The sequence below is a fragment of the Lissotriton vulgaris genome, chromosome 12 (genome assembly GCF_964263255.1).
Source record: "Lissotriton vulgaris chromosome 12, aLisVul1.2, whole genome shotgun sequence".
NCBI classification, from domain to species: Eukaryota; Metazoa; Chordata; class Amphibia; order Caudata; family Salamandridae; genus Lissotriton; species Lissotriton vulgaris.
In genome coordinates, this window is record NC_141700.1 from 571,647,605 (window position 1) to 571,935,962 (window position 288,358).

Below are 288,358 nucleotides of genomic sequence, written 5' to 3' on the forward strand. Positions count from 1 at the left end.
AAGTCCCAAACTAGGGAGGAGAACTTTCTGGCACTGCTGGATGTGCCACTTTCAATACCAGATGAACTGGAGGATGTGCTTGGAATGTGACTCTGTGCAGCTACACTGTGACTTTCACTACTACTTGTCAGGCTCCGACACACGTCTCCTCTGGGCTGTGTTGAAAGACCTATACGCGCACTTACGCAACCAACCCGTGACCTGGCATAAATCACAGACCAGTAGGAGGGTTCCGCAATCGCGGGAAAGGAAGGGGACAGCGGGGAGGGAGATCTGAAATGACAAAGACAAGGGATTCAGGTTCACACCCCTCCCTATCTACCCTAGGATACAGAATCACCCTATAGGTGAATGGGACTCTTTTCACACTAGTAGTCATGCATACCTGAAAAGGAAAACTCAATTTCTTTAAATGCAGGAGAGGGAGGGAAGGTCCTATCAGTGGTAACAATCTGGTAAGGAAGGAACAAAGGAGTGCACATGAAATATACAACAGTTTCACCATGTACTATAGGTTTCTTAATACACCTCACATACCAATTCCTGACAATGTTCTGCCTTGTTCCACTCTTCTGTTATAACTAGGTACCCCCCTGGTTCCTCTCCTGCAGTGTAAAATAAAACACAAACAAGTTGTCGAAAGAAACAGAGAACAAACGATAGGCGGAAGGTTAACTGCACCTTGGAAATGTTTCTTCCCGCAATCAAAATATAAACTGTATTATCGGTAGTGTAACTTGCACTTGTCCGTAATTAGTAGTCCTGTAACACTCACTTCACTGTGAGCTTTGTTGATATTCCCCCAAAGTACAACATTAAATAGCTAGTCCAGAATTGTTCTCTCCGATTTGTATAATGTTTATCCAGAGGATTTCCCCCATGCGAGAAAACGCAGCCGCGATTCTCTTTCACTCGGGAAAACCAACACAAGTACTTCAAAGGAGGCAAAAGGGGGAAACGGACGAACACAGCCGTGTCCGTCTTCTCCTGAAATACACACCACGCAAGTTCAACTGGTTTCTGAATCCGTGTGTTCCCAGCCGGAAAACACACCGTAACTCCTACTCACGATTATCACCAAGAATGCACGACCTCTCTTCTCTCCGGCTCACCTCAATTATCGGCTCCGATTTCACTGTAAGTCTGGCTTATGTTTCCTGGGCTGCGCGGCTAACGTCTCGCGCAGCTTCACCCTTGGCCCTCTGGGATTTGTGGTTCAAGGAATCGAGACATTCAAACCCCACGCATTGCGCGGACAGCGGCCCATACAGACCAATTCTGACAGTACATCCCCCTTTACAAGGGGCGCTGGCCAGGAGACGGTTTATCCGGAAAGCGTCTGTGAAACCGAGACACCAACCGAGGAGCATGCACAGACCCTGCAGGTTCCCATGAATTCTCCTCGGGCCCATAACCCTTCCAAGATAGCAGGTACTGTAGTCTCCCCCTCACCCATCTGGAGTCCAACACTCGCAACACCTCGTATTCAGACTCATTCTGCACCCATACTGGTACTGGAGGACGATGGACAGGGCTTCGTGAAGGCTTCAGAAGGGACACGTGAAACACAGGGTGAATGTGTAAATGAGCAGGCAACCGTAACTTCACCGCCACTGGATTAACCATTCTCACCACCCGATAAGGCCCAATGAATTTAGGGTTGAACACGCTATACCCTTGGAATTTAATGTGCTTAGTGGATAACCACACCAAATCCCCTTTTTTATATACAGGACTCGGTCTACGATGTTTATCAGCCTGAGTCTTGTATCTCCCCTTGGCCTGAACAAGTTTTTTGCGCGTCGCCAGGAGAATCCTGCGAATGCGCAACAATCGTGCCTTGACATCTGGCAATCGAACAGCGGTTCTGGGGAGGATTAAAGGAGTAACCCTAGGGTGGTGACCATAATTACTAAAGAAAGGAGAGTGACCTGTCGAAGAGTGTTGTGTGCTGTTAAAGGCCAGCTCCGCCACCCACAACCAATCCACCCAGGAATCAGTGTCTGCCTGAACATAGTAGCGGAGGTACTGTTTTAATGACTGATTCAGTCTCTCGGTTTGGCCATTGTACTGCGGATGGAAACTGGTTGATAAAGAAGATGAAATCTGCAGCTCAGCACACCACACTTTCCAGAACCCTGCAGTGAATTGGGCCCCCCTGTCCGACACTATCACTTTCGGAAGACCATGCAATCTAACTATTTGGTCAACAAGAGAATCACCTTCCGCCTCCTTACCCACGCACACAAAGCTCTCCACGACCAAGGCCCGAGCTACCTCAACAACCGAATCAACTTCTACGCTCCCAAACGCCACCTCCGATCCGCCAGCCACACCCTCGCCGCCGTCCCACGCATCCGCAGAGCCACCACAGGAGGAAGGTCCTTCTCCTACCTGGCCGCCAAGACCTGGAAATCCCTCCCGGCCGACCTGCGCCTGACCCAAGACCACCTCTCCTTCAGGAAGAAGCTCAAGACCTGGCTGTTCGAGCAGTAGCGGCACCCCCCCCCCCCCAAGCGCCTCGAGACCCTACGGGTAGGTAGTGCGCTCTATAAATGTCTTTGATTGATTGATTGATTGAACAAGAGATGAGCTAAATGACCCAAAGTAGGCACTTTGTCACAAGCGATAAAATGGCCCATCTTAGTAAGGAAGTCCACTACTACGATGATGGCCGTTTTCCCTTGGTCTTTTGGCAAACCCACTATGAAGTCTACAGAAATGCTTTCCCAAGGCATTTCGGGGGTTGGTAAGGGTAGCAGAAGACCTTGAGGTTGTTGTCGGTTTGCTTTCATTCTAGCACATTGCATGCACTGGTTTCCCCATCGTTTCAAATCTAGACGAATGGAGGGCCACCAAAACTGTCTTAATGCCTTTTCCAGTGTTTTGACATATCCCATATGTCCTGCGCTAGGCATTTCATGGCACCATTGAAACACGATACGTTGTAAGGCTTTAGTGGGCACTAGCGCTTGTTTCCCTTTCATGGCCACTCCTTGTCTCAACTGCCATTCTGGATGATGCCGAAGCCAGGTCCTCCAAACACATGATTGTATCCCGGAACACAGGGATTGTACAAAATCGCTGGTTTGAGTCACACACACCACTTTAGATGGATCTATGATTGATCTATTCAGGGTTTGAGTATGTAACACCGGATGTTCCTGCCGGGTCAGTGCGTCTGCTTTTTTGTTCATCGCTCCGGGTCTGTAGGTGACTATGAACTGATATTCCTCAAAGAATAGCATCCAGCGTAATTGCCTGGGCGTCAAGTGATGGGCTGCTCTTATGAATTGTAGGTTGTGATGGTCAGTATAAACTGTTACTTGATGAACAGCTCCTAATAGCCAATGCCTCCACTCCACAAATGAAAAGACAAGGGGGGGGTTTGGCCCTGTAGGGAAGAGGGTAGGTAGGGCCTATTACTGCCAAAAGGGAGAAATTTACCTATGCCTCTGTGTGCACAATTACCACCATTAATGAGTGAAAAGACACAACCACACTGTTAGTTGTCTCAGACACTTGATTTATGTCTATTATTTTTGAAAAATTCAGAAATTGTACATTATTTAAGACAGAAAAGAATACATAGTCAACTTCACATAAAACCCACTACAAACATTTTTTGTAAGGGAAAAAGCGCAAAAGACAAGTGTATAAACAATTGTGTAAATGATAATCAACAAATCAAAATAATGTGCATATCAATTGTACACAGTGATGAACAATTATCTTGAAAAACAGTAAACGACAGACTTTCATGCAGTCAAATCGGATAATGAACATTTGGGGGGTACGTTTTATTCAATACCAGCCCTCCTTCCTGTAGTGCTATTTGTTATATTATCGTGATTGTGTAAATACAGGAAATAACCAAGCCACTAGTTTAGGGCGAGAACATAGATGCTTAATGCCAACGCGTTTCGAATGCCAATGTGTGATTCATCGGATTCTCATCAGGGCGTGGAGTTTATCCAAGGGTACTGTTTTGGGAGAAAGAACATGGAATTGGATTTAGTTTGGAGCACATATACAAACGGAGCTTTTTCCAATTGAGTGCATCGTCCGATGCAGCATACCTTATGTGACCAATGGGTTGTGGTCACTTGAGTCTTTTAAGAAAGTAGTCATCATATGTCATCAAATGCCGTGGGCGTCAACCTGCAATGTGGTGACATTGGCAAGGTAAGTTTATGTGGTAAAAAGTAGGCTGGCACTACAGCAGTACGTTTATATGGCCAGAAAAGATTACCTCTCTGAGGAGCAGCCGCTCCGGGGTCGAGGCCTGGAGGAAACGGATCTCAGTTCGACAATGCCCCCTTTGGGAAATTCTACAAATACAAAAATGAATTTTTGTGGTCATGGCGAGGAAGGATGGAATTATCAGAACCCCAAAGGAGAAAAGTTAACTTGCTTACTTTTTTCAGGGTTGGTTGTTTCTTAAACGTGTCCTGTGAAAAAGAAGACAGGCGGGAAGTTCAAAAAGCCCTGTCAGTGTATATTAAAACAATCGGAAAAGAATTCGGTTGCACGCCGAGAGGCGTCTTACCGTGACTTATGACCCTCAGGGTTTCGGGTCTCCCGCGTGCTCGAGGGCGGGGGTCTTGGTAGGGAGTAAATCCTGTAATTAAAAATTACCCAGGCAAGTTACAACCCGGTAGCGCCCGTGTGTGAGCGCGTGTGTGCGCAAAACGCAAAGCGGGTCTTACCTCTAGTCAAAGAATGACAGCGTTGTATTTTGGATTCAGGGAGGACACAACAGCTCGCCGCTGCGAGTGAACCAAGCTAAGTTGTGTTTGGTAGTCACATGGTACAGTGAACCAATCAGCGCAGGGGCCCTCTCGCCAGGAATTGTGGGACTTGTAGTTGTGGAATAGCAGGGTGCAAAGGGGAAGTTAGATTCTAGTAACTTCGCTGAGTACATTTAGCCCGTTATTGACAGTGTTAAATTTCATAATGAGATACGCCTCCTTTCTTAGTAGTGTCGCCTCCATGTCATGTGCATACTGTTTAGGATCTGCCCATGTGAGGACCGTCCATTTAAAATCATTTTCGCCATGGTTGTGATTTGTAAAATGTTCAACCATGGGTGCAGAGCACACCTTTTTCTTTATTCGGGATCGATGTTGTGTGATGCGAGAGTTGACAGATTGACTGGTTTTGCCTATGTACACCTTGTCACAGGGACACACCACGGCATAGATGACATTTTTTGTACGACAATTTGTGAACATGTCGTGTTTCCATGTGACCCCGTCATGGTCAAACGTATTACCTTCTAAGGTGGAGGAACACGATATACAGTTGCCACACTTGTGGTGCCCGCTTATTGGTTTTAGGTTCCATTGTGAAATCAAATCACTTTTGGGTTTAGGAATGTAGCTGTCCGCTCGAATCAATTGTTGGCCAATGCTTCAGAGAGGTAATCTTTTCTGGCCATATAAACGTACTGCTGTAGTGCCAGCCTACTTTTTACCACATAAACTTACCTTGCCAATGTCACCACATTGCAGGTTGACGCCCACGGCATTTGATGACATATGATGACTACTTTCTTAAAAGACTCAAGTGACCACAACCCATTGGTCACATAAGGTATGCTGCATCGGACGATGCACTCAATTGGAAAAAGCTCCGTTTGTATATGTGCTCCAAACTAAATCCGATTCCATGTTCTTTCTCCCAAAACAGTACCCTTGGATAAACTCCACGCCCTGATGAGAATCCGATGAATCACACATTGGCATTCGAAACGCGTTGGCATTAAGCATCTATGTTCTCGCCCTAAACTAGTGGCTTGGTTATTTCCTGTATTTACACAATCACGATAATATAACAAATAGCACTACAGGAAGGAGGGCTGGTATTGAATAAAACGTACCCCCCAAATGTTCATTATCCGATTTGACTGCATGAAAGTCTGTCGTTTACTGTTTTTCGAGATAATTGTTCATCACTGTGTACAATTGATATGCACATTATTTTGATTTGTTGATTATCATTTACACAATTGTTTATACACTTGTCTTTTGCGCTTTTTCCCTTACAAAAAATGTTTGTAGTGGGTTTTATGTGAAGTTGACTATGTATTCTTTTCTGTCTTAAATAATGTACAATTTCTGAATTTTTCAAAAATAATAGACATAAATCAAGTGTCTGAGACAACTAACAGTGTGGTTGTGTCTTTTCACTCATTAATGGTGGTAATTATGCACACAGAGGCATAGGTAAATTTCTCCACTCCACAAAGGCATCTCTTATAGCCAATAACTCCTTTTCGGCTATCGTGTAATTGATTTCCGCCGGGTTGAGTTTTCTGGACATAAAGGCGATAGGATGCAACATGCCTGTGTCTTCTTGTCGTTGTGATAGAACCGCCCCCAAGGCGACTTCGGACGCATCAGCTTCTACAATAAATGGCAAGGCGGGGTTGGCATGCGTTAGTACAGGAGCACTAATGAATGCGTCTTTCAACCCATCAAACGCTTGTTGTGCCTCAGCATTCCAATGAAACGGAACATTCTTCCTCGTCAGACGGGTCAAGGGGGTTACCAGGGCAGAGAATCCACAGATGAACCTCCTGTAAAAGTTCGCAAACCCCAATAAACATTGTACGTCTTTGACTGTGCATGGACGAGGCCATTCTTTTATGGCTTGCACTTTTCTTTCAGCCATGACCTGGCCTGAAGGTGCAAGCATCACTCCCAAAAACTCGACGGTGGTTACATGAAATTCGCATTTCGTGATCTTACAATAGAGATGATGTTTCATCAGGGCACCCAACACCTGTTTCACATGAAATTGATATTCACTCGTCTTGGTGGAGTATACCAGGATATCGTCGATGTATACGACAACAAAGAGGTCTAGGAACTCCCTCAACACCTCGTTTAAAAAGAATTGAAACGCGGCGGGGGCGTTGAACAGTCCAAAGGGCATCACTAGATACTCGAAGAGCCCATACCGCGTCTTGAAGGCCGTCTTCCATTCATCGCCCCTTCTTATGCGGACTAGGTGGTAGGCTCCTCGCAAATCCAACTTCGTGTAAATGGTGGCCGTTCTGACTTGTTCTAACAAGACAGGAATCAGAGGTAAAGGATATTGGTTTTTTACCGTGATGGTGTTCAAGGCACGATAATCTATGCAACACCTCTTATCCCCGTTGGCTTTCGGTATAAAAAATAAGGGTGAAGATGCAGGCGACCGAGAGGGGCGTATATATCCTAAAGCCAAATACTTGTCCAGATATGTTCTCAGATATTCATTTTCCGGTACAGTAAGAGCGTAAAGCCTGCCGTTCGGTATTACTGCTCATGGAACCAGGTCGATGCGACAATCGAATGGTCTGTGGGGCGGGAGTGCCTCCGCCTGCTCTTCACTGAATACCTTTGCGTACTCGGCATAACACGACGGGAGTTGTACTTCTTTCTCGGCCGCTGTGGCGATGTTGTAAATTCTTGCCAAAGTCTGAGAAGGACTCACATTAGGAACCAAACACTGTTCCTTACAAAACTCTGAGACGAATTTGATCGTCCTCGAGGACCAATGGATCTAGGGTTCATGTTTTTGAAGCCAAGGGAGCCCCAAAATGATGCCATACTACGGTGCTTGGATAATGTTAAAGGAAATGGTCTCTTGATGCAGTTCATTACTGATGCACCGATATTCCGGCGTGTGGTATCTTATGGGTCCTGCAATCAGTTCACTACCATCCACCGCATATACTGGTTCAGGTTGTTTCTTTTCAATGAGCGGTATACCCAGCCTTTCTGCCTCTGAATAATCCATAAAACACCCAGTGGCTCCGGAATCCACCATAGCCTTTACACCTTGTTCTCCAGTTTCCATCACCAGTAACATAGACAGGAAGACATGATTCTTTTCTTGTTCGCAACAGGCCATAATTGAAGGGATAGTGGTTCGGCTTGAGGGTTCCCCTCCATTCACTCTCAAGCTTTGGAGTTTTCCGATTTCTCCTCCATTGTTCCAGCTGCGGCTTGACCAGTCCTGAACCTTCCGGGTTTTGGTTTCACTGGACACTCCCTTAGGTAATGCCCCTTTTTTCCGCAATATAAACAAAGTCCGTTTTTTCTGCGGTGTTCTTTCTCGCTAAAGGACAAGGAAGCCCGAACAGCCCCAATCTCCATAGCCTCTTGAGCGGACGTAGGTTTTTCACTGTTCCCTCCTCCTCTCTCATGTACCATTACTACAGGCTCTTTCTTTCGTAGTTCACCTTTGCGCTCCCTTATGCGGTGGTCCAAACGAAGAGCGAGTTCTATGAGCGCAGAGCATGTACGTGGTTGAGGGTCTATGTGTGCCAACACGTCCTTCATTTCGTCATTTAATCCTTGGTAGAATAAAGCAGACTGTTTGACCTCGGGCCAATCTGTTTCAGCAACCAGGCGACGAAAGTTGTTCAGATAAGAGACCAGATCGGAAGTGCCTTGTTTAAGAACTAATAGCTCACGGTCTGCTGAAAACGTTTCAGCTCTACGGTCGAAGGTCTTTTCGAACTCCAACCGGAATTCATCCCAATCGTGTAGTAGGGGATCATCTCTCCTGACTATGGGAACCGCCCACTGAGCTGCCTCCCCACCCAGGTAAGAGATCAAAAAGGCCACTCGGGCTTGATTTGTCGTAAACATCTTTGGTTTACACATGAAATGTAGGTGTACTTGCGTCATGAAAACCTGTACCTTTTTGTTATCCCCATAAAACCTCTCGGGGGGAGCTAGCGGAATTTGTGTGGGCATTTCTACTACTAGGGACGGAGGAGTAGAAGTGCTAGCCCCTGCACTAAATGGATTTACTTGTATGCTATCCAAACGGGCCTTTATCTGAGCGTTTTCCGCTCTGGAAGCAGCGACCTCTCTATTGGAGGCAGCTAGTTCCGTTTGGACTAAAGCTAGGGCAGCCAGAACGTCGTCCATAGTGGCCATTTTCTTTCAACACAGCCAAGAGGAGGATCGTTTCCTTGGGCCGATAATTCTGTCAGGCTCCGACACACGTCTCCTCGGGGCTGTGTTGAAAGTCCTATACCCGCTCTCACGCAACCAACCCGTGACCTGGCATAAATCACAGACCAGTAGGAGGGTTCCGCAATCGCGGGAAAGGAAGGGGACAGCGGGGAGGGAGATCTGAAATGACAAAGACAAGGGATTTAGTTTCACACCCCTCCCTATCTACCCTAGGATACAGAATCACCCTATAGGTGAATGGGACTCTTTTCACACTAGTAGTCATGCATACCTGAAAAGGAAAACTCAATTTCTTTAAATGCAGGAGAGGGAGGGAAGGTCCTATCAGTGGTAACAATCTGGTAAGGAAGGAACAAAGGAGTGCACATGAAATATACAACAGTTTCACCATGTACTATAGGTTTCTTAATACACCTCACATACCAATTCCTGACAATGTTCTGCCTTGTTCCACTCTTCTGTTATAACTAGGTACCCCCCTGGTTCCTCTCCTGCAGTGTAAAATAAAACACAAACAAGTTGTCGAAAGAAACAGAGAACAAACGATAGGCGGAAGGTTAACTGCACCTTGGAAATGTTTCTTCCCGCAATCAAAATATAAACTGTATTATCGGTAGTGTAACTTGCACTTGTCCGTAATTAGTAGTCCTGTAACACTCACTTCACTGTGAGCTTTGTTGATATTCCCCCAAAGTACAACATTAAATAGCTAGTCCAGAATTGTTCTCTCCGATTTGTATAATGTTTATCCAGAGGATTTCCCCCATGCGAGAAAACGCAGCCGCGATTCTCTTTCACTCGGGAAAACCAACACAAGTACTTCAAAGGAGGCAAAAGGGGGAAACGGACGAACACAGCCGTGTCCGTCTTCTCCTGAAATACACACCACGCAAGTTCAACTGGTTTCTGAATCCGTGTGTTCCCAGCCGGAAAACACACCGTAACTCCTACTCACGATTATCACCAAGAATGCACGACCTCTCTTCTCTCCGGCTCACCTCAATTATCGGCTCCGATTTTACTGTAAGTCTGGCTTATGTTTCCTGGGCTGCACGGCTAACGTCTCGCGCAGCTTCACCCTTGGCCCTCTGGGATTTGTGGTTCAAGGAATCGAGACATTCAAACCCCACGCATTGCGCGGACAGCGGCCCATACAGACCAATTCTGACACTACTACCTTCTGAGATGGTTGAGCTGGATATAGGTCCCTGCCGGGCCTTGGAAAATATGGCAGCTGGAGGTCGTGGTGGTGTAACCTGCGTTGGTGGTATCTGTGCTACATCCCGCTCAGTAGCAGCCTTTCTGGATAGGGTTAGAATGTTGGTCTCCATCCCCTTTGGGGCGGGAGTGATGTGCGTGATGACTGGCTCGTCTTCTTCATCAACATCACCCCCCTCTTCTACATCTACCTCCATAACTGTAAGTTTTTCGGGAACCTTCCTTTTCAGAAGCATTGTCTTGTGGCATGCATCACTCTCAGACTGAGCTGGTGGCTGGCAAGTGGCATCAAGGTCATCAGAAGCGGGGCTTGAAGAAGAAGATGATGGACTAAGCCTCCTTTTCCTTGCTGGTGGTCTGGAAGACAATAGATCTACCAAAAAAATGGTTTACTCCACTTTGTCTGCAGGAAGCTCGATTGCCTGAAATGCCCCAACTTCAGGAGCAATAACTACTATTGTGGGATGTTCTTGTGGCTGCTGCTGTTGTTCTTGCGGCTGCTGCTGTTGTTGTTCTTGCAGCTGTTGCTGCTGTTGTTCTTGCGGCTGCTGCTGCTGTTGTTCTTGCGGCTGCTGCAGTTGTTCTTGCGGCTGCTGCTGTTGTTGTGGCTGCTGCTGTTGTTCTTGCGGCCGCTGCTGTTGTTGCTGTTGCACACTTATCTGCTGAGTTGCCTGTGTTGATTGTGTACTACTTTGCGATGATGACATTTCAACATCGCTGCTCGTTAGTAGACTGGCTACCTCTGCGACACTCAAGGGCTTGGGCCTAGGTTGGTGGGGTTGGACCGCTGGTGCCGAGGTGCTGCTCCCAGCTTGGTTCCCGGACAACGCTGCTGCAGGTGTAACTTTTTTGCTCCCCAAAAAAACATTGGCCAACACACCAGTCGTGGTTAATGGCACTTCCTTTTTCTGTTCCTTCTTCTCACCAGCAACTTTCTTGGTACTGGACCTGGTACTTTTCTTTGGGGCCATCTTCTTCAGATTTCAGGCAGGACGCAGATACACAACAAGTTGTGTTCACACATGGACGTGATGCACAGCAGGACGTCTGTCTGGCTGGCAGTACAAACGGTGATGATGATGACACCTCCTCCTCTGGCTTTTTGTGCACCTAAAAGCAAATAAGCCAGGAGAATAACATCAGTGAAATGTTGCATTTGTTGTTGTGTGGTTCAGTTACTTACTACTGTACAAAAGATATAGTCTAGCCATTTCTGATACTTTGTCAATAAGGGCTATGTTATACTACTGTGTATACACACACTACACTCTCAGGAAGGAGAGGAAAGAGAATAAGAACCACCAAATTAAAAATCTAATGGAAGGGGGGTGGACCCTATTTGCCATTAAATTATTAGAGCATCACATCATTCATGGAGCTGCTGCTGGCAAAGGGGGTGGATGGATGGAAGCAGTAAGCCAATAGAAAAACCATGCAGGCCTATATGCCAAAAACAGGACACTACTACCTCCCAACACAAAGAAAAGCCACCTGCCACATGGCCAGGCCCAACAACATCAGAAAGCCCACCCCAGAAAAACACACTTCCCACCTCAATCCAGTGCCATCCATGCCCCAAATGATGTCTAAATTCAACAGACCACACACAGAAACACTTGATTAATAAAGCTGTGGCTACCTGCTCTGAGCCTACTGGGTGAAAGCAGGCACACTTGATTAATAAAGCTGTGGCTACCTGCTCTGAGCCTACTGGATGAAAGCTGGCCTGTTGGCAGACAAGGCCAGACAAGCTTGCAGGTCTAGGCTTCAAAATGGCCATCAGCCACATGGCCAGGCCCAACAACATCAGAAAGCCCACCCCCCAAAATAAACACACTTCCCAACTCAATCCAGTGCCATCCATGCCCTAAATGATGTCTAAATTCAACAGACCACACACAGAAACACTTGATTAATAAAGCTGTGGCTACCTGCTCTGAGCCTACTGGATGAAAGCAGGCCTGTTGGCAGACAAGGCCAGACAAGCTTGCAGGCCTAGGATTCAAAACGGCCACCAGCCACATGGCCAGGCCCAACAACATCAGAAAGCCCACCCCAAAAAAACACACTTCCCAACTCAATCCAGTGCCATCCATGCCCTAAATGATATTTAAATTTAACAGACCACACACGGAAACACTTGATTAATAAAGCTGTGGCTACCTACTCTGAGCCTACTGGATGAAAGCAGGCCTGTTGGCAGACAAGGACAGACAAGCTTGCAGGCCTAGGCTTCAAAATAGCCACCAGCCACATGGCCAGGCCTAACAACATCAGAAAGCCCACCCCAAAAAACACACTTCCCAACTCAATCCAGTGCCATCAATGCTCTAAATGATGTCTAAATTCAACAGACAACACACAGAAACACTTGATTAATAAAGCTGTGGCTACCTGCTCTGAGCCTACTGGATGAAAGCAGGCCTGTTGGCAGACAAGGACAGACAAGCTTGCAGGTCTAGGCTTCAAAATGGCCACCTGCCACATGGCCAGGCCCAACAACATCAGAAAGCCCACCACCAAAAAACACACTTCCCAACTCAATCCAGTGCCATCCATGCCCTAAATGATGCCTAAATCCAACAGACCCCACACAGGAACACTTGATTAATAAAGCTGTGGCTACCTGCTCTGAGCCTACTGGATGAAAGCAGGCCTGTTGGCAGACAAGGACAGACAAGATGGCAGGCCTAGGCTTCAAAATGACCACCAGCCACATGGCCAGGCCCAACAACATCAGAAAGCCCACCCCAAAAAAACACACTTCCCAACTCAATCCAGTGCCATCCATGCCCTAAATTATATTTAAATTTAACAGACCACACACGGAAACACTTGATTAATAAAGCTGTGGCTACCTACTCTGAGCCTACTGGATGAAAGCAGGCCTGTTGGCAGACAAGGACAGACAAGCTTGCAGGCCTAGGCTTCAAAATGGCCACCATCCACATGACCAGGCCCAACAACATCAGAAATCCCACCACCAAAAAAACACACTTCCCAACTCAATCCAATGCCATCCATGACCTAAATGATGTCTAAATTCAACAGATCACACAGAAACACTTGATTGATAAAGCTGTGGCTACCTGCTCTGAGCCTACTGGATGAAAGCAGGCCTGTTGGCAGGCAAGTCCAGACAAGCTTGCAGGCCTAGGCTTCTAAATGGCCACCAGCTACAAGGCCACGCCCAACAACAGAAAGTCCACCCCAAAAAAACACATTCCCCAACTCAATCCAATGCCATACAGGCCCTAAATCATGCTTGAAAATGAAATACATTCAAAAAACACCAAAGGAACAGTTGCTTCATCATGCACACACCCATGAGGCCATGACTAGCTCTGGCCTACTACTGACTACTACTACCCACAACATTTATTAAAAAAAAGGAATGATAGTTACCAAAATTAAATTGTAGTTGCAACACCTGCAATGCCCCCAATCAGATGCAGCAACCACTTACTTGTAAAATATCCAATTAAAAAATCCTCAAATCCAATTACAATGATGCAGAAGACAAAAAGATTGATCTTTCCAGCTCAAAATCCAAAGGCAGAATGACCAGGAGATGGACAAAGCACTGGGAGGAGCCTGCTGGACACGAAAAGGAAGTTGGAGATTCTGTGGCACTTCCTCCCTCTCCCCACCTTTTTAAAAAAGGACTCCTTGCACAAAAAAGAACAGCCAAATGTCAATCTGGGGAGTTTTTTTCATCCAAATCATTTCCAGACGGTTCCATGCTGCTAGAGCTGATATTCTTCTCCAAATTGAAAATTTCACATGTTCGAGTTCTCGAGCTTCACTTTACTTCCGCCGGCGTGATCAAAATGACTTGATCGCGTTCTCTCGCTCCCTACCGCGTTGGATATGATGTGTTCGGGTTCTCTCGCTCCTTGTCGCGTTCGATATGACGTGTCCACGTCCTCACGCTCTCGCTCGCGGTGGAGAATGACGTGTTTGAGAACTCAATCATCTCATACTCTCGCGGTGCATGATCGCAAGAAGAAAGACGTGATCGCGTGACGAATTACGTGATCGCATGACAAATGACGTTAATCCGGGCGCGAACTCTCGAGAGATAGCGCAAAATGGCTACCACAATCCAGCATCTCGTGGGGAACGCGACCGGATCGGGAAAACTTGCCGGCGAACGCGGGGATTCAGGTAAGTCGATCGCGCGCGCGCGAGAATGTATTTTTTACAGCGTGACAAAGACAAAAATTTCCGGTAAGATGCGGATTGCGGGAATTTTGACATTTTTGTGCTCTCCGCGAAACGCGAAAAATGTCAAAATATTGCAATTTCCGCGAGTGGAACGGAATTTGAGGCCCAGGCCAAATTTTAATGATCCAGTTGATTTTTTCCAACATGAAGAGCATGCTTTGTATTCCAGGAAGAAGGTAGGCCTGGAAGTGCGGGACCCCCATCCCAGGACTCCGGGGGGGGCCCCGGGGGTCGCGTCCCACAGATTAAAGACATTTGAATTAAATACTGATGTTATTTAGAATTGCATTTCATTTTGACATGTCATACCTAACTTTTCCATGAGAGGGTGCTAATGTCCTGTTCATTCATACTCGTACCAAATTCGCCAGTAATCCATCTAATCAAGAGTACTGAGAATTATCCTTTACTGTTGCAGGATGAGCAAATAACATGGACTCAAATGAATCTTCTAATCCCGAGGCATATTATAAAAACTGAGCACTGGTGCAAAAAAAAAGTGGCAAATCCAGTTACTGTCTTTTTTTCGGCCACGAATGTAGTAAACTACTTTTGACAGGACAAATGTAAAACAAACTAGTTTCCCACTATTTTACAATGTTTACATAACAAGTACACTAAATAATGTGTTCCACTTTTGGGCATCATTGGGTCTAAATATTACTTTTAACATTCTTTATTGTGTAAATATCGAAATATTGCAAAAGAAATTTGGGGGCAGATTTTCAAGAACTGATGCATCTCTGCATATCAGCAGAGACGCGTCAGTTAATTTGCGTCACACAAAAAAACCCTTGCGCCACCGTGGATGTGTCGCATTTACAATGCACCGCACAGTGGCGCAAGGATTGACAGATGTGCGACGCATCTGTTAGCGTAAAATCAAGGCATTGCTGGAGTCGTGTCACAAGCACAACGCAACTCAAGTAATGCTCTGGAATGCCTATTCCTATTATGCTGCGTTACTCTTATGCCTGCTTCAAGCAGGCATAGGGTTTTGACGCAGGAGTGTCGTAGAAGTGACGCAGTAAAATCTTGCAGATTTCACGGTATCACTTTTATGAGGCTTTCTTATGACGGAACGCCCACCCTGCATTCATTATACCTGACGCAGGTATAATGTAGCGCAGGGCTTTACAACGTGATACATCTCCCTAGATGTGTCACATTGTAAATGTGTCACAATGTGGCACATTGTTTAGGACGCGGCTCTGTCACAAAAGTGACGCAACGGCGACGTAAAAGTGTCGCAAGTGGCTTGTAAATCTGCCCCATGGTCTTTATTTTTTTAAATATGCAATTAAGGGACGATGTTATATTTGTTAAATAAAGTCTGCATTGCTTATATAAAAAATATACGTCTAACATATGTTTGTTTCCATAACCTGTTTCCTCTCCCATGCACTATTGCAGAACATGTTCTGTTATATGGACTGAAATAAAGTTTGTTTGCCCTACTTCTTTTAAACAGGTAAAAGAAAAACGGTGCAAATTGTCCTGCAAAGGGGTTTGCACCAGTGATAAGTTTCTGCTGGATAGTCCCACGTGGTTGATTTAGAAGCATATTTTGATGCATTTATTATAATTATTGAAGCATTGGAGGATCCTTAAAATTGTCATTGGTTGTTGGCTCCCTTGCATTAGCATAAACATCAGTGTGATGGTGTTAGCACGCATTGCAAATAAACCAGTCAAGTGACAGGCAGAACATTTTAGCAGTCACAGACATGGTCGCTGCTATGGATGAGCTCAAGGCTTTTCGGAAACCATTAAAATAAAATTGATCCATGTGGGTTCTCTCTTTTCCCTAGCAGGAAAGGCTTTTTAAAATCATGTGTAGTAGTATGGCGCCATTTTGAGTCCATCTTATGTGAATCAGGAAGACAGTGGCCTGCAGTGACCTTGGTATGTTATGTATGAGCATAAACACCTAAACAACTGCCTTTCACTCCTCTTGGACTCACTCCATGCTGAAGCACAGTTACAAGTTTGCTGCGACACACTTAGCAACTCCCCTCTGCATTTCACGCCTGACACCATTTTTAGGTCGTGCCTAGTGCAGCGTGCAAGCGATGCTCTATGAGAGGGCCTATTGGAATCACTCCAGACTTCTCTGTGTGGGTCGGCCTCCTCCCACACATTCCATTGGCCTTTTCATGTGGCTTTCAATAATGAAAGCACGCAAATGGCCAAAGACTGGTGCATGTCCCGCCTTTCCTCTAAACTTTCACTCCCATGGCTTAGGGGTCTCGGGAGCGAGCAGCAGTGCGCATTGTGCCACCTGCATTCTTCCCTTATCGTTATCTTGGCTCATGTTACTAATTAAACAAAGCACGGTCGCTTTCGCAGCCACACTTGTACAAACTTTGTTTTTCTCCCTCTTTAATGCTTAAAGCTCCTCCCAGTTCAAAAGGCCCCTTTAAAAAAAATAGCAGTATGTACACACTATTAAGGGTTTGGGGTCTGAAATGAGAATCCCAACATGGGCTTGTGGTTAATGTGGACAAAACAAAGTGTATGGTCTTTTACCATCACAAGATCAGCCACAGTACTGTCCATATGAACAATGTCCCTCTGGAGCAGACAGAGGCCTTTGCATACCTGGGGATCACCTCGGGTAAGAAACTTAGCTGGAAACTTCACATTGACCTTCTAGCTCTGAAACACGCTCAGTTGGCAGGGGCCCTGGTTAAAGAACACAAACTCTCATTCACCAAGCCCATATACAATACTAAGGTTATTACCTCAATCATGTATGGAGCAGAAATGAAATGAAATGAAATGAATGAAACTTATATAGCGCACGACTTACCCTGGGGCATCTCAGCGCTTGCTTAGGGAACCCGTCCTGGTATTCCCCTGTGAGATAACCCTGGCAGGGTATCCACAAGGTGAAAGCCAGGCATCCCACCGCGAGGGGCCGTTGTGGAGATTAAGCAAGCTATTGCCCAGAGTCGCAGAGTGTGAACCCGTGAGTCGAGAAGGCACCGGAGCGAGAATTAACGAGTCCGTGGAATTTTGAGCCCAAGACCCGCCGAGGCGGGGAATTGAATCCAGAACTATGGGGGTTCGAGAACATCTCCTCTTTGGCACAAGCCCAAAATAAATTTGTTAGATTGATTACGGGCCTTCCACAATCTACCCCATTACTGCCCCTTTTTCTGGATTTGGGTTGCCTTCGAATTGAGTACCTAGCCCGTTGTAGGCCAATAGCCTTTTGGCGGCAACTCTGGGTCACCCCTGAGCTCTCCCATTATGCGAAATCTCTTATTGATTTCAGGGGAACTGGCTGTATGGGAAAGATCAAATTGGTACAGGATGTAAAAAATACCTTGTGTGGGATGGAGATGAGTGGTCTGTGGGAGCACCCCGAGGTAAATCCATTTCCATCTAAAAGGGTGCTCAAGGCCGCCTACTGGGATATGGTCAAGAGCAATTATTTCTCTTCCACTATTAGGCCTTCTCTATCTACGGCCTACCTGTCGCTAAAGCAGGACTTTGTGTTCGAACAATATTGGGACATTATTTCCAGACTGGTGGATAGGAAACTCTACCACCAGTTTAGGGTTGGCACCCTCCCAGTCAACGCCTTTACTTGTAAATGGTGGCTGAACGGGATCGAGCACTGTCCTATTTGCCAAGCTCCGATGGAATCCATACCCCATTTTCTGTTGCCATGCCCAGCTTACAAATCCCCTAGGCATAAGTGGCTGAAACCAATTTGCACAAACATGGGCACCAGATTGGCTGTGGTGGCATTAAGGATCTTGCGGACATCAACAGATGCTCCCATAGTTGTAGCCATGGCAAAATTCCTGAGCAGCACATGGCTCATTCGTTGTAAAAAATTAAGAGAACTTCAAGCCTAGCTACAGTCACATTAATGCCATGTAATTCCAGTGTGGTATAATGAATTATCGAACTTCAAGTAGCAATGATTGTCTGGTTTTATACTGTATTTAAGAATTTATTGGTTTTAGCTGTTCTTTGTTGTTGAGTATTTTTACTTGAAATATACATTGTATTGATCATCGACTGCCTCACTTTTTAGTCTGTGTATATGGCACTGTGTTTTTTATTCAAAAACTTTTTATCTATTGTTGTATGTATTGTCTTTCATGATTATTTTAATCAAAATAAAAACATAATGAAATGAAATGAGAATCCCAGCGCCAATTTTTGTAGCCAATTTTTGTAATTATGTTTTTGCATTAGTGGAAAGGCCGCCTTTAATTAATATTACAGGAGACAATTTACAATGCTTAATTAATTTAGACCTCTGATTGTGATTAACGCTACAGTAGGCATGCTTTAATTTACACGCCACATCATTACACTCTACTCAATGCAACACAAAACACTCCATATGATGCCCCTCAGTGCCACATAATTACACTCTAATCAATGCAACACAAACACACTCCACATACCATTTAGTGCCACATAATTACTCTACTCAATGCAACATAAAAACACTCCACATAATACCACTCAGTGCTACATAATTACACGCCATATAATTACACTCTACTCAATGCAACATAAATACACTCCACATATTATCACTCAGTGCTACATAGTTACACGCCACATAATTACACTCTACATAATAAAACCCACATACCACTCAGTACCACATAATTAAAAACGACATAATTACACTCTACTCAATGCAAAATAAATACACTACAAATAATACCACTCAGAGCCACATAATTATATTGCACATATTTACACCATACTAAATGCAAAATGAATACACTCCATATAATACCACTCAGTGCCACATAATTATACACCACATATTTACACTCTACTCAATGCAACATAAATGCACTCAACATAATACCACTCATTACCACATAATTACACGTCACAAAATGACACTCTACTCAATGCAACATAAATACACTCCACATAATACCACTGTGCCCCATAATTACACACTACTCAATGCAACATAAATACACTCACCAAAATACCACTCAATGTGACATAGTTACATGCCACATAATTACACTCTACTCAATGCAACATGAATACACTCCACATACAACTCAGTACCACATAAATACACGCCACATAATTGAACTCTACTCAATGCAACATAAATACACTCCACATAATACCACTCAGTACCACATAATTACATGTCACATAATTACACTCTATTCAATGCAACATAAATTCACTCCACATAACAACACTGTACCACTTAATTACACGCCACATAATTACATTCTACTCAAAGCAACATAAATACACTCCACATAATACCACTCAGTGTGACATAGTTACACTCCACATAATTACACTCTACTCAATGCAACATAAATACACCCCACATACCACTCAGTACCACATAATTACAAGCCACATAATTACAATCTACTCAATACAACATTAATAGACTCCACATAATACCACTCAGCGCTACATAATTACATGCCACATAACCACACTCTACTCAATGCAACATAAATACACTCCATATAATACCACTCAGTGCCACATAATTACACGCCACATATTTACACTCTACTTAATGCAACATAAATACACTCAACATAATACCACTCAGTGCCACATAATTACGTGCCACATCATTACACTCTAATCAATACAACACAAAAACACTACACATACCGTTCAGTGCCACATGATTACTCTACTCAATGCAACATAAAAATGCTCCACATAATAAAACTCAGTGCCACATGATTACACATCATATAATTTCACAAAATTCAATGCAATATAAATACACTCCACATAATACCCCTCAGTGCCACATAATTATATTCCACATAATTACAGTGCACTCAATGCAACATGCACTCCACATAATAATAATTACACATCACACATAATTACACTCTACTAACTGCAACATAAAAACATTCCACATAATACCACTCAGTGCCACATAATTACACTCTAGTAAATGCAACATAAATACACTCCACACAATACCACTTAGTGCCACATAATTATATGCTATATAATTACACTGCACTCAATGCAAAATAAATTCCAAATAATACCACACAGTGCCACATAATTACACACCACGTAATTTCACTCTACTCAATGCAACATAAATACACTTGACATAATACCACTCAGTACCACATAATTATACCACGTAATTACACTCTATTCAATGCAACATAAAACACTCCACATGATGCCAGTCAGTGCCACATAATTACGTGCCACATCATTACACTGTACTCAATGCAACACAAAACACTCCACATGATGCCAGTCAGTGCCACATAATTACACTCTAATCAGTGCAGCACCAAAGCACTCCACATACCATTCAGTGCCACATAATTACACACCACATAATTACACTCTACTGAATACAACATACACTCCGCATATTACCACTCAGTGCCACATAATTGCAAGCCACATAATGACGATCTACTCAATGCAACACAAATACACTCCACATAATACCATTCAGTGTCACATAATGACACACCACATATTTACACTCTTTTCAATGCAATATAATAGACTCCACATAATACCACTCAGTACCACATAATTACACACCATGTAATTACACTCTACTCAAAACAACATAAATACACTCCACATAATACCACTCAGTACCACATAATCACATGTCACAATTAAACTCTACTCAATGCAACATGAATACACTCCATATAATACCACTCAGTGCCACATAATTACACTCTACTCAATGCAACATAAATACACCCCACATACCACTCAGTACCACTTAATTACAAGCCACATAATTACAATCTACTCAATGCAACATTATTAGACTCTACATAATACCACTCAGTGCCACATAATTACATGCCACATAACTACACTCTACTCAATGCAACATAAATACACTTCATATAATACCACTCAGTGCCACATAATTACACGCCACATATTTACACTCTACTCAATGCAACATAAATACACTCAACATAATACCACTCAGTGCCACATAATTACGTGCCCCATTATTACACTCTACTCAATGCAACACAAAACACTCCACATGATATAACTCAGTGCCACATCATAACACTCTAATCAATACAACACAAAAACACTACACATACCATTCAGTGCCACATGATTACTCTACTCAATGCAACATGAAAACGCTCCACATAATACCACTCAGTGCCACATGTTTACACATCATATAATTTCACTCTACTCAATGCAATATAAATACACTCCACATAATACCCCTCAGTGCCACATAATTATATTCTACATAATTACAGTGCACTCAATGCAACATGCACTCCACATAATAATAATCCGTGCCACATAATTACACACCACATAATTACACTCTACTAACTGCAACATAAAAACATTCCACATAATACCACTCAGTACCACATAATTACACTCCTCATAATTACACTCTACTAAATGCAACATAAATACACTCCACACAATACCACTTAGTGCCACATAATTATATGCTACATAATTACATTGCACTCAATGCAACATAAATTCTAAATAATATCACACAGTGCCACATAATTACACACCACGTACTTTCACTCTACTCAATGCAACATAAATACACTTGACATAATACCACTCAGTACCACATAATTACACCACGTAATTACACTCTATTCAATGCAACATAAAACACTCCACATGATGCCAGTCAGTGCCACATAATTACGTGCCACATCATTACACTGTACTCAATGCAACACAAAACACTCCACATGATACCAGTCAGTGCCACATAATTACACTCTAATCAGTGCAGCACCAAAGCACTCCACATACCATTCAGTGCCACATAATTACACTCTACTGATAACAACATACACTCCGCATATTACCACTCAGTTCCACAATATTACAAGCCACATAATGACAATCTACTCAATGCAACATAAATACACTCTACATAATACAATTCAGTGTCACATAACACACCACATATTTACACTCTACTCAATACAATATAAATACACTCCACATAATACCACTCAGTACCACATGATTACACACCTTGTAATTACACTCTACTCAAAGCAACATAAATACACTCCACATAATACCACTCAGTACAACACAATCACATGTCACAATTACACTCTACTCAATGCAACATGAATACACTCCATATAATACCACTCAGTGCCACATAATTACACTCTATCAATGCAACATAAATACACTCCACGTAATACCACTCAGTGCCACATACTAACATGCCACATGTTTACGCTCTACTTAATGCGATATAAATACACTCCACATAATACCACTCCGTACCACATAATTACACACCATGTAATTTCACTCTACTCAATGCAACATGAATACACTCGACATAATACCACTCAGCACCACATTATTACACACCATGTAATTACACTCTACTCAAAACAACATAAATACACTCCACATAATACCACTCAGTACCACATAATCACATGTCACAATTAAACTCTACTCAATGCAACATGAATACACTCCATATAATACCACTCAGTGCCACATAATTACACTCTATCAATGCAACATAAATACACTCCACGTAATACCACTCAGTGCCACATACTAATATGCCACATGTTTACGCTCTACTTAATGCGATATAAATACACTCCACATAATACCACTCCGTACCACATAATTACACACCATGTAATTTCACTCTACTCAATGCAACATGAATACACTCGACATAATACCACTCAGCACCACATTATTACACACGACGTAATTACACTCTACTCAATGCAACATAAAACACTCCACATGATGCCAGTCAGTGCCACATAATTACGTGCCACATCATTACACTGTATTCAATGCAACACAAACACTCCACATGATGCCAGTCAGTGCCACATAATTACACTCTAATCAGTACAGCACCAAAGCACTCCACATACCATTCAGTGCCACATAATTACACACCGCATAAGTACACTCTACACAATGCAACACAAATGCACTCCACATAATACCACTCAGTACCAAATAATTACAGGTTACATGATTACACTCGATTCAATGCAACATAAATACACGCCACATAATAACACTCTGCCCCATAATTACATGCCACATAATTACACTCTACTCAATGCAACATAAATACACTCCACATAATGCCACTCAGTGCCACATAATTACACACCACATATTTACACTCTTCTCAATGCAACATAAATACACTTCACATAATACAACTAAGTGCCACATAATTACTCTCTATTCAATGCAACACAAATACACTCAACATAATGCCAATCAGTACCACATAATTACACATCACATAATTACACTCTATTTAATGTTAAATAAATACACTCCACATAATACCACTGTGCCACATAATTACACTCTATTCAATGCAACATAAATACACTCATACAATACCACTCAATGCTACATAATTACATGCCACATATTTACACTCTACTCAATGCAACATAAATACACTCAATAAAATACCACTCAGTGTCACATAAAATATGCGCCACATCATTACACTCTACTCAATGCAACACAAAGCACTCCACATGATGCCACACAGTGCCACATAATTACACTCTAATCAATGCAACCCAAAAACACTCCACATAACAATCAGCGGCACATAATTACTCTACTCAATGCAACATAAAACATTCCTTTTAATACCACTCAGTGTCACATAATTACATGCCAAATAATTACACTCTACTCAATGCAACATAAATGCACTCCACATAATACCAATCAGTGCCACATAATTACAAGCCACATATTTATACTCTACTAAATGCAACATAAATACATTCCACATAATACCACTCAGTGCCACATAATTGCACACTACATAATTACACTCTACTAAATGCAACATAAATACACTCCACATAATACCACTCAGTGCCACATAATTATATGCTACATAATCACACTGCGCTAAATGCAACATACACTCCAAATTACACTCAGTTCCACATAATAACACACCACATAATTACACTCTACTTAATGCAACATACACTCCACATAATACCACTCAGTGCCACATAAGTACATGCCACTTAATTACACTCTACTCAATGTAACATAAATACACTGCACATAATACCACGCATTGCCACATAATAATATGCCACATACTTACACTCTACTCAATGCAATATAAATACACTCCACATATTACCACTCTGTACCACATAATAACACACCACTAATTACAATCTACTCAATGCAACATAAATACACTCCACATAATACCACTCAGTATGACATAATCACACGTCACAATTACACTCAATTCAATGCAACATAAATACACTCCACATAACACTCAGTGTGACATAGCATAACACTCAGTGTGGCATAGTTACACGGCACATATTTACACTCTACTCAGTGCAACATAAATACACCCCACATACCACTCAGTACCACATAATTATAAGCCACATAATTACACTCTACTCAATGCAACATAAAACACTGCACATAATTCTCCTCCATCTTGTGAGTTGCAGCCTACCTGAACCCCAGATTGCAGTGAGCAGAGTCCAGGAAGTGGTAAGGAGGCATACTAGTGCTGTCTCTTCCCCAAAACAAAAGTTTAAAAAAAAACGATTTTCCCTTTCTGCGATTACTCTCTTTGCCTGTGGTTGTTACAGTTTAAAATTGTAGTTGTAACCTGCCTGTGATTGCATAGTTTATCACCTGTTTTGTGTTTTAAACCTGTGGTTTTTCCTGCCCATTATTGCTTCCCTTTAATGTGTTGAATTGTGGGATTTGCAGTCCAAACTCTATAGTTTTTCCCTCTCATTCCTGGTGACTATTCAATTTTCCCTCCAAATTTCTCCTTTGCTCTGTGCTAAAATCTGTATGTTAAAACAGTGCACCCCCAGCCACCATTTTGTGTTGACAAGCCAGTGAAACCAGCCCCCCTGCCTCCTCCCCCAGCAACAGGGATATTCTACATCAGAGGTTGCTTCTGTGAGCTGTTTAAACTGTGTTTACTAGGGACTGTGCACTTCAGTTTTTTGGCCAGGAGAGGGAGTTAAGTTTTATTCAAACAGTATTGTTAGATTTCAAGTTAGTGAGGCCTTTACCTGCAGAAGTCCAAAGTGTGGATTGAGCCTATCTGTCTCCTAGGAGATTCTGAACAGGAGAAGCAGCTTCCAACTCCCTGGCCATCAAACCATGTCTGAGGTCGCTAGGACCTTATATGGTCTGCTAGTGGTTGGTACATGTATACACTGTTTGGTGGCTTTATCTGATGTTTCTATTGGATTAGGGTTAGTGTCCTCATTGGTTGGGTATTTGAGTGTTTTGATTGGTTTCTAGGTCTGTGGTTCAATCAATGTAGGGTTGGGGCTAGGGCTAGGGTTAGGATTAGGATTTAGGGTTTTAGGGTTAGGATTTCTATTGGAAGTAGGGAATAGGGTTTGCTGTGCTATTGGTTGTTGGGACCTCTTTGCAGCGTTCGACACTGTCTGCCACCGCACCCTAGTTCAACGCCTCAGCAACATCGGTATCCAAGAGAAGGCGCTGGAGTGGATCATCTCGTTCCTCACCGGAAGAACACAGAGAGTCCGCCTCCCCCTGTTTCGCTCCGAAGCCACCGAAGTCATCTGCGGCGTACCGCAGGGATCATCACTCAGCCCCACCCTCTTCAACATTAACATGAGACCTCTTGCAGCCATCGCACGCCAGCACAACCTCAACATCATCTCCTACGCCGACAACACCCAACTGATCCTCTCCCTCACCAGAGACCCCGCCACCGCTAGAACGAGCCTACACGAAGGGATGAAAGACGTCGCCGAGTGGATGAAGAACAGCCGCCTGAAGCTGAACTCAGACAAGACGGAAGTCCTCGTCCTGGGACCATCGCCTCCGCCTGGTACGACTCCTGGTGGCCCCCCGACCTGGGCGCCACTCCCAAGCCAACAGACCATACATGCAACCTTGGCTTCATCCTGGACTCCTCCCTCTCGATGACCAGACAAGTCAACGCCGTCTCCTCATCACGCTTCAACACCCTACGCATGCTCCGCAAGATCTTCCGATGGATCCCGACCGAAACCAGGAAGACGGTCACCCAGGCACTCGTCACCAGCCGACTGGACTACAGAAACACCCTCTACGCCGGAACCACAGCCAAGCTACAGAAAAGACTCCAACGCATCCAGAACGCCTCCGCCCTACTCATCCTGGACATCCCCCGACGCAAGTGGTCTACATGAGACCTCTTGCTGCCATCGCACGCCAACACAACCTCAACATCACACTCTACTCAATGCAACATAAATACACTCTATATTATACCACTCAGTGTCACATAATTACACGCCACATAATTACACTCTATTCAGTGCAACATAAATACACTCCACATACCACTCAGTGCCACATAATTACACGCCACATAATTACACTCTTTTCAATGCAACATAAATACACTCCACAATACCACTCAGTTCCACATGATTGAACGCCACATAATAACACTCTACTCAATGCAACATAAATACACTCCATAATAATACCAATCAGTGCCACATCATTATATGCTACACAACTACACTGCACTCAATGCATCATACACACCAAATAATACCACTCAAAGCCACATAATTACACTCTCCTAAATGCAAAATACACTCCACATAATACCACTCAGTGCCACATAATTACACGCCACATATTTACACTCTACTCAATGCAAAATAAATACACTCCACATAATACCACTCAGTAGCACATAATCACACTTCATAATTACGCTCTATTCAATGCAACATAAATACACTCAACATAATACCACTCAGTGAAACATAATTACACTCTACTCAATGCAATATAAATACACTCCAAATAATTCCACTCAGTGCCATGTAATAACACACCACATAATTACACTCTACTTAATGCACTATAAGTACACTCCACATAATACCACTCAGTACCACATAATCACATGTCATAATTACACTCTATTCAATGCAACATAAATACACTCCACAGAAGTCCACTCAGTGCCACATGATTACACACCACATAATTAAACTCTACTCAACGCAACATAAATATACTCCACTTAATACCACTCAGTACCACATAATTACACGCCACATAATTACACTCTATTCAATGGAACATAAATACACTCCGCAAAATAAACCTGTGCCACATAATTACACACCACATAATTACAGTCTACTCAATGCAACATAAATACACTCCACATAATACCACTCACTGTGACATAGTTACACGCCCCATAATTTCACTCAACTCAATGCAACATAAATGCCCCCAATACCACTCAGTACCACATAATTATAAGCCAAATAATTACACTCTACTCAATGCAACATAAATACACTCCACATAATGCCACTCAGTGCCACATAATTACGCGTCACATAGATACACTCTACTGAATGCAATATAAATACACTCCATATAATACCACTCAGTGCCACATAATTACACGCCACATATTTACACTCTACTCAATGCAATATAAACACACTCAATATATTACCACTCAGTACCACATAATTACATGCCACATCATTACAATCTACTCAATGCAACACAAAGCACTCCTGATGATGCCACTCAGTGCCACATAATTATACTCTGATCAATGCAACACAAAACACTCAACATATCATTCAGTGGCAAATAATCACTCTACTCAAAGCAACATAAAAACACTCCACATAATATCACTGTGTGCCACATAATTACACACACAATTACACTCTACTCAATGCAACATGCACTTCACATAATCCCAATCAGTGCCACATAATTATGCACCACATAATTGCACTTGACTCAATGCAACATAATTACACTCCACATAATACCACTCAGTGCCACATAATTATATGCTACATGATTACACTGCACTCAATGCAACATACACTTCAAATAATATCACTCAGTGCCACATAATTACACATCACACAATTACACTGTACTGAATGCAACATACACTCCACATAATACCACTAAGTGCCACATAAATACACTCTACTCAATGTAACATAATTACACTCCACATAATACCACTCAGTGCCACATAATTACACTCTACTCAATGCAATATAAATACACTCCACATAATACCCCTCAGTACCACATAATTACACACCACATATTACACTCTACTCAATGCATAATAAATACACTCCACATAATACCACTGTGCCACATTACACTCCACATAATTACACTATACTCAATGCAACATAAATACACTCCACATAATACCACTCAATGTGACATATTTACATGCCTCATAATTACACTCTACTCAGTGCAACATAAATATACCCCACATACCACTCAGTACTACATAATTACAAGCCACATAATTACACTTTACTCATTGTAACCAAAATACACTCCACATAATACCATTAAGTGCCACATAATTACACGTCACATAATTACACTCTACTCAATGCAACATAAATACACTCAACATAATGCCACTTAGTACCACATAATTACACGTCACATAATTACACTCAATTCAATGCAACATAAATACACTCCACATAAAACAACTGTTCCACATTACACACCACTTAATTACACTCTACTCAATGCAACATAAATGCACTTTGCATAATACCACTCAGTGCCACATAATTACATGCCACATAATTACACTCTACTCAATGCAACATACACTCCACATAATACCACTCTGTGCCACATAGTTATACGTTACATACGTATACTGCACTCAATGCAACATACACACCAAAAAATACCAATCAGACCCACATAATTACACACCACATAATTACACTCTCCTGAATGCAACATACACACTACATAATACCACTCACTGCCACATAATTACACGCCACATAATTACAATCTACTCAATGCAATATAAATACACTCCACATAATACAACTCAGTACCACATAATAACACACCCGTAATTTCACTCACCTCAATGCAACTTAAATACACTCCACAAAATACCATTCAGTGCTAAATAGTTACACGCCACATAATTACACTCTACTCAATGCAACATAAATACTCTCCATATACCATCAGTACCACATAATTACATGCCACATAATTATACACTACTCAATGCAACATAAATACACTCCACATAATACCACTCAGGGCCACATAATTACACATCACATAATTGAACTCTACCCAATGTAACATAAATACACTCCACATAAATGCACTCTATACCACACACCACAAATCAACATGAATGCACTCCACACCATGACACAGTTACACTGAGCATAATTTCACTCAACACTACAGTTCCAGGCCACACAATTCAACTCCACACATTTCCAATACACTCCACATAATTACACACCAAACAACATTTTTCAACTCAACAATCCACAACATACCTCCAATCCACACCATATAGTGGCACCACCTGAGCACCAAGCACCATTCACCACCACCACTTTGCATCAGCGCACCATCTAAGCATCACCTAAGCATTACCTAAACATCACCTAATTATCACTTCAGTCTGCCCTCTGAATCTGGCATCTGTTGATTCTCCTTTAGTGTCCATCCGCTGCTCGTGTTCTAATTAAATTACAGCTTTCCAATCTCAACTCTCCCGTTATTTATGTCCTGCTCCCCCATAACAATTTTTTTTATAACAAACAAGCATGAGAACAGGCAGGAATAAGTTGCTGGCAGTGCAAGTACAAAAAACTAGAAGACATTTTTTATGTTAAAATCTTTTTTTAATCAGGTTGTTCAGTTGTATATAATGTTGTCTTGGTTTGTATAAAGGTAACAAAAATGATTAACAGTTTTTATTATAACTTTTCAACATGATGCACAGCAGCCACAATGCTCTACAACATTGCCACACGTTCTGGTTAAACACATAAGGTGCCAAAGGCGAGACCTATTGGCTATGCCGATGCTTGTTAATCTTGACAGAAAGACCACACAGCAACCCACACACGCTAGCAACTTTGATGGCTTTAGTCTGGCACATGGTGTCTATCTGACCCGGAAACCGCACCTTGTACATCTGCTGGTATGGCATGGCCAGGGGCTATATAACAAAGGGGCTAAGACCGCACGTGGCCTTTAGCCCATAGTCTGTGTCACAGTTTCTGGTGTGCACTGCGACAAAGCCCCTAGAACACCCACACACACAGGACCCGCCTCCCATCACAGCAACCAAGTGCAACGAACAGAGGAGCATGCTGCTAGTCTACTGAGAAGCACTTTAGGGGGGTTGGTGGAATTGGGTGGAACAGCACTGTCTGCCTGTTTCTATGAGATTCCTTTGATGCAAGCATTTATGCTTTTTCATTTGAGGAACTTTGTTTCAGTAAAATGAAAAAAACCATGTAAAACGTGATCACACTTTCTTCATTTTTTGAGCTGCTATTTCTCACTAAGTCTCGGCACCAACAATACTGCAATGATCAGAAGCTGAAGTGCATAAAAAAGTATGAGAACTGTTATCCTGAAAGGCGGAGCTAGTCAGTACACCACAAGGCCGGCATTCATCATTCAAGAACAGTTGTTTTCTGACAAAAAGTAGGGGAACTTTATTTAGAAATCTTGCCGACTTCAACCAAGGAGACGACCCGGAATAAAAGGTCTAAACCACAAAATAAGTCTCCAGTCAGGCCAACTGTGACAAGTGTTGACATTAATCAGGAGACCAGTGATTCTAGCAATCAAAGTCTAGATTCATTATGTATGGCAGTTAAATCTCTTGAACAATTTGTGAAAGACATCTTAGAATCTATAAATACTGGTTTAAAAAATTTGGAAAGTAGGAATGCACTGGATTTATTGAATATTGAACCACCATGTGATATTACAGCTAAAGCTAACACGCATACAAGTAGCACAAAGAATCAACCAAAACAAATAAAACAAAAATGTCACCACAGTACGCAGGAAATAACGGCTACCATTCATCCTGAAAGAGGAATAATTGTTGGTAAGAATACAAGCAATGCCATGTTATCACCAATCAACACTAGATTTTCATTAGCCCTCCTGAGTCAGACAATTGACTTTATAGATCTCACAACGGCAGCCACCCCTTATGTAATTATCCTGGAAAATATTCCCACTTTACCTCTGCAGACCATGGAATCCTGGATCTCCCTCAGAAATAAGGCCTTAAATTGGCTAGGTTGTTAGATCAGGCTTTACCAAGGCCTTGTTTGAGGATATAAAAATGGTAAGACGTGTTAAATGGGTGAGCAGGTCGCAGAAAATGTTCAAAGGAACTGTGTTGTCCGCTCTTTTAAAATGTTAAGTTTGGTGGAGACTGTTCTGAGCAGTACCAGGACTGCACATGTTTCTGCAACTACTGTTTCTCCCCCCCCCATTAGGCTATTTTTACCAACCCAGTTTGACACAGGATTTTAACCGACCAACAGATCCCTATGTTTCGATACCACCAAGTCATTCAATTTATAATGTTCCAATATACAACCGGTTCCATAATCTATTAAATCTCAATGGGCTCGATTGACATGGTGAGGGGTACTCTGGGGTTCTGTGAGAGGCTCAGAGATTGTTACTTCCCTGCAAAATCCTGAAAATAGGAAATCCACCCAGGAATCTAGGGGGGCAAATACTCCACAATCTGTTACACAGCTAACTACCAGTTCTACTCTAGTTGTCCCACTAATCAACAGTGTAGCAAGTCCTCCTAAAACTTGCCCTGAATCGATTGTTTTTTTTTTCTGGAAAGTGGCAGGTCTCCGGAGCAAGATTAACAATCGAGAATGGTGAGAATTTATTGAGGACTTGACTTTATCTGTCTCCAAGAGACGTGGCTCATGGAGCCACTGCATATAAACATTTTATGTTCCTGCCTCCCCTACATCACATGGAAGACCAAAAGGTGGGTTATGTACCTTTGTTTCTAAAAATCTACAATTTATCAAAATAACGAAGAGGTAGATCATTCATATTATCAGGTAATAGTTTGTGACGGTACTGACCCATCACAGCTAGCAGTGATTAATTTCTATAACAATGCAGTTATAGGCAATATAATAGCAAATTTGAGACTACCGGATGAAGATTTGGAACAACTTGGTAAATCTACTAGTAAGAATCTGTTAGCCCTATGGTTTGCGGGTCAATTTCAACATCAGTATATGTAGCCTACCCTCTGAAAAAACATGCGGTCTGACCAATCTAGATGATGTAGGCCAAACACATTTTATTCATAATCGATATGGGGATAAGCTAAATGAATTTTTGTGCGAATTTGATTTGGCGTTTACCAATGAAATTTCATCCCCATACGCCCCATTCAGGAGTACTTTTAACGGGTAAAATGCTGACAGTACCATTGACTATATTATAACATCTAATTATTGTGCCCCATATGCTTCTAATTTTAAAACTCATTAAGTGATCATTTTCCACCGTCTGTCCAAATTTTACACTTGCTACTACCTAAAAAGCAGAGTAAGTATCCTATGGTTGAGACTGGAGAGCCAGAGCTAGCAACTCTCAATGGCTATTCCCTGCGGTGGAAACAAATTATCCCTCACGTTTTTTTTTTATAACAGTCCATATCTAAACAAGGGGAAGCCTTTGAGACTTGTCTAGACAAAAGCGCACACCCAAAAGCTATAATTTATGCCTTTTCCGCAATAACAAAGGGGGTGGAGGAGAGTCTCCTTGTTACCAGAAAATTAAAAAAACGAAAAACAGATGGTTTGATTTAGTATGTACCATGGCAAGCAAGAGCCTAACAGATGCAATACACATAACCCCTAGATGTAGATCTAAGGTCTAGGCCTGTGGACTAGCGTATATACAGGCATTGAAACATAGGAAACTACGGCTAAGAGAAGAAGCATGGGAAGACCGGCATCAAGTAAGCGTTAATAATGATAACAACACATTTTGGAGAGTAGTTAATTCTGCACCCCTGAGAGCAGATAATAGCCCTGGGATTGTGGTTGCTATACTGGATGATGACTAGATAAAACATTTCTCTGGTACCTATTCCCTTTTAACCCCTATATCTGAATATGACCAGGTCCACAAACATAATGACATTTTAGCTTTAATCCAATCTCCCCAATCCTTCCATTCACTTTGGAGGAAGTCAACAGGGCAATTTCTGCTAGTAAAGGTGGAAAAGCACCTGTCTCTGATGCAATCCCAGTGGACCTGTATAAAGCTAATATTGCTTTATAGGGACCCTTATTACTGCTATATTTAGGGCCTGCTGTAGTATAGGCTTTCTCCCGACATGAGCGTAATCAATAGAAAAAAAGGGTGACCGACATAATCCTGCATGCTTCAAGCCGATCTCCTTGCTACAGGCCGATCTCCTTGCTCGACTCTTTAGTTAAGATAGCGGGCAGTATTATTCTGAACAGGCTACAGGAGTGGGCGGAATCATAGGATCTTTTTTCAGACACTCAAAATGGGTTCTGTAGTGGGGTGGGGACAATCAAACAGGGCCTCAATTTAAGCATGTTAATAGAAAAATATACCAAGATAAAGGGTGGGAATGTATTCCTGGGTATTGTCGATCTTTTCTCTGCATTTGACTGTGTTAACCAGTCTAAGTTTTTGACAATCATAAGTAATATGGGAGTGGAGACACCAATCATTAACTTTCTCAGAGACCTTTACACAGGATCTAAAGCAAGGGTTAGATACAGCATTAAGGGAGAATGCACCTAGCCCTTTAGTGTGGAGAGAGGGGTAAGACCGGGTTGAGTTTTAGCACCCCTTCATTTCTTCTTACGTATAAATAATGTAGGTGCAGCACAGATTTCACAAATTTAAGAACTGCCACAGGTAGGCCACCGTCCAGTGCTGGCCCTTCTTTAAGCGGACGCCGTCGTCCTTATGGTCCGCACACCCCTTGCCTTGCAGTCTTTACTCAACACTTTTGTTGAATTTATGCAGGATCACGACTTGCTAGGTAATCAATCTAAAACATTTATAATGAAGTGTGGCAGAAAAACCGCCATCTGTTGAGATATAAAAATCAGAGACACCAACATAGATTACAGCTTCTCATATTTAGATGTCCTGTTTGACAAGGAAGGCACATGGTTTTGTGCTATATCTATGATGGTGTTATTATTTAAAAAAGCTAGCGTAGCTCTACAAAACTTTGCAAGTAGGCTGGGTACAAAATCCCCAGTGGAGATGATCATGATTTACAAGTCTAAATTTATTAGTATAGCACTATATGGGCGGGGATATGGGGGCATACAAAATGTACAGCACTGCAAGTGACAGAGAATATCTTTCTGAGGTATCTGCTTACAGCCCCCAAAAGAGCCTCTACATAAGTCTGTCACCCTGATTTGGGGGTCACGTTTTTTACTGATTTAATCAAAATCCAACCCATATTATTATGGCATAAAGTATTGACCTCTGGATATACTGCCCTAGATCGAGCTATTATTGGGGATTGTTTAAAATCAACCCGGTCTACTCGCATTCCCTGGTTGACATATATTCAGCGTTTTTGACAAGACATGGGGCATCCAGACTATTTTGAGAACCCAAATTCCATGGTAGCTATTAGTATAATAGCATTAAAAAACAAATGCACTGCACACTGAAAGAATCTCAGAGTGACCGCCAAATTATTAAAACCCTCTGTATTAAATATTCAACTTATTTTAACTATGACATGCAGTTATATCTGAAAGAAGTATCCAACTCAAGGCATAGATTTGTCTTGACTCATTTCAGAATGGATATTTTCCGTTAGCTGGTCAGTTCAATAAATCCAATGATTGGTCATTATACTTAAATAACTGCTCTTGTGATGGCAAGATGCCTCAGAGCACCATGCATGTTGTACTCTTTTGTAAATTTGATAACAAACGGAGAAACGTTATATTCTACCTTTTTTAAGGTCGCTACAGTTTACACAATGTTGTACTGCATATCTCTTCATGCAATCACTGTCTACTCTTGAGCTCTGCTGCGGAATGTCAAGTTTTCTGTGGGCTGTCTTTTATGTTAGAAAGAACATCATATATACGCCATGTTTTCAACATTAATCCTGTGAGGGATTTTGTATACGTTATATTGGGTGCACTAGAGCCGCAGTTACCAAACACACATGATCGCCAACTTTTGGACTTAATGCTAACGCTGGTGTGTAAGGTGATTCTATGCAAGTGGAAAAACACATCAGAAGCCAACTTTAAAATCTGGCAAGAATGGCTCTCCTTCCTGAGAGGAGCAGATAATCCGGCGTTACAATCTGCTATCTGGCGACCCTCCAATAAGAGACTTTGGAAAGCACTCGATATATCGTCCTTCCACTTTGACCCCTCGTGACGGAACACTTTATGCTGTATACGGCCGTTACTGGTCCTTCGGCTGCGGTGCCCTGCACCTGACCTTATTGCTAATAGCTTGAAGTACTAATGGCTTGGATTGTCATGTGTCTGTACACTCTTTTATTTTTATTTCCATTTCAGTTTTGTGTAAGTTTCGTCTAACAACGCATTTGAGTCAACCTATGTAATTGAAGCCTTATTGTACTGTATTCTTTTTTTTTCTTGTTTTCCTTATTTCCTCAATAAAAATGATTTGAAATAAAAAAATAAAGAACATCATATAGATGATATGATTAATTTTGTTGTATATTCATAGATGATTAATTAATATATGATCTTATATTAATATGAATTTATAATCAGTTTATAAATATATTATAAACCATGAGTTCCAATCAATTTTTAAAATTGATATATGTAATAGAACAGAGGACTATCTGAAAACAGTTAGGCAGTAATGCATAGTGGACCCTTAGGTGAGGTTTTTACACTTCTTCTTCCTTACTTTTCCTGTGTGTTACAGTAACCATGTAATAACAATGTATGGATGTTGCAAATTAAGGATATCAGGGTTTAATGATTATATATATATGAAATGATTTTACAATGCATTTCTCAATTATGTGAGATCTTAATTGTATTTTTATGTATCTTTTTTATGTACTTCATGGTCTAATTTATTTAGACCATATAAAGTTAATACTGACTGACTGAGTTTTGAAATGTGGTGTTGGCAATATTAATGTACTGCATATTTTTTTTTAATTGTTGTTAAAAAAATAAATAATTGTACATTTTTGTGTGAAAGAGAAAGAGTACCAGTTTCATTTGTAGTAATTATCACGATGCCTTTCTAAAATTAGAAATCTACACAAGCAATGAAGTGCAAACCAAATTAAAAGGAAATATGCCATCTATTCCATTTTGTGCTTAGTTGCATTATACAATAATTTTCTTTTTAAGCAGTGCGCCTACCATTCCTAAGAAAGCAAATATTTTGTAACAGATATTTTTTGAACTGGGATAGATGGAAGGCTGAGTCAGACCTTCCTGGGCTTCAATGGGTGCCCTGCTGGTTACCAGAGCTGGCGAATAATTCACCAAGCCATCCCTAAAAGAAATGTATGCATAATGATAGCCATCAGTCTTGCTATGTAATATCCTGCGGACCATATGTACTGCATATAACATTTCCTAACCCATATCTTAGCAGTTGCATTCAGAGAACAAAGTATCACTTTGTTTTGCAAACCGAGTTCCATTGCATACTCGTGAAAGCTGTAGTAATTTGTATTACCATTTTCAGTCTTTGTACCTATCTTTTCATAGATAGTTATACCTTTAATTATTCCACACTACTACTTGTTAGGCTTTGATTCTTGTTGTTTCGCGTGAGCTCATGCAGAGTTGGTGTGCATGGAATCAGTGATATGTTTTGAGCAAAGATGACAAAATATACAAGCACTTGCAAAGCTGGTTGGCGAGGCTTCCATTTTGAGTCCTGGCTACATATTTTTTTATGTGGCTCTAGTTTAAAAAACCCAGAAAATAAATATTTGCTTTCAGGATACAATGCACCTAGGAGATAAAAATGTAGTATGTGATGATTCAGTGTCCATAGGAGGCCAAATGATAGACGAGATTGGAATATCACCAAGTGAGAGGGTAATGCTATTGTGGGGTGGAGCTAAAATCTACTCTATGTAGATGTTAAACAAATGCTAACAGCAGTTTGCACATTCTCTCTCTTTGGTGCCTTTCAACTACTCAGACAACTATTTGTGGAAGACGCTCGTCGCCGCTACTTGCCTGCTTGGCCTATAAATAGAAACGACCCTCACTCAACCACATATGTTCTCCCTCATGTGACCATGCCAACTTCCAACTTAAGCCACATGTACAATACTTTTCTCTTACTAGTGTGTGGTATTAGCATGACCCAAGAAATAAAACAAGCATTTGGCAAGACCAATAAGTCTGCCTTTCATTGAAATTGCCCAATGTGTCTTGCAATTAATAAACCAAAAAAAGATCGTTTTTTCTGCCAAGTTATTTGGAAATCTAGATCTTAATATGAAAAAGGTGAAGTGAATGAGGGTGCTTTTCAGGCCTAAAATAAACCTCATGCCTTCCAATGGAACATTTTCTAGGAGGCAGAATGATCAGCTAACTAGCTAATAGCATGATGGTAAACTAAAATGCTCCCCTTGGCTCATCCTGTATGCTAATGAGAAAGTATCAAGCCAGTGCCTCACTCAAGCAAAGCAGTGGTTTGAAGGGGCTTCTCCAAATGACATTTAGGGCTTAGTTTACAATGATTTGGCATACAGCAGAGATTGTGCTGTGCTGGCCTATGCCACATAGAAAGGCCAGGAATGCACCGTATTTACGAGATACATTGCATTCCTGTTCTTTCAGCCAGCGCTGGTGCACTATATGGTGCCTAGCACCAATGCAATGTTTAAATGGAGTGGGAACCCAATATACCCTTGCAGGTTTGGGCAATAAAGTTTTCCAAGAAGGGGAGGTTTACCTACAAGGGATTTTGTTTCTCTAAAGCTTTTGCACTTATTTACACAAAATATTTCTGATCTCGCCCTCAAGAGTGGTGGGAAATAGGATAAATCAAAGAAGAGATTCAATATAATCACAATTTATCAATTAAAAGATGAATCATGAATCATACACGGGGCAACAAAATATCTTTCAAAAAAACATTCATATATTTAATATATATGTATTTTAAAATTTGTCAAGGGAAAAGCAACAAAACATAGCATGTAAGGTGACGTCAAATAACCTATACAAAAAACTATGTTGACATCTTCTCTATGTCATTAAAACAATCAATGTTATACAGAGATAGATGTTTTAGTCGACGTTTGGGTCTGTCTAAGGAATGAAACCATCAGACCATCTCCAGGACAGAATGTTGACTGTAGCTCCCTGTATAATACACTGTAAAATAAAAATATTGTAACACTGTACACGAACAATGAATTTAAAAAGGCACCCATGTGACAAATGAAGGAAAAAGTGATTCAACTTAAGCCGTCACCTAAAGACAAAGCTCTGCATAGTTAATGTAGGAGAAATCTTTGTTTATGTTACTTACACAAAGGTTTTGAGCTGTACTGAAACCTGTTCTATCTATTTGGCAGGTGTAGTTATTCAGAGAATTTCAATACAGCTGGAAATTAAAGAAAACAAATCTTACTATCCAGCTTGGGACTTTTAAAGGTCTTTTGAGTATTGTAATTGAGGAGGTGATTATCAACTTACACCAGGGATAGATCAAGTACTGTCGCAGTTCGTCGAACAGATTTTGAGTGTAGGTCCAGCTATCTGTTGGCAGCACCACTATAAAGTGAAGAATAATTGTGTGGAATTAATCAGTACTTTTTAAACAAACTCAACGTTAAACATTCGATTGGACTGTCTGTAGGGGTCGAGTTATTCTTGTTGTCCAATGAGTAATAAATCAAATAGCGATATGTCCCTCACTTTGATGCTTAATGCCGTTGTTTTTATCAAAAGAGAGGTTAAAACCTTTTGTTTCATTAAATTTAACTAGAATTCTAAAACAGCCTGGCTTCTATTTCGCATATGGCGCACTTAAAATGGTGTGAGCTCAGGGATTTAATATATATTGTTATTCTACCTGTTGCCCAACATGAGGCATATATATTAGAGTGGTTCGGTACTGTTTTTATAAACGAAGTAACACAGTTGAAGCGTGATACAAATAGTGACCTGCCGACCCATGAAAGGCTTAGTGAGCAATGTTTAACGTTGAGTTTGTTTAAAAAGTACTGATTCATTCCACACAATTATTCTTCACTTGATAGTGGTGCTGCCAACAGACAGCTGGAACTACACTCAAAATCTGTTCGAAGAACTGCGACAGTACTTGATCTATCCCTGGTGTAAGTTGATAATCACCTCCTCCATTACAATACTCAAAAGACCTTTAAAAGTCCCAAGCTGGATAGTAAGATTTGTTTTCTTTAATTTCCAGCTGTATTGAAATTCTCTGAATAACTACACCTGCCAAATAGATAGAACAGGGTTCAGTTCAGCTCAAAACCTTTGTGTACGTAACATAAACAAAGATTTCTCCTACATTAACTATGCAGAGCTTTGTCTTTCGGTGACGGCTTAAGTTGAATCACTTTTTCCTTCATTTTTCACACGGGTGCCTTTTTAAATTCATTGTTCGTATACAGTGTTACAATATTTTTATTTTACATTGTATTATAGAGGGAGCTACGGTCAACATTCTGTCCTGAAGACTTTCTGATGGATTCATTCCTTAGATAGACCGAAACGTCGTCTAAAACATCTATCTCTGTATAACATTGATTGTTTTAATGACATAGAGAAGATGTCAACATAGTTTTTTGTATAGGTTATTTGACGTCACCTTACATGCTATGTTTTGTTGCTTTTCCCTTGACAAATTTTAAAATACATATATATTAAATATATGAATGTTTTTTGAAAGATATTTTGTTGCCCCGTGTATGATTCATGATTCATCTTTCAATTGATAAATTGTGATTAGATTGAATCTCTTCTTTGATTTACTCTATTTCCCACCACTCTTGAGGGTGAGATCAGAAATATTTTGTGTAAATAAGTGCAAAAGCTTTAGAGAAACAAAATCCCTTGTAGGTAAACGTCCCCTTCTTGGATAGCACCAATGCAGGCACCCCTGCAAGGGTGTCTGCACTGTTGGCAGGATTGGTTTTGCACAGGAACGGACAACTTCCAGAACAAAAACAATCCATGGCAGTATTTTCCTCTTTCTATGGGTGCTGCAGAATGCAGCACACATAGAAAGAGGAAAAAAACAAGGAGAAATAAACATATTTCTCTTCGTTATGCCTGATCCGGGGAGGCATACAGTTTTGATGTATTCGTATGTATACAGGTCCTTGTAAATCTGGAATGCATCAAAACCCATGTGTGTTGCCTGGGAACACCCAGCGCAAGCCCATGGTATGCCTCCCTTATGCAGAGTAAGGCAAAGCAGCGACTTGCGCTGCATTGCCCTACACCATATCTACGATGCCATAAAAAGCCATGCGAAGTGGCTTCGCATTGCCTCGTAGACATGGGTCTGCTCTCTGCGCCACTGGAGTGTCATAAAACGTGATGCACCTTCAGCGCAAGGGGTCTGTAAATAAGTCCCTTAGTGTGTACTGAACACAAGAGTTTGAGTTGACCAAGCCTGAAGATAAGCAGAGGGACTATTTAAAATACATAGGCAATGGTGACACATAGAATTAGAGCGCAGGAATCAATGTCACAGGAAATGATGTCACAATTCAAAAGTGATGTCCTGACTTGCCTTTGTGGCCTATCCTGCCTCAACTACACCTATTCTCTATCTCTGCAAACCTGCCAGCTGCCAACACTAGCAACAATTTCATAACATTTTGTTACACTTCAACCCCTTGTTTGTTGGTTGTAGCTGGGCACAAGTCCTAAAAAAATAAGTGGGGGATGTGTCTGGGAATTAATTTAGGCAATGTGCAATAAATCCATGAGGAATTTCTGAACCATGCATTAACTTTAATTGATTGTAAATTAAAAACAGGAATACAGCACTCTGACTTTAATAACTAAAGCATGCAGTTAAAAATATGTAATCACTTACAATCCATGTACACACTAGATTTATATTTACACTTATATTAAGGAATTCAGAGTTTGATTAAAAAAGCTGAGCATCCCTAAACCGTTATCATTTATGCTTCAAACTCATCTAGTTGATGGAAGAAATGACATGTTAAGTCAAAAACAATTATTTTAGTTGAGGAACATAATGTACAGTTTTGAATTAACGCTATCAAGTGGCCTATTTACCATTTGAATAAATAGAAAATATAGTTACAAAAGTAATTTGAAAGGAGCTGTCTGAAGGTAACAACTTCTGCAATGACACAACTTGCACTCTTTTTAAAAACCACAGGGGATAAAAATATGGCGTGAGGCTGCTTGGCAAGTGTATGCAAGTGTACCACAGCTTTCACCAGTTACACAAAGGCACATCCTTTGCACTGGGTCACAAAGATATTTTTGTCCACCCTCAAAGCTTCCTGCACAAAAACAATCCATGAAGGCATTTTCCTCTTTATCTGTCCACATTGATAAATAATGGATGGATGCAGGCCACTCGTGGACACCCCAAATTGTGCCTAGGATATAGGGATCCCTGCATCAGTACCACCCCATTCTTCATGGAGTCATTACTTCCAGACATTTCATTCATCATAAACTGACCCAATGTCAACCCTGCAAAGCCAGCATTCATTTGTGAATGCCAATCATATTTAATAACGTTTTGATATGTTGATCATTTGACAAAAACATAATTTTCACATTACAACTTGTGTGCAACGGATTGCAAATTTGCAAAATTACATACATTTCACTTGTGAAAACCAATGCTACACTAAACATTTAACACATTCTCTACTTTCCCACAGGTGCTTCCCAGTCTGATTGTCTGAAGATTAATATGGCTGCGTCCCTGGTTTTAATACCCCTCTCAGTTCTGGTCGGCTTTATTGAATTATAAAGATTGCGTAGATAAGCTGGGCCCAAGTCTCCATTGTAATTTTCGATCTAGAGATGACATTTGATTCCCTGGATTGGGAGTATCTGTTCATCGTGTTGGCCTGCTTTGGTTTTGGAATGCATGCCATAAAATTAGTTCAGCAATTCTATTCCGGCCTCACCATCAGACATCAGAGTCTTTTCCGGGGGACTGACATCTTCAGCATTAGATGGGGCACCAGTTGGTAGGGGCAGCACGCAGGGATGCCACCTTTCGCTACTTCGATTTGCATTACCGATAGAACATGTGGCAGCTGGCATGCACCTGTGTAGGAGGGACTAGGGAACCCCCTTACCAGATATGACCCTGGCAATCTCACTTTATGCAAATGACATGCTGTTCTACATCCAAGATATGCATGACATCCTTTCCAATATTTCCAAACTTCTAACAACCTATGGAAGGAGCAACTCCTATCTTTACCCCTTGACCCCCCTCTATGGGGCTGGTGTAATTGTACCTGGAGAGGGCCAGGTGAGGTGGGAAGTTATGTCCTTCCAGTATTTGAGGGTTCAAATATTTCCCACTGATCAGGATTTCCTCAATGGTAATCATACCACAGAGGTGACATTTCTACGGGTCCAGGTTACCTTCTGCAGTCAATCCCTCTGTCCATCCTGGGCCGCATCACTGTTTGAAGATGGTGATGCTTTCATAATTTCTGTTCCACTATGCCAATCTTCCAATATTGCCCTTTCAAAAGTTCTTCTGGGACCTTGACAAACTGCTTGAGGAGCTCATTTGGCATAGTTCCCGTTGTGAGGTGACCCTGTCAAAGCTGCCGCTCCCTCCGGACCAGGGATGCAGATTGCTCCAAACTTTGAGTTGTGCTAATTAGCGGCCCAATTGCAATGGTTGTCCTGCTGTCTATCAGCACATTGTCTAGGGCACACAAGCAACCTTGGTTCCCAGTGGGACTGTGCTGCTATCCTGGCCCTGAGGACCCCGGTAGCATGACACTGCGATAGCATCTCTCACCTCCTACAGGTGGCTTTGAAGTGTCAAGCCAAGGGATATTGGAAACCAGGAGTCTCCTACCTTACCTATCTCAGGTCTCCCCACGTATCAGGGACACCTGACCTGGCTGGAGTTGGGGTGTTGAGACCAAGTGGGAATCACCACCCTGGGAGATCTGTTCCAGGACTCTCAGCTCCTGCCTTTTGCAGACCTAATGCAAACATTTGATCACTAGGAAGGGCAATTCCTTACATATGTTCTTAATCGGCACACTCTGTGCAATGCCTGCACACTGGGAGATTCTGAGCCTGCCACCAACTAACTCATAAGTACTCTACATACGATGAGTAAAGGGCAAGCTTATTGCATGGCTGTACAGAATCCTTGTTGTAAATGCTAAATTCTTACTACAGCCCTGGAGGAATACCTGGTATAATAGGCTTTGGAAGAGCCTTGCATGACAAGCAGTAGTAGGGAGCTTTGGCATACCCTGGAAGATCTCCCACAATGCTTGTCTAAAGTTAATCCAGTTGTACATATTACACTGGTGTTACCTCTTCTCCAAATGGATATGCAGGATGTTTTCTAATTCTCCATATACATTCACCAGATACAGTACTCCTGTGGGACACTTCAGGCATACGCTGTGGGACTAACTGAGTCTATACTTGGCCACGGTGACACAGAAAATCTAAGCAATCATGGGCATTTAGGCGGTGGAGGCTGATGTTCCGGTTATCCACAAATGATAGAAAAAACAAAATGGCCAAACGCTTCCTCGATTTAGCCCTGATCCTTCCGTAATGCTTTGATACCATGAAGTGCAACAACCTGGTAGCCCATCTTGCGAGATATGGAGATGGGCTTTGGATCTTTGGGTTTCAAAAATAGAGGGAGAGGCCCAAATGTTCAAGGGACAGGGTGCCAACACACCAAGTGTGAAATCAGGAATTCCCTTGGATCAATATAAATCACAGTCACCTATAGTACAAACCCATCAATGTCACATCCACACTAGTATCACAGTCAAGAAACCCCACAGTTATGACGATAAACACACCACAGTAGGAACTTTTACAAATTATATAAAAAGATGATCCTTCCAACTGATTATACCCTCTCTCTCTGGTCGTAGTTATATTCTTGCACAGAAAGATAATAATGCAAGGTCTGGCAGATTTCAAATTTAAAAAGATGGGGAGATATCCTCCAACTATAGGCGTCCCTTTCACTCGCCGGTCTAATGGCCTAGTGGTCACAGGATACTGCGGTGATCTGAATAAATATGTCAGGTGCCCCATTGTGTCACTCTTCGGTGATATGGTAATAGGAGCGTGGTAAATTCAGGCTCCTTATAATGCTTTTTCAAAAACGACACCACACCAATGTGGTTTCCATGTACGGCAAACCTTCGTATTGGTGAAAATCAAAGTGTCACGCAGACCCGGGATGCCACAAGATCTTTGGGCCAGGGCAGAAGTCATAGCTTTGAATTGGGATGCAGCTAAGGGCCTATGCCGCTGCCCAATAGCCCATAAATAGGAATGGTTGATCTCTAAGTTATCGGAAACACACAGTCTGTCCACCTCACTCTCTAGAGCCCCCATGGGTTTCTCTTTAGCCTTCTTCTGCTCACAGTATAAAGTTAGCTGTGGAAGGCTCGAGCTCAGGGACCCACACATGCACCGCTCATATTAATTGTGGTAGGCCCCTCTCTAGTTTCCTATGGGGTGACTCACAGTGGCGGCTGGCATGACTCGCTGGTGGGGGGGTGCAGGGTCGCGCAGGGATGGGGAGTTGACTTAATAAAAAATATTAAAAAATAGAGATAATTAAACTTATCTGGCCGGGTCCCACATCTTCTCTGCTCTCCTGCTCTACAGGAACAGGAAGCAGAAGCAGCCAACCAGGCTTCCCCCCTCCCCTAAGCCAATCACAATGCTGCGCAAGCAGCGTTGTGATTGGTAGGAACGCCGACCAGCCAGGGGCTAATAGAGAGGCCTTTTTCTCCATGTAGGCTGCATTCAGCCTACATGGAGAAAAGGCAGAGTGCGCATGACTGGTTTGGGCACACCAGTCCCCCCCTTCCCTGCTCTCATGGCAGCCCCACCCACCCGCAACCAAACATAAAATGGTAATAACAAAAGATATTACCATTATATGTTTCCTCGCACTGTGAGAAGCAGTGGGGCGATGCCCCTCCGCTCTGGTGGAGGAGCCGGTCCTGGTGACTCATCCCTAATTCCATTCCTTAATATTGGGACCTTTCCCTCCATCAACAAGCCCCTCAGTTTAGTTACTGTTTCTAAGTTTTGTCCTACACTTCCCTGGCCCGTCTCCTTAATCCAGCACCCCAAATTCTTAGTTCCTACTCCATTTGCCGGTGTGTTCTTCCACCTTCCACTCCTCCATCCACCCAGTTTGCCAAAGTCAAGCCAACTTTTACACAGGCTTATAGTTTTACATATACACAAATGTTCCTCCAAATAGTTCTACAGATTTTGTACTTGCTTTGAAATCCCATGTTTCTCAAATTTGATCTCAATGTATACTTATGGTATAGTTACAACAGGAATGGTGGCTGGGATTTAGCGGCGGGCCCTAAACACTAATCACCAAACTTAAAGTTACAGTCCATCAAGCGTGTCCAGGTTCATAAGTGTCTGGTGCTGCCAGGAGGAGGAAAAAGCCACCTGATCTTCCTCTATTGGACTGATTCCAAATGTGGTGAGGGTTTCTCCGCGCACTCAGGAAAGTGATAGTTGAGGATGCTGTTTCAACAAGTGCACTTTTTACCATCTTATGATTTTATTTATTTATTTATTTGAAAAGTTTTATATAGCTCTGGCTAGACCCGGAGGTATCAGAGCACTTTACATGAGTTACAGCGAGTTACAAGTTACATAGTTACATCACTTAAATCAAGGAGTCACTGGGGAGGAGGGGGAGGGAGGGAATACACAACGGGAAAAATGAGGAAAACAATGTCAGATGTCCGGCTGGGTAGGTGACGGCTGAGGGGGTGAACCCAGGGCCAGACTCCTCTTTAGCTGCATATGATACTTTGCAAAGTTTATGCTTGCATTTATTGTCATGGCCTTGCACACTGAAAACTAAAAATCAATAAAAAATGATTTAAGAAAAAAACTCTCTATTAACCGTACACATTTGTACATTAGCAAACAACAGACTCAACCAATTGATGGACTCCCAGACATGCAGAATAGTGCAGTAAGATTGAAGCTTCCCTGCATTGCCTTGCGAAAAACATTCAGCTGTTAATTCCCTATATTAAGGACTGTTTGATGTGCAATTTATACTTTTGAATGTACATGTACATTTTGCAGAAACTTATAACAATAACCTAAGACCTGATTGCTAACGCCTTTTCTATCAGTAGTTGTTTCCTATTATAGATTTAGGTGTGAGTAATTCCTAAAATTCTAGAAGCAAACCATACTTTCTCTTGCACAACATCTTTGTGAATTAGGCAACTCAACAGTAGAACAGGTGGAAGAATTTGAAGGAGTTGTGGGATAAACTCTGAGAAGAAAATAGAATCTAAAATTCTGTGTTAGGTGAAAAGGGAAGTGTGGGTGGGGATGGGCATTACTAAGTATGCTGTAGTCACAACAAACAAGCTAGAATTCGTGTTACTGGCATTCAAGGCAAAAACAGGAGTCAAAATGTAGAGCATATGACCCTGGAACATTAGGTGGCAATTATCTGCTCTTCACAATATGCAGTCGCTTCAACTCAAGCTTTCTATGTCATCATTATCATCATCTAATAATTGATTGGAGGGATATCATGAGCACAACCATGATCAACGTTTTTAATAAATTAAAACTCACATTCAAGCATTGAATGCATACAAAAGAGTAAGAACAAGTTTTAAACCACAATCTAATCTCAGGGAAATGAATTAAATGACCATTCGGAAATTAGATTATTAATGTTTGAACCCAAATTATAATTGGACTGAGCATTTGCTAATTGAATAAAAGTAGCGTAGTATTGTATAAAGAAACCCCTGTAGATTATTTCTTAAACTTTTTAAAGAAAGACAAGTCTACTACTAGTAAAACAATGGGCATATAAATACATTTGCTCAATAAGGATTGTAGACTGGTTGTCAGTTTATTTCCCAATGGCCCATAATGGATCCAAATTGAAATTAACTTTATTTGATACTTAACTTGAAGCTTAATTCTCTTGTATTTTAGATTAATTACAAATCCGATGTGTGAAAATTGTGACGCAAGTGGCACACTCAGTAGCGGCTAGTGTTTGTGACGAGTGGTTGCGTGGCTGGGCGGGCGGTTGGGGGGGTTGTGAAAGGGGGCACAGAGGTCTTGAAGGGAGGGGGCAAAATAAAAATAAAAAATAATAAATAAAAACTTATCTTCAGCCGGCCGTGTCGTACACCTCTTCTTCGGCAGAGGCTCCCAGAATGCCCTACGGCCAATCCTGAAGTTGCTCTCACATGAGAGCAGCTTCAGGATTGGCCTGAGCACCCTTGATTAGCGCTCCAGGACAGACTGGGAGTCTGTGCCTGCCTTCTCCAACCCCAGAAATGCAGCCAGGATGGGGGAGAGCTTCACTGCGCATGACGGTTTGGCCGGCCTGAGATGGCCGGCCAAACCTTTTTGTGTAGTGAAGGGATTGCACTGCCACTCCCCTCAGTGCTGTCACCCCCCCAGGCCCTGCCCCCACGACTCGACAGGAAAGGCGAAACAAAACGAGTGCTGTTTTAGTTTTTCCCTTCCTGATGTTTTGGGGGCGGGGTGACGCTCCTCCGCCATAGCGATCCAGGGAGGTTTATTTAGGGAGCACAGCATTCCCCCTGTATAGCACTAGTGATGGATGAAGTTTTACTTCTCCGGGCTGAATAGAGAACAATGCAACACGTTTTTTCTGGAAATAAATTCCTTTAAAAATAATTTGCTAAAACATTCTTCAAAATCTCTAGTGTTTACCTTTCTCTTTTTTAATGTATACTTTCTGAACTTCAAGTGTGCAAAAAGGTTTGCCAATAAAGATCCTTGAAACTTTGCCAAATCTGGCCTTCAAGCTACCAGCTGGCGTGTCCAAACACAGTAACTTTGGAAAGCAAGTGCCCATTTTATCATGTTCAGTAGAATCGTCTTACCCCATACCATTTATACAATTACATTTGCTTAAAAACGGTCGTATTTTAGCACTTCTTGGGGAACTGTCTCTCGCTCCTGCTTCTGGAGAAAAAAATTATTTCTTAGAAATATTTTGTTAGGTTGCACTTTTTCATCATGATATGAAGTTAGTCTGTGAAGTTGAAGTCATGAATGGTAACTCTCAACTCTGTTCTGCATTCTTTTTTCTAAAACACTTTTCAAAAAAATACGTTTAACTGTCGTAACAGGTTAATTTCTGGGTCCAACTGACCGAAACAACTTGCAACTAAGGAACAATGACATTGATTATTGACATTTCTATAAGTCATCTCCAATTTACGGATAACTCTTTCTTCACAACTAAATTCACTACAAGTAATTAATTTGTTTTGATAAATGTCTCTAATGACCAAATTTCACTGATTTCATAAATGTTTTCCCGCCAGTGTCTCTGAAGTAGCTGAATTTAATTTCCTGCCCTCTTCATCAGGATTCCTCTCTTGTAAGATTGCTCTCCTCTTTTTGTAACCAGATGTTTAAACCCACTCAAGAAAAGTAGAGAAAATGCTATTGTTATAAATTTCCTTGCAAGTTACATAAACCACCATGAAACTATTAGTTCTGAAAATGAATAAAACCTTAAAATGATGACTCATGGAAATGCTGAACAGTATTCAATCAATTCGTATAAGTAGCCAAATGTTCCTTATTGAGATACTGATATTTGTAACAAAATAGTTCAATCATCTATTAATGGCATGTGAACACAATAGTTTATTCCTAATTTTTGGAAACTGTCCCAAATTATCTCATGTCAGATGTAAATCCTGTGTTTTTAGGCCTTGCCTTAGATGGTACAAGTGCTGTCACTTGCAAGATCTTTTCTTAATTAAGTTAACTTAATTGGGGCTTAGAGCACGCCTATTACTTACTATTGTTTGGCTCATCGTCACCCTCATTCCCTTACATCTCATTTGTCACTGCATTAAAGTTTCACTTTCTATTTGTTTGTTTGGCCCTTCCCTGGAGCATGGGCCTAGCACTGATTTATTTTTTTCTAATGGTGTCCTTCTGCTGCTCATGCTTGGGTTGAGGTACCTATTTTTTTATTGTTGATTCCTCCATCGCTGTTGCTGCTTAACTATTGTTGTTGCTTGCCTGTCTCCCCTCCCCTTCCTGTGTTGTTGCTTGTCCATTGTTAGTGCACCCCTCCTCTGTGCTTGGCTGTTGTTGTTGGTTGCTCTGTCCCTCGATCCCACCCAGGTCATTGCTTGCCTGTTCTTACTGACCCACTCCCCATCCCTTTTGTTTAAAAGCTTAACTTTTTTTCAGGATGGATTGCAGGAACGTTATCTTATTTAACCCTTTGCAGCCGTCCGATGACAAGGTGGTAGTCTGCGAAGACGGCCGCGGGGCGTCCGAACCACACCACGGCGGAATTCATGCCGCGGTCAACGAGTTAAAACTAACCCTGGGCGAAGAACTACGCTCCGTTCGCGGAGTTTGCGGAGTTTCGGCAACTCCGCGCTCCACGGAGAACGCGAAGTTGTCGAATACTCCGCAAACTGCTGCGTAGCGTAGTTCTCGCGCGCTCAATAGCATTTTCGCGTGCGCGAGGATGCTTGTCGGTAAGATCGAGTTGCCGAACACGCAGAAACTGCAATCTGGCACAGAATAACTCGCGAACACGTAGTGACCGGAAATAAGGGGACGCGAGCGGGCGGGACAAACCTCATGGGTAACTTCGCGAGCTACACATCCCGAGCATGCAGGCAATCAATCAATCAATCAATCAGGATATTTGTATAGCACGCTACTCACCCAGAGGCTCTCAAGGCGCTTGGGGGAGGGGGGTCCGCTACTGCTCGAACAGCCATGTCTTGAGTTGCTTACTGAAGCAGAGGTGGTCTTGGGTCAGGCGGAGGTGGATGGGGAGGGAGTTCCAAGTCTTGGCTGTCAGGTAGGAGAAGGATCTTCCTGCCATGGTGGATCTTCGGATGCGTGGCACGGCAGCGAGGGCGTGGCTGGTCGATCGTAGCTGGCGGGTGGGAGTGTAGAAGGTCAGGCGGTTGTTGAGGTACCTGGGGCCCAGGTCGTTGAGGGCCTTGTGTGCGCGGTTGAGGAGTTGGAACGTGATTCTCTTGCTGACGGGGAGCCAGTGAAGGTCTCTCAGGTGTCCGGAGACGTGGCTGTGTCGGGGGATGTCCAAGATGAGTCGTGCGGAGGCGTTCTGGATGCGTTGGAGTCTTTTCTGGAGTTTGGCTGTGGTTCCGGTATAGAGGGTGTTCCGAAGTCCAGTAGGCTGGTAACGAGTGCCTGTGTGACCATCTTCCTTGGTTTCGGTGGGGAGCCATCGGAAGATCTTTCGGAGCATGCGTAGGATGTTGAAGCATGATGATGAGACGGCGTTGACTTGTCTGGTCATCGAGAGGGAGGAGACCAGGATGAAGCCCAGGTTGCGTGCGTGGTCCGTTGGTTTCGGTGCGCTGCCCAGGGCAGGGGGCCACCAGGAGTTGTCCCAGGCGGAGGGTGATGATCCAAGGATGAGGACTTCCGTTCCGTCTTGTCTGAGTTCAGTTTCAGGCGGCTGTTCCTCATCCACTCGGCTACGTCTTTCATCCCTTCGTGTAGGTTGGTTTTGGCGATGGCTGGGTCATTGGTGAGGAAGAGGATCAGCTGGGTGTCATCGGCGTAGGAGATGATGTTGAGGTTGTGTTGGCGTACGATGGCTGCGAGGGGGCTCATGCAGATGTTGAAGAGGGTGGGGCTGAGTGATGATCCTTGTGGTACGCCGCAGATGACTTCGGTGGCCTTGGATCTGTACGGGGGAGACGGACTCTCTGGGTTCTTCCGGTGAGGAACGAGATGATCCACTACAGTGCCTTCTCTTGGATTCCGATGTTGCTGAGGCGCTGCACTAGGGTGCGGTGGCAGACAGTATTGAATGCTGCGGAGAGGTCCAGTAGGATGAGGGCCGCTGTTTCCCCGTTGTCGAGCAGGGCTCGGATGTCGTCAGTGGCTGCTATGAGGGCAGTCTCGGTGCTGTGGTGGGCGCGGATGCTGGACTGCGAGTGGTCGAGGGATCTGTTTGTCTCGAGGAAGGCAGCAAGCTGTCTGCTAACGGTCTTCTCGATGACTTTGGCAGGAAAGGGGAGGAGCGAGATGGGGCGGTAGTTCTTGAGGTCGGCAGGGTCCGCTGATGGTTTCTTCAGGAGGGCGCTGAGTTCGGCATGCTTCCAGCTCTCCGGGAAGGTGGCGGTGCTGAAGGAGCAGTTGATGATGTCCCGGAGTTGGGGTGCGATGACGGAGTCGGCCTTGTTGAAGACGTGGTGGGGGCATGGGTCGGTTGGTGATCCGGAGTGGATGGTGTTCATCGTGTGGATGGTGTCTTCGGTGCTGACCGGATCCAGTCGCGGAGGGTGGTCGTGGGGGGTGTCGGTTCGGTGGTCTTGCGAGGGAGTGATGTCGTTTTTTCCGGCGCTGGGGTTGGAGAGCTCTTTGACGATGCTGAAGAGTTTCTTGCTGTTGTGTGCGTTGTTGTCGAGACGTTCCTTGAATGCTGTCTTCTTGGTGGTGTGGATCAGCTGGTGGTGTTAGCGGGTGGCGTGCTTGAGGGCGGTCATGTTCTCTCTAGTTAGGTTTTTTCGCCAGGCTTTCTCGAGGGTATGGCAGTTCTTGGAGTTCTTGAGGTCGTCGTTGAACCAGGAGGCTTTCTTGCTGCCGGGCCTGCTGGGATGGTTTTTCAGAAGTGCAAGGTCATCAGCGCAGTTGGTGATCCACTGTGTGAGGTTGTTGGCTGTTTGGTTGGGGTCCGTTGAGCTGGCGGGAGGGTTCTGGCTCAGTGAAGTGGTGAGCTGGTCGGTGGTGATCTTGTTCCAGCTCCTGCTGGGAACCTGTTGCGGGTGGTGGTGAGTCGTGGTCTTTCTGAAGCTGAAGTGGACGCAGCTGAAGTCTGTCCAGTGGAGTCCGGTGGAGTGGCTGAAGGAGATGTACTTGCTGGAGGAGAAGACTGGGTCAAGCGTGTGTCCGACGTAGTGGGTGGGGGTGTTCCCCAGTTGCTTGAGTCCGTGGTTGGCGAGGTTGTCCAGCAGGGTGGTGCTGTTGTTGTCGTTGTTGTTCTCCAGGTGGAAGTTGAGGTCCCCTAGGAGGATGTAGTCAGCGGAGGCGAGGGTGTGCGGGCTGATGAAGTCTGCGATGTCTTCGCTGAATTGTGTGTGAGGTCCTGGGGGTCTGTAGATGAGGGTGCCTCTGAGTGTGGTCTTGGGGTCAGTGTGTATCTGGAAGTGAAGATGTTCGGCGGCTGTGAGGGTGTTGTCTGAGTTGGTCGTGATGCGGATGGTGTTCTTGTGGACGATGGCGATGCCTCCTCCTGTCTGGTTGACACGGTCTCTCCGGGTGATCTTGTATCTGTCCGGGATGGCGACGGCGATGTCGGGCGCTGAGGAGGCATTCATCCATGTTTCCTTGAGGAAGGCGACGTCTGGAGATGTGGTGTCGAGCAGGTTCCAGAGTTCCACGGCGCTCCCGAAGATGAAAAACGGCTTGCGAACAGGTCAAGCAAGCTACTACGCATGTTCGCGGAGTTATGCGTAGTTCGCGGAGTGCAAGTGCATCTTCGCGTAGCTCCGCGGAGTGCGGCTACGCGAACTACGCCCAGGGTTAGTTAAAACAGTGAATGAAAGGATTTCTAGTGCCTACGTGGAACACGTGGCACTTACCTACATCGTGTCCATTCGATATATTTGTGTGTTTTCATTTGAACTTCCACAGCAGTAATATGCAAGACCGTTTGCTATTTTATTTTTTTATGTTTCCAAAATATGATGCCCCTGAGATACAATGAGGCAGTAGGTGCTGCAAAAGCAATGTAGGGTGTAAGAACCTGTGTGGAAGGATACCATGGACATATTTGTACGCTGCCCGGGAAACATTGTTAGCAGGGGGCTCAGATATTGTGCAAGCCAGACTGGTGTCAATGTGAGCTTCTAGAGTTCATTTCTGCTGCTGTTTGTGTTATGTTATTTTATGTTATCTGTATTTTTAAAGCATTCTAATAACCCATGAGGGTATTCCAGCGCCTGGTGGGCTTGCTCAAAATGCTAGGTGTTCAGCTTACTTCACAAGTCAAGAAGAGAGGCGCGGGCTCTGATGTGTTGTGAGAGGTTGTTCCAGGCTTTAGGAGCCAGGTATAAAAAGGCGTAACCCCCTGCCCTGTTTTTGTGCAGGTGTGCGGTGTGTGATAGTGAGAGCCCAGCAGAGGGGAGTTTTCCCGAGTGTGCACTCTTTAAAAATAAAACAATATCAAAAAACAATTTCCCTTCAAATCCGAAATAATTTCTCATGATTCTTTTAACTGAAAAAACCAACAGCAAAAAAGGCTGAAATGTTCCAACCACTGCTTCCTGTCTCTCTGTGAACTGTGGTCGTGTTGGTCACTCAGTGATGTTTCCATGACAGCCTGAAGATGGCCTGCCTCTAGACTGCTGGTTGTAGAGAAACTAAAACCACAGACAGCAGTGGCCAAACAAGAACTCGACCTCAGATACAAGAAACCCTATTTTAGCTTTACAAGTCAAACCCTAAAGTTGCATTAAAGAAACAGCTTGTCAGATCAAGTAGACTGATTGAAGGCAGAGAGACACCGGCTGGGCCGGAAGTAATCTCTAGATATTACAGGTTTCTGTCCATCAGATTGTCGGTGAGTGATGTCCTTCCCCACCTTAAGGATCAGAGTAAATACTGCCCAGGTCTAAATCATATCCTTACACCTTCACTTATGTTATTTGTAGTGGCATGCCTTAACTTTGTTTTGCACTATATTGTAGCAAAGAGGAGGATCCAAGGAGCACAAGACCTCTGTTCCTTAGGCAAAGTCAACATCTACCCTATGGTTTGGACGTGAATGCTTATCGACCCAAACATTGGTGTTGAGGTTGCGTAAGTCATGCACCGGTGCAAGAAGCCACTCAGGTTCCTTGCCAACACATTAAAGACACGCCATTGTGAACTATGTTTTTCCACAACATTCCTCTCCTATGCACACTGGTATACTTCCCTTTCCTTACAATTAGACAATGTTTCAAAGTGGCATAGTCCTTTGTTGGTGCTCATAGAAAAGAAATCTGACCATAGCAAAGTAAACTGTCAATACATAAAACACACATTTAATTTATGCAACAACAGCACTGACATTATATATCTACTTAATGGCTAAAACCACAAATTAAGTACAAAAACTGTTTCTCTGCACACTTAATGTGCAGTAACACATAGGGCACATATAAGTAGCCTGTTCAAGAACCATAAACCAAACATGTTTATCATGACAGAGACATGATTACGATGTTGGTGGGTCAGACACTGACGACATCTCCCCCAGTGGTGTGCCCGCTGCATTACGATGCAGCGGGCTAAGGTATCTGGTGGAGGAGCCCGTCGGTGTGTCAGAGGGTCAGTAATCCCTACAACAAGGGCGGTGCCTGCTCAGGCACTGCCGTAGGGATTACAATGTCCCTTTCTGCCTGCCCTCTTTAATGGTGGATCACCCGCCTTGAAAAAGCATGTGGAAAGTGATTTTGGGGGCCCCTAGCAGGGCCCCCTCCCCCCTGGCACTCTGCTATGGGGCCTAGTGGGCCTAAACATCCCTGAACCATGTGGCAGGCATCTCATTTTGCCTGCCACATAATGCTGGGATGTTTTTAATGTGTTTATTTTCTTCTGGGCCGTGTGCTGCAGCCCGCAGCACACGCACCAATAGAACATATACACATTGCGACTGCCGTGAAGGCAGCCGCATCTTAGTCAGAGCAGCGGGACCGCAGACTTCTATATGGGCAGTCCTGCTTCCACTATGGACCACATCACACCCATCTTATCCACCCTCCGTTGGCTTCCCATCGAGGCAAGATCTATCTACAAGACTGCCTGTATCACCCACAAAGCCTTGCACTCCTCCTCTCCTCGCTACCTGGCGAATAAACTGAAACTCTCTGGAGGCTCTAGACCATCACGTAATGCAGAAAATCTATTGCTTGAACCTCCCACTTTCAAGAAGGAAAGATTGATGGCTCAATCCTTTTCAGGCAACGTGGTGAGAATCTGGAACTCACTTCCGCCTCAGCTCCGGACCAGCACCTCTTCCCAGGCCTTCAAAACTGACCTCAAAGCTCTCCTCCTTCAAAGACACTTCTAAATTTAATTCACACCCTCTTTATTATCTGAAGGAAGTCCTTCCATTATAGGAAATTCTGTTCTACATGACTATAAGAAGTGCCTTCCCAGTGTGTTCTTGTGGTTTGAGTGTCTGCCATTTATTGTAGTATTATACTTCTACTTGTATTGTGTAACTTGTATTGTGTCTTTTGTAACATGCACACGTCACTTCTAGTCTTGTAATGTATCATTTGCTACCTCTTGTATTTTTTTTGCTTTTGATACATTCACAATTGCCAACATTGCCTCATGTAACGTAACTTTTGTTCATGTGTGTTGAGTATCTGCCATTTAGTGCAGTATTATACCTCTACTAGTACTTTGTACGCTTTTGTAACATACACACATGACACTTTTTTCCTCTAGTAACGTATCGTTTGCTACCTCTTGTATTTTGTTTGCTCTTGATACTTGTACAATTGTCACTATTGCCTCATGTAACGTAACGTTTGCTTTTGTACCATGCTCACTTGTAATGTTCTCCTCATGTATCACTACTGTTCCTATTGTGAAGCGCTCTGGCACCCTCAGGTAAAGTCCGCGCTATATAAAAATGCATAAAATAAAATAAAAAAAATCAAATAAAATGGTGTCGGTCAGATGAGAGTCCGACCGGCATTGTAATCAGGCCCAAAGTTCTGTGACACAGGCATCTCAACTAATATGTTTCTTACTCAAAAACATGATATTTACATTGGGGATAGGCATTTACATCTCATATCTTGTTTTCCATATATATTTTCTATGGTATCTGAGATAAAAAGCAATATTGCACTTTAGTGCTGATTTCATCAATTTACTACTTTTAAATGTAACAGCTTTGGGAGTGTCAAACACTATAAGCCCAATTTACATGGTGGCGGAGAGTGTACTCTGACAACGGCAACAATGTTCACTCCCTGCCAACATAGAAATATGCCCGCCAGATTTAATTGTGGGTGGACCTTAATATTGGCCATGCCAGTGACTACCCCATCACTGCTGTGGCAAAATTCCAACAACCCAATGGAGTAAGGGCCATCAGAGAAATGTCTATATATGTCCATCTACCAAATTAGGATGGTTTGGCTGTTTTTTACTGTCCGTCACCGTCAGGCAACCCTGGCTGTAAAGGGCAGTACAGATCAAAAAATGCCCCCCTCGCCATGGCAAAGCACTACCTTTGTGAAGGAGGGAATTACCTTTTTTATTTTCAAAAAGAAAATACCGCTTCAGGATGAAGAAAACAGTTTGACGGAGCCCTGCACCTAACTGGAAAAAGCATTATGTCACGGCTGTTCTTGGCAATGCTTTAGAAATTATCACCAGCTTGGCTGGCATTTCTAAATGAAGGGGACAGCATCTCCATCAGGGTGATGGAGTAACTTTCTTGTCACCCTGGCTGCATGCCTAGATATAAATCAGGCCATAAGTTCACCACGCATCAGCTCTCTCCTCACTGAGACTTCTCTATGTAGTGTGGCAAGGGACCTGCTTCATTTCATTACAATTCCATTCCTGTGCATAACATTGCATCATGACCAAATCTTGGAATACCTTACATTTCAAGTGAAATTTATTTTCCCCTTTACTTAAATCTTCGATTTTAAACTTTTCTCCCAAACTCTCACCCTAAATTTAAGACAGGTGTTGCTGTTCGCTGTATTAATACCAAACAATTAATTCCCTTAGGAAATAAAATCTATTTCCCTACTCACAGAACAGTCACTTTCAATTATAAACTGATTTCATACATCTCATTACAAGTTGGCTGGAATTGTATCCCTTTAGAGGGATATCAACACAACTAATTCTGTGTGCATGGTAGTCTTGTGCCAAGAATGACCAGTTGTGGGCATACCAGACCTGGGTATACTAGGTGCAGAAATGTACCCATTATATCTCCTGGGTGTCCAAGCAAACAAAGGAAAAATAGGCTCCGTCCTACCCTCACCTGACTCCTGCCCATATAATGTGGAAATAGCCCTCCCACATCCACAATAGCATACGCATTGTCCGCACACTCCCTCTGAATGCCTGTGATTGCCATAGCCCCCTTGCTTTGATTTACCACCTGTTTATGGCAGGTGGTAAATCTGGGTGGAAAAGACCACAGGATTACGGATAGCTTGGGATAATGGACCTGGGATATTAACAGTTACGGGACAAAAACTTGCAATGGCCTAAGTTTAGATGGGGAGTTACCAACTAGAATTGTTAATGTTTGCGGCTCTAAACTCGAGGCAACTCATAATGAGGTGAAAACCTGAGTACTATGGCCCATAGAAAGGCAAGCACTTTCTTATTTCCTGCTCTTTTATCTGATTCAATACTAGTTTCAGGAAGATCTCTCTGTTAGTCTTCATTTAAAGCAGACTCCTCATCCACACTAGGTGTCATTCTTCATCCTTGGAGATTTGTATTTTTGTATTTTGTATTTTCATTTATAGCGCACAATTATCACCAGCAGGACAACGCACTCCGTGTGGGTTGTCGGCTTTCATCTGGACCCCTCAGATATCTGAACATTTGCACAATCCCATATGCTTAGCCTACTGCACATGTGTTTTAGGTTCTGGGTCAGAATAGGATCTTTACACTGGTTTCAATTAGTTCTCTTCAAATTCTCAGGGGAAATATTTACTTTGTAGATTTCATTATGACAGCATCACAACACAACAATTGAAATGACATTATCCTATATAATGGGGCTTTATTTATATCGTGTAGGCTCACAGTTGCCTGATGTTGGCAAATTTAGTGCTATCTTGGCCACACTCCCATAATTATCACCTACTTTGTAAATTACTTCTGCTTAGATTAATTGTGTAAATGTATCGCATATGGAGAACCTGAAACTTTGTCATGGATCAACAACCACTTACTAACCATTTGTGTCCTAAATTACAATAGAATGTGGATATTTGTAACACGACACACTAGTGTGATACAACAAAGAGAACAATAAGGCTGAACTAAAAATCAACAACCTTAATGAAGACATTCTTACTACAAGTAGTTTGCGCTAGTTTGCTTTATTGACATTTAACCTCTGAGGCCTGTACCTGGTTGCATCAAAATAAAGCTGTGCGAATTCCCCTTGACTGATTTTTGGCTTTTAGAGGTTTCACTGATGTCTAGTAGCTTCTGCTGGTGCATTTATTTAAACAGTAACATTTACTTTTTTTCTATGATTTAAATAGAACATATATTTTTAGAAATACCATGAGCCACAATTGGATCCAGTAGACACCATCATTAATTGGTGAACTGGTAAGTTTACATATTGTCCATGGGAAAAAGATGGCATTTCGTTTGAAGCATTTTACATCATGCATGGCTTACCAGCCATAAAGCATTAAAATCACAAATAAATCACAAACAAAACATGTAAATGTGTAGGTAACATTGCAGTCTCCATATTGTTGGGAAGAAGATTTTATTTATAAAATATTTCAAGGAAAGAAATAGAAATTAACAACATATATATATATGCCAAGCTCATTAACCACAGAATTTGCCGTTTACAACGCAAAATTTCTTATCATTGCCTAGCACCAAGTAAGCAATGTATTCTTGATCGTGTGGCCACTTGCAGTAAAGCAGAATAAGGATAAATGATACTGAGCTTCTACTTCTGTTAAAATCCATGAACAATGAGAGACCTAACACTTGTGGCTAGAAACTATTTTTGCGTACTCTAGAACTTTAATGCTTAAAATGGATCCTTTTTATGTACAGTCCTCAAGGGCACAGAAAAATAATCCAGAATTGAATATCAATTTAGACTAGCAGCCTACTGCTCAAAGTAGAAAAGCGCAATAAAATAAAAATAATTATAGAGATGAAGCATTGCCTCGACGTGCATTCTCTTTAAAAATTTCATTTTTTACAGGATTGCTTTTTTTTCCCTCACATCTTGACTAATACATCCATCTTCTTAGTCCAGAGTGGTATAGAATAGGCATTTGGCAAAGCTGTCAGTTGCTTTTCAGACATAGTGGCTATTATATCTGATAAATTACTGCCCGCTTAGTATCCTACAAAGAAATGCTGACTTTGTGCAGAAGATTGAAACATGGCATAGCTTTTCCTTCATGATCTCTTCAACAACAGATCTAACTAGACAACATAATCAGACCTTATTATCCGAAAAAAAGAAAAAAATTAATTGAGGCTTTTATACAGGAGGGTAATCTACCAGGATGTTGTGGAGTAATTATCATATAATAAAAATATTGTGTCCCAAATATTGTTTACAACCATATTGACCTTTTTACGGTAATAATATAATATCATGGGACAGTATTTATGTTAGGGATATTTAGGAAACAATCTTTATGACGAATGACATTTTATTGACAGTTTTGAGACAAATAACCAAACAAGTTTAAAAATGATTTGCTTACTCCATCAAAGTCTCCTCAATAAGACATTTACTAAATCCTTTTAATATTCATAGTAATATAATTAAGAACCTTTACAATAACCTTAGCAAGGATTTTACTTGGAATTATTGACAAGCAGAATTCTCACGCTACAATATTAAAATAAAGAAATCCAAAAAATGAAACATAAAATAAATTGAAAGTGTAAAATAAAGCATTGTTTCTAGGAGATATAATTTGGGGGAATAAGAATTGGAGAGTAGGTTTAAATGAGCAAACCTCGGCTACCCATTTGTATGAGTGAATAGATTTCAAATATTGAAACTTACTGTGTTCAATTGACATCAGAACATTTGTCTGAGATTCACACTTTAAATCAAACGCACCATTGAAGATGTTGATCAACAATTACTCAATGACTTTGACTCTGTCAGCTGTCTCATTCTATACTAGGCACCTACATTGGACAGAAGATCTTCAGCAAACGTTTATGGAGGCAATTACAGAAAATGAATGGCTACACTAACAAATCTAAATGCCTTGCTAACAATAAATAATGGCCTCTGGCTCTCCAAATGTCCAGGCTAGACTTATTCATTGATATACTCTAATTAAGTATTTCTGAAACTTCTTGGCTAAATATTAAAAGGTTTACAGTATACAGCAAGTTAAACCTAGAAGCCCCAAAGACCCATGATACAGTGTAGAATAAGCAACTCTTGAGTGGTGCAGTTTGTGAAATCTGTAATCTAGTTGGGCTTCGCATGCATCTGGAGGGTTTCATAGGTGTCTGGCTTCTGAGGTTGCAGACCCTGGTGGGAAAAGAAATTGAAAGTCAGGTGTTGAATACTTTGTTGCTATGCCCATGACAATAGACATACCCTGTATAATATGACGTATTTCATCATCATCTTCCCTTAGTGACTGATTAGTCTATTGTAAAATTGTTGCTATACAAAATATGGGAAAATAGCAATGCGATCTGAAGATGGTGTTAGTGAATAAAAGTTGAGCATCTGTTGTTGTACCAAGACTAGCTTTCACTGTATTGTTCACAATTAACTTATGTATAATCCTTTACATTACTTCAATACAGAAGTTCCTTAACAAAGAGCACCTTGCCAATATGGGTCAGAATTTATCCATGGTTGAACATCTAAAACACTGCTTGCTCACAGCCGATTGTTAAAGTCTCAATTTTGGTCTGTAAATAATGGAGTTGACTAGTAAGTTGTATACAGTAAAACATGAGTTGAGTGAGAAATGTTCTATAACATATGTCCAAGTTGTATCAATTAAAGTTTTTAGACAAAAATTTATGGACATGATTGTACCACAACACCCCAGTGTGATGCAACAAAGAGAACAGTGATTCTGCACTTGTTGGATTGGAAAATAATCAACCTTAATGAAGATATGCTCGTTACAAATAGTTTGCGGTAGGTTGCTTTCATATAACGCCTGGGGCCTATACCTGGTTCCATCAAAATAAAGGTGAGCTAATTTCCTTGACTTATTTTTGGTTTCCAGAGGTTTCACTGATGTCTAGGGGCTTCTGCTGGTGTATTTATTTAGACAGTGAAATTTGCTTTTTTTCTATGGTTACATATAACATACATTTTTAAAAACATGATGTGCCAGAACTGGATCTTGTAGACACCATCTTTAATTGGCGAACTGGAATGTTTACAAAATATGCATGGTGAGAAGATGGCATTTTATCTGGAGCATTTTACATCATGCATGGCATACCAGCCATAAATCACAAAAATCACAAATAAATCACAAACAAAACATGTAACAAGTAATTGTTTCGGTCACATTGCAGAGTTTGGCAGATGCGGGACATCCAGACAAAAGCGTTAGAAGTGCTGTCTGTCCTATTTAGATGTCATAGACATGTACACATTCTAAATGGGTGGGCGGGACTCCACCAATTTTTGGCGGATGTCCTGCATCAACCCCCCCTTAAATCAGGCTAATTTTCTTTAAAAATGTTTAAACAAATGATACATCATTTTATATTATGTTTATTTTCACAGAACCTTAGAAATTTCCCAGGTCAAGCCCTACAATTTATTTGAGACAGGGTCGTGAATAATGTTGATGATTCAATAGGCAAAGGGCAGCAACAAGTTTGAATTGAATTAAGCACCCAATTTAATGTGATAACCCATCTGATAGATTCTGCTATCTGAAGGAAGTGGCCTCTTATGCTGATCTGTGGTTCAATGCATGATAATCAATTATTTAGACTCTATGATCTGCAGTCTACTGCTCCATGAAATAATTCACATCAGAAAATATCTCTACAGAATATTGTAAAAAAATACAGGCCCATAAAATGACACCTCTGAATATGACTATCAGAGTACTCTTTAATGAACTAATGAAAATCAGAGTTGTGTTACATAGAATAATGCACCCCCAAATCCATACTGGTTATATTAGCTCCATTGAGAATTAAAATATGCTATCAGAGTAATTTCACCTGCAACAATACCAATCGGGATACTTTTCGGTGGAGTAATAACACCCTGGAAATTGTGGTTGTTTTGAAGAATATCTCCCTCATCAAAAGCATCTTGCTAGACCCACTCAAGATTGGATGACTCCTGACACTGTAGAAGAAGGCTGCCCAGGAAAATAAGCTGCAACTCTAAATATCCATGGTTATGCACCTTCCCTTTCTTGGCAAGATCATGAAGATGGCACCTCTACCCACTTAGACAAGCTGATCACTTGGCGGCCTGCCTACAGCATTATCAGTCACTTTTCTTGTCATAGAGCAATATTGAGACAGCCACCATTCACGTGGTTGACAATGCCCATCTTATCACCTGTAATGACTATTCAATTTTCCTCATCCTCCTATTTCTGTCCTTACACTCAAGACTCTTAACCAATAAGCTTTCATTAACACTATTGCCTCATGAATGCAATTCAGTTGCTGTGTATAGCTTCCTAGACAGCCAACAAACTGGAACTCCCGAATGATCACCTCAATGGAAGTCATGGTTTACACCATGACATGCACCATTATCTGGCACTTGAGCCTGTCATTGGTCATCTTCATCCTTATCAAGAAACCTCATGTTGTACTCCTGCCCACCAATAATATCAACGTGGATCAACTGGGGAGCAATTGACAGTTCTCTTTCAAGGTATATTCTGGTAGTGATATCTGGTAGGACTGACTTTCTAGCACTCAAACTAGGATATTGATGTGATGTCCGGAATTCCACCACCTGAAAATGAAGTTCCTCCTGATTGCCATGTAGCGCAGTATCTCTCACATTCAAAAACAGCCTCGAGAAATGCAGCTCTAAGAAGTACCAGACTATTTGGCACATGCTGTCTCTCTTCTTCAAAGTCAGAACTCAGGATTCCTGTTCAGACATTGATCCTCTCCCAAATAACGTAGGATGCAATTCACTACTTGCAGATATCTCAAACACTTGGCCACACTAAGAAAGTACAACCAAAGATCTCCCTGCCACATCACAGATAAGATCTGTGGTATTACTTTAAAGGTATACATTTCCACCATACTGAGCCTTCCTAGTAGGCAAGCTCTTGTTGTCCAAAGCAACACACATAACAAAAGAAGAAGACTAGAAGACAAGCTACCTCTTTCCATACATGAAGGCTCTGGAGCTCCATCCCAATACAAATAATACCAATTTTCTTCTATTCCTTTAGGGAGGTAATGACACACTTCATCAAGGTATTCTTCATGCACAAGTAACTATGGCTACGACACCTGTTTATGGAGTTTCTATTAAGAATGACTCCACTAATTATGAATGTAACTGAGGAATCAACTTTTCAAGAAACATATTTCCTGCAAATAACTAAAGTCATTATATCCTCATAGTTACTAAATGAAAAATGATCTGGTACCCAGACACGCATTATAATTGCTTCTCTACTTTCATCTCAGAATGTCATCAAATGCAGTCACCATTATTAAATGGATGCCAAATATATACTCATACCAGGATGTCCACCAATAATTAACACTGTTTTACTATTTTCTTTTCTGCTACCAGCCCCTTCCTATCAGGTGGTCCTGTTCTATTACTTAATAAAGGTCCTCTTATTTCTTCTTTTCATTTATTGTATCCTTTCAGAAGGGTGGCCCTCAACTATATTTTGTCTTTTCCTCATTTACTGCTGATCCTCATGACACTATTTCTAAATTCTCACCAACGTTGATGCCGGACTGTTCTCTCACTGTTTGCACTATATCATCGTAATCTTCATCTTTTTAAAACAAAGGTTCTCTTTTTCTACTGCGCTTTCAGTCCATGGTTGTCTCTTTTTTCCACAATTTACCTTCTTCCCATCTGCACATCTTCACTAATCTCTTACAGTTAAAAGCCTTGGAGTAATTTTGACTCCTCATTCTCACAACATATTTTTTCCATGTCCAATTGTGAATTCCATCTTCAGAAATTCCTCAAAATATGTGTCAATGTCACTTAAAGACATATTCTTTCTTAGACTTTTTCTTATCTTATCTAATGTTCTTCCTTACTTACTAGTCTAAAGCCTTTTGATTCTATTTTTAATTATTCTATACAGCTCCTGTGATTGTTCTTTTTGTACATGCCAATCTGATTTCTATCGTTTACGTTAAAAGTGTCATCTAATTTTCCAATATGTTATCAATGAATGTATGGCATGTCACTCTTTAGCTATCCTCCCTTATCCCAATGTATGTACCCTTGCCTCAAGGCCACTTCTCTCTCATTCCCAAAGTATTTTTATCCAGTTTTCCCCTCCAGGTGACTCATCCCATTTCAAGAATATTTTGTTCTTTCCTTCACACTTTGGCAGTAACTCGCTTTTGTTATATAGTCTTCCACTACCGTTTCTACTTTTCACATATCTCTGGCACTCTTGCTCTTGTATAAAGGCTGTCTGTTTTTCGTCTATTTGATAGACTACTAAACATTCCTACATGTCACATCATTTGATATTGTACAGTTTCTGTATGGTAATACCTTCCACTGTACACTGTGCTAAGATATCAATGAACAATTCACACTCTGCACAAACTGCTTGAACTTGTGGTTGAGCTAGCTATTCATATTAGACATGTTGTGAATCAAATCTGTTATAGTATGTAGGATCATTCCACTTGACTACTTACTTAACTGGCTGCCTACTCCAGTGCAGCTGTGTCGTTATTTACTAACTAGCAATTAATATTGTATACCTGCCTGGAGACATGCTGTCCAGTAAAAGTGGCTGATTCCACCACCAATGCCCTAACTTCGCATGGCTTCCTTCTGTGTCATTGAGGAAGCTCCCATAAAAAAGCACTAGGTAAACCATAGAGGGTAATGAGCAATAGAGTAACCACACACACCACAGTGAAACTCAACAACCTAATAAAGTGAATGTTTAATCACTTACTGTGTAGAGACTTTCTTCTTTCTGAAAACCAAAAAGAAAAAAAGTTGTAAAATCAATAAGAAATAAGATAGTTCTTAGAGATATGTTGGCACACAAAATTACCTCACTTCACTGTTCAATTATAATTTATTTACACTTCAGGAAAAATACATCCAACTCAGATTTCAAAAGTTAAAAAAAAGGTTTAAAATGTAAAAATGTCATCATAAACTTTTCAAAAACTCTTTCCTATTTGTATTTACATAAGCAAATATCACTAACAGATATGGGTTCCTTAGCTTTTTCATAATTACATTTTCATGGTGCAACTCTACCAAAGCAACACCCAATAACATGCTTGATCATGACTGTTTCAGCTTCTAAACCGCGTTACCAACAGCAGCTCCCCCCCTTCACTTGGCCATACCATTGCCGAGTGTCAACTGGGACCTCATTCTAATTTAGCTGTGTCTTAATATTCATGGGCCAGCCCTTTAGCCATGAAGATCCCAAAGCATCTCACCTTATGTCACAGCAGGGAGAATTTCATCTTTACCTGTAGTGATGATCTCTGTTCTAATTGTATAGCATAAATATCAAACTTTTGTTCTGTTTATAAAGCCTTTTCCACCTTGTTCTTCTGAGACCCATTCTGTATTTACAGTATCTGTGGGGAGCGCCAGCAAGGTTCTCCCAATATCATGTTTACAGTCCCTATGAGCTTTCACAGTTCCTTCTAGAAGCAATCTATTTGGAAGTTAGATAACAGACCACACCCAACTAAGAACCAAACAAACTGCCTTTCGCAAAGCTCAGACCTAATGCCATCCAAATGGTTAGTGAGGTCTGTGCAATATCAAATCAAATGACAAACTAATTTTGTGTTTGAGAGTAATTCTGAGCAAGCAACTGTTTCTGAGAATTTGTTCTAACATTACATAATATATTGGGATTCATTTCCATACAACACTGGGAAGGAAGTTTTGACAAAACTAGGAGAAAATCGAGGATTAATGGCTGGAATTTGTATGAGACACTGGTACTGAGTGTTCTGTGTTTATTTGAGTTTATTTTATGTTATCTTGAAGGGTATGCTTTTTAGGTCAGCTTAGGGACAGTTTTAGTTGTCTCACTATCCACACCTAGTTAAAGAAAATCATAAATAAAAGATTAATATATAAATGCATATGAGAGGCTTTGGGTCAGCTCCCTTCATCCAATGGTCTCTTCAGCAGCCATTTGTGTTCTGCTTCCACCCAGCACAACAAAGAGCATGGACCAATCAGTCAGCCAACTTCAGACATTGGAACTGTTGCACTGGGAGTGACAGCATTTTACTGATCACATGTACACATGTCTAAAAAGATGTGCTTTTCAGCATCAGGGTTGGTAGGCCAAAACGTCACTTTGCCAGTGCTATTATCTTTCTATTGTTTATCCTTTATTATTCTTAGTCATCCTTGTGTATTTAAACTACATTCTCAGGTTACAGTAAATCATAGCCAATGGTACACTTGCACCAATAAAAACAGTGTTGTCCCCAGAAATGCATCAAAACTGAAAACAGTTCTATTCCTTTTCTAGGTAAACCTATGCCAATCTTTTATACATTCATGTCAAAAGTGTATTCATATCACTATGTATCCAATGCTTATCAAACAGTAGCCTTTATTTAAATATTAGCTAAATACTCACATCGCAATATTAGTATAGCTGTATCTAAATGTAAGCATTAAAACAGCGCCTTTTTCATGTGTTAATTGTTTTTTAGCTTTACCACCATCTAAATATTATCTACATTTTAATATGAAACAGATAGTACCTACATGTAAATATTAGTTTGATATTACCTTTGACTCAATATTTTTTCAATAGCACTGCCAACTCAAGATTAGACCAATAGGGCTCAATGTCGATATTAATTTAATTGAGTCTCACTCTCAATATTAACATTGTACTCCATCCAGATCAGTATTAATTCCATATTCATCTGTTTCAATGGGAATTCTAATGGTGCTTCAGTTATACTTTTAGGGCAACAGTACCTCATTTTCATTTTGATTCAATTGAGTCATCTTCTCAATTATATTGGATCACTGTTGCAATTTAAACTTAATAAAATTATATCTCATCACAGTATTAGCCTGCCTCGTGTCAATATTGATCCCGTAACAACCCACTTTAAGAACGTGACACTTTTAATAACATGGACCTCTGTTAATACCATATTATGTGTAACCAATAATACTCATGTCTTTCCCGCTTTTGAAGTGAACCTCGGATCTGCTTCTGAAGATCTGCAAAGGTATAAAGAAACTAGTAATTGGATGTGCCCTGGCTGGTAGACAGTGGATTTTGAATACTTGTTCAAAGGTAAGAAATGGTGACCACTACGGGCCTCATTTACAGTTTGGCAGATGGGATACTTCGTCACAAATGTGAAGTTTTCCAGTCTGCCATTTTACAAGTGCCAATGGAGATAATACCTTTGTAACAGAGCAGACGAGAGAACAGTCACAGTTGAGAGGGTATATCCCAGCTGCTAAACTCTACATTAGGCTCTAACAGTCTTTGGTGCAGTAGAAGGGGCGTTAAGTAGATTACATGTTTTAATATGCAAGGATTTTTTAAGGCAGCAAAAGCTTTTAAATTGGACTCCTGGGATCATCGTAATCCATGGAGGGACCAATGGGATGTAGAGTATTAAAGTCATAAAGTGAAAAGACACGCATCATCTGTGTTTTTTTGAAGAAGACTGATTGAAGAAAGTACTAGATATACATAGACATAAGTAGCATAGTTAAGCTCAGACTTGACTAAAGCTCTTTTTATTATTGGCAGAAAATCTTGATGAATGGAATGAAGACTAGTTTGTGTTTGATTGAAAATAAATGGCATGGGTGATAGCTTTTACTTCTTACAGATGATTACATTAGAAATCAAATATTAAGACAGAATACAGACATTGGGGAGAAATGGGACATAAAATAAGGAAATTATATGGGTAATGGGAGATTGAAAAATATTTAGTAAGGTCCTGGCTCTAAATATTGACCAAAACTTTAGTCTTATTCTCATTGAGTTGAAGAAAATATATGTTATACATGAGAGACAATAATGACGTAAACTATTAATATTGATCCAGAATCCCAAAAGGTTGGATGTAGATTCTCGGACTGACAAGAAGTCTGACTGATTTTTACCATGGATTTAGCAATACAGATAGGAATATCAAAACTAGGCTGACTGGTTGGGCAAAATGTGGACTATGTTTGCATTTGTGATAACTGTGCTGTTTCTTGGAAGAATAGAGAAATTCGAGGACACCTGGCTTTCCTTTGAAATATTTATGAAGTGAGACATACTGTTGGAATTAGACTCTAGTCGGTTCCTGGACTTGATTTGGAAGTCTGGGCTCCACATAATGAAGTCCACCTTCAGCATGGCCCTAATTCTCACAGCATAGCTTCTATGTGTTGTTTAATGTATTGTGTATGTATTGGCCTGCAGTGATTGTGAGATATGCCAAAAAGTGTAAACCAAAGTTCTTGGTACTGACGATTATTGTTTGTTTTTTTCTTTTGAAAATCAAAATAAAGTGGTAAAATTTGTGCAATTTCCTCTGCGGAAATTACACAAAATGCCCCAAAATTACATAAATTTATGTGAAATGCTGATATGGCATTTTGATAATTTTTTTATGGGAAATACATCCCTTTGTCTATTTTGGACAGAAGGGCCCTTTTAGGGCAAGACAATTGAGAGTGAAATGGGGCTCTTACGTTGGTGAACTGCAGATTATTATTTTTCTTTTGTCCTCTGCTCTAGGTCTCCGTCCAAAATTTCCTGTTCATAACTATACATGCTGTGAAGCGCTCTGATACCCTCGGGTCCAGCTAGCGCTATACAAAACTTCAATAAAAAAAAGTGTTATGAAAACAAATCTCTCTTTCTGTTCATTTGCATTGTACACATGCTCCTGCCATAGGATTTTTACCCAAAATGAAATCTCAATTATGCGAAATGGCATAATAGCGTAATGACAGGTATTTAGCGTAACAAATGTAACTTGAAAAGTCAGAGTATCAAACTCTCAACCAAGACTAATTAAACCATTATTTAGAGACATAAATAGCTGAGAAAAGAAAGAAACAGTAATGGTTCCACAATGAAATGTCTCCAGTTCTAATGAATTAGTGTGAATTAGATTACCTACAGCTATAGGTGTAGATGATGCTTAACTAGGTTAGTTATGTACACAGAAATGTTTTGCAATCAGGGCTAGACTGACCGTAGGAGGCACTGGGCATTTTCCCGGTGGGCTGGAAGGGTGAAGATGGGTCTTTGGCCCGTGGAGGCCGGTTTTGTTACTGGGAGCCAGTTTTATAGCAGTGTTGCAATATCGGCACCCTGTAACATAAGCGGCAGCGGTGCTTGTGCTTGACACTAGCAACCCGGGCCGGAGCATCTTGGTAGCACCCCCCTGCCCCTTCCTCCTCCGGGGCCGATTGTGCGAACTGCCATGGCTGGTTTCGGTTCCCAGTCCTGCTGTGTTTGCAATGGCTTGCATTAGTAGGTATTTTAGAAGGTTTTTTTGATTCACTCTTCTTCTAGGCATGTGCTTGAGTGCATTGTTTCATCTTACAAAGGGGTTTGCACTATATTTGCATTGCTCTAAATATATAAGATGCAGGTCTAGTTTTAAGTAGGTTTTCAGAGTTTAAATCATCATTTTATTATTGTTAATGCATTACTTCCTTTATAAGGTTTGCTGCTTCACTTTACAGAAATGTTTACGCTTTGCTTCACAATTTTACAATTTCTTAACTTGTGTTTATTTTTTGGCACATCAAAATACATATCCATTTGGTCCTTTTGCCATAATATTCACCATAGAAACGAAGTAGACAAGATTAAAGATCTGTCCAAAATTTAACAAAGCCTCATTCCATTCCTTACATAAACACCTGCAATTATCCACCCAGTTGATATCTTTGGCACATAGAAAAATGGTCTACTAGTGACAAAAATAATTTTGTATAAAATAAATATAGATGTATAGTTTCTCGAAATGTTATGAAATGTTGACATGCTTCAAATGATCATTTCTCAAATCATTGTTTTGCATAACAGAAATATGCCTTTCATAAACTTACATATTGTTTTGAGTCAGTCACTAAACACTAATGACAGTTTACCAGATATATAACAGCTGAGGCTATAGACATATATTTTCTTAGAAACATAAACACATGTGCACAAGATCTGTTGAGGAAGTATTATTTAGAGGAAGTTGTCTCAATAACCAAGCTGTGGTCTGCATGTTTGACTATTACTGTTCTTTCCAATGTTTGTGCATTATTTCTGTAAGCTGTGCAATGTCATGTAATATTCTAAAATTGAGTTGTGGTTGAAAAAACATATTCCAGAATAAAACATTTTTTTATTTCCTGTATTATAAAGGAAGAGATGGTACAGCAATTGATGACCTACTGATTAATTTTAATAAACTGCAAACAACCGCAATTTGCATTGTAAAATTAATCTTTATGGATCAAAATAACAAACATAAATGTGATAATTAAAAATATCTTTACCCAATGTGCACACTACCACTTATACTGTTTGCCTGTTGCCCCAAATACATAAATACAAATGGTTTGTGTTGTAGTTAATAGCATCACATGGGGAATGAACACACTGAAGAATACAGTTAAAATATTAAAACCTTTAACAAAACACATGTATTTAAAAAGAAGGAAACAAGAAACCATGACACCAGCTGGGATTAGAACTTAAATAAAATTATCTAAATATTCAGGATTTTCCACTAACAATACAATAGCCTGTATCGGTGGTGTGAGTGGCTAATTAGAGGCAATCCCTTTAAAAATAAACATGTTTATAATATTCCTGTGAATTCTGAATAAACAGTGTGTGCCTGCTTGTGTTTGCACATACAAATATCCTGCTTGTATCTGGTTACCCTGGTTTCTGTTGTCTAGGTTGTGCAGGCTGAAATGACCCAATAGGGAATATTTACACTATACTCATGTCTACATTGTCTACTTCATATTTTCATCAATGTGTAACAGCATGAAACATTTAAAGTAGAATGAATGCCAACACTGAAGTTTGCCAAAGTTATCAGAAGTGCTAAATCTAAATGGGCAATGAGAACCTATTTTTGCCTGATGTTGAGCATATGGCACACTGTAAGTACCATGGTCATACTTCATCCAGAAGCCCATTGTTTTCTTAGTATTACCTCTCACCTGAAATTCATAACCAAACCCTGACTGATAAGTGACACCGGCAATTGACAGCGATCACCAAGGTATTCTGGAAAGTGTTTTTAGCATACTTTGATCTCCAGTTATAAAAATTGGACTCATGTTAAATGGTCATAAACAATATTTGTTTATTAGTTCTATTTGCTGAAGGAATTTGCAAAATGTCCATTGTCAAGCTAGCATAACTAACTGCCTTTGCAATGTAGTACACAATCACGCCTTTTTTAATAAGTACTAATATTGCATATTTATTGCATTGAGTAAAATATGTCAGTGTGGGCATAGTATATATGATACATTTTAAAATTAAGTTAAAAAAAACGTTCACCCCTGCTGACTACTGTGTGTACTCACACTTCCTCCAGCACCTCTAATGTGAGGGATGTCAATGGCCCTGCAGTTGTACAAGAACATAAGTTAGTGTGTAAATGCACTTGCAAATTTTTATAAAGACCCACCAATTTACTCCTAGATTGCATGGCATTTTGCCATTTCGCTGACACCAATGGGATCAGTCACAAATTATGTTTACGAAAAAATGTATTACAGAGACGTAAACTCTGTGCTCAGGTATCACCCTGTGTCTAAAACATTTGTAAATATGGTTATGCAAGTGTACAATACTCCTATTTACTGGTGTATGTCTCAATCAAATGTTTTGATATAAGACCCTCAGTGCATTCAGGGATACAAACTACGTTTGAAACAGATCTAGTGAAACCCCACTATTTTATACAAATCAGCATACATAATTATAAACTCATTAAAAATGTAAACTCGTTTCAATAAACTTGATTATTGAAAGTGCCTAATGATGTCTAGGTTTGATTCCTAATGTACATTTCAGTATTTATTTCTTCGCTGTTGGATGTTACCTTGGTGATGCTATTTGTGTATGATGTCTTCTGGTGATCATTTTCAACTCTATAAAATCTTTAATAAAAATATTCAAACAAAAAAAAAGGATTGATTGTGTGTATAGCTTTTTCTCTTACAAAGGACCACTGCCACCTCCTTTGCCTTCCCAAACGGCCCACACGGAGTACAGCAGATAATGCCGATCCTTCCTCTCCCACAGCTGCAACCCACTATCACCCATCATCTGTGTATTTAATGAAACCATCCCAATGCCTCTAGAACTAACTAAGTCTAAACATACATAGTTATGTCATCAAAACAGTAGATATACCCTTCAACATTATATTCATAGTATGTTGGAAATAACATATCACTTATAAACATTTAAATTCTTAGATGAAGGATAATCAACCATGTCGTAGGTTTTGGATAACTGTAATGGCTGTCACATACATAAAATCATGTAAACAGTAGTTCACAGTCCAGTTGATTACTAGATAATATGTTTTTGAACAGCACTTTAAATTAACTCCCTAAAAGCATTTAGAGGATTTGTAACTTGCACTACTTGAAATGGTAATGAGTAAAAATTGGTAAACTGCTGTGATATCAGGACTATTTTGGAGATTACATCAGCTACATTCTGGAATTTTTATTTCATCATCAATTATGTACAATAATTCAGATATCAGTACTTATGATGCAGGCAACCCTCCTAGTGTCTGATAACCGAATAAAATTCTGAGGTGAAGATGGCCAATCAGGTACTTGCAGTGTCCATGTGGTTGATGCTTAGTCAGCTGAAATTCCTTTACCGTTTATACTGTAGCCCAATTTGACTGGCCAAAAAGAGGGAGGACCTTAACCACCACTGTCTTAGATACAGGACAGAGACGGGCACCTTGTAACATACCTTGTGGGGGTGTCATATAAATAATCCATCACTGGTCACACATACATCCTACCATGCCCAAGATCGTGGGTGAACCAACCATGCCTGACCCAAAGATTGTACTAGTTTGCTTAATGGATGAGTAGGTGGTCGAAAGGTTACTATGGTGCTGATGTTCATGGACCTTTTAATTGCTAAAGGAAACTTTGCAAGTCATTGGCAATCCAACAGAGCTCTCTCTATATAGGAATGGACTCATGGTATGGACTGGTGTGTAATACGGAGGAATATGTATATAAATCATGAGGGTGTCCCCAAAAATATAAGCAGTGTATGGTGGACTTATAATAATGTGTATTCGAGATAAACTATCAAATGAAAATGTGTTTAAGAATGAGTTGCATGATGATTAAGTATGCAGTTTCCAAAGGTTTAAAAGAAATAAAAAAGAATTGACAACAATTTATATGATCCCAGTGAGGTTAGCAAGTACCTTTCCTGATCCTGGGGACACTTTTAAAATAACTTCCAATGTCTACAAGTTAGTGTGCAATTGAATTGAACCTCAACGTTGGATGACATGTTATGAGACTACCCTAATATTTTGGGGGGCACACCAGAGTTGATTTTCCAGTTCTCAAAAGGAAACTGTGACCTTTGTAGAGAAAAAGAAAACAGACAGGTGCTTATTCTCACTCTGGTATATGCGTACATGGTTAGCCAGGATTGAAATATAACAAATTCAATGGCGGTCAGCACGGATCAGGGGTTGGGGAAAGGGGGACATTGAGGAAGTGGGTGTAAAAAAGTAAGAAAGAGAAAATTACTTACCTTCTCGCTGCTTCCTTGCCGCATCTCTCCTCCATAGTCCTTTGCTACGGCTGGAACAGGAAGCACACCCAGACTCCCAGTAAGCCAATCACAACGCTGCTATGTAGCATTGTGATTGGTTTGAGCGCTGTGTTTCGGCACTCAGGCACTGATTGGGAGCCTGGGCATGTTCTCCACGGAGGCTGTAATGCAACCTGTGTGGAGAACATGCAAAGTGTGCATGAATGCTTGGCCGGCCCGAGACAGCTGGCCAAACATTAGCGCACTTACAATGTGATCACCACTCCCGCCTGCTCCTGTTGTGAGAGCAATCCCACCCCACAAAGCAGCCCAACATCAGGACAAAAGAAAATGATAATAACACAAGTGTTTATCATTTTATTTTTCCTTAACTTTACTGCTAAAAAATAGTGGTGCAACACTCCTCCGACTTAGAGGAGTAGCCACACACTGAACAAACAGTCTTCAGCTCTTCCTGGTGAAAGGTAGGAGACCCAGACAATGAAACAACATACTTACTGTGCCCACAAACTTTAGTATTTCATAATGATCTGTATTTGTAATATGCATTTACAAAGTACATGAGTCTGAATTCTCATAATAAACAGGAATACATCAGCGATTAAAAATAGTAAAAGAGAGAATACTAGCTAAAACTGACTTGTTGTCATCACACATATCTGTCCTATTAGTTTAAAACAGTTAGTTGCCTTGCACACTGTACTTATAATTTCTATGTTATTTGCTATGCAATATAAACTACCTTGGATACCTGTAAGGCAGAAAGGCGCAAAATCGGTGTCCCATTTGGCAGCATTCCTCACGGCAACCAGTCATTTTCTCTGCTCCACCCAAAGCTTTACCAGGGGTAAACCAGGTGATTTTATACATGTATTTCCTTGTGTATTTCATGGAGCAGGTGTGGCTGTTTAGGTTAGAACCCACATTTGCAATATATAACTGAAAATGATGCCTCTATTATAAATATTAAATCAATATTAAAAGCACAGATGAAATAGCCTTGTTTCCTTTGAATTTGACCAGTAGTGTCTGAGGGTCTCTAGAAGGTCAATATGGAGAAGCCTCTTTCTTACAACCACCATAAACATTCTGCTGACAAAAAGAAAACACCCGCTTAACTGAAGAAATTTGAGCAGAAAAATATAATTTTGCACACACACACTTGAACCAAAAAAAGGCAGTTAACCATGTTAACCGACGCCTACAATTCAGACCTAGCACACTTATGTGGACCCTTCACTAAGTTCAGGCCAGTGCACAAATATGGACTACGTTAACTAGCATTACGGGCTCTAATGCATGCCATCATTATCAGATATATATAGAAATGTGTGCCCACACACGACAGAACATATATCTGCTGTCACCAAGATGCTGCAATGTTGATTAAAATCACAAATTGTTCATTTTTTCAAAAACTTCATATTCACAGATGGTGCCATTTAAACTATAACTCACTTAAAATCTTAATCTGGAGAGCATAAAATCTATTTTGACCTTGCCAATAAATGATTTTATGGCAGTATCCTCCTGCTCATTGGGACTTGGGGGGCAGCCAACTACAGGGAGGTACGTCTCCTGGGGTTTTTGGGGGACCTGGTGCAGTCCATAGGACTGCACGAGGCTTTGGGCTATCTTTGGGCTACGCCGATAGCCCAACAAATATAGGGACTGTGATTTTTGGAACCAGCCACCATTTTAACATGGTAGCAGGGTGGCTGGAGTGGGTACCGACCTCGGCGCCAGGTAAGAAGCTGAATTATGAGGTGCCCATTTTCAGCTGGAGGCAGAAAGGGGAACAAATAAAAGGAGCAACAAAATGGGGAGAGACCCGCAATACATGGGTGTCTGTAGGGGTCGGGGCAACAGAGCCTATGGACAGTGGGGAGGACCACTCACAAATTGTAATTGTGGGAATTGCGACTGAGGATGCTCAAGATAGCAGGGAGGCCCACTTATGGAAGGAGCGACATGTGCGGGACACTGATGTTGATACGGAGGGCCACCCGGTGCGCACATACAAAGACGGATCAGTGTATAAAGGGAGCGATACAGAAAAGAAAGACGTAGGCTTGACCGAGGTAGGAAAAGTGGTGACTGATGGGACAACAGAGGAAGGTCTAGAGAAGGTTACAGTAAGCAATGCGACTTCGAGCACAGTTGACAAATTAGAGAGCAAGGAGGTGAAATTCAAGAAATTGCCTTACATGGACACTTCAAAACCATTGCGGGTCATCTTATATAGTCGACCAAGAAAAAGATTTGGAAGAGAGAATATTTTGAGATGTTGAAACTCTTGCAGAGGGAACTGAGGTCAAAAGAGATCTTAAAGAGAAGGAGTTTGAACTGTGTAAGGATCTGAGGGTGCCTGTGGCAATTGAGAATTGGACAGCTGCTTTCCTCATTTATGCAAGCGTCTATTGCGAAACCTTCTCAGAGAGGTCAGTGGCGCTTTTCAAATATATAGATGTAATTAGGAAGGTGCAGTTTAATTACGGGGGTTATGCTTGGGCCCAGTATGACAAGGAGTTTAGTGAAAGGTTAGCAGTGGACCAAGATGCACAATGAGGGGAGTTAGACATGGATCTGTGGCAGCACAGGCGGTCTGCCTATTGCGTAAAAGCCCTTTCAAGAGTGCCCCATCCAGGGCGGGGTTAGGGGGACTTCAAAATGCCAGAGGAACCAGGGTGGGGCAGGCAGGAACTACCACAAGGGTCAACCCACTAGGTAGCTGTGCAAGGTATGACACAAATGCTCGAAATGTGCAGGCAGGCACCCATTGGTTGCCTGCTTCAGCGCAGGGGGAAACAGCTCTTCCACAGGGTACGGGCAGCAGTACGGGGCATCTGGTAGTCAGTCAGGGTCAGGTCAGGAAAACCAGTTTGGGTAGGCAAGGGGGATTTAGGGCTGGAAAAGGGACACCGGGACCTGGAGGGAAGGGCTTACATGCACATTAAACTGGATAGACTCACATTCTGGCTTCGTTGGTATGACAAGACTGATGCTGCTGAGTTACTGTTGCGAGTCTTCACTGGCGGTTTTAGACTAGGTAACAAAGGTCCGAGGATGCGCCGTTCAGCTTCCAATTTTAAATCTGCATCTCAGCATGCACAGGTGGCCAGGGAGAAGTTACACAAGGAAATTCAAGAAGGCAGAATGGCGTGTCCTATTGATGACTCCACGGTGGAGCATCTCATTGTATCTCCAATTGGGGTGGTACTGAAGAAATAACCGGGTCAGTTATGTTATGTTATGTTATAGGTTGTTTTGTAGCGCGCTCTGCTACTGGGGAGTATCCTGGCGCGTTGCGGAGGTGACCAAACATAACACAGAGAGACAGCCTAGAGCTAACATATGTTATGTTATAGGTCAGTATTGCCTGATACAACACCTCTCATGGCCAGAAGGTCAGTCTATGAATGAATTTATTCAAGCAGGGCAAGTCTCAGTAACGTTTTCTTCAGTGGACGTGGCCCTAGCCTTGGTGGAGAAGGTGAGACAGGGGGCACTGTATTCTACGTGTGACATTAAGTCTGCCTTCCGTATGCTGCCGGTACACCCTGTTGACTTCCATTTGCTAGGCGTACATTTTGAGGGCCAGTGGTTCGTGGACAAGGCACTTCCCATTGGATGTTTCATCTCCTGTGCATTGTTTGAATGTTTCAGCATGTTTCTTCAGTGGTTGTTCATTTGGTACACAGGATAGGAAGGGATGACTCACTACCTGGATGGCTTCTTTTTTATAGGGGCCTAGGGTTCTTGAGACTGTCAGCGGTTGCTGTATCTTTCAGGATTTGATGACTGACGTAGGTGTTCTCCTGGCCCCAGAGAAGACGACTAGTCATGTTACAGTTCTGTCTTTTTTGGGCATTGAGATCGATTCCATAGCAATGGAGGCTCGACTGCCAGAGGAGAAAAAGTGTGGCATGCTGCTCTGTTAAGTAAATTGCTGGGAAAACAGAAAGTGGCAGTAAAGCGGGGCAGGGTATTGCTGGGCCATTTGAATTTTGCCTGTAGAGTGGTGAGAGCAGGGAGCACTTTCTGTAGACGGTTGGGATTTCGATGTTAGGTCTGCCTTTACCTCAATATCATGTCAGACTGTCTGCAGGGGTAAAAGAGGATCTCAGGATGTGGAAGGCTTTCTTACAATCATTTAACGGGATTCCATTGATTTCCTTAACAGACTTTAAATGGGATGCATGGATATTTTCTGATATAGCTGGAGGTTGCGGCATTGGCATATATTGGCAAGGCCACTGGTGCGCTGAGGAGTGTCCAGAACCATGGAGGGCGGGGAAGCACTGCATCTCCTTTTTGGAATTCTTCCCTCTGGTAGTGACCGTTTTGCTCTGAAGGCAGCAGCTGGTGCACAAGAGAGTTCTTTTCCGTGTTGATAATATGTCAGTAGTACAGGTGGTCAACAGGAAGCCCACCAGGGAGGCCAAATTGTGGCATCTGCTGCGGATATTTGTACTAAACTGTTTGAGATTTGACATAACCTTTAGAGCCCAATACATCCCCAGTATGCACAATTACATTGCTGATGCTCTGTCTTGTTCACAGTGGGTGAGGTTCCATGGGCTGGCCACGAAGGCTGATCAGGAGAAGACATACATGCCGTAGGAACTGCGGTTGTTAGGAGAGAGAGAATGCTACAGTTGGTAGCCAGTTCTATAGCCCTTTCTACAAGGTGGGCTTACCTGTAAGCCTGGGCAAAGTTCTTAGAGTGGGGTGCTAAGAAAACCCATGAGGATTGGCAGAGGGTGGAAGATGTCACACTATTCATGTTAGCCCTACTAGGAAGAAGCCAGTCTAGGGTGACCATTGTGGGGAAGTTGTAATAATTGCCTTCACGGGTTAGATGTTATGGGGATATGCCCCCTCTGACGGGGAATTGGGAAGAGAATGCTGGAGGGATTGGCAAGAGAATCTGGGCCTGGGAGGAGGGTACACCAACCATTGACATAGGAGATATTGGCAAAAATCACACTCTCCCTCCAGATAGTCTGCATGAGACATGAGAAATCAGTTCTGTTTTTAATCATCATGACCTGGATGTTTTTTGGGGCTGTCCAAGTCTCAGAACTGTTAGGTGTAAATGGAGTAGGGGACTGTTTTGGGACGATGTGCTTTTCAAAGAGGATGGGTACATGTGTGGCTGCATAATTCCAAGATAGACCAAAGGAGAGAGGGGAAAAAATGTGCATTTGCGGTACTATCCGTCAGTGGACCTTTGTCTGGTCAGATGGGTTGAGACTTTGCGGGTGGACATGGGGGGGAGGGTGTTCAAACACAATGATGGCAATCAGGTGACTGCTTTCCAGCTACTATCTGTTTTACGTAAGGCATTGGGCCTGGATCCGAACACATTTGGGACTCATTCTTTTAGGATCAGAGCAGCAATGGAAGCAGGTAGGCAGCGTTGGGCTCCCAGGACAATCATGGAGAGGAGTAGATGGTCTTTAGGTTGCTTTCGTAGTTACCTCAGGGGGGAGGTAGATGGAGGCGAGTAAGGTATGGGTTGTCAACTTTGTTTCTTTTGCAGGTTCTGGCTCTGGGCCACAGTTGGCAGGGATGAAGATATGTATTGTGGGCCACTCCTTCGTGAAGTGGGCCTAGCAACAAGCTAAGGGCAAGCAGTCATGGGTTGAATTTGGGTTTTAATAAAGACTTATATTCTATCTCTTGGGTAGGGAAAGGGTGGATGTGTTGGAAAGAGCTCATTCCATATTTAAATAAACTCTTAGTGGGATAGAGATGCCCGGATGTGCTTTCCATTCATTTAGGAGACAATGATTGGGTGGTGCAGAAAGGCTTGGCACTTATCAAGAGCAGGAAGGAGGACCTAAATGAGATACACAGGCGTTGGGCAGGTGCCACTTAATGAGGATGGAATGTATTCCCAGGGGGGTATGACGCATAGCGGTAAAAACGTCTGCCATTGAAAAAGCTAAGGAGAAATTAAATAAGCAAATGCGAGTGCTCTGCAGGGACAATGGATTGGATAGGATCGATCATCCTGATCTGTTGTATGAGGACTTTGAATTTTTTATAGGGGATGGGGTACATCTGTTGTTCATGGGGATTGAACTATACTTACTCCAGATGAAGTTGGTGTTGGCCAAAACATTTGGCGTTGAATGATCCAGGACATTTCACAACAGGCATACCGAAACCGGGGGGCGGGGTAGATAAAGAAGGGGGTGGGGGTGTCCCCTTTCCCGTCTTCCTCTGGGTGGTGGTGGGCTGAGAAGTTGCCATGATTTACAAAAGTTTATTGTTTGTCAGCAGCAGTTCAGGCGGAAGGGGAACGGGTACGACATAGGACAGTCATGGGTAGATAGGAAGTTCAATGAGGTTCAAAGGGTAGTTGAGGTAGGATAAGGGAATGTATTTTAAAGGTCCCACTTACAGTTGAGCAACACTGGTGCAAGTATATGATTGAGGTTTGAACTTGTTATGAGGGAGGGTTAATTTAGGGGTGGGGTAGTTTATTTTAGATGATTAAAGATGTATAGTGAAGTGATAGTTTTACAAGGCAAATGCCCAGGTTATGTTGTAATATGCACCTGTTTCAATAAAGCGGCCTTTTTCACAAAATCATGGTGTCAGTGTTCTGTGCTGCCCCTCTTCCCCAAATTGGCTTTGAAACATAAACCCTTCTCTTTTACACTGTGATGCTGTTCCGTGGAAAAGAATATAGCATCTTGAAAGTGCACTAACTTAAAATGAATGTTGGGTCCCATATGACTTTTGACCTTCACCATACAGCTTAGGCTCAAAACACATTATGTACTGCTAACACAGCGGAAACGGGGGCACTTAGGTATGCTTCCCAGCAACTGCAGAATTACTTAAATTGAGATCGTTTTATTTTTAATAATGCAGTTTATGTAAACAGTTTAAGTATTCGTATAGCTTTTTATAATTATTACTTTTGAGTCAACAAAGCCAAATATGTTAATTTTGCCCTTTAAAGGTGTATTACTTCACGTAGCTGTCTGAACAGTTTGTCCTACAGACGTTTCAAAGCAACTATCATTTTGCAAAAACAAACAAAGAGGAAATGGTATAGCCCGTAGGTGTGTTACAAATTCATGAAAATGTATTTTTCATAATAGGAGAACATTACCAGAAAATTACGTCAAACAAGATTGTCCCTGTCTCACATGAAAATTGGACTCAAAGACATCTAATGTACAATTTTTATGCAAGATCATGGCGAGGAATATTTCTGGTTGGAGGAAAAGGTATATTTTATGGCCTAAATGAAGTGAAGTTTCATATTACATAAAATGCTGAAATACTGCACGTTTTGCATAATGTACAAATTTCAAATTATCAGCTTAAAGATGCCACCTCAGCAAATGCATGACACAAGAGCCTCTACCACTCAACACGTATGAATTCAAATATGTCAGTGGAAGTGACAAGTGCTTTTGCAATCTCTTGACCAAGTTGAACCCACAGTCTTCAGGAGAGCTAGGAAAATATCCCTCTTCTTACCCCAAAGTGTTCAAAAGCAGAATAGACAACAGTGTAATAAAAATCCCCTTGGCAACCAATTAGATATAACAGAATAGGAAAATATAGGCCAAAAAGAACATGTAAATAGAACTAAATATTTAAATTATATTCACAGGTAATATAAAAGTCAAATGTTATCCCTTATGTATATAGGGTATAAAGACCACAAAATTATTTTATGAAATTGTCTTACAGCACGTCTACAATATATTGAAAAAGGAAATCAATGTTTCAAGTTAAAAAACAATATAAAAAACACAATTTAAACAAGTGAAATAGACCAAAACAGACTAAATCGAATACAATATACATAAAAGTCATACAATATGTACAAGTTAAGACTAAGGTTGTGGCTAAATTCATCATTCATTGGTAATAATAATCATCTGTCTCTTAATTCATCATTCGCTGATATTCATAGTCATCTCTCTTTTGAGAAATATTTAGTTCCATTGACATGTTCATTTTCATATTGTGTTATCTAATTGGTTGCCGAGGGTATTTTCACTGCACTGTTGAATTTCCCAGGGGGTCCTTTTCTCTTCACAACAAAAGTAGAATATAGACATGAGGCCGTAAACTGTACAAACAACTCTAGCTAGAATTCACTTTGTGTAAATAAAAAACATCTATAGCTATATAGACTATGGACATTCATGTTGACATTTTCAGACTTACGGTAGTTAAGGTTGAAAAACTTTCTTTTGCCTTCTAAACAATTTAATGCACCAGCAAACAATATCATTTTAAAAAATGACTGCAAGGAGAACCTACCTTGTCAATTCCCAGATCATCCATCTTTGGAATTTCACTGTAAATTTGCTTGTCGACAGACTGCAGTGGCTGCAGAGATACAATAGTCATTGTGACCAATGAGTTTGATAGGATTGGGATCACACAATATTTTCTGTTTAGAAGCTCTTGGGATTTCTAAGCAGGAGGCACAAAGGAAAAAGTAAGAGAAGCCTCAGGATTGACAAGGTTTCAAGGCTTGCAAAAGTCATAGAAGATGGCCACCCCCTTAGCTATCTAATGTGATTGGGCCAAACGAGAGCGCCTTGAAATGGTGGGGCTCCTCTACAGGCTGTAAGGGCCGTCATAATGGCGTACTCCTTCGGTAGACTTCATATTGCCCCTTTAATATGTAAAGTTCAGTCCTGAATCTTCAGGCTAATGATGACTGTTCAAGTAGTTGGTTGGCACTTCTCCTTGGATTTTTTTGTATTATGGTCACTTTGAATCTTGCAAGAGCAAAGAGTTTTTCTTAGTATCTTTGGATACATTTGCTTTGAGTTATTAAACCCAGAAGATGAAATTGACTTCTGGAGGTGAAGAAAAGCTATGTGCTATGTAGAATTATCTTGTTTTAGCTTAAGAAATAATGAACCACAATTTCTAAATATTTGCAAGCATTAGGTTGTTCGATCAGGCATTAGAAGAGATGGACTCCAAAGTCTTACGCTACAAAGCCTAGAAGAATCAGTTGATGCAAATGGAGCTAAGGAAGAATGTAATTATATGTGAAACAAAAGAGTAAACATAGATCAGAAGAGATGAGAAGGAGTCCATGGAAATCAGAGGAGCACCCTCAGATGTTAATGTACACAGTCAATCTATGGCAAGCATGGATATGATAGTGGACTATGAATAAATATATACAAAAGGGATCAGAATACCAGATAGTTCTGGCAGGAGTTTGGCAAAGCGAAATCACAAATGATAAAAGACACCACACCGCAGAGTGACTCTGGGGAATTCATGCCAAACATGTACAAAATTGAAGTATTTAGGCACAGGGACTTACAAAGTGAAAATCGCATGGATTGATAACATGAGTTACTAAAGACCAAGCAGAGAAGGAGCACACTGCATATTTAATGGGGTTCGTAGGCCAGGGCAAAATTTCCATTATGCTGGGGTAATATTGTGTTCTTTCGGGAAATATTCATTTAGCTAGTCGTGTGAAATTTTGCTATTATGCCACATTGTGTAATCATGTGCCATTCTGGGGCAAATAGGAAAAGCGAACTGGAACATCATAAATGACCAGAGCGCTGTTTGTGCTATTCGTTTAGGGACACATGTGTTCTAGTGTCTGAAATGAACTTGAGGGTGCACTTTGATGATGCATGTAGAGCACTGAATGACGTGTTTACATTTAGGGAAAGTTTGCATATTTTTCAGACGTTTTGCTTAATTATGCAAAAAAATCACACTATGTGAATCTTACACTCCCCTAGAGGTTCGAGATGCGTAAGACAAGAGTAAAATAGACAAGGAACTGAGGGATTAGAAGATGCATGCCATTAGGAAACATACTGCCTTAAGACATTTGTTAATTTGAGAGAGAACATAGATGAATCAGAGGAAAAACGTGACGTATTCTGAGATATGGTAAACCACACTGATATTTATAGGTGTTAAGACAGACCTTTGAGACAGGTCAAAAAAGCCTATAGGAAACAGAGAATAAAAGACCAGGAACACTACATTTTCCATGAATACAAAGTCTAGAAAAATCACAGTGGCTGAAAGTATACTAAATGGACATCATTGTGATGGACTAAAACAAATCAACTGCAAATGTAGCAGATTTGGTGGATTCACACATCGCTGGATAGTCAATGACAGGGAAAAAATTACATTAGTAGAAAGTGCCATATATTTAAAAGTGATATGTAACCGTACATACACGTCTACTCAACCACTGGGATATTGCACTGCATGTGAATCTAGAATGTTTGAAGTGTTGAAGAATTCATTAATTAGTATTAATTATTAGAAGAGGAGCGAAGCAGGGAAGCAAAAACAGAAATTGAAGTTAGCCAAACTGTCCATCAAGTGAGGACCTGAAACAGACATGCGATCATTTGGGAGAAAATGCCAATAGGAAAGGCAACTTTGGCTTCTATATGAAGAGAACAATCACATTAGTAAATTATTTGCTTCCATGGGAAAAGATTGATTTATTAGTAAATTATCAGCTTCCATAGGAAAAGATTGATTTAATTAGAAAATAATCGGCTTCCGTAGGAAAAGATTGATTTCATTAGTAAATTATCGGCTTCCAGAGGAAAAGATTGATTTCATTAGTAAATTATCGGCTTCCCTAGGAAAAGATTGATTTCATTAGTAAATTATCGGCTTCCATAGGAAAAGATTGATTTAATTAGTAATTCATTGGCTTCCATAGGAACAGATTGATTTGATTAGTAAATTATCGGCTTCCATAGGAAAAGATTGATTTCATTAGTAAATTATCAGCTTCCCTAGGAAAAGATTGATTTCATTAGTAAATTATTGGCTCCCATAGGAAAAAGACTGATTTGAGTACTACATTGCAATCAGTGGCCTCCAAACCTAAAGAAAAAAATATATTTAATTGCTTGAGATATCCATGAATTAAAGACTCTGGAGTCTCAGTTTATCTTTCCATCCTTTTGCTTGTACAGTATTGATGAAGTGAATACCATTAAGTTGCTTAGAAAGATGGAACTTTATTTCTGTGTTCATTAACTGCACCCAGTTTTTGCGATAGCTTCCCACAAATTGATGGAGAATGGCGATGACACAACGTGGGATCTTACATGGTTCTTTTTCAACAGGAAGACCTTGTCCCACATGGGTCCATCATGCCGTAATCCAGAAACTGTTCAGTCTTGGTGGTGGTGGTCTTTGAAAAATTCATAGTTCTTCCAACATCAGTTACAATCTTTGTATCCAACCATATCTTTGCATAGGTGCTACAGACTGTAAAAAATGTATTATAACAAAAGGAATAAAAGTTGGTTTGGTACCTGAGAGAGAACCTGGAAAAAAGAAAACCTGGAAAGCAAAGGTTGTTAGAATCTAAATAGCAAAAAAATGGTAGATAATCTATAATGTGTGTCGCCTGAAAGTTGCAATTTAGTGCCTGATTTTGATGCGGTTTGGCAAGCTTCCAGACCGAATGGGTCTGGAAATGGTTTCCAACCCACTCGGATCGGGAGAGTCCGACCGACGAATTACGATGCATCCGGATGCTTCCAGATATGATTTCGTTGGACTCCCATTGACTTCAATGGGAGCATATGTTCCTAACAGCATCATAATTGGGCCCTGGGTCGGGAAGACACTGATTTGATATCAGCAAATGCCATTAGGAGGCCTTCCTAATCGCATCAGAATCAGGCCCTTGGTGGGGATGCTTTCCTAACCGCATCAGAATCAGGCCCTAAGTGTAGACTTCATCTTTGATGGCAGGCGTCCCACTGAGCTGGATACAAATAACACCCATTGGCACCGTGATCTGAAGGCATAGATTGACTCAGCCAATAGGAAAGCTTAAACCAAACACCATTCACAACTCCTTACAAGCATTCTAGGCACAGGGGTAGAGACATGAAGCAGACAGAGCTGGTGTGTTTTTGTCAGTCTTGAATGAAATTAAGGCGACCAATAACCCTTTACAAAAGGCCGGTTGAGCCATAACGGCTATAGGTTTTCCTTCTCCTTGTTAGGGACTCTCATCTTTGGTTCAGGGCAATAATTGTACGGAGGCAAATTAAAAGCATTAACTACTCTTAATATCCTCAGCCGAGGGCAATAAATCTTTCTTTTGTTTATGTCTTTGGCCTACACTTTCTTTCAATTCACAGAGACCCTGGTAATGTGCAGCATGCTCGAACGTCATACACTGTCGCCACCTTCATTCCACCTCAAGCATATAAGGTACTTGGGGCCAGATGTAGGTGGCCATTTATCGGCTGGTAATGGCCAATTCCTGCCGTTACTGACCGGTAAATGGGTTTTTGGGATGTAGGGGGTCCAATTTTACGGAATCTGTAAATTTACCGAATCGGTAAATTTACCTATTCGGTAAAATACTGAATCAGTATTTTTACCGATTCGGTAACTTCTAGATGTAGATGGGACTCTTCTGAGTCCCAAAGGCCTTTCAGACTCTGTATTTTACCACCCAATCCAATTGGGTGGTAAAATACCGAATCCAGGTGTGCATGCACATGTGTGCATGCACACCTATGCCATGTGACAGACAGACATGCCCTTAGGGATTCGGTAATGCCCATTGATTCCTACGGGCTTCAATGCCCATAGGAATCAATGGGCATTACCAAATCGGTATTTACAGAATCGGTAAATACCGAATCTTAACGATTCGGTATTTACCGATTCTGTAATACCTACATCCCCCCCCCCCCCCCTCTATTTTACCACTTCTTAAATACCGAATCGGTAAAATTCGGTATTTAAGAAGTGGTAAAATAAAATTACCTACATCTAGGCCTAGATTTTTACTGCTATGTCAGTGACAACAAGACACGGGGTACGATATTTATTGCGTCCAATATATTCCAATACCATAGAGATCAGAATATATCATGTGTAATCAACAAATAGCACCCAGTTACAATTACTGCCCTCATAATGGGGCAAGAATTCCAGATTCTGTTGCTGACTCACCAAAATGTGCACATCGCGTTATTTATTACGCATGCTTTACCTGGTAGGTTTTACTTATCAACATTTATGATGCAGATGCAGCTTTTGTCCATAATATGGCTCCTCAGAGCATCCTTCACAGCTGCTTCACATTTCAGTAACCACCAACCAAATCTGCATGAGAGTGCTTCATCCATCAATACAGCTTCCCAACTGAACAACTACAGATCACCTTAAAATACTAGCAGAAGGAAATTGTACAAACCTACCAACAAACCATAATTCATTATCCCAGAATCTAAGGTCTGACAAATGACTCGGCATAAACATGGACCACCATCTGAGCAAACATTTCTAGACTTCCTCTTTTCACCTTGCATCTCATGTGAGCACCTTTGACCAAGCCATGTCCTACCCACCAGCTTAATGAGAATCTGTTCATCCTATTACAAAGAATGAAAAACAGCTCAGCCAGGCTCAGCAGACAAAGAAGAAAAATGGTCCCCAATGCCCCAGGTCTTGGGCAAATGCAGTGACTCCAAGTAGCAACTCATTATAACTCTACTCTTCTTTCATCATCTACAAATTTACAGATTCACAACATACAATATCAAAGTTTGTGTATCCCTGACAGCCCAAACAAATATCCTAGCCACCCCTCGAAAGTTTCCTCGCATCTCCAGATCCATTTTAATTAGCGTGCCCATGCAACCACAGTTAATTCCCTTGCAAAAGACACTTACAAACCCCCCAGTTCCATGTAATGTCAGTGAGAAGAAGATGTATAGCACCTAATACATGTCTCTAAAGGTGAGTAACTTTTTTGAGTTTCTTCTAGGATATTTCGAGTTTAAACTGTGATTTAATTACCATGGGGAGCTTGTGACAAGATTACTACCAAAATCAAATTCAATCAATTTAATTAATGTGGTTAATAAAGTCATTTTCAAAATTTAAAAAAGACAAGGATATCAAATAGATAATAAGATCAAATTGGCACATAGGAATACATCAAGCTTAAAATCGTTAAAAAGCCAGAGCCAGCTTTATTCTCGTCAATGCCCTTTCATAAACGTAAATGAAAAAGGTGATTTTGGTGGTGAACCAAAGATTTGGTTTAGTTTGTGTGGAATGCAGATGAGGAAGTGACTGAAAGAGAAGGTGATTGAGCTTACACTGTGCTATTGCAATGTCTGTAACCTGCACACTTCCATGAAGAATGATGTCACTTCCTTCAGCTGGATTGTGGTCTCAGAAGAGACACTCCTTTGAGTAGCCTTAAAAAAGCAACATGCACAACAGGGCCTGGGTGCTAGACTCTCAAATGCTATTTGGTAGACACTGATTCAAGTCTACAGATGTATATGGAATAACCACAGTCGCCAGCATAGCGGATGCACGGGGTGAAAAGGGGTACGCTTAAGCAGTCATTCTACACCTCCTCCTACAACATCTAATATCACAATAGTGCAGTGACGACCTTCTCTTCTCTGGGAAGGTCAGGAGCACCTTCTTCCTCCCTTGTGTTATAACACACAGAAGTGTTTTACACCTACTCTGGGAGGAAAGCCGAATAAGCAGTGAGACACCATGTCCATCAAGCTCACCACTTTCAGGCCAACCCTTCAATGCTCCTCTTGGTTCCACAGCGTGGCGGGCTAAACGTGAGATCTCGGTCATAGAAATGCAAGGTGAATTGTAAGAGCAGTGATTCAAAGTCTTTGAGACAACTCCGGTTTTCTTTCTGAGAAAGTAGAATAGCTACTAATTGTGTTGTGAAACTGACCAACTGGGTCTATAGCCCATAATTGTGATTCAATGTATCGTAGGGCCCGCCTCGTTTTACCATGCGTCCATATAAATCTATTTGACATCTGCTGTAATATAGTGTACCACCTTGCCTCAAATGTCCACGGGATTGCCCTAAATATGTATGAGAACTTTGGCAGCAGGATCATTTTTATAACGTTGGCCCGACCTACTATAGAAAGGTGAAGTTTGTGGAGTCTGTCAAGATCTTTTTTTGCCTTATTGATTATTGGCTCTATGTTTCTAGCTACTACATTATCCAAGTCTACTGATACTTCAATACCAAGATATGTTCCTGAATCAACTACCCGGCTATCAGAGCAGGCCACTTTATTGTTTTTGATTATTTGTGTTTTAGGGCCGTTAAGGGCGTATCCAGAGACTAGGCCAAACTCCGCAGCCTCCCCTTCAATTTCCCTAATGGAGCTGGAGTGATGACCGCCACGTCATCAACGTACGCAAGTACTTTACAGCCGCCTCCCACGGTCTTTACAGGCAAGATGGTCCTGTTTGCTTCAAGCCTCCGAAGCAGGGGGTCCATATACATGCAAAGAGTAGAGGTGAGCATGGACACCCCTGCCTCATCCCTCGCTTGACTTCTAACGTCTTCGTGTACTCCATATTTGCACGGACACACGCTCTAGGTTCTATATATAGCGCCTGGATAGCCTGTATAAACCCATTACCGATACCTGCCCATCTTATTGCGGCCCAAAGATAGTCCCAGGAGACCCGGTCAAACGCTTTCTCAGCATTCAGCAACATGACCGACATCGGGTCTCCTGAGACCTCTGTGGCGTCGAATAAGGTGATAACCCTGCGGATGTGCTGGGTCGTCCCTCTTCCAGGCACAAATCTGTGCTGTATTTTGCTAACCAATGTGCCTATCACCTTTGAGTGTCTAGAGGCCAAGACTTTAGAAAAGATCTTTGCATCTGCGTTCATTAATGTTATTGGCCTATAAGATCCAGGGTCTGTCGGAGATTTCCCCTTTTTGAGTATAATAACTATCTCAGCTCCAGCCCAGGTCTTTGGAATAAAACAACCCCTTCGGGACTGTTTCAATGTTTCAATCAAATCCTTAGCAATTTCTGCCTGAAAAGTTTTATAGAACTCCATAGGGATCTGGTCCGGTCCTGCGGCTTTACCTACTGGCAAGCCCGCCAAGGCGGCCATGATTTCTTCCTTGACCAGAGACGAGTCCAGCTCTTCTCTGTGCTCGGTTGTATGACATTACAACACAGCCTTTTACCCCGCGTGCCATTACGACGCTGTTTTTACAACGCAAGTCGTTACAACGACTTGCGATGTAAGCGCTGGATAGTGGAATAGTTTCATTTTCTATTCCAACTCCAGCCCACGTTACAGTAGGGAAGGTGTTGGAATAGAAAATTAAACTATTCCTTTTCCAACAGCGCCCTCCAGTGCAAGTCATTGAAACGACTTGCGTTGTAAAAGCAGTGTTGTAATGGTAGCGCGTGGTAATGCCCGCGTTGTGATGGCTGCTCACCCTGTGCTCTTGCAATAGAGAAGGAATGCCTGCCAGATAAGCCTGAATTTCCAAAGGGTCCTTTATTTGCTCTTCGTTGTATAGCTTAGTGTAAAATTGTCTAAACACCTCACAGATCCCACTCGTATCCGTTATCAGGTGGCCAGAGCTATCCATAATCCCCTTGATCTCCCCAAGTGCCGATTTTTGCCTTGTTCGGACTGCTAAGGTGTGTCCCACCAGTTCGCTGCATTCAGAACAGTGCTCCTTCCTTGCTGCGTACGTGGCTGCCACCTTGCTAGCAATACTTTCCTCGGCCGCTGCCTTCGCCCTCACCACCTTGACCAAAATTTCTTCTATAGGGACACCTGCAGAAGAAAGTAGCGCCAGCTCCGCTTCAGCCTCCACCAAAGTCTTAGTCAACTCAATTGTTTTTGCCTGCTCCTGAATTCGTCTAAATAGGCTAAAACTCAAGGTTTCGCCACGGACTCCTGCCTTGAAGGCGTCCCAGGTGAACCCTGTGGCCGTGCTGCCCCTGTTGATATCCCAGTATTCTTTAATCCAATTTTTCATGTGCAGCACATAGCTACTGTCTTTTAAAATCCCACACTCGAATGTCCACTTGCTCGTAGGCCTGGTTCTTATTGCGTCATCTAAGGAGAAGACTAAGGGATTGTGGTCTGATATGATGCGCGGCAATTTTTCAATCTGGGATTTTGCTACCAAAGTATTAGAAACCAAAAAGTAATCTAACCTAACGCAAACTTTATTAGGAGCAAAATAGTATGTTGTCCCCTCCTCTCTGGGCTTAAGTTTAGACCACGCATCTACTAGTGCATTGTTTCTAGCCAGGATTAAGATTGCCCGGCATACCTTCTTCTTACGCCCCTGATATCTATCTGTTGGCTCCAGACCAAGTTCTCCTACACCGTTAATGTTAAAGTCCCCCCCAAGGATCACGTAGGGGGCCCATGCTGCTAGCTCTACATCTAGAAAAGAAAAAATCTCTGGATCATCCTCCGTAGAGCCATAGATTAAGCCTAGGGTAACCCATCCACCGTTGATCCTGCACTCTACTAAAGCCCACCTTTCCCATTGATCCTCGAGTTTACTCCTAACTGGGACATCCTTGTGTTTGGACAGTATTGCGACACCTCTGGTTTTGGCCCCCTGCTTTGAATAAGCCAGCACTTAGATAATCTAATTGCTCCAACAAAAACCTCTTTTTTCCTTCATTGTGAGTCTCCTGTAGGAGAATATAGTCCGCCTTTGAGGCTCTAAGAATTGCTGCGACTCGCTGCCTTTTAAGCCGTTCATTCCAACCACACACGTTAATAGTAATTATTCATGTATGCATCAGGTTGCGTCTAATGGAAATCCTGACCAGTCATCTCTACCAATAAATGGATTTCTACTATTGTGTTCAAAGCCTACAATGTCCCCTGCTACCCCTCTGTTCTGTGTGTGTGTTCCTTAGTGTGTAGTGTCTATGTAACCAAGAGTCTCCTACTATGCTGTGCCCTGCCCCCCTCTCCCCCACCCCCCCTGCTCCCCCCACCCTCAGAACCCCTCCCTCAGATCATCCCCCCTTACGGGCAAATAGGTCAGTCATGACCTATATGCAGCTACTGTGTGCCCACAGGGTAGTGCACCGCCTTCCCCTCCTTATTATATTCCACCTTAGTGCCTTTGTGCTGATGACCTTTGCTTGTAACTAATACACCACTTTGCTGAATTTCGAGATCTGGACCCCTGGCCTAACATAAGTGCTTCTTTTAGGTTAACTACTATGTTCCATCAGTAGCCCACTTGTTTAGATCCTTCCTTTCCTTTAACTCCGTCAAGTATGCCTGGGCCTTTATCTCTGAAGAAAATATCCTTGCTTGTCCGTTCACAAGCACTTTCAAGCGAGACGGAAATAGCAAGAAAACCTTGTGGCCCAAAGATCGAAAAGCCGGGATTATTTGCCTCAGACGCCACTTTCTCTCTACTGTTGCGTGGCAGAAGTCTGGGCGGGCAAATAATGTTATACCCTCAGCCGACCTCTTTGCCTCTGGTCTTGCCCTGTCCATAATCTCCTGCCTAAGGAGGTAATTCCCTATATAGACAAGAATCGCTCTTGGTTTGATATTTGATACTGCTTCATAAACCTTCCTCTGGGTCAGAGGGAATCTATGCACCCGTTGAACCTCACTCTCCCAACTCCATGCTGATAACTCAGGAAAGGCACCCTTAAGTAAGGAAACCACAAAAGAGCGGATATCTTGCCCCACTGCCCCCTCAGCGACCCCCAAGATCTTAACGTTATTGCACCTTTGGCGATTCTCGAAATCCTCGAGCTTCCATTGCAGATCTTCCGCCAGTTTTTCCTGCGTCTCCTTGAACACCTGCCATTTGGAGACGTCATCCTCAAGTTTCCCAGTCCGTTCTTCCACCTGAGTGACTCTGCCTGCCATGTCCATATACATTTTGTTCATCTTTCTTAGCGATCCTTGTATTTTTTTAGACGCTTCTCTGGCCCTTCTTGTTTCTGTCCTGGCCTCCCCTTGCATTTGATTAGGAGTGCTGAACAATAGGTCTATGGTTGGAGGTTGCTGTGTGACCACAGAATGCTGCTGCCCCTCTGAGCTTCCGCTTTCCTGATACAATTGAGATGTTGCGGAGTAATCCCAGTTGAGTTTTTTGACTACCTCCCCCTGAGATGGGTTACCTCTCGAATTTTGTTTGGCCCAGGTGGTTTCCCTCTGCTGCCTTGCTACCTTGGTACCAGTTGCCTTCTGGACTGAGATTCTTTCCTCAGTAGAGGGATCAGAGTCGGAGTCAAGGTCCGAATCACCTGTCAAGCTCTCCCCACTTGATGGTGAAGAGCCAGTATCGTCGTTGAGGGAGAAAAAGCACTCATCGCTGGGGGAACCAGGAACTATGTGTGGGATAGCAGCCTTCTGTAGTTGCTTAGATCTATTGAGCCCAGCCGCATCTACTAAAGCCAAAGATGCCTTAATCCCATCCCTCCTGGCGTGATTTAAACTGTCTGTGAGGCTTACGTTCTTCCCCTCTCCTTTTACAATGTCTGAACCTGCCATAGGTATTCCAATTCCCTGCCCAGATCCTAAGTGGACCTTCTGGATAATGTCAAGAGCTCTCAGAGTTTGTCCCATCTCGCATTCCATCATCTGCAATCCTACCTGGGCAGCCGACATTGCTAAAGGTGGGGCCGGGAGCTGCTGGCTAATGTCGACATCAGTGACATCTGTGAATGCGAGTAAATCATCCTCCGTGCCCGCTTCTGGGGCCTCTGGGGTCTCTGCCTCTTTCCGCTGACTGCCGCTGCTGACCAGAGAGGATGCGTCCTCTGGCTCTGGCGCGGGGGTTCCTTTCCCTCCGCCCCTCCGCTCAGCTTCTTCATCCGCATCCTGGATCTCCTGGACTGAACACCCGACTTCGCTCGCCTCCTCCACCCTCGGCTTGTTCTACCTTACCGAAGAATCAATGCTGCAGGGAGTCTGCTCAGGTGCTGTAGGTCGTCCAGTTTCGTCTGTGTTCCCCTTCCTCACTTGAAAGGATGACGCTACGGATGCAGCGAGAAAAACTTCGTAAAGGGTAGGTTGCCGTAGCACAGAGTCTTTGTCTTTATCCTTGCCTTTCACGCCACCAGCCTGACGACTCTTGATACTCTTTTTTTCTGCATCACTGCTCTCTCTTTCACTCACACAATGCCTGGTCTGCTCTTCCACAGTCCCCGAGTTTTTGGCAGCTGCTGCTAACTTCTTTGCTAGGGCTGCGCCGCGTAGGTTTGGGGCAGCTGCAGTCACGGGTGTTACCGCTGCTGCAGACGCTGCTGTTTGCCATCTTTCAATTCCTTTTCCTTAGGCTCCTTGGGTGTTACCGCTGCTGCCGACGCTGCTGTTTGCCATCTTTCAATTCCTTTTCCTTAGGCTCCTTGGGTTTCGCTCCTCTCGGGGCCATTCTGGACATCAGGTAGCCCTTGCACTGGAAGAGGTGAGCCTTCAAAATTCTCGCCACAGTAATCCGTCGTGGGGTCTCGCTAGTTTGGTGCTGAGCCTGTCTCCATCTGGTCGGTCTGTTCAGCAATCATAGGAACTAGTCAGAAACGGCCAGCATGGGAGGAGCCAAGCTAGCAACCGAGATGGCCGCATAGACGCTCGGCTCCGTGAGCCCTCTCACCCCGCACATACATCCTGACAATTATCCTGAGCCGTGACGGCATATTTAAGTAGGTGAAGAAAAACTTTCACTGACCGTTTGCTCCTGGGGCTTCTACGTGCGGCAGACCCGAAGAAATGTCCCCGACTGTTTTGCGGCCCTCACGGAGCTGTGACCGAAGTGTCGAGTGAGGAGAGCAGCCGGCCGCGACTGTGACAACAGCGGCCACTGGTGGAGGTGCGGAGTCGGCCGGAGGGCGCCGGAGGTTTGATGGGCCGATGGCGACAGTGACGACTCAGTCCATCTCGCGGAGTGCCTCGTGGAGATGCGTGGCAAAGCAGGACCGAGGGGAGTTCATGATAATTGGCCCCCTTTCCAGTTTTGTGTCCGGGCATAACTAAGGACTTCCCCCGGAATCGGCGGGCGGCTCCCGGGGAGCGGCAGCGATTTTGTTTAGCCCTTTGGTGACTCTTCACTGGGAAGCCTGCCTTGACTTTCTGGGTCCGCGCTGTGACTCCTGTTGCGCCCTGGTGTGGGGCCCGGTCCCGAGGTGAGGTGCAGAAGGATGAGGCCGGATCAGCTAAGATGGCGGCTGGCACCCTCTTACGCAGACCACATCTGGATAGAAAAGCTGCCGTGCGGGAGTGTTCAGGGGTCTGGCGGCACGAGAAAGAGCCCACGTCCAAAGATATATTGGCTGCTCTAATGACCCTGCATGCAACCCTGATCCGTAACACCCGGGACCTGGGAAGAAGGATGGCCGCCATTGTTGTCCCTCCGTTCCACACGGGCACAGTTCGATCTCAAGGAAGCGCCGACGTTTCCGCCTCTATGTCAATGAAGAGTGCTCCAGCTACGCCTAGGTTTGTGGAGACGCCGGAAGACCCGGCTCATGAGATCGCCTTGGACAGATCTGTAGTACATGTGAGTGACTCGTCGCGGCACATACCTAATCAGCGGCTGGGGAAACAACGCCGATCTATGTCTTGGGCTGCCCCGGTGACGTCTCAGCGCTTGCCGTATGGTGTGACTCTCTCTCCTTGGATGGTGAGACTGTGTTCGGACTCGAGGATGTATTCGGTGTCGATACCGACACAGATGGATTTCCGCCATACATATTCGGCTGGGTTTTGGTTTCTGAAGTCCCATGGAGTAATAACACGGCCCGGTCCGCCCGGATCGCTGGACCCTCCACGCCGCTCTGTATGCCGACTGATAAGTGGACGTATGTTGGTACTACTGATAGAAAAGGCCAGGGGTGATACCGCCTAGGATCCAGTGGACTTATTGATGGCTGACGGTGATTTGGGGGACACTCGGCGGGGATTTTATTGATGGTGCTATTGGTGATTACTGTTTTTCATGGCTATTCTGATCTTGCTTTTAGGATGTTTACCGTGCGCGGGGTGGGAGGGGCCGGGTGGCAAGATCGAGGGCCCTTCTCCACTTTTTTCTTCTTTTCTTCTTTTTCTATATTTCGGGTCTCTTATTTAGGGCGACAGGCACGCTGCTGGAGGGGGGTAGGCCGTGGCTTTCTGCAGGCGTGCAGGATGGGGGGTAGGGGGATGGGGTTTGTTAATTTGTCCGTTATTTCTTTCTATGGCCCTTTTGTCTTTCTTCCTTTTTGGTGTCGTCGTTTTTCATGTTTCCTACAGTATGTCTCGTTTTGAAGGGGGGGGGGTGCAGCTTTGCTACGGAACGGGTTGGTGTTCACATTTATCCTGACTCGTATACCTTACCCCCAATATTTCAAATGTATTTCCATTATTTGCGGATTTCCTGATTCATGCTTGTTATTGTAGGACCATGTATGACTGTACGGCATTGATCCTTAGTTTTTTTTTATTGTAAAATGAACCTTCATGAATCCTGAATTTCGGCCAGTACGCTTGAATGCAAGTCATATCCTGGACACTTGTTAGACCCCGGTTTTCGGGCTGCTATAATTTCCCACATTGATTTGCTGTACTCACGACTTGACTAGCGGCCGGCCGGATGGTTGTAGGCCCATACTTGTATTTGCTTGAAGTAATAATAAAGGTTCCCAAAAAAAAAAAAAAAAAGAAACGGCCAGCATACTCGGCACACTTCGGCATCAGCTTCTGTAATTATATCATGGAGGAGAGAGGCAGCGCGACTACTCTCCTACGGTCTGCCAGCGGCCATCTTGCCCCAACAGTTGCCCAAATGTTAAGGTTTGTATGTTTGTTGTAGTGGAGATGGATTTGTTTAATCTAACTCCATACGTGAAACATACCTCATGATCCTGTCCCCACCTCACAGTCCTCCTTGGCTCTTTGTCAAGAAATGTAACTCTCAGAATAAAGGAAAAACCTTTCCCAGGGAAATGTCACTTATTAGCTTCATGAATTCCCAACAAAGGGCTCGATTAGGATGGCGGTGAATCCGCATCCTCCGGGCCGGTGGAAGCCACCACCGGCGCGGAGGATGCAGATTCACCGCCGCAGTCCCTGTGAACACCACCCGCCAGATCAGGATGGCGGTAGGATCAGCGGCGAACAGCAGGTCCATCTGCCGCTGATCCGCGGGGTGTAGCCTGCTATTTAGTGGCTAAATTAGGAAGCATGTGTAAACATGCTTTTCCGCTGCAGTTTTTCCGCCGTGGAAAAGCATGTGGACCTTTGCTTGTGGGAGGCCCTTGTGGGCCCCCAGGGTGAAGGGGGGGTGGGGGTGCACATGGGGGGTACCTATGGTACCCCCATGCATTTGCATGCACAAAGCAGCAGGCACTGCACGGTGCCTGCCGCTTTGTGCATGAAAATGCAATGCATGCATTTTTAACATTGCGGCGGGTGCTGCTTGAAGCAGCACCCGCCGCAATGTTAATGATACAGGTTGTGACCGCCAGGGTGGCGGTCTCATCCTAATTGGCATGGAGACACCGCCACTGCCCTTGCGGACGGTCCCTCACCCTCGGGGGTCCGCCATACTAATGACCCCCAAAGTTACCACCAATGAGTGACCAGTCACAAAGATCTCCAGATTCCTGAGAATCCTGACATGTTCCGTTTACATGACCATTTTGGTCACTACTCATCATACGATTTGGAAACATTCTGTCATTGTTCCTGATTTCCCATGTGATGCCGTTACTCGCCCACCTGTGTCCTCACAGCATCTTAAGTTTTTGTCTCATCTCTGTCCCAAAGACTACTGGCTGCCATCTCCCTCTGGGGTGGAATCCATGTGCCTGCATCGTGACCCAGTGCCACTGTGCAGCTCTTCATCTACCTGCGAATTGAGAGGTGTCAGGGCAAGCAGCCTAGACCCTACCTACCTGAGACTCTCAGGGTTTCACTAACTTCCTCAAGAGCTCCAACTTGTGCACCAACAGGCTTAGACATGTGGGTTGGAGTTCACATTTGGGTATGACTCCTATATGTGGCCCTCATAAACATGCTGCCTGCTACCTAACAACTCTTTCCTTAAGTAAAGGGAATGAGGAAACATGTATTTATATTTCCTGTTCTGTAAGGTCTCTGTGCTACTGAAGTATTGCTTATGTATACTATAATATGTCTGATTCTTCTGTGGCAGGCAGCATGCCATCTGTTTTCTATTCTCTAGGCCTCACAGAGGTCCACATCCCAATTTGAGGCCTATTTATTCTAAAGTCATCAAACGCCTTGGGGTGCTTACAAAAACTTACATGGAGGCACATAGCGAAACTTCTATCTTTTTTATACCCCGCTTCCCCTACCCGTCACAGATGTAATTATTCCCAGTGAGAACAAGGAACTGTACCGCTTGTCAACATGTCAAGATTCCTACCCAACCGCCAAAGCCTATAAGGAATTTTCTTATGCAGAGGTTTGAAACGGATGGCTCGTGTATTACTGCCTGAATGTAGAGCAAGAAAGAAGAACAAAAAAATATGGCCAGGTCTCCACATCCTCCTCCATGGCCAAACAGAAACTGTCAAACAGCAGATTATGACCTTTCAAAGATCAGCGCCTCACATTACTAAAGTTGTCACCACAGTGTGCATGAGGGTGATTCTACTTTGGGTCTGGTACAGGAAATAGATATGAAGTGGGTAGTATACATTTCTCAGATGATGAAACAACCTCCATCAAGTGTCAGTGTTTCTACCAGTGCTGAAGCAGTGCAGGGAATACTGAAACACTGTTTTGCAACAAATTATAAAACATGAATTTGTTACAACTTCTAATGAGGAGGTTGAACTCTTTTGCCAGAAAGATATGATACTTTGTATATGTATTGCATTTATGCTTTGCGATGCAGATGGTATTTGGGACAGTGCAGTAACAATGCATGAAATATATTCATTACACATGTTTGTGTATGGGCAAAACAAATGTTACATTTTGTCAATGAGCAGATTAGAGGACTGGATACTCACCTTGTTCCTTAAGTTTGCCTATGTGTGCTTTGAAGACAAGTTTGTAGTTCACAGCCAGTGAGTAGAGCTCTCCTGTGAGGACCTCACAGTTGGAGAGACGTGGAGGGTGCATTGGGGACAAAGTGGTTAAGGGTGAATGAAGTTCTCTGTGATCTGTGTCTAACAGATACCCAGCAGATCTGGTGAGATATTGGCTTGTTGGTGTGTAAGTGGTTAGGTTGTACAATCTTATCCTTTTGTTGAGGGTTGAGAAGACATCTTACAGTAGTATGACTTGGCACTTCCTGGGTTCACAAACAGTCTCAAGCAAAGGGTATTGATCAGAGAGAACGTAAATCAAAATTTCAAAGATCTGTTTTTCGACCAGCACAATTATTGAATCTACTACATCAAATAATGGTATATCATCAAAGTAAGTATACGTAGGGAAGTATATACTTTTTATTCTTATCTTCACATCTACTTCTAGGTGATGTTATGGATGCAATATTGCTGCAGGTACCTGCTTCAAACAGAATATAGTGATCCCACAGATCTAGAAAGATGTAGGAGGAAATTGTACAAATGTTTAGTTTAATGGGTAACTTTTAATTATATTCTTTCACTCTTTCTAATTTTAAGAGCTACTGTTAGCCCATTGTGCTCCCTCACGCCAAAATTCAACATGCCAGGAACAGGTTCTCATTGCCCATGGTCCTAAAATAAAAAAATACTAACTAAGCAGGGTCCTGCATGGTGTCATTTATTGCGCTATTCAACACCCCTAAATGAAGAAGTAAGTCCATGATTAGTTACCTAATCTCTTACGTAAATTGCAGTTCGTTCAGACAAAGAAGTGATACCCGTCAAACACAAATGTGTGAGATTGTTCGGATAAAGGGGAAAGGATACATCAACAAATTGTTTTTTTAGACATAATTGTGATTCTTGTCTTTGAGCAACTAATATTATGGGTGATATTGTATTTTATCCTACAGCAATGGCTTTTATGTTTTTTAAACAAGCGTTGGCAAAGGCAATGCGTCTGGCTTTTTTGTTAGGGAACATCTTTAATTAAACTTGGGTGCAGCTATGTATGTTGGCCCCGGTTGTCCTAGAAAGAAAATCTAATAAGAAAGCAACATCTTTGGCTAAACCAAAATGGAAGTTGGAACTAGGGCTTTTTTGCTCAGCGGAATGAATGAAACTTGTAAAAAAATGAAGTTTGTATTGATTAACATAAAGGGCTTGCAAAACAAAATATTGAATAGTAGAGAGCTTCTGACAAAAGGACAGTATTTTATTGCATCTTCCAGAAATTGTATGTGCATTCACATTTACTTTGTGAACAAAAAAATCTGTAAATACATGTTATCCAGAGAGTAGAGTGGACAAAATGAAGAAGAAGGGTGATTCGTGAGTACACGTCTCTTTATGAATGGTTAAAGAATTGAAATAGTATCCACTTTCCAAACAAAAAAAAATCGATATATCAGCAGTTAAAATGTAATTGTCTTAGCAAAATAAATACATCAAAGAATACAGACTAGAGGCCTTATTACGATGAGGCTTGGAAAGCCTCTAAACACAGTTCGGAGGCTTTCCAAGCCCTATCGTGGTTTCAAACCTGACAGCCTCATTACAATGGAGGCTGTCGGTTTTAAAACCAGCCAGACATTCCGGCTGGCTTCCAACAGGATCAATGAACTGGTGTGCCATTCAGAAGGGGTACGTAATCCCTATGGACGGTGATTTACGCCACCCAGATTACAATGCTTGGTTTCTGACACGCTTTCCATGCCGGGCTTCCCGACATGGAAAGCCTGTCGGAAAGCGAGTTTGGGGGCCCCTAGCAGGCCCCCCCCCTTCTTCCTGCGTTCTATGGTTAGGGTCCAAAGCGTCACCTATAGTGCTTCCCTGTTGATGCCTGCACCATGTGGCAGGCACATTGAGGTGCCTGCCACACTGTGCAGGGATGAACACAAACTCCCTTTTCTGTATGGGTTTCTGACTGCAGCACCATCTCCCATACAGAAAAGGGAGCTTGCAACCGCACCTGGGGGTATCTTTACAATGTAAGTGGCAGAGCGCAGCGTTCCCCTCCTTGGCTTTACGCCGAGCTAAGCTACTTCTGAAATGCAGGGCTGCACCATATTTACAACAATATTTACAACAAAATGTAGCTGCCTAGCGCAAATGCAGGCACCCTTGCACCATAGTGTAACGATGTCTGCATTGCAGAGGAAGATTGTTTATGTACAGGAAGGTGTGCCTTCCTGCACAAAAACAATCTTTAAATGGTGTTTTGTAACTTCTATGTGTGCTGCTCATAGAATTTGCAAAACGTAATTTTTTTCATGATTGTTTATGCGCAGGAAGGGACGCCTTCCTGCACATAAACAATCAATGGTGTTTTGCTGTTTCCATGTGTGCTGCACGTTTTCCCTGGTCTTAATTTTGGCGCTGCCCCATATTTATGCCACGCTTGTAAATATAGGGCAGCATCAACATCAATGGGTGTTGGCCGCAACACCCATTGCCCTCCACTTTCATGCTAAGTATAGCATGAAAAGATGCCTTATTCAAAAGGCAGCATTAAGGCACTTGCTGCTTTGTAAATAAGGTAAAGCTTTCATCGCCACAATATCGTCCAAAAAAGTGACATTGTGGTGGCGAAAGGGGCTTGAAAATATGCTCCCATGTGCGGTTGCATCAACATTCAGCAGTTCGGACCGCCAACCAGAGGTCGCTTGGACCTGTATCCGCAACGGTGTAACCGCCCTACATCGTAATAAGGCCCTAGGTCTCACTTACAAGCTACACTTCAAGTTGCATCTGCCTCTAACAGAAGGACCACTTAATACCCCATCAGTAAAACCTACAAATGTGATAATGTACCCATGCACCAGTTGCCTAGGCATTGATGGGCAGCCTATCTATCCATGAACTGCCCAACCATGAAAAACACATGAAGGCCGATGGTTGAAGAGGGCTGAATGTAAGTCCATTCTTTTTCTGTAGCTCTTCTTATTCTGATATTTTAATGACATGAGGCCATACTAGGATGACCAGATGCCCCACATTTCGTGGACACTCCTGGTTTTCAGCGGACTGTCCCAATTCTTTTCCTAATTTTCGATGAATGTCCCAGTTTTTGTCACAAAGATAAGGTCATTCTGAGAAGTAGAAATGAAAATATGCTATCCTTTCAAGAGACGCCTTAAAGTGATTTAAATTATTATCTGTTTTTTTCAGGCTGCACAGGAAGAGGTCAGCTGTGTGCTTGCAGCAGAGGAAGGACAGAGTGGGATGAAGGCAAAGGGGCCCAGAGTGGAGGTCCTGACACACATAATTTTATATTTCATAGCGTTGTAAATTCATGTGCATATATATATATACACACACACACACACAAACGCATTTTTACACATGCATTTACCTGGCAATGTAAAAAGAGGGACAGGCGAGACATAAAAGTAGCATGAAAAACTGTAGTCCTACTTTTATGTCTGACCTGTCCTGGTTTTTGCTTCTCAAAATCTGGTTACCCTAGACCATGGGTACCCACAAACTTTCTCTCAGGGGCCAAATTTACAGTGTGGTTTGTGTCCGAGGGCCGCACAGGTGGGGGCGGGGTCAGTGGGGAAGGGGGCGGGGTCAGTGGGGAAGGGGGCGGGGCTAGATCAACAAAAAAAACTGCGACCATGAGGTTGATCACAGGTCCGTGCAGCGGACGCCTTCGTCCACTGAGCCACCAGACCCGGCATACACACATCTCTCTCTCTGTCTCCCTCCCTCTCTCACTCTCCCTCCCTCTCTCTCTCTCTCTCTCCCTCCCTCTCTCTCCCTCTGCCTCCCTCTCCCTCTCTCTCTCTCTCGGACTGTCTCAGTCCCTCACTCTGTTTCCCTCTCGCTCACTCTGTTTCCCTCTCGCTCACTCTGTTTCCCTCTCGCTCACTCTGTTTCCCTCTCCCTCACTCTGTTTCCCTCTCCCTCACTCTATTTATCTCTCCCTCACTCTATTTCTCTCTCCCTCACACTGTCTCCCTCCCTCCCCCTCCCTTTACCTCCCACTCCCTCCCTCCCTCTCCCACTGCCTCCCTCTCCCTCCTCCCTCTGTCTCCGTGCCTTTCCCTCCCTCAGTCTCCCTCCCATTCCCACTCACCCTTGCTCTCCCTCCCTATCCCTGCCTTTCCCTCCCTCTTTCTCGTTCTCCCTCCCTTTGACTCCCTCCCTCCGTCTGCCTCCCTTTCCCTTCCTCCCTCTTCTTCACTTCATATGGTCTTGGTACTCTGGGGTGCCTTGCAATATCCTTTTAATACAAATCACAGGGTACTTTATTTCTTTTAATATATGGTGACTCCATCCCCCTTCCCACACACTGCTTAAAGTCCTTGGGTTGTTGCACTTTCATATGAAATCGATAGAATGTTTGCTGACCTGATGAATAAAAGTCGGACCTGTACCACAAAATTAAACACACCAAAGGGCAGTAAGACTTTTTTGCAAAAAGATATTGGAATCAGTTTGATACATGTCAGATTTTTTAAAAATGTTGTAGTGCAGAAGCAATATGCATGGACAGAAACAGAGATGATATATTTTTCCATCATTTCCTAATGCATGCATGCAAAAAAAATATATATATATATTGCCATAAATGTCTCCGTTCTACAGATCATCGTTCATTCAGAAAATGCGAGGTTTTGTTTTTGCATGTTTAAATTGCAGCTTTAATAATGCTCCATGTCCTCCCTTTCACCTTTGCCGCTGGCTCGGGCAGCAGCGTGATGATGTCAGAGCTCAGCTGTAATAAGGCATTACAGTTGATCAGCTATGTCAGTTCTTTTTCACAGGCGACTAGAGATGTCACAAGTCGCCTACCATATCGAAATCAGAGACACGCTTTAATAAAGGGATTCCAGTCTCTCCTATTTTATGAACGCCCTTTTAATGTTATACTAATGTTGGACAAAATGAGCGTGCGCATTAAAATCCACCCCTGCCCCTCCCATCTTCCCCCTGAAATCTGCTCATCATAAATAAAGTGCAGGTTCTGAAATGCGGCTGGTGAGTTATTATTCAACATTAAGGGGGTAATTACGATTGCGGTTTTTCCGCATCCTCGGGGCCGGCGGAAGCCACCGCCGGCCCCGAGGATGCGGAAAAACCGCAGCGGACTGACCACAGACCCACCGCCACATTAGGATGGCTGGTGGGTCCTGGTTTCCGTCCGCAGCTTTTCCGCCGCGGTCGGATTACAACCGCGGCGGAAAAGCTCTAATATGGTGACGGTGTCTTACAGACACCGTCCACCATATTAGGATGGCCCGTGAGTTATGCTTTTCCGCGGCGGGATTTCCGCCGTGGAAAAGCATACGGAACTTCACTGCGGGGGCCCGTTGCGGGCCCCCTAGGTGAAGGGGGGGTGGGGGGTGCACATGGGGGGTACCTATGGTACCCCCCTGCATTTGCATGCAGAAAGCGTCAGGCACCGCACGGTGCCTGCCTCTTTCTGCATGCAAATGCAATGCGTGCATTTTTAACAATGCCGCGGGTGCAGCTTGAAGCTGCACCCGCCCCAATGTTAAAAATAGAGGATGTGACCGCCAGGGTGGCGGTCACATCCTAATTGCACAGGAGGGAACTCCGCATGCCATGCAGAGGTTCCCTCCTGCTCTGGGGTCGCGGACGTACGGAAGTCCGTCCGCGATCCTAATCGACCCCTAAATGTGCTCGTCAAAATGCTGCCTGATGGGATCGGAAAGTGGGCCCTGTCACAAAGATAGCACCAAGTAAAACCACTGACCTTTTGCAGGAATACACTCACTTCTTTGTAGGGTACTGCAGTGGGTCTACATTAGCCAGTGCACAGAGGGTGCACAACTTCAGCCAATAGTGAGTGGGGTTGCGTTACGGCTGGCAGGCTGAGGTACTTCCATTTGTATGAGAGAAAATCTATTTGCGTACCTAAACCCCAATTTTGTGGGTTATAGACGTGGCTGAACGCTAGTCAAAAAGGTTACTTTGCTTGTAAGCTGAATTTAAATGCTAAAACATCCTTAAGGATCAGATTAGTCAAGCACTAGTTAACGAACTGGTGGTTGAGTATAATGCAAAAATACCCAAGGGCAACAACAGTACTCTCTCGCTCCAACAGATGTTTCAACAACTGCTCTTATTTTTCAGGAGTAAGGTTCAGAGCTTCATCTCTGCGAACAGCTCTCCCCACGAATTCAAGAGGAATGAATTGTAATTACACCAAACGCAAAGGGCGAGCTGTCCCCATAGACAGCCATCCATCCCACCGCAGATTCCCCCAGGGACACAGAGGTCAATCATTGGTCACGGGCCTTACTCTGTCCCAGGTGGGACAGTGGCACCACATTACTGAAAATGCTGAAATAGCATTGGGCAGGGTCGGCTTTAGCGTTAGTAGCCTCCCAGTGCGAGAGCCTTTGTTGCCCCCCTTCCCGCCTTCTCTAAGGATGCCTTCACTATTTCCTTTCAGTGCTTCCCCTCATTTCTTTATAGCCACCCTCTCGCAATAAATTGTTATTATTGCGATGCCCATTTTAATGTAAGAGAGCGCTTTACATAAAACGCACATTATTCAGAGTCAATGAATCCTACAAGAGAGTAAATGCTTCTCCCTCCCTTTCCCTCCCACTCGCTCTCCCTCCCTGTGTCTGCCTCCCTTTCTCTCCCGCCCTCCCTCCCCCTGTCTCCTCACCCTCGCTGTGAGTGCCCAGGCTGTGACAGCTTCCAGGCGCAGGCCCGACACACACACAGCCGCACCCGAGCTCTTGACACATCTTTAATAGACTATTGGCATGTTAAGGAGGCCTTGATCACCTTTCAGCGCCCCTGCAGCCCCACTCGGACTACGGCGGGAATCGCCCGGCCCCCACAGAGCAGCAGAGTTGCCGAGTGGCGCTCTGGTTGCAGACACACTTTAAAAAAAATCAAAAGAAAAACTCGGGTTCGATATTTACAAGGTCCGTGGGCCGCCAGGGAAGGCTTGCCGGGCCGTATTATGAGTACCCCTGCCCTAGACCATACAGAAGCTAAGCTAGCTGTAACTAGTGAAGTTTGCTTGATACCGTAGGACCATGGAGGGGAAGCTTCATCTACCCCTCCAGCAGGTGTCCCATGGTACTGCTCGAGTTGGCTGTGCTGGGTTCTGCAGGAGCAAAGCAGTACCCGCAGCTCCTCCCTACGAATTTCTTTTTTTTAATTTGGCTCCAGGTGTCATTCCTCTGGGTCCCACCCACAAGTACCAGAGGATTAGGATGTCCCTACTCTGATCCCATGTACTCATTTTTTGAAACTTTCTTTTACGACAGAAGGACTAAGTCAATGAGTCTTGTAATGGCAGCGGCAACATTTTCTTCAGACTTGTGGTTAGCCAATCATATTGCTCAGTACAGAGAGACCGGAACCAGACCAGTGGTACCGAAATGGCCGACGGGTGAAAAAGCTCCTTTGGTCATCCAGAAGGCCCTATTTTTTAATTTTCAGTTCTGAGAGACTCCAGTCGGATGAAACATCAAGATATAGCTAAGTTTTTATCTATAGATATATTTATATTTATGTGTGTGTGACTGGCTTATCACATCATAACATACTTTATGAATAATCCACGCCATTAAAGGTAGGCAAACGTTCACCCACCTAATTGGGCTTAAAGACTCAAGCAAAATCTGGGATATCTAAGTTTTAAAATGTTTTCCTATTTTGTGAACATGAATCGTATGGTATATCTGTTAAACAAAACCATTTGGCGGTCAGGTACACGAAAAAGAAAACCAGAACAAATTTGTTACGCTGTAAAGGAAACAGGGTCTTAATATCCACTGGAAAATGACAACCTTATGGGAGGAGAAAAGATTATCATGCACCTGAAACAAAGAATTTTTTATGTTTTAGGGAGATACCGATTTTCAAAGGAAGAAATTAAGTTGTGTTTCATCACACCTTATATGCCAGTCCATGTTTGACCTCCTTGTTCTGTAAAATGAAAGCTGGAATCAAGATATTTAGCTATAAACAGTTCCTATATTGGATTACTCCTTTATAAGCAGAACAAAGATTCCACTTAGTTACACTGGTGTTCAATGTGGATAGATAGATAGATAGAGCACCGACTACTATGGATAAATAATAAAACATGTACAAGAGTTGAGATATACAGTACGATCTCACTATCAAGAAGTTAACTATAGCACTTATTTGTGGTAACTAAAATAAAGTTTATGCACACTTTTGTCCATATCTTGATTCAGTAATCAACCAGGAGTATTCCAAGGGCATAATTCCTACAGTTGTTTAAGGGTGACCTTTGAAAAGTACCATAATAGTTTACTTGAACCTGTATATGAATGTTGGAATCTGCACAGCCATTCAAAAAAGCTTCCTGAGCAGGTGATAGTTACTCTCAAAGGGTGCACAGACAGAATGTCGAGTTTTAAATATCAACATACACAAATATTGAGTTGGAAATATCGTGATACAGGAATATCGACAGCAAGAATATCATGGTAAAGAATATCGACTTTAAGGTAAGAAATATTGTTTTTGAAAATATTGAAGTTAGTAATATTGTTTTCAAAAATATAGTTGTTTAAAATATCGATTTTAAAATTACTGTTAAGTAATTTTGCATGTATTTAAAAAGTATGTAATCTATTGTTTTGTATAAGTATTGCTTTTGTTTTTTAATATATGTGTTACATTTTTAGTAATGATTATTTTTATGTTAATTACATTTTGCGTTTTTTAGTTCTGTAGTGGGTGGTGTGTTTATAGGGCAATAGGGTGGGAAGTAATTTAATTATAATAAATTAATTAATATGTTTTATTTATTAGTAATTATTTAATTTAGATGTTATAGTATTAATTGTGGGAATTAATTATTATGAATTAAATAATAATTGGTTGTTAATTTTTAATAATTAATTAATTGGTAATTATGTTAATTGTGTTTTTTTAGGAGCGGGTTGTGGCTTTTTAGGGGAATAGGGTGGGAAGTAATTTAATTATAATAAATTATTTAATATTTTTTATTTATTAGTATTTATTTTAAATTGTATAGTATTAACTGTGGGAATTCATTCATTATTAATTATTAATTTGTTGTTAAATATTATTAACTAATAGGTAATTAGGCTAATTGTGTCCTTTTTGTAGGAGCGGGTTGTGGCTTTATAGGGGAATAGGTTGGGATGTAATTTAATTGTAATAATTGTAATAATAATTTGTATATATTAATATTTACTTCATTTATAATTTATAGTGTTACTTTATTAATACTTATTTATCAATTGTGTGTTAATTAGGATTAATTAATTGGTAATTATTGATGTTAAATATATCATTTTTTACAATGGGCTGTGGGGTTTATATGGGGAATAGGGTGGAAAGTAATTTATTTAAAATTAATTAATAATTAATTGTTAATTATTGGAAATTAATTCTTTAAAATGGAATATGGCAATTATGTAATTAATTTGAGATGTGAGTTGTGGGGTTAATAATGGTAAAGGGTGGCAAGTAAATTATTTCCAATTAATAATAGGTTGTTGTTAATTGATAATGTAATGATTTAAAATTAGTTATGGAAATTGTGTAATGATTTTTAGGTGTGTGTTGTGGTGTTTATTGGGGTAGATGGTGGAAAGTATTTTAGGTTTTATTAATTAATAATTAGTTGCTTATTATTATTCATTCATCAATTGATAAATATTTATGGTACTTGTTTACTTTTATTTTGTGTGTGGATTTTCGTTTTATAGGGGTAATGTTTGGTGAGTAAATTAATTTTTATCTGTTTTAATTTTTTTAAAATTAATAATATTTGTTTATTTGATAATTAGTTATGTTACTTTCGGAGGTACACTTTTTTTTTTAGAAATTTAGATGTGTGTTGTGAATTTTGTGGTGTTAGAGGCTAAGGAAATAAAAAATACTAATTTTATGTTACAATTAATGTTTTTGATTATAATTAATTTCTATTAAATATAGTTATTTTTAATTTATTTATAAAATAACATTTGTAGGTCATTTTTAGATTTTTTTCAACATAATATTATGTTTCTATCTTATGTAATTTTTGTTATTTTTATATATGTTTTCTTTTTTTGTTTTTAACATATTTTGCATTGTAGTTGATATTTTGTTTGTTTTTAATTTTGAATTGTCTTCAGTGGGAATATTAATGTTTACCCTTCCGCTATGCAACACTTTCCCTACTGTTGCAGTAATTGGAGGGGGAATAGTAATTTTTACCCCTCCGCTATCTAACACTTTCCCTACTGTTGCATTCACCGAAGTGGGAATAGTAATTTTTTCCCCTCTACTATCCAACACTTTCCCTACTGCTGCACTCGCTGGAGTGGGAATAGTAATTTTAACCTCTCCACTATCCAACACTTCCCCTACTGTTGCACTTCCTGGAGTGGGAATAGTAATAATTTCCCCTCCGCTATCCAACACTTTCTCTACTGTTGCAGTATTTGAAGTGGAAAAAGTAATTTTATCCCTCTGCTATGCAACACTTTCCCTACTGTTGCACTCACTGCAGTTTGAATAGTAATTTTTACCCCTCCGCTATCCAACAATTTCCCTACTGGTGCACTCACTGGAGTGGGAATAGTAATTTTTACCCCTCCGCTATCCAACACTTTCCCTACTGTTGCAGTAATTGGAGTGGGAATAGTAGTTTTTACCCCCACACTATCCAACACTTTCCCTATTGTTGCACTAACTGGAGTGGGAATAGTCATTTTTACCCCTCCGCTAATCAACACTTTCCCTACTGTTGCAGAAACCGGAGTGGGAATAGTAATTTTCACCTCGCCGCTATCCAAGATTTTCTCTACTGTTGCACTATTTGGAGTGGAAATAGTAATTTCTACTGATCTGGTATCCAACACTTTCCCTACTGTTGCATTCACTGGACTGGGAATAGTAATTTTTCCCCTCAACTGTCCAACACCTTCACTACTGTTGCCCTCACTGGAGTGGGAATAGTAATGTTTACCCCTCCGCTAGCCATCACTTTCTCTACTGTTGCAATAATTGGAGTGGGTATAGTAATTTTTACCCCTAAGCTATCCAACACTTTCCCTACTGTTGCATTCACCGGAGTGGGAATAGTAATTTTTACCCCTCCACTATCCAACACTTTCCCTACTGCTGCACTCACTGGAGTGGGAATAGTAATTTTAACCTCTCCACTATCCAACACTTCCCCTACTGTTGCACTTCCTGGAGTGGGAATAGTAATAATTTCCCCTCCGCTATCCAACACTTTCTCTACTGTTGCAGTATTTGAAGTGGAAATAGTAATTTTATCCCTCTGCTATGCAACACTTTCCCTACTGTTGCACTCAATGCAGTTTGAATAGTAATTTTTACCCCTCCGCTACCCAACATTTTCTTCACTGTTGCAGTCATTGAAGTGGGAATAGTAATTTTTACCGATCCGCTATCCAACACTTTCCCAACTGTTGCACTCAATGGAGTGCAAAATGTAAGTTTAAAAATTATTAAATATTTTAATGTTTTAAATTTTTAATATAATGTTTTTTAATTAGATTTTATGTTATAGGTGTATGTGTGTATATTTATTTGTAAATTTTTATATATTTATAACATTTTAAAATAAATTAAAACTATTAGTTTATTAATTGTTTTAAGGTAAATATACATTTATATATTACATTTTATATATGTATTGTTGGACTTTGCCCTTTTGGCAGGTTCACACCGAAACTTTTTTCATTTACCTAGCCTGTTTCTGTACCCTGATTTTAGGCCTCTGCGCACTTTTCCCTGTGGTCCAGTGTAAGGTGCGTGCGCTCTCTGTGTATATGTGGTGAGAGTGCCCTGCCCTCTCATAGGAATGCATGGGGAATATGTTTGACCATGGTAGTTCCTCATGTGTGGGGAGTGCAGGGGACAAGTTTGGTATGTGCCAACTCGTGAGATTAAATGCTGCGCAATGATGTGCGCGAATTTAATGTGTCTAGTGTGGAAGTGCCACTTCTAGAAGTTGGCATGTCTGTGCAGTAAATGTGAATTGACTGTCTGGCTTGTGATTGGCTGGAGTTGGATGGTGTGTCTGGCTCCAGGAGTCAGGATGCGTCTGCCCCGGTGGTGAATGGAGAGATCTGCATGTTGATAGGAGAGAGGAGTGCACCTGGGACCTGAATAGGGCTGGGCCTTCCCTCCACAATGCTGGCTCCACCCCCTGTGGTGTGTCTGATGTCACTGACCCACCCTGTGAATAGGCAGAGGGGCTGAGCAAAACAAAGTGCTCAAGAACCAGTTGCATCTGGTTCGCCCCTTGCCTGAACCTTTGGAAACAAAGGAAATGGTGTTTAAAAGAGGGGCTGTGACCCCATGAAAATGTTCTTGTCCTGTACTCGAATCTACCAGGGGCGTGCTGCTGCTGGGGCCCAGGGTAAGGCTTGCCTCCCGGGGCCCTGCCCAGCCCCTGGATGCTGGAGGAATTTCCTTGTTGGGAGCTGCTTGCTCCATCTTTGCTGTCCAGGACTTCTTGGCACCCTGGTTGCTCCAGCTGCTCTTTTCAACTGAGTGTCCTTTACCTTTAGCGCCTGGGAGTGCTTTATCTTAATTATCCCCTTATCTTGAAGGAGTCTACCCCTCAGCACATCATTTATCCTGGCATTGCGGGTGCCTACCCCGCTTATTTTCGTACTCTATGGCAGGTGCTCACCCTGCTCTATATTTTAAACTCATGCAGGTGCCCACCCGCTTATTTGTGTGCCTTAGCGGGTGCCCACCCTGCATGTCCGTGTATTTTTAATTTCGAGGGAGCCCACCCCTCATTCGCCCCGGAAAATCACCGCCATGGCCCCGAGGCCGAGTCGGTCCCGAGGAACCAGACACCGACGTCATCACGGTGCCGCGCTCGGATTGGTCCCAGCCGGTAGAGACTCCCGAGGCATCGCAGGCGTGAAGCACAGGGATTGGCCCATCCTTGAGGGCTTCCCCATGCTTGGAGCCCGAGCTGAAGAGGCCAGCGCCATGAGAGGACGATGTGGGGCTCCCAGACTGTAGGGAGAGCCCCGCAGGCGCCGCCGAGAAGCGCGAGAACCCCCCACCTGTGCGGGAGCCCGGTAAGTGAGGGCTACGGAGGGGGAGCATGGCCGCATTAGTTCTAGAGCGGCCCCCGCCTGATAGGGGGCTGCTCCAAAGAATGGGGCAGCCTTGCCTAGAGGGGCCTGTGCCCCGTGACATACCCAGGCCCCATAGTGGAGTCAGTTTCCCGAGCGGCCCCGGATAGCAGTGAGCAGCTCCAACATTCCGCATATTTGTTCCCAGAGCCCAGATGGTTCCAACGAGGCCCCTAGTCATTTTTAGAGTCCCCATGAGGGACTGGGGACACATTTAATTTAGAGCCCGTTTTGGCTCCAACCTGTACCGTTCAAGAGCCAGATGGCTCCAGTGGTTTGCTAATTATTTACTGAGCATCGTGTGGCTCCCATACTTGGCCCATGTTTGCTTTCAGAGCCTAGAAGACTCAAACGTTGGGCGCAATTGTTTCTGAGGGCCAGTGGGAGCCCATGCCGCAGTTTACAGATCCCAGCTGCCCAGCAAATAGTGGGCAGCTACACCGTTTAGGGGTTTATTTCAGGGGACATGTGATTTTGGGACTCAGGAGTGGGACGCACTCCTTCGCCCCTACTTTGGCCTTTCACAGCTGCGAAGCACTTAGTGCCAGCTGCAACGTTTAGGCCCCAGTCCTGGTTTTCAGTTGCCCAGCAAGTAGTGGGCAGCTGCAAGGTTTAGATTTGCGCAGATGGCGCACCCCTGACTGGTGCTGCATTGGCAGCGCGCCCTGAAATTCTGGACGCAGGGCATTTGAGCCCCTTCTTGATGGCCAGTTGGCTAGGGGGCTGGTATGTGGATAGGGCGCAAGGCCCTAATGTGATTAATGTGTTCTAAATGTGGTGCTAGGAAATGTAATGCCTTTAGTGTATTTTACGCACCCTGTGTTTGATACCTCTAGAGATGGTTTTACCTATGGAGGTTTGTGTTAGTGAGATTGTACTTCACTGTGATTTACGCTCCTAAATGTGAGTTATACCTAGGAGGTAGGGTCTAATGTGTTTAGACTAGTGAGAAGAGTACATAATGTAATTTATGTTATAGGTTGAGGTGGAGTACCAGTAGTTATTGGTTGTAGGTTTATGATCTATTTTTTTACTTGTACCAATTTCTGCTAAGTGTTGATTCTGACAGTGGCCCACCTGGCCCTATCCTGTGTAAATAATCCCTTGTGAATATTGCCCGTGCCAGTTGGCACAATGTATTTTGTGTGATTACTATCTGATGTGTTATGAGAATGCAAAGGCTATTTTTATATAACCTTGTGTGGAGTTCCTTTTGTAGTGTGCCTGAGATGTTGTTGCTGTGTGCGTGCGCAAATGCTTTACACATGGCTTCCGGAATAAGCCTGACTGCTCGTGCCAAGCTACCAAGGGGGTGAGCAGGGGTTATCTTTGGCATGTAACTCCCTTGCCCTGACTAGAGTGGTGGTTTCTGCCTGGCTTTGGCGCAAGCCTTAGCCAACCAGAAATCCCAGTTCTAACATGTATGTTTACATTTGTTAAATTAAATGTACTTATTATATTTGTTAAAATGCACATTACATCTAAATAACTTTTTAAAAGTCTATTTTATTATTTAATTAATTTAACATTATTTTTTATGTATAAAAAACGATATTTTTAAGTCAATATTTTGTACATCTATATTATTTTTTGATATTTTCGTACTTTACGTTATAAAGATAGAATGTCGATACTTTTGACATCGATATTTATGTGTTGCTATTTGTGTATGGGATACTTTGGTAATCGATATTATTTTAGTGATCGACTCTCAAAGAGCTAGGTATGAGCATTCTGAGACATTCACCTTTCTGTGTGAACTTCTGCTACTCTTATCTTGTGCTGCTGCATTCATATCACCTGACTCTCTGTTTTTGGTCTTTTCACAGGAGATTGGGCTCATTTTCTCCCATCAGCGAGGGTTGGAGCAATAACTCCATGACACCATGTCTGGTGAGAACTTGGCCACGTCAAGTTTTCCATTAATTTTGGCTTTTGTTCCCCTCAGTTTCCCTTCACTTGAGCCTTTGGGGTCTACCCATGGTGGAGGGCTATGTCTCGATCACATTCACAACTCCAAAATCTCTGGCTGAGGCATGCGATCGTAGACAACTCCTGTGCACCAGGCATACCAACCATGTCCCACTAAACAAAGGTTGGGGGCACATTATCACCCCTAGCTGTGAGTAAAAATCAATATAAATCATATGCCCCATCTCCAGAGAACATCTCCACCCGCTCCTTCTCATTACTGCAGTAATCGTTAATTAGCAGTCATTGTTGCCTGTTGCTGTGGGCGATAATGCATAACTGTTGGCCTCTAAAGTAATCGCTGTTTTGAAAGCATTTAGTTTTCAAAAGGAGGTAAAATATTTTAATTATAATATCAATATTCTAGCCATCAGTAAATTAACATTTGCTATCTAGCCTGTCTAGAGAGTGCTGTATGAGGTTCCAGCTGATTGATCAGTGTAGTGACTAAAGGTTTCCAAAACACAGTAAATTAACATTTGCTATCTAGCCTGTCTAGAGAGTGCTGTAGGAGGTTCCAGATGATTGATAAGTGTAGTGAATAAAGGTTTCCAAAGCAGATGTGGCTATAAAATGGAGTACCTCATAAATTGCTCGCTGGTCCCCATGTTTCAGCTGGTGTTGTTGTTTCCTCATCTTCATCTGAAAGGGGCAAAAATGAAGCAGAATTTTATTCTGTGTATAGAGAAGTAAATGATGCAGTCTGAAGCTGCATTTTTGAGTCATGTAGCATCTACAAAACGTCAGATATAAGCACAAATATATATGACAATCAGCAAAACTCAGCAGGCCGCAGAGTACCTAAGACCCAGACACTAGCAATCCCAGAGCATTATTTTTTTTAAACAAATTTTATTAGTTTTTTGCACAAATTACACAAGTCTTTAATAATCACTATCCCCGTACATCAAACCTTCCCATATTCCTTCCCAATTTAAGACCTAAGGGCCATGCAATAGCATGTCAATTCACCACATTAGCGCTCAAATCATTCCCAGAGCATTATTTGTTATGTAAGAACTAGTGTCACAAATATATAGTTTCAATTGTATTTTATCTACTGCATTTGGCAATGGGAAACTTGCCCAAAGACCAACAGCCCATTACACAAAAATAAATCTTAACATATGCCACCATAAAAACTAACCAACCAACCAGGTAGAGTTTATTCTTTACTAACTTTTTGTGGAGCTTAGAAGGGGTTGTGCCTGGAAGTACTGGTGAAAGAGTTAATTCTGAGCCCAAAGTATGGAGATTAGAATCTTTTAGGAAGATGAAGGTAGTTAGTCATAGAATATCTCAAGATGGGAATGGGATAAATTATTCACGACGGGACAATCACATAGATCAATGGTTTAAATGTAGAGAATCTTGAAGGACAGGCTTCCATAGAAACAAAGAAGAAGATGGGCTTTTGCTGAAAGGAGCTGCTAGAGGTTATAAACACATTGGAGCCCCTCATTGCAAGGGCACCTCTGACCCTTCAGGAACCCCCTAGCCCTTAAGCATGGTCAAGGGCCCCTATTCAGCCCAAAGTCAATGAATGTCTATGAGATATGAGAGAATCAGGCTCCTCTTCACATTCTGTAGGCGGGCATTCTTTTTTGTTATGCCACTGGCCTATTCACCAGTAAAGTCTTACAAATATGGATGGAGATCTAAGCCTCGGCCTGCACATATTAGTCGGACTTTATGATATTCACAAATATTGCAAAGAATATGACTGAAAAGCTGTCAAAGCCCATTTCCACACCCCCATGCCTAGGATTTATGGAGGGAAAGAATTCTGCACTTAAGGTGGAGATCTCCACAAATGTAAATGGGCTAACACCTGCAAAGAATCCCTTAGTAAATTCCTGGCAGGAGGCAAAAAGGTCAATTCAATTGTAAACTTGTGGTTACTTCAGAAACTGACTGGGGGTCAGAATTCATGACTTAACCCTCTTTGTGCTGCTATCTGAGGTGATTACTTTTTTTGCACATATTGTTTCACACCCAGTGTATAATTATTTGTTTACACTGCATTGGGACGCCTCCATTAGAAAAACTGATCAGTAAACACTAGGGATGTAACACAATTTTGGTATTTCCTCTGAGATCTACTGTGAGACTTCCTTTAGGTCAAGTGTACTTCAGATATAGACTGCTAGTCTTTATTTGGGATTTAGTATATGTATGGAAAGTTTAATGGAGGCAAGGCATCTATCAGGATTTGCTTCAAGGTACATAGAGCAGAAGAAGCAAACCACCCTGGACAACTCAATGACATAAGCTTGGTCATCTTGAATACTTGATATAGGTTCTTAAAGGGGCATTCATTTATGATGGCATATTGCAGGTAGTCGGCTTCTATGCCACAAAGCATGAACATAAACAGTAATAGTACTAAGCACTGCCAGGTATATTATTGACTGCTCACCTTCAGATGACAATACAGAACAGTAAGGACAATCCCATAGACAAACAAGACGGCATCAAGAATGTAGCAGATCTCTGGCTCCTTCAGTGCCTCTGGAAAACATTAGAGTGGGTATTCAGGTGGGTTATGTGTTTTACATTGTCTGTCAATTTTCCATATAAAGGCATCATTATTTTCAACAAATATCATCAGGACACATACAATATCTTCCAATCCTCATTCATGGTGCTACATCCTCTACACAAGGTCTTTTATTTTACTACTAGGGAAGACGGTTTTAAATAGTTGCCATCAATGATGGAGTGTGCACGTCTCCCATTTTCTCATGTGACACAGCATCCCTTTGTACTTAAGAGTCCTGTTGCTCTGAACAGTTCTACTACAACATCTAGTGCAGAGTATCAAACTGCAACAATACCTAATGCACCATATTGTCTACCCCTACATCATCCACGTAAGTATATATAATTAAGTGTAAATCTGCTATTATTGGCTCCACATCTATGTACCTTTACAATACCTATATCAACAGATATGTTGTCATCTTAAGGCTGGGTGTGGTTGAATGTATTGATTTCGAATGACAAAATATTGACCTGCGACAACAGCAAGTGCAGAATCTTGGCTACCAATACATCACAAATGCAGCATTTTTATCTTGCTAAAATATATATGGGTCTTGGGTCTGTGAATAGGTATTTGAGATTTAAGTGCTTACATGGATATATATACATATACATTTATATATACATATGTTACCTACTGGCGGTCGCCAGTAGGTATATATAGTTAGGACCTAGTTACCATAGGAAATTCCGACCATTCTATTGGGAATAACTTTGGCGCCGATTGAGGGATCTGCCTGTAATTTTCCTTACATTTGCCTCACTGCGCTCCGCTCCTTCCCTGAAAGTTTCGGGGGGATTCGTCAAGGGGGGGCCGAGAAAAAAGGGGGGGTCCAAAACATGTTTTCCCCATGTTAATTTCCATAGGGACATTCTGACAAGGCTACAGCTCGAACGGCTGAACGGAATTACACCAGATTTGGCAAAATGGTAGGGACTGGTATACAGCAGTGCCTTTTGTATGTTTGGTGTAAATCCCTCCAGTAGTTTTTGAAAAAATTGAATGTGAAATGTAGCCCAATGCAATTTTCCATAGGACCTTTAGACACGGCTACAGCCCGAACGGCTGAATGGAATTACACCAAACTTGGCAAAATGGTAGGGACTGGTATGCAGTAGTGCCTTTTTTATATTTGGTGAAAATCGCTCCAGTAGTTGTTGAGAAAATTGAATTTTCCCAAATTATATATCTATGGGTGGGACACCGTGAGTACACGTAAGCTTACCGTACTCTGTACCTTCCCGAGTATGAGCTGCATGCTGATTGGCTGCCACTGTCTGTCAACACTCCAAAACAGAAATTGTTGGCAGCCATCTTGTGCCTCGGTAGACTGAGGCACAGGAAAGCAGAAAAACAAACGTGTAGAACTCAAAAAGGGGGCAGGGTAGAAGCACCCTGACCCTCTAGGCCTGCTCAGGGGGTCCCACAAGGCCCCCCCAGGCCCAATAAATCGCAGGGGTACGCATACCGTACAGAGTACAGTAAGCTTACAGTAAGCTTACTGTACTCTGTACGGTGCGCGTACCCCCGTGATTTTCCCCCCAAAAAATTTTTGGGGGGCCTTGTGGGACCCCCTGAGCAGGCCTAGGGGGTCAGGGTGCTTCTACCCTGCCCCCTTTGCGTGTTGTGCACCTTTGTTTCACTGCTTTCTTGTGCCTTGGTTCAACCGAGACACAAGATGGCTGCCAACACTTCCTGGTTTGGAGTGTTGACAGACAGTGGCAGCCAATCAGCATGCCTTTCACAAGAAAGCAGCATGCTCATTGGCTGTCAACACTTCTAACCAGGAAGTGTTGGCATTCATCTTGTGCTAGGTAGACCGAGGCACAAAAGAAGCACAAAAAAAACGTGTAGAATGCAAAAAGGGGGCAGGGTAGAAACACCCTAACCCCCTAGGGCTGCTCAGGTGGTCCCACAAGGATATTAACATATGTAAACGTTATCCGCTAATAGAATTAGCATTTAAAAAACCTTGCAAATTCACTGAAAAAACCATAGGTTTCAGGCCTTATATAGTTAGGAATTTGCATATAAAAAACCTTTGAAATTCACTTAAAAAACATATGTAAACGTTATCCGCTAATAGAATTAGAATTTAAAAAACCTTGCAAATTCACTGAAAAAACATAGGTTTCAGGCCTTATATAGTTAGGAATTATCATATAAAAAAACCTTTGAAATTCACTTAAAAAACCATAGGTTTCAGGCCTTATATAGTTAGGAATTAGCATTTAAAAAAACATTGAAATTGCTCCTATATAGTTAGTTGTACTAACTATATTTCGCGCACCCGCAATCCACTGCTGATGATGTCACATATTACATCATTCGTGACATGATTAGAATAGGCACTGAAGCGAGAATTATCAGGTCCGAGGAAATTGAGCCCAAGACCCGCCGAGACGGGAATTGAACCCTGGTCCTGGGCCAGACCTCTGCATCAGGGTCTGCCACTCTAACCATTGAGCCACACTTCTCAAGGATGAGCTGACACTAGAAGGGGATGTCATAGTAAAAGGAAACAAATTTGCACCAGGTTGAAGCTGCTTTCTTGTATAGGAGCTCTGTCTCATAAGAAGCAAATGGAAAGGTGAAATACCAATGGAGAGCAATGTTGAGATTTTGTGTCTATCAGTGAATGATGGTCAGATGGAAATATACGTTTCTGAATCTATAGAGCCAAAAAGTGTTGCTGTATAGTGTACCACTTTCATATCGGCATGATTCTACTACGAGGACCTTAATGGTGGATGCCCATAGACATAACAAATAATTTTTTGCCAGAAAGGCAAACATGTTTGGTTGATTATATGTGGAACTGGCAATGGTGTATTGTACTACAAGTGCTGCAACATTAGCAATAAAGTACTAAAATAGTTTTTCAAACTACAGGCTGATTTGAATATAAAGTCTTTGCTATGGAATTCATTTTGTATGGAAAGACATTAAGAGGTTTTATAAAGTCAGCAAACTCAACCACCAAAGAGTGGATTATACCACCCACAAGTTAAAGGGAAGGTCGAGACTGAACAGAGTGGTTATAAAGTTGACCAGATGTTGATGCGTAAAGGTCAACATTGAATGACCATAGAATGATGCCCCACACCATGATGAGAACAATCCACTTGGATTGTTAAGGGGCAGGGTTTTTCTTGGGAGTGCTCTTGTCCACAAAAGGTTGTAGGATGGAAGCGCGAGCGGTTGTAAGGTTGGGAAGTAGTATAATCAATTGATAAACTGAGTGGGGGTATATCAGGATCACAACTGAAGCTTTGTCTATTGGAAAATATGGCCAAAACAATGCATGGTGAGTTCAGGTCCCTGAATTCCAATTCACAAACCAATTAGGGTTTGAAATCATAGTGCAGTGTGGCGAGGTGCTTCGAGGTTAAGTGTGTGTTGAGGAATTCTGTGAAGGTGAAGTTTTGAATTTGCAAAGTTTTGGATATGGGAAATTTGGGATATGGGAAGGCTAGTGATGTGAAATGGTGGAAAACATTTTGGGAAGAATGTTCGTGCCATGAAGAATTCCCAGAAGGCGGCAGTTGAGTTTCAGAAGGAGAGATGACTACAGATAGCACCCGCACTGGCGTAGAGTGAGCCATGATCAGCATGGCTAGTGGTGGAATATTCAGTAGCACTGAATATATTTGCCTTCCCTCGCCCATTGCTTATGACAATGTGGTTAGTAAGGTATGGGGAGAAACCGTCTTGTCAGTCTGCCTATTATTACATGGAGTAACTCAGGGTTTTTTTGTTTCCAAGAGACAATTTGGAGATGTAGGACGCTATGGAAGATGGCAATGCTCATTTATATTAAACAAAGATATTATAGCATGTAATGTCTTTGTATCTGCTCCTGGAACCTCTTCAACAACGTTTTCGCTAAATGATGTTCCAGACATTTTTTTTTATCTAAGACAAATCTTTTTTAGTTTTCTATCATGGGGAGTTTTTCAAGTACCGCAAGCCAGTGATTGGGGACTGAAAGATACATGCACTAGAGGAAGTGAGTAGATTCCTAGCCAACAGTGACTGCCAACAACTTCTTTCTGTCGGGAACAACATCAGAGGGTTCCATAAGAAATATAGAACGGGATTTGCAAAAATAGGTCTGTTAATTGTAGATCATTTACAATGTAGCTAAACTAATAGTAATTCAACATCTATATGTGGCAGACACAGTGCATGCACGCACATGCACAAACCCATGTCTACTTATTTAAGTACATGGGTTGAGCACTAACACCAACAGGCAACCATGACAGAGCACTTAGGGACAGACATGGTGGAGGAGATAAAACAGTACAAGAAGTCACTATCTGTGTTTAGTCCTTCTAACCCTGATAACCCGAGCAGAACAGTATAATCTACAGAACCCACCTTAATTTAAATCAGTGTGTTTCCAGCCCAAGATGTTGCAAAGGTGAGCTCCATGGGGAAGATCTTAGGTAGTGAAGAACCTCAATCCTCTGCTCGAAAGATAGGATTGGAGAGAGTCTGCAGGGTATTGGAGTACAGATCCATAGAACGTTTGTAGGTAACGCATGCCCACTTGATGCCCATGCGCTTCATTATCGATTGCCAGAGCAAGGGATGATATATTCTGTGTACATTGTGGAACAAATCCACAGATGATGACCTGCAACTATGAGCTGATTTTGAAAGTTTAGGCAGCTTTGTAGGATTTAAATGAACTTCAAGAGGTACTGCGCCTAGACTCCCTTGGGTATTAGCTGCGCATTAAAAATCATATAAATAAATAAATATATTTCCATAAACATAAATGACGGGGGACAAGAAAATGAGTAAATATGGTATTTCAATGTTGGTTAAAATTTGGAATTTGTGTCTAAGTTTATTAGAGTATGGCATCCTGGGAACAAGTATGTGGTCTAAAGAAGGGAAGTATGTGCGAACATGTGTAGAGAGCAGGCTTCGCCTGAAAAGTGTTTATCACATAATAAATATTTTCTTATGTGTTGGAATTTCAGAGAATGGAGCTTCTCCTCAATACCGTCAACTCCAATCTACTCGATGTATCACCCATCATCTTTCACAAATCCAGCATAGATGGTTATTTGCTAAGATTATATGTCAGAATATCGAGGTGAAAAATATAGACCTTCACATATAATGTTTCCACAATATCAGCTAGATAATCAAGGTACATGTGATTTACCATGCTAAACTCCACATTAAAGTAACTTGAAGATTTATGTATCACCTATTTAGTAGATCTGGAGTTAGGAATGGTCAATCTATAGATATGTATATGTACACATTGACCATATAGTGGTAGTAGATATTGGGAGTCATTATTGTTTAAGGTCAATAGTATTGTTGCACCCCACACTGGCCAGTTCAGATTTACTCTGTAGTCATCCAATGTGCAGTCTCTATGCTGATAGAGAAAATTGTAGTAGCATGACCAACTTACTCCAAGTGAGTAGGGCCACGGATTCTAGTCCGGAACTTTTCAAATGCAAATCATTGATTCCTGGTGTAACACGGGTCTAGAAACACCCAGCATGCACTAGGCTATCTCCCAAAAGTCCTAGCTTGGACACAGTGCCCATAATGACTTGGTGGGAGGAAGTCTCCCTAAATTGTTGTTGTGTTTTATGGATGGGTCGAACACCTTGCTTTTGACAATTACTTTAATGCCACTACAAACAGCAAGGTTTTCATTTGGAAATCTTATTTTAAATTAGGACTAAGAGTTGGACAACTTGTTTGCCTCTTCCAATGGCCACTGGGTCCACCTGGTGAGATGTGGGGCTACAGCAGGAAGTACAAGTGTATTCCACCTGTAAATTGTACACAGTGTTGTTTTTTGCACTGCAATATTCAGTTTCCAGCTAATTTAAGATTTTTGATACAAGTGGAAATTCCATTTAAACACCAGAAAACAGAACAGTTTCTGATGGGTCCTGGTGCGGTCTATGGATTTTTAGACATTGGACTCAATGTGTGAAGAAGAGCAAAATTGAAGTTTTACTCCCTAGAAAATAATAAGTGAAACCAATGATCACCAACAAACAGATCCGAGATTCAATAGAAATGAATTGGGGCAACATTTTACATCATGTATCTTCCTTGCACACAAGTGCTTCATTTGTAATAATACGGGCTGTGCCAAAAGTTTTTCTCAGAAGCCAACAGCTGACGCTGATGAATATCAGAATGGCCAAATACCAGGACTGTAGAGTGTGGATTCCACCCCATGCCTCTTTCTTTAATAATTATAATAATAGTAATAATTCCACATTTGTAAAGCGCAAACTTATCACCCCTAAGGATATCAAGCGCTGGGGGGGCAACGGGAAGATTAAGTGAGCTATTGCCCCAAGTCACATGATGCCATGCTGAGCTGTTGCCGGCGATTGACCCGTGAGTCCTGCGCGCCAAAGTCAGCCACTCTGGCCGCTGCGCCACACCTCTCACCACCAGACACACCCTGTTTTTTTATTTCACCCTTGAAGGTTCCTTCCCTCCCTGTTTTCCTCTTTTGTAACTGTTTTTCAGACTTTCTCTTCCTCCCATCCTTTGTTGCATTTTTCTCTCTCTTGATCTGGGTCATAGTCTGAGGAGGAACAGTAATTGTTGGTGCCCAAAAAGGAGTACCAGTAGGTCCCTCTTGCAACCACCGGCTTAAGTCAATGGGGAGCAGACTCTGGTAGGCATGGACTTCACAGCTCCCCTGTTTAATTAAAGGTGATTTGTGTAACCAGCTCAACAAGGCTGTGCCCTATTTTGTATTCTCCAAGCTTGCAGTGTGGCGTGACACCAGCACCGCAGGATGAGGGCACAGATAAAGCACACACGGAAGGCAGGCTGCACTGAGTCATGCCACAGACAATCTCTGTGTTTGTGGCATGCCTGTGTTTGATTTCGTTAGCAAGTTAACCCCTTCCATGCTGGTGACGAACCCCAGCCGTCACGCTCTGCGGCGCTCGTGTGCTGATGACGGCTGGGGTACGTCACGGCCCCGCCCTGTTCTTTTGTTTACCGCACAGCGGCGGAAACGGCCCAGCATGGAAGGGGTTAAAGCCATGTTTTGGGCTTTGCATAATGCATGTTTGGAGGGTGAGAGGTCATTAGGTTGCAGTTAATGGCTGTTGTTTACAGTACGTTCATGCAGCAAGACTGTGGCAGCAAGTGAAATAAAATAAGTTGTTCTGCCATTTCCCCTTCACAGAGGCCCAATTCGGGTTATTTTTAGTCATTGAGGAACGTACTGCATGAAGCACAGACATGTGGAAAGTGCTGTCTCTGCCAGAAATTTAGCAAAAGGCACAGAATTTGTTTCTGATTTCTCTTTAGCATAGAAACAACACACTGCTGTGTCTTGAAATCCCTTCTGACGAAAGAAAGACCCAGGTAGTTGCTAAACTGTCTCGAACATGTCCTTCTCATTTCCTTTTGTATCACTTTCCGGGGAAGGTGTTTGCTTATCACCATCCGGTTCCCTTGTGGTTCCCCGTATGTAATGTTCTTCCTGCCAAAGCTCTTCGCAGTTCCTTGCATGTATAGCTCATCCAATCAAATTCTGTTTAGCATTAGGGGACTTTTAGTCCTGCTTTTGTAATTCAGGACTATAAATACTGCAATAGCAAGTGCTTGTTGAATACTGGGACTTGTAGTCCTAATTTTATAGGGGGTAAAACAGGACAATAAATCCTAGAAAAAACAACCAGGACTAGATGAGATATATTTGCTCCTGGACTGAGAAAGGTTGAGCGCTCTGTTTTGTTCATGCAGCAGCAGAAGAGTAAAGTGGGAAGCGCTGAGCGCATATTTGAGCGGAATACGAAGGTATGAAATACTCGTCTGTTTAAACTTTGAGCAATGGCAGTGTTTATCGTTGTATATTTCACAGGGCAGTGACTCTTTTTATAAACTTCCCAAAGCGATAGTGTAGATCAGTTTTTTTGGTAGCACATGTTAAAAGCGTTATTTTACGTTGTTCATTTTAATGAGGTCGCAGAACACTAATGACAATTCTTTTGATTAACATTTTCAGAAAAGAACCTCTGACGAAGGGCCGACATGGCCCGAAATCCATTGGGTTAAGCTTTTCATGATTGTTAAAGTAACTGGGAATTTCGACATGCTGCATAAAAGGCGATTGGGCATTATGCACGTATTTGAAAATTGGAATTCTCCTCATTCTACAACCCCAGTTAACAAACAATAAAATTATGGAATAACGATTAAATATGGTTTACGATTATTTTTTCATCCGACAAAGTGCGAAGCATCCTGGGTCTGATATCGTTCATATCAGCGGCTGTTTCATTGTTCATTTGGCGCTGTAGGATGCAGCGCAAACCAGGATTGCTCCTCTCTAAGGACTATCATTGAATAAAAAGAACAGACACAAGGAGTGCGGGCCTAAGACTTTTTCTTACAGTTGATACTTGCTCCACTACCATATTAGTACAAATAGAACAAGCATTTTCAATGCAATAGGTCTCGTGTTTTTCGAGCGTTTAATCGATTGGCATTGTAAATGACAATAGCTTTTATTTACGGTTTTTAAAACCAACACATATATAAAAGGCATTGTTATTTTTAATGCCAATAGCTCAAACTCTCGCAAATGGGAGAGCACTTTAATGTTGGCCGCGCCCCTTTCTTTAGACGCTGCTCACCATATTCAGGTTACAGTGAGCAGCGTCTAAACAAAGGGGCACAGACAATATTAAAGTGAAAGCGCATATGGTATAATAATTTAGAAACGTTTCGCGAGGCCGCTGAAGTGAAAGCGGTTCGCGCTATTAATTAATTAAATAAATAAGCGTGGCCGCTAATGTGAAAGTGCCACATGTAAAATAATTAAATAAGCTTGGTCGCTAAACTGAAAGCGGACTGCGCCGTAAATAAAATAATTGAATATGTGAGGCCTCTATAGTTAAAGCGGACCACATAATAATTTGAATAAGTACAGTAGTCAAAGCCTGGGGCGTGCTGCGATGTCGTGGGTGAAATAGGGTAGGAGCATTAACGAAAATAGTGCTCACCAACTTATGTTGCAGACCATGTAACAACACCAGTAAAAGATCCAGTCGTTATGGGAGGTAACAAATGCAGACAAGGCGGTACCAAGAAGGGACTAACAACCCTACTAACGACTCGGAAGCCAGCGTTTACGAAAGACAATGACACAAGCCAATTAAAAATATGGACGGAGAATGGACGGGGCTTCAAAGCCATTCTCCACTACTACATGCCTCGCAGCAGTCTATTTAATTACCACCAAAAACTATTATACGATAATGCTGAATAAAAATAAGCATTTGCAATGCAATAGGTCTCGCATTCATGAGAGCTTGAGCTATTGGGTTGTACATGATTTTGCCTTTTATTTATGTGTTTAAAAAAACGGAAAGCGGTGCGTTAACACTGCTTGCAGGTTTTGTAAACGCATAAATAAAAGGCAATGCCATTTACAATGCCAATAGCTCAAACTTCGCAAATATGAGACCTTTGTGGCACTCCCACTTTAACTTTCAACATTGTAACCTAAAACACTGGTGCCACAATAGCTTCAGAGTAAATAAAATGTAAAATCTTTGGGGCACCCGTGCCAGTCAGTCAGTCAGTCAATAAGCTTTATTCGGTTGAGACAAAGCAACCATAAAAGCACAGTGCAAGATTAAAATACATTCATATCTATACATTAAAAGGGAATACCATTCCAAAGAGTAAATATGTACATACATACAATAAATTTACAAAAATATAACAGACAATTTTTAAATTATACGAAATAAGTGCAAAGTGCGTTGAGAAAGAGATTCATTCATATGGAAAGGGGGATACAACCCTCACTCAATCTGCATTTAACCGGTCTAGACGTAACATCCTTCCCCCACTTAGAGCCGCCTCCTCTGCAGTTCTGGGCAGCCCCAGGCATCAGAGATTTATTATCAGACCGTTCAGGCTCGAATTTCCAGATCAATGCGAAAAATGATGCCAAGTGGGTAGCTTGTAGTTGCTGAGTGTATTGTTGCCCCTAAAGTAATTTCCTGTCTTAAATCTTACATGGGGCATATATGCGGCTCTGGGGTAAAAATCTCTCAATTCCCTTACAACTATTGGGCCGTCCCCCCTTTGTGGCTGCCAGCCCAGAAGAAAATGGACAACCCGAGGATCCCTAAAGTTTACAAGAATCAGATCTCCCGCTATATCTTTGGTTAGAGGACCCAGCCATTTCACCCTTCTGACATTCAGTATTTTCCCATGTAAATTTGGTGGAAGGGGCCTATTCGTTGTTAACCAAGATGATACCTTGTTAGCCAGCTCGGTTTGACCCTCGATATTTCCATTGCTTAATTCAGGCACGCCTGATAGGATGCAAACAAATGGAGCAGCCTCCGGCGGTAGGTCAATTTGATTACTTTTTCTATGCTTGTAATCATTTTTTGAGAGAGTCCCCACTAAGGGCATTGGATGTTTAGATGACCCTACTCCGTTATCAGAGTTCAAAGGTATTACCTTTTTTGAACTACATCTGTTAGGTGTGGTCTGCCGGGTATTAGATGGTAATGACTTTTCGGATTTATTAGGTGCAGAAGGCTGGGTTGGGGGAGTACTGCTTTGTGACATATCGGCAGTGGCTGTGAGTTCACCTTTGTTAGCTCTAACCAGACTTTCTAAGAGGATAGCGTTGGCCTTCGTTGTTTCTTCTATAAAGGTAACTTTTTCCCCGATGACCATGATTTTTTTAACCAAAGGGGATATTAAAGTTTTAATGATGTGTTCAATCAGGGTCAAAGGATCAATTGGTGTTGAAAGTAGGGGAGAATAAGAGGTAGAACGTGCCCTAAATGATTGCGGGGAAATAGTACAGACCGAAGGGAGACTAGCATCCCGCTTTCTTTTGGTGGTGGGTGTCTGAGGGTTTGAAACTAAGGAGTGGTTTCCCTGGTGGGTTACTTGGGGGGTAGGTGGTTTGTTAGGACTAGGACTTAAATTTAGTGGGGCACCAGTTGATTCATTACCCTCTTGAAACAGGATGTAGTTAGTTTTACAAAGCGCATTAAGTTCATCCAATAGTGATAACGGTTGGCAGTAATTGGTTGTTACTAAAGGGGATTGACGGCAGACATTTAAGTTATCCAAACTCCCGTTTCCAATCCCCCCACGGGAGTTAGTATTATTTAAGACCCCTGTGCCATCCATAATGCTGAAAGGTTTCGTATATAGCAGCAATATGGTAACAACGACAAACACCAGTACTGGACCAGTGTACAATGTCATAAGCCCAAATCTGTTAAGGCGGGAAGGGTATCAAGGCAGTCACTGTTATGAGTCAATATAATTTACCTCCTGTGTCCAGTGGATGGTAGGACAATATAAAGTAAAAACTGTACCACCTCCTTCGTAGTAGCCAAGGGGGGTGGCCCGTCCCGTCCTCTGTGTGCCTCTGAGGGCCACAGAGGGCCCGCCCTTTGCCCGGGCTTAGCCCGGCGGCGCCCGCGCGCGCGTCCCGCGACGCGGGGGCTCTGGCTGGAGTTATGAGCACCTCCGGGGGCGGGACAGGGCGTGCGCGACTTCCGGTCGCGTGGGGCGGTGGGGAGTGTAGTCCTGGTGATTGTCACCCCTCGCAAACAGCGCAGGAAGGCTGTGGCGCTTCAAGGACCCTCCGGGACTCCTGGGTCAGTTCTGTGTGTCCCCCGCTCCCCCGGGGCTCTGGCTGGAGTTATGAGCACCTCCGGGGGCGGGACAGGGCGTGCGCGACTTCCGGTCGCGTGGGGCGGTGGGGAGTGTAGTCCTGGTGATTGTCACCCCTCGCAAACAGCGCAGGAAGGCTGTGGCGCTTCAAGGACCCTCCGGGACTCCTGGGTCAGTTCTGTGTGTCCCCCGCTCCCCCGGGGCTCTGGCTGGAGTTATGAGCACCTCCGGGGGCGGGACAGGGCGTGCGCGACTTCCGGTCGCGTGGGGCGGTGGGGAGTGTAGTCCTGGTGATTGTCACCCCTCGCAAACAGCGCAGGAAGGCTGTGGCGCTTCAAGGACCCTCCGGGACTCCTGGGTCAGTTCTGTGTGTCCCCCGCTCCCCCGAGGCTCTGGCTGGAGTTATGAGCACCTCCGGGGGCGGGACAGGGCGTGCGCGACTTCCGGTCGCGTGGGGCGGTGGGGAGTGTAGTCCTGGTGATTGTCACCCCTCGCAAACAGCGCAGGAAGGCTGTGGCGCTTCAAGGACCCTCCGGGACTCCTGGGTCAGTTCTGTGTGTCCCCCGCTCCCCCGGGGCTCTGGCTGGAGTTATGAGCACCTCCGGGGGCGGGACAGGGCGTGCGCGACTTCCGGTCGCGTGGGGCGGTGGGGAGTGTAGTCCTGGTGATTGTCACCCCTCGCAAACAGCGCAGGAAGGCTGTGGCGCTTCAAGGACCCTCCGGGACTCCTGGGTCAGTTCTGTGTGTCCCACCCGTGCTTTTGCTTAAGATGTTTAAAGCTAAACCGCTTGTGCCGGCACTTTAAAAAAAAACATAAATAAACATAAAAATAAAGGCAGGGACCGCGTTCGGCCAGCAAATAACAAAAGACAAAACACTGGAGCCATTGTTTTGCTGAGGTGTGCTGTGCAGAATAAATGGGGGGAAAAAGCATTGAGGGTGAGCATGTCCTTCCTGCAACAGCAGGCACGACAAAGCTATTTAAGAAAACAGTGCTCGACGGGTGTAATTAAAGTGTACTGAGTAACAACACGTGTAACAGGGGGTGCCCTCATGGGGGGTTACCAGAAGAGAAACAGTGGTACTAAGGAGGGACTACTAAGCCTATTGAACAATGAAAAGCCACCATTTATAAAAGACAGGGAACGGAGTCAATTAAAAAGATGGGCGGAAAGTGGGTAGAGATTCATTCCCTATACTGAATACAGAATGTCAGGAAGAGACAGCGCAAGTGCTACCTAGGCGAGACATAAAAAACGATACAATAAAAATATATACCATCGACAAAGGTGCAATGTGCAGGATTGATAAAAATAACCATGCAGCCTATGTGCAACACCGTCCTTCTTGACACCAAGTTTCCCTGTAGCTACAGCAAAAGGGGCACAACAGAGAACCAGCACAACAGAATACAGTACCATAACAACATACTAAAAACCATGTGCAGACAGGGAGCTCATGCAACAAATGGATGTCAGTGAAAATTTCATGCCAGACTGCAAAATTAACAGTGGTATTCAGGACAGCTAAAACATTTGTGTTTGCCTACACTGAAGAGCATGTTTAAGAAAAGCAACCACACCTCAGGTGGGGAAACCATCTGCAAAAAGAAAAGTGCAGAAATAGGTCTGGTGACAGAAACGCCTCTAAGAAGTGGATTAAAAACATTCTGTTGTTGCTACGATAAAACCTGCAAATAAAAACAAAGTGCGCCAGTGTTTGCAGGGAGTGCTCATCACAAGGGCAAACCAGCATAAATTTGGGATCGACCTGCCCCAGTGGAAAGGAGAGCGGGTGCCTGATCTGGCCCAGACTGAATCTAGTCAATAATACCCTGTCCCAGCTTTTGGCACCATCAGCAGATATGTTCCATCCCTAGTGTAGTTCGAACCAGCAGGTGCTCTCTGTTGACAGGCTCACCACATCTTCAACAAAGCAGACTCCATCATAGCACCGCACCTCCGAGACGTCATCAACTGCTCCCTCAACTCCGTCACCTTCCCGGAGAGCTGGAAACACGCTGAACTCAGCGCCCTTCTGAAAAAACCCACAGCGGACCCCACCGAACTCAAAAACTACCGTCCCATTTCGCTCCTTCCATTCCCGGCCAAAGTCATCGAGAAAGCTGTCAACAACCAGCTCGCCGCCTTCCTCGAAGCCAACAACTCCCTCGACTCCTCACAGTCCGGCTTCCGAGTCAAACACAGCACTGAAACCGCCCTCATCGCAGCAACAGACGACATTCGAACTCTACTGGACAATGGAGACACAGTCGCCCTCATCCTCCTCGACCTCTCCGCAGCCTTCGACACAGTCTGCCATAGCACCCTTCTACAGCGCCTCAGAAACATTGGAATCCAAGGAAAAGCACTAGAATGGATCACCTCGTTCCTCACCGGAAGAACCCAGAGAGTCCGCCTTCCACCATTCAAGTCAGAGGCCACTGAAGTCATCTGCGGCGTGCCACAAGGATCTTCACTCAGCCCCACCCTTTTCAACGTATACATGACCCCCCTCACGACCATCGCACGCCAACACAACCTCAACATCATCTCCTACGCGGATGACACTCAACTGATCCTATCACTCACCAATGACCCTAGCACCGCCAAAACTAACCTACACGAAGGAATGAAAGAAGTAGCCGAATGGATGAAACATAGCCGTCTGAAACTGAACTCAGATAAAACAGAAGTCCTTATCTTAGGTACCTCCCCCTCTGCATGGGACGATTCTTGGTGGCCAGAAGCCCTTGGAAAAGCACCCATCCCGACAGACCATGCACGGAACCTGGGCGTCATCCTGGATTCCTCACTTTCGATGAACAAACAAGTCAACGCCGTCTCTTCATCCTGCTTCAACATTCTTCGCATGCTCAAAAAAACATTTCGTTGGATCCCCACCGAAACTAGGAAAACGGTCACCCACGCCCTGGTCACGAGCCGACTGGACTATGGAAACACCCTCTACGCCAGTACTACCGCTAAACTCCAGAAAAAACTCCAACGAATCCAAAACGCCTCAGCCAGGCTCATATTAGACATCCCCCGTAAAGAACATATCTCTGGTCACCTGAAAAACCTCCACTGGCTTCCTGTCAATAAGAGGATCACCTTCCGGCTCCTAACCCACGCACACAAAGCACTCTACGAAATCGGACCAGAATGCATCAACACACGACTGTCCTTCTACTCCCCCTCCCGCCAGCTCCGATCATCCAACCAAGCCCTTGCCACTGTACCTCGCATCAACAAAACCACCATGGGAGGTAGATCCTTCTCCTACCTGGCAGCTAAAACCTGGAACTCCCTTCCCACTTACCTTCGCCTTACTCAGAATCACCTAGCATTCAGAAAGCAACTTAAAATGTGCATATTTGACAAGTAATTCCCCACCCTTCCTGAAGCGCCTTGAGACCCTCTGGGTATGTAGAGCGCTATATAAATTCTTTGACTTGACTTGGCTTGACTTCCTCAAATCAGAGTTCCCCTTCCCCTCTTCTATATTCTCTAAAGCTGGATTTAACCCAGCTTTTATCCCTCGTTGTAATATTGGCTGGCGTTGTGAAGATGTCAGGAGGGTGTCGCTTATTGCAAGTGCCCTTGATAAACTTTAACCAGGGGATATAGAGACCCTTGTCACATAGGAGGTAGCCCCTAATGATTTCCCTATCCATGAAGGCATAAGGATTATACTGATATATCCCTATACTCTTGAGATAATGCCCTGATCATTTGCAATTCAGGAAGCTGCTCAAGACTACTCTTTTCTGTTCTTGATCCAGCTGTATCTGCATTACATCCATGCTGCCCGTCCAAAACACAGAGATACCCCTTCGGGGGTCGATTCAGGCGCTATATAAATAAATAAATAAATGATGCTACATGGAGCACCATAATATTAGCGGATCTAAGTTAATGTCATCGACTACATACAGTAATCCTAGTTCCTCATGGACAGAATATGTCTGTGACCGTGGTGAAACTCTGAGGATACACCTGCATACTCTGTTTTCCTTATCCTGCAGATGTTTGGCCGCTTTATACCCCCAGAAACTAGAAACAGGTGTGCACTTCCTTTTGTAAATCTCGGCAAGGGAGGCTACGGGTTTATTTCCAGTTTTGGAGGCCAGAGTGAAGAGATAACCAATCGGGTTAAAAAACTTAAGTCTTCTAAGTTTCAGGCAGGGGGCTCAGGTCCCCTCAGAGTCAAGTTTGACCACAGGTATGGCAATTCTTGAGTTCTTGCAATAAGGGTTTCCCAGAAGCGCAAGACATCATGACTTCAGATTTTTTGGGCCACATGGCCACAACAAAAGTTTGGGCTAAATTCGTCTCCAGGCCCAGGCCATCCATAAAGCTAACAAAGGCATCTAACAGTAACTGAAGACCGTTAGGTGTTCTTGATATTAAAACAACATCATCTGCGAAAGAAGGACTGAGTCGCTCTGGCCATTGCGTTTACCAGCTAGGGTAGAATCCAATGAATTAGTATACAAAAGAAACAAGATTGATGCCAGAAGGCATCTCTGTCGGACACTTTAACCCAGGCCGAAGCTCTTGGTACCTTCACTGTTCGACCCAAATCTAATGGAGGCGTTGAGATCTAGATGGATGGTAAGTAGGAAAGGCCGCAGTCCAGAGTCAAGCCCCATTGATTCTATCACTTCCCATAGTTTGGATCTAACCACACTATCAAAAGCGCAGGCCAGAACCATAAAGGCTAGATGGGCGGAGCCACATTTTGCTGAAGTATATTTATTAATTTATAGATCTAAGTTGAGACACTGTTCTTGGGTGTCCAAACCGGCTCTAAAACCATATTGGACATCAGACATTATATGATTGTCAGTAACCCACAACATTATTATTTTGAGGATGACCCAGCTGATAACTTTCACTGAGGAGTCCAATAGGGAGACAGACCTGTAAAAACAGGGAGATGCCCTGTTCCCTTTTTGGAAAATAGGGACAATAATAGCAGGCTGGTCTTACTTGCTGTATTGGGGTTTTATGCATAGGGCTTTCACGGATGGCTTCAGCTATTACTCCAACTGTAAATTCGATACCCAGTGGAAAACTAGGCACACCAGTATCGGAATCCGCAATGAGTATGTCAGATGTCTGATACACTTGTCTAAAGGATCCACCCAGGCATCTGCACTAATATTAACACAAATCGAGCTAACATCAGTTTTAACACCATGCGCGCGGGCCGTTTTAGCACTGTGCGCGGAACTTTTAAAAAACCCGCGGTTCATGACGAGCTCAGCTCATCATGAGCGTACGACAGGCGTAACTCATGACGAGCTGAGCTCGTCATGAGCGTCGAAGGGGTTAAGGAGTTTGTTGTTATAGACAGAATGGCAAAACATATCTGTATTTCTAGACCAATAGGAGGGAACCAGGGTGATCCATGCTCCCTCTCTGAGTTCTGCCTTCCTATCACTGATGGCCAATTTATATGACCTTTTGCAGGAGGCGACAACCACCAAATCCCTAGAGTAGCCCTTAAGGGGCTGTGCATGAACCTGTTGGCCTCCCTGCATTCCTTATCAAACCAGGAATGGACGGCCGTCTTGGTGCATGCTAATGGCTTCAATTGGTTTGTTTTAATGGGGTGACCTAGGGCAACAAAAAGTCCATGCTATATGTAAAACTATTAGTCAGTCTTAAGCAGTCATAGAGCATACTCAAAAGATCTGCACAAAGACTGCACTGGATGTCTTTCCAGTTAGCAGTCTTCCACACTAGCCTAAGTCTATCACTCCTCGGAAGGCCATTCGTGACCCCCTCAGCAATGACTTGGGAGCTAAGTTTGGAACATGCCAAAGTAATAGAAAGTGGGTTGTGATCACTATGGGTGCTAGGAATAACCTAATCATCTACAACATGTTCAAGGAAGTTCGCACTGGCAAAAATATAGTCAATTATGGACGTTCCAGCCCCTCTGATAAATGTGGGCATCGAAAGACACTGTGGCGCTATCCATTAAAGCGTGTTACAGAGGTCACATTTATTTACTGGGGGAATAACATCGACCCTCTGCAATCCCTAAAACCAACAGGAGCTACCAATGAATGGGGTTTGGAAATGTTTGATTCAGAACTTTGCAAACCTTGCACCTCAAAACCAGGTTTTGCATTGAAGTCCCTAACAAAAATGATATTCGTACCATTGTCTGCATAGGTAAAACTGTATTCCAGGTCACTAATAAAATCAAAAAGAGAGGCGCAATTTGGTTGTCATTGTTTGAAAATGTATCCCTACAGAAATGAATGAGAAAAAAGGACCAATTGACTTGGAATGCCACGATTAACCTACTGTTTGTAGAGATAGACGAGATGGCACAATCAAGGGTGGTTTTAAACCACTCAGCTAACCAAGTGCGCGCCCTTCCCATCCCAGAGGATATAGCAGAAATAGAAAAACAGATAAACATCTCAGAATAAGTCCTCAAGGACTCATGTTTCCTATAAGATAACACTATTGTAAGATGAGATAAAATCCGCCCAAGTCTTCATTCAGACTTTAGCAGCAAGTCCAGCTATATTCCAACTCATCAACTTGGCCATTTTACTGGTGCAAGATACTATGAATGGGGACTCGATAGTGGGTCTGTGAACAATTTCCCTGATCAAGTCAATAACAGGTAGCGTGGTGGACACTTTATTGGGTACGTTAACGTCAGTGTCCCAGTCGGCGTTAGGCAGCGGAGGGGGGCTTTAGAGTCAGACGAAGCCACACTCCGCAGACAAAACAGAGAAGCAATTTTTGGTGCGTAGAGAGTAGAGTACGCTCTGTGGCAACTCAGGGCTACTCTTTTCCCTCAGGATACCCTCTCTCAGTCCCAAATCTCTAGAGAAATACCCCAATGGCAATACATTCACATCACTTTGTCGAACATAGCAAATGGATTGGCAAAATTAACAATAATACAATCCCCCTCATATTCTTTACCCATGGAGTCCACTCATGCCACTCTACTAGTAACAAAAAATCTGGAAACAACCTGACCTTACAATGAACATGAGAGTAAAGCCAATGAGTGGCCTTGTTCATTAACTGTTTTGTGCTCTCGGTCACCTGTGGTTCAAGTCCTGGTACGTTGGCTAAGGCCACAACATAGAGACAGGAAGCAGCGGGTAGATGAAATGCTAGTGAACTGACCAAGGCTAGTTTAGTTTGGCAGGCAGCCAAAGAAACTGGATGTTGAAGGTACTCTGGGAGGTGATGAGTTGAGGGGGCCTCAGATAAAGTTCCAAATGGCATTTGGCAAGAAGACATACGTGAATGGGAGGGGGCTTTATTCATGTATGTAGGGACTGTGGTTTGTGTAGCCGTAGTTTCAAAAGTGGGGTTACATTTCTCCCTGTTGCATTGCTCATCTCCCAACCCCATGACCTCGACCAGCTTACTTTCAATGGCAGAGAAGAGAGCAATTACTGGAGAAAAGCTGGTGGATAAAATTGAGTTGAAGGAGTCAGATAGCCGGGTAAGGAGGTCATTAATGTCCAAGACCATTGGGGAAGGATTGGAAGATTGAGGAGGGTCACAAGAATGCAAATTCAGAGAATCAGCTGTGATGACCCTTGGTCTGGGTTTTTAGCCTTGCTTATTTTGCTTTGCCGGAGAGGCAGCAAGGGGTAAAATCGTTGTTGATGAAGAGGAGCATGCTGGGGGGATTTGGCAGTAAGTTATTGAGCCTCCTGAACCACAGTCTTGGGCCCTTCCTGTAAGAACAGAAGGAATCGCATACGTAGTAAATTAGGACAAGTCGACGATGTCAGCAACAAGTGACAGCCACCATTCCGCAAGCATAATTTCCTTATCGATGACACCCATCACCCTCACAATGAACGCATCCAGAGTGGAATTTTTAGTTTTGGCAGGATTAGGTACCCCCAGCTTGCATTTGCCCATATTGCGGCTTAGATCCCAGTCCTGCGATGAACCAGTCAGGAAACCAATCTCACCTTGCTTTCGGGAGCATAGCGGCACGGCAGCATGATGATCCATGCATTGCTTTAATGTACAAAACAAATGACAATTCCGACGTGTGATAACAGTGGCCAAACGCTGGCTCAGCTCCTGGTGCGACATCTCTTCCTCCTTCAGCCTCACATGCATTTCCCTCAAAGGATGCCCAGTCAGATGCTGAGCCGGTTGCTCCCTCCTCACCTCGAACAAAGCCAGTGGAGGTGCCACTTCCAGCTCAGGAGGAGCAGCGGCAGAGCCAGGGTATACTCAAGGCTGGAGTGTCCTCACCACTCAGCACACCCTGGCATCACTTTGCAGCTTTTAGTCTGTGGGTACTAAGGCAAACAGCTCTCTCTAGAAAGAAGGAGAGGGCGCACCATGCAGACACCCAGGGGTGCTGATTGAAAGGCGGAAGCAAACCAGGAGATCCGGATCCTGGGAACCGGGACTGCTGTGAAATCCATCTCCGGGCCCTGCAAGTACAAACCAGCCAGCAGACCATAAAACAGGCCCACAAACAGCCAGCCCACACACTGACCTGTCACACCTACCAATCGGGTACTGCCCGATTGACCTACAGAAAAAGAAAAAACAACAATGGGTCTGGCTCTAATCAGTAATGCTGAGCCCTTTAACATAAAAACACCCACAAATGCCTATAATGATATTTAGTTGTCCCTACTTAGCAAGGCGAAAAAGCGTTGAGTCAGTATCCACCTGTCTTACTTAATAAAGTTTTTTTATTTTGTACAACCTACTTCTTTTTTCAAAGAGTGAATAAATAAGCAACACATTTCCCATTCAATATAGAAAAATAGAACAAACACTACGTCAAATGATTCAAAGAACAATATATAATTAAAGAAAGAATAAACCTATATGCACAAGAACCTACCCATCCTAAAAGGTGTAAATATTGTGACACCTTTTAGGATGGGTAGGGTCTTGTGCACAAAGGTGTATTCTTTCTTTAATTATATATTGTTCTTAGAATCATTTGACGTAGTGCTTGTTCTATTTTTCTTGCCAGGGTGGTGTCCAAATAAGATGATCTCTGACCTCCCAGGAATACATTTCAGTTGATTGCACTGAAAACAGGAGAACACTTTTGCCAAGCAACTGTTAATCCTGTCTCCATTGAAGTCTGTATCTTTGTTGCAGGTGAATAACAGCTGCGTATTATCCGTGTATGATACAATTTTGGCTCCATGTTCCTCTGCCAGAGTTGCTAAGGGTGTCATATATATATTAAAAAGAGTTGGGCTCAAAATAGAGCCCTGAGGTACACCCACCCCTAAAGGAGGAACAGGGTCAGCAGGGGGGGGTGCGGGGGGGGGGAGGGGGGAGACACTATTTGCTGGCAGTCTTTTAAAAAGGAGGCAAACCAATTAAACACTGTGTCCCCAAACCTGCACTCCCGGAGTCTCAATAGGAGTTGGTCATGGGGGACGGTGTCAAAGGCCGTGGATAGATCTACCAATATGAGTATGGCTCTGCCGCCTCTGTCCATAATCTCCTTTATGGCCTCAGAGACTTCCATCAGTGCTGTTTCGGTGCTGAAATTAGCCCTAAATCCAGACTGGCTCGGGTGAAATAGTGAGTTGGACTCGACAAAAGCGGTAGTGGCGCTATTCACTGCTTTTTCGTTCGCTTTCGAGAAAAAGGGGAGCATAGATATCGACCTGTAATTAGAGGCTAGCTCTGGGTCCAGTGTGGGTTTTTTCAATAGGGGTAAAATGCTGGCTCTTTTCCACCTGTCTGGAACCTGCCCCGACTCTAAAGAGAGATTTAGAACCTGATTGACCACTGGATTAATAATTTCCGCAGTCAAGGCCAGAATCGGGGCGTGGCAAGGGACAGAGGGAGAACCGGATTTGAGGCCTTTCATAATGTCTAAAGACTGTTCCATTGAGATCCTCGGAAACTCTTCGAAAAAGGGAACTTTAGCTTGTGTGAGTGAAGAGCCAGGCATAACACTGTCTCTACACATCGCCACTGTTGTCAAAAAGGACTCCTGGATGTCTTTGATCTTGTCGTAGAAATAGGCGGCCATACGACCAGTCCATTCCTCCGTAGGGGAAGTGAAGTCTCTGACTATTTTAAAAATGTCTTAACTTTTATTCAATGCCAGTTCTATTCTAGCCGAGAAAAAAGTTTTTTTAGCCTCTATGACTTGTTTATATTAAGCTTTCAGAGCCTGTTTATAAATTATTCTGTTGTTGGGTCGAAAAATGTATGCCAGATTCTAGAACGGATAAACGCTGTGCTTATGTCCGGTGTTCAAAATAGTTAGATAGCACCATCATTTGGTGAACTGTCATAAACAACTGCCTATTTTAAAAATGAAATACCTGTGTCGAGCACCGGAAAATACAGGCACAAATTAAGCACTGGGAGAGCAGGTTTCCAGCTAATTGTTTGGAAGCTCTGCACAGCCCATGCCCATTAGGATGTATGAAACCGCCCCAGGAAATGGGCAACAGCCTCAGAATCTTTGTATTTTGATGCTAGAGCAGGGAAAACAGTCAATATAAAGAGCCTCAGCCTGTGCTCGGCACAAAACCCTACATCCTGAAAGGCCACATCCCTCCCCTCACACAGTGAACATGTTTCACAAGTTGGCAAGTCTGGTACAGTGGGAAAGAGGCTCTCCACAGGCAGGGTTGGATTGGAGGAGTGGGCAGACAGGCACTTGGCCGGTTCCCAAGAGTGACATTTGGTACATTTTTAAGGGTGTCTGTTTCCTCAGCCGGAAAGATCATCGCATCTCAGGAAATGGTGGCCGGGGGAGCGGCTAGTCTGAGAATCGGCCTCGCAGAAGGCCAGGTGTTGCTTTGGTTGTTGGGCCTTTCTCACCTTGAACCTTTGGCCAGCCCAGAAGCAGTGTCTTTCCCCTGGGCCGGGGAAGGCGGGGTATGCTGGGGCCTCACTGAGGAGCCAGGTGCGTTTGTGGCCATGGACATCTACACCTCTGCCACCCTGGGGCAGCAGCATCTCTGTGCTTTTTCTTGTCCCCTTCCCTGCGAGGCCATCGCCTGAGGCTAAGGTGGACGAAGGAGGGGCTGAGTAAGATAAGCAGTATGGCCTCACTGGGGGCCAGGTGTGTTTACCCTGGCACCAATGTCTTCAGACCTTTTGTATTTGCATAGGTCTCACTTTGAGGCCATCTCACCCAGCCAAAACGATAGAGAGGATGAGAATTTATGGCCAAAGTTTCTGACTTTAGAATTGGGGAACTAGGGTCCCTGTCTCGGGTGAACATCCTATGATTCTGGGAAAATCATTTAACCTACCAAGGCCTCTAGTAAAAATTAATTTGATCTTCTGTATTGTAACTGGTGCTCATGTAAATCACTCCGACGCCCTATGACCCAGTGCACCATATAATTAGTATTAAGGACTAAGGGGCAGAGTCAGCAGAGAATTAAGGGCAGACTTAATTGCTAATCCCCTCGATGGCACCAAGGAAGAATAAAAGCGCGTTGGGACAGGCTAAGACTTCTAAAGCCCCCCCAATGGATGAAAACACTCTGGAGGGAAGCCCCAGTGACCAGGGACCAAAACCAAGGGCCAAACGCACTCTAAAGAAAAAGGAGAAAATCCTCAAGGAGACATCGCAAATAGGAAGTAAGGGGGGCATAGCATCAAATTCCCTGAAAGACTTTGTGGGAAAACACTTTAAAAAGGTCTTCTCACCAGCTAAGCCCCCTGCGATGGACATGGAGACAACCGGAGAGGAATCCTGGAAGGAAGGCACCTCCGTCATATTTGAGGAACATTTGGGGGACCCGGAAAACTTAACCAACCAATCTCTACAGTCCCTAAGTGTTCATAATGGTTCCATAATGCTACCCCGACTATCCTCGTCACCAAAACTGTCCTTGTTACTTGACTCAAAGGGATCAAATAGAGAAAATCAAGAACATGAAGAGGACGACACCTCGGTCCGGAATGGAAACTCAAAGGGTCTTGAGGCGTATGAGGAGCACACAACAGGGTCCAGGGGAACTAAAGACTGTAACCAATCGCTACAGCTTAACCCAGAAATTTCAACAAACCCGGCCTCCTCAATGCTGGATCTGATTTTAATGTTGCAAAAAACACTCCAGGGAATTTTGGAAGTGACAATGTTAAATCATGACATCTTAAAAACTCAGAACTCGCACCTTTCAAAAATTCAGGGTGAACTACAAGGAATTAGAGGGCAAATGCCTTCAATGATAAGATCAGTTCCCGACCTCGAGCAAACATCAGCTACAGGGGGGGGGGGGGGGGGAGGTTGGGAATATAGAACCCACAGCCGTAAACCATGAAGTTTACATCTCAAAATGGCCTATGCTTGTAAAAAGAAGGGGCGAGTATAAGAGTCATACTCTATTAAGACAGGGGAGACCCATTAGAAAAAGAGTGCAGAGAAAGGGTAAAAGCAGAGTAGTGGGAAAAGTAAGAGAGTTGGAGGAATCAATAACCCTAACGGAACATGTGTTAAAATCAAAGTCCCCCAAAAATATGAGCGAGAGAGCGAGTAGAGTAAGAAAAGGAAGTATAGAGAACCTGGCAAGGAAGCAAGTAACAAAAGGCATGGGAAAGAGAGAACAAAATAATAAGGGGAAGCAAAACAACGAGAATGCTATAGAAGTTAAAACTAACACACAACAACTTCATAGGGGGCCAAAATCAAAAGGAATGGAGCTAAGAGGAAACCAATGGCTGTATTTTGAGCAAGTAAAAATGGGAAGGGGCGGGAAAAAAATGAAGAAGAGCTCCTACTTAAATAGATCACTTCTTCTTAATTCATTCGCCCACTGCCCTAACTTGAAAGGGATCGGCACAAAAGATCTTCGCCAGGTGGGCTTTCAAACAATGCCCGATGGAAAAGAGTTTACCAAGGTTCAAGTCTACTCTGACTTGGTAAAAAACGCTATTGAGAGAGCAGAAAGTGAGATACTAAAAGCAGGGATTCGGTTAGTACCGATTAAAGAAATAGGGGCAGAAGAAAGGTTAACGCAAGGCAAAGCTTTTTTAAAGCACCATGCAGGGCTAGGTAAACGCCAAGTAAGATTGTTAGAAAGAGGAGCAGGGCTAAGCTCGGGAAACCTTAATATTATAATAAATAACTCTGCTACTGAGGACTCTTGGAAGAATTGGAGCCTTAACACTAGCCCCCCAGGACCTTCCAAGCAGTACTTAGAGGACTCAAATAGGTACGGACCCCTTAGCGATGTGGAATAGGTAATTGGGCAGCCATGTGGCCTAAAGGCAGTCTCCTGGAATATAAATGGGTTAGGAAATCAGATAAAACTTGAACGGTTAAAAGAACTAGCAAAAAATAATATGATTATTTGTATCCAGGAGACCTGGCTATGTGGTGAGCCCCCCATAGTGGAAGGGTTCCGTCAAGTTTACCGACCGGCTGTAAAATCTAGTTCAGGACGCCCGGCGGGGGGTCTATTGACGCTAATATCTACAAAATTGGTGAAAAAGGTGTCCAAGCTCACTGTAACATGTAAATGGCTACTCTGCTGTAGAATAACCCTATCCGCTGCAGGTAACAAGTATGAAAATGTGTTGCTTTTCAATGTGTACATGCAATGGGGTACCCAGGTTGAATATGGGGTTGAAATGGGAAAATTTAAGAATGACTTAGATCTATTGTATGAAAAGTACGATTCAGATTTGATTTTGTTGTTAGGAGATTTTAATCATAAACTTAACCCTAAGCGGCTTGATCTCATGTATCGGGAAATTTTAGAATCAAACGATATAATGGAAGCAAAGTTCCCCGAAAATTCATGCTCTTTGAATGATGTAAACTTGGGGAACTATCTGGCGACCAAGTGCCTTTTCTGTTTGAATGGTAGGTTCCCACCAGACCGCCCGGCTAAGAAAACCTTTAAACAAGGGTCACAATATTGCCCCATAGATTATGCGTTCATGCCAGCATGGAATTTCAATTTAATAAAGGGGTTCAGGGTCAACCATACAGAAGATAGCGACCACAACACCTTGGAATTGGTGCTGGCCTATCTTAACGAAACTGTCACCGAGAAGGTAATTATACAACAGATGGATTATCCTAGGCGAATCTCAACACGGCTAACTGAAGAATATATAGAAAAGTTAACCAGGCTCCAACAAAAGATACCCCTAGGATGTGCAGCTGGTTTAGACTTGGGCCGGTATGTTGATAAGATAAATCAAGTGGTGCAAAGCATTAAGGTTAAACTTAGAACAGATGTAAAGGCCGGCAAGAGCAGTCAAATCATACAGGTTAAGAAAGGCAATTGGTTTAATATGGAATGTCTAAATAAGAAAAGAGAAATAAGGAGGGAACAACGCAGTCTGCGTAAAAAATATGATAAGGCTAGAGCAGAAAGCCTCGCCAAATTAAAGAAAGATTATATAATGCTTCTTAATAGTACAAGAAGAGTTCATAAAGATACCTGTTGGGGGAAACTTCTGGAGGCAATAGAATCCAAGAACATACGGCAGTTCTGGAAACTAGTCCGTTCAGTATCAGAGGCCTCAGCTGCTTCAATGATCTGTGTGGTAGAAGAGGGTGCTTGGGAGGTTTACCTGAAAGAACTATATCCAGCGGGTAGAGAAATTGAAGAGGAACTGCAGGGGAACTGGAGAGGTCAAGTAGACGATCTAAAACCTGACTTCTCAGTAGAAAATGTACTGAAGACGATAAAGACCCTTAACTTAACAAGAGCTGCTGGTCCAGACAACTTGCCAGCACTGATAATTAAGTCACGAACATCATGGTGGGCGGAATTTTTCTCTAACATGTTTTCAGTAATTCTAAAATCAGGAATAATACCTAGTACTTGGAAGGGTGCGATAATTAGGCCGATCCATAAAAAAGGGGACGTTAATGCACCAAAGAACTATAGATTAATTAATCTACTCGATATTGGAGAGAAAATTTTTGCTAAGATAATATTGGGTAGAATAAAGATTTAGGCAGAAGAGAGAGCAATTATCCCAGTGGAACAAGGTGGGTTTAAAGAAGGCCACTCTACAATAGATCACTGCTTCGCCCTATGGGCCCTGGCCCGGAAATCGATAGAACAAAATGGGAAGTTACATTGTTGTTTTGTCGATTTTAGGGCAGCGTTCGACTCTGTGGATCGAAATAAACTTTGGGAAGATATGTCAAAGTATGGATTACCGGTTGGCTTGTTGATGATCTTAAAAGAGCTTCACAGTGGAAACTGGGCCCAGGTAATTAGAGATACGCAGGGGGCACTAACTCACAAGATACTAGTAGGGAACGGACTTAGACAGGGGTGCGTCTTGGCACCCCTGTTATTTTCAATCTTTTTGGCAGATCTCCCCGCTGCCCTTGAAGTAGAAAGAAGTGCAAGCCCAAAAATGAATGGCCATAAAGTCCCTTGCCTTCTTTATGCTGATGACTTAGTGATCATGGATCAAACTGAAATAGGACTTCAAAGGAAATTAACCGCTTTTAAAAACTATTGTGATAGGAAAATACTGACTGTAAATAGGGAGAAAACTAAGGTTTTATGTTTTGGGAAGAGTAAGAAGAATTTCAATTGGTTTTTGGGTGATGACAAACTAGAGACAGTTAATGAATATAGATATTTAGGCCTCTGGTTTGACAGTGCACTAAAATGGCGCACCCATTTGGAGGCTCAAAAGGCAAAAGCATTCTCATCCACCTGTGGGCTAAAAAAGTTTAATAAAGAATATGGAGACATGACACACAAACCAATGATAAAGGCATTTGAAGCAATGATCCCCCCCCCAAGTATTGTATGGGGCAGAAGTGTTATACTTGAGCGGTAAACATACGTGGGAACAGGAAGAGGGAAAAATTTTAAAAATGTTATTGTCTTTACCAAATTGTACAATGGTTCAAGCAATCAGAATGGAACTAGGGCTGATTTCCTGGAGTGTACAATCTCAAATGGCCCTAGCAAGATTCTGGAAGCGCCAAGACCCAGGAGTGACACCTAAGGTCTCACAATGGTGTGGAGAGGAAATCCTGACAAGCAATCTTGGCTGGGCAAAGGAGGTGAGAAAGACTCTCCAGAAAGTATCAGGGCGTCTTAAATTGAGTCCTGCCCATAACACCCTGATAGGCCACTTTACAAAGAAAACACTTAGGGAACAAGGCCAGTCGCTCTCAAGGTCACAGGACCTAAATTACATGCAGGAGAAAAAGTCAGTACAGTGGTTAAAGATCTCATGGGTAAATGAAGGCTGGTTCCCTTATCTGGAAATATTGCCTAACCAAGGGTTACGACATGAAATATTAAGGACCCGGGTTGGGATCAACCCCTGGAAGATAGACGGGAAATTAAAATCTGTACTGATTGCTCCAGAAGGTAATTGTAAGTGTGGGCGGCGGCATTGCTATAATTTACAGAGAGTCTATGAAATTAGACATCCTAGATAGACAATGTTGCAGAGATATGGAAACAATGGTTTTCAGAATTATCCTCCCCAATAGAAAGACCATCAAAGGTGCACTTGTTTACCGTCCTCCTCTTCCATGCCCCAGCTTTTCCACATCTCTTTTAGAGATACTTGGCCCTTATATGCGGGCCAATGAGGATTTTCTTCTCCTTGGAGATTTTAACATCCATACCGACCAATGTGACTCTATAGGGACAAAAACTTTGTCGACTGATATGACTACTATTGGTCTAACACAAAAGAATCAGGATCCCACCCACGAAGGTGGTCATTGTATCGATTTGATATTTACCAACTTCGATAACATTCGGTGCCACAAACCTATTCAAGTCCGCTGGTCAGACCATTTTTTAATGCAGTTCAGCATTTTTAAAGTTAATAAAGGTCCCCCACAGAAACCCCTCCCATTCACTACACGCAGACAGTGGCACAAACTCACACTGGATGCGCTAGAAAAGGCGTGGAAAAAACCCGAGATCAGAGATACTGACGAAGTAGAGCAAAAGCTAACCGTGCTTCAGCAAACTCTGACGGTAGCCATCGACAAAATTGCCCCTATGAAAACATTCAGACAGCTTCCGGTGGCCAAACAGGAAAAATGGTACACCGAGGCCCTAAGAAAAGAGAAGCAAGAATGTAGAAGGATAGAGAAAATATGGAGGAAAACACATTCTGAGGATAATAAAAAAGCACATCGTGCAGCCCAAGCTAATTATTACAAACACATCAAGGCTGCCCGCAAAAACAACATCGCTCAACAGCTCATGGAAGCCGATAACTCTCCTAGAGAATTGTATAGGATTCTTGACACTTTTGTAAAACCCACGGCATGTATATGCCCAGACGACTTCTCACTAAGTCTATGTGAAGAAGTGTCATCTTATTTTGAAAATAAAATAGAATCCATTTATGGCAAAATCCTAGGATCCCAACCCAATAGCGACTCCCATAAGGCCTCCTCATTCAATCTGAATACAAACTCTACCTTAACCACATTCCCTCCCATAAATATCGAAGAGCTTGACACAATAATGACTCAAGTCAAATCTGGATCTCCGGACGATCTTATTCCCGCTAAAATCCTAACCCCACTTCGTACCCTGTTAGCCCCTTACATTCAAGATATCATCAACCAGTCCCTTAAAGAGGGAAAAGTACCAACTGAATGGAAGAGAGCAGTGGTGAACCCAATCCGCAAGAATGCGGCCCTTCCTTGGACGGAGCTCCCCAACCTCCGTCCTATCTCGCTCCTACCCTATTACAGCAAGATGGCCGAGAAGCATGTTAATGCACACCTGTCCAACTACATCGAGGCAGCGGGCGGCCTAGACCACTCACAATCTGGGTTTAGGCCCAACCATAGCACCGAATCAGCCCTTCTGTCAGTGACAGATAACATCAGAATGTTACTTGACAGAGGGAGCTCAGTGATTCTGGTGCTATTGGATTTGTCCGCTGCCTTCGACACGGTGTCGCATGAAGTTCTTCTCGGCCGTCTGAAGGGAGCAGGAGTAGAAGGGACCGCCCTTGCGTGGCTGAAGAGCTTCCTCGGAGACAGACAACAAGGTGTCAAATTAGGCTCCTATAAATCTGTCTGCAGGAAGCTTACCAAGGGGGTGCCACAGGGCTCATGTCTAAGCCCCACGTTATTCAACGTATATGTGGCCCCCCTGGCAGAGATCATTAGATCTCACGGGTTTTCACCAATCTCTTATGCTGACGACACTCAGCTGCTTTTCCCCTTTCAAACCATTACACCTGCAGTCATGCAGTCTTTCCAAGACGGTATGAGAGCGGTGGCAGGTTGGATGGCCCAGAATTTCCTCCAATGCAACGTGACCAAAACTGAGGTCATGTTGTTTGGAGGGGCATCCCTGCTCTGGTCCCCGGTATGGTGGCCAATGGAGCTCGGTCCTGTCCCAGCGCCCAAGCAAACCATCAAAAACTTGGGGGTACGCCTGGACCAATCCCTGATTATGAAAGATCACGTCAGTCAGGTTGCGGGAACGTGCTTCCGCACAATTGGTCTTTTACGGCGTATCTTCCCCCTCCTACCAAACACCCATAGGAAGACGCTGGTTCAGGCACTAGTCCTTGGACGAGTGGACTACTGCAATAGTCTACTCATTTCTGCCAACCAGGAACAACTTCGCAGACTGCAGGTAGTACAGAACACCGCGGCAAGACTTATCATGAATGCTCCGCCCCGCACCCCCTCCCGCCCTCTCCTCTCCCATCTTCACTGGCTCCCGGTGCAACAGCGTATTCATTTTAAGCTGTGCTGCATTATGCATAAATGTATCTACGGCTCTGGTCCCAAATATCTGAAAGATATCTTTCTTCCTTACTCTCCTGGACGTACCCTACGCTCCAGCAACACTATGTTGCTATACGTACCTAAAATAAATAGAGCAAGACAGGGTGGTCGTGCCCCCTCCCTTAAAGGTCCAATGCTGTGGAACTCACTCCCTCCCCAGCTAAGACAAATTCCTCACCTTCTGAACTTTAGGAAGAAACTAAAGACCTACTTATTTACACAGGACTAATCTAGCCTCCCCTTTGCGCTTTCCGACTTATAGTTTTGCATTACTCATTCAGAAGCCACGCGCGGAGATACCCCTTCGGGGCTGATTCAAGCGCGATACAAGACTATAAATAAATAAATAAATAAGAAACGATATGTTGCACATTTTGCTTGATTGCACATTTGTACAGGATTTAAGGAAATTGTTTTTACGTCCTATATTCCTATCACATAAGACATTTACACGTGCCCATGCGATAGGCTTACTAACAGAGATGCATTCGCTAGAAATTGCAATCGCATTGGGCAAATTCCTGAAGGCCGTAAAAGATTTTGGTAGGGAGATATCGAAGGATGGGCACTGATTTTAAGTTCCTTTAAGCCTTTTATAAAGTTTAAATCTGTCTTTTTATTCTTCCAGATATGTGAAAACTTCGGTAAAATTTGGGTTTAATGAATTGTGTATCAGGAGGTGTTACCCTCTTTTAACCTTCTCTTTTTTTCTTTTTAACAAATATGAATTTTAACTAATTATGACGTAGGAATATTTTGTCTGCTCGTACTTTGTCCGATTCTGTTTGCATTTTGTTTGTATTGTTTAAAAGACTATGGTCTAAATAAACAAGTTTCTCTCTCTCTCTCTCTCTCTCTCAGTGCACCATATATAAAACTGCAAAAAAACAGCCATTTTTTCATGTTTTAAGATTCTGCAATGGCGTGCACGATAATTAAAGAGGACTCTTTAAAAGAAATGTCCATATTCTTTTTTAACATGGCTTGTCTGCCTCTGCTTAGTTTTATTATCAGTCACAGATTAATAAGGCAGCTTTCGTGCACATTTCAAACTACTTTTGCCTTATGTTTACTCTTTAAACTGATTGGAGGATAAAATCCTGGCTTTGGGGGATTTAAAACCCAGCCAGCTGGCAACTCAGGTGCTGTGGCCCTTGGACCATTTTATTTCACCACCAATGTTACTGGTTCTATAGGAGTTGAAATGCTTACATTTCCAAACATCTAAAAAATGAGTCATATGAAACTGCATGATCCAGGAATGTGAGCCACTACTTTTGGGAGTGTAGGACACTTTTTTAGGTTTAGCCTCGTCGAAAGCTGCGCACTGCGCAGCTTTTCGGCGCAGGAGAAATCTAATGTTAGAACAGTGTGGCCTTCGTTCCGCCTCTCTCTTCCATTGGCTCGCTCCATAAATGGAGGCTAGCCATTGGAAGAGAGAACTGTCTGTCATTTCCCGAGGCGATTGGTGAGCGTTCCACCGATTCTTTCCCTCTCCGCAACGTCATGAAGACGTGGCCACTGTGGGCATGTACTTTTTTTTTTTTTTTACTTGATGTTGGTGTTCATTGTTCGTCTTGTTCCCTGTCCCGCTGCTGTTTCATGACCACCCTCCCGCTGTCCGAGTGCCTGCCCGCTCCCCCTCCCGCTGTCCCAGTTCCTGCCCGCTCCCCCTCCCGCTGTCCGTGTGCCCGCCCTCCTCCCGCAGTCCATGTGCCTGCCCGCCCCCCTCCCGCTGTCAGTGTGCCCGCCCCCCTCCCGCTGTCTGTGAGCCCTATAGTACAAGATAAAATACATACATAACAAGCCCGTCCCCCCTCCCGCTGTCCGTGTGCATGTGCTTCTTGTTTTATTTGGTGCTGTCTTAAGTCCTGGGCTGTAGCATGTCTTACCCTACTTTATTTGCTATAGCTATTGGACATGGCAGGAGTGTTTATTTTGTCAGAACATAACTTTCTGTGCTGTTGTTTCTGGGTGGCGTGCTGGCTCCCTGCGATGCTCGCCGGAAGAGACACCTTCAGACTGGTTGAGCACGGGCAGCCTTTACTGTCAACAAACATTCACCAATCCAAATTTCCCAGCGGGGCAGGCAGTGGACAGTAGACGCATCCACTGGAGCTCGGGGGTTGCAGCCACCTCCCCCTGCTCGTGGCAGGAGTGGGGAGAAGGGTCGGTCCTCAGTCAGCAACCGGAACCCTGGACTCATCCTGGAGGAAAAGTTCACCAGAGTGCAGCGTCGTGCTCTGCAGGAAGTGCTGCGAAACCGCTGAGTCTGCAGCGCCAGGAGCGAGGGAGCGGAGCCGGGAGAAGGGAAGCAGGAAGGATACGGGCCGCCCGGGGACCGCACCTGACGGGGGAGGCGAATCCGGCTTGAAGAGAGGGGCAGCCAGGTGAGGGTGTCTGAATAATGGGGCTGTAAAAAGGGCTGGGGGGGGGGGGGGTCGCGGGAAGAGTGGGCGATGCAGGACATCAGAAAACGATATTAAATAGAGAACACATCGGACGTGTACCCAAATTAAGGGCGGGCGCGACCCGCGTCCCTGTTTGAGGGTACCTTCCTCATTTTGAACTTTGACAGGCATCTGAGAGGGATGTTGTATTAAACTTTTCGCCCATGCAGACCGTCTTGTTTTAAGTTTAGAGAGCTTTATTGCGTATAATAGGCATAGTAAAACATAATTACAGAAACAATGGCAGTAATAAGAATTTGCAAGAATATTGAAGAATTCCCATATTTGCAAATCAATCCCGAAAAGGGATATAGAAACTATACCAAGAAAAATAGCTTTTTAAAGGTATTTTGTTTTACTATGACCATCTTACATCATACTGGAATATCCTGACGATAAAATGCCCTGTGGGGAATCCCTTCCCGTCGTAAATGAGTCACACCGGGAAGATGGCTCAGCGAGTTGTACGGCTCCAAATCTCGAGTCCCGGCAATGTCAGTCCAGCCTCTCATCCTTCCGCGGGTTCCTCTAAACGAGACTACTGTAAAGCCTTAATGTTATGGTTTGAAAAGAAAAAATGGGTGGCCGTGAGCAAGAAACCTATGTGATGTGTTTATGTGGCCTCGCTGTACGGGGCGCCGACGGCAGCTGGGGCTGCGCTTCTATTGAGTGGGTCTGAAGCGTGTCTCTTTATTCCACCCTCTGCCGTTTCCTCTCTCCGCCTTTCATTTCCCTGAAGTCCCCCCATGTTTTGTGTTCTAAAGTGCCCAGCCCCTTTGTTTTTTGGCACTTTCCTAAAATCGCATTTACTTTACGCTCACGTGTTTTTATCCTGGTTTCTCCTATGCTAAAGTAGATAGCATCATGAGTGACTTTCCCTAGGCTGTATAAATGAAAACTCCACTTTGCGCGTTCTGGAACCTTTCTAGAAAGGTCCGCCTGAAGAGAGTTCCCTTCATCCCTTGTTCAATTCTTCCATTTTTCTTTTCAATCTTTCTTTCTTTTGTTACGTGCTTTTTCTTCCTTTGTTTCGCCCTTATCCAATTTTCCTCGCACACATGTTTAACTTGCTTTGCAAATGTTAGCATTTCTCGGTCTCTAATCAGGTTTGTTTTCTTTGCCACCCCACTTACCCCCACCCGGAAGCACTGCCATTGTTTCTTCTTTCTTGCTGTATTATTCATCAGCTCTTGTGTGGTGTGTGTGTGGGCCTCGTGTGTTTGTGGGTGGCTCTTGTGTGTGTGTTGGGCTCTTGTGTGGGTGTGTGTGTGCAAATGCAATACGTCTCGCATTTGCGACAGAGTAAGCTATTGGCATTGTAAATGACAATGCCATTTATTTATCTGTTTTCAAAACCAACACATAAATAAATGTTTGTCATTTACAATGCCAATAGCTCTAACTTTTCCGAAGGCGAAACCGTTGCATTGTAAATGCTTGTTTTGCAAGTGCAGCTGCCTAATGTGATTACAATAGGACTCTGCCTAGGGGTTCTCTAATCCTGCACCACCAATGACGTGGGACGCTATTAATCCTTCCACGAGGTGACAGAAGTTTCATCACACACCTCGGGCAACCCCTTTGGGACCCAGTCACAGTATTCATCTCTGCTATTGGTGGGGCGGAGGTGGGAGGCGCCCCTCCAAACATAAGCAGCTCTGCCAGTAGTGAAAAATGTGGCCGTAAAATGAGACCCACATCACTCTCATTCTCTGCTCTCTCTTACTTACTTCTTGCATTAAAAAATATAAACAGCATAGTTTTATTTTCTCAATGTCAGTGGTAGTGCACGTACAGAAGCAGGCTGTTTCGGAGCGCTAATAAAAATATACATTTTTCACACTTTTCATATACCATGTAACACGTGCTTTTTTGTTTGAAATCTGTTTTGTTTTCTAAAACAAAAATAAAAGGAATAAAGGGCCATGCACACACAGCGTTAAGCCTACAACCCATTCTGGGCCGGCCGCGTTCGTTTGTGATTATTGCATATCGGAGAAAAGAAACTGCGACGTGCTTTTTAACATGTCACTGACTAAATTAGTTTGAACTCAGATTATTTATGTGAATAACTGTTTTTAATGCATGCTATATCCTTTAATGAGTGTCAGTGTATTGCCCCTGTGTATTGCCTCAAACATTCAACAAGAACATGATATTAGATTAATGTGTGGCGTATGTACAAAAAAATACAGCATTCCCTTGCGACTGTGTTCACGCCACGTAAAACGACATATATGTGCATGCATCCACTGATGTATGCATTTTTGCAAAGGCCACTAATCGATTTATTTTTACAAGACTACATAAAAAATGTAACCTATATACCTCCACCATGGCCATTTTCTATTATCTTCCCACGAATTATACCATCAATTTAAAGCATGTAAATAAAAGCTCAGCTAGGACCGAAAGTTTAATATCAGAGCAGAGAGCCTCAATACAACTTTGAGCGGTGGGTTGAGTGAGGCGGCGCAGTGATGGGGAATGGAGAGGAAGTGGGGAAGTGACGTATGTGGTGTGTTGGTCCACTGACGTGGTGGTTTAACTAGTAGCATAGCAGGGTGATAGTTAGCCAGTGTGCTAAAATGCTTACATGTAATGAGTTATGATTCTTGCATCTTGCTGCATACATCATTGCGAACGTTCCTAATTAGGGTAATGTCTTTTTTTAAGTTTTATATAACGTAAATTTTGCCCAGGATCACAGGATGTTGGACCAAAGCTGGGATTCGAACCTGGGCCCACATGTATAGAATTAGGAGTATCAATTTCCTAATTGTGATTCTCTGCAAAGTGCAAATATGAAATCGCAATCCCTAATGTATGAAACACTTTGGGTTTCATTTAGCTATTCATGGGGGGTCGCAAATTGACCTACCCATGAATCTTAATGAGGTAGGTTGCAGTTTGTGACCTAGTGGAAAAAACGGCCTTCAAAGTGATGGTGGCCTGCTTGGATCAGCAGACCTAAATGTCTGTAATTGCGTTATAAAAAAGCATATTAAAAATATATATATAGCCTATTTCCTTAAAGGAAAACGGGATGCGTTTCAAAAAATAAAATGAAATGTTACAGTTTCATTTACCACTGCCCGCTCTTAGAAAATAAAATCAACATTCACAAAGGGGAAGGGGGTCCCATGAATGGATATTAACTCCTCTGAGGTGTCAGTAAAATGTGAATGTTTTGCGACTGTGATTCGGTCGCAAAACATTCATACATAGCACTGCTATTCAGAATTATGAAGGGAAGCCCTAAACACGCCCCTTTCAAATACTGGATCACTAAACCAAATTGCGATTCAGTAACAGGTTACCGACTGACAATTTGGCTTCTGTACATTTTAAAAACCTTTATTGCAGTCCCAAACAGCCCGATTCCATAAATCGGACATTTTGCGATCGCAATAAAGGTTTTGTACATATGCCTCCTGGTTCCATAGTGGCAGAGGCGGCTGTTAGGCCACAACTTCCCCTCCTTTATGCCTGTTAGCATATGTGAGTGGGTGGGTGTCCTTGTGTGTTTGTGCATGTGTGTGCGCACACACATTGATGGGGATGTGTGAACCAGCATATTTGGACTTTTATATCCAGTGTCACAAAAATTCTACAGCTGGTCCTGTCCCTGAAAAACCTGTTTGGTACCTCTGGCACTGCCCTCCATGCTTTGATTTCTAGAGCCTTGAATGCTGTGGCAGAAAAAGAAAGTAAACAGCAAACATCCTAATATTCGAGAGCAGATAGGAGGTAGATTTAAAAAAAAATCAAGGGACATTTCTGCATTTGCTTTCTTTGAAAGAGGAAGCTTGTTTACGTGGAAAAGGGCAACATTACAGACATTTCCATTTAAAATATAAGTAGTCTCCGCAAAAATAAGAATTTTGGCATGCATGAAACAAGTCTGTATCAGCCTGTTTCGTTTCTGCAATTGTCTTTCTTTTAAACTTCCCCCTAGCACACAGCAGCTCAGAGCAGGCCAGTGAGAGGATCCCAGAAGGACAAGAGGCCAACTTAGTGATGTCAGTGGTCAGAGGGCACATGATGTCACTTCCACTTCAGCTAAAGCCAGTTATACTCGCGTCCTATGGGGTCCATGTTTGACTGTGGCTTTCACCAATGCAAGGATGGCTACTGAGACGCGCTACCACACAGGCACGCCACTGACTATCTCCACTGACATCACAGCCGCAAAGAGATGTGTTTCTCTACTCATCAGCAGAAATCCTCTAATCTCCAGCTACCCATCTTGCTTACTTATTCCTTTCAAGATACAAATCGAGTGATAAGCGGGCATACTGCATTTGTGTTGTTGGTTTACACGGGATTGTAATCAGTGAATAATCCAGATGATTTTTTCCCCCACAAAACCCATACAGTTAAAAAAAATATATATTTAGTTGTGAATTGTGTATTTTGACAATTTGTTCAGGTATTATAACGCAGGTTTAGGGCTATGGTGAAGTACCCGCGGTTCAGACACTGTGAATGATGGATTTATGTATCTTGCACTGGTGTGTGCAATCTTGTAACAAAAGGCATACCTGTCTGCTATAATATGTATGAACTGGTCGCTTTTATATTGCCTACAGTAGACAGGAGGGTACTTCTGAGGGCTAATAAAACATGACATGATCACACATTTCATACACCATGAAATACATTTCTGATAATATATCCTTGATATCAACTTAATGTATTTTAAATGCACGTGATTTAAAAAGGAGTGCATGGCTTCTTAAAGCCCTCTTGTATTAATGTCTGCTTCAATAATATATGCACATGTTCATTGTTGGATGCGAAGTACATTGTTTAAAATTGCATGCAGTATTCTTCAAGTGCACAATGGAATGCTTCAACCATTCAACCCGGCAATCCATAGGAACAAACAAGGGATTGTATTTATGAATTCCGCATTTCTGCTTTTGCCCTAAACTTGTGCTATGTCAATCCACAGGAATGTGTTTATGAATATATACATTGTTGCAGGGATAAATACAAATGTATCAAATACACACCCTTTCTTTGACCATTTCCTACTGGGACCTTCCAAATTACCCCTTTAGTCCAGTGCATTTCAATGGTATGTTCAAAAAGAGGCAAAACCTCAACATATTAATATTGAGATCTATTTATTTGAAGTATTTATAGAACGAAATTGACACGATAGTTGTAAAAAATGCACTACATACAAAGATTTAAGTGTCACGTTAGAGTCAAGTAAGGTTAAGCCTATTTAATGTTGATGGCCAGGATTTTATCAGTTAGGAAGCCTGCCCATTGGCTGGGCTGGAATGCCCGTTACAATCGATTCGCCTCCAGTCTTGCCCAAATTCTTCAGCCTCTCGTGATCCTGGGACTAAGATAACCTAGGAAGGTGACTAGCAGAGTCGTGTCCCACTGCTCCGTTCATAACCATCTCAATTGTGAATACATCATGTTTTTTGTTGTTGTTGTTGCTGATAGCTATTGTAAAGTCCAGGTGGAATAGTGGAAACATTCAAATAGAAGGTAAGCAGCTGGGGATGGGCATTTTTATTTCCTACATGGATGCCGCCAAGACCAGGAATGGTCTGTGCTGGGAGATGGTAAGTGTGAGCACTAATTGTTTTTAAGGATGCCAAGGAAAAGATATGGCGGCCCCATGGTTACCATAATGAACATGAAGTAGTAGGTACCAAGATGTTGGCATTTCCCTTGCGAGGAGTAACTTCCACTTAATTAGGATACTGGTACCCACAAATCCTCACTTCGATCTCAGTAGGCGACCTGCCCCATATCCAAGAAGCTCCTTCTGCTTCTCGCTGCTCTGATGGACTTCCACAGTCAAGCTTGACCTTTGGAGCGCCTAGCAGTGAGCCGGCACTAGGGTGACCCTAGACTGTGGGTGCCCAAATCCGACTCTTGTAATGAGTCAGTCAGTAAACAGCCCAGGATTGGTACAGGGTGCAGTGAATGGCCAGGTCCCTGAAGCTGCTTGACCCTGGTGCAAGATGTTCAATGCCTGCTCTGACCAGAAGAAGTGTGGAGTTCCCTAACAATACTACTTCCTGCAGTGTTCACTACTACACCTTCCTGCGGGGTGAAGGATTGCACCCGGCATGCTGATTACTACTGGTCTCCTCTGGGTGAGGCGCTTTGCCATGAATATACTTTCCCCGTTATTTGAGCATGTCCATGCTACACGGCAGGCACTGCTCTGAAAGAACTATGGTTGCAAGCGAGCATTCTTGTACAGAAATCCCACACATTTAACCACATTTGCTTGTGAGGAGTTATGTATTCTGCATGTTTGTTTGCAAATTAGTTCTTGATAGTGGTTTGCTTCAAAGCAATGTGTGTTTTAAAATAACTACTTGATTTGCTTGCATGTATATCTTTGTAAGTGTGTTCATGTGTGTGTCTGCGCATGCACAGAGAAGGGGGAGTTGTGACCGGCGTATGTGGTCCTTTTAGGTCTTGCCTACCAGATAGCACAGGGAATCTGTTTGCAAAGCCCTTTTGAGAGCATGCCAAGGGATTACAATGTGCTTCGATCCCGCCCTATGCTTAACAGTGGTTGACGTTATTACCACTCTCATTTGCCTTCTCCATATTTGACTGCTTGTGCAATGTCCAATTTTGTCCATCTTGTATTTGGCCCTCCCCAGGAATATTACCTCTTACCATCCCTTTGAATGGCTGATTTGTATCCTTTCACAGCTCAATTTTAGGGAACTACTTTTTTCATTTTGGTTAAGCACGCCAGGGAAGTGCATGCGTTTTCCTGCTCGCTCCCTTAAATGCTTCTCCTTGTCAAATAGCGCCCCCATGGCCTGTACTCCTGTGTCCCCCATATGCTGCTCATTCTGTCATGTGCTTTATCCCTGATGCCATATTGCTTTCCCCCCTTGTGTGCTGCTTTCCCTCTCCTGCACCCTGTTGCTTTTGCACCTATGCCCACTCCCCATTCCTTGTCCCTTTCCGCCTCTCCATTGCACCAAACGTTTAAATATTTATTTATGGAAAGCCTGGCATCTGAGAATTGCTGCTGGGTTGCTTTGCGGTAACAACTTTTTATTTTTTTTCATTTACCAATCCAAATGGTGTCTGCCATCTTGGATCAGTAAGTAGAAAGAAAAAGGCAATGCCGCCCACGTCATTACACTCATGCATGTATACGTATACTTGTGCACATTTTTACCACTCATCTCCCTTTCTTATATTTCTTTTAGACGACACTGCATGATCAGCAAAAAGCATTTTGCTTTTCCCTGAGGCTGCACACCATCAGCAAACAACATATTGGCAAAGCCAATTGGTCAGGAGGACTATTAATGATTTTCAGTTTTCACTCCTTGACTTCCCCTAGGTCCTCACCTAGGCCAGGCTGCTGAGACACAAACAGTCAGGCAATGGCTCAATCCAGTGTCCTGACTAAGGTTAGAGGCCTCTCTCTTTGCACTTCAAGTTATTCAGTTTATTCATCGAATGGCTCCGGCCATTGGACGCCGACGACCCTTTATCCATGGATGGCTTCTACAAACATAATTATTGATACAAACAATGGCGAGCACAGGGGTGTAACACAGGTCGCTGCGGTTCATGTGGGCCCCCAACACTCTAAGGGAACCCCAACCCTTCAAGAGGGCCCCATTCAGCATGAATATCTATGAGATATGGGAGACTCAGGGGCTCTCATCAGATTCTGCTGGGGACCTTCTTATTTTGCGTTATGCCATGAGCAGTGCACTGGAGTCGCATGGCTCACACCACATGAAGGAGCAGTGCTGTGGATAGTTAATCTGATGATGATGTTATAGACTGACATCAATTCCACTGTGGGGTATCCAACGTTCGGGGTCTACATTTAGCCCAATGCCTATGAGTATATCCGAGATATGCGATACAAGGGACTCACCCTCATTCTGTGGTGAGTGGGGGGCGGTCATTATTTTGCATTACTCATCCATGACAGTCAGTCTAGACTTGTGCGATAGGCCAACGGGCTATGCTGCCCACGGCAGATTGTGGTTTCCACTGCACATACACCTTCCGTCGCATGCCACACTGGCACGATCTTAGCAGGTCACTGTGACGCCGACAGACCACCACAGTATAAGACATGTGCTTCCTTGCTCATCTGCAGAAATCCGCTGATCATCATCTTTCATTCTAGCTCACTTATATCGTTTAAGGTGTAAACACTCTAATAGAGGTTCAGGCAGCATTTTTGGCATATTTTTACACAGGTCGTTATTTTATAGGGAGCAGTAATGATGAAAGCCTGTAAAGTTTAAATTATTATGTTTCCTAATGCATTTCTTTTAAAAAATCTGAGCTTTCATTTATTTATGTGAATCATGAAATTTGATCAATCTTATTAGATAGGATTTTATGCCCATCTAGAGCTATTATGAAGTTCCTTCAGGTTGAGACACAATAATTACTTGTCTTTGCATATCGGCCAGTTTTGGTTGGAATGTTGTATCACTGGAGCCATATTTAAGCCTAAAGAACAATTCATGGAGGGAATGCTGAACAATGTCAAACATTCACCCCCAGTACAGAGATCTGGGCCTAAATCCATAGTTTTCTTCTCACCATGCCATTCCAGTTTGGACCCAGCCATATGCAAATCAGACTTGTCCCTGCTCCCCATGGGAACAGTCCAGGCCAAACTGCCAGGCCAGGTCCTCTCTGGACTGAAAACAAGCATCCTGGGACCCGTTTTGGGGCATCACCCCTCATCAGCCAGGCTAGCTTGACTCCAGTGGCATGGCGAGCACAGGACCCATGTCTAGACATACCCGTCCCATTCGTGGTGACAAATGCAACTAGAACAATTGATGGAAGGAATGCTAGCTGAGCAATGTCAAACATTCACCCCCAGTACTGAGATCTGGACCTTAATTCCTCGTTTTTTGGCTCACCATGCTATTCCAGTTTGCACCCATCCATATGCAAATCAGTCTTGGCCCTTCTTCCCATGGGAACAGTCCAGCCCGAACTACCAGGACAGGGCCTGCCGGGACAGAAAACATGCATTTTGGGATCGTTTTTGGTGCATCACCCCTCATCAGCCAGGCTATCTTTACTCCAGTGACATGACGAGTAGGGGACTCCGGTCTGGGCATACCAATTCCACTTCGGGAGACAAATGCAGAAAGAACAATTGATGGACAGAATGCTGAACAATGTCAAACATTCACCCCCAGTATAGAGATCTGGGCCTAAATCAATTGCTTTTTTGATCACCATGCCATTACAGTTTGGATCCAGCAATATGCAAATCAGCTTTGACCCTGGTCCCCATGGGAACAGTCCAGCCCGAACTGCCTGGCCAGGTCCTCCCTGGTCTGAAAACAAGCATCCTAGGTCCGGTTTTGGGGATTCACCCCTCATCAGCCAGGCTAGCTTGACTCCAGTGGCATGGCGAGCATGGGGGTGAATATTTGGCGATGTTCAACAGTCTTTCCATCATATTTTTATGTTGCCATTTTTAAGATTACCTACAATTGTAGGTGATTCTTGTTAAGGCATTTCAAATCTGCAATACATACGTGAATGAGATAATAGAACAAGATAAAGTTACTTTTAGGTGATTGGGTGGAGGCAGCAGCTAGAGTTGCCAACCTTTGAATGTGTGAACCAGGTTGAAATCCCACCCCTGAGTCAGCATCCTGTTAATCTAAACAAATTATTTAACCACCGCTGCCAAAAAAAACACAAAGTCTGGCTCTCATGTAAAAACTTCTGATTCTCATGTAAAGCGCTCTAATGCACTTGAGTCAACTTAGCACTATATGGAGCTGCAAAAAAAAAATAGTAAGCAGCACACTGGCAGCGCCCCCCCCACCAATGCTTAAGCTGCTAGAGAGGGGGGCCGCTGTGCCTTCGGGCACGAGAAGGAATAAAGACCAGCGGGCACTGGTGCCTGGCAATCGATAGTGCTGGCAGCAGGTCCTAAGACAAACTTTGGGCTCTTGCACTTACACTGGTTGTCTGCCCATGGTGACTCTCAGTCCTCTGGTTCCTGGGATATGGTTAATTTTGAATCTTTCTTGTTCCTGTCTCTGACCCTCAATGATTTCAAAAGAAAGATTAAGACTTCCTTCAGGAGTAACAGATCCTGGTTGCCTAGAGTGTTAGGGTCGAGTGTTTGCCTTGCATTGTGACCCCCAGTCTTGATGGAGAAAATGGTGCATCCCCACACCTTTATCCCTGACATCAGTACATCTACCAAGAACTGCCCTTCCGGTCATTTTTGCCAGTTTCTTACCTTCGGGTTACCTCCCACATGCTCTAATCTAGGGCTCGAGTCGGGGTACCACGCGGGTGGACGGCGTCCCCTCACTTATTTTTCAGGGGGGACGCCATCCCCCCTGCCAAACAGCTGGACTTCACTCTTTGGCCTCTCTGGGACGAGGAGCTCGGTACCTTTCGTGACGTCACTTCCTGTCGTGACGTCACTTCCGGTGACAGCGTCCCCCCCACTTCTTTTTTTACGACTTGAGCCCTGCTCTAATCATTCAATCTATCAAAGATCTGTACCCACACGTTTTTGAGGGTTTGTTTACAGTAACAAGGAGTGTCACTGTAGAGATGAAGGAAATAAATACGGGGCAGTGCTGTGGGTAGGGTGACCAACCGTCCGTAAATTTCACGGACAGTCCGTAGTTTCGGCCGTCTGTCCGTTGTCCGTGAAGGAATCTTTAACGGACGCCATTTGTCCGTCATTTACAGGGCACCGGTTGCTCCACCTCTTTTCTTCACTCCGATGCTGCACCAAAGCTCCTCGGAAGCCCCGCAGCATTGGAGAGGCTCAGCGGGATGGCAACCCTCACACCTCCAGCCCTAGATGACCTGTTAAGAGGTGCTTCGAAGGTGACTGAGAGGGAGGGGCTGCCGGTTCAGGAGCAGTGACATCTATTCACATGCAAACAGCCCTAAATGTGTCATGTCTCTGCTATTTAGAGGGGGGCTCACACATTCCATTTCTACCCAGGGCCCCAAACATCCGAGACTCGGCCAGATTACACCCCTGATTACACCGAGGCAGCACTGTCACTAAATTGTAAGCAAACCTCGGTTCTTCAAACATGCAGTCTATAATGTAAGAAAATAAAGAAATGGCACAATCGCACCCACACTGATTAACAAAGTATGGAGGACAATCAGTTCAATCAGTTCTCTTAGAGTATCTCCTGTAAGTACTGTACATCACAGTGGGGGATGGCATTTTGGACAGAGAACCTGTCTTCTCGTTGTCCTGTGCAGGAGAGGAGCCCAAGATGATACTAGAATACTGCATGCCCACCCCTGTGTTCCCTCTCCTGTGATGGCTCCTGCCCTCCCCTCAGTGATGGCACCTGTCCCCCCATGTGGTGGCTCCAGTCCACCCCACTCCTGGGATGGCTCCTGTCCCCCCATGGTGTGGCTCCAGTTCACCCCCACCTGTGATGGCTCTTGTCCCCCCCTGTGGTGGATCCTGTCTCCTCCCTGGGTGGCCTCTGTCCCAGTCCTGGAACGGCCCCTGCAGCGAGGGTGAAGTTCTTGATGGGCCTCTTCTCAAAAGGGCTCAGCTCAAAATTAATATGGAAAGGTCGGCGAGTAAGTAAGTGAAGGGATGGGTGAATGGCTGGATGAATTAGTGAAAGGGCGAATGGATGAATGAAAGATTGAATAAATGGCTAATGAGAGAGGATGGATGGATTGATGAGTGAGGGGAAGGATGGAGAGAAAATGTAAATAGCTGGATGTATGGGTGGAAGGGTAGCTGGATGATGGATGAGGGGAAGGATGATGAATGAGGAGAAGGATGGATGGAGGGGAAGGATGGATGGATGGAGGGGAAGGATGGATGGATGAGGGGAAGGATGGATGGATGGATGGAGTGGATGGATCGAGGGGAAGGATGGATGGATCAGGAGATGGATGGATGGATGGATGAGGGGAAGGATAAATGGATGGGATGGATGGGTGAGGGGAAGGATAAATGGATGGGATGGATGGATGGATGGATGGATGGATGGATGGATGGATGGATGGATGGATGGATGGATGGATGGGTGAGGGGAAGGATGGATGATGGATGAAAGGAAGGATGGATGAGGGGAAGGATGGATGGATGAGGGGAAGGATGGATGGATGAGGGGATGGATGGATGAGGGGAAGGATGGATGGGTGAGGGGATGGATGGATGGATGAGGGGATGGGTGAGGGGATGGATGGATGGATGAGGGGATGGATGGATGGATGGATGGATGGATGGATGGATGGATGGATGGATGGATGAGGGGATGGATGGAGGGGAAGGATGGGTGGGTGAAAGAATGGATGGATGGATGATGAGGGGAAGGATGGATGATGAGGGGAAGGATGGATGGATGATGAGGGGGTGGGTGAAAGTATGGCGGATGAGGGGAAGGATGGATGGATGGATGATGAGGGGAAGGGTGGATGGATGGATGATGAGGGGGTGCGTGAAAGGATGGATGGATGATTAGGGAATGGATGGATTAAGAGGGGGGGGCAAAAGGATGGATAGATGATGAGGGGATGGATGGATGATGAGGGGAAGGATGGATGGATGATGAGTGGGTGGGTAGAAGAATGGTTGGATGGATGATGAGGGAAAAGGATGGATGGATGATGAGGGAACAGGATGGATGGATGATGAGGGGAAGGATGGATGATGAGGGGAAGGACGGATGGATGGATGGATGATGGGTGGGTGAAAGGATGGATGGATGGAGAGTCGGTGGGTGAAAGGATGGATGGATGATGAGTGGGTGGGTGAAAGGATGGATGGATGATGAGTGGGTGGGTGAAAGGATGGATGGATGGATGGGTGGGTGAAAGTATGGATGGATGGATGAGTGGGTGGGTGGATAGTGGGTGGGTGAAAGGATGGATCAGTGGATTGGATGGTGGGTGGGTGAAAGGATGGATGAGTGGGTGGGTGGATGGTGGGTGGGTGGATGGTTGGGTGGATGATGGGTGGGTAGGTGGATGAGTGAAATGATGGATGGATTGATGGATTGATAAGTGCAAGGGTGAATGAATGGACGTATGAGTGAAAGGGTGGATGTAAGGATGGATGAGTGAGTGAAAGGGAGGGTAGATGGTCAAAAGGATGAATAGATGTGTGAAGGAGTGAAATGATAGATGGATGAGTGATAGGATCAATGGATGGATTCGTGAGTGGATGAGTAGATGGATGGATGGGTGGGTGGATGGATGGATGGAAGGAAGGATGGCTAAGTGAAAGGGTCGATGGAGAGAGAAAGGGAGGATGGATGGATGACTAAAATAGTGGATGGGTGGAAGGATTAGTAAGTGAAAGGATGGCTGGATTGGTAAAAGGGTAAATGGCTTAATGGATGAGTGAATGGATAGATGGGATAAAGAGTGGATGGATAAGTGTACAGATGGATAGGGTGAAATGGTGGATGGATGGATGGATGATGGAGATGAGTGAAAGGATGGATGAGGGGATGGATGAAGGGATGGATGAGTGAAATGATAGATGGAAGGATACATGATGGATAGGTTTGCAAACGGTTGAATATGTTTGGAAATGGCTGGGCTTACTTATATACTATTGCGCGACCTCTGATGTGTCTGTAAAACGTACCTATTGTCCTGAAGTTTTGTCCTGAATTTTGACCTCCTGTCCTGAATTTGTGTCCTGAATTTTGACCCTTTGTCCTGAATTTTTACACTCCCCGTCCTGAATTTGCACCAATGCCAGTTGGTCACCCTAGCTGTGGGTAGAATTCGGATACCAAGTGACAACTGTTAGTTTCCTAATGCAGAGTTTTACGCATGGTATAATATGAACGGCGATAGTGCAGCCTGATGTACACAGGCACATTTATTTTCTCCTTTGGGAAAACATTTTTTCCCATTGAGAAACCCTTCCCGCTACACAGTTTGGGGGAGTTCTGTTCCACTTCCCACACTTAAAACATTTCTCCAGCCCTTCCCTGGAGTCAGTTTGAGCATTTACGGCGTGGTGAGAGGCCAGAAAGGAGTTTGTGAACGCTCATAAAATGATGAGATTGTGAGTTTTGACAATTCACACCTCCTGCTCACTTTTCCGTGTGTGTGTGTGTGTGTGTGTGTGTGTGTTTTACAGACTTTACTTATTGGTTCTTTTCTTTTGTAAAACATTACATGTAGAAAAGAAAAAAACAAAGGTGGAAAATGGAAGGATGGGGAAGAAAAAGTCCAGGGTAATGGCAACACCAATAGAAAACGAGCAAAAGATGTGCGGGCAAAGGGTAATAGCTCCACATTGGTACATGGGGCAATGCAGTACACTCAGTAGTTAAAACACGAATAGAGTTATGAAGTCAATACGTCATCATGACGAGGTATCATTGGTGGTGACAGTGGTCATGGCCACGCGTCAGTGCTCATGCTCCAGTTCTCCATTGGATGACAACAGATCCTCCATACGGGCTCGCTGCAGGAGAGTGGGTGTAGCGATGGTAAGGTTCCCCTTTGACCTGTCTCTCTTGACATCTTAACCCCTTCGATGCTGATGACGAGCTCAGCTCGTCATCAGCCACGGGTGGCGTGTGCTGGTGACGAGCTGAGCTTGTCATATAACGCAGTATTTTTAAAAATGCCACACAGCGCAAAAATCACCGCAGCAGCGATGCGGTTAAAGGGTGACCAGATGACCTAAACTTTAGATACCTTTGTGTGTGTTTTAACAGTGCATACCATGGCTTAATTTGTAATAGACTAAGAGCCTTGGCCCAAAGTTTGCCTCAAAAGCCCACCACTAGCGCTGCTGAAAGTTGGGATTTCTGAATTTCATACTTATCTAGGATTGATTCCACCTCATGCCCCTTTCATTACCCTCCACACACTCTCTCCCTTTTTGTCACCCCTGCATTTTCTCTTTCATTCCTGCTTTCTCCATTTGATACATGTTTTCCACCCTTCACTTCCTCCTTTTCCTCTTTTCTGCCTTTCTCTTTCTTGTTCTGGGTCATAGTCCAATAAAGAAGAAGAAGTGTGGCTCCCAGACAATAGGGCTGGTGGCCCCACCTGCAACCACCGGCTCAAATTAAGCACTGGTGTGCACAGTTGTGAAAATCAATTATGAGGGAAACATATATGCCTGACAAGAATCCTTATGTAGTAAAATATTTCCAGCTGTTAACATAGGTTTGCAGCAACATATACCATTGTGAATCAGCCCCCTAACTTTTATTCAGCGAATGCGTATAATCCATGACGTTGTGCCCATATCAACTTGGAGACAAACTACCAAGGACTGAAAAAAATCAGCCTAACACCCCAATTGTTTTGAGCCATCACATAATATGCAGGACACATGTTTAGGCCATGGCAGGGCCAACTCAGTCTTTCATCTTTCTGAAGGATATCCACTGATTAAAACTAAGATGGAAAATAATAACACATGTTTCTGCAAAGAGGTATGTGTGTGAGCAAAGAACTTGCAGTGCTGACGTCTTTAGCCACTGCCAATCTACAATTGAAATATTTGTCTAGGGAAAATTAGGGTAGCAAGGGTGTCACCGAAGGCAGCCTTAACTGGGTTGATGGGGGCCCCTCACATCTGTTGGTTGTGGTGCCACTGCACCTGCTGCACTAATGAAAGGCATGCCACCAGGGTCGAACTGGGACAGAAAATAGGCCCAGGCACCAAAGGAAAAGAGTCCCCTGGTAGAGACTGATAATAGGTAAAACATTGGCCCATGTTTGCAATTTAGACCAGTTTTGAACTTGTAAAGATGCACTGTACAAGTGTTTTGCAAGGCATGAAGACTGCATGGATTTGAGCTTGCTGCAGGCAATGCTTGTTTTATTATCAAGGAAATCTACAGAAAAACTGACACCGAAGACCATAAAACAGGTTCACAAACAGCCAATAAATGGCCCACACACTAACCAGTCAGACATGCCCATCGGGCTCTGCCTGGCACCCCCCTACTGGCCAGTCTGACCATCCATGCCACTCATATCTGAAACTTGTGATACAATGGCTATCCAAGCAACTGCCACCCCTTCTGCACTAGGGGGCATATTACCAAGCAATAGCGATAATTATCGCTATTGCTTGGTTAGAGACAAAAATTTACCGCAGCGCTGCGGCGATTTTTATCGCAGATAAACCTTGGTATTACCAAGGTTTATCGCAAATGCGATAAAAATCGGCCGCAATGCATGAATATCGCTGAAAAGTCAGCGATATTCATGCATTACTGAGCTAATGCTCTTAGCCATGTTATCCACCTCCCATTGGATAACATGGCTAAGAACTGCTCAGGGCAGGTGTTAGCTTTTGGAGATATTCGCGCTTAGCGCGAATATCTCCAAAAGCTGGTAATAGGAGATAGCGATGTTAGCGACTGTTTCCAGTCGCTAACATCTTGGCACGCCCACTTTGCATGTCATTAGTGATAAATATCACTGACATGCAAAGCGGGGCCCAAGATGGTCGCTATCTCCTACTAGCTGTCGCTAACTGGTGTTAGCGACAGCTAGGTAATAGGGAGATAATGTTATCTCCGCTTTCTTGGCTTTTAAAGCCAAAAAAGCGGAGATAAACCCCCTTGATAATATGCCCCTAGATCTGCACGGCTTGCACTGGTGACAATTAGGAGTTTCAGGATCCAAGAAACGAACGCGCACTAAAATATTACAATTTTCACGAGCTCTCGAGACAAGCATCTCATTTACAGCTTGTGCAGCTATTTTCTTAACAGCCTGTCAGTCACACAGGAAGGCAAAAGATAAGGGATCTCTTGAGGCTGAACTTGAAGGGAAAGATTTATCAGTACATGTGCCTCGTGCCAGTTCTGTGGTCTGTGAACAGGCTACATTTGTTTTTAACTTCAAGTATAAGGGCCTAAGGGGCACATGCATCATTGTTCCGTTTTGCGATTTGTAAATTGCGATTTTTAAGGAATCGCAACTTGCGAATCGCAAAACGGGATGCATCATTTTTTTTGTGTTGAGTTAAGGAATCGCAAAAAATCGCATTTTTTTGCGAATTCGCAAAAAAATCGCAAAATTGCGAATTCGCATTTTGATGCATTGGATTGAGGACACACCCAGGAAGCCTACACACTAAGTACCGACATTTTATACTGGTGCTAAACATAAGCACACGCTTTTGAACCAGTTGTGCTGCTCCACATTTTAAAATGTGAAGTGAAACTAAGTTTCTGGCAAAATAATCCTTCTGCACTTGTACAACATAGAAGGCAAAACAGGGATGTATTACTGCATGTTTTTGAATTATTAAACGGGCCATTATGATTGGGATTTTTGTTCAAATCTACAATAAGCTGGTAAAATGCTTCATGAACAATAAATGTGATATATATGTTATATATACTTGTTCCATAATCCCTTTCATCAATATTCGTGTTGGTGATAACATCTTTGTGTTAATTTGGACGGAAGCACAATTTGTTTTCCTCGTTCCCTCTTTAGGTCTGCTGTTAGCGAAACCTTTCGATTTTACTAAAAGTAGACGCTCATATTGTATACTTACCGTGAGTCAGTCAACTTCAGCTAATTGTGAGTGACAGCATTCTGTTCTTACATAAGCAGCACATCTGCACACAGGGCCTACTATCGCGATGTTTGCATTTTGAGACCAACAAATACTGTTGCCTGGCAGCTACCCCAACAATATAGCCTTATAGCCCACCGTAGAGGGCAATACCGGCTATTAAAGGCCCACTCCAGTGTTAAAGGCCCCGAGCCGAAGGCGAAGGCGTTTAACAAGGGAGAGGGACTTTAATAGCGGTATTGCCCTCTACGAAGGGCTATAAGGCTATTAGAACATTCTGTCACTAGAGGACAGAATGTTCTAACAAAAAAAACAAAGCCTTTTGGGAGTGTGAGGGGATTGAAATCCCCTCAGGTTCCCTGAAGCCTTTGTTCAGAGCCAGAGCTGTGAACAAAGAAACATTGGAATGTTGGAGCTCCAGGCTTATACCGGCCATTATAAGCCCGGAGCACTCCATTGTTTTCAATGTAGCTCCCAGGATTCCAATGTTCTAATAAAGTTTAACAAGAACAATAACAAAACAAAACAAGAATAGAAAAACCTTGACATAAATAAGGAGGTGCCCGCCAATGTGACCTGTGGTAGAACATCTTGGTTTGTTCTGGCTTAATGGCCATCTTTTGAGTTTGACAGATGTGCCACTCCTTCAAAACGTGATGGTTATTCTGTTTCTTGTATTACAAGTGGCAAAGCCTATCATAAACACGTAATATGGCGGACAGGACATCCGTCACATTTTTGACGGACTCTCCGAGTCGCCAAACTCTTCATATAGCCCTAAATCTGGTTTATAGATAATAATTGATTAGTTGTGTTTCATTCTTCCAATGGTTTCAGTGTTTTTTCCAATTTTATATGTGCATTTGTGTGGTAATTTGGTGGTGTTTTATTTTATTGCAATGGTTTAGCCCCTTGTGCTTATGTTTTGACAATGAATTAAGGGAGGGGTCTAGAAAATGATTGGTTAAAGAACACTGACAATTGATCCAGAAAGAGTCCCTCGACTGCACATCTTTAGTCTGTATAAAAGTGCAGAATGAAGCAGGATATCACGGTTTTCTTGAGCATTCGAAAAATATCCGGCTGCGCCTACCAATGACCACTGAATTATTAGCACAAGCAACATACGTCTGAAGAGGCTGGGCAACTTACAAGGGCCGGCTTTAATACGTGTGTGTGAAAAATTGTCCTGATTCCTGTTCGTATTAGACTGCAATTAGGACTGCCAGGTCACTACCTGGGTCAGCATGCACTCATCAGAAAAGTGCAGGAAAATTGTGCACTCATCAGAAACGTGCAGGACAATTGTGCACTCATCAGAAACGTGCAGGACAATTGTGCACTCATCAGAAACGTGCAGGACAATTGTGCACTCATCAGAAACGTGCAGGAAAATTGTGCACTCATCAGAAACGTGCAGGAAAATTGTGCACTCCTCAGAAACGTGCAGGAAAATTGTGCACTAATATAGTCATTAACTGAACAGTGCAAGAATGACATTAGCGCGGCAGGCGTGTGACACACATTTGCATAAACAAACAGATGCATAAGTCAGTAAGTGCAAAAGTCATTTTTGAATTAACCAGTTGGAACAAGTGTGAGTTTTGCACTGGGCAGTCAGTGAAAATGTGTGTGCACTATTGCTCTCCATTTGCACTATCGGACATGATGTCTTCAAAGAAGCTCGTTTCTTTGCATTAACATCATTGCCTGTTATTCCACACAGCTGATCGAAAAAGCACGGCTCCAGTTTTCCTGATGCCAATTTGCTTCATTTTGAGAATGCATTTACCACTATCAGGTACACAGAGCGATCACAAAGCCCTTTTTTCAGGGCCCCGCATTCCAGATGCAAAATGTATTTGCAGATTTGGTGGCAATCCCCCCCTTCCATGAATGATGACGCGCCTGGCCCAGCTATAGGAATAGAAGGTTCCAGATGCAGGGACTGCCATGCCTTCTCTTTCCCCAGAGTATATTTTTCTTACTTGAAAACAAGTGCACATTTAGACTCCCCATGCATTTTTTGACAGTGGCCTTCAGAACCGTCTGACCCGAATGCAAACACATACATTTTGTTGGGCTAAATGTGTAAACCTTTTTTTCTAATGTTAAAAGTACTGGGTTTCTCCATGAATCGATGAGCTCATGACCCTCAACTTAAAAATGGCATTATATTTCGCAATTGTTCTTAAAAGTACAGTAATCTGTTATTTACCACTTATTTATCACTTAGCACTTTCACCAAAGTACTTCCGGCACGATTAGGGGCACTAGGGAATTACGTAGTGTGATTCTGTCTGCGCCTCTAAGGTGTGTTATCCAGTTGAGCCACCCCTTGAAAGTCGCCTTCCATTTGGAGACCACCAATTTGACTGCCGAGGTCAGCAGGTGGTCTAGCAGGTCCCTGTCTTGTTTAGACTCTAGGTCAGTGGTTATGAACGCCGTGGTAAGGGTGGAGAATTCTGGCTTTAGTATGCATCCCAGCATTTTATTTATAAACGTACATATCTCCTTCCCGAATTTTTTTTACTTTAGGGCAGTGGCCTGGAGACCAGCAACCAGGGGTATGTGGACAACACTCGACGAGTACTTGGGTCACTTCGAGCCCCCGTGAACAGAACCAAAGAAGTGCGCTGCGTTGCCACTTGCATACTGATTTCCCAACAATCATGTGGGTCCAAATACATTATAGGAGAAGCAGGGCAGGAGGGGGTGTGGGGGGGGGGGGGGGGGGGGCTTAAGGAGCAATTTGAAGGGAAAGCTGTGCGGATTGTCAGGGGTACTTATAACTCAATATTTTGTCAAATAACTATTTTTTAAGACTTTTAAAACAGAGACACTCTGTATGTGTGTGTTTGTCTGCATGTGTATGTGAAAATCCCAAGTGAAATCTGACAAACACCTCACCATACTCGACTTAAAGCACCTGTAGTCCACTATTTAGAACAGAATACATTAATTAAGCGGGTGCAACACCCCAAAACCCCACCCCTGAAGTTACACCCCTGACGCAAGGACCTCCCTAAATAGCCTAAGTTGGGCCTTAGATGAACCAAGTCATCAAAGGTGACTACTACCTAGCCACAAGGCCTGTGTGCCGCATGTGTACACTCGCCAGACTCAGTGTCGAGACATTTGTTCTCTGAGGGTTCTCAGCCAGAAGTTCGCCTCATCTGTCTACCAATTCCCCATTCAGTTCATCTGTTCATGGCCTTTCACGGTTTCCAGGATGACTTTAGTGACTACTAAGATGGGCGTATCACTTCCTAGCACAGTGGAGAAGTGTGGCTCACTGGTTAGAGGAGGCATACGCTGAAGCTGAGGTCAGACCCGGGACCAGGGTTTGATTCCCGACGCAGCAGGGTACTGAACCCAGTTGTCCACGGACTTGATAATTCTCGCTTCGGTGCCCACTCTAAGCACGAGTTCACACTATGCAGCTCTGGGCAACAAGCTTGCTTAATCTCCACAACGGCCCCCCGCGGCGGGATGCCTGGCTTTCAGTTTGGGGATGCCCAGCATGGGTGATCTCACAGGGAAAAAACAGGACGGGTTCCCAAGGCAAGCGCCGAGATGCCCAAGGGTAAAATCGAGCGCTATATAAGAACATACATACATACATACATACATACATACTCCTTGGTTTAATATATTCACTCTTCTCAAAGTGACTGTGGTCGGGTTGGCACAGTCATATATGTAGCCCACAACAGAAAATGGTACAATTAACCAGGTCCGGCTGCTTCAGCTACCATTGAGGTATCTTCACATGCAATGGGGACATGGACCTATGGTGATAGTGAAAGCCTAAGAATACATTTAAAGTTCCTTTATGTTTCTCGGTGCCCCTGCACCCTGGCAGAAGGTGGCTGTTATTTTGCTTTGTCAACTAGGAAGCGAATCAAGCAAAAGACCCCCAAGCAGCCTGCCAAAAAGAGCCACCAAGCCAAAGTGGCCACTCCTACTGAAAACATTAAGCTTGTATGCACTGTAGTCTAGAGTGTGGGAAAACAGACAGATGTATTGGTATGTGGATTGTTACTGGGACAATACACACTATGCCCAAAAGTGCAACTCCTATTGGTTGAAACATGGGGCAGTGCCCATGTCGAAGTCAACAGGGTAAGTGATGCAGTGTCCTGGGGGTAGTGCCAGTGTTCAGAGGGAGATGGTGGGACAGGTCAGAGGCTGAAGTAAAGGTACAACTGGCATTCTAATTCTAAATTGCCATTACATCAAGCTGACAGACTGCGCCCCGTCACCTAGAGGAACAGCTTGCCCTGGTGCCATGTAGGTATCTTACCCCTTGAACATATCCTCCCACTCTGCCAGGTTCATCACAAGTGTGGCGGCGCACACATTTTACTAACCACTTTGACCACTGACTCATACCCCAACAGAAAATCTGATTTATGGTGTCTAAACAGAGTGGCAACAGGCTGGTCAACCATACCACAGCCAAGAACATACCTTGTTGGAGAGCTGGAGTCACCCGTTTGGTTATTATTGTTCACCTGGTGGTGCGACAGTTCGGTTTTTCAAACTATGTGCCTTCACAAGATGGCTGACATCCTGTGGCAGCTAGTGGGGCTGTTCAGACACAATTCTTAATACCACTCTTTTGTAAGTTTGCTGACTTACCAGAACTGAAGCTCAATATACCAATGGAAAACACACTGCCAACATCAGACCGTTCTGATTTCCCACTATCGCCGTGCATTATTACGTGCACCTGGCATAAAGCTCGAGGAGTGCCCTTCTCTCATTTTGTGGCTGACCTGCTGCTCAGACCGCAAGGCCATTTTAAGACATTGGGTCTTACACTTTTGAGTAAGTTACATGTGTAATTTGCCTTACACTTTGAGTAAGTTTACTACTTTTAGCTATACACAAAATCCGGCTCTAAGGCTAATTAAAAGTGTAAGTGTAAATTACACATGAAAATTACTTCAAAGTTTAAGTTACCTCTGTGAATAGCCCCTGCAGTTTGTGAATAGACCCTCTGATTTGGTGGAAATATGTAAGTTACACTTAGGAGCAACCGACACTCCAATTTTGTGAATAGCCAAAAAGTAGTAAACTCACACAAAAGTGTAAATTACTCAAAGGTTTAAGTTACCTTTGTGAATTAAGCTGATGATGGTTTAAACCCCAAAACTGGCCCTCGGTTGCTTGTTTCCAGTCCAGGGAGGACCTGGCCTGGCAGTTCGGGCTGAACTGTTCCCATTGGGCGCAGGGTCAAGACTGATTTGCATATGGCTGGGTTCAAACTGGAATGGCATGGGGAGCAAAAAAACGATGGATTTAGGCCCAGATCTCTGTAATAAGGTGAATGTATGACATCGTTTTGCATTTTGTCCATCAATTGCTTGTTTTTATTGTTTTCTTTGCATTCATAGAGCTTGACACACCTCAAACATGGTAGGCCCTTCTTCGGGCATTCTCCGACAAGCCACAGAAACCACATGTTTGCAGGAATAACTATCTTTTAAGCAGTAGGCATATGGATAACCAAGAGGAAATCCCTGTCATAATCAATTGCACTTGGGTAAAAAATGGTCATGGATCAGGAACAGCATCAAAGACATATCTGGTTCACACTGAATGAACATATTCAGTTTGCCTGAGTGATACCCCCAGATGATTAGATCTCTCTTCTAGTGCCATTTAATTTGTGCATTTTTGAAGGTCTTGTATTTCAGGGTGCCATGGAAGACATCAATCAATTTTGTATGCAAGGGTTAAATGGCTCAGAGCATGTCATAGACTGAGGACCGAAATATGCACTGCGGGCCAATGTGGAGACTGCATAGTTAGACATTTCAGACTAGAGGGTAAGTAAGCTTATTTGATATGTGAACACGGTATGCAACATTTACAACAAAGTTTTTACAACGCACTACCATTACAACGCAGGCATTACCACGCATACCATTACAACGCATTGCGCTGGGGGGCGCTCTAGGATAGGGAATACGTTTAATTTTCTATCCAACACCTTCCCTAGTGTCCACGGGGACTGGAGTTGGAATAGAAAATTATACTTACCACTATCCAGCACCTCTAAGCGCTATGCGTTGTAACGGTATTCGTTGTAAGTACCGCGTTGTAAAGGTATGCGTGGTAAAAGTATGCGTGGTAACGTCATACATCCTGTGAACACCCTCTTGCTCTTGAAATGGGCTAACGATTTTGGTGCAAATTTTGCCTCCAATGGTTTTCACCCTCTCGAGGTGGAAATAGTGCTTGTTTGCAATGTAGGTATAATTCCCCATTCTGGTGTCTGCAACTCAGAATCAAGTGCAGAAAGACTATATGGTAATTACTGCCACAGAAACGACAGTAATTAGAGAGGTGTACAAATTGCATCGACACATTACGCACCACTTGCGAGATTTCGGCCAAAATGCTAAGATTGAATTGAAGTTGTGAGTGTGAGAGTCACCCACCAACAGTCAGCCTGCCCATGTAGTTCTTATGTCTTAGTTCTCTTGGCAACACAGGGTTTGCATAGAATATCTGGAGTGGAATGCATAGAAAAAGGTGGAGGTGGGTGCACAAATGTACCTCACAGGTGGTGGCAAATACCTTATAAAGGCCATGCTACACTAATTTTGGAACCATGTAGTCAATGGCATAATGACAGTGACATGTACATGCCCTCTATAGCCACAGAAAAAGGAGGTGCTTTGTTTTTCCAAGTTACTTGGCCAAGGCTTTTGCAGTTTGGAAACAGAAAGGTCTGAATGTTTGTACACAGGTGGTTAGGTGACCAGTTGTACTTGTTGATGTTTAACTCCCACCACGCGCAGGATAAAATATGTACTTTAGTGCTTTTCATTCAATGTGTGATACCTAGTTAGTGAAAATAGGATGATGCCAATGAACTAACGACAAGACATATTCACCAGTTTCTTTTTTTTTTTTTTGAACATTTTTATTTTATTTTCACTTGGTATAAGACTTCAAAACAATCAAAATAATTTCAGTTCATCATATATGTCACATACACAAACAAACATAAATAGATCACTTTTCGAGTTGCTATATTCACCAGTTTCATTTGTATGATTAGAGGTAACAGACCAAAACATGTTTTAAAAATGGATGGAATCAAACATAATTTAAATTCTTAAATAAAGGCAAGAAGATTGGTTTTTGAAGCTGCCACGTATTTTCTTCAAAGGCCTATTTTTCCCCACCGAAACATTAACAGAGTTGCTGTAATTTATGTTGTATCAAAATGACTTTGTCTATGATGACACCATATACCTACAAACCTATGGAACAGCCATGGACTGATGTAGTGGACCCATGTACATGCACTAAAGGGGTAATGGGCAAAGATACATGCTGGTTCGCAACACTTTGAACATTGATACACAAATCCTGGCCCGTGGTACAAAGAAAACCTTTTTATAGTGTGGGACTCCAATGTTGAGCACCTAATGAAAAATAAGAGATGTTGCTTGTAATAATATGAACCTCTAGTTCGTTTAAAAATATAATATTGAGTAGTTTGAATTCTTGGATACTGAGTTTATCTGCATACTCACAAACTGCACACTAAGCAACTAGAAGACTTCAACTACTAAATGTATTCACCCTTTGGGAAGCTCACACCCTAGGACATTAAATTGAAGCGTTCTGTGTGATGAGATGTTCTGGACAAGGAGAAGTTGTTCTGCTATTCATGAGTTCAAGAGAGAAGCTGAGAAAATGAAGGAACAGTTGACCACGAGAAGTTATGCCATGGCAATGGTGAGGAAAAGTGACAACCTATTAGATGTTAATACAAATGCCGAGGCTCCATTATCTAATAGTAGATATATTACAACTTTCACAAGTGATAGTCAAAACTCTCTTATTTATGAAATGTAACAGACTGTACTTAGATTAGATGCATATTTTAAAGATGGTATTGGACCACACGCATCCAAATCCTATTCCATTGAAAATCTAGGTAAAACAAATCATTCATTGCACAAACGACAAAGGTACTGTCTGATGTGATACAGGATTTGTTCTGTATTTGTAAGAAATGTAACCCCTTTGCTGCGGCGGCAATTCTGCCGCAGCGCGAGGGGGTAGGGGGGGTTGCGCAGCGCTCTCCTGCTGGTGACGGAACTGCTCCTTCATCAGCCTCGGTAGCGCTGTGCTTATGACGGAGTGGTTCCGTCATGGCCCCGCCCGCTCAATAGAACGTGCCGTGCAGGCGCGGCGAGCGGGCCATGACGGAACCGCTCCGTCATCAGCACAGCGCTACCGAGGCTGATGACGGAGCGGTTCCGTCATCAGCGCAGAACGGGTTAAGGTTTGCTATTATAGCATAAACATATTTACAGTTGTAAATAATTTTCAAGCAGGCATATCCTTTCAGGTAAAATGCTGGTTATTAACAAGTGTATATGTCGTCTACACATTGATTTGCTCATGGCTTATTAAAGCATAATAGGATTAGAACATTTCCTATCATAAATATCCATAACCCCTTCATTTTATCCAAATTCTCAACACTCATATAAAGAACTGAAATTCAGAAAATCAGAGTTGAGGATAAGTATGGAATTTATGACTATTAAATCCTTTAGGGGTTTTAAAGAAGAATGCCTTCACATGTGTCTATATATTTATCTGTAATTTATGTATGTATCTATTTTGTAATACATTTATATAATATATATGTAAATATATAGTGTATGTGTGTGTGTATGTATATATATATATATATATATATATATATATATATATATATATATGCACATATATATTTATACAATAATATATTATTTTACTATATTATAAAATGCATTCTTCGATTATAAATGCATTTCAGTAGGTTCTGATGTGAACTGTATACCTAATTGTTGCAGTGTAGGAACAAGTAATGTAATGTGGAAGTTGAGTGATTCCCAGTAATATTGTTTTATTAATTTCTTTTTCTTGGCTATCTCATTGTATGCATTTAGATTTTAAGCATAATTGGAGTTTTCCCTTTGTCTGCCATTTCTTTTGAAAGGGGTTTATTAAGTGCAATTGACTGGATATTCATGCTGAATTATTATTACACATTTGACACAATTTTTAGGAGTATTTACATTTTCCTCTCCCCGAATTTCGGATGAGGTTAGAATGTTGTTTAAAAAATGTAATGTAATCATCTCATTGTAAATGTAATGATTATTAATAATATGCATTTTAATTTGTACAATTTGCATTATAGTAGTATACATTTTAGGCGTGGTATCCGTTCTTCATTTAGATGTGCTCATATTAAATGCCTTGATTCTAAGCAGTAAATGTTTCTATTTCAATCAAGCGAGGCAGATCACATTTTTGTGGTAGATAGCTTATTTTTTCCTTTGAAAAAGACAAGGAGCAGTCGAAATATTCTAGGCTTGTTTTCTATCCAGAAGGATGGTCTATCTTGATTACTGATTTTATTCTGCATTTCCAAAGGAATACACATAATTTGTTTTTAATAATTTATTGGACCATGAACACATTTCATGCTGTTTGCAGATAACTGCACAAAATATGCCCAGACATGGGTCCCTTGCTCACTGTACAACTGGATTCAATCTAGCCTGTCTGAAGAAGGGTGATATACCCTGAAACCAGTCACAGGATGCTTGTTTCCGGGCCAGGGAGGACCTGGCCTGGCAGTTCGGACTGGACCCATGAGGCACATGGTCAAGACTAATTTGCATATGGCTGGGTCCAAACTGGGGTGGCGTAGTGGGCAAAAAAACGATGGATTTAACCCAGATCTTTTGACAGGGGGAGAATGTTTGCATTGTCAGCATTCCGTCCATCATTTGTTTGCTGTAACACTTTTCACCCTAAGTGGGATGAGTATGCCCAGACATGGGCCCCTTGCTCACTGTGCCACTGGATTCAGGCTAGCCTGGCTGAAGAAGGGTGATATGCCCTGACACCAGCCCCAGGATGCTTGTTTCCGGTCCAGGGAGGACCTGGCAGTTCGGACTGGACTGTTCCCATGAGGCACAGTGTCAAGACTGATTTGCATATGGCTGGGTCCAAACTGGGGTGGCGTAGTGGGCAAAAGAACAATGGATTTAACCCATTCTTTTGACTGGGGGAGAATGTTTGCATTTTCAGCATTTGTTTGCTGTAACACTTTTCGCCCTAAGTGGATGGGTATGCCCAGACGTGAGTCCCTTGCTCACTGTGCCACTGGATTCAAGCTAGCCTGGCTGAAGAAGGTTATATACCCTGAAACCGGTCCCAGGATGCTTGTTTCTGGTCCAGGGAGGACCTGGCCTGGCATTTCGGACTGGACTGTTCCCATGAGGCACAGGGTCAAGACTGATTTGCATATGGCTGGTTCCAAACTGGGGTGGCGTAGTGGGCAAAAGAACGATGGATTTAGCCCAGATCTTTTGACTGGGGAGAATGTTTGCATTGTCAGAATTCTGTCCATCATTTGTTTGCTTTAACACTTTTCGCCCTCAGTGGGATGGCTATGCCCAGACGTGGGTCCCTTGCTCACTGTGCCACTGGATTCAAGCTAGCCTGGCTGAATAAGGGTGATATACCCTGCAACTGGTCCAAGGATGCTTGTTTTTCGGTCCAGGGAGGACCTGGCCTGGCAGTTCGGACTGGACTGTTCCCATGATGCACAGGGTCAAGACTGATTTGCATATGGCTGGATCCAAACTACAGGGGTGGCGCATTGGGCAAAAGAACAATGGATTTAACCCAGATCTTTTGACTGGGGAAGAATGTTTGCATTGTCAGCATCCTGTCCATCATTTGTTTGCTGTAACAGTTTGTAGATAACTGTCATTCTGGAGGATAAATCAGTAGCATTTGGTGTTGTTTAAGATTTCTCATTGTTTTATGATCCTTTTTTCTGAATGTTTTCTCTGCATGATGCATCCACAATTCCTGTATAACAGGAAGCTTACATAAAATGCAGACATAATAGAATAGCAATTTCTGTTTATTAAACACGGTGGAGTCAATTTTGGGGTTTACTTGATTAATACATTTTGAACTTATTTTGTTAATTTCATGAGTGAGAAATTGAATAGAGTGTTAACAAAATGTTTTAAAATAACTCTCACGCCTACTCTTGAGGTTCTTTGAAATCTGAACCTGTGTTTAAAATATCATTATTCTGCTATGATTTTGATATCAGAGAAACGAAAATGGCAAGTTTAATATGTGTGTGTGTATTTTCATCACAATACAATGATGCATGCAGGAGTTATTGGCAAATTCATTCTGAGCCCACAGGCCCCAGGTTGCGAACAAGCGTCCAGTTTAGTTGTTGCCCTTTACATAGGCATATACATGAGCCAATGATTCTTAAAGGACACGTATTCCTTAGCTTGAGTTCTTCCTGACTCCCATTTGACCTGAACAGGCTGAATCTGCCTACGTGATGTTGGCCTCACCAAACCAGTCCATGCCCTCTAGTCAATCTATATTAAAGATCTGAGCAACTTGTTGTGTACATTGGCCTGAGCAAGATTAGAAGGCCGAATACAGTAGCCATGCCTGTTTATGACCCACAAGCATCCCTTATCCTACATTTCTATCTTCCACACCTGGCTCTGTTTCTCTGCTTCTGGGCTTTTACAATGGGGAGGTGACTGTTTATATGATGGGGAGGAAACCAGTCTATTGTGAGCTTCTCCGGCCTGCACAGGAAAATATGTGAAGTTTGACATATGTTCATGATGGAAGATGGGTTGGTCAGTTTGGGCAAGTAGAATGGAATTCATAATTATAGCCTGCTTTGTTATGGTACCATGGGAGCGACCTACAATGATGTGTTTCACAGCAAGAATGTGAGCCTAGGGCCAAACTTTTTGTATAAAAGGCCTGCCTGAGAAAGCTCAGGCAGGCTCCCTCTTTCAATTGTAAAACTACGGTTGGACGACGAAGCCTCATGATAATTATAATAAAGATGTCTTTTGATTTTACAGATTGGCTGTCAATTCCTATTCTGCTTTATTATGCAAACTGCTGGATAGATCCCTGGTGGGGAGAGTGAGACAAGTTTTCCTTTTCTTCAGTTGGCGCCCAACGTGGGGCCTTATCATGGAGTGGTTATCTGCAGGAGTGTTTTGTCAAAGGATGGAAAAACTACTGGAGGCAGGACAGAATTCTACCAAAAAGAGGTACTCTGGGCACAGGGGATTATCTGTCTCTGTGGCACAGTACGTTTTTTTGATTTTTCTGACTTAAAACTCTCCTAAAGATGTCACTCCTGACTAAGGAACCCATTCTTTTTTTGCTGTAAGTATTTTTAACAGACTGTTAGTGCAGTGGGGAATTGACAGTTATAATCTGGACAAATATTTGTGTATATGCAAATTGCAATTTGTATAGGCAGTTGAAGAGATATTTTCTCCATCTGTTTTAGTTGAAGAATAAAAATGGGTCGCTCCCAGTCCTTGGTTATTTATTGGTCGCAGAAATGTGACGCAGTCCTTGGTTATTTATTGGTCGCAGAAATGTGACGCAGTCCTTGGTTATTTATTGGTCGCAGAAATGTGACGTTTTGGTTTGGGTACCGGTACATTTGGTTCAGTTGGTAGGCCTTTTGGTTGCTGTGGTTCAGATTATCGTTGGATAATCTTCCTCAGTATTGGTTCCTTGGTTTTATTTGAACACTGCAGTATTCAAAAACCGTGGGTCACGTACATTTGCGTGTATATTGTTGGAGATAGCCCCATGAAGTTTGAAACCCGACTAGTGAGCGCAGATGCCTGGTCGCGGTTTTTTGTTTTGTATTAGTATTTACTAGGTTGCAACAAAGGATTCCCGGTTGGAGGATTCGCGTCTGATACCTCCGGTTGGAACTCCAATTTATGAGCTCTCTCTAAAGGTCTGTGAGGCTGTCTCTTTTGCAGCCTTCTGGAAATCTGTTGAAGAATTTTAAAAAAAACAAAACAAAAATATAGGAACTAAAACGTTTTTGTTGTAAATATGGTTTACAACTAGTTTTGGCAGGTTATTTTTTAACACAATCTGTAGGCTGTTCCTTGTTCCTGTCCTAAGTGTTGACCTATGGGTTAAAATGTGTGTTTAAATGTCTATGTTGTTTGTGGGTTTTGTTGTAAATTGCGACGGCGCTATGTACAAGAACGGCGCTATGTATAAGAAATGTTTAGAGCGCGCTGTTTTGTGTGTCCTGAGTGTTTGACCCCCCTTCTGTTTTGTGTCTGGAATGAGCTCAATGTATGTATGTGTATGGGTCACCTTCAATAGATGTAAATAAGGCTCCAAAGAAAAAAAATGAAAAAACGAAATTGCCTGTTCTTTAGACGCACGGTGTTAGATGTTCACAGCCAAGTCTTTTCAGCTGTAGTATATCTAATAAGAATGTTCATTCAGCCAGCACCTCTCTAGTTAAACACGGGTGGCGGAATTTTGCAAACAGTCCTTTTTAAAAAAATTGTGGCGCAGTAATCTCACGCAGTCCCAGTTAGGCAGCTGCGCCTAGGCTTGTGTGTTAATATGTATCTAAATAATAGGCAAGGGATGTAGTGAGCATTTTATATGTAGAACAGTCACAAATAGCAATAATTAGGCTTCATTAGGAAAAAATAATTATTAATTATGAAAAATAATTATTAAAAAACAAGTGCTACAAAAATCGTTTTTTAATATTTGTGAAGCTTAACACTCATACTATGACCCCCTAGCATTAAAATGTTTGATTTAAGTTATGTTGTACCACGAAAATGACCAAACACCTCTGTGCGCAATTACCCTTACCCTAGGCGCAAACAAGCTCATTTCTATAAGGTATAACTTAGTATTTTCAAAAGTATGGCTCATAAATTAGGTATTAGACATTCTAGTAATACCCAGTATGCACTAAAATTATAGAATATTTTTTCTTAGTATCCAGAATACAAAAGTCGATTTTCACATAAATAGACTGTTTTAAATGGTTTCAGGGCCCCTGTTTAAAGTGTCTCTTTACTAAATACATACATTTAGATCTTAATATATATATATTTGCAGGTTGTGCCTTCTTAGGATTCAGCGAGGCAATGTGTCATAGAAATTGTTTTAAATATAGTGAAATATTGCAGGTTATGTGTAAATGGTTAAACCTACTGGCCTTGTCAGCTTCAGTTACCACGAGCAGGGGACTGGCAGAACCTGTATAACGTGTTCCAGCAGTAGCGGCTGAGATGTTATCTTGTAAGGCTGTCTTGTTGACATTTGTGACCTTTTAATTAGGGCCTCGCCTGTGGAATGCAGCATGCTTTGTATTTAAATCCCTGCCCCTGCCACGGTCCTGACCTGAGGTCATTTGAATAGCCTGACTTGCTCCGATAAATCTAATTCCTGCTCATGTTTATAATTTAAAAGCATCTTCTTAGAGCGTTACAAATCTGACATTAGCTGGGATGGGATTTTCGTTTTTGGGAACTAAAATGAGCAAAGAATGCAGGGCCATGTACAGCAATGATGATTGCATTTTAGCCAAAGAATAAATAATAGCTCCAGCATGTTCCTACAAAACGCTTGTTGTTCGGTAAATTATGTCATCAACACATTTATCTCAAATTAGAAATACGGCAGGGCTGACACAGCATTACATCCCGCTAATGATAATAAAAGGAACACTATTTAATTTGTAAAACTACAGCCTCATTTGTCAATACACTGAAGGATTGTAGAGCCCACACGTGGTTTGCATAGCCCTCAATTGCTTTCAAAATGCTGCACACAAGTGCTTTATATGTGATGTAGTTGATTGTATATGATTTAAATCTGTAACCTTCATTCATTGCAGGCTGGCTTGTTCTCATTTGCCGCATTCACATTACATCTGCGTTAAAAGCGCACATCTGAGATAATAAACAAATAGGAAAGGTATTCCTCATGCAAAATTGTAGCACCTGCACTTCATGTCTTACAAATTAAGCACTGTGTAAAATGAGGAAACATGATTTCAAAAGGGCAAATGCAAAAGTGATTTCTTTGAAAAAAAAATTATCAAACATTCTGCTAAATGATCTGTAGAACTGGTATATGTGTGTCTCCATGCTAGGAACTAATTTCAACTTAAAGGCTTTAGGCCTGAGTGAGAATGGGCGTTTTTGCAAAGGTACATGGAAAAAGTTACAGGTAAGTAATGAAAAGTTTTTGTATGTTACGTTGTGCCATGTGTTGTAGTCTGATAAAAAGGGTTATAATTGATGTTGTATGAGAAATGTGTGTGTTGTGTATCTTTTCTGCTTCTTCCTACAGATAATTCATGGATTAATTCACAAGACACGTGAGTTGGCTGGTTGAAGAGGAATATTTTTTTTTGCGTAATTTCTTTAAGAAAAAATGTGTGTGTTTATGTTTCATTTATACATTTGGTCCACTGAAACGCATATTTTACAGCAGAGTATCAATTACCTGATACTCTTCTGTCAAAAGCAGGGTATAGGATTTTAGACTTGACAATTGAGATTGGGCTGCAGGTTTATAGCGTAAAGTACATATGCCATAATATTATGGAGGGCTGTTTTTCCTTGTGCTTGATATACAGCAAGTATATCTTATGGCTTGAAATGGCTTGATATGTGTATTTATTTTTTTTAAAATGTTTGTGTGTATGTTCTGTTCTATGGTGCTACTTTGAATTACAAGTTCCCCTGTGTTGTGAAGGAACGCATATGATGATATGTGTTGTTTCACAATAAATTGGATGAATATTGTATTAAGATAAATTTCACAGATATGGACCTCATACTGTGAGCGAGTAAGGCAGCAGTTTTTTTCAGTGCATGCCTCGATTTGGCTGTAATGATTTTTTTTTTAAGAAAACTAAAATGATATACTAAATCAAAGATTGCCATCTGTTGTTAGTCACTTAACTGCCCTTTTTCCTTAAGGACAGGCAGCTCTGCATTTATGTATCCTTGATTGGGCCTAAGGATGGAATTATAGATCCGTGACTAAAGATGGCCTAATTTCGATATCGCATTTTTTTGATCGCATTTTTTTGATTCCTGAATAAGCCTATGGATTCATTTTTTTCCCTGAAGAGACAACTGAACATTAGTTAGAATTACTGTGTAGGGTATAGATTGTCAGCGGTAGAGTTAGACTTCTGTAACATTGGTCTTTCATGTATCCCCGTGCTCTTGGTGCTGTGTCACATGCCTTAGGCCACCCAAGCAAACTCTTGTCCTTCCTATGGATTTTTCTTTTTGCTCCTTACCTGACCAATGTTGCATCATGTTTAGTTATTGAAGACTTTTGTTGTGTTCTACTTCCATTTTCCCTTCTCCATCTTCCTTTCACCTGTCAGCCCATTTATTATTATGGGTATATTGTTCATGTTCACACTTTTAGGCAGTGATGTATTAGGAACCCCCTTATGCTACACACCATTCCCCTTTGTGTGACCAGACTGCTTCTCAAGAATTTTCTTTAGGCCCACTTCAAATGCCTTTTCAGACTAACTGTCAGGATAGTGATAGCCTGGTTAAATGACCCAATACAAGTTTTCCATCTCAATAGGAGATTTTCCATCTCAATAGGAGATATCTCAAGTTTACAGTTTTTTTTAAGTACGACATATTTTTAATGTCTATTTTTAATTTTTCAGTTCTCTTCTGTTTCTTCTGTTTCAATTTTTTAATAAGATGTGTTCTAATCATGCAGATACCAGGACTCTCTAGTTCTTGTCCTCTTGTCTGCACAGTTGATCATTAGCCTTTGTATTACATAGCGCACTTGATGCACATTGTTTTAAAAAGGGACTTTTCTTCATGTCCTTGATAATGTGTATTATGCCATTGCTCTATTTGAGATGTTCTAGATAAGAAGTTTAGGAACACCTAGGCTTCATCATTAAGGAGAATATGTATTTACCCCATTAAATAATGTATCCCATTAGATAATGCCACTGTGTGAGGGCATCCATTTAGGTTCCCATGACGAATTGCCACTCCTTTGCAGATTGCAGGCCACTTGCTTGCAGCTCTCTTGTCAAAAAGCCAACCCATGAACTGTTTTTATATCTGACTTGAAGGAAACTAACAATTGTGTTACACTTCCTATATCACTAGGTTCTGCGGGAATCTTCCAGAGTCAAAAAGGAAGAATGTTACCCTGCAGACCGGTGATCAAAAAGCCTGGTCCCCATCAGTAAACATGGCAGACGACTACAGACTTCTTGGCCTTGCAATTCCTGACAGCAATCAGCAGCATGACCAGCAATCAGCAGCGTGAACAGCAATCAGCAGCGTGGGCAGCGGTCATCAGCATGGACAGCGATCATCAGCGTGCCTCCAGTGGTACCTCCTAAGCAAGCCATTTGTTTCATCAGAAGGCGTTGTAAAAAGGAAAGAAAAAGGAGCTGATTTTCTGTTTTGCCTCAGAAGTTCAGTGCAAAGATGCGAAGGATCCCTGCTTTTGATGGCAGGACTGTCATCCACTTTGTGCAATTTGTTCAAACTGTCATGTGCTTGAACCTCTGGCAGCGCGCGGTCCCCTGACCCCCTTGGCCTGAGTTTTTGGCCTTTCCCCACACACACCTCTTTTCCCTTTGCTCCAGCAGAAAGGGAGTGCACCTGAGAATCCAAGTTTGGAAAAGGCACTACATTCCGGTGCCCATGAGAAGAGCAGCTTGATCGTCCTCTGACACTAAATGATGAGTGTTGGAGTCTGAAAGGAGCTACTGATCTTGAGAGGTTGATTCTCAGTGGTGCTTGTTTCTGCACAAGATGTTTTGTGCCCTTGATCAATGAAGAGCACATTTCCTGAGGTGTCACAGAGAAGAGACACTGGTGCATTTGTTTTAAGACATTGAGACTTTGAATGAACTGTGGGTGTTCCAGGAGGGCACTCCTACTGAGCATGAAAAGGCCTGGATCGAGAGGCCCAACGCGGAAGAAGATGATGGAAGTGGATTTGATGGACAATAGAAGCCTTCCAAGAGGCTTATAACGGATTTTGGGACACAGCTGCTAATATAGACTGAGTAATTGCCTATGTAAGGGCAAAAGGGGCGTCTGAGGTTCTTTGAAATCTGAACCTGTGTTTAAAATATCATTATTCTGCTATGATTTTGATATCAGAGAAACGAAAATGGCAAGTTTAATATGTGTGTGTGTATTTTCATCACAATACAATGATGCATGCAGGAGTTATTGGCAAATTCATTCTGAGCCCACAGGCCCCAGGTTGCGAACAAGCGTCCAGTTTAGTTGTTGCCCTTTACATAGGCATATACATGAGCCAATGATTCTTAAAGGACACGTATTCCTTAGCTTGAGTTCTTCCTGACTCCCATTTGACCTGAACAGGCTGAATCTGCCTACGTGATGTTGGCCTCACCAAACCAGTCCATGCCCTCTAGTCAATCTATATTAAAGATCTGAGCAACTTGTTGTGTACATTGGCCTGAGCAAGATTAGAAGGCCGAATACAGTAGCCATGCCTGTTTATGACCCACAAGCATCCCTTATCCTACATTTCTATCTTCCACACCTGGCTCTGTTTCTCTGCTTCTGGGCTTTTACAATGGGGAGGTGACTGTTTATATGATGGGGAGGAAACCAGTCTATTGTGAGCTTCTCCGGCCTGCACAGGAAAATATGTGAAGTTTGACATATGTTCATGATGGAAGATGGGTTGGTCAGTTTGGGCAAGTAGAATGGAATTCATAATTATAGCCTGCTTTGTTATGGTACCATGGGAGCGACCTACAATGATGTGTTTCACAGCAAGAATGTGAGCCTAGGGCCAAACTTTTTGTATAAAAGGCCTGCCTGAGAAAGCTCAGGCAGGCTCCCTCTTTCAATTGTAAAACTACGGTTGGACGACGAAGCCTCATGATAATTATAATAAAGATGTCTTTTGATTTTACAGATTGGCTGTCAATTCCTATTCTGCTTTATTATGCAAACTGCTGGATAGATCCCTGGTGGGGAGAGTGAGACAAGTTTTCCTTTTCTTCACTCTGATGACACCCTTTTATAAGGTGATGGGAGGCTCATATCTTTTCAATCCACAAAGTGAGATCATTCAGTTCAAACATCTGACTTGGAAAAACAATTACCGTCAAACAAAAAATGAATTTGCAAATATGCCAACTATAAATTTAAGGCTGAGTATTGTATTTCTGCCATCATTTCACAACGTGTACAACTTCTAATATTTTATACTGAAAATATGAGATTCAGGGAGAAGAGGACTCTATAGCTAATAGAGTGTAGTTGCTGCTTTTAATTCAGAAATCCAACAAATTGCTGATTGTCCATTGCCAGAATATTAGAGAACTGATTAAAAAAAGCTCATCAATCCGTGTGCCCTACTAAAAACATATCAATCGATGGAACCCTCCTACCACAAATTTTTCTCATTCACACAGTATAGTTTTTGAATTAAATAGAAAAACTCTGAAAAGATCCAACAATAAAATGATGAGTGTGCCTATTCAAGCTGGATTAATGAGATATACAGTTTAGTTAACTAACAGAAACAATTCTACAGACCACACAGAAGAGTCACATTCTCAAAACCAGAGTTGAAATTTGAAGCTTGTATGATTATGATGTTCCAACAGACTGTGAACCCAGTGTCTCTAACACAGGTTTTCAGTCAACTTCCAACACTAGGCTTTTTTTCAATAGACGGACAAGAAAGGCAGACACAGAGGTTTTGTCCAGGGGTTTTTACCCGGGGGCCCCAATTAACAATATGTGCAGATATGTCAGAAATGCTAGTTATCTGAGTAAAGGAGGAACAGGCACCGCAAACACTTCTTAGATAAAGTCATATCATACGCAGCTTTAATAGACCAGACATTTCAGTCATTATAATCATACAAGGAAACTTTCCTGAAAGATACTTAGAGAGATGCTTTGAAAACAAGATATGTGAGCCCACTGACAACATTGTAGGCTTACACTTAACAAGAGGTTACTTTCCTTCCATAGTGTTGTATCACTCTACCATAATATTTTGACATGCACCCACCTCCATTAGTGAAGAGGTTTCTTAGGTCTCATTGGTTGAATGACTTGTCCATCTCAACTTGGACAACATACACAAATATTTACCATTATACACAACAACATAAATCACTAATGAGGAAATAAAGACCCAGAGAGAGCTCAGATTTGAAGCATCTCCAAGAATGAGGCCTGTAGAAAAGGGTGAAGATCATTACTTTTGACACCATCAAATATGGGAAGAAGATCAATTCTCTCTTCAGAGTAGAACATTACAAGGTTATTTACATTTACTCTTTACCTCTCTAAGAACATTATGTTCTTGACATTCATATTATATGAAACATTGGATTTGTGCTTTATTGACTTTTCCTCTTATAATTGATACCTTTACTGTAGGATACTGGCCATTTTTGATTGTGGGGTGTTCAGGCATGTTAAAGTGTAATTTGAATAATAGTATTGTTGAATATTTCTTAGATGAGTTTTGCTTTTGAAATTCACACAAATATTATATAACACATGTTGAACAAAAGTGTCTTTTGAGACCTACAATACTGATTAATTGGTTCATTTTCCACCCAGGGAGAATGATAACAATTTTATAGGATGCAGTGTTTGACAACACTAATAACTAAGGCTAATGGTGAGTAGGATGGTGGTGGATCAATACCAATATTTTTGGACTATAATACATTCTCTTCGAAACATCTATTGTATATTTGTGATCCAAAACCTATAACAGACAAGCCTAATCCTTCTACTTATCTTGGCTTGTGTTACAAAATCGAGCGGGGAAATTAAGGTCAAAATGTTCATGTGACCTTTTAGCAATGCACTGAAAAAAATTACACTGGGCTTCAATTATTTAAAAACATACAACTTATCATAGTAACAGTTTCCACTTTCTTCGTACAGGTGGACAAAATCTCATTCATGCTGGTATTGTCAGGTTTCTTAGTGTTGGAAAGGGGGACCAAGAGCATCAATGGCTGCACCGCCACCAAGGCCCATACACCCTGCAAGCACTCTCTAAGTCTTCCTCCATTATTTTTCTTTCCACCTGATTTTACAGTACACACAGATGAGAAGAGATGTCAGTGGGTCATTTAAAGAAATGGGTCAGAAAAAGAGGCATTTAGCTTCACTGTCCATTCATTTGTCTTTTTTTTTATATCCTTGAACACTTTATTCTACGAGTTGGATGACCCCCAAGCAACATAAAGAAGAACACTGATGACTGATGTAATGTAAATGTACATGTATTTATATAGCGCAAACCACCCACATCGTAGGCATCTAAGCGCTTGCTTAGGGAACCCGTCCTGGTATTCCCCTGTGAGATAACCCCGGCAGGGTATCCACAAGGTGAAAGCCAGGCATCCCGCCGCGAGGGGCCATTGTGGAGATTAAGCAAGCTATTGCCCAGAGTCGCAGAGTGTGAACCCGTGAGTCGAGTAGGCACCGGAGCGAGAATTGTCGAGTCTGTGGAATTATTGAGCCCAAGCCCCGTCGAGGCGGGGAATTGAACCCTGGTCCAGGGCCGATCTCAGCTTCCGTGTCTGCCACCTCTAACCCCTGAGCCACACTTCTCCGATTGTGGAAGGGACTCCCAAACAGATGTAAACAAACTATGCTTCAACATGGCCTGGCATGTGTTACCTTAGAGCAGATATCCAATGGGTAGTGCATCAAAAAATAGAGGGATGCATTGTAAGTATGGCCGCTTTGTAGATCAACAGAAACATGTCAAGGAAAAGCCACTAACATGCTGACTTGGTCTCAACTGCATGAGCAAGTGCAGTCCACTGCATGATACTAAATGTATTGTAGTTTTAAATACAGCAAATGGATCTGCAATACATTTACAGTATATATCCCATCTTTAATACTAGTAGTTTTCGATTTCACAGCATCATTTAATGAGTCCAATTTCATACTGACACCCAAATATGGGAAATAATTAATCCTCGCAGTCTCCCATGTTCCCCATATGGCAATTTGAATCTGCATCTCTGTTTCCTAACAGTTTGATCGTTATTTGCAAATACTTGCTCCTGGTATAGGAATGTTATGACTGCAATAGTGTTTGTTAGTCTACTGTCATTTCAGATACATCAGATTATTGAATGCTGAATCCCCTGATTTCTAATGTAGTCAGAAAGTAGGTCATGGTTTATCACTGAATCGTCAAACCTGCATGATATAGCCAGAATAGGAGGTGTGCCAAGATGCACCCTTCTCAAAGAACTTTTAGTGAAACATTTATGGGAGGGGAGGTTACCTCTACCTATATGTGTGCTGACTTATGTTCCCACTTGAAATTCATGCAACTTTCTAAGTAAAGAACAATTTAACCTCAAGTTATCCACTTGCTTTTCAAGTAGCCCACTGCCCCATTTATTAAGTGCTGTGGTGAAGTCAACATAGCAGGTTTACAAACTGTAGTATACCAGACAGTAGCACTTCCCAACAACCAAAGCTAATGAAGGCTATATAACTTTTTAATAATAAGTTCCCTAACAAATAAATATATGAATTGATTAATCAGGACAAAAAGAAATCAAGATTACTCAAAACACAATAATGCGTTCTAAGCAAATATAACACTTATTAAAAATAATAGGTGTTACCCCCAACTAAAAAACAAAACAAATGTGAGTGTTCTAAAACTGTGACCTGCAAGTTGCACTCTGATCTCAGTAATGGTCATTCAGACCAAATTCAGACGCTGCATTCAGATGCTGCATTACATCTGAGATGTGGTAATGTTTTTGTAGGTTTACACTTCCTCCCTGGATGTTCTACCTACATTCTAGCTCTCTCTCTCTTCCTCTTCACTCTGTGTGTGGTCAGGTATACTTCCACTCTGCACGTTCTTACGATGTCCACGAGTGGTTTCCTGTTTAACATCATAGACTTTTTAGATTTTCCCATAATGAGTCACGAGTGGTAGCAAATATTGCAACTGGGGCAGCTCCTCCATTAGAGCGTAGAAGCATCGCCCCACTGTCTAAAATACCCCCCCACCCCATGAAAAATAAAATGGTAATAAATTAAATGTATTAACATTTTATTTTTCATCCACCTGTCCTGAACTGAGTGTCAGGACGGGGTAAGGCCACTGCTGCTGAGTGGCAGCAGTGAGCTCTGCACTTCAGTTTATAGTGTACATGCCTTTTTGGCCGGCCGTATTGCGACAGACAGCCAGACATGCACCTTAAACTTCTCTAACCTAGCTGTCGTAAGACAGCTGGGTTAGAGCAAGTGCAAGCTTCCAGCTTCCCCCGGAGCGCCGAGAGCGGCAGCTCTCTCCAATCCTGGCGCTGCTTTTATGCTGGTGAGAGCAACATCAGGATTGGTTAGAGGAATTTGCTGGAGACAGAGCATAACACGGACGGTGGTTATTTCTTTTAATTTACACTTACCTCTCATATTACATGCAACAATCACACATTTGCCCGCCAGCCTCCCCCCCACTCTGACTACTTGCCAGACACCAATGATCTCATATTCCTATGTAGCGGATATAACTACATGTATGTTTTGCAATTGAGACGTAGAATTGATTAAACAAATAAATTACGATAATTAATTATGAAAAAGATATATCAAGTATGTAACGAAAAACTATCTGAAAAAACTTGCAAATATGGTGGTTTGAGAAGAAATGTTGTACATACATGTCATCATGCATGTCTGAATGATAAATTTAAATAAAGAAAATATAGGTATTTATTGACAGTGTGAGAACAAAAGAGCGTTTCCCACTTCTATATACATAAACTAGTACCTGATCAAATACATCAATGTTAAAGACAACATCATAAATGAATTCCATCACATAAGGTATTCTATCTTGTATGTCATAGAGAACTTATGCTCTCGCTATTGCCCGTATCGAGCATACCGAGTATAAGTCCACTGGGGAGAAAGCGTCTTGCAAACAACTGGCTACCCAGGCTGTCCACAAGAGTGCAGGAGTCAAGAAGCCTCACCGCTTTCGGCACGTGACCGTGGCTCTACATAAGATCTGCTCCTATCAAAGGGCAATGATGAGTTTACTGTGGAGGGACAAGCGCTACTATTATTTCCAAATAATTCTTGAGCAGATCTAGAATAAAAAGCAAATAAGAAAATTCTACAAATCCCCCACACGTGCAGGCTGCAGCCAACTTAATGGCATGCTTCTACAAACGGAGAGAAAAAAAAGGTTCAAAATTCGAAAAATAAATACCTTAATAAAGCAAGACAGAGTGGTCGCAAAGTGGACAGATTGGTTTTATTCACACCCAAACACATTAGCACCACTTTACAAAGTTTGCCAGTGAAGTGCTACTTTTGTTTTCTCGTCTTTCTTCGAACAACATTGTTTTCCCTGAGTTTGGCAAGTGCACCATTCCTGGAGGTACTGCAATACCTGTTGATGCGTGGAGTGGAAAAGTTTAATGTGATCATTATCAGCTGTTTTCCTTATTTTAGTTTTTAAAATGTGTACCACAGCTCTGTGTTCAGGGATGTGGCCTTTTTAAACCATACTGCTTACATTTTCTAAGGATATAAGAAATTGACATTGAAACGGGTCCCTTCTGGACCCTGTAGTTATGTCCTTAACTTTTCAGGCAAGAACGCTAATTGATTTCTGAGTAATGAGTGTAAAAGCGTTAAGGTAACCATGTTGTTCTTGCTTACATTTCATATGCTTCACTTAATCTTGCATTCCCTATGAGTGTTTGCTTTTTCCATGCTGTGGTTAATGGTTTTTTCAGGCAGCATATCACTCTTGTCTCCCCTCCCTCATAACCTATTTCCCATGTTTTGGTTCTCCAGCACCGCAAGATCATACCAATGACAATAGCACTATGCAAATATGATCACTTCAAGGCAAACAAAAAACACAAAAGTAAAAAACAATGCCATTTTCAACACCAATAGCTCTAACTTTCACAAATGCATGACCAACTGCATTGCAAATGCTTGTTATGTGTCGGGTTGTACTCCGAAATAAGGATATTGATTGGCACTGGTCGCTGACAGAACTTGTACTTGGTACATGCTCTTTGGATGGGACAAACACACAAAGAAAAAGTGAAAGCGGCAAGCACTGACCAATGAGAAACAAGGTAACTAGAGTAACTATGAAGCCAACCAATGGTTAGCAATGGGTGGGCTCCAAGCCCCTTGTAAATATAAAAAAAAGGTTTCACCAATGACAGTGGATGCTGTGTATCAGATAAAACCTAAAAAACTGTTTCTTAAATGTCAGTAGTGAAAGGATTCAGGCCACCCAATCAAAAGAATTCAAAGAGGCTATGCTCCTGGGGAGGGACATGCAGAAGAAGAGAAATGAAAGCCAACGAATGAGAAGTAAGCAAATGAAAGTGGCAATCAAGCCAAGCCATATAAGTAATGGATGGGCTATAAGCCCCCAGTTAGTTTTTGGTACAATCCACAAGGCTTTCCCCTATAGACTCAAAAATAAAGGAGGGACTGGGTTGAGAGTCTTTGACAGTGAATCAAGCAGACCCCCAGTGAATATTACCAGGAACGAATGTGCAGTGAATCTTAACATTTGGTGAGAACTAAGTGCACACCATCATACTGAACAAAAGAAAGAAAATTGTGAGTAACATATCCCTTTGTCATGTAACGTCTGAAAGGGAACGCAACATCTTGTGCCAGCTTGAATCACTCCCGGAGCAAATCACCGAGCAATGACTCAAAATACATTTGAAGGCACATATTGGGGGTTGGGGTAATGCAGGGGCGGCCTTAGGCATGTGCAAGCTGTGCACCTGCACAGGGCCACCAAACCCCAGGGGCCTCCACGCCAATATATATCCTTAATATAATAATCATCTGAGGATGGATACATATTTGCGTGGCGGCCCCTGGCAGGGATTTGGCGGCCTCCGGCTCTGTTCCACTTGCAAATACCCTGACCCCCACCCCCCCCTCCCCCCTCTTCACTGGCCTCCACGCTCCGTCCCGCCCGGACACCCTCTTCCGGGGCTCCCTACCTACGCTTCCTGCCCAGGGCCACCATGAGCCTAGAGCCACCCCTGGGTAATGCATAAGACCCAGAAGAGCATTGTATCTGTAGTGTATTCTATCAGTTTAGATGCAGTATTCTGAAGGGTAGTTCTTGATTTCCATTCTTTGTACCCCTCAGACCACAGAATGCCATCCACCAACAATGAGCGATGAACCGTGACATAAAAATGAGCTTCACAGGTAAAAATACTGACCATTCTTATAGGTGAGTGAAGGATAGGGGTGACTGAGACAAATAAAAGTATTGGTACGATTTCCATTTTGTTGGAGCTGAAGTACAGAAACACAAGATGTTATAAGTTATTTCATTTTATATATTACTCACAGAATAGATCAGAGATCATATGAGGACGAGACCATATACATTGAGGGATCATATATACATTTGGTATGGATGTCGCATGGGTATCAAATGCTGATCAAAATACATTGTAAACTTCCGAATGAAGGAAGGAGAATAAAGTGATGCTGAAACAGATACATTGTAATATCCTTATTGTGCTTGGACACTTAAGCTATTTGTTTGATGTCATGAGATGCATGGGTGTAGGAGTTCAAAATGTCAAAGAGTGAGTTTCTGCAGATATGAGCATCTCTTTCCTAAGCTGTGTTGTAACTTATAAAGTCTTAATTTGCAGTCTGTCTGGAGAAGTGACAATCATCTTGAAAGCTTATAGATAGATAATTTTGTATGCCTATTTAAAGTATCACTCTGTAGCTTTCTTAAGGGTAATGATGTACGGTATGGTAACTTCTATACTATGAAAACAGCATGGCATAAACTATATGTTCAGATCCACTGAGTTTAATATTCTGTTTATTACCATGGTTGAGTGAGAGAAGGGGCAATATGCTAGGCACCTATTCGATGCTTAGCATATTGCACTCTTAATCTGCATACCTACTCCACATAAATGCCTCTGTGCATTAGAATTGTATCTTATCTACATGTATGTAATTTTGTGATTTTATGTGGACCTCTTTGGAGTTCTATAATCATAAATAAAATGAACTTGAAACTTGAAGATAGGGAGCCATTGCAGCCTTGCAAGGCAGATGCTAAAATCTGCTTTCTTCTTCTTTATTTGTGTACTGTAGACAATTAAATGCCACTGTTTATATATGGTTGAGGGACACTTTCAATTCAAATTCCATGTAATGATTTGCCAATAAGTCGGCTCCCCTAGGGCAGATCTGCCCTCAATAAAGAGTTTTCCTAATGTATTCAGCTAAAATCAAATATGGCAAATTTCTTGCAGTTCCGCAAAAAAAAGTAGATAGGGGATTAAAAAAGTGTTCCTCGTGTTAGCATTTTAGCACCCATAGCAGATTTTGCTCACCGCTACAATGTGGATGTATATCAGACCGGTGAACAGAGCTACACCATTCTTGGCATGAACGTTGAACTTTCCTCAAAAAACGGGCTTTCTATGGTTTGGTGTAAAATTGTCCAGTTGTATCTGAGATGTTAGTGTTCCACCCAGTGGTGTAGGAAGGGGGGAGGCGGTATGTGCAGGCCGCCCTGGGTGTCATCACTGAGGGGGGTGACAAAATGGCAGAAATATGTGTTTTAAACACATAATTTTGTCAAGCTCTGCAACGGGTACTACCTGACCTAGCTACGCCACTGGTTCCACCAGGTAGGCTTGGAATGGTTAACAATGTTGCACACATATTGTAAATTAAAATCACAATTTAAAAAAATTGTGATTCCTGTACTTCTTATTAGAAGTGATTACCTGATGAAGGGGATCAACATATTTTTTAGTTACTATGAAGTTGTGATTTTGGGCAAAATGTAAGTGCTATTATGAAACAAAATTCCATACAGAAGGGGACGGACTATAAGAGGTGCCCGACCCCACAAAAGTGCAGGGCGCACAATAAGGCTTACACAGTTGGTAGTAAAAATAAAAAGTTTGACTGAGTAAAATTGCCAATTTGATGGAAATCACAAAAACGCTGCCGGCATTATGTATTCAGGAACAAGAACTATGGGGCATATTATCAAGAACGGAGTTAAAATTATCGCCGGTTTAGCGGCAGAAAACTACTGCTAAAGCGGTGATAATGGGCTTGATAATATGCCCTGGAGAATTCCTACAGAAGCCCATATTCACACCAGAACATGGGCTTCTATTGGAATTCACAAGGGCATATTGTCGAGCCCATTATCGCCGGTTTAGCAGCAGTTTTCTGCCGCTAAACCGGCGATCATTTTTAACGCTGTTCTTGATAATATGCCCCTATTTTCCATAAAATGCCGTTGTTTTTAAGAAAAATTACATTTTGAATTTGTACGTTTCATGGAAATTGCAAATTATAACATATAAAAAAGGAAAACACTTAAGGCTATGGTTAGGTGCTAGGATGGGGGGGTGGCCTGCAGGAATGGGCTGCAGGAGAGGGCATTTGGGCAACTTCCACTGCGAATTACCAAAGGCCCTGTGAAGTGGTTGTTGGCGTTGCAGCCCCAACCCTCTGCCAGCTAAGCGCCTACTGGGGACACGACAGTGAATGCAGTAATAAAACACTGGAAATTCAGGGGCAGATTTACAAGCCCCGTGCGCCACTTTTGCGTCACTTTTAACATGGGAAAAGTGCCGCAAAAGTAGTGCAAGGGGCTTGTAAATCTGCCGCTCACTGTATAAAAAAGTTACAAATTAGTTATTGTGCGTTAACGCAAATCCCCGCTAAAATTAGGCAGCGCACATACCACTACTCATACCACCTGCCATTCCCAGAATACCAACTTACTTTTGGCAAAGGGAAAGTGGCAATCTACCAAGAGCACAGCATGGCTGGGTTTAAGTAATAGTGTGCATTGCATACAATAACTGTGTTTTGGGGTGTTTTGAACACTGAACCATTAAGCAATCTTAACCAAACGTTTACTATGCATATAAATACATTACATCTTTAAGCCTTCATTTTGAATATTTCACTGATAACAGATCTGTGAATTATTTCCTTTAATTCATACTGCTGAATTCGTTTGCAGGGTATTTACCTTCCCTTGACAAATACAACATTTAAATGGATGGTTAACGCAGTATTGCGGTTTCTTTCAGTGCTGGAAATACAAAAAACGCTTTCACAATGGCAGTGCTGCTCTTCGCCCATTAATCGTCGCACCTGACAAGCACACACTCACAGGCCAATCCTTGATGCAAACATGTTCTAATAAATCCTCCCCAATGTGTGAAAATAAACATAAAAAAGCTACACTGTCCCAGGTGCACCATATTTTCTCTCTTTTTATATGTCCAGTTAAACCTATCCTATCATTTCAAAGTACTAAAAACGAAAAGCAGATTTTACAGTCAATATATTTAGCTTCCTTACAATATGCTTTACTTTTAAAATTGTGCTGATTCACAATTTTTTTTTTAAATACAAGCACATATTCTCCCCCCAAAAAACAATACTCAGAACACTGTCAGACATAGGTGCACCCTCAGGCAAATAATAAAAACTAGCAAATGTTGTAAACCTTAAATAAAATCAGATAATAAATCATGTAATATAAAAATACATATATATATATATATTTATAGGAGAGGGAGACAATACTGGAAGCAGACACAAAACGAATGGGTAAAGGATTTGGGCTCAGTCCTAGTCTGAAATGTTAGTTCATATAACTTTTATTAGCACGTAAATGCACTTTTACACACTGTGATAATTTAGTTTATCGCACATGGAAAGACAAGGTTGATTTCATTTTTGTAGTAATATGATTAAGGGATTTAACCCACAATTTTGATTGTTTTCAAATGTTGAAAAATCGTATCGGAATTTAACCTGCAATTTTTTATGAAAAAGTATATTTACAACAATGTAGTATGGCATAATTTTATACGATAATAATGTTTTTATTGTATAAGCAAATCGTACCTGGATTTTAGTGAACGATATGCCTCGAGGTAACTGCGAGTCTTTCCTCTATACTCATGTTTGTAATTATCCAATCATGAAGCAGCACTGTGCACTTTAAATAATCACAAATAATGTTTTTACGCTGTCATGTGATCAAGGCTTCGTGCCGAAACGTTATGGCGACAGCTGAATAAAAAATAAACAGCATCCGAAATTTTGGTCCGTGTGAACGATTGCGGGAGGAGACGGTGGTTGTTTCATATATATATATATATATATATATATATATATATATATATATATATATATATATATATATATATTCCAGAGCAGAATGATAGACATGAAATATATGTTGCTTAATGGAAATGCCCACTTGGGCTATACACGTAAAATTTAGCGGCAAAAATTAAAACAAAAATGCAGCGGAATGGTCTATTCGAGCACTTGCTCGATATTGATTTTATACGATGAATTGTAGCATGGATTTGTATGGCACATTGTCACTTTATTGAACTGTTGTTCAACCATAATACATTTAAGATATGCTACTTTTCAACTTTATAATTAATTTGGATGGTAAAAATACATTTATGCTGAATATGTTGACCGAAATGCATTTACGATGAATGTAAAGCCGCATATTGAATTAACATCTCGTGAAACTACGAGTCTGTTTTCCATAGCAATGCCATTGTAGTTTCATTCACGTGACATAGTGTTGATGGGCTTTAAATATGGCAAACTTTATTTCCACTGTGGTGAACAAGCCTGGTGAACAGGCGAAACGCGTCCCAGCAGCCGACTTGTGTAAATAAATCTTTTGAAAAGCAGAACATGGCGTCGTCTTCCTGTGCTTTTAAGTAGAGGATTGTTGAATAAATTAAGGACTTGGTCGAGTCAGTCCTTGTTTGACGACGCACTCTTCGTTCAGGAGCTGCGGTGGTTGGTGACTCGGCGATTGGAGCCATATATATATATATAGAAGACATGGAAAGTAGGAAGGATGTGGATAACGAAGAACTGGTTCAACAAGAATTAACGAAACCTAAAAATAATGCAAGATGGTCAGGTTTTAAAGAGGTCAGTCAATTAGACATTGCAAAGATCATGTCGACCACTAAACCTAACAACCATTATAACGATCCCTTACCAGCAAAATGTTGGTCCACCGTTAACCACCTGTTAATCCCAGTTTGGACTAAGATCATAAATGCCTCACTTTCACAAGGACAAATCCCGGCCTGCCTTAAAACAGGACATGTCAGTCCTCTGCTAAAAAAAACAACAGAGAACCCCTCTGTTCCAAACAATTTCAGGCCTGTAACTAACATTCCCATGTTAGCTAAAGTATTGGAAAAATGTGTCCAACAACAATTGTGTCTACACATCTCCAAATTCAACCTGCTAAATGTTTGCCAATCGGGCTTCCGTCCTAACCACAGCACAGAAACTGCAATTTTGCACATAATTGATGGCGCTTTGCTGGCTCTTGACCACAATGAAACCTGCCTCTTAATCTTACTAGACCTGTCGTCGGCGTTCGACACGGTGAACCACGCCAAAATCCTAGATAGACTGGAAAACAGAATGGGCCTAGAGGGTACAGTCCTTAACTGGTTCAGCTCCTTTCTTGAGAACAGATCCCAAAAATGAATTGTCAACCAAACCCTTTCTGGCCCGACCAATAATACAATCAGAGTACCACAGGGATCAATGCTTTCGCCAGCGCTATTTAATCTATACGTTGAACCACTCACGGAAATATTACAAAAAGCAAATATTGCTTTCCACATGTATGCAGATGATACTCAGTTGTAAATCAAGGTTGGATCAACAGAAGAGATAAAGACAATGAACCATGCACTATCAAGAACCCTCAAATGGCTAACCAAGAATCACCTGAAACTAAACCCTCAGAAAACTGAATTCCTACTTATTTCACTGCAGAAAAGCAAATTAAAAACAGCAGAATGGGTCAGCCTTATCACTGCTCTAAATTGCACTCCAAAGATTGTTGACTCTACCAAATCACTGGGAATTACTCTAGATAAAAATTTGAACATGTCAGCACATATCAATACAATGGCAAAAAACGCCAGATTCCATTTAAGTTACTTGCGAAAACTTAAATCTTTCCTGAACAAAACAGACCTTAAAACTGCAGTTCAAGCGCTGGTCATCTCAAGGATAGAATATGGATGCACTACCCTGGCAGGGCTCCCCAAAATCACAACAGCCCCATTGAAAGCCTGTCTTAATGCAGCCACAAGGCTGATTGCGGGATCCAAAAAATTCGACCATATCTCCCCTCACTTGAAAATGCTAAACTGGTTACCTTTCGAAGCAAGAATTCACTTCAAGTTGGCGTGCATCACCCATAATGCAATCCATCACAATACTCCAGGTTACCTAGCTCAGAAGCTCACTCTTTCCGGAGTTAACCGACCCTCTAGGAGCAAAACAGACCTACTGCTGAAACCGGCTCGCTTTCGTAAGAAAAAGACTTATGACGGAGCATTCTCAGGAGCAGCACCAAGAATTTGGAATGCACTCTCACCAAACATCAGAAGAATCACATCCATCGCAACATTCAAAAAGGAAGCAAAATCATTCTATATGAGCAAATTTCTCCCATAGGACTGCTTGGACGACAGCTTGTCTATAAACTGATCACTTTGCATATAAACGGCTCATTTTCATGCAGTGCTCCACTATCCGATGTTGGTACCAATATGAACCTATTAGTTAGATGTGCCTTGGTCATTCAAACATTGACTGTATATATGTTGATACGCTATACCGAAGTGTAAAAATGTAATGACTGGCTTTTGTCCTCCTATGCTCCACTAATGTTCTCATTTTGATGAAACGCTACTGTAAAGCACTCTGATACCGTACACTGGGTCACGTTCGCGCTATAGAAAACATTATATATATATATATATATATATATATATATATATATATATATATATATATATATATATATATATATATCGTGGCCAGGTATGTTGGAGTGCTCAGAATCTTTTTTTTGGGCAGGGTTATATAGTGAGAAGAGCACCAGTTACATTACACATAGTCACATTCATTATGTAGACATATATATGGCACCGGGGGATGGGAGCCGTGCAGCCCCCCTCCTCCATAAAAAGAAAGACCTTGTGGGATAGTCCCCCCAGGGCTAGGCTGTGTGGCCAACCCCCACTGCGTATACCCAAAGGCTGGGTGCAGAGTGGGGTTGGCTGCCTTGGGGGGGGTTGCCACAGGGCCAGGTCTTGCGGACAGTCCCCCACCATGCACGGCCGAAGGCAGTTTTGAGTTTGCTGCTTGCAGGGGGGTGCTGCAGGGCCTTGTCGCAGGCCAGACCCTTTGGTAAATCCCCTGCCATGCACAGCCGAGGCCCTGCGCAGTATGGCGGTGGCTACCTTAATGGGTGTTAGCCACAGGCATTGTTGCCAATTTTGAAAAGGCATGTAAAGTGCAAATACAAAAAGTGCAAAGAGAATATTTTTGCAGAGCAGCAAAATTCCAAAATTCCAAAATTCCAAAGTACGGTCCACAGGCTCCAATTTTGAAACAGTTTCACGACATCTTTAAAGTGCACATTTATCAACATTATTTATTAAAGTGCAAGAGTCTGTTTTAAAGTGCATAATTTCAGCAGCATAATTTCATAAACTGCAAACAATATTTCTGAAACACCCAAAAATATTTTGGACTTTATTAAAAAAGCTGTCAAAGGCCAAAGATTAAGATACTACTGTGAAAAATGCGTTCTCAGTAGTCTTGTTCCATTTAAAAGCTTGAGAATAAATTTATAGAATGTAATAGACAGACGGAAGGATAAATTGAAACTCAAGGATTCAGAAACCATTAGAATCAAATACATATATCTTCAGAGTAAATTAGACAAGATAAAAATATATTTCAGGAGATAATTATTTCTCCATTGTTTCCTAAATGTTCCCTGAACCACATAAAACCTCATAAAATGCCATAATGCCATTCATAGGTGTAAATAGAGTTCAGCGTCTCTCTCTCTCTCTCTCTCTCTCTCTCTCTCTCTCTCCAGCACCAATCACAACACCCAATACAGCGTTGGAAAGGGCATTTGCAGCAGAAGGACAGAGGCTATGCAGACGCCCACCATATACATTTAAAAGGTAAAAGAACCAAGCCAGCAAAGAAGTCCCTTGTGGGCGTGTCTGCGTTGTGCTGGGGCCGTGTGCTGGGGGCGTGACAAATGCTGGGGGCGTGTGGTACGTTCCGCCCTTCATGCCATGTCTCATATCGTGTGCTAATCCCACCCTGCTCCCTTTAAATACCCCTGCACCCCATAATCATAACCCACCCTTACTCCTTAAAACACCCCAAAACCCTTAAACACTAACCCATCTTAACCCTATTATTATACCCTGTACCCCAAAACCCAAACCTATTGCTAAACCCTAAAAATACCCCTGTACCTCAAAACCCAAACCTAGCCCTGAACCCTATAAATACCCCTGTACCTCAAAACCCAAACCTACCCCTGAACCCTAAAAATACCCCTATACCCCAAAACTCAAACCTAGCACTGAACCCTAAAAATACCCCTGTACCCCAAAGCCCAAGCCTACCCCTGAACCCTAAAATACCCATGTACCCCAAACCTAGCCCTGAACCCTTAAAATAACCCTGTACCCCAAAACCCAAACCTACCCCTGAACCCTAAAATACCCTACCTACCCCTAAAAAACCCAAACCTAGCCCAGAACCCTAAAATACCCCTGTACCCCAAAACCCAAACCTAGCCCTGAACCCTTAAAATACCCCTGTACCCCAAAACCCAAACCTACCCCTGAACCCTAAAAATACCCCTATACCCCCAAACCCTAACCTAACCCTGAACCCTAAAAATACCCCTGTACCCCAAACCCCATACCTATCCCTAAACCGTAAAACTACCCCTGTACCCCATAACCCAAAACCATATCTGAAGCCTTAAAATACCCAAACACCCCAAAACATATACCTCAGTACCCCAAAACATATACCCCTATACCCATACTTACCTTATCCAAACATTAAAAAAAAATTCTTTTACCATTCATGCATTTACAACAAATTTCGTTATAAATATATGCGTGGTAAAAGCATATAAAATGTAATGCCATGCGTTATAATGGCATTGTGGAGTCATGGTACTTTCGTAATGAAAGTATGCGGACTGATGGTATGCGGAAAGAAAGTTGCGGAATAATGGGTGTTTACCCTCCCCCGGTAAGTACATTGGTGGCACGGCGGCCCACATCTCCAGCAACATACTCATTTTTTCACCACCCATTTGAAAAATGCACAGGTCTCTCTCATTGATGGCCAGCACCGACATACACTTTTAGGCACACATCCCGCCACAAGTTATAGAATTGCGAACTTTAGAGCTGGGGGGCTAAGTTCGAATCTCGGCATCAGCTCAACATCCTGTGATTCCAGGCAAATCGCTTTGTCTCCCCGTGCCTACCACAAATGAATTTGTTCTTCTGTAATGTAAATTGTGCTCATGCCATGTTGACGAGTTCGCGCTATATAATAATGCAAGGAAAAATAAAGTAGGGAAACTCGAGTTCACACACTACTGAACGCGCACTCTTAAGTTCATCAGCAGTGCACTGTGAACCGGAGCGTTTCACAGGCCTGTCACAGATAAGAAATGCTATCAAAACGAAATCCTACAAAACAATATACTACTGGCTGGCAGCAATTCATACCCGGACAACGTCGGGACGGGCTGCTAGTATATATATATATACTAATATAATAAAGAGAGAGCCCAAACCTTTGAGGCGGGTAATCTCAGGAACCACAGCACCAATCACAACACCCAATACAGCATTGGAAAGGGCAGTTGCAGCAGAAGGACATAGGCTATGCAGACGCCCACCATACACATTTAAAAGGTAGAAGAACCGTGCCAGCAAAGTAGTCCCTTGTGGGCGTTTCTGCGTTGTGCTGTGGGAGTGTGCCAGGGCGTGACAAACGCTGGGGGAGTGTGGTACGTTCAGCTCTCAATGCCATGCCTCATATCGTGTGCTGTGGGCATGTGCTGGGGGCGAGGGCGTGTGCGGGCGTGGGATTACGGAAAAAAAAGCGAGCGTTGTGCCCAATATTTCATAGTTTTTTCTTCCCAGGTTCTGTATATTCCAGCTCCGGGTGTCCACCCTGCTCCAATTAAATACGCCTGCACCCCATAATCATAAGCCACCCTTACTCCTTAAAATACCCTAACACCCTTAAACACTAACCCATCTTAACCCTATAAATATACCCTGTACCCCAAAACCCAAACCTATCCCTAAACCCTAAAAATACCCCTGTACCCCAAAACCCAAACCTGGACCTGAACCCTATAAATACCCCTGTACCTCAAAACCCAAACCTACCCCTGAACCCTAAAAATACCCCTGTACCCCAAAACCCAAATCTACCCCTGAACCCTAAAATACCCCTGTACCCCAAAACCCAAACCTAGCCCTGAACCATAAAAATAACCCTGTACCCCAAAACCCAAACCTACCCCTGAACCCTAAAATACCCCTGTACCCCAAAACCCAAACCTAGCCCTGAACACTAAAAATACCCCTGTACCCCAAAACCCAAACCGAGCCCTGAACCCTTAAAATACACCTGTACCCCAAAACTCAAACCTACCCCTGAACCCTAAAAATACCCCTGTACCCCAAAACCCATACCTATCCCTAAACCCTAAAACTACCCCTGTACCCCATAACTCAAAACTATATATGAACCCTTAAAATACCCAAACACCCCAAAACATATACCTCAGTACCCCAAAACATATACCCTATACCCATACTTACCTTATCCAAACATTAAAAAAAACATGCTTTTACCATTCATGCATTTACAAAGAATTTCGTTGTAAATGTATGCGTGGTAAAAGCATATAAAATGTAATGTCGTGCGTTATAATGGCATTGCGGAGTCATGGTACTTTCGTAATGAAAGTATGCGGACTGATGGTATGCGGAAAGAAAGTTGTGGAATAATGGGTGTTTACCCTCCCCCGGTAAGTACATTGGTGGCACGGCGGCCCACATCTCCAGCAACATACTCATATTTTTTCACCCCCGATTTGAAAAAGGCACAGGTCTCTCTCATTGATGGCCAGCAGCGACATACACTTTTAGACACACCTCCCGCCACAAGTTCTAGAATTGCGAACTTTAGAGCTGGGGCGCTACGTTCGAATCTTGGCATCAGCTCAACATCCTGTGATTCCAGGCAAATCGCTTTGTCTCCCCTTGCCTACCACAAATGAATGTGTTCTTCTGTAATGTAAATTGTGTTCATGCCATGTTGTCGAGTTTGCGCTATATAATATTGCAAGGAAAAATAAAGTAGGGAAACTCGACTTCACACACTACTGAACGCGCACTCTTAAGTGCATCAGCAGTGCACTGTGAATCGGAGCGTTTCACAGGCCTGTCACAGATAAGAAATGCTTTCAAAACGAAATCCTACAAAGCAATATACTACTGGCCGGCAGCAATTCATACCCGGACAACGTCGGGACGGGCGGGCAGCCTCAATACATGGGCCCCGAGCAGCCCACAGACACCACCAAGAGTGAAAAAAAGGACTTGAGGCCCAATACTGGTAACAGAGCTTTAATTCAGCTTCATGCAGCACAGCAAACTTCCTTTCACCTAACGTTTCGGCTTCTAATGGCCTTGCTCACAGGTGGAAGTCCAACGCTTTGATTGCCAAATGCGCTTGTGCCTACTTTTAAGTTTGTGGGTCACATGTCTGCATCTTTAGAAATACAAATCCCATAGTGCACTGCTTGGAAAAATATGCGATCTGGAAGTCCTCTTTATTTTCTATCAAAATTCAAAGTTCTTACATTGCTGGCAGTCGTACTTATGTTGGTGTGGAATCTTGCACAAACAACAGACAGGTGAAATCGTATTTATAGCATAGTGCTGTGTGTTTCAAAAAAAGTCTGAAAAGGCACCAGTTACCCAGCACGATCAGAGAGGGATGTATTCCGTCCTGAATCCCTTCCACACACATTCATTTTTTCGCCCCATTGGCATATCCTTAATAGGCTGAGCGTGTGAGTGGGTCATGCTCCTCATTTGAAAACTCACAGGATTCCCCGGTTATATATATTACCTACTGGCGGTCGCCAGTAGGTAGTTATAGTTAGGACCTAGTTTCCATAGGAAATCCGCAACATTCTATTGGGAATAACTTTGGCGCCGGTTGATGAATCTCCGCAAATTTCTCAAAGAAGATGGCCCGCTCCGCTCCGCTCCTTCCCTGAAAGTCTTGGGAAGATTCGTCAAGCGGGGGCCGAGAAAAAAGGGGGGTCCCAAAACGTGTTTTCCCCATGTTAATTTCCATAGGACGATTAGACACGGCTACAGCCCGAACCGCTGAACGGAATTACACCAAATTTGGGAAAATCGTAGGGTCTGGTACGCAGATCAAGCTTTTGTTTAAATGGTGTAAATCCCTCCAGTAGTTGCTGAGAAAATTAAAGTTGAAATCAATTATATATCTATAAGCACGCACCATGAGCACACCTTGCCGTGTACGAGCTTCATGCTGATTGGCTGCCACTCTCTGTCAACACTCCAAAACAGAAATTTGTGCCTCAGTAGACTGAGGCACATGAAAGCAGAAAAAAAAGTGTAGACCTCAAAAAGGGGGCAGGGTAGAAGCACCCTGACCCCCTAGGCGAAAAAAAAAAAAAGAAATTCGAAAAATCGCGGGGTGCGCGCACCGTGTGCGCACCCCGCGATTTTCCCCCCCAAAAATATTTTTTTTTTTGCCTTGGGGGAACCCCTGAGCAGGCCTAGGGGGTCAGGGTGCTTCTACCCTGCCCCCTTTTGAGTTCTAAAACTTCTCGAGCACGAGCTGCATGCTCATTGGCTTTCAACACTTCAAACCAGGAAGTGTTGGCAGCCATTTTGTGCTCGGTAGACCGAGGCACAAGAAAGCAGAAAAACAAATGTGTAGAACACAAAAAGAGGGCAGGGTAGAAGCACCCTGACCCCCTAGGCCTGCTCATGGGGTCCCACAAGGACCCCCAAGGCCAAAAATGTTTTTTTTTTAAACCCGGTATGTTTATTTAAAAATTACCCCCCAGGGGGACCAAATTGTGGGGGCATAGTGATAAAGAAGTGTGGGGGGTGCCCAATCCCCCCCACACTGCCCCGGGGACCGCCGCCCTCCGGGGTAAAGCAACGCAACCCCCTGGCACATACTGGATGCTCCAGGTGGGCTAGTTGCCTCCCAGGGACCCCCAGTATGCAAGGGGAATCAGTTCCCCCTCTGCAAACACGCCCGGGGGCTGCGTTGCAGAGAGGTGTAAAAAGGGGCATAGCCTCATCACACCTCTCTGCAATGCAGCCCCCTGGCGCATACTGGAGGTACCAGGTGGGCTAGTTGGTCCCCAGGGACCCCCAGTATGCAAGGGGAATTAGTTCCCCCTCTGCAAAAGCGCACGTGGGCTGCGCTGCAGAGAGGTGTAAAAAAGGGTGTGGCCTCATTACACCTCTCTGCAATGCAGCCCCTGGGTAATACTGGAGGTTCCTGGTGGGCTAGTTGGCCCCCAGGGACCCCCAGTATGCAAGGGGAATTAGTTCCCCCTCTGCAAACGCGTCAGGGGGCTGCGTTGCAGAGGTGTACAAACATTTTTTATTCATTTATATTAAAAATATGTAATGTAATTTAAAAAATAATATATCTAACAATAAAACAATTATAATAATGTAGTAAATAAGTATAAAAAATATAAGAATTATTACATTAAAACATTTTCATTTACAAAACCATTGAAATTCACTGAAAAAACCATAGGTTACAGCCACGTTATAGTTAGGAATTAGCATTTAAAAAACCTTTGAAATTCACTGAAAAAACCATAGGTTTTACACACTTTATAGTTAGGAATTAGCATTTTAAAAACCTTTGAAATTCACTGAAAAAACCATAGGTTTCACACCAGTTATAGTTAGCTGGTCCTTTTACTCATACAAAACCTTTGAAATTCCCCTGTTATAGTTAGTTCAGCTAACTATAACTCACGCACCCGCAATGCACTGCTGATGATGTCACATATTACATCACTCATGACATGGTCAGTTACATCCCTCATGACATCACTGATGACATCTCAAATGACATCCCTGATGACATCACTGATGACTTCATCCTTGTGGCAGACCTCCTCTCCTTTGATACACACGATCACAAATAGAAAGTAACATTTTTAAAAAAATGGAGATACCAATTCCAGTTAGAACAACCTATTCAGTATTTCAAAAATCTACATACATATCCAGTCATTCACTAACAGTTCTATATAGGCACTCATACATGTACTCACTCATCATATGTACTCATACACCTATACATCTTATTACACACCGACACTCATCTATAGTTACTCACACATGCAAATAAACTATCAAACATCCATTTACTTGCATATACAGCTATACACCCACCACTACACTAATTTCTACAGAATCGTACACATACTTACTCTCTAAAACAATCACTTATAGAAACACATACTTATTTATACAGGAACTCTTACAATCTCTCACTCTCACATATACTCATTTATATACATCAATACTCACCTATACTAGTTTAAAACATATGTAGTTACTCATAAAAATACTTTTGAGACAGTCCTTCACTCACTAACACACTCACTAACACACCCATACACATACTCATCCACCTATAAAGTCATGCACACATGCTGTCTTCAAAACACATACGAACAGTGAGTCAGTCATTCATGCATCTGTGCGCTAAGTAATACTCCCCACCGAACCATACAGACACTCATTCTGATACTTAAAAAAACAACTGATAACCCATATACACACTCATGTAGCTACTCACCACCCCATGCAGCCACTTATATACAAAGTGAGACATTGATACAGATATTTAAATATTTAAAGATTACTCGCTAATACACCTATTCACTAAGATGTACTTAATAAGTCAGTTATACAATCAATTTTACAAAAAACATCCATTTAGAGTCTTATTTACCCATTCAATCTTCCATCGACCTTTAGATATACATATATAAAAAATATTTATTTATTTTTCAGAAAGAGACAAATTCACTGGATGATGTCATCAGTGATGTCATCAGGGATGTCATTTGAGATGTCATCAGTGATGTCATGAGTGATGTCACTGACCATGACATGAGTGATGTAATATGTGGCATCATCAGCAGTGCATTGTGGGCGTGCGAGTTATAGTTAGCTGAACTAACTATAACAGGGGAATTTCAAAGGTTTTGTATGAGTAAAATGACCAGCTAACTATAACTGGTGTGAAACCTATGGTTTTTTCAGTGAATTTCAAAGGTTTTTAAAATGCTAATTCCTAACTATAACGTGTGTAAAACCTATGGTTTTTTCAGTGAATATAATGATAGATATAAATATAGATATATAGATATATCTCCACAAAGTCCGGATGTCGAGGTAGCACACATCTACTGTGAAAATGGACTTGTGTGTAGGATTTGTGGCCGCTAGCTTAATAGCCTCAAAATGGCATTATGAAATCGATAAATGAAACTCACAGCTCAGTCCAGAGTTGTGAAGTTTTTATTTCAGTGCTGAATAGAGAGATTTTATGTCACTCCATTTGGCACTGATACAATGTGTGAAAAGACAATATAGGCTTTTTCGGGTGGGTCTTGGAAAACTAAACCTTCTTGCTCTTGAATCTTAGTGGCATATTCACAAGCCCCTATCGCCACCACAACGGGGCCTCGCCCTATTCACAAGGCAAGGTTAAGCCACTTACCGTGGCTTAATGATGCCTTGTGAATAGGCCCCCTTTCACGCTGTGTTTAGCATGAAGGGGCATGCAGTGGGTGTTGTGGAGGGCGTTCCACCGCAACACCCATTGATATTTACGCTGCCCCCTATTCACAAGAGCAGCGTAACTAGGAGTCAAACTTAAGACCAGGAAAACCCTGGTCTTATGTTGGCAATACGAGGAGAAATGCTTTCTTTTTCCTCGTTTTTGCATTTCCCATGTGCGCTTCCTTGTGCAGCACACATGGAAAATGCTAAATGCCATGGTTTATTTATGACCAGGAAGGTGTCCCTTCCTGTACATAAACAAACCTCCCTGCTTGCAGACACCCTTGCACTCTGGTGCAAGGGGGTCTGCGTTGGCGCTAAAGCCTCTCTCCGCCACTTCCTTGTGAATATCCCCCTTCATTTTTTTGTCGGTCGAGGTTTCAGAGTCAAGATCAGGGTCCAGAGTCGCTTTAATGTCAGAGCTGAGCTTTTTAATTCTTTTTCTCTGTTGGATTGGAGCTGCAAGATTTCCTGCTTAGTCCAGTACTAAGGGAAACATGCTTACTGACATATCATAAAGGCAGTGCTGATACGTCTTTTTATGAGGTACTGGGGAGATTTTTGCAGGGAGACAGGTGACATTATGTTTTGTGTTGTGTTTGCCATGTATTTTTCATGTGCGGAACAGCTTAGGTATCTGAATGTACTGGCTAATTTTTATTTTTTTGAAAATAGGTGCAATATAAGTATTTATTAACAGTTCTTCTGAGAAGAAAAACATTAATTCATCAGCATGACAGGAAATTTGCTAGCAAAAGGAGGGGGGAAATCGTAAAATGTTTTCGCATGTAGCATGTGTAATTCTCACAACCAATAAGCGTTTAACCCATGATATTCAAGGAGGCCAACCGTGAAAAAACACAGAACTATTACGATACTTTTCATTGCGAGATCCATATTTTCATCCTCTGTTCACAAGAATTATGTCACATACTTTAATCTAGCAGTTATCAAATGTTGCAAGACATTTCTGCTAAAAACGCCTCTCCCTTGAACAGGAATCAATGTAAGGAACAGAGAAAAGTATATGAGCTATTGCTAGCCCTTCATTTGGGATCTATCCAGGAATATGCTTGAGTATCAAACTTTATGCATGGGCTACTTAGAAATTCGTGTTTTCTTGAGTTTGCTTAGAGGATAAAATGTACACCCTATCCTATGAAGTCATCTTTATTTATTTTCATTCTCTGACCTGTAGTTATATATTGTAACTTAAAAAAAACTGTAAAACCAGACTCTAAAGAACAAACCTACTAGTGTATAACCTAGATCTGTCTAGCTTTGGGAAATCTCAGGAGTATATTCACAAGAACGTGTGCTAAACATCACCAAAAAATGCTAACGCACGTTAACACATCACAGCCGATCACGGGAAAATAACCCTGTGTTGACATGGCATTCACAACACGGCGGTACCATGCGATAGTCTGCCGAAAACGCGGCCAATGTCCGCTATACAACCACCACGACAGAGATAAAAACACAAACCCCAACACGTAAAAAGACGCAATAAGAAAACAGAGACAACCAGAGAGAGGCCAGCAATACCCACGCGTAATGCGGGGAAAAAGCACAAGAACAGCATACGGAAAATGCCACTAAAAAAAACATCAACCGCGGAGTACCACAAATGCACCCTGACCCACTGCAGAGGAAAACATGAACACCACAATCCCCACGGAGGAACACCCAGGAATTCAGGGCCCGTGGAAGGCCAATGAGAAGAGGAATACGGGGTACAGTCGCCAGGAAAACCCGATTATTACCACGGATGAGCCAGAACACCACCACCAACTGTACTTCACCTCCGTGTCATTGGCGGCAAAGATGGCACACCACCCCGGACCATGTGAATGCCGTCGCATGGCAGAGGAGGACAATGGAAGAGCACAAGAGGCCCTGGACTGATTTGAATGGCAAAACCAAGCAGAAACTCGCTGCCAACACAGAAGCAGCAACGCACCCCTGAGGAGGGGGGGCAGGAGGACACCAGGAGCTAAATGACATGGAGAAGATGGTGGCCACAGTCACCTGCGGGAGACGGTGACATGAGTCGGGGATCCGAACACTGTCCAACATGACCCGACACCACATCAACAGGGTGCGCACTGACCAGGGAGTGGCTAGAGGGGGGGGGGGGGGCCCAATGGTATACATGTAAAATTAAGCAGAGCACACTGCACACCCACAATGACTCAGGATCATATCCCTGATCCCAGTGGAACACTTCAGTACACACACAAACACCAAGTAGTCCCATATACCTCATGTACCCAAAGGGGCACCCACACAACACATCAACAGGCACACAACCAACACATGCACACATGCGAAACACAGCAAGCATGCATATACGTCAGCCATACTGACAATGCAAGAGACACCACATGACAAGTAGCATGGCTGCATTCCAATCACCATGACAATGTACACAACATTTTTGTAAGGGAACTATCTTTTAATACCACTACAAGAATGATGTACATTTTAAATGGGACATGCAGTTGAACATCTAAAACTCTTTATCTGCTGATATTATTTAAAATCATTTTTCCTTTTTCATAAAAATTCTTTCCTTAACCCTACATTAGCCATGAGACACACAGTAATGGCTCACCAGCCTCCAACTACAACTCTTGCACTCCTTCTCATGGAGAGATCCTAGCTGTCGCAACAGGCCTTGCATCTCAATGGGCCTGACCTCTTGCAATGCACGAATCGAGCAGCATGCAAAACAAGCATTTACAATGTAATGGTCTCGGCATTGTTAAAGTTCGAGCTATTGGCATTGCTCATGACATTTTTATTTATGTTTTTGTTTTTAAAACATATAAATAAATGGCTTTACAACACAGTAAATGTATAACAGACACTAGCAGAGCAACCTTCCTTAAAAATAATAAGTGAAAGAGAGGTGGCAGTGACAGAGAGACTATCACAAGAGTCTCTCACTCATAGGGAGCAACCCTCTTCACAGAACAGGTACACTGAGGGAAGAAACAATGCAAACTTCCCAACTTCAGAAGGAAGTTACAGACAACTACAGTAGCATCAGTGCACGTGTTCCCATCACAGGACAGGTGCAAGTTAGGCAGCAGCAGCGCAACGTTAACTTCTCACCAAAAAGGGAAAATATGGCATTAGTAAATCAAGCTGTTTCCTCTCACAGAAGACAAATCGTCTATCTTCCATTTACAGCAAAACAGAACCAGCAGGGCAGCCTAGCACGAGCTTTCATCACCCACAGAATAAGTACACTACAGGTGTAGGCTGAAGACACAACTCTAGGGTCGGTGCCTTATTAGTAGGATGAATGTGCAGGTGGATGAGTTGGTGAATGTGTGAGTTCAGACCACATTCTTGGTTAGCTGATATTTCATGTCTGCATCTGAACAATACAGTACAATACAATACAACTGAAAAATGCTGCTGCTGTTACTACACAACAGAAAAAACAAGCATTGGCCGTGTGGAATTTTCACCATGGACAGCATTAGGAGGGGCTAAAGGCACCACAGCCAACGTTTGTTGCCAAGGTATACCTTGTTTTCTCACGGTGTTTCCCAGACTGAAAAGCCAGCGCACATGAGAGTTATAGACGGGAGGAGGGCTCAGGCGTGCTGACTGCAGAGTGCCGCCGGCGCAGGAAGTGGCAGTGAGAACAAGTGGGGGGGCTGCTGGTGGCGACTCCTGCAGCTTCAGTAATATACCGGTGCACGTACACACGCATCCACTCATCACGCGCCTGCTGCTATATAGCAAAAGAAACAAGTATAAATTATGGAAAAAAGACAAGATGGCTTACCTGCCCCAAAAGAAAGAAGAGAATGAAAACTCAGCTGGGGCGGAGGACTCAGCGACTTCTTCTGGCGGCGGTCTGGGGGAAATGCCAGAACAAAAGCGCCGCCATTTTTTGCGATTCGGGGGCGTGTATTTAGCAGTTGAGTGACAGTTGACGTCACAGCTTAAAAACTGCAAAAAACACGCCCCCGAATCGCAAAAAGACGGGGCTTGAACCGAGTGACGCCCCTCTCCTCCAATGGCTGGCCAGCATTTACGAGGCCAGCCAATGGAGAAGAGGGGCGGGTTCAAGCCCCCATACTGCCAAAACATAAAATCTCGGACTACGCCCACTGCGTGGGACGCTAGTCCGAGACCTAAAAAACAAAAGTTGGCACACGCCTTTATAGGAGCAGAGGACTATTCGATTCAAGGTGATGTGAGGTGTCTACAAAGGATATAATTAGCAGCTGTCTCTTTTCCTGATATTTAGATGAAGTTGCATGAATTCCTTTAGCAGGGGATGAGGACATCACACTAAATTGAAACTAGATATATCACTTTACGGACCAAATATGGTGCTCAATGTACGGCCAAAGTCATACTGACACTGCTCAATCACTATGAGATTACCTAGCCCATAATAGGCAGTCTGTAAAAATAAACATTGGAAAGTTGTATCATGGGGGAGCTACTCAAAGGGAAAACTGAAGATCTTTATCGGCTTGTAAGATATATCCATTACATCTGTGTAGGAATGGTGAAGGAATTGACCTACCTCGGTATTGGCTTCAATTCCAAAAGCATGGATCCCACACTTTTACAGAACAAAAATGGTTGCAATGGTCTTATACCTTTTATTTAAAAAATAGTTGATGAGCTGTACTCCAAAATCCTGTAGTACTGTTACAGAGCACCACAATCACACTTCCTGCAGCACAGGAGGAGTGTAAATTCGCTGAAAAAATAGTGACAGAATCCTCATCTGTACAGTCAATCAGCAAGTTCAGTCTGAGCTTTATAAAATGTCAATATCCATCACCATCAGAAGCAACGCATGATAGTTTTTACAGTGATCAAACTAAATACCTGGCAGTCAAAGGCCATCACTCGGAACCAATAAGGATCCACCAACTATTGCACTTTAGACGAAACATGCCAAGATCATTCATCATTTTCCGTATGTGTGATTTCTTGACTAACAGACAACCTAGCCCTGCCAGTTTGTTATCCTGTCCTCTAACAGGACTTTTCTGAGTTTTAAATCAAATATTATTGTGAATATTTGAAAAAAAATTGTTCTTTCACAATACTGGATTTTAATACCAAATACATGTCTGAATAATGTATTTATTAACTGAAAAACAAACATTATTATTGATGTGTTTGAGACTACCGGTTGGTAAAAGTGCTATATAAAAAAAAGCATACCACTAAAAATTGCCTTCTGTAGCCTACCCAACCCCATGGGTAACAGGACTGCGTGAACCCCTCCATTTGTTATTGACAATTTAATTCGAACAAAAATTGTCATTATGCACTTTCCCATCCTACTTTTGCTGTGAAAGACACTTTCTGAGATTTGAAGAAGCATTTGTGCGGCATCAGCGTTAAGAAAATGTTCTAAAATATAACAAAAAATTATTTATCGTGAATTTGGAAGGTCACGTTGGGTGAAAATACTAATTGGGAAATTCCACATGCGTACTCACCACAGCGTACCCAAAGTGAGCGAAGGGAAGTGAGGTCTGAATATGAAAAACAAGAAAACTCCTGTGTGCTGTCCTGTAAAATTAAGAAAATCATACCCGTGCCAACAGCTCTATTTTCATTTTTGATATTTTTTAGGGAGCTTCTTAGTCACTACAGAGGAGTCAGTAACGATGACTGTTGAGCCACTGAGCACCCCCATAATGGTTGAGTGCAGATCATGACAATTTTTTGTCAATTTTGGTTCTTGATAAAGCACTCAAAAGCTTGGGAAGAGAGCACTTTGTGGAATCCCATAAAATAACAATGAATAAACAAATGCAGGCCATAAGAAAGGAAATACCAATGAAAGAACAAATACAGGTCATAAGAAAATAAATTAAGGTCATCAGGCACTTAATGATATCTTTGTATTAGAGATTCAGGGTGTCCAGGTAATTTATGTAGGTGCAGATTGTTAAATGGTGGGCTTGCAGTTGGTTTGTTGTATTACATTTCCTCCCACCCACTGCAAATCTTTCATTCACTGGAAAACTTAGGAATAGAGGCGGACACACTTATACACTTAAAGGGACAGAAAGCATTTTCATTAGGTCTACCATCGCAATTATTCCTTGGGCTTTCCATTCAAAAGCCACAATCCATTTGGCCAGGAGCAAAGAGTGGCCAGCAAACCTGTAGTAAGAGCCAAACTAAGAAAGTAATTCGTTAGATGAGGGACCACTGTGAATATCTGGCCAGGTTGAAAGGTATGGAGTCATCGGAGGACTGAGAACACAAACCACCCTTGGCAATTCAGCTGGATTGGCCCAGAGTGGTGCTGATGAAAAGCACCAGCCCGGGGGTGGGGAGGGGGCTAGCGTGAAGCACTGCTGCTGCTTTTGTTACAGGGGGGCCAATTTTTCAGCACTGCCGTTTTTTGTTACAGGGGGCCGATATTGCAGAACTGCTGCAAACCCACCCCTGTAACAAAAGCGGCCCCCACTTCTTCAAAATTGACTCCCACCCTTCTAGCCCGCTGGAACAATGCCTGGTGCCAGCTACGGCTAGTCAAGGTCTGTATGGAGAACGGGAAATAAATGAATATGGCTCTGAAGATCAATGTATGCTATTAGCCAGGCCAAATTATGGAATGGAGCTTCACAAACTATTGCGCTACATTGAAGGCACCGTGCAGGAGACTGGAGGCTCTACAAATCAGTGGAATAGCATATATCACAAGATCATATATGTATCATATAAAAAACAGACATTGACATAGCGAACAGGTCTGGCTCCAACTTGCCATCACAAGTAAATACTTTTGCTAGTGCTACCCACATGTACAAATGATGATTATCACAATAAAGGCTACTTGGGGAAAAAGGTAGAACAAGGATAGTTTGGGATATAAAAAGTATATACGAGATAAAGAACGGTACGTGGCAAACAGCATAATGATTGAGTGAATTTTTCTGACGTAAAAAAAGTCCCACACGCATTCCAGTGAAAGCACAATCTTGAAGGCGAAATGATACGCCAAATAACCAATAGTAAGAGATGAAAGAATATCACTCCTCTTGGGAGAAACCAAGGACCAGTCAAAGCATATTTAAAATAATTAGTAACAATACGTCTTGCAGACAGCTGTGCTGTTGAGTCAAACTTAAAAATAGAGTTAAGGGGGGCGTGGCTACGCAAGCGGAGATGGCGGTCGCAGCTTGTTAGAGCTCCCGCCGGCCCGCCATTAATCCTTCCTGTTATCCTGGTCCCCGACCCCAGAACCCACAGCCACAACGGGGCGGAGATCGCCGAGAACACCAGGACTCCTCCGGTGTGCCCAGCGGAGGTCCGTCGTCCCGAAACGGGACGGAGCCGTGAGGCGCAGAGTGCGGCCTAGAGGGCGGAGGTACAGCCGGGGCCTCGATTTTGGCGCTCCCCGGCCGGGGAGCAGTGCACTGCATCGCCGGGCCTAGTGACGGCCGTGACGCCTGGAGGTCCCAAGGGCTGAGGACACGGGGGAGTCTCTCTGTGCTCCCTCTGCCGGGGCCCAGTCCTACGCGGAGGAGAAGCGGAGGTGGCAGACGACCGGGATCGGCTGGGGCGGCCTGGTGGCCCGGGCGCAGCCGGGACCTCAGTTTTCGCGACCCAGTGCTGGCCGGGGCCTGCTGACGAGACGGAGGTCGGGCGCCCTGGTATTCCCGACCGGCGGTGGTGGACCCACGACGTGGATGGACTGCGGGGAGATCGGCAGCAACCGTGAGTAGGGCCCCCCCCCCCAGACCGAAGGAGACGCCTGCGTTCTGGCGCACCGTACATTCTAACTCTACACCCTTCCGGGGGGGGGATTGCTGCTCGGAGGAGACCCTGCTCCTTGGCGGTCACTGGGGCCGGCCACATCCTGACCGAGACATTGGGCTGCATCGGGACGGACCCGCCGAGACCTGCCAGGGGGCCGGTCATTGTTTTCCCTTGCCTCCATAGACCTTAACAAGAGCGGTCGGGGTCCCGCGCCTTCTTCCATCTTGAGGCCCCCCCGCTTTGCCCTCAGTAGTCATGACCAGAGGAGGTGGTGGCCCCACCAAGCAAGTAACTATCGACAAATTCACCGGGCCCAGTGGGGGCGCTGGCTCATCCGGGGGTGCTCCGCCTGGAGGGGGGCCGGACAACGCAGCCCTTATGGCGGCCATCACCCAATCGAGGGACATGCTAGACGCCAAGATCGGGGCAGTAGGCGCAGATGTGACCTTATTACGCCAAGACCTGAGGAACGCAGTGGCGCGCATTACGGAAACCGAGTCCAGGGTGACGGTGGTGGAGGAGGACGTAACTACCCTTAAAAAGAGAATGGCGGCGGTGGAATCTGCGCAGCGGATCACAGCACTCCGGGTAGAGGATGCCGAAGGGCGGGCGCGCCGCAACAACCTCCGCTTTGTTGGCTTTCCGGAGCGCTGTGAGAAGGGCAACATGGAGCACTTCCTCACACAGTGGCTGGAATCGTGGATGCCCCCAGGGACGCTGTCTGCTTGCTTCATTATTGAGAGAGCTCATCGCGCCCTGACGCAGAGGCCGCCTGAGGGCGAGCGGCCTAGGGCGGTGATCGCCAGACTGCTAAATTATCATGACAGAGATGCTGTGTTGAGGGAAGCCAGAATCAGGGACGCCCTCCTATATGAAAACCGTAAGATCATGATTTTCCCTGACTATACCAAACTCGTCCAACAACAGCGTCATTCCTTCATGGCCGCCAAAGCAAAATTGAGCGGTCTTAAGCTCCAGTATTCCCTGTTGTATCCGGCACGCCTGAGGGTGATTTTTCAATCACAGACATTGTTTTTTGATACGCCGGAAGACCTCTTCAAATGGACGGATGAAACGGTGCGGCTAAGACCGAACTCGCAACCGGGGCTCAATTCGGGCTCTCCAGAGGGCTCACCACGGGCTCAGCGAGATCAGACATCAAAGAAGGGTCGTGCCAAGCGATCCAAATCGCGCAGACGCGCGGCCTCGGTCGATGGCACGCAGACCAGTGGTAGAACCGAGGACTCCGAACAATCTGGGACAGACCACTGAGGATTCCGGGGCCCTGCCTCTCCTTGCTACTGTCACTACCGTGACTTCAGGTCAGACTCACCGAGTCGTCTGGGCCTCCATGACTGCCCGACACTGCTGCCGCCCTGGGGCAGTGCTTCTTCTGTCCTCTAATTGAGAATGGGGTTGTGGGGTGGGGGTTCGGGGACTGCGTGATGGTGGCTACCACTCTCCCTCTAGAGAGAGAGACAATGAGGGAGGGGGGTTGAGCTTCCTGTTTCGTTTGGGGATGTTGGGATCCATTGGTATGGGTGGGCCCGGGCCCTGTGTTCTGGTCTCGGAACCACCCATGCCGCGACAGGTACTTCATGGTTCATTGAGGTATAGGGTTGGGGGTGGTGGGACGGGGGCGGTCGGGGTTAGGGCCGCTGAGTTGGGGATGGGGACTGTTTGGGGTTGCGGGACCGTGGGGTTGGGGACTGTTTTCTTTGGGGTCGACAGAAATATGCATGTGTGTGTTGCAATAATGTTCCATGTGGCGTGTGGTGGGTGGCGCAGGAGTGGAGGGCTCGAGTGGTGGATCGTCATGGACCATGGCTGAACCGACTCATAGACTCCCGGATGACGCTATACGGGTGATTACGTGGAATGTCAGGGGGCTCTTAGATAAAATCAAACGTGGGGCTGTGCTACGCTGGGGGAAAAAAGAAGCTGCAGATGTCCTTTTACTTCAAGAAACACACATGATGGGCACAAAGGCTCTGGGCCTACAGAGATTTGGCTATCAACAGGTTTTCCATGCGGGGTTTTCCAGGGGGTCCAGGGGAGTAGCCATATTGATCCACCGCAGGGTGGCCTATATCCACGAGAAGCAGTGGGTGGATCCTCAGGGTCGCTACCTGTTTATTAAGGGCATGGTGGGTGCAGAATCGGTGGTGTTTGGCAGTGTTTACGCCCCCCCCCCTCCAGTGGGCCCTGGCCGAGAGGTTGTTTGCTGTATGGGAGGGCATCTCCGGATCGTTAGCGGTGATTGGGGGAGATTGGAATGATGTGATGAATGTAAGCGTGGATCGCCAAAGGCGCCAAGGGGAAATTGAGATCCCGCCCCCCTCCCCTTCGCCCTCCAGGTTGCGTGCAATAAGTGAGGGATTGGGCTGGGTGGATGCGTGGCGACATATGCACCCCACAGCCCGGGAATTTACCTATGTCTCGGCTGTGCACGGCTCCTTCTCGAGGCTTGATTGTGTGTTTGTGCCTAGGGAATGTTTGTGCAGGGTGAAGAGCGCGGACATCTTGCCGAGGGGCCTGTCCGACCATTCCCCCGTCTCGATTGGAGTGGAGCTCCTCCGAAAAAGGCAGCCGTTTCGATGGAGGATGTCCTCGTGGCATCTCCTTCAGCCGACATATGCTAACCACTTGCGTGAAACTATTGACCATTTCTGGCGGGAAAATCTAGTGGAGAGTGCTGATGTAGGGATGGTGTGGGAGGCCATGAAGCCTACCATACGGGGAGCGGATATTGCATGGTGCTCGGCGGCCCGTCGGAAGCGTCGAGAGCAGATTACGGAGGCGGCTGCACGGGTAACGACTCTGGAGCGAGAAAGCCGTGAGGGGGGTGATGGAGTCGGGGTACGTCTGCTTCTACAGGCACAGCAAACCTACGGGTCCCTCCTGATGGATGAGGCCAAGCTGGCGTGGCTGGCCACCAGAAGTAGGATATATCAATGGGGGGACAAGTCCTGCTCCATGCTGCACAGATTGTGTCAACAACACTTCCAACCCCTCCTGCTGCCTGGTCTCACGAATGGCGATGGGGAGGTTATGACCGACCCGCATGAATTAGCGACGAGTTTTGCCACATACTACTCCACCCAATACGCCCCGCGTGACCGGTTGTCGGATGACGACTTGGCTCAATTTCTCGCGGAGCTACCGCCTGTGCCAATATCTGATGAGACCAAGACGACCCTAGATGCACCCCTCACAGCTGAGGAGTTGGGAGATGCACTGGGGCAACTTAATACTGGAAAGGCCCCCGGCCCAAATGGCTACCCTAGCGAATTTTTCAAGAAATTTCATATTCAGCTTGGATCTTATTATCGTCGGGCGCTGGAGGCGGCGCGTACACAAGGGGTGCTGCCCCCGGATTGGCGACATGCCGAAATAGTGGTCTTCCTGAAGCCGGGCAGACCCCCGGACAGTCATGACTCATATAGGCCCATCTCGTTGATTAATGTTGAGGCCAAGATTTTGGCCAAGGCCCTGGCGAACCGCCTGGCTCCTCACATCACCGACCTGGTCCATCCTGATCAAGCAGGTTTTATGCCACACAGGGCAACGCGACATAATATTCGTCGCGCTCAGGCGGCAATTGACGCTGTTGGGACCCTGGGGGACCGGGCAGCGCTGCTGCTGGCCGACATTAACAAGGCCTTTGACTCAGTCAGCTGGTCGTACCTGTTTGCCCTACTGCGCCGTCTCAACCTGGGCCCGGTCTTTCTATCATACGTCCGGCTCCTCTATACAGACATCACGGCCTCGGTGCGGGTCGCCGGGGCTGTGTCCGACATGTTCCACATTGGCCGCGGGACCAGACAGGGTTGCCCTCTTTCCCCCTATTTATTCGCACTGGCCATGGAGCCCCTAGCTGCCAGAGTGCGCCAAGATGCGCTGATACGGGGCTTTCAATGGACTACCACCCTGTCAGACAAAATAGCGTTGTATGCGGACGACGTCCTCTTCTTCCTTACTGACTTGCAGCGCTCGGGCCCACGTGTCCTAGAGGTGATGCAACAGTTTGGGGAGGCTTCGGGCCTCTATCTGAATCTTCATAAATCCACATTGTGGGTGCTGGAAGGGGGCGCCTTGGTGGACCCCTGGGCCTCAGGGCTGCGGATGGCTACGACCGGGCTGAAATATCTAGGCGTCTTTCTCTCGGCCTCGGCAGATACTGCTTGGGACCACAATCTTATACCAGTCTGGGAGCGGGTACAGTCGGACATTAAGACTTGGTCTCGGATGCCCCTGTCAATCTTTGGCCGCTCCGCTATTTTCAAGATGGTGGCGCTACCACGCCTATTATACCAGTTGCAGAACCACCCATATACTATCTCACCTCAATGGTTTAGACAGGTCAACTCTCTGCTGGGCCGCTTCCTGTGGGCCGGAGGTGCCGCCAGGGTTGCGCTACGTACATGCTTTTTGTCCACTTACTGTGGGGGCTTGGCCACGTCGGACTTGCAGTCCTACTATCAAGCCGCACACCTCCCCATACTGGTGGTATGGCGATGGTGGAGACCCAGCCTATGCCCTGGAACGTGCTTTGATGGGCGACAATTCGCTCCACACCATCCTCTACTCGCCCCGGTTGCGTCGTTCGTTGCCGAGGGTTACACAACTCGTTTTTGCGGTGTGGCGGCAGGCCCTGCGTCGCATGGGCTGGTGGGGCAGACTGACCGCGGAGACGCCCTTGTGGCGTAACGGCATGCTACCAGAGCTGTCTAAGCTATCGGGCTTCGATGGCTGGGACGCAATTGGTATTTCGCAATTAGGCCATGTACTGTCCGGCACAACCCTCAAATCTTTCCAGGCCCTTCGCACCGAGTTTGATATGCCCCAATCTCAATTTTTTCGATATTTGCAATTCCGGCATGCGCTGCTGCCCAGTCTCACCAACGTAGACGCACTCCCTGACTTCAGCCCGATTGAAGCTAAGGTTTTCATGGGCGATCTTGGAGATAAAAAAGTTTTACGCATTTACCAGACAATGGTCATCCATTGCTCCTCCACCCTCCTCCCACTGAAGGCGGCCTGGGAGGTAGGCATTGGTCAGCTGGACGAAGACGATTGGCGAGAGGCCTTGGAATCCCCGAGGGGCGCGGCCATTGCCATCAGATTTCGACTCATACAATTTAAAATTCTACACAGGGCCTACTATACTCGTGAGCGTCTGTGGAAGGCGGGACTGATAGAGTCCCCTGACTGTCTGAGATGTGGGATGGAGATGGGTACGTTGCTCCACACAATGTGGTCGTGTCCTAGGCTGGTTGGCTTCTGGAGAGGTGTGTGGGACTGCCTGTCAGAGGTGCTGGGCTGGACCCTCCCCCGTACCCACCGTCTGGGTCTGCTGCATATCCTAGAGGGGGTTGGTGGCAGTATTTACAAGAGACACCTGCTCCTCCTGGGGCTGGTGGTGGCCAAGAGAGACATAGCCCGAGTGTGGAAGGATGTGAGACCCCCCCTCTGAGTGCGTGGAAGGCTGGCATAGATTTCTGCATGGGTCTGGAACAGCCGATTTTTTAAGCCCGAGGGTGCCCCCGTAAGCACTATAAGATATGGAAGAGATGGGCGGACTACAGGGGCCTGTCGCTGGACCCCCCGGCGGAACCAGAGGAAGATCTTTAACTCCTTGTGGCCGGATGGCCCCGTTCCCCCACACATGCACTTGCCACTTTAAGAATTTTCATCGACACCGTATATACACACATGCATAGGGTTAGGGTGGGATCCAGGGGAGGGTTCCGGGAGTTGGGGGTGAGTGGGTAATTTGATGATAAAGATGGAGATGATCTTTTCTTGTATCCTTGTGTTGCAATGATTCTCGACTGACTACTCAATTCTATTTTCCGGATTGTACCAGAATGTTTGATGGTGCCATCCCGATTGTGGGGGTCCATCCTATTACATGTGCTCATCTTTGTCAATAAACTTGTTGTGAAAAAAAAAAAAATAGAGTTAAAATGGGCACAGGCAGTGTATGAATTCAACTTCCTGTTGACAGGTCAGATCACCATTTTTTTTTTAAAATCTGTTTATTAGCATAGTTTCAAGAGCAGTAACAGCATACAGTTTCATACATACAAGCTCAGTGTTAATCACGGTGGCACATGCATGCGTTTGCTCAGAGCACATATAGAAACATAGTGCATTCGATTTTCTTCTTTATGATGTCGGTGAACCAGATTAATCCAACAAACCCCTTCTAACCCCGAACCCTCCCTCCACCCCAACAAATTCCCTCCCGTCACTCTCTCGGCAGGTACATATTTGAGATATCGACATATGGGTCACCAGCAATGTTCTGATACATAGTGTATGCTCTGGTGTAACACACAGGTAGGGTGGGATAATGCGATCGTAGGGCCAGGGGGCGCCCGGACCCCATTGCCGTGCACCGTGGGTAGTGGCAATGTATGGGAAAGTGGCTCGAGGCATAGTACTGCTCCAAGTGGCTATTCACTAGTATCTTCTTCCTCTCCGTCATTGCCAGCCTCAAAGACCCCTAAAGTGTCAAACCATTCCAGTGATATCGGAGTTTTCCGAAGGCCCCTACTCTCTTCCTTCTGTAGTGCCTCGCCCTCAGCCTTACCCCAGCGCACTACTTCCGCCTGCCACAAGTCAGGGTTGGGTGGTGTAGATGATTTCCATCTCATCGTGATGGCACGCTTCGCCAGCAACAGGGCCAGATCCGAGAAGCGCGTCGCCACGGTTCTGGTGCGTGTCGGTGGTCCCAGTCCTAGGAGTGTATGTTCCAGTGTAGGTGGTCGGGGAAGGGTACCAGCCGTCTCGAGCGAGGCATGGACAGTGGTCCAGAAATACCCCAATTTAGGGCATTGCCATAGCATATGTACCAATGATGCGTCGTCTGTGTCGCATCGGGGGCAGTTACTCTTGGTTTCAGGGAACATCACATGTAGACGGTGCGGAGTCAGGTGACTGGTTCATCCTATTCCACATCAATCAAACATGCCATCACCTACCCCGTACACAGAAATTCCCACATTGGGTGAGAAATCTAAGACAGATACCCCTTGCCGACCTTGAAGAAAGGGTAAGCTCACTCCATCCCACCACTGCATACAACCTTTCGACAACTGAACTCACCTCACACTACAATACAACAACGACCCCTATTCTCAACCAGATTGCCACCTGGAAACAAAAAAAAGCCAGTACCATTTCTTCAAGATCTTGGTTCAACAATCACCTAAACTCGGAAAGAAGAAAACTAAGAGCTGCAGAAAGACTCTGGAGAAACAACCCGGCCATAGTCCACCTTGACCCACTCAAATCTGAATGCAGGGAATATAAAAAACACATCAAGAACGAAAAAAACTAATTCTTCTGTAATGCACTAGACAGTGCCAAACATTGACCCAAAGAACTCTTTAATATCATTAGACAACAAACTTCCAAGCCCCCCTCAAACACATCAAGAACACCGCTAAGAGAGCTTTTATTAACCTAAAACTGCTCAACAAAATAAAACCATTCATCCCTCCCAATGACCTCAAACAAGCGACTCAATCTCTGGTATTATCTAGATAAGACTACGGGAATGCAACCCTCACAGGAACAGCAAAATCCCACCTAGCTCCCCTCAGAACAACTCTAAATGCAGCAGCCAGGATGGTCACTGGAATAAAAAAATATGATCACATCTCTCCTGCTCTCAGAGAGCTAAAATGGATCCCAACAGAAATGCGCACCAGCTTCAGAACAGCCTGTCTCACACACAAAGCCATGCATACTGGTAAACCCGCATACCTGGCCTCTAAACTTAACAAAGCGGGTCAGACGAGGAACCTCAGGAGCACTAACACTCTACTTCTCATTCCTCAAAAAACTCGCAAACAAAAAGCCCCATCACGCTCGTTCTCTGGAAATGCGCCCAAAATTTGGAACTCCATCCCAGTCCATATCAGGACTAACCCCTACTTTCCAAAATTCAAAAGCCAGCTCAAAGACCTTTTTCTAAACCGATCTCTCCCGAATGGATAGCTGACACTCTACATTGTATCTCGCCCAGGGCAGCACACAATCACTTTGTTAAGAGAACCTATACGCCACCTAGCCCTTGTCTCATTCCTTTGTCTCCCCCTCCCCAAACTGGATTTATCAAGAACTCAATGGGTTTATTTGTTATTCTTTATGTCTAAACAATATGTTCTATTATTTTCACTTGACATTCTGGCATAATGTTGTAAAGCGCTTCGATATCTTCGGGTCTGGCTAGCACTATATAAAACTCTCTAAATAAATGAAATAAATAAATACATGTTTTCATGCTGTCAGTCAGTCAAAATATCTTTATTCGGCTTATTTAAAAACCATACAAAGAGAGAAAGGATAAAATACATTTCATACAAAATTTTCCATAATACACATAATATTGAATAGTAACAACAAATTTTAAAATTGTGACAAACAGTTTAAAAAGGTAGTTTGACATAGATAACTAATCTTGACATACAGCTTTCGCCCTTGAGGCGGCTGCCAGAAATTTAGCAACGCAAAAAGTAATGTGGGGATTAGGTAGTAATTGTAAGAAGAGCAAAGCCGGTCTCACCTGAGTGAAGCCGGCTTCTTTAAGAATTGGCAACAAAAATGTTTTCCTTGGCTCTAAGTACAACCCACAAAACATAACAAAGTGCATTGTATCTTGTGCTGAGAACTGGTCACAGCTACAGGGTGGGGCTAATTCTGGCTTCTGCCAATTATTAAAGGAACCTAAATAAAAGTGCAGCAAATTAAATCTAAATTTGGTTAAAAGAAACCTGTGGAAGGGGATTGTGACGAAACCAAGATATGGTGCGAGTGATGGCGAGCTGACCAACAAGCAATGATCCCTCACTGCCGGTTTTACTAGTTCACGTTCTTCACGGCATGCTTCCTTCCTTCCCATGAAAGACTTTTTAACAAAGTCAAGATCTTGGATCCTAATATTCTCCGGGGAGGTAAAAAGCTCCGGACGGCCTAGGTCTAAAAAAGCCCTGGCCAAATAGGCCAGCCAAGAAATTTTGTTGGATTTATCAAGGGTCAGGACATTGGACATGATCTTATGATTCAATGGTAGTTCTTCATTCATCCACATTTTTAGCCAAAAAATCAAAGGGGCCATACTCAACTTATCAGAAAGAAACTGTAAGCCAACTTCTTTATGAATAGAATATGTTGGGGTCGACTGGGGTACAGAGAGTAGGGTTCTAATAAATCCATTCTCCGCTCTCTGGATTGGTTCCACATTTGCATATCCCCACAATGCGGAACCATATAATGCAATGGCCACAGATTTGCTATTATAGATTTTTAGTATAGCTTCCATACGCCTGGCCCCCAGCCTACCAGCAAAGCTCAGGAGTGCTGATGATGATCGAGTAACGGCCAACCTCTTAGCTCTAACCTGTGGGCCCCAGGACCCTTTCTGGTCAAACAGTACTCCTAGATATGGGAATGTGGATACCCTAGAGACCATGTCCCCCCTGCATGTGAAAGTTTTGTTTCTCTTCCTGCGGCACTCTAGACCCACCACCATTGTGTGTGACTTGGCTACGTTTATTTTAAGGTCTAATTGCTCCATAAATGAACCAAAGGCATTCAATAGGCGCTGGAGGCCAACACCCGTGCGGGCGATCAGCACGGCGTCATCCGCATATAGGAGCGCCGGGATCTTTATTGCTCCTACACGCGGGACGTTGGCTTCCTGCCCCCCTAGGTGTGCGCCCAGGCCATTGATGTAGATGGTAAAGAGCAAGGGGGCTAAAATGCAGCCCTGACGCACACCCCTTAATGATCTAAAGAGAGCGGTGCGCCTACCCTCATTCGTCACACGTACACTTGAGAAAAGTTCTTGATGCAGGGAGGCCATAAAGGTGACCAATGCCTCATCAATACCCATCTCCCGCAGAATAGACCACAATTTTGTCCTATTGACCAGGTCAAATGCCGAGGAGAGGTCCATGAATGCAAGATACACGGACCCCTCCTTGGCTACTGTGTATTTGGAGATGAGCAAGTGTAAGTTGACGCACTGTTCAATAGTCCTCTTTCTTTCCCTAAATCCGTATTGGATTTCGGACAAACCACCACAGCCCTCAACGTTTTCCCTCAGCCTGGATAGAAGAACTCTTCCTAAAATTTTTACTGATGAATCCAGGAGGGATATAGGCCTATAACAGCCTGGATCATCTCGCTGACCTTTTTTAAAAATAGGAACTATGGTGGAGGTGTTCCATGATGCAGGAACAGGGTTACCATTAACTGCATTGAACATGTTTGCCAAAACTTCAGCCCACAGTTTTGGGGAATACATAAAAAAGTCGGCGGGCACACCGTCAGGGCCAGGTGCCTTGTGCTTTGTAGTGAACATAATGGCTTTTTCCACCTCATCTCGATTAAAGATGATGGGGCGGATGACTGGGCTTGTCAGCAGGGCATCTTTAGTTGCATCAACAGTGTCCCCATAGACATTTTTAAAGTGAGATAGCCACTTTTCATCAGGAATAACGCAGTCCAAGGAATCATTATTGTCGTCTGAAAAAAAGGGCTGTTTAATGATGTCCCAGAATTTTTTACTATCCTTCAGGACTGCCGCCGAAAGGAGGCCCTCCCATGCTTCTTGTTTAATGGTATCCTTTCGTTTTTTTATTGCTAATTTATAAGTTTTCCTGAGTCTGGTAATCTCGTCTTTTATCCTGGGAGTATTTTTTAGGGCTGCCAGTAGTAATCTATGTGCTTTTGTGCATGCTGAATCGAACCAGCGCTTATTTCCTGGAATTCCTTTTTTTGTCTTTGCTAAAAGGTCCTGTGACACCTGCCCACATATTACCTCGAACGCCTCTACAATTTCTTGACCCTGTGCACAGGGATTATTACAAACCTCGACCTGCCCCTTAATCTTTGAAAAATTTTCAGCGTAACATTTTTCAGGAACCACCTTTGCCCATTTCATGCGTCTGCCTTGGTCAGTAGTCCTCAGGGGGTGGGCAATTACTTTCAATGGGGATGGTCCCATGTTGCCTCCCCACGCCACTTCTAATTCTACCGGATTATGGTCACTAAAATGTGATTGTGTGGTGTGAAAGACGATAACCCGGTTAAGAATGCCTAGGGATACAAAAATGTAATCTATGATTGTACCATAAGGGATGCCAGTGAAGGTTGGCAATCTTATGCCGCCATCTGGTTCATATAGGTCAAAGTTGGCAACAAAATCTTCCAGCTCCTCTCCCTCTGTGGTATGTTCAAAATGAGGTCCCTCAGGTCCATCATCCCCTTCAATACTACTTCTCCTGCAATTTAGGTTGCACGGATGAATATTAAAATCACCTAATAAGATATAGTCTGTATCAAACGTATTATTCTGACTGACCGAATTTAAAATACTATCTAGATCAGTGATATTACGCCCTCTATAATCACTATTCCCTGAATTATAGAAATTTATATAAATAGTCTTACTAGTGTTTTTAATCACTCTTTCGACCATCAAGATATTAGGGGAGTCGGTGCTAATCTGCCTGCAACTTCCCTTTAAATCTAAGGAAAACAGGAATAAAAGGCCTCCCTTGGCCCTCCCCATGCGACTGTGAACGGCTGCTTTAGTGAAACTAATAAACCCATCCCACCACAGATTGCCAGAAATGTCCCAAGTTTCCTGAAGGGCAATAATGTGGTGGCCTAGAACAAAGCTTGACCAGGCTTTATCCTGACGCTTACCATTTAGCCCTGCTATGTTCCAGCTTATTAGTCTACAGGAGTCTATAGATGTCTTAGTTTCTGGGTGCCGCACCAATGCCACTTCTGGCTCTCGCGGTATTTGGGTTACTTCATTAAATCCCACGTTCAATAAACTATGTGGGTTAGCACTGCCCTGTCCCTGGATCGAGATATGGTCAGGCAAATATGGCAAGGATATGGGATGATCATGCCCAAATGTAATTCGGTCTTCGTGCACTGACTGAGGGATGGACTCATTGGGGTCTAGGCCATTAATGCGTGGGCTGATCTGATCCAATTGTTGGACTATGGACTCTTTCCCCTCGTTTGTGACCTCTATATGTCAGTCGCAGTCATTTAGGCCGGACAAAACTCCGTATCTGTTCCCCATTCCCAGTCCCCAATCAAAAGGAGTAGACACCTGACCCCATCCGTTTGCTGCTGAATTCCACATAGGCTGAGGAGTATTAGGTCGCATCAAGAAGTGTTCGTTCCCCTGTCTGGTCATAAACCCATTTCCCTGGCCTCTATTATCATAACCCGGAGTATTTGGGCCCCACCTATTTATATTGGACCAAAATAGTCCTGGTGTTCTGGCCATTGGCCCGTTCGGGAAGTTGTGTTGCCCTATCCCGCGACTGGTCATGGGGTGAAAACAATCATTGTTAAATCTGGGTCTAGTTTCCCCGCCCCAGTGAGCAACTCTAGCGTTCCTTCTAGGCCTGGAGATGTTGGAGGAGGTCGTCATCTGAGTCTCATTATAAAAGAATTTCAGGGTAAGGGGGATTATGGATCCAGTTCTACGTTGGGGTGGGAGGATATTAGCGAGAATATTAGGGAGTACTTCTGCGCTAGCAAAATTTAATACTACGCAGTCCCCTTTAAACTTCTTAGTCTTATTCCCAATCCATGATACCCTCCTTGTCATAACAATTTCCCCCGCTAACTGGTCAACTCCCTGATCTGCCATACGCATATTATTGGTGAGCCAATATAAAGCTTTATCTTTTAGTCCTTGAGCGGATTCTTTTTGATCCTGAGTTAAGACAGGAACATTCGCCAATACCAGGACTAATGGTGAGGCTTCCATAATAAATTGAGAAGAATCATCCCCTAAATACAATGGGGCTGGCCCCACAGGTTGTAAAGTGGGGGGCTCTCTTATTGCGTCCTGGGTAGGCACAGGTGGTGGTAATTGGCCTTCCGGGGTAGGCTGTTGTTGAGCTTCAATAGGCCCTGTATCTACACCCGGATCCTCCTCCACGATAACTACTGGTTTAATAACTTGAATGGCTAAATTCTCCAAGTCATTAACCAACTTACTTTGCAACCCACCCATCTTTTTTACTTCTGCTGTTAATTTATCTATCTTCCCAATAAGTGGCTTGATAATGGTCTTAATTTTAATATCTATCATGTCCGAAATCCTATTGAATAGGTCATCGTCGATGATTTGTCTGAGCTCATCAGCATCTTCGCGCTCCACATTTTTCCCTTTGTGTCTAGGGGGTGAGGCAGTCTTTTTCCTTCCTAGCTGTTTCCCCCCCCCCCGTTTAGCTTGAGCTTTTCTACAATTTCTCACAGGTCGCATAACAGGCGAGGAAGGTGAAGGAATTTCCGCAACGGTATTTTGCTGTTGCTCAGAGTCAGACACTACATTAGTTGACTGATCAGCTAACAGGTCGGAATTTCCATCATCTATGCCAATATCTAATGAATTAGTGTCAGGTATGTGAATTGTAGGATCAAGTAATGATGTACCAGGCGTTTGTGCACTAGGATCGGGACTCAATGGGAGCAAAATTGGTGATTGGCTCAAACCTAAAGATTCCCTTCTTTCGTTATTTATTTTTTTAACTACTTGAACTAAGAAGGAGTCTAAGGTTTTGAGTGGTGCTGGGGTGACAGGGGCCAATTTTTTAGACATATTTACAAAAGAGTAAAGATGGTATCAAAGATCAAAAACTACACAAATAAGAAAAATAGGGTGATGAGGACAGGCCGCTAATCTAGCAAAGCAAAAAGTAAAACAATAGCAAACGGCATAAACAATTACTTGCTTCAAGAAATTCAGAGTCCTAAAGCAATTACAGATAAATGCTAAGGTTCAAATATGGGTTAATCTCAAAAGTAGCCTAAGGTCAGTCCGTGTTAATCTCAGGTGAATCACCTACAAGGCGAAATCATTCGACAGAAATCTAATAAAGACCATATAGGCAAAATCTGGTCCTATTCTCAAACATTAACCCCTCCTACTAATCCGAGTTCCTGGGCGATTCAGTGAGAGCTCAGATAAGCCCTCTTCAAACTGACCCCCGTCTGGTAACCAGGAGAAGGATGGAGGGTACAAATAGCTAGTAAACCGGTGCAGCACAGTTCAGTAGTAAACGATGTCAATGGACCACAAAATTTTCCTCATATGACACAGTTCCTTAGCTAGTCCGTAAACAAGATGTCAGGGAGTGGGCCCAGCCCAGCCTCCTTCGGCCCCGGACGGCCACAGACGGTCCCGCCCTTGTCCCGGGCTTCTCCCAGAGCTCTCCCGCGCGCTCCCGCGCAGCGGGATCTCGTCAACCTTTAAGTAACAGTAGTTGCGATAGGCGGGTGGGCGGGGCCGGCAGGGAGAGCAGCCCAGCTGGTGTTGATGGGGCACGCAGGGACTCCTGGTCCTCGGAGTCCCTGCAAGCGCTCGCAGCCCTGCCGGTTTTCAGAGATACTGCCCCTTTAAGGATGAAGGTTTCAGAGGTCTACACCGCGCTGCAGGACCCGCGAAGCGGGTCTGGCGAGGCGTTGCAGCAATTCAAATGCTGTCTCCAGAAAGGAAAGGTGGGCCGTGGCAGCGTAGCGTCCAGGTGAGGAACCCACTCACTCACTAGGCAAGCAGCCTTTTAACACTGTTGGCGGGCGGGCGGGGCCGGCAGGGAGAGCAGCCCAGCTGGTGTCGATGGGGCACGCAGGGACTCCTGGTCCTCGGAGTCCCTGCAAGCGCTCGCAGCCCTGCCGGTTTTCAGAGATACTGCCCCTTTAAGGATGAAGGTTTCAGCGGTCTACACCGCGCTGCAGGACCCGCGAAGCGGGTCTGGCGAGGCGTTGCAGCAATTCAAATGCTGTCTCCAGAAAGGAAAGGTGGGCCGTGGCAGCGTAGCGTCCAGGTGAGGAACCCACTCACTAACTAGGCAAGCAGCCTTTTAACACTGTTGGCGGGCGGGCGGGGCCGGCAGGGAGAGCAGCCCAGCTGGTGTCGATGGGGCACGCAGGGACTCCTGGTCCTCGGAGTCCCTGCAAGTGCTCGCAGCCCTGCCGGTTTTCAGAGATACTGCCCCTTTAAGGATGAAGGTTTCAGCGGTCTACACCGCGCTGCAGGACCCGCGAAGCGGGTCTGGCGAGGCGTTGCAGCAATTCAAATGCTGTCTCCAGAAAGGAAAGGTGGGCCGTGGCAGCGTAGCGTCCAATATTCATGCAAATAAAAATAATTAGAGTAATTCATAACCAAGTGGATACAAAGCACTTAAGAAAGAATCGTTTGCTTGCTTCTAAGTCAAGCCTAGGCAGCGCGGGTGAGGTCACTCTATGGGCTTTGAACACAACAAGCACTTTTCATTGGTTGTTTCCTTTGTCTTTCAAAATGCCTTTGTTGTTGTTGTTGAATGTTTACATTTGTCCCTCCTTTTGGCTGTTTTGCTCCGGCCCTGCTACATGGACCCTTCCACTATCGGCCGTATGTTTGATTTACGCACACTTTTGTTTTTATTTATTCAACTGTGGTTGCAACTGTGGCTGTCTGTCTGAAGTCTTCATGAATCCCATGATCAGAACTGCACACTGCTTTATCTTCAAATATGGCGGCCACGCCGCGTGTGTTAATAAGGCTCTTTGATCCTTTCTCTGCTCGTATGAATGTGACTTTAACTAGGGCTGGTTTTAAGTGCTCCTGTACATTCTGCTCAAGTTTGTGCAAAAAAACCTGCTTAACATTTTTGGGGAAGTCTGTAAGATGAGTATGTATATAGACCCACGCCCGAACTTCCCGTTTTCACGTGGCCATGTTTTGGTTGTGCTGTGTCTCTTTTGTTGTATGCATTTGGCATACTCTCTCCAGTCTCTGCTATGTTCATATGTCTCCTCGCTACTTCCTCCCCCCTCAGGAATTTGAATTTAATTTGTGCTTATTTAAAGTGCACCAACCCTTTGGCATGAAATCAAGCAAAATACACCTGCTTAGGAAAAAGTTTACGACGCCCTTACCCCCAAGTTGGTATATCTAACCCTCTCACAAACTTTGTATTTGGACGTGTTTTAGTTGTGCTATGTCTGTTTTGCTGAATGCATTTTCTCTGCGTACTCTCTCTAGTCCCTGCACGTGTTAATATGGCTCCTTGAACCTTCTTCCCCCCACAAGAATGTGAATATAACTTGTGCTTATTTTAAGTGCTCTTATACCTTAGGGTCAAGGTTACGGAAAGTGCAACTGCTTGAAAAAATGTTTGAAGCTCATACCACCAGTTCATGTATGTAACCCCCACCTGGGGCCTCATTTATGAGGCTGTGCGTCACTTTTACGCTGCCGGTGCGTCACTTTTTGTGACGCACCAGTGGCGTACAAAAAATGCACCTTGTTGCGCCATATTTACAAAGTAGCGCTTCTAGGTAGAGGCGTCACTTTGTAAATCCCTGTGCCACATTATACCTGCGCCAGGTATAATGTATGCAAGGGGGGCGTATTGACGCAAGGAAGGGTCGTAGAAGTGACGCAGTGAAATCTATGAGATTTCACTGCGTCACTTTTAGGACGCAGTTGCGTCAAAATCTTGCGCCTGCCTCACAGCAGGCGTAAGACTGACGCAGGCCCTTTCACATGGGGCTTGCCCCATGTGAAAGGACGCATTGCTGGAGTTGTGTCACTTTTGTGACACACTCCATCAATGCGTCACTTTTGCGCTTACAAATACGTCAGAAATACTGACGTATCTGTAACTCCTTGCGACATGATGTGTCATATTATAAATATGGCGCATCAATCATGTCGCAAGGGGTGCGCACTGAGAAGTGACGCATCGCTGCTTTCACGCAGCGATGCGTCATTTCTGATAAATGAGGCCCCAGAACTTTATATTTTCACGTGCCCATGTTTTAGTTGTGCTGTGTCTTTTTCAATGTATGCATTTTCTCTGCGTAGTCTCTTAAATCCCTGCGTGTGGTAATACGGTTCCTCAATTCTTCATTCCCCGCAGAAATGTGACTTTAACTTGTGTGTTTTTAAGTGCTCCTATACCTTCGGCTCGAGTTTGCGGAAAATACAACTGCTTTAAAAATGTTATAGAAACTTGTACCACTAAATTGGTATATCTAACCCGCCTGAATTTTCTATTTTAACATGGACGCGTTTTAGTTGTGCCGAGTCTATTTTGCTGTTTGCATTTTCTTGACGTAATCTCGCAAGTGCCTGCGTGTGTTCACAAGCCTCCTCGCTCCTTTCTCCAATCGCTGGAATGCTACTTGTATAATAAATCTTAGTTGGTTTACCATCAGCTGGCACAAACAGTTACACAAAACTCCAGCTGTTGTACATACGGCTGCACCGTCCTAAAATAATATATATATATATATATATATATATATATATATATATATATATATATATATATATATATATATATATATATCACTTTGAACAATATAAAAAACCCAGCTGAAAGAGACATTCATCCGTGCCACAAACAAATTGCATGACGGGATTTGCAGTCTTTAAACATTGAACTGCTTGAGTGTTCTCTGATGAAATGTGGTTCAGGTGTGCACCATGCTACTTTAGAAGGAGGGGCAGAATATAAAAGACTGAAAAAATGGAAACCCCAAAACCCTGAGTCATTTGGGAAAGGCAACCGCCGATACGTGTCATGTCAGAAGTCTGAATAAACGGTTTAACCCCTTCGATGCTGATGACGAGCTCAGCTCGTCATCAGCCACGGGGGGCGTGTGCGGATGACGAGCTGAGCTCGTCATCTAACGCGGCTTTTACAAAAAAGCCGCGTAGCGGAAAAATAACCTCCGCAGCGATGCGGTTAATGAAGCCCCGCGGTGTCCCCTTGTCTACTTCGATAGAAGAAGTTAGTGTGTGTGTGTATATATATATATATATATATATATATATATATATACATACACCACACCTATGGCGAAATCAGCCCGCGCCGCTTTCAACTGGCGGGCCTCAACGGGGTTTCGACTTACCCCTGTAAATCCAACGATTAAGTTGTCGTGTTATCCTCCAAAAGACAACAAGTTGAGGCCCATATGCATTTACGGTGAAGTTTTATTTGTGCTCACACCCAAAGCGTTTCGCAGCCGCAGCCGCTTGATCACAAGTGAATTCAAGTGTTACAAACAATAAAGTTATTTACAAAAAGAAAAACATTCATCATGTGACAAAGTAAACAGTGAAAACATACTCTCTCACATTTCATTATTGCCGATACCTTAATTTCTCTGTATCGTATTATTAGTTCATTGATGTAAGCATATACCTTCCCCACAATTTCGGGCATATTCATATCATTGATTCATTGACTGATTTTTAACTGTAATTTTAGTGCGGAACTACAAGTCCCATAATTCCATGTCCGGTTACGTCATTAGTTAGGATATCAAATTCTCAATCCTTAAATAAACATCACTTTTTGAATGATTAACAAAATTCATTTGGTGGCAGCTTTATGGATAACACATATTACAGAACCAAACTTGCCAGTTCGATTTTTAAGACCATCCTGGTCAATCCAATTGTCATTGCGCACCAGTGGGCTTAACCTCTTTTTGTGTCATTTCATCCTTGGAACACTATCTGCCCTTCCACAAAAAGTTCAGGAATTCCAACTTCATTCCATTATATATATATATGTATGTGTGTGTGTGTGTGTGTGTGTGTGTATCACATATAGTGAAGAGATGCACTCACAAGATTTAATTAAATTAATTTCATTTAATTTCAAGTGACGCGTTTCGTCGTGAGCGTGCTTCCAGACTTGCTTTCAGACAAAATGGCACAAACACAATGACATTTAAAGCTTGATGGCGTAATCCCAATGGATAAATAATCATTACAAACGAAGAGAGGACTGCTACTTTGTTGGTCTCAGACTGATATCCATGGCCGGCCATGTCAGCTTTGTTCACATTTAATGAAACCACATGGTAACACCTGCAATGTACTTTTCAGAAACGTGTTCATAGTTCATTCCTTACTGACATGGCTATATTTTGCAGTTCTCATACCTCACAATGTTCATATTCAATCCGCTGCCACTCCTTAAAAATGCCGCTTTGCTCCATAAATGGCTCATTTCAAAAAGCCCCTTGCCACAGCCACAGACTCACAGAATACCCACCGCAGGAATCGGCCGAATGGCCATACTTCCACCAGTTTGCATAACTGTTGATCCAAGTTGGCGGGGTGCAAAGATCCCATTTGGTGGTGCAGCAGCCAACATTTAACACACTCAAACAGTTCCCCCTTTGGCTATTGCTGCACTCAGGATGGGTGCACTTGCAAGGTGGAGGTGGGTCCAAGTAATTAATCATAAATTGTTCCCAAAAGTAGCAGTCCTATCCAATGGGATTACTGATCAAAAGGCTGGTAAAAAAGGTATTTTACCAAATGCAGGGTGCACAGTCTCACAGTCCGGCCATCGGCCCTAATGACTCCATTTTCAAGTTTAACCACAGTCCTCATATTATTTAATCAATCTAATCCATTTTTGATGCACTTATTTTGATCCACTTTTTTCACTCCGATTGAAACAAGTTGAAACGTGAATATTCAAATCATCCATGCTTTGTTGACGTCCAGGTTTTGCCACAATGTTACAATCCACGATGCTATGTTCCTTGATTTATTACAGACTATATCTCGATTTTAACAGCTTAACCCAAAGCATTTCGAAAATGATCTCTTCTTAAGCATATAGATTAATAAATCCGCCCAACAATCAAATAAACCAAACTCATGACTCCACTGATATCCTTTGTGTGCAAAATCTGCTTGTCCAATGGGATTACGCCATCAGGCTTTAAATGTCATCATGTTTGTGCCATTTTGTCTGAAAGCAAGTCTGGAAGAAGGCTTACGCCGAAACGCATCACTTGCAATTAAATGAATTTAATTAGACCCCCTGAGTTCATTACATCTCCTTTTGGGAACTATTTGTGGTTAATTACGTGGACCCTCCTCCACGTAGCGAGTGCACTTGTCCTGAGTACAGCAATAGCCAAAGGTGGAACTGTTGAAAAAAAAAAAAATATATATATATATATATATATATACATATATATGTATATATATATCAAAAACCACAATCCAATAACGTACCCTCTCAGCACAAAAAGCAGGACACCAGTCTCCAGTCCAAGTTTATTACTTGGACTAGAGACTGGTGTGCTGAGAGCGTACGTTATTGGATTGTAGTTTGGGATATTGATAGCTGGTACGCTCTGCTGGCATGTACGCCACCCTTCTTGGGTCCCTGAACTTCAGAAGGAGCACCTTTGGTGTTTGATATATATATATATATATATATATATATATATATATATATATATATATACTGCAACATTTAAGACATCTAAGGCCAGATCTGGTGGTCCGTCTCCTTTCTGGGCTTCGCCGATCGAATTGATTGGAGGTGGCTTGGGGAGTTTTTCTTTGTATATATATATATATATATATATATATATATATATATATATATATATATATGTATGTGTGTGTGTGTACATATATATATATATATATATTCTTGTGTACTTTATCATGTACCTATTTAAAGTGCTCCTATACATTTGGGTCGAGTTTGCCAGCATTACAAGGAGAGAAAAAATTAGTAGACATTTTTTCTGTTAATTATTTTTTAAATAAGGTCATTCCATTGTATATTATGCCTTCTAGGTTATATAAAAGTAGGGCTCCCAGATTTATGGTGTTTATTTTTTTGCCATCTCCAGCTGCATTTTTCCAGATTTATTTTTCACATATATCATCAATATTTATCCGTAAATATTTTATGCTTTGTGAAAAAATTAAAATAAACTAGTATAGTTCCACATTTATTTCACTGATAAATGTATATTCATAATTGAATGCCTAACAGGTTTCAATTATATGAACTAACAGATGATAAAACAGTACATCTTTATGAAAACAGCCACATTTTAGTATCATCCTCATGCACATCAACTGCTGTTTATACCTTATTACCAAAATGAATTTCTTTTTTAACCCCCCCCCCCCCCCCCCTTACTTATCAATCTGCACAGCTATTCGACTGGCTGTCATGAATGACAGCATTTAGAATCACTGTATAAACAACCTAATTTCCGTTTTTATCCAGGTTTAAAAATAGTGATAGGAAAACAAATGTGTTCTGCCTGTATTTATCTGTAAAAATCTGTAAAAACTGAAATCAGTGAGTCTTATATACAAGTTAACAAAAACACTTTTTTCATTAAATCTTTTCAACATGCTGCTCTACAACAAAGCCTAAAGGCATTAGAAAAGCCAATAGCTCTGGTTAAACACTTACAACTTCAGAATTGAACTAGCAGCTATCCTGGAATGTTCTCTTCATGATGGGGGAGGTCACTGCATTAGCAGATACGTTCGCTGTATGGATTAAGGTGGGATCTAATAAACTGGCCCCTCTCGAACAGGTTCTCTACCCAGAGCAGGATGGTACTTCCCTAGGCTTTAGGAGTTCAAAAGATTGTGCAGGAGACAAGAAAAAATATGGAAGAGCAACTATCTACTGGCTGAGAAAGTAAAATATAAGAGGCATCTATCTAATTATAAGGCAGAAATAATAGCTGAAAACACAAAACATTTTATGGACAAAATTAAAGCAGCCAGCAATTCCTCTAAGGAACTTTTTAGAACAGTCCAACTGTTCTCGTGCCCCCCCCCACCCCTGAATGCAAAAACACTGGTCACTGCTTCAAACTTCTGCAATAGTATAGCAATTTTTTTAAGATAAGGTAGAAGATGTCTACAAGGTTTTCATGGCGGGAAAAATGGAAATTACCCTGAACTCTATAACAGCGGCTGCCAATAACAACCTCCCGACTATGAGCAATTGTTCATCTCTTACAATTGACGAGGCACCTCGGATGATTAAACTTACCAAGACGGGGGGATCCCGACTGATCCCTATCCTGTGAACGTTTTTCATGACCTGGCCAGTACTCTGGCCCCTCCACTCACAGCCACACTGAACAATATCTTGGATTCCGGTATTATTCCTTCGGACTGGAAAAGAGCTTTGATCCTTCCTCTATTAAAAAAACCTACCCTAGATCCTACAGAAGAGGAAAACTATAGCATTATCTCTAGAATTCTAGTACCAGCAGCAAGAATCCTGCAGACACACCTTAAAGTGGTTCTCTCTGACTTTCTGGAGCAGAATGGGATGCTAGATGGTTCACAATTCGGCTTTAGAAAGTCACACAGTACAGAATCAGCTCTGGTGGTGGTAACTAAGGAGATCTGTGGAATAATAGATGGTGGTAGAAAGGCTGCTGTGGTCCTTTGGACCTATCTGCAGCCTTTGACACCGTAAGTCATCGAGTTTTGAAACACCGACTCATGGACATAGGAATTGAGAATAATGCCCTTAATCTCTTGACATCCTGCCTCAGTAAAAGATCTTGGTCCATCTCATTTGGAGACTTTACCTCCTGCGCCTTCTCTCTGCCATATGAGGTCCCGCAGGGGTCCTCACGAAGCCCAACTTTATTCAACATCTTTGTTGCTTCACTTGCCGCCTTGATTAGATCTTTTGGATTCAACACAATATCGGATGAGGATGACACACAAATTGTTGTTTCCATTCACACAAGTAAAGACAAGGTAGGTATGAGATTCAAGAACTGTATGTTAGCTATTGTCAACTGGATGGAAAGCCAATGCCTAACATTGAACTCCGACAAGTCGGAGGTGCTTCTCTTTGGGTCAGACTGGTCTTTTTGGAATCCCTCCTGGTGGCCTTCCACACTTAGCCCTCTACACACCCCAGTCACCAAAGTAAAAAATCTGCGAGTGATTTAAGATTCTAAATTAACTTTTAAAGATCAGACAAATTAGTTGATCTCTTCCTGAATTGACCTCTAAACAATGTTTTAAAGTGCTACATTTCATCCCTGCAGACAACTGTGTCTGTCTCTCTCGTGCTTTCATGATTAGATTAAAGCAATGCCATCTATCTGTGCACGCAACAAGGTCTGATAATAAAGAGTCAGAGACTGTAGAACGCTGCTGTTCCTCTCTTGAAAAACCTTAAGAAACATGAATCTGCTGCTAAAGGGCTTACAGAGCTTCACTGGCTGCCGATTAAGAGTAGAATCGTATTTAAAGCACTTTGTATGGCACACAAAGCTCTGCATGGAATGGGCCCGGCCTACCTGCGGGACAAAATGACATGGTACACCCCCAGAAGATGTCTGCGATCTGCTTCCACTAAGACATGAAAATCCCATAAGATTTGTAAAGCCACCTGGGGCGGCAGAGGTTTTGTGCATGCTCTAGCTCCTCTGAAACCAAATGCCATTGCAATTAAGGTCATAATCTAACCCTAAAATCTTGAGAAAGCAGTTAAAACCCTGGCTTTTCAATTCTCTTGGCTAAAAAAAGTTTCTTAGATCATGCTTTTCTGTGATTTTTGTAGTGCAGATACCAGCGCCAAGGCGCCTTTACGCATTCGTAGCGCTTTACAAATTCAAATCAAATCAAAGGCGAGACCTATTGGCTTTTGCCAATGCTTGTTATTTACCCAACACCTTGAGACCCTCACAGGTGAGTAGTTGCGCTTTACCAACCCTGACTGGTTGAGGGGTTGAGTACAAACTTTCGTGGTTTTAGACCTTTGTAACATCAGGTATCACTTTTAGTCAGGTCAATGTCACTCATTGTATTCACACTTGAAGGATGAAGGACTGAGTAAGCCCCACTCGGGGTCAACCCTGCGTCACTCAGCATGCCGCATCAGCTGCATTCACTACAGGCCTGCTGTGTACCAGGCACAGAATACGACAGTGCACAATTCTTCTTGAGAAGGTGAGCAATAACCAACAGAGGAAAAAGAAGGACAAATAAACTAGCAGAATAGCAAAAAAAGAAAAAACACAGCGCGGAATCTGCAAGACATTCCTCTAAATGTTCACAAATTGGGGGAGTCGAGTGGCTGTGGTACATTACGTTTATAGCGACATTTCCACAAAAGCAGTACTTTTAAGCAGAGTGGATGACGAGGTAATAAAGGGGCAAAAAAATCGGATGTTATTTCCTTAAGGCATTTACCTGCTTGCCCCAGGGCGGCCAGGAGCACGGCGAGGACGGGGAGACGCACCGGCATACTTTAAACTTCACTTTCAGCCACAGCCCGAGAGTCGCGGAAGCTGAAGTTTCTGAGGGGAGCGGACGGGTCCCACGGAGGCCGCTTTCAGTAATAATGTGACACTCTCGTCGAGTGGACGTGAGTGCGTGCTCTGTGGGTGGCGTCTGGGGAGAGAGAGCAGCGCCGGCCTCTTCCTCAGGAGATGTCGAAGACAGTCACGACCGCTGCTGACCGCGGACAGCCCCAGGAAGCGGCCTCCCGCCTCGCTCTCACACACCAGCGAGCTGCTCTTTCCTCTTTTCTGGGGAATTGGAACGAGTGCTAAAAAAAGCGTCCTACAGGCGGTGTCGCTGCCATGGGTTTAGTGTACAGTTTGTGCAATGAGACACCCTCGCCGCCTCACTCTCTCCGTTTGTACAATGTCGCTTTAAATCCGTCGGGTCTCTCTTCATGTGCCAACCATCCCCTTGCCATCACCTCTCTTCTCTCCCTGCCCCTCTACATTGGGGAGGGGGGTCTATCAATGGGGCAGCAGGTTCAGTGGCACCGGGGGCCAATGGGATTCTGATTATTGCTCTACTTTCTTTTCCAATTAGTAAGCCATTTTCGTTGCTTGCACTAGGAACAGTGCTTTATTTGGGCAGGTGTTCACCGGTACCGAGTACTGGCACTTCTCAGTTTTTTCCCCTAAGTACTGGTACTCCTAGAGGCAACCTAGGGTGTGGGGTATGGGTACGTGCAGTTCAGGTCATAGCTCGAGTCAGGGTGCCACGTGGGTGGACGGCGTCCCCCCACTTATTTGTCCCCCCACTTATTTTACCGGGAGCTCGATGACTGGAGCAAATGGCGCCACACATTCACTCTTTGCCCTCTCTGGGGCGAGATCGCAGCTCATTCACAACGCTGCTCACGCGCTGGCTTCTCTGATGCAATCGCATCTAAGGGCTGAGCGAGGGGAGGCAATGAGTCTGATGGTGCAAGCCACCTTTCGTGGCGTCACTTCCTGTTGTGACGTCAACGTCCCCCCTACTTCTTTTTAGGACTTGTGCCCTGATTCGGGTGCTGCTGAATACCTTCAGAGGAAGTGTCTCTGTGAGGCCCTCTGACAGTCAGCAGTGAGTATTCCAGTTCTAGGTTGCTCCTGCAGCCTTACACTCTGACAGCATGACAGGAGTAAGGAGATGTGGCCAGACGGACAGAGCTCCCCACATTGGAACTGATGCGTTGTCAGAGTGTATGGCTGCAGCGCTGGAATACACTCACCATTGTCTGTCAGAGCGCCCACCGCCTTTCGGCCAAGTTCGGCTCATGTGTACAGTGCGCAATTGGGACTTTTTTGCAGTTATGTATAGCACACAATTGGCAGAAGGGTATAAAAGCACTTGAAATGAGAAGTGCAAGTTCTACACAAAAGCATACTTTATTTAGATTTTATGGCACTGGCCCTGTGCCATTTAAACAAAAAAAAGAATGTTTTCATTTAAAACTTCTGCTTCTCCAGTAAAAAGCTTTAATGCCGTCTGGCCAAGTTTGCACTATATAAAACTGCAAAAAACATCATTACACCCTCCACATATGAAGGAACTTGGCCGACGGACACTAGAGCGCTTTTTCATTGAATAAGAAAATGCCACTATTGTTAAATATTTGTCCCGAAAGCCACACCCCAGAGACGCCTCTACCAGACCCTCAAGACCCATCCCAATCAATTGGGTGAGTACCAGCAATTCTCTTTTTCCATTTAAAGCACTGACAAGGGCCCGTGTGCCAACTGCTCTGTCTGTCTCATTTCCTTCACTCTGCCCCCTTCACCTTTCTTCGGCATGCCTAGCTTACCTGGGTAGCTGTGGATTTTGGGCCCCAGCTCAGTCGGCACCTAGGGAAACCTAGCAAACCTGTACTTAAAAAAAACTAGATACCAAGGGGAATTCATGATGGAGTGACATGCGTGGCTCTCACCGGGTTGTTTTACCCAGAATCCCTTGCAAACCTCAAACCGTGACTAAAAATACAGATTTTCCTCACATTTCTGTGATGGAAAGTTCTGGAATCTGTGGGGAGTGACAACGTACCGTCCACTCAGTCTTCAGATAAAAATGGTACCCCCTTATGTGGAGGAAAGGTCCCAAAATACAAATTGGAGACAGCAACATTTCCTGTCACAAAAATGATCTGATTTGGCAATAAGGGGCTGCGTTTTTTTGGTCGGGGATCGACGACCACTCAAGGAAACCTACCAAACCCAGACATTTCTGAACCACTAGATGCCCAGGGCAATCCAGGGTGGTATTCCTCGTACGGATCCCAGAAAGGTTTCTTACCCACAATGCCTTGCACACCTCAACCTTGTCTAAAATTGTACATTTTCCTTGAATTGCTGTGATGTAAACTTCTAGAATGAGCAGGAATCAACAAAATTCTTACCACCCCACATTCTCTGACTTGTCCCGATAAAAATGTTACCTCCCTTGTGTGGTTGGGCCCAGTGCATGCGAGAGTCAAGCCTCAAACCAAGGTCAATGCGTGTCTAGACGCTCATTGACCCTGGTTGGATTTGTGCCCATCAGGGGCACTAGACCAAGTGTCAAGTGGGGTAGCATTTTTATTAGGAAAAGTGGGGGAATGCTGGGTGGTAGGAATTTTGTGAATTCCTGCTGATTCCGGAAATTTACGTCGCAGACATGCAGGGTAAATGTGCAATTTTAGGTTGCTGGACATTGTGGGTAAGTAAACTTTGCGGGATCCATGCAAGGCATACCACCCTGGACTGCTCTGGATGTCTAGTTTTCAGTAATGTCTGGGTTTGGTAGGTGCCGGAAGGCAGTTTATTGGTGGTGGTTAGTATGCACCCACCATCAGTAACAAGGCCACGGACACTATACTGGGTCCAAAAAAGTGTCTCTGAAATTATGCCTTGTTCAACCATTGGTAGCTGACACCGAGCAATAAGGCTTTACTAAGGAGACAGGCATGTAAAGCATTTAAAAATACCAATACAGGAAATAAGTAAGACACAACACCCAAGAAAACCCCACACCAATTTATAAGAATAGGAAATATTTGTATCTTTAAAATGACACAAAAAATGACAAAAATTCGATGTAGGGAAATGGAGATATGATTTTTTAAGGTATAAACACTTTATAGCACCACTCTGGGACATCTGGTTGCGCTTACCGGGACAAAGTCAAAGTTCCAGGCCAACTGTGATGGAGCCCTGCTCTGATACACTAAGCAGGAGCCCCGGTCAAACTTTTAACATCACACTTGTAAACTTTTCTGAAGCTTTTTCTTCTGGAAGGCATTACTGCTCTTTATCAGGTCGGATTCGGTGAGGGTTTGCCAGCTTGACTTTTAGGGATCTCTAGGTCAGATCTTGGAAGTCTGACCTCCGGAGCTCTTCATCGGGACAAACTTGTAATCCGGGCCGGGTCACGGTTGAAGGTGGCCGGCTGGGCCTTGCAGTCGGGTCGGTCACCTTAAGGTGCTTTTTTCTAAAAGTTCTTAAAGCGTTCCCAAACGTCTGAGGTTCCTTCCAGAAGGTCTCCTTGTAGGTTCCAGGGTTCCAAAACACAATTCCAAGGGTCTGGAATCTCCTAGATAGTCCTTGGCTGGCCTGGACTATACTTCTCACAATGCACTTTTCCAACCCCTTAAAAGTCCACTGGACGCGCTCCAAGAGAAGGACACTGGCTGGAGAAGGGTCAGTTAAGCTCTGTTAACCTGTAGCTGCAGGAAGTCCACTCCTAACTCCTTCTTGAAGTAAGGCAAACTCATCTGAGATGTAGTACCAGATAATGCAGCAGGCACAGTCTTCACCAGGTAGGCCCTTGAGTGCAGATCAGAATTCCAGAAGGACAATCCTCCTCCTTGTAGTTTCATGCAGCAGAACTGAGAGTCTATGCACCTCTCACATATTTCTTCTCAGCTTCAGGGCATCAAGAGGGACACACCCCTGAGCAATGGGATGCAGGGTGCCACCCAGGCGCATAGCCACGTCCTCCAAAGTATGGCATCTTCTTGTCCCAGAGAGCACTATTCTTTCAAAATCCATGATAGATGCTTTACGCAGAGCAGTAAGAGCTAACTAAACAAACTCTCAATGTGGCTCATTTCATAGCTCTCCTCCCCCTAACATCTGCAAATTCCTTCCTTAAGCCTGATATCTGTCTGGGGCACAGGGGACTGGGGGTAGGTAGGTCTAGCAATCCCGGCTTGTCCTGTCCTCCTTTGAGGCCTCATGCTTTCCGACCCCTCCACCCTGCCCTGGCATTCCTGTGTAGCTGCAGCCTTCTCTCCAGCAGATAGCTTGTCTCCTGGGTAGCCACTTATCACCAAATCAAGGCAGCCTTGCTAAGCCTGTTAGCACTGACAAATCAGGGAAGACTGCAGGAATGCTGGATTTTGGCTTACAGGCAAGAACGTGTGATACCTACTTTCTGTACAAGTTCTGATAAATTCAACAATAGCAATCTGTGGTTTTTATCATTATCATTCTGTTATGTCTTTGGATGATATTTATTCCTTTCCTTGCAATAATTAGGCATGCATAAAATATTGCAATGTTAGTCTACGGGACAAGTATCTACAATGGAAAAATAAATAAAATGAGCAGATTTCCTCTCCAGGGTTTATAAAACATATTTTGTAAGCACCCTGCTCATAATTACAGGACTTCCACCCCTGGGGTACCTGGGGGTTGCCTACTATTTGCAAATTATATAGACTAATACTTTACAGTGCCCACAGCACCAAAGTCAACATTGCATGGGATTTCCTACACTTGGGAAAATAACATGGGCAGTTCCCCCTCACCAGGGTTTATAAAACATCTTTTTAAGGGGCCCTACTTATAGTTACCTGACCCCCCTATGCCTGGAACACCTAGAGGAGACCTTGGGGGTACCTGATATGTAAATAAAAATAACGTACATTATCACTTTTACTGGTCACTTGCACCAAAGTCGAGTTGGTAGTTAATTTACTTTTTAAAAGCAGCACTGCAACTAAGGGCTGCTTTTAAAATGACATCAGGCTCTCAGCAGGGCTCACATGCAAGTGCAACAAAAAGGTTGCTGGCCTCTAAAATGCCAGACACTATTATATGCTAGGGACTTGTAGGTAGTTTTCATCACCTCACCCTATTATATACTATATACTATGGTCTTTTAGGGTAGGCCATACCAATTAGAAGTGTACCTCAATGCATATGTGTGTGTTTAACATAGCACTGGGCCTGACTAGCAGGGCTCAGGGCACAGTCAGAGTCAGTGAACATCAGTGCCAGTCAACACAAAACATTGGGGTTGAACAGGTCAAAATGGTGACTTTCTAATATGGCCCCACCCAAACAAAAGGTGAGGGGGTCACTATTCTGCAACGAGGAAGTCCTTATCAACTAAGTGGAAAAACCTGGAAAGTCCATCTGCATTTGCATGGGCAAACCCAGGTCTAAGTTCCACTGTGAGGTCCATTCCCTGTAGCAAAATGGACCACCTCAATAGCTTTGGACTCCCCCCACTCATCTGTATAAGCCACCTGAGAGGTCTGTGGTCAGTTTGAACACAAAAGTGAGTACCAAACAGGTATAGTCTCAGCTTTTTCAGGGACCAAACCACAGCAATGGCTTCCCTCTCAATGGCACTCCATCTTTGTTCTCTGGGGAGAAGTCGACAATTAATGAAGGCAACTGGTTGATCAAAGTCCACTTCATTTACTTGTGCCAACACTGCCCCAATCCCTTGTTCTGAAGCATCTGTCTAAACGACAAATTCCTTTGTGTAGTCAGGGGCCAGCAGCTCTGGGGCTGAACACATAGCATTTGTCAGAGTGCCAAAGAACTTCTTGCACTCTGGGGTCCACATTACTTTCTTTGGTCTCTTGTTAGAAGTAAGTTCTGTCAGGGGAACCACAATGGCTCAAAAATTCAGAACAAATCTTCTATAGTACCCAGCCAGACCAAGGAATGCCCTGACCTGTGTCTGGGTAGTAGGAACTGTCCAATCCAAAATGGTTTGGATTTTGAGCTGGAGAAGCTGTACATGACCTCCACCAACCAGGCAGCCCAGGTACACCACTGGACTCTCACCTATTTGTCACCTTCTGGCCTTAATAGTCAGACCTACCTGCTGCATGGCATGAATCACTTCCCTCAGGTGGTGTAAGTGATCCTCCCAGGTCGGAATGTACACAGATACATCATCCAGATAAGCTGCACTGAACTGCTCCAACCCAGACAGGACCCTGTTCACCAACCTTTGGAAGATGGTATGGGGCATTCTTTAAACCAAAGGGCATCACTGTGAACAGGTAATGCCCCTCTGGTGTGGAGAATTCTGACCACTCCTTTGCTCCTTCAGTGAGGGCAATTTGCCAGTAGCCTGAAGTCAAATCAAATTTACTCAGATACAAAGCACCTTAACTCCTTCTTTGCCCCCCTGTGGATAATGTTTGGGCAGCAGCACCAATAGGATGGTCCATGGAATGTCAGAGGCACCATTTCCGCCCAACTCCAGCCAGCATCCTGGTTACCTCAGCGTTAATGTTGTTTCTAACATGGTCAGACAATCTGATCAGTTTATTTTTGACAGGTGGGCTGTCACTAGTGTCAATGTGGTGCACACACAAATCAGTGATACCTGGGGTCAAAGAGAACAGACCAGCAAACTGACCCAGCATCTGCTTGCAGCCTCTTTGCCACTGATCTGTCAGTTTTGGACAGAGTACACCTCCCTCCACTGGCCTACCTTGTTGGAGAACAGGTTTGGCACTGGCTCATTCTCCTCCTCTACACCCTCATCTGTGACCAACAACATGGCCATGTCTGCCCGGTCATGGTAGGGTTTTAATCTATTGACATGCAGGACCCTATAAGGGTTCCTGGGGGTGTTAAGGTTTACCAGGTAGGTAAGCACAGCCTTCTTTGCAAGGATTGGATAGGGTCCAGCCCACTTGTGGAGGGCACTAGGAGCTACAGGCTCCAACACCCACACCAATTGACCTGGAGCACACTCAGGCATTGCAGCGTTCTGATCATACCAGAGCTTCATGAGCTCTTTGCTGGCCTCCAGCTTCCTGTTTGCCTTGTACATGTAGTCTTCTATGCAAGATCTAAGGTCTATCACATAGTCAAGCACATTGCTCTTAGCTTCCTTGAGAGGTTTCTACAAAGACTCTCTCAGCAGGCTCAATGGTCCCCTCACAGTGTGCCCAAACACCAACTTAAAGGGACTGAAACCAACCCCTTTTTGTGGGACCTCTATGTAGGCAAACAGAAGGCATGGGAGGAGGACATCCCATCTCCTCATGAGTTTGTCAGACAATCCACTGTTTATACTCTTCAGGGTCTTGTTGAACCTCTCCACCAGACCATTAGTCTGCGGGTGATATGGGGTGGTGAACTCGAAGATAACACCACATTCATCTCACATCACTTTCAAATAGCTGGACAGGAAGTTTGTACCCCTATCTGAAATAACCTGTTTGAGAAACCCTTTCTGGTGAACACACCCTGTAGTGCCCTAGCCACTACAGGAGCAGTGACTATTCTGAGGGTATTACCTCAGGGTATCTTGTTGCATTGTCCACTACCACCAAGATATACTTATTCCCTGATGCGGCTGGTGGATCTAGGGGGCCAACAATGTCCACCCCCACCCTCTCAGAGGGAGTCACAACAACTGGCAGTGTTCTTGAAGAAGCCTTTGTCTTGCCCCCTGCCTTGCCACTGGCCTGACAGGTAACATAGTAGCTTCATAACTCCTTTAACTTCTCAGGCATTTGGGGCCAGTAGAAATGGTTCACTAACTGGTCCCAAGCCTTGGTCTGACCCAAATGTCATATCTAGGGGATATCATAACTTAATGTTAGGATGAACTCTCTGTACTTCTGGGACAACACCATTCTCCTGGTGGCTTCTTTCTTGAGGTTTCTGCCCTCAGTATGGAGCGTTACAGCAAACAAATAATGGACGGAATGCTGACAATGCAAACATTCTCCCTCAGTCAAAAGATCTGGGTTAAATCCATCGTTCTTTTGCCCATTACGCCATCCCAGTTTCGATCCAGCCATATGCAAATCAGTCTTGACCCTGTGCCTCATGGGAAAAGTCCAGACTGAACTGCCAGGCCAGGTCCTCCATGGACTGCAAGCAAGCATCCTTGGACCGGTTTCAGAGTATGTCACCCTTCTTCAGCCAGGCTAGCTTGAATCCAGTGTCACAGTGAGCAAGGGACCCACTTCTGGGCATACCCATACCACGTAGGGCGAAAAGTGTTACAGCAAACAAATGATGGACGGAATTCTGACAATGCAAACATTCTCCCCCAGTCAAAAGATCTGGGTTAAATCCATCGTTCTTTTGCCCACTACGGCACCCCAGTTTGGACCCAGCCATATGCAAATCAGTCTTGGCCCTGTGCCTCATGGGAACAGTCCAGACCGAACTGCCAGGCAAGGTCCTCCCTGGACCGGAAAAGGGCATCCTGGGACCGGTTTCAGGGTATGTCACCCTTCTTCAGCCAGGATAGCTTGAATCCAGTGGCACAGTGAGCAAGGGACCCACCTCTCGGCATACACATACCACTTAGGGTGAAAAGTGTTACAGCAAACAAATGATGGACGGAATGCTGACAATACAAACATTCTCCTTCAGTCAAAAGATCTGGGTTAAATCCATTGTTCTTTTGCCCACCTGGCCACCCCAGTTTGGACCCAGCCATATGCAAATCAGTCCTGACCCTGTGCCTCATGGGAACATTCCAGACCAAACTGCCAGGCCAGGTCCTCCCTGGACCGGAAACAAAGCATCCTGGGACCGATTTCAGGGTATGTCACCCTTCTTCAGCCAGGATAGCTTGAATCCAGTGGCACAGCAAGCAAGGGACCCACGTCTGGGCATAGCCATACTACTTAGGGTGAAAAGTGTTACAGCAAACAAATGATGGACGGAATGCTGACAATGCAAACATTCTCCCCCGGTCACATGATCTGTGTTAAATCCATTATTCTTTTGCCCACTACGCCACCCCAGTTTGGACTCAGCCATATGCAAATTAATCTTGGCCCTGTGCCTCATGGGAGCAGTCCAGACCGAACTGCCAGGCAAGGTCCTCCCTGGACCAGAAACAAGCATCATGGGACCGGTTTCAGGATATGTCACCCTTCTTCAGCCAGGATAGCTTGAATCCAGAGGCACAGTGAGCAAGGGACCCACGTCTGGGCATACCTATACCACTTAGGGCAAAAAGTGTTACAGCAAACAAATGATGGACGGAATGCTGACAATGCAAACATTCTCCCCCAGTCAAAAGATCTGGGTTAAATCCATTGTTCTTTTGCCCACTACGACACCCCAGTTTGGACCCAGCCATATGCAAATCAGTCTTGACCCTGTGCCTCGTGTCTTCTCAGATGTGAGTCCCATGCTCTCCATGCCTCTGGAGTCAAGCTATCCTGGCTGATGAGGGGTGAAAGCCCAAAACCGGTCCAAGGATGCTTGTTTCCAGTCCAGGGAGGACCTGGCCTGGCAGTTTGGGCTGGACTGTTCCCATTGGGTGCAGGTTCAAGATTGATTTGCGTATGGCTGGGTCCAAACTGGAATGGCACGGTGAGCAAAAAAACGATGGATTTAGGCCCAGATCTCTGTACTGGGGTGAATGTATGACATTGTTCTGCATTCTGTCCATCAATTGTTCTTTTTGAACTCAGTATAGAGCAGCACATCTTCCCGGCAGATTCAGTGAAATCCACTGTCATCCCCCCTCCTTGTGCTTTAAGGCAATCTGCCTCAAGCTTTCAAGAGTGGGACAGTCTCTTTGTCCCTGACAAAACACCTCTATGGAGGACCCACTGGCTCTGGTCAGTTCTGCCAAGTCTGAAAGCTCTGGCTGGGATGGAGTTCCTTCCTCAAAGGCCAGATCCTCCTCCTCAGGGTCAGATTCCTGCAGCATCTCTGGAGTTCCCTGCGCTGGCTCACCAGCCCCATTGCCCTTGTCCTGGGATGCTTGGCCCATTGTTCTAGGGTCCAAGCATCCACTCTTTATATTCTGGATAGTCTGTGACCTAGTCAAAGTACATAACCATCCAGGGAGCTCCAATGTTCTCATATGGAGCCCTCTCTCCACTCAGATGCTGCAAGACAATTTCCCTGTAAACACCGTACTGGGAATACAGGGGACACAGCTACCTTCATAGGGCCTGTCACACCTTCCCATTCCAAATCCACCCTAGCTATGGGATAAAGCTGGGTGCTACTGTCTCAATAGGTCACCTGGTGAAACTCACCATTAGGAGCTGCTCTTGAGATGCCAGGGTGGCCATAACCATGGTCACACTGCCCATGTGTCTCTCAGAGTCTCAACCTCAGTCCCATTTATTTTACTGTACTTATCCATGCTTAGGGTAAATCAACCATGGTGTCTATATCCGCCCCACCCTAAGACACTAGGGTTGCCTCTGTCACATACCTAACCCTCTCGACTCCCACACTTACTCTAGCAACCCCTGAGTGTTGCCCAACAGTGGACGACGTCTTTGGGCAGACAGTGTCTCCCTTCTTGTGCCCTGGCTCGGTACAGTCAAAGAACATACCATTCTTTCCCTGGTACCTCCTCCTCTTGAATTTGGATTGGCTGCTGCCGTTCAAGATTTTTAGAGGGCTTCTATTTTTGACTTTCTTTCCTCTGGGTTTCAACCTGTGGGGTGTGGGGAGGGGAACCTGTCCTCTCTTCTTCTGATCACCTTCCTGGTGCTGATTGGAAACCTAGAAACTCACTTACTCATTATCTATTCCCCCAGCTCTTTGGGCGTCTGTAAGCTTAGAGTCCACAAGGTATGGGTGCAACTTCTACTTTGTACAATGAGTCAAAATGTGCTCTTTCAAAAACAAATCATACAATTGTTCATATTTGTTCAGGGCCAGCGCTAGGCATGGGCAGAGTGGGCAGCTGCCCAGGGCCTCGCGCTCTGCCAAAAATGAGGGGGCCCCCCATCAGTGTGAAAGGCCACACTCCACACTTTCACATTAGCCAACCTATTCCTGCGAGGCCCCATGCCCCACCTGATCATATAACATCTTGAACTTGCTGGTGTGGTGACATTCCTGGGGGTGCAGGGGTGGGGGAAAGGCACAAACTGAATGGGGGACAGCACACCAGCTGGGCCAGCAATTATCTTGGCTCAGTGCCAGTGGCAGGCAGCGCCTCGGTTAAGTACCGGCCATTCTAGGCGCCCTAGCTTTGGGCATTTTGCATCCAGGCAACAGACGGCCCCTTTGTTTCCAGGGAGAGCTGGACACAGGTAAGAGGAGGTGGGTGAGGGGAGGAGGGGGAAGACAGATCAACTTGTTTTTGACCTTTCTTTGTGTATAAACTGTGTGTTTTGGAAAGTGTGTCCTTACTGTTTCATGGCCCAGGGGAGGAGGCCCCCCTTCCTGGGCATCAAAGGACTTGATCAAGCTGCAAGGTACAGGTGTGGGGCCCCCTTCCCTGGGCCTTGTAGTAATTGTGCAGTGCCAGGGTTGGATTGGGAAGGGAGTTATTTGGCTGGTGCGATAGGCCCAGTCCCTGAGGCTTAAGTGGGCCGGTTTTTTTCCTCATTTATGTTGAGGCTTGCTCTGCTGCTGTGAACTCGAGAGGCCTCAGCTGCTCCTTCCATGGCCCATTTCCATATAAATAATTCATTTTTCCATGTTCTTGAACAGCAAAAGAACTGAATGGATTTTTGGCATTGATTTAATTTTAAATGTTCAATCTTGGTGCTCCATGTAAAGCAAGCATTTGCAATGCAATATGTCTCGCATTTAAGCGAGTTTGAGCTATTGACATTGTAAATGACAATGCCTTTTTATTTATATTTTGGTTTTTAAAACATAAATAAAAGGCATAGTCATTTACAATGCTATTAGCTTAAACTCTCACAAATGCAAAACCTATTGCATTGTGAATGCTTGTTTCCTTCTGGCACTCAGAGCGCTGCAGAAGGAAAGTAAAACTACAGGTCCCAGAATGCACATGTGTGAGGCAACTATAGAGCTCTAAGTATCTACTTGATGCCTGCCCACTAAGTCTAGTTAAGCATCTTAGTTGCAGAGAGCCAGTGATAGCACTGTCCACCTTTGGAGCTGAAATCATCCATAAAAATTACTCAGTGAGAATTATCATGGCATACTCCTGTGTAACCTTTGACCCACAGTGTGTCCACCTTGCATGACATCTGGTACTGCAAGTGAGAGACCAACTTCACCTCTCTATTAATTTTAGAACTTCCAAAGACTCTTATTTTGCAGTCATTTTTAAGTATTATGTCCCCTGTGGTTCTCGCTGAATCATGGATTAGGAGCCTGTGGTCCCAGACCAGTTATCTGATCTGCATAAATAAGCTTTGCCTGAGGCTTTTTGTCCATAATTTAAAAAGAGAGAAGCCGGCAATACCATCTGCATGTATGTATTAAGCAGGTATATCGCTCCTTGGTACGGGGCCTGTCCTTTCACCAAAAACACATGATGTAGCATGCAGCCTTTCAATAAAAGGGACAAAAATAAACACACCCAGCCAGCAGTGGTCTGCAGTAGTTTATTTATAGCTGGCAGAACATTTTCAAAGAGCAGAGCACCAGTGCTTAATTTGTAACAACATAAGGGCCAGGGCTCTCATCAGGAGGTCACTGCAGCTTGCACCACACATTGCCCCTGCCACGCTGCCAATTTTAGTAACAACACAGCTACTAACCATCACACTACTGCAAGCGCGACAATTTGGACTATTTCAGGACCCCAAGGCTGTAAGAATGGCTTGGCTGGCAGGTAATAATAATTTTTAATGTATATTGAACTAATAATTAACTGCTGTTGACCCTCCTTCAGTCCAGTTGCTCCTCCACGCTCCTGCTTTCCAACACGCTGGTATCGTTTTGATCTCCTGCCCTGCATCTCTGCAGCTCTCTGCTCGCCTAGCGCTGCACGCATTTATTTATTTAATTACAGCGCTGCACTGTCGCTCTATTGATTTACTCGCGCTGCACTGTCGCTTAATTTATTTATTTAATTCGTAGCGCAACCTCGCTGTGTCAGTAACTGTGATTGCCGCTAAACTGATGCTGATTTGTGCGCTTTAGGCTCTTTCTCATAACACGCTGTGCTGTTACTGCCCCTGGCTGTGCTCGCCTTTGACCCTCCATTTTGTGTTGTTGTTTTCCCCTGGTCCGCCCCTCCTCCCGCCACCGCCTCCCAGCTGCTGCCCCTCCCACCCACGATTAATATCTGTCCTCGCTCCCGAGCTCGCTGTGACCGCCTGGACCCTCCTTCAGTCCGGTTGCTCCTCCACGCTCCTGCTTTCCAACACGCTGGTATCGTTTTGATCTCCTGCCCTGCATCTCTGCAGCTCTCTGCTCGCCTAGCGCTGCACGCATCTATTTATTTAATTACAGTGCTGCACTGTCGCTCTATTGATTTACTCGCGCTGCACTGTCGCTTAATTTATTTATTTAATTCGTAGCGCGACCTCGCTGTGTCAGTTACTGTGATTGCCGCTAAACTGATGCTGATTTGTGCGCTTTAGGCTCTTTCTCATAACACGCTGTGCTTTTACTGCCCCTGGCTGTGCTCGCCTTTGACCCTCCATTTTGTGTTGTTGTTTTCCCCTGGTCCACCCCTCCTCCCGCCACCGCCTCCCAGCTGCTGCCCCTCCCACGCTCCGCCCCCTCCACCATCCATTTATGACCAATGACCTAACGCGCAGCGTCCACGCGCAGCGTTCGCGCCCCAGCCGCGCCGAAGGTGCGCCAAAGGTAAGCCCGTCTACGCCCGTCCGCGCCTGGACCGCGCCCAGCGCCAGAGCCCCTGGTCCTCGCAATGCCCAGCCCTCCCGCATTACTTACGACGCCTCCACCCTCCTAGCCCTTAACCTCGGCCGTTCCCCCAACTGCGTCCAAGCCGCTCCTTGACACACCCATGGACCCTTCTCATGCAACTCCTGCAAGTTCGACGGCACCAAAACCAACTCCTCATCCACCGACACCAAGCAGAGACCCGACACCAACCACCTAAAATGCATCCTGCTCAACACCCGCTCAGTCCACAGACACGCCATCGAACTTTGGAATCTACTAGACACCATCTCTCCCGACGTCGCCTTCCTGACAGAAACATGGATGAACGCCTCATCAGCCCCTGACATCACCATTGCCATCCCGGAAGGATACAAGATCATCCGTAAGGATCGCATCGACCAAACAGGAGGAGGCATCGCTATCGTCCATAAGAACTCCATCCGCATCTCAACCAGCTCAGACGTCAACCTAGCTAGCGTCGAACACCTTCACTTCCAGATCCACACCGACCCCAAGACCACACTCAGAGGCACCCTCCTTTACAGGCCACCAGGACCCCGTGCAAAATTCAGCGACGTTATCACCGACTTCATCACCCCACACGCCCTCCCCTCCGAGGAATACATCCTACTGGGAGACCTCAACTTTCACCTGGAAAAGAGCAACGACAGCAACACCACCTCCCTTCGGGACAACCTCGCGAACCTCGGACTCAAACAACTTGTCTCTACGCCCACCCACATCGCAGGTCACACACTCGACCCCATCTTCACCTCCAGCAAACATGTCTCCTTCAGTCACACCACTACCCTCCAGTGGACGGACCACAGCTGCGTACACTTTTTCTACAATAAAACCACCACTCACAACCGACCTCAACCTACTCTACGAAGAAACTGGAACAAAATCACCATCGACCAGATCTCCTCTTCGCTTCTTCAAAACCCACCTACCCACTCCTCAAACCCCGACCAAGCAGCATTTAACCTCACCCAATGGCTATCCAACAGCGCCGACACCCTAGCACCGCCGAAAAAACGTCAAATCAAACTTGGCAGCAAAAACGCCTCCTGGTTCAATGATGATCTTAAGAAATCCAAGAAACTCTGTCGCTCCCTGGAGAAGGCCTGGAAAAAAGACCCAAACACCAGCACCAGGGACGCCTTCAAAAACGCCACTCGCACACACCACCAACTGATCCGGTCTGCCAAGAAAGCCGCATTCAAAGACCGACTAGACAACAACGCCCACAACAGCAAGGAACTATTCAACATCGTCAAAGAATTCACCAACCCCTCAGCCAACTCCAACGACATCACCCCCTCGCAAGCCCTCTGCGACTCCCTAGCCTCATTCTTCCACAACAAAATTGCAGACATCCACAACAGCTTCGACATCCAACCCGGAGACCATCCCACCCAATCTTCTGCCGTACCTGCACCCCCCTCGAACATCCTTAACAACTGGAACCCAATCTCCACCGAGGACACCATCCGCCTGATGAACTCCATCCACTCAGCATCCCCCACAGACCCATGTCCGCACCACATTTTCAACAAAGCAGACTCCATCATAGCACCACACCTCCGAGACGTCATCAACTGCTCCCTCAACTCCGCCACCTTCCCGGAAAACTGGAAACACGCCGAACTCAGCGCCCTTCTGAAAAAACCCACAGCGGATCCCACCGAACTCAAAAACTACCGCCCCATCTCGCTCCTACCATTCCCGGCCAAAGTCATCGAGAAAGCCGTCAACATCCAGCTCGCCGCCTTCCTCGAAAGCAACAAATCCCTCGACTCCTCACAGTCCGGCTTCCGAGCCAAACACAGCACGGAGACCGCTCTCATCGCAGCAACAGACGACATTCGAACTCTACTAGACAACGGAGACACAGTCGCCCTCATCCTCCTCGACCTCTCCGCAGCCTTCAACACAGTCTGCCATAGCACTCTCCTACAGCGCCTCAATAACATCGGGATCCAAGGAAAAGCACTGGAATGGATCACCTCATTCCTCACCGGAAGAACCCAGAGAGTCCGCCTCCCACCATTCCAGTCTGAGGCCACTGAAGTCATCTGCGGCGTACCCCAAGGTTCCTCACTCAGCCCCACCCTCTTCAACGTATACATGAGCCCCCTCGCAACCATCGCTCGCCAACACAACCTCAACATCATCTCCTACGCAGACGACACCCAACTGATCCTATCACTCACCAAAGACCCCAACACCACCAAAACCAACCTACATGAAGGCATGAAAGAAGTAGCAGAGTGGATGAAGCACAGCCGTCTGAAACTGAACTCAGACAAAACAGAAGTCCTTATCTTAGGCACCTCCCCCTCCGCTTGGGACGACTCTTGGTGGCCAGAGGCCCTTGGAAAAGCACCCATCCCGACGGACCACGCACGAAACCTGGGCGTCATCCTGGACTCCTCTCTCTCGATGAACAGACAAGTCAACGCAGTCTCATCTTCATGCTTCAACATCCTCCGCATGCTCAAAAAAACATTTCGCTGGATCCCCACCGAAACCAGAAAGACAGTCACCCATGCACTGGTTACAAGTCGCCTGGACAACGGAAACACCCTATACGCCGGTATCACCGCAAAACTCCAGAAAAAACTACAACGCATCCAGAACGCATCAGCCAGACTCATACTTGACATCCCACGCAAAGACCATATCTCTAGCCACCTGAAAAACCTCCACTGGCTCCCCGTCAATAAGAGGATTACTTTCCGACTCCTAACCCACGCCCACAAAGCACTCTACGAACTTGGACCCGAATGCCTCAACACACGACTTTCCTTCTACACCCCCCCTCGCCAGCTTCGATCTTCCAACCAAGCCCTTGCTACCATTCCTCGCATCAATAAAACCACCATGGGAGGTAGATCCTTCTCCTACCTCGCAGCAAAAACCTGGAACTCACTCCCCACCCACCTACGTCTCACACAGAACCACCTAGCATTCAGAAATCAACTTAAAACCTGGATATTCGACAAGTAACTCCCTTCCCCTCCTCAAGCGCCTTGAGACCCTCTGGGTATGTAGCGCGCTATATAAATTTCTGACTTGACTTGACTTGTGGCAGACTGTCACAAGCCCCGGTGTCGACAATAAGTGCCGGTGCCGAGCACCGGAAACCACCGGCCCAAATTGAGCACTGGCAGAGCTGATGAAAACATCTAGAGTGATCACGGTATATTGAAATCTATGATCAACTATTCCACACAATGCCATGTGCAGGGCTGCCTTAACAGCATTATAGGCCCTCGTGCAAAGCAGTGCACTGAGCCCTGCCCACACAACCACTCTCAGGAATAAAAATATTTAAAGGATAATCAGTGTTAAATTCTGGTCTGAATGGGGCCCCTGTGCTTGTGGGGTGCCCAAGTGCCTGCCCAGCATGCCCATGCATTGAGGGCACTGTGTCTGCGGGCCTCATGGTTGAAAGCACTGTTCCTCAGTGCTCTCTTTACTTTTACACCATGCCTGCTGCAGCTGATTCTGTGGTCGTCACTGGAATTATGTACATATGTCTTTTTAGTATTTGTTATGAGTTTATGAAGCAGAGCATCCACCCTTGGGCTTTTTGCTGCAGAGTCAGCAAACGGTTTACAGGTAGAGGGCTTAATTTGAAGTAGGCGTTTAAAGCCTCCCTGGGTTTAAGGAGGGATACTTCCCAGCGTGGTGACAAGGGAATAGACTTCTGCAGCTGGGCTGCAGTGACAGAGGAAGCCTGGCTGCCAGCTAAACACCTCCTTGTACTTGGACACATCCTCTTTGAGTTATGCACAGACACCTGCACTAAAAACACTGCTCTTTGCAAAACCATACTAACACAGTCATAATATAATTAAATCACAAAGAGGGCAGCGGTTCAATAGTGGGGAGAGGGTTGTGTATGTCAGTTGAGTAAATCTGTGTCATAGTGGTGTTTTCACACAGCTACCAGTGAAATTGTTGCATTTTCATAGGTTGACCATGCTCCCCTGGTGAAGCTGCTCATGGGCGAGAACAGCGGTGGTTCCTCCTTGTGTAAAGTGTCTATTTGACTGTAACCTGCAGAATAATTTTATATATGAACTTCCCGGTCTGTTATTTTGATGCGTATTTGATTGTAAATAGCATTTATATAGCGCTTACTACCCCTGATGGGGCATGTATACATATTTTAAGGTGACACCTAAAAATTACTCCATTGCGTAATGTACTACCTAGAAAAATGCACGATCTCCTCACCAAAGCATCCTGTGATGTGAGAAAGCTGGAGTTTTCGGATGTTCATATTATGAGCAGATGATGAATGCTGGAGTTATCCAATTAAGCCACTGGTATTTTTTGCCAACAATCGGTCCTTTTCAGCTCCAGTGTCATAGGCTTGCCGTTGCAGTGATAAAGGAACTGGTCATGAACCTGCAGCGCAATATTTTGCATTCCCATAGTGGCCTCCCAAGAACACTCACTAGTGACATATTTCCTCTCCTTTATGCGGTCTCTAGATCTTCCAATAGAAGAGGGTTTTTGAAGTTACTTTGGGGTCAGCCCTACCGACATAGGTTGTCATGTGCTTGGTAGATCTGTATTATTGCTCAACTGTCACGCAAGTTGCAATCTGTCCTATTCTCCGCATCAACTTTTCATTTGCACGTATGTTATTGCTGATTAATTAACAGGCAGTGTTTTTAGAAAGTGCCTCGTTACTGTTTCAAGGCCCATGGGAGGGGTGCCTCGAAGCACTGGATCCAGTTGCAAGGTCCAGGTGTGGGCACCCCCTTGCCTGGGCCTTATATACGTCATGTAGTGCCAGGGTTGGATTGGGAAGGGAGGCTTAATGTGGGCCTTTTTGTTTCTCATTAAAGTTTGGGCTTGCTCTGCTGCTGTCAACTCGAGAGGCCTTGGCAGCCCCTTCCAAACTCAGCACAGATAATCGCAGATCATTGTCATATATAGAATAACAATGGGCCAGCCCCGGGAGGCCCATCATGTGTTTTGTGCTCCCGCCCTGGCCTTGTGGTATGATGGTGCGGCCTCGCCACGGGAGATGCTGCTTTTAGCAGCAGAGTTTTCACTCCCCTTGGAAGGGGAAGTGATGGTGGCAAAAAAGGGTTCTGCTTTTATCTCCGCAGTGGATGACCACACTTCCATTTATGGTGGCCAGTCATGGAATCCTCGCTGCTCTACCCCCTCCTGTCTCAAACCCATCATTTAACAGGGAAGCAACACCCTGCCTTACCAGTCTCTTGCAGATTTGGTACTTTAATTGAGAGGCTTTGTCAGCAGATGGCCTTGGCAGGGAGTTTCCTAAGCTTTAGTGCCACCCCACTGCAGCTTTTAAATGACCATAGTCAAAGGACAGCCCTACAGAAAGTGTTACTATTTTTCAGAGATCGACAGTTTGATTATGTACTCTTTTTTTAATACAAAGCTCTTTCAAACAAAGCCAGTGAAAGTGTTTACGCCCTGTAGTTTAATCAGTAAGAAAGCACAGTCATTAACATGCTGTCTGTGGGGTATACTGATATAACCAGGGCCACTGGAATGATGCAGCAGTCGGGGACCATATTATGCAGCGTGGACAATATAGTGGTATCCAAGCTTGAATCTTAAGAGAAAAGCCAGGCATTTTTTACATTGTGCGCCTGTCACAATTGGAACCTGGTCTTGGGAGGTGCTGCAGCTTCATCTACATATGCTGCCAACTTCTCTGGTATTATTCAATGACTTTACTCATTGTTCTCTGCATCAACAAAAAGTTGGAATGTATTAACCGAAGCTGGGGGTCCGTTTCCCTAAAAAACCTCTCTGCTATTCGGTGGGAATGCCGTCTGGAAAGAATCAAAGCGGTCCGATTTCAGATGAGTCTAATACATGAAGCACTTCTGCAGGTGTCTGAATTGGATAAAGATCTGAAAACCAGAAGTGAAGCAACATCACTAGCATCAGAGCTTGAATCATATGAATTCCTCCTATGTTTGGTCATATGGTATGATATTTTAATGAGAATCAACAGTCAGTAAACTGATGCAGAGTGAGAACATGCAGCTTGAAGTAGCTGTGAAACAGGTTCAGGAACTACTTGCATTCTTACAAAGTATTGCCATGAAGGATTTACATCTGCATTGATCTCAGCAAACGAACTTGCAGATAAATTGGGCATTCAAAAAGAATTCAAATGTGATCGAAGAATATCTAAGAAAAAGAAAATGTTTGGATATGAGGGAGCGGACACGCCAATAACGGACCCAAAAGAACAATTTTGCATCAAGGTTTTTAATGCTCTTGTTGATACAGCAATTGTGTGCATTGATGACAGACGATTTGAGCAGCTGAAAATCACCACAAGCCATTTGTCTTTCTTTATATTATTTCCAGCTTAAAAGGCATGGAAAGTGGAGAACTACAAAAGCACTGCAATTAACTGCATCATCTTTCATCAGACAGCTCAGCTGAGGGAGCTATATCTTCTGACATAGATGGGATTGAATTGTTTCAGGAGATTTCCTTTCTTGCTCAAGTCATTCCTGAAAAACTAAATTTGTTAGAGGCTCTTCAGTATATTTATATTAACCGACTGGAAGACATCTATCTAAATTGTGTGCTTGCCCTAAGAATTCTGCTTACAATTCCAGTGACAGTGGCATCTGCCGAACGCAGTTTCTCAGGCCTCAAGTTGATAAAGACTTATTTGGGCTCAACGATGTCCCAGGAAGGACTATCAGGATTGGCCCTTCTTTCAATTGAAGGAGATATTGTAGCAACATTGGACTACAGTGAAATGATTGATGCCTTTAGCAGAAGAAAGGCTAGGAAGATAACACTTTAGCATGTAGTGCTACACACAAGATATTGATTTGTCACAACAAATTTCCTTATTCAAAATTGCCCTGTAAGAAAGAACTCATTGGGCTCTTTACTGTGTTGTTTTTTTAGAGTTCAACTTATGTTTCCTGTTGTGTTCCTCCTTCAGATTCAGATGTGAAATTTATGCTGATGTTTTCTTGACACTCTGGATCCTTTGAAATTTGGGGGCATATCCTAATGCACTCAGAGGATCGATACCAACTAATCATTGGAGCCAGTAAGTGTTATACTCATTTTGTTGCCTTGTATTATTTCTCTGTTTGTTATGAATGAACTTCCTGATAATCTGTTATATGTATAGGTTTGTATTAGTATGTAGGCAAAACAAACAGATGCGGCCAGTGACCTCCAGATGCGTACAGGACATGATATGAAGATGGCAATTTCTTTTTTTTTCATCCCTACCCCAATTTTCCCCAAGTTGGACAACCCCATAAAGTTGGAATTATAAACAACAATGGTGCTGTCTTTTTGGGGAGTTTGAGAATTGACATCAGAATCCTGCAATCCAGCCTCTACCATTTCCTACAGTTCTAACACCTATTTAAAAACTACGAGTTGAAAACCCCTTGAATCTGCAGCACACCTTCACTTTAGACATACCCAGATACTTGGCCTTCCCTAAATGAATCAATGCCAGGGAGCCACTCAACGAGAATAATCCAGAACATTGGAATTACTCTATTCATGTTTCACTGGATTTGTATTTTCATGTGTTCATTCTCTCCTCATTGTTTGATTGCAATCTTTCCTTTTAAGAAATAGATATTTTCTTATCTGCTTTCTATCCCCTCATATTTTTGTCTGTGTTACAGATATCCACATTAGGTCACTTCAGGGATGTCAAATAAGATCAATAGTCCTGCGATGTCACTTTCTGTGATGTCACTTCTTGCGATGCACTATGCTTTTAGAGGGGCCTCACATTTTCCCTTTCGCCCGGGGCCTCAGAAGTGCTAGGACTGGCCCTGTATTTGTTCACTTGGTAACAACAATCAGCCTTCTAGCGCCTTCACTCAAATGTCCACCCATGATTGTGTGCTCACTTTCTGGATGTCTCTGAACTTAACCCTGTACCTGGTCTGGAGTCAGACTAAATCTCTTGACTATGCAGGACTTCATCTGTGGGTAGGATTCGGTCTCATCCCTTCTCAGGATCAGGAGCCTATCCCTCCCAGCCGCTGGAATCAACTCCCACAGGAGTGTACCCCAATACTTGGACCCTACTCATCTAAAGGTCCCTTTCAAAGACAGCCCCTTATCTATGTCATCCTCATGTGCTCACCTGGGAACTATTTCCTTGGGGAGTTTGGGATTAAAACCCTCCAGGCATTTTAATCTCTTCTTCATTATCACTGCCACCATTTCTTCTGCCTTTCTCATCCCTCTCCCACTTCTTCTCAGCTAGGATCAACTTCCTTGCTCTTAGGGCTAGCTCCCTTTCTTTAAGGGACATCAGTGAGCCCTACAAAAGGGAGGCTGCCCCCCCATTCACAGGAAGAATGAAGCTGGTGCTAGAGGAAATGGAAAGATCATCACCCACCTCTTGGAGGTGGTTGGTGGGGTCACCCTCGCCATCAGTTTCTGGAGCTGATCTTTCCCAGACCTTAAAGGACTTAACCAATGCTGCTTTCCTAATCTTGTTAGTGGCAGGTAGCCCCCTGGTCCTACAAAGAACCCTAAGCTCAGCCACTCTGAGTTTAGTCAGTTTAGCCAGCTCCAGCTCCATGGTATCCCTAGTTTTGGGGCACAACAACTACCAATCAGACTTAGAAGAACTTTAGAAAAATCTAAACAATGGATTAAAAATCAGTTTAGTCCAAATCTCAAGAAGTCAAAAGTTTTATTCTAAGGCAATGTTGAGGAATTTTAAGCATTTCACTAACTTCACTGTAAGGTGTAATTCAAACACAAGTCTGCATCCTCACCGCTGGACTCCCAATATTGAAAGGTGGTTTATTGGTGGTGGCAAGTATGCACCTACCACAAGGCTGTACTGGATCCTAAAAAGGGTCTCTATAAATGAGTCCCTTTCTGAACACATGGTAGCTGACACTGAGCAATAAGGCTTGATTTAGGAGACAGGCATGCAAAGCATTTAAAAACATCAATATAGAAAATAAGTAAGACACAACACACAAAAATCTCACACCGATTTATAAAAATAGGAAATAATTAATATAACACCAAAACAACCAATATCCAATATAGGGAACCAAAGATATGGATTTTTAAAGAGTAAACACTATCTAGTGCTTAGAAACCAATATGGCCACTCTGAGACATTTGGTCGTCCTTGACCGGGACAAAGCCAAAGTTTCAGGCTGACCACAATGGAGCCCTGCTCGGATACCCTAAGTGGGAGTCCCCAGTGAAACTTTGCCTTCACACTTAGAAACCTTTACGGAGCTTTTTTTTCTGAGGACCCTCGCTGCTCTTCATCAGGCTGGATTCGGTGAGGGTTCGCCGGCTTGACTTTCAGGGAGTTCCTGGTCAAATCCTGGAAATCGGACCTCCAGAGCTCTTCAGCAGGACAAACCTAGAATCCGGGCCAGGTCGCGGTTGAAGGTAACCATCTTGGCCCTTATGCTCGGGTCGGTCACCTTATGAAGCTTTTTTCAAAAAGTTCTCATAATTCTAGAAGTCCTTCCAGAAAGTCTCCTTGTGGGTTCCAAGGGTCTGGAATCTCCTAGATGGTCCTTAGCATGCTTAGACAACACTTCCCACAATGCACTTTGTTAACCCTTCAAAATTTCACTGGACGCAGCTTGGACTACACTTCCCAGAATGCACCTAGTCAACCCCTTAAAAGCCCACCTGGACGAAATCCAGGAGAGTCCAGAAGGGTCAGTTAATCTCCATCAAACTGTAGCTGCACAGAGTCCACCCCTTACTCCTTCATGAAGTAAGGCAAAGTCCTCAGAGCTGTAGTACCAGATAGTGCAGTAGGTGCAGTCTTCACCAGGCAGGCCCTTGAGCGTAGATTAGGATTCCAGCGGGACAGTCCTCCTTCTTCTTGTACTTTCAGGCAGCAGAACTGAGAAGCTATGCATGTCTCACATATTTATTCTCAGCTTCTGGGCATTAAAAAGGGAACACTCTGACCAATGAGATGCATGGTGCCACCGAGGCGCATGACCACTTGCTCCAAAGTGTGGCCTCTTCTTATCCTAGAAAGCATTAATCGTCTAAAATCCACTATGGCTGTCATTTCAGCAGAGCAGGACGAGCTAACTAAACCAACTCTCAGTGTCACTCATTTCGATAGCTCTCCTTCCCCCTAACATCTGCAAATTCCTTCCTTAGGCTTGCTATCTGTCTATGGCACAGGGGACTGGGGGTAGGTAGGCCGGCCTTATATTCCCTGCTGGTCCTGTATTCTTTTGATGCCTCATGCTTTACAACCCCTGCCCTGACATTCCTGTGAAGCTGCAGAGCTCTCTCCAGCAGATAGCCTCTCCCCTGGATATCCACTTATCGCCTAATCAAGACAACCTTGCTAAGCCTGTTAGCAAAGATTGCAGGATGGCTGGCTTTTGTCTTACAGGCAAGAAAGTGTTATAACATCTTTTCTGTACAAGTTCTGATAAATTCTACAAGAACAATCTGTTGGATTTATCAATACCATTCTGTTAATAAGTCTTTGAATTACATTTATTTATTTCCTAAGGAAAAGAACATGGGCAGATTTCCCTCACCAGGGTTTATGAAACATCTTTTATAGGGACACTGCTTATAGTTCGTGGTTACTCACACGAGGAGACAGGTCCGAGGAGAGAGGCTTTCACCTGCACAGCGCACTTTTCAGCGGCACACGAGGCTCCCAGCTGACGACTCGCCGCACCCGCTCCGCGGGTGCCGCATCGCTGGTGAGCCCCAGTCCCTGCATCTTGGTGGGCGGAACCCAGAAGTCGTTAGCGGAAAGGCGGTAAGGGGCGCGAGGCACCAGCGGGGCTGCGAGCGTGCAGGGACTTCATTTCCCAGAAGTCCCTGCGAGACCAAGGAAGAGCTTCCGGTCCGCTCTCCCTGCTGGCCCGCCCCCCGCCCATCTAAGGACTTCAAAAAAGAGCACCGGCATCCCTTGCACTGTGGTTACTCACACGAGGAGACAGGTCCGAGGAGAGAGGCTTTCACCTGCACAGCGCACTTTTCAGCGGCACACGAGGCTCCCAGCTGACGACTCGCCGCACCCGCTCCGCGGGTGCCGCATCGCTGGTGAGCCCCAGTCCCTGCATCTTGGTGGGCGGAACCCAGAAGTCGTTAGCGGAAAGGCGGTAAGGGGCGCGAGGCACCAGCGGGGCTGCGAGCGTGCAGGGACTTCATTTCCCAGAAGTCCCTGCGAGACCAAGGAAGAGCTTCCGGTCCGCTCTCCCTGCTGGCCCGCCCCCCGCCCATCTAAGGACTTCAAAAAAGAGCACCGGCATCCCTTGCACTGTGGTTACTCACACGAGGAGACAGGTCCGAGGAGAGAGGCTTTCACCTGCACAGCGCACTTTTCAGCGGCACACGAGGCTCCCAGCTGACGACTCGCCGCACCCGCTCCGCGGGTGCCGCATCGCTGGTGAGCCCCAGTCCCTGCATCTTGGTGGGCGGAACCCAGAAGTCGTTAGCGGAAAGGCGGTAAGGGGCGCGAGGCACCAGCGGGGCTGCGAGCGTGCAGGGACTTCATTTCCCAGAAGTCCCTGCGAGACCAAGGAAGAGCTTCCGGTCCGCTCTCCCTGCTGGCCCGCCCCCCCGCCCAAACCGCCACCTACAAAACACCACCTCACTCCCGCAGCGCGGGACGCAGCCCGGGCTAAGACTGGGCAAAGACAGGGCCGTTTTAGGCCGTTAGAGGCAGTTAGAGACTGGGCTGGGCCACCCCATTTCGATGTCCAAGTCGACCTCTAAACTAGAACCCAGCATGGCAACCCGGGAGTTTAGAGACAGAGCTGCCAAATCAAAATTAAAAAATGGCACCCTGGACGATTTCATCACCAGGACCCACACTGCCATTGACAATGAAATAACCAAGATGCAACATAGGGTGTCATTAGAACTCGAAGCTGCCAGAAGACTGTCAGTCGAGCTGACCGCCGCTAAAAAATCCTCTCTTGGCCCTATTGCCTGGGCGAAAACTCCTGAACGGCTGTTAGGTCCTACACCCACCCTGATCGTTACTAATGCCGATATTCACGCTATAAAAGTAGTAAGATCACCTTCCCCACAGGGGACACCCTTAGACAAATCCATCTCCCCCCCAAATTTCCATCCGGCCGAGAATGTAGATCAAAAGAAAGGTTGTGACGAAGGCTTACCCTCGACAGTTGAACCCACCACCGCCCCACAAGAAAAAGATGGTAGCCTATTCACAGCACAAAAGCACTCATACAATAAAAGGAAACGCAACCCTACCTCGGCATACTCAAGAAAAAAGGCCAAAGTGGCGAAGGCGCAGCTACCAACCAAGGCACCTCCCCTTGATAATTTGCCAACACTGCAATCCTCAACTCTAGTAACATGCACAGAAAACACCTCCCCTCACACAGTAGTCATTCAGGAAAACAACGATCTCACCATAGAAAGTGACACTGCAGGAATCCCTCTATGTTCCGTCAAAGGGAGGGATGTTGAATTTCTCACTATTGTCTGGGAAACATTAAAAAAACTACTCACCCCAATAGAAAAGAGATTCACACACATAGAGACGCAGCTACTAGAAATAGAAAAAAGTATATTAAACCTGGCAACCATCACTATGCAGAATTCTAAATCTACATGCACAAATGGACCCCTGCTCCCAGCGGTACACTTGGACTCTACCACCCAAGCAGCAGTGATTTCGCGGCCTCCCCCTAAAGCTAAGAGACCAGGATCTATTAACACACCTGTACCTGCTGCATGCTCTTCCCTTAACACTTCCAATACTACATCCAAGGTCAAACCAACACCCAAACCCCGAACTAAGGTAAATGTCAATAATCCTCATAGTGGGGCAATGCCATCCCCCCTAGCCACACCCGCCCAAAGTATACCTGTTCTGACTGAGCAACCTAATGTGAGACACAATGGCCAGAGCACTAATCCTCCAACATCGCAGAGAGCCAGTACCAGTTTTATACGATCAAGGGGATTTGTAGATCTTCCCCCTGAGGTTAGCCCCTACGTCGTGGTGCTGACTGGGGTAACTGAACTGGTATACAACCAGCATGAAAACTTTGCCTCCCTCAAGAACAAGGTGATCCACTGGTTGGAAACCAATAAACCAATCCCCAACCACTTAAGGAGTAAAATCCTCATGGTACGGAGGGTACCTTGGGTAGGGACCACACAAAAGACCACCCCTGGAGACTGTGTGATACTCACCTTTGAGGACTCTAACACTGCTCATGCCATTTACTCATGGATCAACCATAGCTCAGTTACAACAATAATAGCAAGACCACTCACCTTTTTCTACCCACCACGTCCCCCAACAGCTCAGGGGGGGAACTGGAGCAGGATGCAGGCGAGGAAACACACTTGGGGAGCACAAAGTAACGGGTGGGCAGATACACCAGGAGGATGGAACGGGATCCCGACTTCCAATAGATATGGTTGTCTCGAGGAGGTGGACTGACTTCCACATCCAGTAAACACTGCACCCCCATCACCCATTCAAACCAGTAATCACACTCACTCTTCAGGCAATGCACCGATAACCAGTACTCTAGACACTCTTACGGACGGCTCTTCTCTCCCATCAACACCAGCACGCACAGTGTCAATTGATCTTAGACCAGGGGCAGATAGACATACCACATGCTCTCCTACAGGTAAAACCGCTGACTCCAACCAGGGGCTGAATTATAAACACCCCATTTCACAGAGCCACACACCAAACAGTGCACAATGGCATACCGCCCCACCTAATCAGTGTGGGAAATTTGTAGCTCTAGGGCGCCCCGGAACATCAAACATCAGAAGCACAACAGAGGCTCATGGCACACTCTCCATTCTATCCTGGAATGTGGCGGGGTTAGTTAACAAATTAGATACCCCTGATTGGAGAGACTTAGTAGAGAGCTGTGACATCTGTCTCTTACAAGAAACTTGGGCTAGAGAACAATTTAGCCACCAGGGATTCGCGACCTTTAGTATTGAAGCGAAATGGGGGGGGAAAAGGCCGCCCCTCAGGAGGCCTTTCAACCTGGGTGGGGTCCCACCTGGCTTGCAGGGCCACACCTATGGAAACCAACTCTTGCGACTTCCAATGTGTCTCCCTAGAATGGCCATGTGGAGGGAAACTTGTAGTGATAAACTTTTATTCGAGGCCAGTTGGGGTTGCTGCAATATCGGGCCCAGTGGAAGATCTAGCTCATTTTCTCGATACACACAATTTTTCCTCCCCTTTAATCATAGGTGGTGACTTCAATAATCAATTTGAACCACTCCCCGCCTATGTGGAAGGTATATCTGCCGAGGAGGATGACCTATGGGACATTCCTTCCGTGGCAGATGCAGTCACCAAGACATGTTCCCCCCTTGCCATTCAGATAATGTCCCTCACACTCAGTCACTCTCTTAGGGCATGCAATGGCCGGATGGAGGGTGATATCCCGCCTAAAAACACCTTTAATAGGCTGGGACACGAATCAAGGATCGACTACATAATGGTATCAACCAGAGACTGGAAGAGGGCGAAAGACTTCAGAGTCATCCCCAGATATGATAGCGACCACAATCTGCTCTCACTAAAGTTTGAGATCCCCTATCGTCAACTAGAGAAGGTAGATCCCAATGCACCATCCCAGTCCGACCTAGTGTTAACCAGCAATAGGCGTAGAATAAAATGGACCAAATTGCTGGAAAACCAAACTAATATTGAAAGACTCTATGCACAAATCGCACCTGCCCTGGAAAAAGTAGAGTGCTGTGTGAACTTTCTGGGGAGCGATTCAGAGACTAACACTATGGGTAGCCTGGACTCTCAGGTACATCTGGCTGCACTTGGGAACATCCACTCGGAGCTATGTACCAATCTTGCAGATATATTGAACCCAGTTGCCAGGCTTCGCAAGCCCAAAAAGAAAAGAGCGACCTGGTTCAACGCCTCTTGCAGGGAAGCAAAAACCCTCCTGCTCGAATCACTGAAAGCCCGAGAAACCCCAACCGTAATCAGGGAGAAACGTCTTTCCTACAAATCTGCCCTCCAAACCGCAAAAATAGAATGGGACGAGGAGAACTGGTTAAAGATAACAGCCGCCCTCGCGTGCCAAGACTCACGGACCATTTGGCAAATCGTTAGGCACGGCTCGTCTGAACCACTTGCAGCTGTCGAGGCTTGTATTGCACCTTCTGTCTGGGAGGAACATTTTAAAAACTTATATCTCCCACATAACAGCGACAATGAAAGCAGCGAACATGGTGGAGAGTCCCCCTATATCACAAGCAGGCCAACTGGGATTGAGGGCTTCACTTTAGAAGAAATTACCCTGGCAATTTCCTCCCTGTCTGCTGGTAAGGCGCCGGGCCTAGATAGGCTCCCAGGCGATCTTTACAAGCACGAACCTAGTGTCTGGGCTCCCTATCTAGGGGTACTATTCAACGCTATCCTGAAGGGCTTGCCAATCCCTTCCACCTGGCCAGGGGCAGAAATTGTGCCAATTTTTAAAAAGGGTTCGCCCCTCCTTCCTGCAAATTATAGGCCTATAAGCCTAATCGACGTTTCCCAGAAACTCTTTTCCAAACTCTTGCTAAACCGCCTACATGAGTGGATCAGGGACTATAACATCTTGAGCCCCTTTCAGGCAGGCTTTAGGGAAAAGGTCTCCACAGTGGACCAGGTCTTTCGTCTGGCCATGATACACTGGAAAACAGTACTACTGGAGGGTGGCAGCCTCTACACAGTATTTGTGGACCTAAGGGCAGCGTTCGACCTGGTACCAAGGAACAAGCTGTGGGAGGTCCTCGATAATTTGGGGGTCCCTGATGGTCTCTTGAAAATGATAATACGCCTCCACACCAGAAACTACGCTCAGGTTAGATGCGGCAGGATGGGAGAACTGTCTGCGAAGTTCCCCGTTGGCAGGGGGGTAAGGCAGGGTTGTGTCCTCGCACCAACCCTGTTTTGCCTCTACGTCAACGGGGTAATTGCCCACTTAGCAGGTGTAACCAACTCTGATGCACCGAAATTGGCCTCCGAGAGGGTATCAGCCGTCATGTTCGCCGACGATACACTGCTCTTATCCAAGTCGGCAAAAGGTATCCAGTGTACCCTTGATGGCTTTGTGGACTTCTGCGAAACCCACGGATTAGAAATTAACGCCACAAAGACTAAATTCATGGTCTTCAACCCTCCACAGAAACTCCACTTCCGTCCTAGCATTTTACACACTAAACTGGAAAGGGTAAACACCTTTGAATACCTAGGAATTGTTTTGAACGATAAATTTACCTGGAGCTCCCACCTGGAAAAAGCGGCACTGAAACTGACCCAGCAGTCGGGAGGCGTAATGAAGCTCGTGGCAAACAACAAATCCTCGGTAAGGCCGATTGGCCCCCCACTACAGATCTACAAATCCCAGGCCAAGGGGGCTGCCCTCTACGGATCTGAACTCTGGGGCCACGAAAATACATCTAAATTGTTGTTGGTGGAAAACAGATTTATCCGTAACCTTGTAGGGTTACCATCGAGCACCCCCCTTGTCCCGCTGAGGATGGACCTTGGTTTACGACCGCTTAATGAGGAGCTGGCTCTACGCCCACTGGCCTTCTGGCGTAGAATATGGTCAACCCCTGAATTGGACAGCTATAGGGAAGGACTACGGGAGATCCTAGCCACTCCTGGTGCCGGAAAAATCAAATGGCTCTTCCACATCAAGCTCGAACTGGTGGCTGCAGGTTTCTCAAGTATGTGGTCTGACCCTCAGAACGAGTGCCAAACCCACTCTAAAAAAGATCTAGCCAGGTCTTATCGAGAATCTAAACTCTCACGGACTCTTAACCATCTAGAACCTGGGTCCCTGACAGCGTCCTTTTTCTCCCATAAGGTGATCTACAATATGGAACCGACTTTAGACAAAATTTATCCCAATGTACTGAGAAAATTATATCTTCAGTGGAGGCATGGCTCTCTTCCAATCAAATCTTTTACAACCAAATGGGACCATGATTCCAGCAGTACATGTCCTGCTTGTAGAAACACGGATGAAAGCGAGCTCCACATTCTCTTTTTCTGTCCTGCTTACCAGGGGATCCGTAGGTACTGGATTCTCCCTCTATGCAGAAACTTGGGATTCACCAAGTGCCTGCAGGCTTACAGAGTCCTAAAAACTGATTTGTCAGACCAAATTGTATTTACAATGGCCAAGTACCTGGGCGCCCTCTGGTCCACCAGAAGGAAATATCTCAAATCATAGACTGAATATGGATCTGTTTTTATCACATGCAGGTTCTTTCCAGTAACGTTTTTATGCACTCTATATTTTATTGTACAAATCATTTAAATGTATTGCTTTATATGACTGTCTTTTATGGTAAATTTTTACCGAAATAAAGGTTTTTCAGGTCAGTTCCCTAACCCTGACCCCCATCCCTGGAACACCCTAGGGAAGGCCTTGGGGGTACATGATATGTAAAAATAATGTAGATCAACACTTTTATAGTGCCCCTGACACCAAAGTCAAGTTTGCAGTGAATTTACTTTCATGCGTGCAAGTGCAAAAAAACCTGCTGACCTCTAAACTTCCCTGCTCTATTATATGCCTGGGACATATAGGTAGTTTTCATCCCCTCACCCGAATATCTACTAGGATCTGATAGGGTAGGTCATGCCAATTACAAGTGTATCTCAATGCATGTGTGAGTTTTTGACATAGCACTGGCCATAGGCATGAAAAGCAGGGCAGAGTCAGCTACCATCAGTGCCAATCAGCACAAAAAGCTTCCGGTAAACAGGTAAAAGGGGTGACTTTCTAAAAGTAGGTTTGCCCAGGTGGCAGCTGACCAGAGCCTGAAAACTGCAGCCATTCAGCATACAAGTCAGATGATATTCGGACTTAGCCCAACCCTGCAACCCATATGTATAAAATAAAACAAGCATTTGCAATGCAATAGGTCTCGCATTAGGAAAGTTTGATCTTTTGGTATTGTAAATGATCTTTTTTTATTTTTGTTTTTTAATTGTGAAAATATAGAAATTGATAGCTTTGTCTTTTACAATGCCAATAGTTTTAATTTTTTCAAATGTGACACCTTTTGCATTTGTAATACAATATGTGTTGTTTGTACGTGACTTAGATGCATTGATATTACAAATAAAAATGGCTTCTAATGAAATGTAATAACTAATTTTTAAATAAAAGTTATTGTAATGTATAATGGCAATTGGTAAAACGTTTGCAAATAACTTGTGTGAAGAATATGTTTAGTGTATTTTATTGTCACGAAAATCCAAGAACATAATGGAAATATTAACACTTTTTTTGACATTTCTAATAAAGTTTGCAACATTGAGAGAACATATTTGAACCAGTTGTTGTCGGATTGTTGCACAGATTTCTGCTGTGGTGTCACTGAGTGATGTTGTGGTGGCACCAAGTGATGCTGTGGTGTTCAGTGATGCTGTTGTAGGGCATAGTGTTGTTGTGGTGCCCCTTAGTGATGCTGTTGTGCCCCTGAGTGATGCTGTTGTTGTGCGATAGATAGAGTGAGTGCGATAGATAGCTAGAGGGTGGGCGATAGATTTCTAGAGGGAGGGCAATAGATTTCTAGAGGGAGGGCGATAGATTTATAGAGTGAGGGCGATAGATTTATAGTGTGAGGGCGATAGATAGATTTAGGGCGATAGATAGAGTGAGGGCGATAGATAGATTTTGGGCGATAGATAGAGTGAGGGCGATAGATAGAGTGAGGGCGATAGATAGAGTGAGGGCTATAGATAGAGTGAGCGCGATAGATAGAGTGAGGGCGATAGATAGAGTGAGGGGGTACTGGGCGATAGAGTGAGGGCGATATTTTAATAGACTGAGGGTGCTAGATCAATCGAGTGATGGCGATAGATGTGTGTAGATGTGTGTGTAGTTGTGTGTATGTGTGTCTGCGGTTACTGAAGGATGTATGTGGAAGAGTGCAGCAGATAAGCATATTACAAGAGAACAGGGAGTTAAAGAAGGATGCGTGTTGAAGAGATCAGCACAGGAGAATAGAACAGGGAGTTAAAGAAGGACGAGGGGTGGAAGAGAGCAGCAGATTAGCACAGGAGAAGAGAACAGGGATTTAGAGAAGTAGGTGGGTGGAAGAGAGGAACAGATCACCCCCGGAGAAGCGAACAGGATTTAGAGAATGATGTGTGAGGAAGAGAACAGCAGATCTGCATGGGAGAAGAGAACTGTGATTTAGAGAAGGATTTGCTGGAAGGGAACAGCAGATTAGTACAGGAGAAGAAAACAGAGTTAAAGAAGGAGCCGGGTGGAAGAAAGCAGCAGATGAGCACAGGTGAAGAGAATAGAACAGGGATTTAGAGAAAGAGGTGGGTGGAAGAGAGGAACAGATCATCACAGGAGGAGAGAACAGGGAGTTAGAGAATGAGGCGGGAGGAATAGAACAGCAGGTCTGCATGGGAGAAGAGAACTGGGAGTTAGAGAATGAGTTTGTGTAAGGGAACAGCAGATCAGTACGCTGAGTGCGCTGAGTGATGCAGGGGCTGCGCTGAGTGATGCAGGGGTTGCGCTGAGTGATGCAGGGGTTGCGCTGAGTGATGCTGTGGTTGCGCTGAGTGATGCTGGGGTTGTGCTGAGTGATGCAGGGGTTGCGCTGAGTGATGCAGGGGTTGCGCTGAGTGATGCAGGGGTTGCGCTGAGTGATGCAGGGGTTGTGCTGAGTGATGCAGGGGTTGTGCTGAGTGATGCAGGGGTTGTGCTGAGTGATGCAGTGGTTGCTCTGAGTGATGCAGGGGGTGCGCGGAGTGATGCTGGGGTTGCGCGGAGTGATGCTGGGGTTGCGCGGAGTGATGCTGGGGTTGCGCGGAGTGATGCTGGGGTTGCGCAGAGTGATGCTGGGGTTGCGCAGAGTGATGCAGGGGTTGCGCTGAGTGATGCAGGGGTTGCGCTGAGTGATGCAGGGGTTGCGCTGAGTGATGCAGGGGTTGCGCTGAGTGATGCAGGGGTTGCGCTGAGTGATGCAGGGGTTGGGCTGAGTGATGCAGGGGTTGGGTTGAGTGATGCAGGGGTTGGGCTGAGTGATGAAAAAACGAGTCTAACAGGGGCAGAAGGGCACAAAAAGCGAGTCTAACAGAGGGCAGAAGGGCACAAAAAACGAGTCTAACAGGGGCAGAAGGGCACAAAAAGCGAGTCTAACAGAGGGCAGAAGGGCAGAAAAAAACAAGGGAAAATCTAACAGAGGGCAGGGGGGCACAAACAACGAGTCTAACAGGGGCAGAAGGGCACAAAAAACGAGTCTAACAGGGGCAGAAGGGCACAAAAAAACGAGTCTAACAGAGGGCAGATGGGCACAAAACAAACGCGGCCACAAACTGAAATTAAATAAACGCGTCCGCGAAATGAAAAAACGGGGGGTGAGAGGGGCGAGGGGAGGGTGGTGAAAGGGGAGAGAGGTGAATGGGGAGAGTAGTGATAGTGTAGAGGTGAAAGAGTGTTGAGAGGGTAGAGTGTTATCGCATTTGTAATGCAACATGTTTAGTATTAACGTGACTTAGATGTATTGATATAACAAATAACAATTGTTTTTTTCTAAAATAATATTTAATACTTAAATAAAAGTACTTTTTATTTATAATGGCAATATCTTAAACTTTACAAAAAAACGTTTGTGAATGTTATGTTCAGTGTATTGTGGTGGTGTCCCTGAGTTATGTTAAGTGTATTGTGGTGGTGTCCCTGAGTGATGTGGTGGTGTCCCTGAGTGATGCGGTGGTGTCCCCGAGTGATGCGGTGGTGTCCCCGAGTGATGCGGTGGTGTCCCCGAGTGATGCGGTGGTGTCCCCGAGTGATGAGTGATGGTGTCCCCGAGTGATGAGTGGTGGTGTCCCCGAGTGATGAGTGGTGGTGTCCCCGAGTGAGGAGTGGTGGTGTCCCTGAGTGATGCGGTGGTGTCCCTTATTGATGCGTGGGGGTGTCCGTAAGTAGTGTGCCGGTGTCCATGAGTGAGGTTAGGGTGTCCCATGAGTGTTGCCCCAGAGTGATGTTTGTCTATAAAGTGATTTGTAAAATTTGAATGAGAATGTGAGCATGTTTACATAAAAAAGTAGAAACAACTTTGGGCGTGTAAATTTCAAATTTTTAAAAAAGTATTGTAAGTAAATAAATGTAAAGCACATGCTAAAAGCTTGAATATCAACTTTTTCATAAATACCAGTGGCTAATGCAGGTGCAGAGATGGTATTATTTACCTTTCACAGATTTCAAATGTGACATTTTGCATTTTTTTAATGGATGGTCTCGGTATTATTACCCACAAAATAATAGTGTCTATTTTTAGAATGAGTATGTAGTGTGCTGAAATGCTCTTATTCCGTCTGAGAGTCGAAGCCCCCTTTTCCCGTGGCTGCAAACCGGATCACTTTTCAGAAGGTGCCCCATCCTCCGTGGCGCCCGTCCCCCCTCCCGCAGATATGCAAGGCAGGGCTTCTTTTTTCTTGCAGACGTACGAGGAACAGGTGTGAATTGGCGATTGCCCAGGCAATTCTGCATGAAAACGTGCCTAGACCTTGACACTCCCAGCTCCAGCCGAGTCACTTCCAGCCCCTCGCCTAGGTGTCTCCAAGTGAACTGCAGTCTGCAGTTTCAATAAACACACTCACCCCGACAAATGCATAGCATACAGGGAATGCTGTGCATTGAACGCTAAAGGTTATCAGAGCTGTATCCCATCACCATCCTTTCACTCATGTAAAAAGGCGCAACTTGCGTTGGAAGGACTGTTAAGGAGATGTCCTACGAAAGGAATTATATTGCAATTCAAAGACAAAACTTATTTCCTGAAAACTGTGACAGTGTAACATTATCTTAAATGCATGTTCATACACAAATGCTGACTGTCACCATGCCAAAGTTAGTGTGATTCTGGAGCTTAACCTTTCCAAATGTTGCCAGCTTTCGTAAAAAACTCTTTTAAAAGAGCACTCCGCAAGCAGCATTGAGCGGTGTGGTGGTATCCCTGAGTGATGCGGTGGTGTCCCTGAGTGATGCGGTGGTGTCCCTGAGTGATGCGGTGGTGTCCCTGAGTGATGCGGTGGTGTCCCTGAGTGATGCGGTGGTGTCCCTGAGTGATGAGTGGTGGTGTCCCCGAGTGATGCGGTGGTATCCTTGAGTGATGCGGTGGTATCCTTGAGTGATGCGGTAGTGTCCCTGAGTGATGTGGTGGTGTCCCTGAGTGATGCGGTGGTGTGCCTGAGTGATGAGTGGTGGTGTGCCTGAGTGATGAGTGATGGTGTCCCCGAGTGATGAGTGGTGGTGTCCCCGAGTGATGAGTGGTGGTGTCCCTGAGTGATGTGGTGGTGTCCCTGAGTGATGTGGTGGTGTCCCTGAGTGATGCGGTGGTGTCCCTTATTGATGCGTGGGGGTGTCCGTAAGTAGTGTGCCGGTGTCCATGAGTGAGGTTAGGGTGTCCCTAAGTAATGCGGTGTTGGCCATGAGAGTTGCCCAAAGTGATGTTTGTCTATAAAGTGATTTGTAAAATGTGAATGAGAATGTGAGCATGTTTACATAAAAAGTAGAAACGAGTTTGGGCGCGTAAATTTAAAATCTTTAAAAAAAGTATTGTAAGTAAATAAATGTAAAGCACATGCTAAAAGCTTAAATATCAACTTTTTCATAAATACCCAGTGGCTAATGCAGGTGCGGAGATGGTATTATTTACATTTCACAGATTTCAAATGTGACATTTTGCATTTTTTCTATGGATGGGCTCAGTATTATTTCCCACAAAATAATAGTGTCTATTTTTAGAATGAGCATGTAGTGTGCTGAAATGCTCTTATTCCGTCTGAGAGTCGAAGCCCCCTTTCCCCGTGGCTGCAAACCTGAGCACTTTTCAGAAGGTGCCCCATCCTCTGTTGCGCCCATCCCCCCCTCCCCCAGATATGCAAGGCAGGGCTTCTTTTGCCTTGCAGGTGTACGAGGAACAGGTGTGAATTGGCGATTGCCCGGGCAATTCTGCATGAAAACGGGCCTAGACCTTGACACTCCCAGCTCCAGCCGAGTCACTTCCAGCCCCTCGCCTAGGTGTCTTCAAGTGAACTTCAGTCTGCAGTTTCAATAAACACACTCACCCCGACAAAAGCATAGCATACAGGGAATGCCGTGCATTGAACAATAAAGGTTATCAGAGCTGTATCCCTTCACCATCCTTTCACTCATGTAAAAAGGCGCAACTTGCGTTGGAAGGACTGTTAAGGAGGTGTCCTACGAAAGGAATTATATTGCAATTCAAAGACAAAACGTATTTCCTGAAAACTTTGACAGTGTAACATTATCTTAAATGTGTGTTCATACACAAATGCTGACTGTCACCATGCCAAAGTTTGTGTGATTTTGGAGCTTGACCTTTCCAAATATTGCCATTTTTCGTAAAAAACTCTTTTAAAAGAGCACTCCACAAGCAGCATTTCTTTTAGTAAAGACTTTCAGTGAGCTGGTCTTTGCATGGGAGCCAAAAGGAGCAGGGGAGTGAGCGAGTGGGAGGGAAGCCTGGTGACAGGGGGCTGGGGAGGTCATCCCTTTGAAGGCATTGCGCAGAGGGGGGCGGGGGAGAGGGTGGCGGGGGAGAGGGGGCGGGGCAGAGGGGGGCGGGGGAGAGGAGGCGGGGGAGAGCTCCTTGGAAATGCGGCTGGGGAGAAAATGGCAAGCTCGTGCACGAGCACGTCCACTTGCCGAAATCCGGACGCCTGGTTCAGCTCCTGTTTTGGCCACTATAGATCGACCATCTGCAATGCGCAAGCGCATTGGCAGAGGTCGACCTAAAAAACACATTCAAAATGACATTTTCCCATCTTGCCTAAAAGATGGGAATGCTTTAGTTCCCAAAGGGTCAAAAAGACTGCTGGAGTCATATTGGAGATGAAGGCTAGGTCTGATGTGTGGGCAGGCCATCCCCACACCTTGTAACAATAACAAAAACTCCCTGGTGTCTAGTGGGATTTCTGCCCCCTCACACTGGGGCTGATTAGAGTTAAAGACCTCTTTTCTGCCCCCAGGGGGGAAGGGGCTAAGACTGCTGCAGAATATTTGAGGATCAGGGTTAGGCTCAATGCATAAGCAGGCTGCATCCACCCATTACTATACAAAAAAACATCATTGGTGTCTAGAGGGCTTTCTTCCCCCGCCGGGTGCAGATTGAAGGTGACAATCTCCAATCTGCCCTGGGGGGGGGAAGACATAGTGGCCAGGGGGCAAAGGGGAGCATTAGTCTATTGACAAGAGGACGTGTTACAAGTCAGCACAAGCAGACTTATTTTGCTTGTTTCTTTACACACTTGGGGGCATATGTACATGGAGTTAACACCGCGGTAGCATCAATTATTTTACGTACAGCAGCTTTTTTTTTTTAATCGCCATATTTACAAGTTGCCACTAACTGCAGTTAGTGGCACTTTTCTGGCGTAAACATGAACTTTTAAGATCTCCACTTCTGTTAGCAGGACTTAACAAAAATGAGATTCAAGGTAGGCATTCCCGTGCAAAAACTGCAGCTAACCCCACTCAGTGACATTTACAAGGAATTCCTTGTATGGTGCAAAACCCCAAAAACTGCCTCTTACGCCAGTTAGAGGCAGTTTTTTAAGACCAGAAAATAGCTGGTCTTAAAAATGGTGCAGACTGTTGGGGCCTCATTTCGGGAAGTAATGGTGCTGGACCGCGCTGCAAGTAATGTTGCTGTGCTGCCCTGCGACAAAACTACAGGGCAGGAATGTGCACCATCAATAAGATAGGGCGCATTCCTGGGCCTCATTCATGGAAAGTGTTGCATCGTTGCAACACTTTTCACTACGCCCTTCTTGCGACACCATGGATGCGCTGTATTTAATGTACAGTGCTCCATGTAGAAATTAATGACAGATACATCTGGAATCCTGATGCATCTGTCAGCACAAAAGTCATGCATTGCTGCAGTTGTGTCACAAGCATTATGCAACTCCAGCAATGCATGGGGCCAGCCTATCCCTGTGGCACTGTGTCACCCTTACATCTGCCATGAGGCAAGCGTAAGGAAGTGAGGCAGTGGCGTCCTACAATTGTTGCAGTGAAATCAGATTAATTTCACTGCTCCACTTCTATGAGGCTTTGTTAGGTGGGAACACCCACCCTGCATACATCATACCTGATGCAGGTATAATGTGGCACAGGGCTTCACAAGGTCACGCATATGCCTAGATGAGTCACTTTGCAAATACGGCGCAACTTGGTGCAAGAATCAGGCTGCAGGTACGTCAAGAAAATGATGCACTGGCGGGGTGAAACGGTCAGAAGGGGCTCATGAAAAAGCCTCCCTCTCTTTTACCCTAAGTTGGTGCACAATGGCTGCCTGGCGCCAAAGCAGGCACCCTTGTGCCATGGTGCAAGGGTGACTGTGTTGTGGAGTTGATTGATGTGGCTCCATCTCTTCTAAAGATGTCTGCAGGTGGGGCTGGGCTAGTGGAGTGCAGGAGTGAAACAGTTGGCCTTCTTTGAGTGTTGTTTGCCAGGTCTTTTCTTGAGGGTTGCCAGGGTGTTGGCGCAGTTGGAGACCCATCGGTGGAGGTTGCACACTGAGGTGTTGCGTCTGTAAGTGTTGGCAGAGTGGTGGTGCTGAGGGAGTTGACGGGAAGTTCTTCGGTGGCCTTGATCCAGCCGCGACGGGGGGGGGATGATGGCGGTGGTGTACGGTGGGCGTGGTGAAGGCATAATGTAAATAATAATGGTCGGTACAGGAGAGTCATGTGATGTGGCTGTAGTTGAAGTTCCTGCTGGTGGAGAAGATGAGCTTGAACATGTGTCAGGCTATGTGGGTTGGTGTGGTGACGAGCTGTTTGAGTACGATGTTGGCAAGGTTCCCCAGGAGGGGGTGGTGTTCTGGTCACTGGGCGTTGTCCAGAACTTGAGGTCTCCAAGTAGGATGTAGTCGGTGGATGGGAGAGCCTGGGGTGCGGTGAGGTCTACAATGGCATCAGGAAATGGGGGGTTCATGGCCCGGGGGGCCTGTAGATGAGGGTGCCGCAGAGGGTGGTATTGGGGTTGATTCGGATCTGGAAGTAGAGAAGTACCATGGTCACCAGCGGGTCATTAAAGTGCGTGGTCAGTCGGAGTGTGTCTTTTTTAGACAATGGCAATGCCTCCTCCTGCCTACTCGGGGTGGTCTGTGTGGGTGGATTTGTAGCCGTCGTTGATGGTGATGGCGATGGCGATGTGTGGTCCAGAGCAGAGGTTGGTTCAGGTTTCCGTGAAGAAGGCGATGTCTGAAGAGGTGGCGTCAGAGATTTCTGTTGCATGTTTGTGGAGGGACCGCACATTGAGGAGGATGCAGTTGAGCTGGTCAGCTACGCTGTTGGTTGGCTGTGTGGCAGGAGGCACAGGTGTGCTGAGGCAAAAGGTGCATTTGCGATCAATTTATACTTTATTTCGGTCTTTGCAACCATAAAAGTGCAACGCATACAGTACAGTAGAGTTAAAAACAGGGATAAAAAATCAACGACTTGAGGTTGATCAGATCTACATTATGGCAGCCAATGAATTATATGATTAGGCACAGTAATTGATAGCGAGAGAGTTTAAAAGACAGAAGTGATCAATAAACTGCCATCAATGTGAAAGGCTTTGAAAGTGCAAATGCATACAGAATAATAAAAATGACGGAACAACATGATAGAGCTGATGATTAAAATCAAACTCTAGCCAGCTAAGTATCCATGGTACGCAATTGATAGCTGCATAGTACTGATAGTCGGGTCACTGGATAAAACGCAACCCTTGGTGCGAAGGCCAAAAAGTGCACATGCGTACTTATCTACAGAAGAGATGAGCTTGGCAGCAAGGACCTGACACAAACCTTCTACGACTTTAATCAACAGTAATTGATGACAGCTTAGATGGTGTTGTGGCTGGAGAACAAACAAAGGAGAAAATAAAAGTATACGTGCATAAACAGTGAATCCATCTTATCTAGCATATTCACATGGACATCAGTGCTAAGGCGGTGATAAAACACTATTAAAAGAGGTTGGCCAGCCACCTGCAAATTATGACCGCATAAGTATATACCTTGAAGATAACAGTGTGATTTGTCATGTGGGCCAATGTTAGGGTGGCACTCAAACCTGATCCAGAATAATTCCTTCCATAGGTAAAACAATGTTAAGAAAAAACTAAATTTTTAAAAGGAGCTACGGTGACTGTAGTTTCATCGTGGTCCTTATAATAATCCACACCCTCCCAATACATTTGGCAGCTGCACAAGTTAATAAAAGACTTGAGTCCGATTTTAAAATGCGTAAGGCTTCGCTAAGGGAGGAGGTGCCAAGCCGCCTACAAATCAGGGCCAAACATTTAGTTCTTGGAAGTTGGTAGTTGGGGCACACACAAAAAATGTGGCTGGTTAAGTCGAGCATAAGACCACAGCCTGGGCAGAGTTGTGATGCAGTAGGGGCTAGGCGCCAGGAGGCTGTGAAAGTGTCAACAGGGAGGGTGCCAAGCCTGAATTGCATAGAGAGCTATCTGTCCTGCGGGATTGTGATGGCCTCCATATAGGGTTTGAAGGTGCCTGTGAGTTTGAATTCCATGAAGTCCAGAGTCAGCCGACACCAAGTGAGACAAGTGACAGACAAGTGAGCCACCCAGTCCCAGTATTGCTTCTTAATTAGGGCTTCGCTCGGTTGCAACATTGGGTCTTTTGTGTCCCACGCGCCTTTCAACCCTATAGTGTCCAGCATAGACTTTACCTTATGCATCCATCTAATCTTCCCAAAGCGAATGAGGTCATATACCTCCTCCAAGGCGGCAGCATATGGATGCAGCTCAGGAGTGGATCTTAAGTTGTGCCAAAAGAGCAAGGGTCTCAGCTGGGCTTTTTCTACGATGGTGGATGCGCCCATGTCCAACCTTAGGGTATGCAGGAGAGTACTCCAGCGAAGCAAGCATAATGACCGTAGAAATTTATTTTCGGTTATAATCAACGCGTCTGGTTTTTCGAACCCCCAGAGTTCATCTCCATATAAAGCTGCGCCTACAGCCATATGTTCGTAAATGCAGAGTGGGGCAGCTATTGGTTTACTCACTGAGGTCTTAAGCTCTTTAATCAAGGCCTCTGGGATTCTCCTGTGATGGAGGTCCCGCTTGTTAACATGATGTTTCCATTTCAGGTCTTCAGAGAGAGAGTGACGCCCAGGTAGTCAAACGTATTCACTCTCTCGAGCAGGGTCCCACTCATAAGTGGCTTGCCTTTGAACGATCTAAGAGGGTTCAGCATTAAGAGGTTGGTCTTTGTGATGTTAATCTTGAGACCTCTCAGTGCGCAAAAAGGCTCAAAGCATTTTAAAAGGTGTTCTAAACCGCTAGGGGTCTTGGAGACAAACAAGGTATCGTCGGAAAAGAGTAGGGTTGTCAGCTTGTCTCGCCCCAGGGTGGGCGCATCAGCTGGGCTGTCTGCAAGGTGCTGCACAACTCCATTATTGAAAAGTAAAAAAAGGTTGGGAGCCAACACGCAGCCCTGGTGGACCCCCCTGTCTATCATAATCGGGTCACTCCTCTGGCCCAGACTACCCCACCAGACCCCCGCATAGTTGCTCTCATGGAGGCAGACCGCCAGTGCTAGTATCTCGGGGGGGAGGCCCATCTCCTTCAAAACACACCAGAATCTGCATCTATGGACGAGGTCGAATGCAGATCTTAGATCGATAAAAGCTACAAATAAGCTACCCTGGCCAATAGTTTATTTATTTATTTTTAAAACTTTATATAGCGCTAGCTTGACCCGTGGGTATCAGAGCGCTTTACATACACGCAGGAGAGAAAATCGCATTACATAGCAGGACCTAAGGAAGCAAAAAAGATATAAGCAAAACATAATAACTAGGCAAACAGTGAAGGGGAGGGAGAAAAACGCAGGCCATGCCTTACCAGGATGTGGTAGAGTTAAAACAAGACACAAAATACCCTGAGAAATACTGTAAACGCTTTTTGCACCAGATTTGTAAGTTTTCCCACTAGATATTGGGAATACAATAAGGAAATAATGTGAGGGAATCGTCCTTCCAACAGGTTTTAACTCACAGTATTTCCATATCTTACAGTCTTCCAAGCCAATATCAGAAAGTGGAAAACATGATCAATAGTGCTTACTTTCCTTCAGAAACCTGCTTGATAAGGGGAAAGAATATTATTATCACTTATCCAGATCTGGATTATTGCAAGGAGTGCACAGGCAAAAACCTTCTGGGGACTATCAATCAGGCTGATGGGTCTGTAGTTGGAGGGCAATTAATGGTCATCCTTCTTGAACACCGGAATTACTTCCGCCCCCCTCCAGGAGGCTGGAATTGTAGAGCCCACCGCAATACTATTGACCAGGGTAAGGATATAAATCGACCATTTCTCGGTGTTGCTGAGAAAGACATCACCAGGAATAGTGACCGGACCCGGGGCTTTAGAACTATTATTTATTTATTTAGAAGTTTTCTATAGCGCTAACAAGACCCGAAGGTAGCAGAGCGCTTTACAGTAAAGGCATGAAAAGGTGGACAAAAAGACAAATAAAGGTGATCATCAGATGACAGTTAGGGGAGAGGAGAAGTTCGTACAGTAGGACTTCTTGGCAATAGGATACAGAGTTCTCACATAGTTCTGGGGATGGATGTTGATCCTAGTTACCCAGGACCTAGGGAACGGATGAGGAACAAGGATTTGAGTTGGCTCTTGAATTCCGCATAGGACGGTATGGTTCTGATATGCGGGGGATAGAGTTCCATATTTTGGGGGCATTTCCTGAGAAGGAGCAGTCCGCAGTTTTCTTCTTTCTGGTTTTTGGTAGGATGAGCAGCAGGGAGTTAGAGCTTCTCAAGATTCTACTTTGGCCAGCTTTTGTGAGTTTGTTTGCCAGGTATTCTGGTTTTCCGGTGTGGAGGGCCTTGTGGGTTAGACAGGCCGTTCTGAAGGTGCTACGCATATCCACCGGGAGCCATTCAAGTTCTTTGAGTGCAGGGGAGATGTGGTCAGATTTTTTGCATCCTGTGATCATTCTTGCTGCCGCATGCAATGTTGTTTTTAATGGAGCCAGGTGTGATTTGGGGATGCCTGTTAGGATTGAGTTCCCATAGTCCAGTCTAGATAAAACTAGAGATTGCGTGGCTAGTTTGAGGTCCTTGTTGGGAATGAAAGGTTTGATTTTGTTCAGCAGTCTGAGGTTAAAGAATGCGCTTTTTGCCGAGTTCTTAATGTGGTTTGTCAAGGTTAGTTTGGGGTCTAAGGTGAAGCCCAGAGATTTTACGGAATCAGCTAGCGTGAGAGAACCTTTAAGAGCATCGATCGACTTCAGCCACTCGATGATTTGAGGGTTGTCTTCTTTGTTTGAGATGAGAAGAGTTTCGGTCTTGTCGGGATTGAGTTTCAGGTGATTCTTTGTCAGCCAATCTTGAACATCATTTAAGACGGCATTTACTCGGTGGATGTCGTTAATTGAAGAGGTTTCCAGGTAGATCTGTGTGTCATCCGCGTAGAGGTGGAAGTGGATATTGGCATTCCTGAGTAGTTTGGCGAGCGGTTCCATATAGATGTTGAAGAGCTGAGGAGAAAGTACTGATCCTTGGGGGACACCCCTGTTGACTTGCTGGGATTCGGAGGTGAAGTTCTTCATTTTTATTATTTGCGAGCGGTTGTGTAGAAAGGAGGAAAACCAATCGAGAACTACCTCGCCGAGGCCAGCTCTTACTTGCAGAGTCTTGATGAGGAGCTTATGGTCCACCGTGTCGAAAGCTGCGGATAAATCAAGGAGTATGAGGAGGCAGCATTTGTCAGCGTCAAGGGAACCGTGAATATCGTCTATGATGTTCAGCATCGCGGTTTCTGTGCTGCGGCCTTGTCTGAAGCCGGATTGGAGGGGGTCTAGGAGATTGATGTTATCCAGATGATGAGTCAATTGCAGGAGAACGCATCGTTCCAGTGTTTTGGCAAGCAGAGGGAGGTTAGATATCAGTCTGAAATTGTTCAAGTCAGTAGAGTCAAGACCGGGTTTTTTCAGCAAAGGGGTGACTTGACCCATTTTTAGACAGTCGGGGACCACTCCGCTTTGTAGGGAGCTGTTTGTGATTTTGCCCCAGATAGGTGCTAAGGTGAGCTTCATTTTTTTGATTAGTGAGGGGGGAATGGGGTCTGAGATGTGAGCTGATGGTTTGGAGGTCGAGATCAACGAGATTATCTCAGTTTCCTGCACGTGGCGAAAGCTTAGCCAACGGAGGGGGGAGGAGCCGGATGGTAGGGCCTGTGGGATGGCCGCGTTGTTCTTCGGGAGGTGTGAGTTGTTGATGTCTAGAGATAATTCGATTTTTAAGACTTTATCGTTGAAGAAGGTGGCGAAGTTATCGCATAGTTCTTTGGACTCCTGCAGGGGTGAGGGCAGAGGCTTGGATGTTTGACGTCTGATAATGTTGTAGAGCTCCTTAGGTCTGTTTTTGGAATTGGCTAGTGCCTCTCGGAAGAAGCTGGATTTCTTGTTTTTGATGTGGTTGTTGTATTTCCTGCGTGCTGTTTTTAGTTGTAAGCGAAGGATGGCTGTTGGGTTGTTTCTCCACTTTCTTTCTTTGGCTCTCAAGGATCTTCTTTCTGCGTTGAGGTCCGCATTGAACCAGGTTCTAGAAGGGGTGGCACGGCTTCTTTTGAGCTTTAGTGGAGCTAGATTATCGAGAATGGAGACTAGCTCGGAGTTGTAGTGGTCGATGAGATCATTGGTCGAGAGGTGCAAAGAGTTGTCTGGAAGAAGTGAACTTAGTTGACCTTCTAGAATGTCTTGGGGTACTTGGGAGAGGTTTCTTGACCATTTGAGGGGGTCTTGGGGAGGTTTGAGCGGGATGATGGGGTGATTGATGTGAAATAGGATCATATGATGATCTGACCAGTCAACAGGTAGTATGTGGTTGACCGTGATTGAGTTCTTTTGTGCGATGATGGCGTCCAGTGTGGCTCCTTTGTATTGCGTCTCCTCAGTGCAATGTTGAGTAAGGTTGTTGTCGGCGAGGAGGCTGGATAGCGATTTGATTAGAGGGTTGTGGATTTCGTTCCATCGGAGATTCAGGTCACCAAGAATTATGTTGTTGGAATCACCGAGGGCGACTTGTGCAATCAGGTTGGATAGTTGATCTCCAAACTCGTTGTTTCTGCCCGGGGGGTTATAGAGTAGATGACACAGTAGAGAGTCGTTGTCTTTGGTTTTGATGACAGCGGATAGATATTCGAATGAGTTGTACTCAAAGGAGGAGGTTTCTGTGATGCTCCAGCTGTCCTTGTGGATGATAGCAACCCCACCTCCTCGTTGATCAATCCTGTCTTTGGAGATGAGGGAGAAACCCGGAGGTACCAGCATGTCAAGGCAGGGAGGAGATGCCTTGTTTAGCCAGGTCTCCGTGAGGAACGCAACGTCAATGTCATGTGTGAGGATAGCTTCGGCTAGGTCCGTTGCATGTAGTGAGGCTGATCTGCAGTTGATTAGGAGGCAGTTGGTGATTTTCTCCTGATTGCTGGTGGTTTTGTCTTTAGCCTCTCTAGGTATAGCGGTGAGGACTGGTAATCTCTGTCGTTTGAGGGTGGGTCGGTCTTTCCGGTAGCTCGTGATTACTTGGATTTTAGATTTAGGTGAAACTGAGATGGTAGGGTCGTAGGTAGTGGCTAGTAAGGCTGCTTCTCTGTCTGACATAGGAGCTTCTGATCTGCGCGGTCTGGAGGTCCGGTGTTTTGAGCCTGCTAGGGAGTGAGAAGAGATAGTGGTCGGGGGCCTGGTGCAAGGGGCTCTGGAGTGTTCGAATTTTTTGGGACTGGAAACCGGGTCCTTGGGACAATTGAGTTGATATTTGCCCTTATCTCTGTTAGGGAAAAAACCCATCCATCTGGGGGCAGTTACATTCAGGCTCAGGGGCAGCATTGGAATGCTCAGGTTCTCCAGTGTATAATGAGGAGAAGTGGTGAAGCCAGGCGTCAATGGAGACATTATTGTTGGGTGGGTGAGGTCTTCCTCCATCTCCCCTTGTTACAAAAGCCAGAATTGTTGCATGTCGTTTTTCCAACCGCTCCACTGATTGATGACCAACGATCTATTTCCCACTCCTTTTTGGCTTTATTTAAGACATCTTGTAGGACCTCCTAGTATTATTATTATTATAATAATTAAGCTTATAAAGCGCTCAGCTACCCGTAGGTTTTCCGGCGCTAAAACCAAAGATGAGAGGGGAAGGCAGAAGAAGACTGTTAGATGTTAAATAACCAAGTTTTTGTCTGTCTGCGAAACCTAAGGTAATTTGGTTCAGTTCGTAACTGAAGAGGTAGAGAATTCCAGAGAGAGGGGGCAAGCCAGGCGAAAGAGCGGCCACCCATTCTGGCTTTTTTAATTCTAGGAACAGAAAATAAGTGTTGACTAGATGATCGCAGATTGCGAGGAGGACAGTATTGTTGTATCAAGGAATTGAGGTAAGGTGGGGCTAGGCCAGCATTTATTCTGT

The 288,358-nt window shown here is 43.9% G+C and overlaps 1 protein-coding gene across 2 annotated transcripts; it reads right to left on the reverse strand.

The window, feature by feature from the left end:
• Positions 1-59,127: 59,127 nt before the first annotated feature.
• FCER1G (Fc epsilon receptor Ig) lies at positions 59,128-241,424 on the reverse strand. Of its 2 annotated transcripts, XM_086945429.1 has the most exons (6): positions 240,974-241,389; positions 116,778-116,869; positions 114,941-115,000; positions 82,693-82,761; positions 65,518-65,538; positions 59,128-60,905 (listed from the first exon to the last, which is right to left on the reverse strand). In XM_086945429.1, the coding sequence occupies exons 1-6, from the start codon at positions 241,026-241,028 to the stop codon at positions 60,843-60,845; spliced, it is 360 nt and encodes a 119-aa protein (XP_086801555.1). In that variant the 5' UTR covers positions 241,029-241,389; the 3' UTR covers positions 59,128-60,842. The 2 variants fall into 2 exon arrangements, with proteins under 2 accessions (XP_086801555.1, XP_086801556.1); XM_086945430.1 differs by lacking the exon at positions 82,693-82,761 and having other exon boundaries at positions 240,974-241,424.
• Between the last annotated feature and the right edge of the window lie 46,934 nt (positions 241,425-288,358).

What these genes read in the sequence shown, in the direction of transcription:
- FCER1G (XM_086945429.1), bottom strand. Translation starts at nt 241,028, where the DNA reads ATGCCGGTGCGTCTCCCCGTCCTCGCCGTGCTCCTGGCCGCCCTGGGG. An exon ending in TTCTGTATTGTCATCTGAAG is followed by an intron (nt 115,001 to 116,777) that starts GTGAGCAGTCAA and finishes TGCCCCTTTCAG; the next exon opens with ATGAAGATGAGGAAACAACA. An exon ending in AAGAAGAAAGTCTCTACACA is followed by an intron (nt 60,906 to 65,517) that starts GTAAGTGATTAA and finishes TTTTCCCACCAG; the next exon opens with GGTCTGCAACCTCAGAAGCC.